This window comes from Oryctolagus cuniculus, chromosome 11 (genome assembly GCF_964237555.1).
Source record: "Oryctolagus cuniculus chromosome 11, mOryCun1.1, whole genome shotgun sequence".
Lineage (NCBI taxonomy): Eukaryota > Metazoa > Chordata > Mammalia > Lagomorpha > Leporidae > Oryctolagus > Oryctolagus cuniculus.
In genome coordinates this window covers 54,394,889-54,677,894 of record NC_091442.1, presented here as the reverse complement: position 1 = coordinate 54,677,894, position 283,006 = coordinate 54,394,889, and the positions used below count along the sequence as shown (strand labels likewise).

At 46.7% G+C, this 283,006-nt stretch overlaps 6 protein-coding genes, 2 long non-coding RNA genes and 3 pseudogenes across 30 annotated transcripts in view; 6 read left to right on the top strand and 5 right to left on the bottom strand.

Annotated features, from left to right (window-relative positions):
* Positions 1–26,869, top strand: part of POU6F1 (POU class 6 homeobox 1) — a 29,812-nt gene extending 2,943 nt beyond the window's left edge. The window contains exons 2-13 of one of the 3 annotated variants that reach the window (XM_017341861.3): positions 3,102–3,167; positions 7,507–7,715; positions 7,798–8,014; positions 10,212–10,407; positions 15,034–15,158; positions 15,927–16,152; positions 16,743–17,002; positions 17,621–17,749; positions 18,292–18,495; positions 21,766–21,907; positions 22,593–22,761; positions 23,582–26,869. In XM_017341861.3, the coding sequence (XP_017197350.1) occupies positions 7,856–8,014; positions 10,212–10,407; positions 15,034–15,158; positions 15,927–16,152; positions 16,743–17,002; positions 17,621–17,749; positions 18,292–18,495; positions 21,766–21,907; positions 22,593–22,761; positions 23,582–23,927 (1,956 nt within the window). In that variant the 5' untranslated portion in view covers positions 3,102–3,167; positions 7,507–7,715; positions 7,798–7,855 and the 3' untranslated portion in view covers positions 23,928–26,869. The remainder of the gene's footprint in view (positions 1–3,101; positions 3,168–7,506; positions 7,716–7,797; positions 8,015–10,211; positions 10,408–15,033; positions 15,159–15,926; positions 16,153–16,742; positions 17,003–17,620; positions 17,750–18,291; positions 18,496–21,765; positions 21,908–22,592; positions 22,762–23,581) is intronic. The other 2 variants (XM_008256468.4, XM_017341860.3) reach the window with 2 other exon arrangements.
* Positions 26,870–42,514: 15,645 nt separating this feature from the next.
* TFCP2 (transcription factor CP2) lies at positions 42,515–110,962 on the top strand. 4 transcript variants are annotated; one of them, XM_051846295.2, is made up of 15 exons: positions 42,515–42,905; positions 80,270–80,421; positions 81,697–81,773; positions 83,299–83,404; positions 90,110–90,216; positions 93,701–93,853; positions 95,225–95,335; positions 95,531–95,619; positions 99,275–99,323; positions 99,739–99,832; positions 100,713–100,803; positions 102,431–102,537; positions 103,224–103,366; positions 105,920–105,971; positions 109,488–110,962. In XM_051846295.2, exons 1-15 carry the CDS (start codon positions 42,784–42,786, stop codon positions 109,520–109,522), a joined length of 1,488 nt encoding a protein of 495 aa, XP_051702255.2. In that variant the 5' UTR covers positions 42,515–42,783; the 3' UTR covers positions 109,523–110,962. The 4 variants fall into 4 exon arrangements, with proteins under 4 accessions (XP_051702255.2, XP_051702254.2, XP_069908346.1 ...); XM_051846294.2 differs by having other exon boundaries at positions 109,485–110,962; XM_070052245.1 differs by lacking the exon at positions 109,488–110,962 and adding an exon at positions 106,620–106,805.
* LOC127491195 (U6 spliceosomal RNA) lies at positions 53,871–53,971 on the top strand (annotated as a pseudogene).
* LOC100347224 (small nuclear ribonucleoprotein Sm D2 pseudogene) lies at positions 63,600–63,988 on the bottom strand (annotated as a pseudogene).
* On the top strand, positions 64,590–65,296 carry LOC127491096 (cytochrome c oxidase subunit 7B, mitochondrial pseudogene; annotated as a pseudogene).
* Positions 110,963–120,660: 9,698 nt separating the features above from the next.
* Positions 120,661–137,264, top strand: CSRNP2 (cysteine and serine rich nuclear protein 2). 3 transcript variants are annotated; one of them, XM_002711182.5, is made up of 5 exons: positions 120,661–120,800; positions 125,557–125,793; positions 126,897–127,156; positions 131,708–132,004; positions 133,936–137,264. In XM_002711182.5, the coding sequence occupies exons 2-5, from the start codon at positions 125,643–125,645 to the stop codon at positions 134,860–134,862; spliced, it is 1,635 nt and encodes a 544-aa protein (XP_002711228.2). In that variant the 5' UTR covers positions 120,661–120,800; positions 125,557–125,642; the 3' UTR covers positions 134,863–137,264. The 3 variants fall into 3 exon arrangements, with proteins under 3 accessions (XP_002711228.2, XP_051702251.2, XP_069908342.1); XM_051846291.2 differs by lacking the exon at positions 120,661–120,800 and adding an exon at positions 121,413–121,552; XM_070052241.1 differs by lacking the exon at positions 120,661–120,800 and adding an exon at positions 124,972–125,107.
* Positions 137,265–137,719: 455 nt separating this feature from the next.
* LETMD1 (LETM1 domain containing 1) lies at positions 137,720–145,726 on the bottom strand. 9 transcript variants are annotated; one of them, XM_008256466.4, is made up of 10 exons: positions 145,578–145,703; positions 145,425–145,489; positions 144,858–145,009; positions 142,787–142,902; positions 141,872–141,954; positions 140,435–140,621; positions 140,213–140,314; positions 139,959–140,111; positions 139,530–139,626; positions 137,720–138,691 (listed from the first exon to the last, which is right to left on the bottom strand). In XM_008256466.4, the coding sequence occupies exons 2-10, from the start codon at positions 145,439–145,441 to the stop codon at positions 138,621–138,623; spliced, it is 978 nt and encodes a 325-aa protein (XP_008254688.1). In that variant the 5' UTR covers positions 145,442–145,489; positions 145,578–145,703; the 3' UTR covers positions 137,720–138,620. The 9 variants fall into 9 exon arrangements, with proteins under 9 accessions (XP_008254688.1, XP_069908345.1, XP_002711227.1 ...); XM_070052244.1 differs by having other exon boundaries at positions 141,872–141,920; positions 145,578–145,699; XM_002711181.5 differs by lacking the exon at positions 145,425–145,489 and having other exon boundaries at positions 145,578–145,726.
* A 140-nt stretch (positions 145,727–145,866) lies between these two features.
* On the top strand, positions 145,867–210,026 carry SLC11A2 (solute carrier family 11 member 2). 7 transcript variants are annotated; one of them, XM_051846286.2, is made up of 17 exons: positions 145,867–146,205; positions 185,275–185,346; positions 187,102–187,250; positions 188,837–188,962; positions 189,984–190,103; positions 192,156–192,262; positions 192,800–192,870; positions 192,976–193,043; positions 194,898–195,053; positions 196,379–196,537; positions 197,309–197,395; positions 198,369–198,488; positions 198,949–199,098; positions 199,602–199,675; positions 200,284–200,437; positions 202,458–202,511; positions 208,788–210,026. In XM_051846286.2, the coding sequence occupies exons 2-17, from the start codon at positions 185,313–185,315 to the stop codon at positions 208,863–208,865; spliced, it is 1,707 nt and encodes a 568-aa protein (XP_051702246.2). In that variant the 5' UTR covers positions 145,867–146,205; positions 185,275–185,312; the 3' UTR covers positions 208,866–210,026. The 7 variants fall into 7 exon arrangements, 6 of the variants coding, with proteins under 6 accessions (XP_051702246.2, XP_051702247.2, XP_051702243.2 ...); XM_051846287.2 differs by having other exon boundaries at positions 145,876–147,183; XM_051846283.2 differs by lacking the exon at positions 145,867–146,205 and adding an exon at positions 171,412–171,542.
* LOC103348267 (uncharacterized) lies at positions 175,133–176,725 on the bottom strand. Its single transcript, XR_516695.4, has 2 exons — positions 176,173–176,725; positions 175,133–175,590 (listed from the first exon to the last, which is right to left on the bottom strand). It is a non-coding gene; the product is annotated as an uncharacterized lncRNA (long non-coding RNA).
* A 6,502-nt stretch (positions 210,027–216,528) lies between the features above and the next one.
* Positions 216,529–270,697, bottom strand: LOC103344945 (thiol S-methyltransferase TMT1A). 2 transcript variants are annotated; one of them, XM_051846308.2, is made up of 4 exons: positions 269,617–270,605; positions 226,469–226,568; positions 221,807–221,941; positions 216,529–216,608 (listed from the first exon to the last, which is right to left on the bottom strand). In XM_051846308.2, exons 1-4 carry the CDS (start codon positions 270,112–270,114, stop codon positions 216,544–216,546), a joined length of 798 nt encoding a protein of 265 aa, XP_051702268.2. In that variant the 5' UTR covers positions 270,115–270,605; the 3' UTR covers positions 216,529–216,543. The 2 variants fall into 2 exon arrangements, with proteins under 2 accessions (XP_051702268.2, XP_002711225.2); XM_002711179.5 differs by lacking the exons at positions 216,529–216,608; positions 221,807–221,941; positions 226,469–226,568 and adding an exon at positions 263,190–264,547 and having other exon boundaries at positions 269,617–270,697.
* On the bottom strand, positions 242,255–252,406 carry LOC127491142 (uncharacterized). The gene is made up of 2 exons (XR_011380049.1): positions 249,510–252,406; positions 242,255–249,130 (listed from the first exon to the last, which is right to left on the bottom strand). It is a non-coding gene; the product is annotated as an uncharacterized lncRNA (long non-coding RNA).
* Positions 270,698–283,006: the final 12,309 nt, after the last annotated feature.

The window sequence follows — 283,006 nt, the reverse complement described above, 5'->3', positions numbered from 1 at the left end:
ACTGCCGGAAATGAGTTTGGGCCCATCCAAAGCCAGGAGACAGGAGCTTCTTCCAGGTCTCCCATGCAGGTGCAGGGGCCCAAGGTCTTGGGCCATCTTCTACTGCTTTCCCAGGCCATAGCAGGGAGCTGGATCGGAAGCGGAGCAGCCGGCACTGCAGGTGGCAGCTTTACCCTCTATGCCACAGAGCTGGCCCCAGGACAGCCTCTTATAAGGAGTTATCAGAGAACACAGAGCAGTAACGTGCTGGCTACAGACACGTACATAGTTGGCCAAGTTTGAGTTTTTGTGTCCCTAACCACTGGGCTCCGTGGCCCCGTGTTGCTGGTGTCAGAACTAAATGACAACACTTGCCATTTATCAGATCCTTCTACAATTACTACAATACTGTCTCCATTTCTGGTCTGCTCACTGAGACATAGGGAGGTAAGCCTTTGCCCACGGTCTCACAGCTAAGAAGTGGTGAAACTAAGAGATGTACCTGCTTCCTCACTGCTACACTAAATTAAAAGACATAATTGAGATCATATATGTAAATTATAATATCTACCACTTGCAACCCACGAGGCATTGATCTAAACTTTTCTGCATGTGTGAGTTGTTCAGTCCTCATGCTAGCCCTCTGAAAGCAATGCTATTTCTCTCAATACAAGAAAAAACTGAGGTGCAGAGGAGCAATCATTTGTCCCAAGTCCCACAAGCTAATATATCAGCGCTGACATGTTGAACCTGACAGTGTGTCTTGAGAGTGTGTCATTGACGCCCCCCCCAACAGCATGTGCAAATGGCCTGGGTTCACATAGATAGTGATTATCATTCTTCAGCAGGTAGGATGGGAAATCCATGTCCTGGGGCCAGGATTGGAAAGAGATGGGAGGACATGCAGGAACCCCATCAGGTGGTGACACCTGGAGAGGAAAGTGGCTGCGTGGTGTCTGGTGATTAAGAAGGTGCAGGAAGGGGTGCGGTGTCCTTTACTCCACAGACTGGAGCCGTGTGGCTTGGGGTGGTGGTAGTGGTGGTGGTGAGGAGAGGGGAATTCTGTCTTCTGGGTCTACAGGGTGGGGGAGGTCAGCATTTGCTGAGATGGGGAGGCTGCCTGCCTGAGGAGCCGCTGAGGAATGGGAATCCTGTTGAGTATGAGATGAAGTGAGTCATCCGGATGCGGTTGGATATGTGAGTCTAAAGTTCCTGAATGAGGTCCCGGGTGGGTTTTGCTTTGGTAGTTGTGGGATGGTGGGAAACCACGGAGGGAGGCCTTGAAGAGTGGGTTGGCCGCCCCTCGCAGTGGCCAAACTTCCCGACATTCCAGCCTCCTGCCCTCTGCTGTGGCCATTGTGAGTGGCAGCTCTGCGGGAGGTGAGCAGGTGCACAAATTAAACTTTAACACTAGCCTAGAGCTGTAGCTACGCATGTCAACAAACAACCTAGCCAGAGATTTACGGTGTTAAAAATCTGAAGGGTGATCATTACACACTGCATGGATGTATTGCAATGTTACACTGTGCTCCAAAACTATGTACAGCTACTATGTGTCAATTACAGATTATTTTTCAAAAGAAAAAAAAAGTGGTTTCCCATAAGACATGTAACTTTGTTTCAATGACTGCAGGTACAAGCAAATTCAGCTTACCTAACCCCTCCTTGGAGTATGCTAACTTTACACCCCCACCCCAGATGACTGGATCATAAGGTGTTTTGCCCCCTCAAAAACCACAGTCACATTAAATGTTATGGGAGTGATTAAAGTCACAGGGTCTGATTGAAAAGTCTGAGTTTCATACAAGTTCCATTTTCCTACGTAGGATGAGATTCTTCTTGCATCAAATTTCTTGTCGGCCTGGGAAAAAGGACCACACAAAACTGCATTAGGTGTCCCCCCCCCCCCCCCCCCCCCGTAGATCCTCCACCACCTGGTCATCCACCAGGGCTCATCAACGTGTTGTGTCATGGTGACCTTTTGTTTATTTCTTTGACTGCCATGTTGAAACTGAGACTTCTTGACAAAAATGGAAATGTGGTTTTTTTCCCGGTATGTAACCCGGGGTACTGTAACCCCGGTATGCAGCACGCAACAGCCACTGACATATGTGGGGACCTAATGATGGACAGGCAGGTCAAGATTTCTCCTAACAGGGTCTCGGCTGTTCCAGGGAGTTCTGCTTGGCTTGGGCTTTCCTGAGGCACCTCCTTGTGTCCCCAAGTGCTGCTGTAACCCAGAGCAGTTCCTGGAGGACAACAGTGGGGAGAATCAAGTCATTGCCTCTACTGAAACCCTGGATGGCACTGGCCCTCCCCGGGGTCTCTGGTTGTGGGCAATGCCTCAGTGCTTGCCTGGCTTGACCCAGGTGTTTTCCAATTCACCTTGTGGAGAAAGAAAGCAAAGGAGTAGGGTCCAGGGGATAGGTCTGCACAGATACTGCACAAGGGTAACACAGCACAGAGCCCAGATGCCAAGAGCCTTCCTCTTAGATAGGTGTTCACGATCATATCCATGTCCTTGATAGGAGCTGTCGACACTAAGACCTCGAGAGAGGTTCAGGACGAGAGCGGTCTTTGCTCTTCCCCGCCTGCCTTTCTGGTGGCCTTAAGTCTTTGTGGTGGGTAAGGGCAGGCCTAGGTGTGGTCACGGGCTGGGACCCAGGAGTCACCTTCTCTTTGACACAAGGGAATGGACACTGAAGATCCAGGTCTTCATAAGCCCATAGAATCTCAAGGATGGAAGAGTAACCGGAATCGCCTAAGCCCTACCCGCTGCTTGAATTCCTATTGAAATTCAGTCACAAAGTAGACATTTGCCTCTGCTTAAGCCATTCCCTGTGGGTGTCCCTGGGTGGCAGCAAGGAACCAGAGACCACAGAACAGGCACCCTAGCAAGGAAGTCTCAGGTCTTCTGATGACCAACTGCTATGCCTCCTGCAGATGGCCTTATTTGGAATGAAAAAAAATCTTCATGAAATATATGTATCAGCTATCACGGACCCAAATGCACTTTTCTTCTTGGTTTTGTCTCTGTCTCTTATTTGCGTTTGCAAATGACTTGCTAATTGGCTTCTCTGTGTGACACCTTTTATGGCTCATCACAACTTCCCATCCAACAGGCTCTCTGAAAAGCCCCCAAATCTGGGGGCGACATCCCCCAGGAATGAAGCTAGAGCCCCAGCAAGGTGGGTGGTGCTCACCAGTTCTAACAAATTCCTCCACCCCTCCCTACTCTACACTCTTGTCTTACTTGAAGAGGAAAAGTTTATTTTATTTATTAATTTATTTTTTTTTATCTTTATTTTTTGACAGGCAGAGTGGACAGTGAGAGAGAGAGAGACAGAGAGAAAGGTCTTCCTTTGCCATTGGTTCACCCTCCAATAGCCACCGCGGCCAGCACACCGCGCTGATCTGATGGCAGGAGCCAGGTACTTCTCCTGGTCTCCCATGGGGTGCAGGGCCCAAGTACTCGGGCCATCCTCCACTGCACTCCCGGGCCACAGCAGAGAGCTGGCCTGGAAGAGGGGCAACCGGGACAGAATCCGGTGCCCCGACCAGGACTAGAACCCGGTGTGCCGGCGCCACAAGGCAGAGGATTAGCCTAGTGAGCCACGGTGCCGGCCAATTTTATTTATTAATTTATTTTTAAGATTTATTTATTTGCTTGAGAGGCAGAGTAATGGGAGGTGGCGGGGCGGGGGGGAGAGGTCTTCGATCCACTGGTTTACTCCTCAAATGGCTGCAATGGCCGGAGCTGTGCTGATCTGAAGCCAGGAGCCAGGAGCTGCTTCTGGGTCTCCCACACAGGTGCAGGGGCCCAAGGACTTGGGCCGTCTTCCACTGCTTTCCCAGGCCATAGCAGAGAGCTGGATCAGAAGTGGAGCAGCTGGGACTTGAACCAGTACCCATATGGGACGCTGATGCTACAGGCGAAGGCTTAACCTACTGAGCCACAGCGTGAGCCCCAAAAGGCTTATTTTTCTTTTTTCCAAGTTGCTGAGTTTCTTGAATTGCTTGCCCTTTTCTTGGTCTTGCTCTAAAGTGACCTGGGAAGGAAGAGGAGGGAAGGACTGTTATAGTTCTGGTTTGTTCAGGGAGCTTTTTCTGCGAGGGAACAAAAATGCCAAAACCCCAAGAGCGATCCAGCAGTTCCACTCCTAGATATCGGCCCAAAAGAATGGAAAAACAGGTGTTTAGTTTGTGCGCAAATCTTCATAGATACACTATTCAAAAATAATCAAAAGGAGAAGAAACCCACCTGTCCATCAATAAGTGAATGGAGTATATCCTCACAATCGAAAACAAAAGTTTCACATCTCAAATGCCCACATGGCCAGGAACTGGGAACTCAAATCCAGGTCTCCCACATGATGGCAGGCATCCAATTACGTGAGCCATCACTGCTGCCTCCCTGCATCTGCGTTAGCAGGAAGCTGTTGTCAAGAGCCAGAGCCGGCGCCGCGGCTCACTAGGCTAATCCTCCGCCTAGCGGCGCCGGCGCACCGGGTTCTAGTCCCGGTCGGGGCGCCGGATTCTGTCCCGGTTGCCCCTCTTCCAGGCCAGCTCTCTGCTGTGGCCAGGGAGTGCAGTGGAGGATGGCCCAGGTGCTTGGGCCCTGCACCCCATGGGAGACCAGGAAAAGCACCTGGCTCCTGGCTCCTGCCATCGGATCAGCGCGGTGCGCCGGCCGCAGCGCGCTGGCCGCGGCGGCCATTGGAGGGTGAACCAACGGCAAAAGGAAGACCTTTCTCTCTGTCTCTCTCTCACTGTCCACTCTGCCTGTCAAAAAAAAAAAAAAAAAAAAAGAGCCAGAGCTGGGTATCAAACCTATGTACTCCAATGTGGGACTCACGTATATTGCTTTTTGTTGTTGTTTTAATATTTACTTATTTGAGAGGCAGAGTTACGGAGAGAGACAGAGAGAGAGAGGTCTTCCATCCGCTTGTTTACTCCCCAAATGGCCACAACAACTGGAACTGGGCCAATCTGAATCCAGGAGCCGGGAGCTGCTTCTGGGTCTCCCATGTGGTTGCAGGGGTCCGAACACTTGGGCCATCTTCTGCTGCTTTCCCAGGCTATAGCAGGAAGCTGGATCAGAAGTGGAGCAGCTGAGGCTTAAACCAGTGCCCATATGGGATGCTGGTGCTGCTGGGGGAGGCTTAGCCTGCTGAGCCACAGCGCCTGCCCCAGATATCTTTTAAAACATATATTTATTTTAAAAGTAGGATGACAGAGAGACATAGGGAGAGACAGAAATAGCCTCAATCCACTGGTTCACTCTCCCAAATGGCCAAAACAGTCAGAGCTAGTCCAGGTCGAAGCCAAGAGCCAGGAACTCCATCCTAGTCTCCTTTGTTGGTGGCAGAAATCCAAAACTTTGGCTATCACTCACTGCCTTCCAGGTACAAGAGCAGGAAGTTGGGTTGAAAGCATGGAGTAGCCAGGATGACTCAAACTAGGCATTCTGATATGGAATGCGGACATCCCAAGTGGTGGCTTAACCCACTGCACAACAATGTTTGCTCCAAGGGGCTCGGCGTCTTAGCTTTAGGCCAAATGCCCACCCCATACAACAGGATATTATTCAGCCATAAAAAGAAATGAACTTCTGATACATGCTACAACATGGATCGGCTAAGTAAAAGAAGTCACACAGAAAACCACCTGTTGTATGATTCTGCTAAGCCCAATCCATACTGTCAGAAAGTAGATCAGTTGCCAGGGACTGGGAGGTGGCAACAGAAGGAGAGTGACTCCCAGTGGAGGTGGAGCCTCCTTTTGGGTGGAATGAAATGTTCTGGAACTAAGGGCGGGTGCTATGGCATAGTAGGCTGAGCCTCTGCCTGCGGCGCTGGTATCCCATATGGGCTGCTCCACTTCCCATCCAGTTCCCTGCTGTGATGTTCTGGGAAGGCGGCAGAAGATGGCCCAAGTGCTTGGGCCCCTGCACCTGTGAGGGAGACTCCGAAGAAGCTCCTGGCTCCTGGCTTCGGATTGGCTCAGCACTGGCCATTGCAGCCATTTGGGGAGTGAACCAGCAGGTAGAAGATCCCTCTCTGCTTCTCTCTGTGTAACTCTGCCTCTCAAATAAATAAAAATCTAAGGTAGTGTTACCAGAGAATGGCAGGGTTCTTGTCTTCACACAAGAAAGAATTCAGGCGTGAGACAGAGTTGTGGAAAGTAAAAGGTAGCAAAGTTTATTAGGGTAGGGACATCCGCAAGAACAGATGGGCACCTCTCCAGACAGGACCTGAGAGAGAGTGCAGTTGCTCAGACTGGGGGGGCGGGGGAGGGAAGGAGCAAGGTTACATGGTTGAGTGGAGAGATTACACCTGCCCAGGCAGTCGCCAGACTCAGCAGAGAGGCAGAGGGCGGGGTGGGGGGGTGGGGGGTGAGGGAGGGTTAAGGAGATGGCTCTTGCTTCCCCACCTGTGCTCCTCTTGGAAACAAAGGGCTTTTTGGATGTAAATAGAAAAACTTCTATTTGAGTTTTCTCCCTGAAGTTATCAGACAGGGGGAAGTCTGGCCCCTTTAGAAGAAGAGCAGGAAGGGCGTTTGAAGTGCAGATACTGGGCTGCACCTGGCAGGTTATCAGGCAGAAGGGGCAGGGACCCCCACCTGGCAGGTTATCAGGTAGGAGGGGGCAGGGCTTTGGGATGACTTTGAGATGCATATGCTGGACATAGACGTCTTCTCTTTAGGCCTTTATGTCACACACACATAAGCTCATATCTGACTTCCTACCTAACAATAGGAAACTAGGTAGCAGTGATGGGTGAACAACATTGTGACCGTACTAAATGGTGAGTTCTGTGTCAGGTGCGTTTGTCTTAGTCCACCGCAGCTACTATCCCAACAACAAAGTGGGTAGTTTTCTAACAACAGAAATTTGTTTCTCAGTCCTGGGGGCTTGCAAAGTCCCAGATCAAAGGCATCTGCCTAGCCAGCGCCTCCTGGCCGTGTCCTTGTGCCACCCCCACCCCGCCCCGTGTCTCTTTTTTTTAGGGCACTAACCACATTCATGAGGACTCTGCCTTCATATCCCAAGTAGACACAAACATTGAGACTATAACAGTTTTTCCTAAAAAAAAAAAAAAAAAAAAAAAAAATAGCAACAGACCCAGAGGAGGAAGAGGGAAAAGAAGTGAGTTTAATTCCCTCAGCTGTCACCCCCAGAGGTTAATGTTCCAGAAAGTGCTTAGCACACGGTGGGACTTGAGGTGTTAATTGTCTTCTTTCCTATGCAAGTGTATAGCCCTACTTGCCTCCTTGGTTTCTTACAACTTTGTGGTTTGTGGCTCCAGTCCTCAGGCCACCTGGGATGTCCCGCCTTGGCTGGTACAGGTCACTGTTGGTCCTGGCCCCGTCACTGGCATCACCTCAGAGCTGAATCACATTCCCTACGAGTTGTTGGGGGAAAGGCGCATGGACATCTGCATTTTTCATAAGTGCCCGGGGTGATGGTCATGCGTATTAAAAATCTGAGACCACTGTGTTAATGTATGTCTTTATCATCTCTTCCAGGAAGTCTGCCCAGACTTCTCCTTTGAGAAGCACGCTAGTACCCAGGTCGCTCCTTCCCTTGTCTAAGGTGCTGAGGGCCTGGATCAGATTCACGCCGGGTTCTGCTGGGTGTGCTGTCTTCACTGGACCGGGGGACCCCTGGGGGCGGATGCCTGCCCCCCCTTTCCTCTTGTCACCCTAAGCACAGATGTTCCTGCTTCCTCCAGAGTGTAAGTTCTCCTAGGATGCTGTAGGAAGTGAGACGCTTTAGTATGAAACTTCTTAAAAATCCTATTTCGTTTACTCCTCCAGATACTTGGGAGAACCCAGCTCCCCTGTTCTCCCGCCGCTCTATTTCTGACTGTTCTAGATGGGATGGGAATTGTATCACCGTGTCACATCAGCCTTTGCTTTTCCAATCCCGTCTTACCCAGGATGCACTAGGTGTGGGTTGGCCCCCACCCCACCCCGACAAGCGACCATGGATCCGGGAGCAGGGTCAGAGTCATCTCTGACAGTCAATGAGCAGGTATCTTCCGGGATGGCAGCGGGCGGAGGGTGGGGGGAGTGATGCACTGAGGGGTGTGGCTAAGGGAGGAAGATCCTGGAGCCCCTCGTGGTTACGTCACCTGTCCAGATGGAGCTTCGAACTAGGATCTAGGGATTTGAGCGGTGACTTTGAAAATGCACAGATAGCGGACAGGTGCTCCGCAGAGTGGTGAAGGTGCCGGTGGGATGCCTGCGTGCCACTTTCCGGGGCCTGAGTTTGCGTCTCAGCTCCAGAGTCCTACTAACACGCACCCTGGGAGGCAACGCTGATGGCTCGTGAAATTGGATGGGAAGTGGAGGCAGGGACTCTATCCCAGGCACTCTAACCTGGAATGTGGGTGTCCCAGGCAGTGGCCCAACCTGCTGTGCCACAACGCATTCCCCCAACACAAAATTTGTTAAGTGTGTAAGTTCACTTGGGGAAAAGTCTGGACATCCAGTGAGTTACTGTTGGCTTTTTTTTTTTCTTCTGTACGGGAACACTTTTAAAAGTTAATGGAGAGCCGGCGCCGTGGCTCAATAGGCTAATCCTCCACCTTGCGGCACCGGCACACCGGGTTCTAGTCCCGGTCGGGGCGCCGGATTCTGTCCCGGTTGCCCCTCTTCCAGGCCAGCTCTCTGCTATGGCCAGGGAGTGCAGTGGAGGATGGCCCAGGTGCTTGGGCCCTGCACCCCATGGGAGACCAGGAAAAGCACCTGGATCCTGGCTCCTGCCATCGGATCAGCGCGGTGCGCCGGCTGCAGCGGCGGCCATTGGAGGGTGAACCAACGGCAAAGGAAGACCTTTCTCTCTCTGTCTCTCTCTCTCACTGTCCACTCTGCCTGTCAAAAAAAAAAAAAAAAAAAAAAAAGTTAATGGAAAAAAAAATCAAAAGATGCATTTAAAAATGTATTTATTTATTTGAAACTCAGAGTTACATAAAGAGAGACGTGGGGAGAGAGATCTTCTCTCTGCTGGTTCACGTCCTAGATGGCTACAACAGCCAGGCTGGGCCAGGCTGAAGCCAGGAGCCAGGAACTTCATCCAGGTCTCCCACATGGGTGCAGGGCCCCAAGCACTTGGGCCATCTTTTGCTGCTTTTCCAAGCACATTAGCAGGGAGCTGGATCAGAAGTGGAGCAGCCAGGACTAAAACTGGCATCCATATGGGATGCTGGTGCCATACTTAATCTGCTGTGCCACAATGCTGGCCCTGATGCATTTATTTTAATACAAAAAAAATTTCAAGTCTATGCTTAGTTTTTTTTTTTAATGATTGCATTTCTGTGAACTATTTGAAGTTCCTAAGTATTTTCTAATTTTTCTACAATGACTTCTTTAAAAAAAGATTTCTTGTTTGTTTATTTGAAAAGCAGAGTGACGGAGAGGAAAAGATACACAGGGAGAGAGATCTTCCATCCAGTAGCTCACTCCCCAAATGCTCATAACCATGGGAGATGAGCCAGGCCGGAGCCCAAAGTCTACCCAAGGTCTTGGGCCATCATCCTCTGTCTCCTGAGTACATTAGCAGGAAGCTGGATGGGAAGAGGCGAGACTCTTTGTCGTCCCCTCCTGCCTGTCCCCAGACCTGCTTTTTTTTTTTTTTAAGATTTATTTATTTATTTGAAAGTCAGAGTTATGCAGAGAGAAGGAGAGGCAGAGAGAGAGAGAGAGAGAGAGAGAGAGAGAGAGAGAGAGATGTCTTCCAACCGCTAGTTCACTCCCCAATTGACCGCAACGGCCAGAGCTGCGCCAATCTGAAGCCAGGAACCAGGAGCTTCCTCCAGGTCTCCCACACGGGTGCAGGGGCCCAAGGACTTGGGCCATCTTCCACTGCTTTCCCAGGCCATAGCAGGGAGCTGGATTGGAATTGGAGCAGCCAGGACTCGAACCGGCGCCCATATGGAATGCTGGCACTGCAGGCAGGGCTTTACCCGCTGCGCCACAGCGCTGGCCCCAAGACCTGCTTCTGTCTAGTAGCTCTGATTGTGACTCAGGAGCAGCCGCCTGCCACAGGTTCTGGAATTCTCTCAGCGCATACATCCCCTGGACAGAAGGTCCTCATCTTGAAGTGCCCTCACCTCGGGCCCCTGACCACTCCCAGAACTCCGGCCCCAGGAGCTGTGCCACCCCCCGTCCCACCCAACCTCCCCACCCCGCCCTGAGCCCCAGCAGTGTCCCTTGCCCTCTTCTTGCAGGTCATCGTGATGTCAGGCCATGAGACCATTCGAGTGCTGGAAGTCGGAGTGGACGCCCAGCTCCCTGCTGAGGAGGAGGGCAAAGGCCTGGAGGCTGTGACTGCTGAGGGCTCCCTCCGTGGGGACCCGGCTGAAGCCAGTGAGCCTGCTGGTGAAGCTGGGCCAGACAAGCCAGAGGCCCCTGCAGAGGCAACTGGTAGGAGGCCATTGCTCCCATCTGGGGTTGCTCCAGCCAAGTCCCTTCTCTGGCCCTCTGGCGAGCCAGCATGCAGCCTGGGCCCTCTGTGCCCACCACACAGCTGTACCTCCTGTCTGCCGTCTGTACTTCCTCGTGCTTGGAACTCCCGTTCTTCCAGACCTAATCTAGGGCAATGCGGGTGAGGTAGGCAGAGACTGGCAGACAGATCAGCTTAGGCGGCTGAATCAGCTACAAAGGCTCCTTTGCCCAGACCCAGACCCTAGGCGCAGGCAGAGGGCTGGGCCTGCTGTTGGTCAGGAGCTGAGGATGAGGTCAAGTTCCCTACCCAGAGCTGGGTGACGAGTAGGTAGGATTCTACAGCATCCTGCCCCATCCTCCTAGCAGGTGTACACCTGCTGTCCTCCAAAGGTGACCTTTGGGCGAGAGGTGGCTGAGCTATGGTGTCCTGCACTGCCCTCTGGTCATTGACTAGTTCAGTAACACCTTGCAGAGTGAACCATACCTTTTTTTAATTAATTTATTTGAAAGAGTTACACACCGAGAGAAAGAGAGCGAGAGAGGTCTTCCCTCTGCTGGTTTACTTCCCAGTTGGCCGCAACAGCCAGAACTGCACCGATCCGAAGCCAGGAGCCAGGAGCTTCTTCCAGGTCTCTCACGCAGGTGCAGGGGCGCAAGGCCTTGGGCCATTTTCTGCTTTCCCAGGCCATAGCAGAGAGCTGGATTGGAAGTGGAGCAGCTAGAACTTGAACCGGTGCCCATATCGGATGCTGGCACTGCAGGCGGCGGCCTTACCCACTACGCCACAGTGGCGGCCTCAAGCCATGCCTTTTACTGGATGCCTTGGGCCTTCTTTGCCAATCCCCACTCTAGGACACCAGGATTTTTCTCCCCTTGCCCTCTGCTGCAATCCACCCCTTCCCTAGGCCTGGGCTGGCCCGGCTGGGCCAAGATGACGGACCAGGAAGACAGCAAAGGACAACAGACTTCAGAGAGCCAGCAGCTCCTTAACATGAAAAGTGGGTGACCTCACATTGCTTGCTCTTTCTGCAAATCAGTGGCCAGGTTCCTGGAGAGCCCAGCTGTTTCCTCCCCGCTTGAATAAATTCGTGAGGAGACCCAGGCCCATTTCTCCGTAACCTAGCCATGCTCTGCTTCTGTGTTGAGGCCAGGCTGGGGCACCTGCTTCCCAGGGCTGTTGCTACTGTTTCCATTCAGTGCAGCCATCCTGGGGTGAAGCCTTTGTTCCCAGACAATTCAGGAGGCTTCTCAGGTTAATGCCTGGTGCCCTAACTCCCCTTTCCACCCCTTGGTCCACCTTCCATCTCTCACTTCTGGAGGCTTCATTCTATGCCTCATCTAAATGTGTTCTCGGAAACGGATCCTAAAGCAATTGTTTGTACCTTGAGTGTTTATGGTAATGGGCGCAGCCTTGTATATGTAAGCCCTTCACCAAAGGGATCTTCTGTAAAGGGATTTTGGTTATTCAGCAGCTAAGGGAGGTATTTTGAGGGTGCCACCGCCTAGGAAGCTGCCGGCAGAGACTAAAGGAAGATTTCTGGGTATGCAATATTAAGAGGGACTTCCTCTTATGAAAGCTAAGCTAAGCTAGATGATGGGAAACTTTTTCAGGGGAAAAAAATAATAATCCAGTGATTGGTGTCTTTCTAAATGGCCATCCAGTCCCACCTCCGTATTCCTAAGACGTGACCACCAAAGGGAGATTATGTTGTACGGCACTTAACCACCAACTGCTTCATATGCATTTCCTTTATTGACATAGATTTAAACTGCGTCTGGTTTGGGCCATTGTCAAATTGTCTGGTTTTTCCTTCTTATCAATAGTGCTGCTTTTAAGGCCTTTGTATTGGGCCTTTAGCCTTTTTTTTTTTTTTTTTTTTTTTTTGGTGGGGTGGTCCACTGTCTTTCCTTTTGAAGAGCAATTCATTATTAACATAGGAGGCAATTATCACATGGAAAAATACAAAATCTTATTATCAATGAGCAGGAAAAGAACTGACTTCAAAATTGGGTGGTTCTCTCTCTCTCCTCTCCTTTCCTCCTTCCTCTCTACCTCTGTCACATTTACTTTCTCTAATAAAAAGTCTACTGAAGACCGATAAAAAAAAAAAATGGGTGATGCCGTGGACAGCAGGTGTATTATTGATGGCTCTAGGAGTTGTTTCAGAATTTCTGCAAAGCAGTCTTGCAGGAAGAGACCACAAAACCCTCCATGGATGTAAACCCCAGGACCCCATGGCCCTCTATGGGAATATCCCTCCATACAATGAGCATTTCATTTCTTTATTTTTTAAAGATGCATTTATTTATTTGAAAGTCAGAACTACAGAGAGAGAGAGGAGAGGCAGAGAGAGAGAGAGAGGTTTTCCATCCTCTGGTTCACTCCCCAGTTGGCCGCAATGGCCGTAGCTGTGCTGATCCGAAGCCAGGAGCCAGGAGCTTCTTTCGGGTCTCCCACGAGGGTGCAGGGGCCCAAGGACTTGGGCCATCTTGTACTGCTTTCCCAGGCCATAGCAGAGAGCTGGGTCAGAAGTGGAGCAGCTGGGTCTTGAACCAGCGCCCATATGGGATGCCGGCACTGCAGGCGGTGGCTTTACCCACTACGCCAAAGCACTGGCCCCTCATTCTTTAGAAGGTAAGCTTTTATCACTCAGCTTTGCCACATCCCCATTTTCACATTTTCCTTTTTTGCATTTTATTACTTCTTGTGCAAGAAAATGGTTTTTCAGTTTTCCTATGCTAGTTATCCTAACCTTCTCTGAAATTTTTTTTCAGAGTTGGAAAAATATCTTCTGGGCATGGGGTTGTAGCATAGTGGGTAAAGCTGCCATCTGTGACACTGGCCTCTCACATGGGTACTGGTTTGTATCCTGGCTGCTTTCAGTCTGGCTCCCTGCTAATGGCTTGGGAAGAGCAGCAGAAGATGGCCCTAGTGCTCGGGCCCCTGCACCTACGTGGGGGACCTGGAGGATCCTCCTGGCTCCTGGCTCCTGGCTTTGGCCTGGTCCAGCTCCGGCCGTTGGAGCCATCTGGGGAGTGACCCAGCAGATGGAAGACCTCTCTCTCTCTCTGTCTCTCCTTCTCTCTCTGTAACTCTGACTTTAAAATAAATACATCTCTTTTTTTTTTTTTTTTAAATAAGTCTCTTCCCTCCACAGAGGAGATAAATGTTCCATTTCATTTTTTTTCTACTATTTTATAAGAGCTTTGTTGTTGCACAGCTCCTAAATTCCTTAGCCTTGTAGATTTTACTATATGCTGTGACTGATTCTTCCCAAGATAGGTCAATACTTTTCCAAACATTTTTTAAAAAGATTTATATATTTGTTTGAAAGGCAGTACAACAGAGAGGGACAATTAGAGGGACAGCGTCCATCCTCTGGTTCACTCCCCAAGTGGCTGTGATGGCTGGGGCTGGGCCAGGCGGAAGCCAGGATGCCAGCACTCCATCCGAGCCTCCTACATGGGTGGCTGGGACCCAAACACTTGGGCCATTTTCTGTTGCTTTTCCCAGGCACATTAGCAGAGAGCTGGATGGGAAATGGAGCAGCCAGGACACGAACCCATGCTCCAATATGGGATGTCAGTGTCACAAGTGGTCCACAATGCTGGCCCCTTCCTAAATTAAAATGTGGGCTGGGATTGGCCACAAAGACTGGGGCAGGGCCAGCCTGAAGCCAGGAGACTGGAACTCCATCTAGAGCTCCTACATGGGGGCAGGGGCCCAAGTACTTGGCCCATATTCCACTGTTTTCCCAGGCACATTACCAGGGAGCTAGAGTGGAAGTGGAGCATTTGGGACTCAAACCAGTGTTCCTATGGGCTGCTAATGTCACCGGCAGCAGCTTAATGCACTGTACCACCATGCCAGCCCCTGCCTGTGCTTTTTAAAAGATTTCTTTATTTGAAAGAGTTACACAGAGATAGGAGAGGCAGAGAAAGGTCTTCTGTCATCTGCTGGTTCACTCCCCAATTGGCCACAATGGCCGGAGCTGCGCTGATCTGAAGCTGGGAGCCAGGAGCTTCTTCCAGGTCTCCCATGTGGGTGCAGGGGCCCAAGGACTTGGGCCATCCTCTACTGCTTTTCTAGGCCACAGCAGAGAGCTGGATCAGAAGTGGAGCAGCTGGGACTTGAACCGGCGCCCATATGGGATGGCATCCGCTAAGCCACAGTGCGGGCCCCTCCAACCCCTTCCTATGTTTTAGGGTTGCTGATTCACTGGTTCCCACTTTACACAAGGGGATCTTAAAGACAAAAGGGATAGGAGAGGTTCTTGACCTCCTGTCCTGACATTATGGTCCCGTAGGCCTCTCTCAGAGCTTGGCAGTATGTGCCCAGCCTGTATTAAGTGGCCACTGACCTGATCCAACATCATCAGCCAATGTATGTACTCCTTGAGAAGGGTGGTTGGTTCCTTGGTGGTGAGAGTATGTACTCCTTGTCTCACCACCAAGGAACCAACCACCCTTCTTATTGCTGCGTGGCTGTGATGAGGCCCCCTACTGGCCAACGATGGGTTTTTGGGTTCTGCAGAAATGTGGGCCGAGAGTTGCCACTCAGGCATCCTACTCACTCCTTTTCCTTTCTCTCAATGCCACGTGAAGCCAAGTCGCTCCCGGGGATCCCTCCGAGCCCTGCCCCTGCCATTGCCACCTTCAGCCAAGCCCCAAGCCAGCCTCAGGCGGCATCTCAGACCCTGACGCCACTGGCCGTACAAGCTGCCCCCCAGGTAAGGGCCGCCTGGAGAGCTGGACAGAGGGCAGTGGGCAGGAGCAATGCATGGGCGTGGCCGTGGGGATCTGGCAAGTGCAGGAGGCGGGACAAAGGAGGGCAGCTCCTACTAGGCCCCCTGGCTTCTCCCTGCCCCAGACCAGGCCCATTTGGGAAAGCGGATCTGCGTTTGCCGGGCAGTCTCCGCGGGTCCAGTGAGCACTGTAGCAATTGCTTTCACTCTTGGATGCTGCCAGAGTTTCTGTTCATCTGATGGCAAAATGAGCGGATGCCCTTGTCAACCCGGGCAGCGCGGCAAAGGGAGCATGCGCAGTGCCTGGGGACATTTGCTACACACGTCCAGTGCGGGCACCCTGTCCCGTGCGGACAACCCAGGCTGTCCTCCATCAGGGCTTCCCAGCTGCTCTGTGGCCCCTTGACCACTGGGCTGGGCCAGCTCTGCGCCTGCTCCCTGGCCACAGGGCGCTGTCCCCTGAGCAGGGGCCTGGGAAAGACTGGGGAGGCAGCAGACTGGTGGGTCCGGCCTGTGTGCCCCTTCCTGTCCTGTGGGGGAGGTTTGGGCCACTTCCTGGCAGGCAGGGTAGTCTGGTCCAGGTCCCCTCCATCTCCCCACCCCCCGACCCATGCCTGACCTTTCTCCCACTGCCCTCAGAATGCTTTGATTGTGCTCAACTGGGTCCGAGAGACCCAGTGTTTGCGCTGTCGATGTTGATTTTGTATTTTATTTTTTTTTCTTTTCTTTTTGAAATCTTGTTTGCTTTTGCAGGTCTTGACTCAGGAAAACTTAGCCACAGTTCTGACAGGAGTTATGGTTCCAGCAGGGGCAGTTACTCAACCTCTTCTTATCCCCATCAGTATTGCAGGTCAAGTGGCCGGTCAGCAGGGGCTGGCCGTGTGGACAATTCCTACAGCAACCGTGGCTGCCCTCCCTGGACTGGCCGCTGCTTCTCCCACAGGGGCAGTTTTCAAGCCACCATTAGCCGGTCTCCAAGGTAACGGCCACTCTCCCAGGACTGCACCAGGCCCCTACCACCCTACACCACCACCACCACCACCACCACCACCACCACCACCCCGCACATGTGTTGGCCATGTCGGACTCAGAACCCGCCGCCCTCCCCCGGGGGCCGCAGCCCTGGAGTCTGGATCCGGCCGCAGAGCTGCCGCACCGCCTTGGGACTGTGGGCCATGACCCGTGCTGGGCCAGCGAGGCCTTTCTCACTTCGCTCAACTGAATGAGACTGCCCCCACCCACCCACCCCACCCCACGCCACGCCACGCCACGCCATGCCACGCCAGCATTCACCCTGTGAGCTGCTTCCTGAAATGGACCACGAGAAGATTCCACGTCGGGGTCTTGAGCCTGCACATCTCCTGGCCCCGGGGCGGGGGGGATGAGAGATGTTGGCGTGTGCCAACCTTCAAGGATCAAGGGAATCATGGCTGCAGCTGCCGGGCCCCCCATGCCCACTGCCCCGACACCACCCCACCCTGTTGTTCTCGTGCAGATCCTTTGGGATTGGAGCCGCTCTGGGCCGTGGCTAGGCACTTGAGCACCTGTGTCTCTTGCCTTGCTCCGTAGCGGCTGCTGTGCTCACGAACACTGCTCTCCCGGCACCTGTACAAGCGGCCCCACCGGTACAGACCTCCTCACTGGCCCAGCCGCGGCCACCAGCCCAGCCCCAGACGCTGTTCCAGACCCAGCCACTGCTGCAGACCGCACCCGCCATCCTACCGCAACCCACCGCCGCCGCCACTGCTGCTGCCCCCACCCCCAAGCCAGTGGACACCCCTCCCCAGATTACCGTCCAGCCTGCAGGCTTCGCATTTAGCCCGGGAATCGTAAGCTGCTGCCCTCTCCCACGGCTGACCAGGGATGGACCAAATCAATCTTGGGCTAAGGGTGGAGGACCAGCCCCCGAGTGCCACCCTTTTCCGACACATCGGCAGAGATGGGCTCCCTCTGAGGTCTTCTTTGCAACTGTCAGCCTGTCCGGCCTGGACAAAAAGCAGACCACCTCTGCCAAGAGGGCTGGGAGAATCCTCCAGAGCCTGAACCGCTGGACCAGTCATGGAGGGTGGGATGATGTGTACAGAGCCATCACTAAGGTGCAGCCAGAGGCTCACAGCTACCTGCCAGTGTCTCTGCAGAGTGGCTGCTGGTCCGGCTGTGGGAGGTTAGAGGTGACTAGGAGGACGTCAGCCTCTCCAGTCTGGCCCTTCTACCCTCCCAGGCCTGGCCTGAAAGCTTACCCAGAGTTGCTGTCCCATGACCGTGGCCCTGCCCATCCCCACAACCCCCTGCAGCCCATAACCTTGGATAGTACGGTTCAGCTGGTGGACATGGGCCTCCAGCCCACATTCATGTCTGCCCACCCCCGTGTCCTTGACCCTCTCCCTTGTGCCCGGCTCTCTCCCTTGCCCCATGGCCTCTGAGCAAGGCCCTTCCTCTGCCCACAGATCAGTGCTGCTTCCCTCGGGGGACAGACACAGATTCTGGGCTCCCTCACCACGACTCCGGTCATTACCAACGCCATTCCCAGCATGCCCGGGATCAGCAGTCAGATCCTCACCAATGCTCAGGGACAGGCAAGTGGCCAAAGGCAGAGCAGAGTGGTGGGAAGTGTGGGGTGGCTGGCCAGGAGGAGGGGGCTGGGATTTGGGTTGAGAGACTGAGACACTGGTGCCAGGCTACTGTTCCTAGCACCCCCGCCCCATGTAGAACACACACCCTGCCCCAGGGGTGCTCTCTCTAGTGGGGGAGGGACAGTTGGAAAATGCAGCACCCACTCTGTAGCCAGGCATCGGGCTAGGTGGAGGGTGTTTTTTTTTTTTTTTCTTTTTTTCTCCCACTCCCTATTTATAGGACAGAAAGCTGAGGTACGGAAAAAGTAAGCCACACAGCTAAAATGTGGCAGAGCAGCGAGCCACATCCAAGTGTCTCTGAGTTGCATCCAGAGCTCCCCCTGCTCTGGGGAATAAAATAAAGGAAAAAGTGTGAACTGAGCAGAGGTCAGGGGATGAGCGACTTCTCCAAGTTAGTCTTTTCCCCTGCCAGTGTGGGGATTTGGGTTGGCGGTGGAGCAGGACACTCCCATGATACCTGGGGTGTCTGTCTTATTCCCTCCCAGGTCATTGGAACGCTTCCATGGGTAGTGAACTCAGCTAGCGTGGCGGCCCCAGCACCAGCACAAAGCCTGCAGGTCCAGGCCGTGACACCCCAGTTGTTGTTGAACGCCCAAGGCCAGGTGATTGCAACCCTGGCCAGCAGCCCCCTGCCTCCGCCCGTGGCTGTCCGGAAACCAAGCACGCCTGAGTCCCCTGCTAAGAGTGAGGTACCGGGGTTGGGGCTGGGGCTGGGGCTGGGGCTGTGGGGCAGCCATTGCTGTTGTTCCACTCCAGACTGCCAGGCAGTGCCGCCTGTGGAACTCTGGAGAGAGAGGAGTGCTCCCAGAGTAGAAGGCCCACAGGGATGCACACATGCCCTGCTCAAGAAAACAGCACCCCAGGCCCCTGCCCACACACACCACAACATGTACCTGTGCCCTCAGGTACACTGGGCCTGGGTCAGTGCTGGGAGGTTAGTTCTGTGCCTCTCCATCTCTTCCCCCTTTCGCCTCTACACTACTCCTCTATGGCTTTGGCTAGTTATTTAGTCATTCAAGATTTTTTCTTTCTTCTTCTTCTTCTTCTTCTCCTCTGGCTTTGGCTAGTTATTTATTCATTCAAGATTTTTCTTTCTTCTTCTTTTTTTTTTTTTTTTGAGACACAGGACAGAGAGAGAGAGAGAGAGGTCCCATCCACTGGTTCACCCCCCGAATGCCTGCAATGGCCAGGGCTGGGCTGGAGCTGAAGTAGAAGCAGAAACAAAGGCTAGAAACGCAATCCAGGTCTCCCATGTGGGTGTCAGGAATCCAATTACCTGAGGCACTGCCATTGCCTCCCAGGATCTGCATTAGAGGGAAGCTAGAGTGAGGAGCTGGAGCCAGCAGCCAAACCCAGGCACTCCGATGTGGGATGTGTATATTTAATTGGTGTCTTAATCACTAGGCCAAATGCCTGCCCTTGTAATTATTTATTTATTTATTTATTTGAAAGTCAGAATTACACAGAGATAGGAGAGACAGAGACAGAGAGACAGAGACAGAGAGAGAGGTCTTCCATCCGCTGGTTCACCAATTGGCTGCAATGGTTGGAGCTGCGCTGATCCAAAGCCAGGAGCCTGGAGCTTCCTCTGGGTCTCCCACACAGGTGCAGGGATCCAAGGACTTGGGCCATCTTCTACTGTTTTCCCAGGCCATAGCAGAGAGCTGGATCAGAAGTGGAGCAGCTGGGACTTGAACCAGTGCCCACCTGGGATGCCAGCATTGCGGGTGGCATCTTTACCTGCTACACCACAGAGCAAGCCCCACCTTGGAATTTTTTGAGGGGCAATTATATCCCAGGTGCAGAAGACACAGAGATAAGATGCCCGGAGTACCCTAAGGCCCAGCGTGGGTGACAATTACAAGTCACATGACAAAGTCTATGGTAGGGGACTAATAAGGTACTCAAGGACCCCACAGAAGGAAGCTCTTGACAGAGTAGGGGTTTTGGCTTCATAGAGAAGGCACTGGAACTCATCTAAAAAGGCGAGTTGGATGTTCTACCTTTGGGAAACCACAGCAAGTACCAAGCGCTGGAGCCGTGGTTCTCAAACTTGAACATCAGAATCACCTGGTCCTGGGCCTGTCTCCGAGTTTCTTATTCAGCAGGTGTGGGGTGGGGCCCAGGAATGTGCACTTGTAACTTCCTAGGTGATGTTGAAGCTGGGTTTGTTTTAGGAATGCTACACCTACGTGATGACAACTCTGGTGCACAAAACATCCTTCCTAACGGTAGCTCCTATTGCTGTTACTACCCCAACGTACTGGGGAGCCACCAGAGTGTTTCAGCAAGGAAGCAGCTGATCAAAAATGCATCAAAAAACAAACAAACAAACAAATAAAATTAATTCCTCTGTTATCTGGGTGAAGCCAAGAACTGGACCATGATGAGAGACTTGACCCCTGGTCACTTGTCAGGAGATAGTTTGGACAGTGCTAGCAAGAGACAGGGTGCTGTGGACCCAGGAAAAGGCCTGGGAATGAAGACAGACGAGAGAGGACCCAGGCAGCAAGGCCATCCGGGAGAAACCTGCAGTCCCTGGGAAGCTTTTCCTAAAAAAAAAAAAAAAAAAAAAAAAATTGCTAAAAACACTTGTTTCATATATCCGTACTTTTTCCTGATTATAGATACAGGATTTGATTTGCATGATTCTTATAAACAGCCCGGCATTCCTTATAATGGAAGAAGTAAGAGGTAGGCGTTTTAGCCCAGTGGTTGAGACACTTGTTAAGATGCTCCATCCCACATAGAACGAGCCTGATGCCTTAGTTATCTGTGGCTCCTGACTCCAGCTTCCTGCTAATGCAGATCCTGGGAGGTAGCGATGGTAGCTCAAGTAAAGAGGTTCCTGCCACCCCTGTGGGATGTCTGGGCTTTGGCTTGGCTCAGGCTGTTGTGCACTGGAGAGTGAACCAGTGAATGGGAGCTCTCACTGTCTGTCTCTATATATCTGCCTCTCAAAACAAAACAAAACAAAACAAAACGAAGTAAAACCTCTTCTAATTTCACTTCCAGAGATGACTTTAAGTTAGTAGCTTGTTTCATAGGCTTCAAGATTATTTTTTCTGGAAATTTCAATGAATTTCTTAAAGGCATTCTTCCATAGAAAAAATGGTTTGTTGTTTTTAAAATATTTATTTATTTATTTGAAAGTTAGAGTTATACAGAGAGAGGAAGAGAAAGGAGGGTGGTGAGGGAGAGAAAGAGAGATTTTCCATCTGCTGGTTCACTCCCTAGATGGCTGTACTGGCTGGGGCTGTGCTAGGCCAAAGTCAGGAGCCAAGAGCTACTTCGGAATTTCCTGCATGGGTGGCAGGGACCCAAACACTTGGGCCATCTTCCACTGCTTTTCCCAGGCCATTAGCAGGGAACTGGATCGGAAGTGGAACAGCCGAGATTCAAACCAAGGCCCATGCAGGATGCGGGTGTCACAGGTGCTAGCTTAACTTGCTATGCCCAGCCCCAGAAAATGGTTTTCACACCTCATTTTTTCCCCTTGGCACTATGAGTTAGAGGGCAGAGTAGTTAAGAGAGACACTATTATTTGTAATGGCTGCATAGTATGTCACTATAGGTAGGTGCCAGCATTACCTACCAGTTCCCTGCTCATGGGTCTTTGGGTCCAGGAGGCTCCCGAATCAAGACTAGATTTCTCTGTTGAGGGCAGGGGGTTGAGAGCAGTTTCCCAAGGGTGGGCTCTTGCTAGCACTTTGACCAAGCATGCTGAACCTATCTGAGTCTCTTGCCTGCCTTCATCACAGGAAGCTGTGGGGCCCCAGCTTGGTGGAAACTCTTAGGTGTCATTATCATGGGGCAGGTATTAATAAGCAACTTGTCATTTGACAGGGCACAGGTGGGACTGTGCTGGGTGAGAGAGGGCTTTGTGTCCCTCTCTGCCCTGCTGTTGTCTGCCCAGGGCTTCCAACCCCCTGAGCTGGGCAGGACTTGTCCCTTCTCAGGTGCAACCCATCCAGCCCACACCTGCCGCGCCCCCGCCTGCCGTGGTCATTGCCAGCCCAGCCCCGGCCGTCAAACCATCCGCCTCTGCTCCCATCCCGATTACCTGCTCAGAGACTCCCACGGTCAGCCAGTTGGTGTCCAGTAAGTGGCTCTTGGGGGGAGGAGTGTGGGGTAGCCGGGAGGTAGGTAGTTGGGGGCCCCCAACCTCTTCAGATGCTGCTTTTTCCATAGTAAATTTCCTGGAGCCCAGCGGGGAAGGGCAGAGGCCCGATGCACGGGCCGGCTTTCTTAGCCTCGTTCTTGTTCAGCTGCATTCTAGGCATGCTGCCGGTGGAGGCTGCCTTGCCAGCTGTCCAGCTGCTTCTCTGAGAGGCTAAGCCATTGGCTGCCTTTGCTGTGCTCACTCACCCAGTATCTGAGGAATGTGCATGGCCAGCAGGTGTAGTGAGAACTGGGGCAGGTGAGCAGTAAGAGCTGGAAGAACTTGAAAGTAGACCCTTGCTCCTGAATAGGTTGGTCCAGGCCCCTTGTCCCCCAGGTCTTGCTTGGGGGCAGGGATGATGAGGATTCACGAGCCTTTTGCTGGATGTTCTCATGCCTCACTGCTGCACCAGTCCAGACCAGTGGGCCAGAAAAGCAGTAATGATGCCTGTCTTTCATACTCATCTCTGGTCCCTCCATCTTACATACTCATCCCTGGTCCCACCATCTTACATACTCACCTCTGGTCCAGCCATCTTACATACTCATCCCTGGTCCCTCCATCTTACATACCCCTGGTCTAGCCATCTTACATACTCATCCCTGGTCCCTCCCTCTGGTCCAGAGCCACATACTCCAAGTCTGGATGAGGATGGCATCAACTTAGAAGAGATCCGTGAGTTTGCCAAGAACTTTAAGATCCGGCGGCTGTCCCTGGGCCTTACCCAGACCCAGGTGGGCCAGGCTCTGACTGCAACGGAAGGTCCTGCCTACAGCCAGTCAGCTATCTGCCGGTGAGTAAGACTGTCCTGGACAAGATGGGGGTCTGCTCAGTGCCTGGGGCCATCAGGACATGTGGTGACTGGGATCCAGGCTCTCCACATTGGGAAGGTAACACCTGGAGTAGCTGAAGCCCAGCCGAGGCCTTCTGGGGCCTTTTGAAATGTGCTCTGCAATCCTGAGTATTCCTGTGGTCTTCTTTGGGGGAACCAAGGCCCTAATCCATCCAGGAATCCTAGTGAGAAAGAGCAGAGCTTATAAAATTGGTCACAAAAGTGGGAACTTCCATTCTGTTTTGGTCTCCATTACAGTGCACTGTAGGTTGTCAGGCTCCCATCTCTCTCCTCTGTCCGAAGTATGACCATAAAATAGCAGAACTGCTTTTGCTGTGTGCAGGGTCATGCTACCCCAAAGGAGGGGTAGCAGTGGGTTTCAGAACAGGATGGTTTCTCCTGTCTGCCAACCCCACAGATGAGAGCCTTAGACCAGAGCAGCCATTAGCCTGACCACAGGGCCGTGGTGGTTCAACCACAAAGAGTGGCCTGTCTTGGTAGTGACACCACCAGGAAAAAGCAGTTGTAGAGGAATGGCACTCAAAGGATTTCACTCACTTGGTTTAGAAAGTTCTGGAATGGTTGTTCATAGGCAGCTGTGCTATCATTGTCATGCTGTGGCCTGAGCCGGGACCACGGGAACAATCAGGCTGTTAGGATCTGGGGTTCTGGGGAGTCTGTGTGTAGGGGCTCTGGGAAAGGGAGGGAGAGGAACCCCCCCCCCCCCGCATAGGAACAGTGCCCTCTCACAGCCCCGGCCCCGGGTGTGGGTGGCCCGCAGGTTTGAGAAGCTGGACATCACGCCCAAGAGCGCCCAGAAGCTGAAACCCGTGCTGGAGCGGTGGCTGAACGAGGCCGAGCTGCGGAACCAGGAAGGCCAGCAGAACCTGATGGAGTTCGTGGGAGGTGAGCCCTCCAAGAAACGCAAGCGCCGTACATCCTTCACGCCCCAGGCCATAGAGGCGCTCAACGCCTACTTCGAGAAGAACCCGCTGCCCACAGGCCAGGAGATCACCGAGATCGCCAAGGAGCTCAACTATGACCGCGAGGTCGTGCGGGTCTGGTTCTGCAACCGGCGCCAGACGCTCAAGAACACCAGCAAACTGAACGTCTTTCAGATCCCCTAGGGCTCGGGCCCAGCAGCCCTGTGATGCAGCACTTTCTACCCTCCCCTTGGCGCCTGGCTGCAGCCGCGGCTGTCACTGCACCTGTCGTTTCACCATGCGCAGCCCTGGCTTCGCGACTCCGCTCTGTGCATGCGCGTCCCCCATGGCTCCCTCTTCCCTTCCCTGCACCCCGCATATCCACGGCTGCGGGTCTGGGGTCGGAGGGTGGAGTCGGGGAAGGGGAGGGGCCGAGGGAGCTCCAGGCCCTTGCTTGGGCACGCTGAACCGGGGACTTGGTGGTGTCGCTTAGAGAAGCACTTTGCTAACGTGGTTCCTGAAGGATGCATTTTGGTTGGGAACCAGAAACTCCCGGTGTGTGGGCCCGGCTGTGGCTGTTCCCGACCGCAGGCCGCGAACTCTTATTTTCTATGTCATTCTCTTTCTACCCCGTCTTCTCCTTTGTTCCTGTGTGTTGGTGTGGCAGATGTGACAGCCCTGCCGGTGGACCCGCCACAGCCTCAAACTCCCTACCCCCACCTTTGCCTGTAGACACATTGCCCCTCCCCCAGCCAAAAGGACCCAGGAGATCAAATTCAAACAAGTGTGATATGCCGCTCAGAAGTCAGGCTCGATGTTTGCCTTGACCTTGGGGTCAGAAGGTTCCCACGGCCCTGGAGCTCCTCTCCCACCTCTCCCTAGTTCCTTTGGGGGGTTGCACTAAAGCAGACAGCCCCCTCCCCTTTTTTCTTTTGCAATTCATTTTTGAGGAAAGCAGCAGTGATCTCAAACTGCCCTGGGGTTGTCCGGTGTGTGCAGCATGTGGGGAATTTGGTGGGCAAGGCCTTCCGGCCAGATTTTAATCTAATCTCTATCCATAGCTATTCCCCACCCCCACAAAGAGTGTGGGTTCAGAGAATTTGAAATCTAGACCGTCCCACTGCCCCAGCAAGCAGGCAATTCTGGAGAAAAATGAGGGAAAGAATGCTGGCTTTCTCTCTCGACGCCACACCCAGCCCCAACCCAGCACCGGGGCTTCTCAAAAGGAGCAAATTCGTGAATGAAGCCGACAGCCATGCCCTTGGGTAAGCATAGCAGCTAGAGAGAGCCGGTGGCAGCCAGGGAAGGTCTCCTGTGCAGGTCTACTTAACTCTAGTTTTCTCTGTAGCTTTAAGTTTGAGTGTTGGAGGAGAAATCTCATTTTTTTGTCCAGAGTCTGATTCTGTGTCTGTGTAAGAAATCTCCCCCAAGGCTGGCGCCACGGCACAATAGGCTAATCCTCCGCCTGCGGCGCCGGCGCACCGGGTTCTAGTCCCGGTTGTGGCGCTGGATTCTGTCCCAGTTGCCCCTCTTCCAGGCCAGCTCTCTGCTATGGCCCGGGAGTGCAGTGGAGGATGGCCCAAGTGCTTGGGCCCTGCACCTGCATGGGAGACCAGGAGAAGACCTGGCTCCTGGCTTCGGATCAGCGCGATGCGCCTTCTTCAGTGCACCGGCCGCGGCGGCCATTGGAGGGCGAACCAACGGCAAAAGGAAGACCTTTCTCGCTCGCTCTCTCACTGTCCACTCTGCCTGTCAAAAAAGAAAAGAAAGGAAAAGAAAGAAATCTCCCCCAGTGCTCCTTCTGAGTCCAGCACACGCCCAGGTCAGGATGGGAGTTGCCTCCAGAGAGGGTCGCTGTGGCTCATTCGGGGTTGGACCACCTCTGCCACAGGTCCCCCGTGCAGAGCTGCCTCTTAGCTAAGCTCCCCCTGGGGTGCTGTTTCTGTGTCTGCTTGCTGCGGGTCCCACCCAGGCCCTGCGATGCTAGCGTGCCCCCCATCCTGGCAGCCCTGCCAGTGAGATGTCTCCCTCTCCCTCTCTCTCTTTCACACACACATATGCATGCACACGCACGCCCCACTGCATTTGCCCAGCTGAACCTGCCCAAGTGTGGCGTCCGCGCCAGTCCTGTGACACACTCATCCAGCAGGAGAGTGCGAAGCCAGGCTTGGGTAAGGATGAAGCAGCCACTCAGTACACGAGGGAATTGCAGGAGTCATGCGCAAACCCTCGCACGCACGCGTGCTTTGTTTCCAGGGGTGAGTAAGTGGGTCACAGCTACTGTCCTTGGGAGCAGCTCCGAGTCCAGGGGGGTTCCCCCATGCCATGGCTGTGCACAGGGACACTCTGTCCTGTGTCACGGCAGGGAAAGATCGTGAACTGCTGTTCTAAATTAGGCCTGGCCATGCTTTCTTAGCATGTCTCTCCTCTAAGTCTGTTTTCCCAAGGCTGGCTTGAAACGCAACAGTTTTCTCTCCTCTGGAAGGATGCGTCACTGACTCAGAGGAATAGGAGCTGCAGGCTGCAGTCCCTGGTGGGAGGGTACAGGGTCTCCCTGAAGTGTGCCCAAGGCCCAGCTTGCTGGCCTGTGGCCCCTGCTCACTTCTCTGCAGTATGACCTCTGGGAAGCCACTGGGCCTTGAGTCACCTCTGAGATGATACATACGCATTTTTTTGGTAGCTTCAGACCTGAAGGGGGTCGATACAGGTTTTATTTGGAAAAAGTATCTTTCGGGGTGTTAAGCCAGAGCTCCTTGGTTTGTTTGCTCTGGAGAGACTGGAGAACAGGCAGAAATGGTTTCACTGTGTGGTTTTGTTCAGTGAAGGAAAGGCCAGAACTTTCCGGGGCCTGCTGAATGATCCGGGGCCTTTGACCCTGTTCTACTCATGGTATCCGGGGGGAGGGGGGAGCAGGGCCCAGGGAAAGAACTGGGCCAAATGGACTGAGGAGCACCTGAGTTTGGACGGAGAAACCCTACTGTTGCCCAGATTTCTTTTTCTGATTCATAGGCCGGGCTCTGAGGCTCTGACTGTCCCCAGCGCAGGGCAAAGCCTGCTGAGGACTGGAGCTGTGGGGAGGGGCGGGCAGAATGGGGGAGAAGCACTCGATGTAGTTGTGTGGAATAAACAGTATTTTTTCTTTTGTATTGGTCTGCTTGTTTTTTGTTGACCTGTTGGAGCGGAAATACAGGGCACCCATGTCAGAGGCCAGGGCTAGGTAGGGAGCTGCCTTTGCTGGCAATGGGCAGCCTGGCAAATCTCACTACAAGCCCAGGGTGTGCAGAGCCAGTGGGAGAGAGTCCCTTCTTCTAGGCCATGCTTTTTGTTCCTAGGACCCCCAGAATGCCATGCCAAGCCCATTTCCCACACCACTCTGCTCCAGGTCCCAAGCACAAACTATGCTGTTGGCATGGAGGCTTGTAAGTCCAAGAGGTCCTACAATATAGCAAAAGACCTACAGCAAAAGACCTTAAGCTGGAAAGCTCATATAAACAAAAGGAATTTACTGTTCACAGTTCTGGCCTGGGAAATCCAAGTTCAAGGTGCCTTGGTGTCTGGTGAGGACCCTCTCCTCATGGAGGGATTTTTTCACTGTAACCTTGCAGGGTAGGTGGACAAATAAACTCCCTTGGCCTCTTTCTGAAGGGTGCTGACCCTGCTCATGAAGGCTCTGCCCCCTTGCAGACTTAAATCACCTTTTAAAAGGCCTCACTTCTGAACACTGTCACACTGGGCATTATGCTTCAACATATGAAATTTAGGGGTACACACAGTGGCCAAGAAGTAGTTGTTAGAGACTTGGGTGGCAGAGCCTGAATCTGCAGGTTGGGGTATCTACACGTGCAGAGGGGGAAAGGCTGGAGGTGAGGGCTGGGGTGCATTCTAGCATGGAACTTCAAGGAGACCTGGAGGGGCCGGTGTTGTGGCTCAGCAGGTAAAGCTGCTCCCTGTGATGTCGGCATCCCAGGTATACGCCGGTTCAAGTCCCGGCTGCTCCACTTCTCATCCAACTCCCTGCTAGTGGCCTGGGGAAAGCAGCAGCAGAAGACTCAAGTGTATGGGACCTGCCACCCAGGTAGGAGACCTGGAAGAAACTCCTGGCTTCAGACTGGCCCAGCCCTGTGTGTTGTGGCCATCTGAGGCAAAAAGAGAGAGAGAGAGAGAGAGAGAGAGGTCTTCCATCTGCTGGTTCACTCCCCAAATGGCTGCAATGGCCAGAGCTGCGCCAATCCAAAGCCAGGAGCCAGGAGGGGCCCAAGCGTCTGGGTCATCTTCTACTGCTTTCCCAGGCCATAGCAGAGAGCTGATCAGAATTGGAATAGCTGGGACTCGAACCAGCACCCATATGGGCTGTTGGTACTGCAGGCAGTGGCTCTACCTTGCTATGCCACAGCACCAGCCCCAGTAAATCTTAAAAAAAAAAAGAAAGAAAGAAAGAGTCCTACAGATCTAAATTCAAACTTGAGCTCCAGATCATTGTGAAGATACAGTTATCATGATAGAAGGCCAAAATGTTAACAGGTAGCCCAGCTTACACTCTATAAAATCATGCATAGCAGATTAAGCTGCCACCTGCAATGCCAGCATCACATATCTGAGCACTAATACATGTCCTGGCTGCTCCGCTTCCAATCCAGTTCCCCGCTAATGCACCTGGGAAAGCAGTAGAATGTGCAGGTGCTTGGGCACCCTGCCCCCACACAGGGAGGTACTCGATGTAGCAAAGATTCTGGTACAAGGCTCCAGAATCAGAAGCACTCTTTAGTACTCTGAAACAATAGCCTAGAACAATCAGACAGAAGCTAATACATAACCTTGCAACTATCTCACAACCGTGGGATTAGCTGTCCCTAAGGGGCTGTGACTCTCTATACACGGACTAGGGGCCATGCAATAGGTGATTAATAAATGTCAGACCAGATGACTGAATGCAAGGAAATGCTGAAAGCTGAGCCCCTGATGCTTCAGGCTACCAGGAGGAAGCCAGGTGAGGGGCTTCTGCTTCGCTCTGCAGCATTTGCACTGAGAAACGTGGGCGTGAACAGAAGCTAACCTGAGCCAGACTGCCCATGGCAGGTCCACCGGAAGAGTCCCTGGGAGCTGAGATATCTGGCTCGGACTGGTTGAGAGTGGTTCCTGCAGTGGGCACAGGAGGGCTTTAAAGGAATAGGGCTGGGTTCGTGTAAGGACTGCAGCTGTTACTCCTGGGCCAAGGAAGTGCACTAAACTGAGGACGGCTATGACGGTGGAATTGCTCTTTTACGGACAAGAGAAGACTGGGGCTCGGTTCTAGACTAGAAATGAGAAGAAGAAGAACCCTAGATGGTTTGGAACTATGGGGCTGTGAATGTTTCTGGTTTCTTTCTCTCTCTCTCTTTTTTTTTTTTTAATTGATTTGAAAGTCAGAGTTACAGAGAGAGACAGAGAAAGAAACCCTCCTTCCCTGGTTCCTTTTCCAGATGACCACAATGGCCAGACCCGGGCCAGGCGAAAGCCACATGGGTGCAGGGGCCCAAACATGTGGGCCATTTTCTGCTGATTTTCCCAGGGCATCAGCAGGGTGCTGCATTGGAAGTGGAGCAGCCAGGACACAAACAGACACCCATATGGGATGCTGGTGTCACAGGCAGTGGTTTTACTCAGTACACCACAAATGCCGGCTCCCACGTTTCTCTTTTTATTTCCTTTTTTTTTTTAAGGATTTATTTTATTTATTTGAAAGACAGAGTTACAGAGAGAGGTAGAGACAGAGAGAGAGGTCTTCCATCGGCTGGTTTACTCCCCAGATGGCCACAATGGCCGGAGCTGAGCTGATCCGAAGCCAGGAGCCAGGAGCCAGGAGCTTCTTCCGGGTCTCCCATGCTGGTGCAGGGACCCAAGAACTTGGGCCATCTCCTACTGCTTTCCCAGGCCATAGCAGAGAGCTGGATCAGAGGCGGAGCAGCCAGGACTAGAACCAGCACCCATATGGGATGCCGGCGCTTCAGGCCAGGACGTTAACCCACTGCACCACAGTGCTGGCCCCTCATTTCCTTTCAACTACAAGGCCATTTAAGAGAAGCCAGACTGCTCCCCACCCCCGGGCTCCCTGGGTGGGCTGAAGGAAGAAGTGAGGAGTTAAGGCTCCATGGCCAGTCCTCAAAAAGGCCTACTTGGGAAATGGTTTCTTCCTGTACCTGGAGGAGAACACCAGGATTGGCCTGGGAACCCAGCAGCAAGGAAAGAGCTGAGTCGCTGAGTGAGAAGGGACAGCTAGATCAGAAGTGGAGCAGCCGGGACTTGAACCGGTGCCCATATGGGAATGGCGGCACTGCAGGCTTTACCTGCTACGCTACAGTGCTGGCTGGTCTTAAGTGGTTATTTGCACCAAGCTGCTCTAAATCAGTTTCAGCTGGATTAAGACTGACCTGCTAAGCTGCACGTGTGCAGAAAGAGCTGCAGCTAATACCTGGAACCAAAGCTGTACAAGCCTCCCCCGAGTCCCCTACTCCCTGCCCACAGAGTCAAACATTGGAGAAGGCAGACACAGGAGTGTCAGACGGCTTCAGAAAGCCAGGGATCCCAGCATGACAACATCTAATGAGTGAATCTTCCTCATTCCAGTCCACACATGGCCCTGCCATGGACAGCGCCAGTCAGAAATTGGGGCAACTGTTTAGACACTACTTGGGGTACCCACATCCTGTACCTGAGTGCCAGGGATGGAGATGGAGTCCTGGCTTTGCTTTTTTTTTTTTTTTTAAAGATTTATTTATATATTTGAGAGGTAGAGCTTCAGACAGAGGGAGAGACACAGAGAGAGGTCTTCCATCTGCTGGTTCACTTCTCAGATGGCCACAATGGCTGGAGCTGGACCAATCTGAAGCCAGGAGGCAGGAGTTTCTTCCGGATCTCCCACACGGGTGCAGGGGCCTAAGGACTTGGGCCAACTTCTACTGCTTTCCCAGGCCATCACAGAGGGCTGGATCGGAAGAGGAGCTGTTGGAAGAGGAGCAACCAGGACTAGAACTGGGGATGCTCGCGCCGCAGGTGGAAGATTAACCTACTGTGCTACAGCACCGGTTCCCCTCCCCACCCCCAGCTTTCCTTTTAATCTAGCTTCCTACTGATGTATGCCAGGTGATGGCTCAAGTAGTTGGATTCCTGCCACCCATGTGGGAGACTTGGATGGAGTTCTGGGCTCCTGGCCTTAGCCTGGTTCAGTCCCTGCTATTGTGGGCATTTAGAAAGTAAGCCAGCAGATAGAGGATCTTTCTGTCTCTTTGCCTTTCAAATAATAATAATAATAATAATAATAATAATTGCTTATCCTTGTGTCCACATCCTAACTTGTCTTTCCTGACCCCATAAAACTTTCTCCAGATCCCAGCATCAGGGAGATCATTTTTTTAAAGGATTTATTTATTTATTTATTTGAAAGGCAGAGTTACAGAGAGGCAGAGGCAGAGAGAGAGAGAGAGAGAGGAGAGAGGTCTTCCGTCCACTGGTTCACTCCCCAGATGGCTGCAAAGGCCGAAGCTGCACTAATCTGAAGCCAGGAGCCAGGAGCTTCTTCCAGGTCTCCCATGCGGGTGCAGGGGCCCAAGGCCTTGGGCCATCTTCTGCTGCTTTCCCAGGTCACAGCAGAGAGCTGGTTCGGAAGTGGAGCAGCCGGGACTGGAACCGGCGCTCATATGGGATGCCAGCACTGCAGGCAGCAGCTTTCCCTGCTATGCTATGGTGCTGACCCCCATTTTGGATTTCTACTTTTGTACCCCTGCTGTCAGGCCACACCCACACACAAAAAGCCTTTCTTAGGGTGTAGCAGGTTAAGCTGCTGCCTGCAATGCCGGCATCCCATACGGGCACTGATTTGAATCTTGGCTGCTCCATTTCCGATCCAACTCCCTGTTAATGCACCTGGGAAAGCAGTAGAAGATGGCCTAAGTGCTTGGGCCCCTGCACCCATGTGAGAGACCTGGAAGAAGCTCCTGGCTCCTGGCTTTGGCCTGGCCAAAACCCAGCCACTGTGACCTTTTGGGGAGTGAACCAGCAGATGGAAGATTTCTCTCTCTCTCTCTCTCTCTCTCTCTCTCTCTCTCTCTCTCTCTCTGTGTGTGTGTGTGTGTGTGTGTGTGTGTAACCTTGCCTTTCAAATAAATAAAATAAATTTTAAAAAAAGCATTTCTTTTCCCAAAAGACCAATGACACAAACTGGATTTGTGTGCAGGGGGCAATGAACCTACCTTCTTCGATAACAGTTCTACTCAGGGTTACTTTGTTTGCGAGCAACAGAACTGGGCTTTGAACCCTGGTGGGCTGTCTCTACAGTTTTGTGTTTAAGTTTGTCCCATGCTGGCTGTGAGGTGGGAGGGACCTGGAGGTTGCTGTCTGTCCCAAGTTTTCAGTAGAGTTGTCAGTGTTTCCACCCAGCAGATAGTTAGACCCTGCTCTGTCTCATCCAACAGTGTCCAGGTTCAGAACCGAAGGAGCCTGAAGTCACCCAGTGGTTAAAGAACACAGAATTTGGAGCTCTGTGTTAGGGTTTTCAACCACGACCGAGAACGGCAACCAAGGCCACACTGAGCAAAGAGAAAGTTTTATTAGGGTGAAGAATTGGTGGGAGCAGCCTCTGAGGGAGAGGAGCTCAGGGCTCGGGTTTTATAGGGAATTTGTGGCAAGGGAAGTGGGAGATGGGTTGGAGTAGCCAAACAAAGGGAGATGGGATGCAGGCTGGAGCACCTGGAGAGGCTCCCGGACACAGTGAGACAGGGCGTCCCTGATGCAGGGAGGCCCCGAGGCTGCCCGATTCATAGCTGGGGCAGTGACAGGGACGGGAGGCTCAGGATGTTTCCCTGATTTGCAGCTGGGACAAACTGTGGGGACGGTGAGGCTCTCCAGGTGCACGGCACCTCTGCATTTTTATTTTACTGACGACAGGAAAGGGTGGGAGAGATGTGTCACACCTGTGTGGATTCAGGACTCTCACGCTCTGTACCACAGGTGCTCTGGTTAACTGTTCTTTTATATATATATATATTTCTTTATTTTTATTTATATGAAAGACAGAGAGAACTAGACTTAGGCCAGAAGACTCAATCTGGGTCCCCGACATGGGTGGCAGTGTTGTACCTGAGTGAGCACAAACCAGAAGCACCACACATTGATAAAATTTGATGGTCCTCTATTGCCGGGTGGAGAGAGGGCTCATGCCCTAAAGAACTCTCCACTCCAAAGCCCAAAGCAACAGGGTTTATAAAGGAAAAACCACAAAATTGGGAAGGGAATACATGGGTGCTAGGATCGGGGGGAAATACATGGTTACCAGGGTCAAGCTGACCCAAAACCTATGCGAAACTAGTATCAATTATAATCTTGACAATACCAGCTACAATCTTAACAATTTCAATTATTTTTTTTAAAGATTTATTTATTTGAAAGTCAGAATTACACAGAGAGAGACCGAGAGTCAGAAAGAGAGGTCTTCTATCTGCTGGTTCACTTCTCAATTGGCCGCAATGGCCAGAGCTGTGCTGATCCAAAGCCAGGAGCCAGGAGCTTCCTCCGGGTCTCCCACAAGGGTGTAGGGGCCCAGGGACTTGGGCTATCTTCTACTGCTTTCCCAGGCCATAGCAAAGAGCTGGATCAGAAGTGGAGCAGCTGGGACTCGAACCGGTGCCCATATGGGATGCTGGCACTGCAGGCGGCGGCCTTACCTGCTGCTCCACGCGCCAGCCCCAACAATTTCAATTATAATCTTGACATTAATCCAGGTATTGGCTTAAATCATAGGTAGGACATAGAGAAATCACATTTTTATCATTAACTCAGGTGCAGTCTATCTACTTTTTTTTTTTAAGATTTATTTTATTTATTTGAAAGACAGAGTTACACAGAGAGGTAGAGACAGAGAGAGAGGTCTTCCATCTGCTGGTTCACTCCCCAGATGGCCGCAATGGCCAGAGTTGTGCCAATCCGAAGCCAGGAGCCAGGAGCCAGGAGCCAGGAGCTTCCTCCGGGTCTCCCATGCGGGTGCAGGGGCCTAACGACTTGGGCCATCTTCCACTGTTTTCCCAGGCCATAGCAGAGAGCTGGATTCGAAGAAGAGCAGCCGGGACTAGAACTGGCACCCCTATGGGATGCTGGTACTGCAGGCCAGGGCTTTAACCCACTGCGCCCCAGCCCCAGCCCCAGCCTATCCACTTCTAAGCTTGAGTGATCATGCTAGGGGGTTTCTATGCTTTGCCAAGCGTGATGTACGGAACTGCTTTTGTTCAAGAGTTTTAGATCATAGTTTCAGACCAGAGTCTCATGGCGGGGGGAGGGGGAGGATGGGCTTCCCAGGATGGAGTCTCAGGTGCTCCAAAATGGAGTGCCTACTGTCAAGGTGTTGCTTCAGTAGGGACCCAATTACTTGTCTGAGCTGCCTTCCAGAGTCTGTGTTAGTAGGAAGCTGCAACCGGGAACAAGAGCTGGGCATTGAATCCAGATATTCTGATTTATGGAATGAGAGTTTCCCAAGTAGTATCTTATCCACTATGTCAAACCCCTACTTTTGAATCTGACCCATTTTCAAATTTGTTAAATTTCTAGGTGAGTACCTAGTGGTCTTTTCTTGGAGGCAGAGCTGCCTGGGCAGCCTCTGGAATCTCCTGTTTCTTTCTTTTCTTTTCTTTTCTTTTTTTTTTTTGACAGAGTGGACAGTGAGAGAGAGAGAGAGACAGAGAGACAGAGAGAAAGGTCTTCCTTTGCCGTTGGTTCACCCTCCAATGGCTGCTTCAGCCGGCGCGCTGTGGCTGGCACACCGTGCTGATCCGAAGGCAGGAGCCAGGTGCTTATCCTGGTCTCCAATGGGGTGCAGGGCCCAAGCACTTGGGCCATCCTCCACTGCACTCCTGGGCCACAGCAGAGAGCTGGCCTGGAAGAGGAGCAACCGGAACAGAATCCGGCACCCCGACAGGGACTAGAACCCGGTGTGCCGGCGCCGCAAGGCGGAGGATTAGCCTAGTGAGCTGCGGCGCCGGCACCTACCTCCCTCCCTCCCTCCCTCCCTCCCTCCCTCCCTCCCTCCCTCCCTCCCTCCCTCCCTCCCTCCCTCCCTCCCTCCCTTCCTTCCTTCCTTCCTTCCTTCCTTCCTTCCTTCCTTCCTTCCTTCCTTTTTTCTCTTTTTATGAAAGGGAGAGAAAGAGAGAAAGAGAGAGAGAGAGAGACAGAGAGAGAGAGAGACAGAGAGAGAGAGAGACATCTTCCATCTGCTGGTTTACTCCCTAAATGTCCCCAAGGGCCAGAGCCCATTGGAAGCTAGAGCCAGTGTCGCTCCCCCTCTTCGTGGAGGAATGACACAGGACCCTGCGCCGTTCTTTTGTCTGCTCGGCCCTCCCCGGGTTTGCTGCTGGTTCTTCCCAGGTTGGCTGCTGGTCCTTCCCGGGTTGGCTACCATCCCTTCCACCTCCGTGGAAGGGCGGTTCCCCCTGCCACATTCCCCACTTCCGCGGGGGAGCGGCACACCGCCGGCTGGCTCTCTCGGGGGCTGCACAGGTGTTCCCCTTAGATGTTCCTGGTGCATGCCGTCTCTCTCCTCCTTTATAGTCCTCCTCCGCCAATCCTAACTTGGCTGCCCACACGCCGAGTACGCTACTCTCCTCCAATCAGGAGCAGGTCCTGCTGCCTATTGGTTGAACTGGAGGCAGCTGTGCAGAAGCCGTCTCTCCCTTCTCAGCGCCATATTGTGGGAGAGCAGATGCATAGAATAAGTCTTAATTCCAGTAACTCAGTCCAGTCCGGGTTGCTCCCCACAAGCCAGGTGCTTCTTCCAGGTTTTCCACAGGGGTGCAAGGACCCAAGCACTTGGGCCATCTTCTACTGCTTTCCTAGGCACATTAGCAGGGAGCTAGAATGGAAGTAGAACAGCCAGGACTTGAACCAGCACCCATATAGGATGCTGGTGCTGCAGGCTGGGGCTTTAACCAGCTGTGCCACAGTTCCAGACCCTCTAAATACTTCTAAAAGTACAGAACTCCGTGTGCTCTGGATAAAGCACCTTTGCCTTTTCACACACTTCTTGTTTTTTTGAGGCCAGGCAGTGGGGCTGGGAGTCTGTGGGCCCCTCAGACATAGACAGAAATACCTTCACAAGCAGGCTGCCAGGGTGGCTGGAAAGCCTGTCTCCAGGCCAACTGGCATCTCCCCCACTAATAGCTTCTCATGCTGCACATGTGACCTTGTGGCTTTAGATCATACCGTCAGGGTGGGGGCAAGCTTTCACTCAGAGCTGGCAGGGGAAGAGGCTGAGCCCCTGGGGAGAGTCAGACTGGTTCCAGGAGATCCCGGCTATCTGTGTGACCTTATGGCTTTAAATCACACCTCCAGGATGGCTGCAATCTTCCACCCAGAGCTAGCAGAGGAGAGGGGGCTCCCTAAGGAGACAAACAGTCTCCAGGAGACTCCTGCCATCTCCATGAGCCCCAAGCTAATCAACATACATATGAAACCCCCTGTCCAATGGGCACCCCAATGGGATAACCCAATGAACAGACAGTAACGCCTTAAAAACCCAGGACACTTCCTCAAAGCCAGTGTCCCGCTTGGGCACTCCGCCTCATCTCCTCTCTGATCAGACGCTTTCTCTGTCACTTGCCAATCAAATGAAAGTTTCTTTTCTGCCTAATAAAAGTTCCTGCTTCGGCCGGCACCGTGGCTCACTAGGCTAATCCTCCACCTAGCGGCGCCGGCACACAGGGTTCTAGTCCCGGTCGGGGCGCCGGATTCTGTCCCGGTTACCCCTCTTCCAGGCCAGCTCTCTGCTGTGGCCAGGGAGTGCGGTGGAGGATGGCCCAGGTGCTTGGGCCCTGCACCCCATGCGAGACCAGGATAAGTACCTGGCTCCTGGCTCCTGCCACCGGATCAGTGCGGTGCGCCGGCCGCAGCGCGCCTCCGCGGCGGCCATTGGAGGGTGAACCAACGGCAAAGGAAGACCTTTCTCTCTGTCTCTCTCTCTCACTGTCCACTCTGCCTGTCAAAAAAAAAAAAGAAAAGAAAAGAAAAAAAAAAGTTTCTGCTTCTTTGCAAATTGTCTCCAGGCTTTTTATTTCTATACTAAGCTGAGGAAAAGAACCCACGAGACTCACTCCTGCAACCGTCACCACCCTCCCCCCGACTGGTAACATTTTTGTTTTTAAAATCCATTCCTTTGGAGATAAACTTCTGTAGATGAGAAAATATACCAATAAATCCAATATTCATTCTTAGGTAATTTTCTGAAAATTCAATATTCTCATCTCCACGAGTTTCAAGACTTACCTCTGAAAAGAAAAAAGAAGCAAATCCCTTGTAGGTTACAAGCATCCTCATACAGAGCATACCATGAGGCCTGGATGCCCAGACTGTGGGGTCAGTTTGATGTCACCACTCTCAAGTTGGTGGCCCTGGACAAGTCATTTAATTTTCCTTTTTTTAAAAGATTTATTTATTTATTTATTTGAAAGTCATAGTTACACAGAGAGGCAGAGAGAGAGAGGGAGAGGTCTTCCATCCGCTGGTTCACTTCCTAATTGGCTGCAATGGCTGGAGCTGTGCCAATCTGAAGCCAGGAGCCAGGAGCCTCTTCTGGGTCTCCCATGCAGGTGCAGGGGCCCAAGGACTTGGGCCATCTTCCACTGCTTTCCCAGGCTATAGCAGAGAGCTGGATGGAAGTGGAGCAGCTGAGACTTGAACTGGCACCCATATGGGATGCCGGCACTGCAGGTAGTGGCTTTACCTGCCATGCCAGAGTGCCGGCCCCAAGTCATTTAATTTTTCTAAATCTATTTCCTTATCTAGCAAATGCATCTAATAATAATAACTTCCTTCCAGGGTTGAGTGAAGAGGAAATGAGATAGTACCTCTGAAGTACCCGGTCAGGGGCTGGCACCTAGGAGGGGCCGGGGACAGATGAGCCCACCATTGTTACTAGCTATTATCCACTCTGTGTGGGGACAATTTCCAAGCTTACACCTCCAGCAGGGAAGGCAGCTCTGTAGGAAAAAGCCAGCTAACACAATTAGGGATCTGGACTGTAGTTCCTGGGTCAGCTGCTAACTTATGCACTATCTGGTATATATTCAAGAATACAGGGACACGTATTTGGTGTGGTGCAGTGATTACATCAGTGCTTGGAATGCCCGCATCCCATGTCAGAGTGCCTGGGTTTGAGTCTCAGCTCCACTTCTGATACAGCTTCCTGGGAAGCGGCAGGTGATGGCTCTAATAGATGAGTTCCTGCCATCCGTGTAGGAGACTTGGATTGAGTTCTAGGCTGCTGGTTTGGGTCTGGCCCACCCTCTGCTCTTGTGGCTGTTTGGGGAATGAACCTGTGGATGGAAGATCTCTCTGTGTGCCTCTGCCTCTCTGACTTTCGAATATATAAATAAAAAATTTTATAAAGAATGTATGGGGGCTGGCATTGTGGTGTAGGAGGCTAAGCCTTGGCCTTTGGTGCCTGCATCCCATATGGGCACTGATTCATGTCCTGGCTCCTTCTCTTCTGATCCAGCTCTCTGCTATGGCCTGGAAAAGCAGTAGAAGATGTCCCAAGTGCTTGGGCCCCTGTACGCATGTGGGAGACCCAGAAGAAGCTCCTGGCTTTGGATTGGCCCATCTCTTGTCGTTGCGGCCATTTGGGGAGTGAACCAGCAGATGAAACACCCCTCTCTGTCTCTCCCTCTCTCTGTAACTCTACTTTTCAAATACATAAACAAAACCTTAAAAAAGAGAATGCATTTTTTGGTAAGTTTTGAAGCATAAAAATGAAGTAATCACCAGCCATGGCCCTACCACTTAAGTGAGTTTACTACTCTATTGAAGTTATTGTTGTGTTTGTTCCCTAGCCCATTCCCCTGCCTTTCCTTAGATAGGGCCACCACTTAGAATTTTATTAGTTCATTCTTTTAAAAAGGAATGTTTGTATATTTCATTAAATGATATATTGCTTAATTTTGTTTTTTTTTAAAGATTTATTTATTTAAAAGAGTTACAGGGAGAGACTGCCAGAGAGAAAGAGAAAGAGAAAGAAAAAGAGAAAGAGAGAGAGAGAGAATCTTCCATCCGCTAGTTCACCCCCCAGATGGCCACAACAGTCAGGGCTGAGCTAGCTTGAAGCCAGGAGCCAGGAGTTTCTTCTGGGTCTCCCACATGGGTGAGAAGAGCCCAAGCACTTGGACCATCTTCTGCTGCTTTTCCCAGGCCATTAGCAGGGAGCTGATCAGAAGTGGAACAGCCAGGACACGAATTGGCACCCATTATGGGATGTTGCTATACCACAATGCTGGCCCTGGGTTTTGAGCTTCATAAAGGGTTATTCCACTGCATGAGGACTTCTGCACTTCTCCTCTCAATTCCAAGACTGATTTAGTTATGTGACTGAATACAGCTTTATTCATTTTCACTGCTGTGTAATACTCTACTCTAATTCATACATTTTCTTGGTGAATATTAATTTTGTTCTGTTTTGTTTCTATAAACAATGCTGCCATGAACATTGGTGTACAACTCTCCTAGTATATATATGCCAGTTTCTTTAAGGTATACATGAAAATACTTCAAAACATTTGTGAAAATGGAATTAAAAGGTTTATTTTGGTCCAAAAATTTTGGAATCCATGAATGTGAAGGAATCTTCAAAAATTTAATGAAAAATGTATATTACTGAAAAAAAACTATGCATAGATTTCAAAAACTTTTTGTAACAAAATAAACTTGTCTTTTAATTCAATTCCCATTAACTTTTATGTATATAAGGGATAATTTTCAGGATATTTCTAAAAAGGTTGCAGCTGTTTTGATATTGACCACGCTGTCCTCTGTGAGTCTGTTTCCTCATAACAAACAAAAAAAACTTCCATGAAGATCAAGTGAGATGACAGAGAGTGCTACTAAATCTATAATGTGCCGGCGCCACGGCTCACTAGGCTAATCCTCCGCCTAGCGGCGCCGGCACACCAGGTTCTAGTCCCAGTCGGGGTGCCGGATTCTGTCCCGGTTGCCCCTCTTCCAGGCCAGCTCTCTGCTGTGGCCAGGGAATGCAGTGGAGGATGGCCCAAGTCCTTGGGCCCTGCACCCCATGGGAGACCAGGATAAGTTCCTGGCTCCTGCCATTGGATCAGCGCGGTGCGCTGGCCACAGCGCGCCGGCAGCAGTGCACCGGCCTCGGCAGCCATTGGAGGGTGAACCAATGGCGAAGGAAGACCTTTCTGTCTCTCTCTCTCACTGTCCACTCTGCCTGTCAAAAAAAAAAAAAAAAATCTATAATGTCCCATACATTGTAATGTTACTGAAATAAAACAAAATGAAACCAATTTCTTTTTTTGTAAAGATTTATTTATTTACTTGAAACTCAGAGTTACAGAGAGAGAGAGGGAGGAACAGAGAGATTTTTGCTCTACTCCCCAAATGGCCACAATGGCCAGGGCTGCGCCAGGCTGAAGCCAGGAGCCAGGAGCTTCTTTCAGGTCTTCCATGTGGGTGGCAGGGGCCCAAACTATTGTGCCATCTTCCACTGCTTCTCCCAGACCATTAGCAGGGAACTGGATTGGAAGCAGAGCAGCCGGGATACAAACCAGTGTCCATTTGCCATGCTGGTATCGAATGACCCCAATATGAACCCAATCATAACAGAAGCAGAATTGGACTAGTGAGAGAATTAGAATAGCTAACATGTCAAGATTTTTAAAAATTTACTTTCATGGTAAAGAGAGAGAGAGAGACAAACTGATGGAGAGAGATCTTCTATCTGCTGGTTCACTTCCAAAATGCCTGCAACAAGCTGGGCTGGGCCAGGCCAAAGCCAAGAGGTTGGAACTCCATCTGGGTCACCTGGGTGATTGCAGGGACCCAGGCAATACAGCCATCATCCACTGCACATCAGTAGGAAGCTGGAGTCAGAAGCCAGAGCTGGGACTAGAATCCAGTGTTAAGAGTAGGCAAGTGTCCTGGAAAGTCTCAAGGACTTTGCATATCATGACAACTCAGTAACTACCGGGTTGACAGATGTCCCAGAAAAATCTGACAACCACATTGTCAGGCATGTTATGTTAACTAACCTTAGACTCCTTGAGAGGCAAATAAACACAAAAGTAAAATTCAAGGCAGATTGGAAAAGTATCAGTAAACAGAATACAGCCTGAACCAATACTTTCACATTTTGGCAACATCTAGTATTGAAAAATCCCAGTCTTTGGAATCAGCTCTGAAAATTATGTCTGAAGTTGGCAAGTCAATTGAACTCTGGCCAACTAAGCCCTTAGTCTTGTCTCATTAGTAAAATAAGGGTCATTATCCCTACTTTTAGAATTAGAATTCTACTTACTATCGATATAACATAATACAGCTCCTAGCATCCTGAAAGCAAGTATAGTTATACCTAGTCAAAAAAAAAAAAAAAAAAAAAAAAGAAAAAAGAAAAAAGAGGAAGCCATCTTCTGATGCTTTTCCAGGCTCATTAGTAGGAAGCCGGACGGGAAGTGGAGCAGCGGGAACCATCACCCGCCATGCCACAAGGGCAGCCCCTAAGATTATTCTAGTCACCAAACTAGCAAATGAAGACTCCAGTTTAAACTCTTCAGGTTTTTTTTTTTTTTTTTTTTTTTTTTTTTTTTTTTTTTTGGACAGGCAGAGTTAGAGAGAGAGAGAGAGAGAGAGAGAGAAAAGTCTTCCTTTGCCGTTGGTTCACCCCCCAAATGGCCGCTACAGCTGGCGCCCTGCGCCAATCCGAGGCCAGGAGCCAGGTGTTTCTCATGGTCTCCCATGGGGTGCAGGGCCCAAGCACTTGGACCATCCTCCACTGCACTCCCGGGCCACAGCAGAGAGCTGGCCTGGAAGAGGGGCAACCGGGACAGAATCCGGCGCCCCAACCGGGACTAGAACCCGGTGTGCCGGCGCCGCAGGCGGAGGATTAGCCAAGTGAGCCGTGGCGCCGGATCTTTTAAATTCAAATAGCCCTTTACCACAACCTTTTAAAAAACATATTTTAAAGGAACCCTGTCTCATAATTTTGTGTTCAAATGCATTAGGGAGGATGTGGAAGATGCCTATTGAATAAATGGGCTCAGGTGTGGTCAACACCTCCGCAGAGGTTTGAGATGGAGAATAAACAAGGAGCAAACACGCGCACGCAGGGAGTATTCGGGAAACACAGTCCGCTAGTGCTGGGAGCGAGATTCTTAAATCGGCGCCCCACGGTGCCACTCTGGAGCTCCAACTCAGTCCACGGTAGCGGGGGACACTCCGGGCGTCGGATCCTCCGGATTATCCAGGCCACTTCCGGGGGCGGGGCGTCCTGACACATTAGCCTATCAGCGCTGCCGAGCCCGAAGAAGTCTCTTCTTCACTGGTGAGTGAGCGTGTGACGTCACGTTCGCCGGGCCGGCGATGGGAAGAGGGCGCCATGATTGGTTGGCGCTGGAGCGGCGGGCCTTGGAGGGCCCTGGCGAGTCTGGCTTTCAATCCAGGGTCGGACTTTCTCCTTCCATGTTTCAAGGCCGTGGGGGGCTGCGGAGGGCGGGGAATCGGCTCGGCGGAAACCTCGACTTGGTTCTAAGAGCCGTGAGGTTGAGAAGGGGTGACCGGAAGTGATCTTGGGGCTGACCGGAAGCGAGGCCTGGAGGGGAAAGAGAGCGGGTCCCCGGAGGGAGGGGGGGTTTCCAGCAGAAGGGGGCGGGGGAAAAGGTGGAAAACGGCGTGGGAGCGCCGGGCTTGCTGCGGGTGGCTGCTGCTGGTCTGAGAGGAAAGCGGCGAGCGGCCGCTGCGAGCTCGGGGAGAGCCCACAGGGAGGGAGCGCGGGAGTTCGGTGTTGGCCCTGGGAAGTGTGGGATAGTTGAGCCGGGGGTGGGGGGGGGGGCTCAGGCTCCGGAGAGCTGGGCAGGGGGGGATTCTTGGCAGCCGAGGGCGAGGAGCCGAGGCGATTAGTTGTGCGGGCAGTGCCGGGTGGGCTCTGCGCTGGGAGCTCTCGGTTTGGAGTTTCCTCGCTGTCTTGGCGCCTTGAGAAGAACCACACGCTCCGCGCCTTTGTACAAGAAACGGTGTCTCCTGAGGCGCGGAGGGAGCCAGGATGGCCTGGGCTCTGAAGCTGCCTCTGGCCGATGAGGTGATCGAATCCGGGCTGGTGCAGGACTTCGATGCTAGCCTGTCCGGGATCGGCCAGGAACTGGGCGCTGGAGCCTATAGCATGAGGTGAGTGAGGTTTTCCTACGCGGTAACACCTTCTGAGTCGCAAAGGCGAGGAAGGGGAATGGGCGTGTGGAGTTTGAAAAGCTATCTGCCTTTGGCGGGGGAAGCTTTGGGTGTCGAGTGTCTTCGGCGGTCAGAGAAGAGTGGCCCTTGATTAGCACCCAGGGCTGTGGTGTAGCGTGGGAGACCCGGGGGCCGATCGTGGATGCGGGTGGGCGAGGCTGGATGTATGGGAAGCTGCAGCCTGCGAGCTTGTTAGGGGTTAATCATGATGGGGGTCCACGATGCTTGTTGGAACGCAGTGAGGGGTCTTGGTGGAGCAGTTACCGTGGCCGCTTCTTTTCACCGAGGCAGAAGCTGCGAGATGACAGAGTGGCCGAGAATAGTTTCAGACGCTTCCAGACCTTCGTGTAAGGAGCCAGTGCGTGCGTGATCATGGGTTAAAAATCCCCTCTGAAGCCAGCATGACTTTATCACTTGCTTGTTGACTACTTCATTCCTCCAGTTGGCTTGTTTCACTTACAGATATGTGGGAGAATCCGCGTAGAAATACTGAAACGTCTGCAACCATAAGGTTAGGTTGACTTGTTGGGTTTCGGATGCATCATCTTAATCTCAGTGAGGGAAGAGATGTTGAACTTAACACTTTTATTGGATTTATGAGTTTTTAGGGGGTAAGATGCGCTTTATGGGGAAAGTGAACACTTTTTTCATTCGGATAGCAAAATCCTTCAAGAATCATGCAAATTCCCCCCCTCCTTTTTTTTCTAATCCCTGCTAATTCAAAGTGGACTTTCCTCATTGAAATGAAATTGTGAGTTAGGACTTTGATATTCGGTATCTTCAGGAATGCTTGTGGTTGGAATAAAAAAGGCTATCTCGTATAAAGATTTTACTGATTTTCAGGAAGATCTGGGTTCTGCCATGCAGGGCTCTCAATCTGGAGGCGTTTACCTGTAGTTTTCCCTGCCTTTATTTCTGTAGGCCTGACCATAGAGTGGGTGTTAACACGAAGGTAAATGCCTTGACCCTGAGCTTGCACTTCGTTTATGACATAATGTTTAATAATTCATGCTGCCACTCGTGTAGGTTACCACAACAAAAGTTTGATTACCAGCGTTTAGCGTGGAAATAACAAAATTAACTATCACTAATGCAGTATTACTCTGTAACACTCGTCATCACTCTGTAACATCATCAACAGATGTTCGTTCGTTCATGGGTGTTCTTCACAGCTACTCGAATGGCTTACGTATTTATAGAGTTTGAATTTTTTTCCAGTATCAAATCCACAGCAGTTTTCAAACATCAGTTAATGTTTCTTCAGGAGTGCAGTGGGCCAAAATTTTAAATACTTTTTTCTTTTAACCTTTTTTTTTTTCTCATGTGTTAAGTACTTGCCACCTTTTTTTTTTGATTCTTACACACATTTAATCTTTTGCGTTAACTTGTGTTGGTTTGATATTGGTTCTCAACTTTGTATTCCTGAGAATGATCTAAAGTGCTCATGAAAAATATGTTTACAGGGGTGCATCTCTGAGGTGATTGTGGTACGGACTCCGAGTCTGACTTTTTTGAAACAATTTTACTGATTTATTAGAGGGGAGAGAGGGAGAGGGAGAGAGACAGACACTCCTATCTGCTCGTTCACTCCCCAAGTGCCAGCAGTGAGAGGTTGGGAGCTGGGAGCTGAGTCCAGGTTTCTCAGGAGCGGAGCTACAGGGACTCAGTCACTGGAGTCACCACTTCTCCCGGGATCTGCATTAGCAGGAAGCAGGACTTGGGAAGCTGGAGGCAGGTCCCCAGCCCAGGCACTGTGAGAAGGGTCATGGATGGGTGTCCTCACTGGCAGCTTAGCCATTGAGCTAAATGCTCCACTCTGTTTTTGAACTTTGTGAAGAAGAACTGAGATGTCTTATGTAATAGATGAGCCACTTTATATTTCCAAAAGCATTAACAAGGGTTCCTATTTCTCTGCTTTTCTCACTGACACTTGTTAGTTTCCATTAAAGAATTATGAAAGCCATTCTAGTGAGTGGGAAATAGTATGTCATTGTAGTTCAGATTTGCATTTCCTTAATGACCAGTAATGTTGAACGTGATTTCATGTGGCTGTTGGCCATTTTGTATACATTCTTTCTTTATATTTTTTTAAACATTTATTTAATGAATATAAATTTCCAAAGTACAGCTTATGGATTACAATGGCTTTTTCCCCCCCTTAACTTCCCTCCTACCCGCAACCCTCCCCTCTCCCGCTTCCTCTCTCCTTCCATTGACATCAAGATTCATTTTCAATTATCTTTATATACATTAGATCAATTTAGCATATATTAAGTAAACCTTTCAACAGTTTGCACCCACACAGAAACACAAAGTGTAAAATACTGTTTGAGTACTAGTTATAGCATTAAATCACAATGTACAGCACCTACTCTGATCTTATTTAGACAAGGTCATAGTCAAAGTGAAGTTTTCTCCTCCCTTCAGGGAAAGGTACCTCCTTCTTTGATGACCTGTTCTTTCCACTGGAATCTCACTCGCAGAGATCTTTGATTTAGGTCATTTTTTTTTTGTTTGTTTTTTGCCACAGTGTCTTAGCTTTCCATGCCCGAAATACTCTCATGGGCTTTTCAGCCAGATCCCAATGCCTTAAGGGCTGATTCTGAGGCCAGAGTGCTATTTAGGACATCTGTCATTCTATGAGTCTGCTGTGTATCCTGCTTCCCATGTTGGATCATTCTCTCCCTTTTTTATTCTATCAGTTAGTATTTGCAGACACTAGTCTTGTTTATGTGATCCTTTTGACTCTTAGTCCTATCATTATGATCAATTGTGAACAGAAATTGATCACTTGAACTAGTGAGATGGCATTGGTACATGCCACCTTGATGGGATTGAGTTGGAATCCCCTGGCACGTTTCTAACTCTACCATTTGGGGCAAGTCCGATTGAGCATGTCCCAAATTGTACATCTCTTCCCCCTCTCATTCCCACTATTATATTTAACAGGGATCACTTTTCAGTTAAGTTTCAACACTTAAGAATAATTGTGAATTTTTTTTTTTTTTTTTTTTTTGACAGGCAGAGTGGACAGTGAGAGAGAGACAGAGAAAGGTCTTCCTTTGCTGTTGTTTCACCCTCCAATGGCTGCTGTGGCTGGTACGCTGCGGCCGGCACACCCCACTGATCCGAAGGCAGGAGCCAGGTGCTTCTCCTGGTCTCCCATGGGGTGCAGAGCCCAAGCACTTGGGCCATCTTCCACTGCACTCCCTGGCCACAGCAGAGAGCTTGCCTGGAAGAGGGGCAACTGGGACAGAATCTGGCGCCCCGACCGGAACTAGAACCCGGTGTGCCGGCGCCGCAAGGTGGAGGATTAGCCTATTGAGCTGCAGCACCGGCCTAATTGTGTATTAATTACAGAGTTCAACCAATAGTATTAAGTATTAAGTAGAACAACCAAAAAAATACTAAAAAGGATAAAATATTAAGTTGTTCATCAACAGGGCAAGGGCTGATCAAGTCACTGTTTCTCATAGTGTCCATTTCACTTTAACAGGTTTCCTTTTTGGTGCTCGGTTAGTTGTCACCGATCAGGGAGAACATATGATATTTGTCCCTTTGGGACTGGCTTATTTCACTCAGCATGATGTTTTCCAGATTCCTCCATTTTGTTGCAAATGACCGGATTTCATTGTTTTTTACTGCTGTATAGTATTCTATACAGTGATTTCATGTGGCTGTTGGCCATTTTGTATACATTCTTTATTTATCTTTTTTTAAGATTTAATTATTTAGTTGAAAGGTAGAGTTACAGAGAGAGGGAGGGAGGGAGAGAGAGAAGAAAAGTACTGATTGTTTATCCACTGGTTCATTCCTTTCACTCTCTTGAAAGTGTGAGTTACACACAGAGAGAATGAGAGGCAGAGAGAGAGAGGTAGGTCTTCCATCCGCTGGTTCACTCCCTGATTGGCCACAATGGCTGGACCTGGGCCAATCCAAAGCCAGGAGCCAGGAGCTTCTTCTGGATCTCCTGCATGGGTGCAGGGGCCCAAGGACTTGGGCCATCTTCTACTGCTTTCCCAGGCCACAGCAGACAGCTGGATTGGAAGTGGAGCTGGCTCTACCCACTACGTCACAGCGCCAGCCACTCCTTTCACTCTCTAAATTGCCACAACAGCCAGGACTGGGCCAGGCCAGAGCCAGGAGTCAGAGGATTCCATCTGAGTCTCTTATGTAATTACAGGAGCCCAAGCAATTGGGCCATCTTGTGCTGCTTTCTCAGGTACATTAACAGGGAACCGGATTGGAAGTAAAGCATTGGGGACTTAAACCAGCGCTCATGTGGGATACCAGTGTCATAGAACTCTTAGAAACCATAGGAGTAAATCCACATGACTTCCAATTTGACAATAAATGCTTAGAGTTGAAACCAAAATCATGAGCAACTACAGAAAATACAGATAAAACATAACCAGCTGTGCCACAGTGCTGTGTGTGTGTGTTTTTTTTTTTTTTTTTTGGCCAGGCAGAGTTAGACAGTGAGAGAGAGAGAAAAAGAGAGAGTTATAGACAGTGAGAGAGAGACAGAGAGAAAGGTCTTCCTTCCGTTGGTTCACTCCCCTAATGGCTACTATGGCTGGTGCTGAGCCAATCCGAAGCCAGGAGCTGGGTACTTCTTCCTGGTCTCCCATGCGGGTGCAGGGCCCAAGCACTTGGACCATCCTCCACTGCCCTCCCTGGCCACAGAACGAGCTTGACTGGAAGAGGAGCAACCGGAACTAGTACCTGGCATCCCAGCTGGGACTAGAACCTGGGGTGCTGGCTCTGCAGGCAGAGGATTAACCAAGTAAGCTGCAGCGCTGGCCCACAGTGCTGGTTTTTTAGATTTATTTATTTAATTGAAAGTTAGAGAGAGAGAGAGAGAATATGAATCTTCAGTCCGCTGGTTTGAAGTGGCTGCAACAGCCATGGCAGAGCCAGGCTGAAGCCTGGAACCAGGAGCTTCATCCAGGTCTCCTACGTAGGTAGCAGGGGCCCAAGCACCTGTGCCTTCCTCTGTTGCTTTTCCCAGGCCACCAGCAGGAAGCTGGATTGGAAGTGGAGCAGGCATTGCAGGCATGGGCTGAACCTGTAAAGTCACATTGCTGGCCCCCAAAGTGTTTAATTTTGATGAAATATGTTTTATCTGTATTTTCTGTAGTTGCTCATGATTTTGGTTTCAACTCTAAGCATTTATTGTCAAATTGGAAGTCATGTGGATTTACTCCTATGGTTTCTAAGAGTTTTGTAGTTTTAGCTATTATATTTAAGTCATCAATCCATTTTGAGTTAGTTTTTTTATTTGGAGTATGATAGTGAGCCAACGTCATTGTTTCGTGTGAGGACATCCAATTGTCCCAGCCACCATTTGTTTAAGAGATTATTCTTTTGCCATTGAATGTTTTTGGCATCCTTTTCAAAAATCAATATGCCATATATTTGAAGGTTTTATTTCAGGATTTTTTTTTTTTTTTTTTTTTGAGAGACACGGACGGGGAGGTAGGGGTGGAGTGTGGGTAGAAATCCACTGGAGAGAGAAATGCTTATAATGGCTGGAGCTGAAGATTGGAGCCAGGAACTCAATCTAGGTTTCCCACATGGACAGCAGGGACTCAATTGCTTGAGCCATTACTGGTGCTTCCCAGTGTCTGCATTAACAGGTAGCTGGAATCAGAGCTCGGGCCAGGACTGGAACCCAGGCACTCTGATGTGGAATGTAGGCATCTTGCATGGTCCGCTAACCACTTAGGCCAAATGCTTGCTCCCAGACTTGAGTTCTATTCTGTTGGTTGATAGTATATTCTTATGCCATACCACACCATTGTGATTACTGTAGCTTTGTAATAGGTTTTTTTTTTTTTTTTTTTTTAAGATTTATTTATTTACTTGAAAGTTAGGAAAGTCAGGTCAGAGTTACATAGCGAGAGAAGGAAAGGAAGAGAGAAAGGCCTTCCATCCGCTGGCTCACTCCCCAGTTGGCCGGAACTGCTGGAGCTGCACTGATCTGAAGCCAGGAGCCAGGAGCTTCTTCGGGGGCTCAAGGAATTAGGCCATCTGCTTTCCCAAGCCATAGCAGAGAGCTGGATGGGAAGTGGAGCAGCTGGCATATGAACTGGCACCCATATGGATGCCAGTACTGCAGTACCAGTAGCTTTACCTGCTATGCCACAGCGCCAGCTCCTGTAATAGATTTTGAAATTAAAAAGTATAAGTCCTCCTACTGTGTTTTCCTTTTTCAGTATTTTGACTATTTGGAACTTTTGTTGTTCCTTGTGAATTTGAGAATAGACTTGTATTTCTAAAAAAGGCCATTGTTATTTTGATAGGGATTATGTTGAATTCACAAATAGCTTTGGGGAAATTACCATTTTAACAGTATTATTTATCAATTAGAAATTTTTTTTTGACAGGCAGAGTTAGTGAGAGAGAGAGAGACAGAGAGAAAGGTCTTCCTTTTTCCGTTGGTTCACCCCACCAAATGGCCACTACAGCCGGCGCACTGCGATGATCAGGAGCCAGGTGCTTCCTCCTGGTCTCCCATGCAGGAGCAGGGCTCAAGCACTTGGGCCATCCTCCACTGCACTCCCGGGCCACAGCAGAGAGCTGTACTGGAAGAGGGGCAACCGGGACAGAATCTGGTGCCCCGACCGGGACTAGAACCCAGGCTGCCGGTGCTGCAGGCGGAGGATTAGCCTAGTGAGCTGCGGCGCCAGCCTATTTATCAATTTATGAACTTAGGATGCCTGTCCATTTGCTCAGGTCATCTTTAGTTTTTCAGTGATATTTCAAAGTTTTCACATTAAGCTCAATCCTATGTACTTTTTTTTGGATGCTATTATAAATTGAATTGTTTTCTTAATTTCCCTTTTGGACTATATTCATTGTTGGTGTATGGAAACAATTTTTGTGTGTTGGTCTCATACCCTGTGGCTCTTTTATTAGCTCTAGTTAAGTTATTATTTGTTTTGGTTTTTTTGTATATGTGGATTCTGTAGAATTTTTTATATGAAAATTCATGTCATATGGAAATATAGTTTTCATCCTTTTCAATCTGTATGCCTTCTTTTTTCTTGCCTAATTGTTCTGGCAAGGACTTTTAATCCTGTGTTGAATAGCAGTATTGAAAGTAGGCATCTTTGGCTGGCGCTGCGGCTCACTAGGCTAATCCTCCACCTGCGGCGCCGGCACCCCGGCTTCTAGCCCTGGTTGGGGTGCCTGTTCTGTCCCGGTTGATCCTCGCTGTGGCCCGGGAAGGCAGTGGAGGATGGTCCAAGTGCTTGGGCCCTGCACCTGCATGGGAGACCAGGAGAAGCACCTGGCTTCTGGCTTCGGATCAGCGCAGCATGCTGGCCGTAGTGGCCATTTGGGAGGTGAACCAATGGAAAAAGGAAGACCTTTCTCTCTGTCTCTCTCTCTCACTGTCTAACTCTGACACCTGTCCAAAAAAAAAAAAAAAAAAAAGGCATCTTTGGAGCTGGCACTATGGTGTAGAAGGTGAAGCCTCCTCCTGTAGCACTGGCGTCCCATTTGGGCAGTGGTTCGAGTCGCAGCTGTTCCACTTCTGATCCAGCTCCCTGCTAATGTGCCTGGGAAGGCAGCAGAAGATGGCCCAAGGCTTGGGCTGCCGTACAGTGGGAGCCAGGCTCCTGGCTCCTGGTTTCAGATTGGCCCAGCCACAGTCATTGCTGCCATTTGAGGAGTGAACCAATGGATAGATCTCTCTCTCTGTGTTAACTCTGCTTTCAAATAAATAAGTAAATCTTAAAAAAAGAAAGTAACTATTTTTGTTTCATTCATGATTTTTTTTAAAGATTTATTTTACTTGAAAGTCACAGTTACACAGAGAGAGGAGAGTCAGAGAGAGAGAGAGGTCTTCCATTCGCTGGTTCACTCCCCAGATGGCCACAACAGCCGGAGCTGTGCCGATCTGAAGCCAGGAGCCAGGAGCTTCTCCCTGGTCTCCCATATGGGTACAGGGGCCCAAGCACTTGGGCCATCCTCCACTGCCTTCCTGGGCCACAGCAGAGGAGCATACTTCTGCTTTCCCAGAGCTGGACTCGAAGTGGAGTAGCTGGGTATTGAACCGGCGCCCATATGGGATGCTGGCACCGCAGGCGGCGGCCTTACCTGCTACGCCACAGAGCCAGCCCAGATTTTTTTTTTTTAAATTTTGTTTATTTGAGAGGCAGAGTTACAGACAGAGGGAGAGATACAGAGAGAGGTCCTCCATCCGCTGGTTCACTACTCCCCAAATGTCTGCAATGGCCGGAGTTGAGATGATCCAAAGCCAAGAGCCAGGAGCTTTATCCAGGTCTCCCACGCAAGTGCAGGGGCCCAAGCACTTGGGCCATCCTCCACTGCCTTCCCAGGCCATAGCAGAGAGCTGGCTCAGAAGAGGAGCAGCAGGGACTAGCACCGGTACCCATACGGGATTCCGGTGGTGCAGGCAGAAGCGTAGGCCACTATGCCACAGCACCAGCCCTCATTCATGATCTTAAGGGGAAGGCTTTTTGCCTTTCACTATTGAACTATGAGTTTTTAATAAATGTCCCTTTAATATTAAGGGAGTTTTGTTCTATACCTGGTTCATTGAATATTTGTGTGTATGTTTATTGTGGTAAAATATACAGAACATAAAAATTTGCCATGGTAACCATATTTATTATGTATGTAGTTCAGTGACATTATTAACATTGTTGTGTGGCTATCACATGATCTATCTCTAGAACTTTTCATCATCCCAATCTGAAGTGTTGTTCTCATTAAACACTAACCTCCCATATCCTCTACCCCCACACCCTGGTATCCACCACTCTACTTTCTGTCTCTGAATTTGACTACTCTAGGAACTTCATTTATGTGGAATCATATATTTGTCCTTTTGTGACTGACTCATTCACTTTGCATAAGGTCTTAAAGGTTTTGCTGGATGTTTTTATTGTGGAAAAAATACTGAATTTTGTCAAATATCTTTTCTGTGTCTATACAGATAATATGTGATTTATACATTTGATTGATCTCTTTGTGTTGCACTGCCCTTGCGTTCATGGAACAAATGTCATTTGGTCTTAGTGTATAATCTTTTTAATGTTCTGTTGAATTCTGTTGCTAGAATTTTGTTGAAGATTTTTGTTTATTAGTTTGTTAATAAAACAATAACATTGTTTTTAGGGATATTAGTTTGTAGTTTCTTTGTGATAATCTTATTAACTTTGATGTCAGGGTAATGTGGACCTCATTAATATTAGGCAGTTTTCTTTGCTATATTTTGAAGGACTTTGAGTTGGTTTAGTGTTAATTTTTTGACTGGTAGACTCCACACATGTGCCCATTTGGTCCCAAATTTTCTTGGTTGGGAGATATTTTATTATTGATTAGAAGTATTGTTAGAAGTTGTTGAGACTTTATTTCTTCTTGACTCAGTTTTGGTTCTTTGTATGTTTCTAGAAATTTGTTCCATAAATTATCTAATATGCTGGTGTACAGTTCACAGTATTCTCTTATTCTCTCTTTTTTTTTTTTTTTGTAAGATCAAAGTAATAGCCCCCATTTCATTTCTGGTTTTATTGATTTGTGTCTTCTCTTTTTCCAAATCAGTCTTGCTAAGAATTTGTCAATTTTGTTGATCTTTTTAAACAACTGAATTTTGGTTTTGTTAATTCTCTTTATCTTTTTAAAATTACATTTTTTGAATTTATATATATAGAGGATTCACTTTATTTATTTATTTGAAGGCAGAGTTATAGAAAGAAGGAGAGACAGAGAGAAATCTTCCTTCTGCTAGTTCACTCCCCAATTGACTGCAATGACCGGAGCTGGGTCTATCTGAAGCCAAGAGCCAGGAGCTTCTTCCAAGTCTCTCATGTGGGTACAGGTGCCCAAGCACTTGGGCCATCCTCCACTGCTTTCCCAGGCCATTAGCAGGAGCTGGATTGGAATCGGAGCTGCCAGGACTTAAACAGGTGCAGGCATAGCAGGTTGAGGCTTAACCCGCTATGCCACAGCATTGGTCCCATTTCCTTACTTTTAAAAACAATCTGTATTTCATTTATTTCTATTATTTATTACCCTCCCCCCCACCTTTAAGGTTTATTTGAAAGGCAGAGTTAAGAGAGAGGGAGAGAGAGATCTTCCATCTGCTGTTTCACTCCCCAAATGGTTGCAATGGCTGGAGCTGGGAGAGGCCAAAGCCAGGAGCCAGGAGCTAGGGCTTCATCTGGGTCTCGCACATGGGAACAGGAGCCCAAGGACTCAGGTCATCTGGGACTCAAATGGTGCCTATATGGGATGCTGGCGTCTCAAGCAGCAGCTTAATCTGCTACGCCACAGCGCCGGCCCCATTTTCTTCCTTCTTTTGACTTTGGGTCTAATTTGTGCTTCTTTTTCTATCTCCTTAATGTATGAAGTTAGATTATGATCCTGAGGGCTCCCCCCTCCCCTTTTTAAAAATTATTTATTCATTTGAAATAGTTACAGAGCGGGAGAGACCGGAAGAGATCATCTGTCCGCTGGTTCACCTCCCACATGGCCGCAATGCACAGGGCTGTGCCGGGCCAAAGATGAAGCCAGGAACTTCATCCAGGTCTCCCACATGGGTAGCAGGAGCTCAAACTCTTGGGCCATCTTTTGCTGCTTTTACCAGGCCACTAGCCAGGAACTGGATTGGAAGTAGAGCAACTGGAACACACACTGGTGTTCTTGTGAAATGTCAGTGATGCATAAGGTGGCTTTACCTGCTACCCCATGATTCTGGCTCCCTTCCTTCTGTTTTTGATGCAGGCTTTTAAAGCCCAAGTTTCCCTCTTAGCATTGCCCTCAATGCAATATGCTTTGGCATTTGTGTTTTCACTTCTATTTGTTTCAAAGTACTTTCTCATTTCCCTAGTGATTCCCTCTTTCACCCATGGGTGTTTTCAGAGATGTTTAGTGCTCACTTCAGCACATACACTGAAACTGCAACCATATAGAGATTAGCATAGCCCCTGTGCAAGGAAGGCATACCAGTTCGTGAAGTGTTCCATATTTTAAAATTTCAGTTAAACAGGAGCTGAAGAATGTTAGATGCTGTACCACATGCTGAAATTCACTAAAATGTACCAGTCTTTTTCTTATCAAGCATTCCTTTGGATGCTGCAAGTGTTTGATTGGACCCAGAGTTCTAAAGCATTTGCTTTAAGCAGTTCTTGCCATCTCAGTAGTCATTTTGATGGAGGAACATGTTCCCAGAGTTTACTGCTCTGTCATCTGCTCTGACTCTGTCCCAAATTTTCAACAGCCATTTTAATGAGCCTAGCTCTACTTCCAATCTCTCTCTCTCTCTTTCTTTCACACACACACACACACACACACACACACACACTCCATCCTATTTTCTACATAGAAGCCTTTGTAAGTGCCTGTATGTTTTATTCTGTAAAAGAATATCTCGGAGAATATTCTGGGAAGACATTGAAGTAGGAAGCACCAGAAATCTGTTCCCCATATAGAAAATAGCACTGGCGGAATCTGTTTGCTAGGACTCTTTGGAGCTTACTGAAGTCTTGCAAGTGCCAGAGGAATTAATTTCAATTTACATCCAGGGTTAGATTGTAACTTGTGGTTAATTTCAGCGTTGAGCCCAGTAGCAGCTGTTCATCATGGACTCACAGCAGCTGTGCACATGTCCTCGGAGCAGCTTGCACAAAGCGTGTGGGGCCCAGAGTGGTCAGGAAGGGCGCAGTCTTCCAAATATGAGGGGTTTGTGCTCTGGTTATAATTTCTGCTTTTGATCACGTGAGTGATCAGAAGAGGCAGAGGCCAGTGTTGCTCTATCTTCTGCTTTCATTGCAAGATCCTCTGTTCCACTTGAAGCAATGGTGGAGAAATTTAAAGGATTGGTACTTCACATTTTCCTCCCTTCATTTTTCTTTACTTTCCCTTTTGCGAGCCAGAAGTGGAAGAGTAGTGCAATCAAAGGCAAATCAGTATATGCAGGGAATTAGGAAGCTGTTGTGCACTCAGGGGAAGGTGCAAGCTCAGAAAAGACCCAAGAAGATGACAGATTTATACTTCCGGCTGATCCTCTGCACAGAGATGCCGACAGCAGTACGAAACGAAATCACAAGCCTGGGGGAAGGGAGAGAACATAATTTCTGGAGGTTCTGTGTTGTTGGATAAAATACCCAATTTTCAACAAAGTAATTACAAGGCATGAAAAGAAGCAGGAATATATGACTCATTCAAAGTGAAAAACCAACACTGTTCCTGAAAAAGAACTTATAATGGTTATACTAAAGACTTTAAAATACTTTTTTTTAAAAGATTTATTTATTTATTTGAAAGTCAGAGTTACAGAGAGGCAGAGGGAGAGAGAGAGAGTGGTCTTCCATCTGTTGGTTCACTCCCCAAAAAGGCTACAATGGTTGGAGCTCTGCCGATCTGAAGCCAGGATCCAGGAGCTTCTTCTGGGTCTCCCATGCCAGTGCAGGTGCCCAAGGCCTTGGGCCATCTTCTACTGCTTTCCCAGGTCACAGCGGAGAGCTGGATCAGAAGTGGAGCAGCTGGGACTCAAACTGCTGCCCATATGGGATGCTGGCACTGTAGGCATCCAAGGCAGCTTTATGCGCTATGCCACAGCGCTGGCCCCAGCAGATTTCTTAGAAACTTTGGAAGCCAGGAGGCAGTGCATTCATATGGCCGGTGCTCCGGCTCATTGGCTAATCCTCCGCCTGTGGCGCTGGCACTCCTGGTTCTAATCCTGGTTGGGGTGCCGGTTCTGTCCCGGTTGCTCCTCTTCCAGTCTAGCTCTCTGCTGTGGCCCGGGAGTGCAGTGGAGGATGGCCCAAGTGCTTGAGCCCTGCACCTGCATGGGAGACCAGGAGGAAGCACCTGGCTCCTGGCTTCGGATCGGCACAGTGTGCCAGCCATAGCAGCCACTTGGGGGGTGAACCAACGGAAAAAGGAAGACCTTTCTCTCTGCCTCTCTCTCTCACTAACTCTGCCTGTCAAAAAAAAAAAAAAGTGAGGGGGAAATTATTATGTTCTCAAATAAACAAAAACTGAGGGAGTTTGTTACCTGTCCTGTAGGAATTCTCAAAGGGAGTCCTACAGATTGAAATGAAAGGATACTAGGCAGTAACTTAAAGTTGTATGAGGCTGGCTCTGCAGCTCACTAGGCTAATCTTCCGCCTGCGGCGCTGGCACCCCGGGTTCTAGTCCTGGTCAGGGTTCCGGATTCTGTCCCGGTTGCTCCTCTTCCAGTCCAGCTCTCTGCTGTGGCACGGGAGTGCAGTGGAGGATGGCCCAAGTACTTGGGCCCTGCACTCGCATGGGAGACCAGGAGAAGCACCTGGCTCCTGGCTTCAGATCAGCGCGGTGTGCTGGCCGCAGCGGCCATTGGAGGGTGAACCAACGGAAAAGGAAGACCTTTCTCTCTGTCTCTGTCTCTCTCTCTCTCACTGTCCACTCTGCCTGTCAACAACAAAAAAAAAAGTTGTATGAACAGGACTGGCGTTGTGGCGCAGAGGTTAAAGCCCTGGCCTGAAGTGCCGGCATCCCATGTGGGCGCTGGTTTTAGTCCTGACTGCTCTACTTCTGATCCAGCTTTCTGCTATGGCCTGGGAAAGGACTGAGAAAGGAGTAGAATATGGCCCAAGTCCTTGAGTCCCTGCACCCATGTGGGAGACCCGGAAGAAGCTCTTGGATCCTGGCTTCGGATCGGCTCAGCTCCCGCCATTGTGGCCATTTGGGGAGTAAACCAGCAGATGAAAGATCTGTCTACCTCTCTGTAATTCTTTCAAGTAGATAAAAATAAATCTTAAAAAAAAAAAAGTTGTATGGGCCAGCGCCGCAGCTCAACAGGCTAATCCTCCGCCTAGCAGCGCTGGCACACCAGGTTCTAGTCCCGGTCGGGGCACCGGATTCTGTCCTGGTTGCCCCTCTTCCAGGCCAGCTCTCTGCTGTGGCACGGGAGTGCAGTGGAGGATGGCCCAAGTGCTTGGGCCCTGCACCCCATGGGAGACCAGGATAAGTACCTGGCTCCTGCCATCGGATCAGCGCGGTGCGCAGGCCGCAGGGCGCCGGCCGTGGCGGCCATTGGAGGGTGAACCAACGGCAAAGGAAGACCTTTCTCTCTGTCTCTCTCTCACTGTCCACTCTGTCAAAAACAAAAAACAAAAAAACAAAAAAACAAAAACAAAAAAAAAAAACCACAACCAAACAAGTTGTATGAAGAATTAAAAATCTCAGTAAAGTAAGTACACAGGTAAGTATTGTGGTAGTGATGGTGTTTAACTTCCCTTTTTGTTTTGTGCATGATTTGAGACTAACATTGAAATAAAAACAATTATTAATCTAAGAAGCAGAATGATCATAGTTGGCTTGTGACTGTACATTTCATTTTCCACATAATTTAAGAGATAAATGAATTAAATATCATTAGTTTATGATTTTGGGCACAGTGTATAAAGATGTAATTTTATACCATCAACAACTGAAAGAAGTGAGGCCAGAGCTGTTAAAGGAGCAGAGTTTGTGTATGTTACTGAAGTGAACCTGGTGTATATTCACATTAGTATTATGAATTTATGATACAGCTGTGATCCCCTGATACCATGAAGAACATAGCTAGAGTATACATGAAGGGTGGGTGTTAGGCACAGCAGTGAGGCCGCTTCCTAGGATGCCAGCATCGGATATGGGAATATCTGGGTTCAAGTCCCAGGTCTCCTCTTGATCCAGCTTGCTGCTAAAAGGCAGCGGATAGTGGCTCAAGTATTTGTGTCCCTTCCACTCAGGTGACACACCTGGATTTAGTTCCAGGCTCCTGGCTTTGGGCCTTCTAGCCCTGGCTGTTGTGGGCATTTGAAAGAGTGAATCAGTGAATGGGAGATCTCTTTCTCTGTCTCTGCTTTTCAAATAAATAAAATAAATAATTAAAATATATTTATTTGAAAGGGAAAGTGACAAAGTAGGAGAGATGAAAGATCTTGCATCTGCTGGTTCACTCCCCAGCTGGTAACAGCAGCCAGGTCTGGGCCAGGCTGAAGCCAGGAACCAAGAACTCCATCCTGGTCTCCACATGGGTGGCAGGAGCCTAAGCTCTTGGGCAGTTCTTGCTGCCTTCCCATGCCCACAAGCAGGAAGCTGAATCATAAGCTGAGTAGCTGGAACTTGAACTGGTACTCTGATATGGGATGCTGGCAATAGGAGCAGTAGTTTAACCTGTTGTGCCACAATGCCAGCTCCTTAACAAGTGCTTTTTCTTAAAAATGCATACACAAAAGGAAATGAGAGAAGAATTTAAATGTTTGACTATAGAATTAATAAAGATACACAAGAAAACAGTAACGTAGGAATGAGCGATGGAAATTATAAGGCCCAAATAAGAAAACAAATAGCAAAATGATAGAAGTCTCTTCCTAGTAATCACTTCATATGTAAATGGTTTATCCTCTCCAAACAAAAAGCAGAGATTGACAAAATGGAGTTTTTTCTTTAAAGATTTATTTATTAATTTATTTGAAAGGCAGAGTGATAGAGACAGAGATTGTCCATCTGCTGGTTCACTCCCCAGATGGCTGCCACAGCCAGGGCTGGGCCAGGCTGGAGCCAGGAGCCAGGAATTCTATACTGAAATTCCCACATGAGTGGCAGAGGCCCAAGCACTTGGGCCGTTTTTCACTGCCTTCCCTGGCACATTAGCAGGGCGCTGTATCGGAAGCAGAGTAGCTGGGTCTCGAACTCTGATGGGATGCTGGCATTACAAGCATGCCTTTACTCACTGTGCCACAACACTGGTCCCCAAAATTTTTTTGAAATTTGGAATTTTTTGAAGTCCAACTTTATGCCACCCACAAAAAATCCAAAATACAAATAGGCTGAAACTGAAAATATGGCAAAAGATATTCAGTGCAAATGGTAACCAGAAGAAAATGAGAGTTGTCTATACTCATATCCAACAAGGTAGACTTTACATTTGAAAAGATTATAAGCAACAAAGAAGGACATAAGTAAAAGGTTCAATACAGCAAAAACATATAATAGTTGTAAACATTTACGCATCTAATAACAGACCATCATAGTATATGAAGCACAAATTGACAGAACTGAAATAAGAAAGAATTCTACAATAGTTGAAGGGAAAGCATTTGACTTCCCAGATCAACCCAGGTGTGCATCCTGTCTCCAGTTTCCTGCTCATGCACACCCTGTGAAGCAGCAGGAGGTGGCTAAACTGGTTGAGTTCCTGCCACCATGTAGGAGACCTGGATTGAGTTCCCAGTTCCTGGCTCTGGCCTGACCCAGTCATGGGCATTGTGGGGAGTGAGCCAGCAAATTGAAGTGTTGTTGTTGTTGTTTTTTCTCTGTTTTCCTCTTAAAAAAAAAAGTCATTAGTTGTATCAGTATTCCATTCTCAATAATAGATAAAACAACAAGACACAAATAAGGAAACAAGGCTAGAATAAAACAATAAAGCAACTAATCAGACATAGAGAACATTGTGGCCAACAATAACAGAATACACATTCTTCTTAAGTGTACATGGGACTTTTTTTTAAAAGATTTATTTATCTATTTGAAAGTCAGAGTTACAGAGAGAGAGAAGGAGAGGCAGGGAGTGAGAGAGATTCTATCCGCTGGTTCACTCCCCAATTGGACGCAATGGCCTCAGCTGTGCCAATCTGAAGCCAGGAGCCAGGAGTTTCTTCCAGGTCTCCCGTGTGGGTGCTGGGGCCCAAGGACTTGGGCCATCTTCTACTGCTGTCCCACGCCATAGCAGAGAGCTGGATCGGAAGTGGAGCAGCTGGGACTCAGTCCAGCGCCCAAATGGGATGCCGGCACTGCAGGCGACAGCTTCACCCATGATGTCACAGCACTGGCCCCAACATGGGACATTTTCTAGGCTAGACCATATGCTAGGTTACAAATCAAGTCTCAATCCATTTTATTTTTTAAAGATTGATTTATTTATTTGAAAGAGTTACATAGAGAAAGAGAGGCAAAGAGAGAGGTCTTCCATCTGCTGGTTCACTGCCCAGTTGGCTGCAATGGCCAGAGCTGCACCGATCTGAAGCCAGAAGCCAGGAGCTTCGGGGTCTCACACACTGGTGCAGGGGCCCAAGGACTTGGGCCATCTTCTACTGCTTTTCTAGGACATAGCAGAGAGCTGGATTGGAAGTGGAACAGCCGGGACTAGAACTGGGAGCCCATTTGGGATGCTGGCACTGAAGGCGGTAGCTTTACCTGTGCTACACCACAGCGCTGGCCCCGTCATTAGATTTTAAATGATAGACAGCATACAGAGTATGTTCTGTGAACACCACAGGAAATCAGTAACAGAAGGAAGATGGGAAATTTGGGAATTTGTGGAAATTAAACAATACCTGTTTAAATGAACAGTGGATTGAGGGGAAGTCCTGAGAGACAAATGAAAACAAAACCACAACATATCAAAACTTACGGGACACAGAGAGAGCAGTGCTCAGGGAAATTTACACTGGTAAGTGCTTACATTAAGGAACAAGAAAGATCTCACATCAACAACTTTACAACTTAAAGAACCAGAGAGAATCAAACTGAGCACAAAGCCAGCAGAAGCAGAGAAATAGCAAAGGTGAGAACAGAGATGGGGCCAGTGAAGTCGTGCAGCAGTGAGGCCGCTGCCTGGGGCACTGGCATCCCTTGTGAGCATCAATTCGAATTCCGGCTGCTTCACTTCAGACCCAGCTGCTTGCTGATAACGCCTGGGAAAGCAGTGCTTTGGACCCTTGCCCCACACATGGAAGACCTACATGGCGTTCTGGTCTCCTGGCTTCAGCCTGGCCCAGCCCCAACCATCATGGCCATTTGGGAAGTGAACTGGCAGATGGAAGATACCTCTCTCAGTCTTTCCCTCTCTCTCTGTAACTGCCTTGCAAATAAATAAAATAAATTTTTAATTTATAAAAAGAAATTTACAGTGAAACCAAAAGTTCTTCAAAAAGATCAAGACTGACAGACCTTTAGCTAGATGGACTAAGAAAAAAGATTCAAATTATTAAAATACTAAGATGTAAATTATTGGAATTATTGTTGGAATTATTACTACTAGTTGTATGGAAAAAAAATGATTAGAACAGAGTGTTGTAATGAATTGCACAACAACCAGTTGGGTAGCCTGGATGAAGTAGAAAAATTCCTAGAAACACAAAACCTAGAAATAGAAAATCTACATATGGCCAGCACTGTGGTGTAGTTGGTAAAGCCCCCTGCCTGCAGTGCCGGCATCCCGTATGGGCATTGGTTCAAGTCCTGGCTGCCCCACTTCCAATTCAGCTCTCTGCTATGGCCTGGGAAAGCAGTAGAAGATGGCCCGAGTCCTTGGGCCCCTGCACCGGCGTAGGAAACTCAGAAGAAGCTCCTGGCCCCTGGCTTTGGATCAGCACAGCTCCAGCTGTTGCGGCCATCTGGGGAGTGAACCAGCAGATGGAAGACCTCTCTCTCTGTCTCCTCTCTCTATGTAACTCTGACTTTCAAATAAATAAATAAATAAATCTTTAAAAAAAAAGTCTATGAAGAATTAGGAAAAAGAAGAAAATTTAAAAAAGGCCTATAACTAGTAAGGAGATTTCATCATTAAACAAAAGGTTCCTAGGGCCAGTGTTGTTGGGTTAAGTTGCTGCTTGCCACACTTGCCATTGGAGTGACTGTTCAAGTCTCCACTGCTCTGTTTCTGATCCCTTCCTGCTAATGAGCCTGGAAAGGCAGCATTATTATATATTGGGAAAACTGCACAATACCTGAGCCCCTGCTACTCATATGGGCGACCAGGATGGAATTCCTGACTCCTGGTTTTGGTCTGGCCAAGCCCTGGCTCTTGTGTCCATTTAGGAAGTGAACCAGCAGATGGAGGATATCTCTCTTTGTCTACTTGCCTCCTGCTTTTCTCTCTGCCTTTCAAATAAATGAGTAAATATTTAAAACATTTTTGTTTTTCTGAGAAATCTCTGGATCTGAATGCTTCAATGGTGAATTCTACCAGCATCTAAAGAACTAACACTGGTTGTTTTCAAACGTTTCCAAAAAATTGAAGAAGCAGGAACATCCTTAACTGTTTCCTTGAGGTTAGCATAGCAAATCAAAGCTTTGGTGCTAAAGCTCTATAAACATATTACAGCTGAGGTTGGGCCAGGGTCAGAGAAGGGAGCCAGAATACCATGCAGGTCTCTCGTGTGTGTGGCAGGAGTCCTATTAAGTGAGCCGGTACTGCTGCCTCCCAGGATCTGCATTGGCAGAAGCTGGAGGCAAGAGTTGGAGCCAGGAATCAAAGCCAGGTGCTCCAGTACGGGCTTTTTCTTTTTTCTTTCTTCTTTTTTTTAATTTTTATTATTTTTTTTGACAGGCAGAGTTAGACAGTGAGAGAGAGAGAGACAGAGAGAAAGGTCTTCCTTCCATTGGTTCACCCCCAAAATGGCCTCTACGGCCGGCGCACTGTGCCGATCTGAAGCCAGAAGCCAGAAGCCAGGTGCTTCCTCCTGGTCTCCCATGCAGGTGCAGGGCCCAAGCACTTGGGCCGTCCTTTATTGCCTTCCTGGGCCACAGCAGAGAGCTGGACTGGAAAAGGAGCAACCGGGACTAGAACTCGGGGTGCTGGTGCTGCAGGTGGAGGATTAGCCAAGTGAGCTGTGGCGCTGACCCAGTACGGGCTTTTTAACCACTAGACTAAATGTCCCTTACGTTTATCAATTTTCATTTGTTGAACCACCCTTGTAATGCAAGAATAAATCCCACTTGGTTTCCTTCTTTGACCCCTGGCCCAGCCTCAGCCGTTGCAGGTTTTAGGGAGTGAACCAGTGCATTTGCAGCTGTTTTTCTGATAGTATGCCTTTCAAATACAAACGTAGTAGCAGTGGGTGTTTGGCCTAATTGTTAAGGCACTAGTTACGTCATCTGCATGCCACATTAGGATACCTAGATTGTATACACAGCTCCAGCTCCAGCTTTCTACTAATGCAGACACAGGAGGCCATGGTGATGGCTCCAGAGATTGGGTTCCTGTCACCCATATGGGAGATCTGCGTGGAATTCCTGGCTCCTAGGCATTTGGGGAGTAAATGAGTTGGTGGGAGTGTGTGCACCATGTCTCACAAGCTCTCTATTTTCCCTCCTGTTGGATAAATTTTTAAAAATGCGATGAAATTAAAAACTGATCAAGGTGAGGTACTGCGTTAAGAGAATGAAGGAAGAAATCAGTCATCTTAATTGATGCAGATACAGCATTTGACAAAGTGTAATACCCTTTAAAAACATTCAACATGGGGCTGACCTTGTGGCTCATTAGGTCATATCAGAGTCCCGGCTGCTCCACTTCCGATCCAGCTGCCTGCTAATGCGTCTGGGAAAGTAAATGCTTGGGCCCCTGCCACTCACATGGAGGATCCAGATGGAATTTCAGGTGCCTGGCTTACTCTTGGACCAGTCCCAGCCATTGTGGTTTTGAGTCCTTTTCAAGTTCTTTCACAGAAATAAATTGGTTGATATCATCGCATTAGTATGAACTGCATAAATAGCCATACATAGTGTTAGAGGGTAATTCCTTCCTTCCTTCCTTCCTTTTTTTTTTTTTTTTTTTTTTTTTGGTTTTGTTTAGAAAACACACACGGGCTTTATTGACATGGGAGCGGGGCGGGGCCGGCCCTACTTGCCGGCGATGAGCGGGTTGCGTAGCACCACGATGAGTCCCCGCACAGGAACATCTTGGAGATGTAGTGGTCCTTGTTGACCGGCTTGGACTTCTCCTTGCCCTTGCCGCTCTTGGGGACCTCGGTCCACATCTCCTTCACGTTCTCCAGCACCATGTTGCAGTGCCTGTCGAAGGCCTTCACGCGGCCCAGCAGCTTCTTGTTGTTGCGACAGTTGATGAGCACCCGGGTGTTGTTCTTGACCGACTGCGTGAGCACGGAGAGCGGGCTGTGTTGAACTCCTTCTCCTCCCGCTTCTGCAGCTCCTCGGGGGTCATCTCGCTCTTGGGCTTGATGAGGAGGCTCATGGTGCTGGCCACGCGTTCGGGTCACTCTCACTCCAACCTCCGCGTTGCTTCTCAATACCTTTCTTTTGATTGATTGATTAACTGATTTGAAAGGTAGAGTGACAGAGAGGGAGATAACTTTCATCTGCTGGTTTACTCTTCAAATGCTGGCAAGAGCCTGGGCTGGGCCAGGCCAAAGCTAGGAGCCAAGAGCTCCATCTGGGTCTCCCATGTGGATGACAGGGACCCAAGATATCATCTACCTGACAGAATTAAATGTAGGCATTTGATTTGGGACACAGGTGTCTTAATCACTAGGCTAAATACCCTCTTCTACATGGGCCCAGTTTTGAAGGGCTTTGGGATCTTGTGGAGCTAGCACTTTGTTATGATTGCATTGGGAAGCCACTGAAGCCTTGTAAACAGAGAAGTGACATTAGATATACATTTTAAAAAGGTTACTCTGGCAGCAAATTGGAAGATTTACATATACATATTATGTATTTATATTTCTAATGATAAAAAAGTTAGTTATTGGGGCCAGAATTGTGGTGCAGTGGGTTAGACTGCTGCTTCTGATGCTGGCATCCCATCTTGGGTCCTGATTGCTCTGCCTGTGATCCATCCTCCTGCTAATGTGCCCGGGAAAACAACTGAAGATGGTCCAAGTGCGTGGGTTCCTGCCACACATGTAGGAGACAGGTAGAGTTCCTGGCTCCTGGGTTTGGCATGGCCCAATGCTGGCTGTTGCAGCCAGTGAACCGGGTACCTTCTGCTCTGCATATCCTTAGAAATGCAAATTGACTATCTCTATCTGGAAAAATGAGGCAAATAACAGTTCTGTTTTGGTTGCATCATTAGGTCTGTAGGGGACATCTCTAGGAACTAACTTAGAGGCCATTTCTTTGTGCAAGGTATTTGGAGCGAACTTTCAACAAAATAGTAGCTACAGTTGCTGCAGTTCTATCTTCAGCTTCACGGCTTCACCATGTTTCCTTTGTCGGAAATGCGCTGAGTCACCTCCAAGCTCGAAGCAGTCAGGAAACAGTGGCAAGGCAGTCACCAGAAATGTACACTCGATTTTCATGGCAGATATGTTCATGTTGTATTAGCTGGTGGAGCTGCATTCTGTATTGCTGTATGGACATATGCAGCACTCATATTGGAACAGAATGGAACCTGTCCCCTGTTGGCGGAGTCACCCCAAAGGAATGGCGAGGTCAGTAATCGTCCCAGCTGGTGTGTAATATTGAATTGTTTCAAAACCAGCTCCTAACTGATGCCAAGTAAAAGCACCATACCCATTAAAATACAGCATTGTTGAAGAAATAAAGTACATTAGAAATCTTCAAAACCAAACAAAAAGATTTGGTCTGAGGGAGAAATCCTCCGGAGCTCTGCTACCGACCATGAGCACACGTGGGAAGGGGCAGCTGAAGCCTGTTCATCATCTCGCAGGACTAGCACTCTTGTTCTTACAGGACTCTCTCAGAAGTCCTCTGTAGTTAAAAGCCTTAAAAGCAGGAAACTGCCTGCCTGGCATTGAGTGCAGGGAAGAGCTGATCCTGCTTGATGGCAGGTGTGAGAGGGAAGGGTGGGCTGAGCGACAGTCAATTGCAGGGGCTGCAGAGGTGATGGATGCTTGGTCGTGATGAGGAAGCCTGACTGCATGGGAAAAATACGTCCAAACCCATGAGCTGGGGGACATCTTTAAAAGAATTGATTTCTTTATTTGAAAGGCAGAGATACAGAAAGGGAGAGGTAGAGGCAAAGAGAGAGAAAGGTCTTCCATCTGCTGATTCTCTTCCCAAATGGCTGCAAAGCCAGGAACCAGGAGCTTCTTCCGGGTCTCCCACGTGGGTACAGGGCCCAAGCACTTGGGCCATCCTCTGCTGCTTTCCCAGGCCATAGCAGAGGGCTGGATTGATCTGGAGCAGGCCAGACTCAAACAGGAGACATATGGGATGCTGGTGCTGCAGGTGGTGCCTTAACCCGCTATGCCCTTGAATATTTTAAAATTTTTTATTTATTTTTATTTTATTTGAAAGGCAGAGAGAGAGAGAGAGAGATCTTTCATTCTCTGGTTCACTCCCCAAATGTCTGCAACACCTGGGTCTGGGCCAGGCTGAAGTCAGGAGCTCAGAACTCAATCTAGGTCTCCCATGTGCTTTTTTTTTTTTTTTTTTTTTTTTTTTGACAGTCAGAGTTAGAGGGTGAGAGAGTGAGACAGAGAGAAAGGTTTTCCTTTTTCCGTTGGTTCACCCCCCAAATGGCCGCTACAGGGTGCCGCCGCTGCAGGCAGAAGATTAGCCAAGTGAGACGCGGTGCCGGCCAAGGTCTCCCATGTGTATGGCAGGGACCCAGCTTCTTGGGCCATCACCTGCTGCCTCCCAGGTGCATGTTATCAGGAAGCTGGAATTGGAAGCAAAGCCAGGATTCCAGCTCAGGCACTCCAATATGAGAAGCAGGCATTGCAAGTGATGACTTCACTGCTGTGCCAAACACCCTTACCTGGATACAGATTTTTTAATACTGAAATGAGAGTTCTACTGTCTTTATCAGAATTGTCGGATTCCCTGGAATATATAGCTCATGAATGTGCTGCAAGTTGCCATTTTTTTCTTCTGAATGTGAATAGTCAGTGATTTCAAAAATTTGATGAAAGAGCCCAATACTAATGATGCCACAGGTGATGTTTTCAATTAGCAGTGTTTTAATGAGATCTGTGGGCTGGTAAGGGCTAATCCTGTAGTGTATGGAAAAAAACTGAGGAAACAGGCCCAGCCCTGGCAAGTCTCCTGAGGTCGGGTTTTGCTAATTCAGGTGGCGCTTTTTTTTTTTTTTTTTTAACTCCGATTTCTTTGATTAAGCTTATCTTACAAGTTCTCTGGAAGTAAATTTGTTTCTGACACTAGTCGGATGCTTTATATCTTGCCAGATAAGTAAAGCTAGCAGACGCTTGTAAAATCAAGTTTTTAGTGACTTTCTAAGCTAGATAAAAATAAAAGCCCATTACTTATAGAAGTAAATAAGTGGCCATTGGCGCATAGTTCAGCAGAGCACAAGTGTGATCTCTTTTGGGAAACCTGAAGGCTCGTGGAGAAAAAAGAGAAATCGAGTTTATTTTTTCATGAACTTTGAGATGTATACATTGCATGTACATCTGGTATCTTGTAACTGATTTAAACTGCTGAAGAGATAAAAATGACTTACTTCTTAGAGTGCTTCAAGAACATTATGCCCAGTTTTGAGATCTGAAAAAGAGTTCCAGAGGCCGTATTCCCAGCGAAAGGCCATCAGATGGCCCAGGGGCTCTGTCAGGGTAGCATGCAGTCCAGACGTGGTGTTGCCTGCTTTACTGCTTACCTGGTGCTGGTGTCCCACTTGGTAATCTGTGTTCCAGGTTTCAGCCTGGAGGGGAGGAAGCTTAGCTGTTGAGGGCATAGTCGTATAAACATCTACTAGAAATGTCTGGGGCCCTTTTGAGTTACATCATTTTTATTAGTATACATATATATTTTAAAATAATTCATTTATGCTTCCTTGGGTATTAATAACACTGTAAAAACAATAAACCAGAAAGGCAGAAAATAATAGATGTTTGCAGAATACTTTAGCCTGATTCATTGCTGTACAGATAGAAATTAAGGAAAGGGGTTTTATCTTTCACTTGTTCATTCCTCTATCCCTGCCACTTCAGAGAGACCCAGAAGTAGGTGTTTGAACTAAGTTTTAGTAGGCCACACTAAAAGATTTTAAAAAAAGTTGTGAAAATCCAAGGTCAAGTTGAGTATTTTCACCCCAGTCTAGGTGATGGATGTGCATAGACCTGAACAAACTCCTTGCCTGTTGTAGTGATGTCTCAGGGTGACTCACTAGGGACCTCCTTAAAGTCAGATCTTGGTATGAAAAAGATGACATAGAGTTCAAACTCATTACCTTGTGTTATTAACACACAGCGCCAAGTAATTAGCTCAGCAGCCCCTCCCCCTCATTCTGAATTAATTGACGTGGGATATGGCCTGGAAGGGATTTTTAATAGCTCCCTGGGTGATTCTAATGTTCAGCCACTACCGAGAGCCGCTAACAGTTATATGCTTTCCACACTTTGAATTCAGTGATGCAGTAGACAAGTAGTATAGCAGAAGATGACTTGAACAGTATATATATTTTGTTACAACTGTTTTCTGTCTTAATCAGGACCTGGGTTATAGTTTTTAAGCTGGCCGTCAGTACGTGTGGGTACATGGCACTGCGGTGAAGCTGCTGCTTGGGATGCCCACGCATCAAGTTGGGGTGTCTGGGTTTGAGTCCCGGCTCTGCTCTCCGTTGCAGCTTCCTGCTTGCAGACCTTGGGAGAACAGCAGTGATGGCTCAGGTCGCTGGGTTCATGCCACCCATGTGGAAGACCTGGATTGGGCTCCAGGTTCCTGACTTTGTGGGCATTTAGGGAGTGAACAGAGTGTGATCTCTTTGTCTGACTTTCAAATAAATTAAAAAATTCAAAAATACCTCCCCAAAAGATAGCATTGAGTGCAAATATGTTGGATAATAGATTTAGCAGCTTATTTTTTTTTCTTTGCAATGCAGAGTTATCTGAGCTTACAAATGAGAGGGCCCAAAAAGGATGAGTTGGAGGCAAAGTAATTTTCTTTTTTTAAAGATTTATTTGAAAGAGTTACAGAAAGAGAGAGAGAGAGAGAGAGAGAGAGAGAGAGAAAGAGAGAAACAGGGGTCCTTTCTTCCGCTGGTTCATTCCCCAAATGGCTGCAACATGCTGGGGCTGGGTCAGGCTAAAGCCAGGAACTAGAGCTCCCTCCGGGTCCCCGACATGGGTGCAGGGGCCCAAGCACCTGGGCCATTCTCCGCTGCTTTCCCAGCCATACCAGCAGGAAGCCAGATCAGAAGTGGAGCAGCCAGGGTTTGAACCAGTGCCCATATGGGATGCTGGTGGTGCAGGCCGTGACTTTAACTTGCTGCACCACAGTGTTGGCCTCAGTAATTTTCTCTGAGTACCATCTGTATATGCCATCTGTGGCAGTTTGTGTGTTTGCTTGATTATCTATTTAAGTAGATAATATCCTTGTTCTTAAATAGCTGAATAATACTAATAACACTATAATTGAAAGACTTGGCTTTTTTATTTTAAAGATTTATTTATTTATTTGAAAGAGTTACACAGAGAGCGGAGGAGAGGCAGAAAGAGAGAGAGAGAGAGAGAGAGAGAGAGAGCGAGCGAGGTATTCCATCTGATGGTTCACTCTGCAATTGGCTGCAATGGCCGGAGCTGTGCCGATCCGAACCCAGGAGCCAGGAGCTTCTTCCGGGTCTCCCAGGTGGGTGCAGGGACCCAAGGACTTGGGCCATCTTCTGCTGCTTTCCCAGGCCATAGCAGAGAGCTGGATTGGAAGTGGAGCAGCCGGGACTAGAACTGGTGCCTGTGTGGGATACCAGTACTGCAGGCAACAGCTTTATCTGCTATGTCATAATGCCAGCACCCCCTCCCCTTTCTAAGATTTGTTTTATTTACTTGAAAGGCAGAGTGACAGAGAGGGCAAGACAGAGATCTTACATCCACTGATTCACTTCCTGATGGCCAGAACGATTGGGGCTAGACTGTGCTAGGCCAAAGCCAGGAACCTGGAACTCCATCTGGGTCTCACACATGGGTGGCAGCTGGGACTACAGTTGCCAGGCTCTATGGGAACTGGCTGTGCTGCAGTGCTGGCTCCTAGAAAATATTGTTTTAATTTCCAGTTTTACAGTTTTGCCTGGACTTTATGTGAGAACATTCTTGGTGTAAGGTATGAAGAACATATTCTAACATCCTTTTGAAAATTAGTATTACAGACAAAGTTCATGTGATAATGTCATTCCTAGAATCATGAAGTTTGTGTTGACAAAGTGCTGCAGGTGCACATCCGAAGATGCCTTTTTTTTTTTTTTTTTTTTTGACAGGCAGAGTTAGACAGTGAGAGAGAGAGACAGAGAGAAAGGTCTTCCTTCCCTTGGTTCACCCCCTAAATGGCCGCTACAGCCAGTGCTGCGCCAATCCGAAGCCAGGAGCCAGGTGCTCCCTCCTGGTCTCCCATGTGGGTGCAGGGCCCAAGCACTTGGGCCATCCTCCACTGCCTTCCTGAGCCACAGCAGAGAGCTGGACTGGAAGAGGAGCAACCAGGACAGAATCCGGCACCCCAAATGGGACTAGAATCCGGAGTGTGGTGCCGCAGGCGGAGGATTAGCCTAGTGAGCCACGGCGCCAGCCCGGGTGCTTTAATTCTCCCCAAAGAGAATTCATCCAGGACATTTTCATTCAGCTGGAATAAGAGGCAGAGGTTGATCGTCTCCTGAATGTATATTGGTCATTGATCTACATTTCTTAATTGTTCTTTTTGTTCTGCCAAGATGATTTTTCTTGACAGAAAAGTTAGAAGAAACGCAGGAACTGGATGTTAGCTCTGTAGTTAGTCATGTACCATTTGCATCACACATGGCCCTGTGCCTTTGTTAACTTTTTCGCAAGTCTTAGTATATTCTGGGCTTCAGCCCTTCTTACATACACTGGTGCCATAACAAATTGTTTCCCTTTTTTATATGTATTGTGCATGTTGATCTAATTCTGAGTTGATCGGTGACCTTTCTGTTTAGATAACTTTCTTCTGTCTGAGCTCTTTTTTTTTTTTTTTTTTTTTTTTTTGGATAGGCAAAGTTAGACGGTGAGAGAGCAAGACAGAAAGGTCTTCCTTTTTCCGTTGGTTCACCCCCTCAAATGGCTGCTACAGCCAGCGCTGCACTGATCCGAAGCCAGGAGCCAGTTGCTTCCTCCTGGTCCTCCCATGTGGGTGCAGGGCCCAAGCACTTGGGCCATCCTCCACTACCTTCCCGGGCCACAGCAGAGAGCTGAACTGGAAGAGGAGCAACCAGGACAGAATCCAGCGCCCCAACCAGGACTAGAACCCGGGCTGCCGGCGCCGCAGGCAGAGGATTAGCCTAGTGAGCCACGGTGCCTGCCATGTCTGAGCTCATTTGGGATTGTCAGAACCTCAGTCCTGTAGCCTTCCCTTTTAGCATCTCAGAACAGGGACTTGGCTCCTGTCTCTTCCCCTGTTTGAAATCTGTTCTCTGAACTGAGCAGCCACTTCTGGCCACGCCCCCTGCTCCCCTTCCTGCCCTTATGGCTTCCTTGCTTTCTTTGATGCCCCACTACTTTTCTGATCGATTTCTTGTTCGAGTTAGGCTCACAGTTAAAGCCCTACTCATTTCTTTTGCCTTCTGGGTAAAATAATTAGCAAGGAAAAATTTTAAAATGATGTGTGCTGCTTTTTTTAGTTGAGTAAAATTTCTCAGTAGCAGAATTCTTTTGTCACTGTGTTTTTTTTTTTTTTTTTTTTTTTTTTTTTTTTTTTTTTTGGGACAGGCAGAGTGGACAGTGAGAGAGAGAGACAGAGACAAAGGTCTTCCTTTGCCGTTGGTTCACCCTCCAATGGCCGCCGCGGCCGGCGCGCTGCGGCCGGCGCACCGCGCTGATCCGATGGCAGGAGCCAGGAGCCAGGTGCTTTTCCTGGTCTCCCATGGGGTGCAGGGCCCAAGCACTTGGGCCATCCTCCACTGCACTCCCCGGCCACAGCAGAGGGCTGGCCTGGAAGAGGGGCAACCGGGACAGAATCCGGCGCCCCGACCGGGACTAGAACCCGGTGTGCCGGCGCCGCTAGGCGGAGGATTAGCCTAGTGAGCCGCGGCGCCGGCCTTGTCACTGTTTTTGACAGAGGGCTCCTGCCAAGAAGGTAAGCTAATTTTTGCCTTTACTTGGTAGTCAAGATATCTCTCTGGGCCCATGCTAAAATTTGCAGGCCATCTCTGCTTGCCAGATACCTTTTCTCTTCTGACGTTACATGCTTCCCACAAATCCCAGGAAATCTCTCTATTTTCCTCTGTCAAAGGACACAGTTTTGACGACTGAGCTTAAGATCTTGACTGGTAATACTTCATTCCACAAAATCCAGTCAGTGTCCTGATGAGTTAAGCAGAAGAACTTTTTTTTTTTTTTTGAGATTTATTTATATATTTGAAAGTCAGAGTTACACAGAGAGGAGAGGCAGAGAGAGAGAGAGAGAGAGATCAAGATCTTCCATCTGCTGGTTCACTCCCCAGTTGGCCACAATGGCCGGAGCTGTGCCCATCTGAAGCCAGGAGCCGGGACCTTCTTTCGGATCTCCCATGCGGGTGTAGGGGTCCAAGGACTTGGGCCATCTTCTGCTTTCCCAGGCCACAGCAGAGAGCTGGATCCGAAGTGGAGCAGCAGGGACTCAAACCGTTGCCCATATGAGATGCCAGCACTGCACATGGCGGCTCCATTCACTACACCACAGAGCCAACCCCAAGAACTTGGTTTTATAGACAGAAAAGAGCTGAAGAAAGCAGAAATGAAAAGGATTGGTCATTTCACTTTTTTTTTTTTTTGTAAGGTACTGACAGGGAGGGAGACAGACAATAGAAGAATCAGAATCACTGGTTCTATCAGGTTACTTCAGGTTTTCTCTTTTTTCTGAAAGATTGTGGCAAAAAGGGAATTTTATTATTAAGCCAATTGAAACTGGCTTGTTTGCAGGGATATTTGACTATTACCTCTTTAATCATGATTTCTCAGAGTCAGATAAGCAGCTTAGTTTCAGCTTGGTGAGTGAGTCCATTTTGATTTCTAGCCTGGTCTGTTGGGGCCTCTTACAGGAACTTAGTCCAAAGCATTGGCCTCGTGTAAGAAGCCTGTGAGAGCTGCTCTGCAACTTGTGATGGAATCCTGTTAGATATGGGAAAGATCACTTCTCTTCTTTTCTTTTTCTTTCTTTCTTTTTTTTTTTTTTTTTAATTTGAGAGGTAAAGTTATAGACAGAGAGGGAGAGACAGAGAGAGAGGTCTTCCATCCGCTGGTTTACTCCCTAAATGGCCACAATGGCTGGAATGGGGCCAATCCAAAGCCAGGACCCAGGAGCTTCTTCCAGGTCTCCCACGCAGGTGCAGGGGCTCAAGCACTTGGGCCATCTTCTGCTGCTTTCCCAGGCCATAGCAGAGAGCTGGATCAGAAGTGAGGCAGCTGGGACATGATCCGTATGGGTTGCTAGCACCACAGGCAGAGGCTTAGTCTACTATGCCACAGTGCCTGCCCGGAAAGATCACTCTTGATACTGCTTCTGTTTTTCTCATACTTTGGCTGTGCCTCCATTTCTACTTGGGGGAATGTACATTGTTAACTTGTTACTTATTGGGTAAGGTGTCTGTATCTTTGTATTTGATCAGATATAGGAAAGGTGTCAGTAGTTGCAAAATGATCACAATGTATATAGTGCTGAGTATTGTTTACTGGAGAATGTAGAAGTCATGTCACCAAATATTTACTGAATACATAACAGAGAGCATCCAGGGCTGGACGTTCGGCGCAGGGTTTAAGATGCTGCTTGGGATACCCACATCCTGTATCAGAGTCTGGTTCTGCTTCAGATCCCAGCATCCTTCTAACGTGCAACAACCCACTTGGGAGTTCCTGACTGCTTGTTTCAGCCTGGCCCATCCCATGCTGTTGTGGGCATTTGGAGAGTAAACCAGCAGATGGAAGATCTTTCTCTGTGTCTGTCTGTTTCTGTTGTGGTGCAGCGGGTTAATCCACTGCCTATGTCTCTGGTGTCCCCTATGAGCACCGGTTTGAGCTTTAGCTGCTCTACTTCCAATCCAGCTCCCTGCTAATATGCCTGAGAAAGCAGCGGAAGATGGCCCAGGAGTTTGGGCCCCTACCACACATGGGAGACCCTGAGAGAGTTCCTGGCTCCCGGCTTCAGCTTGGCTCAGCCTTGGCCATTGTGGCCATTTGGGGAGTGAACCAGCATATAGAAAAGACCTCTCTCTCTCTGTCTCTTTCTCTCTCTGTCACTTTTCCTATCAAATAAGTAAATCTGTTTTAAAAAGCTTAATTTCATTGAAATGAATGAAATGCAAGAAGCAATCAGAGAATGACATAAAATGCCAAATTATACATTGGCATCAACTCCTTAGAGTCTGTTGGAGTGGGTTTCCGCCTGTAAGAAAAGAGCAAACTCCTTGAAAACCATCTCTTGCTGAATGTTTTTGTTTGCGTAGACACATGGGCCTAGAACTGTATTTACCAATGATCTTTTGCCTGCTTCTCTGGAAATATGGAACTGAGTGCTACTCTTTTGCTCCCATAGCAAACGATGCAGCAAGAGCATGAATAATTCAAGTATATTTGGGCTTTATAGATCTTAAAATTGCTGATGAGGAAATATAGTCTTGTGAGTTTGATTTGGCTTTACTTTCTTGAGTTAATCATAGGGATAACTTTTAGAATCAATGTCAGAAATCCAGTCCCAAATGACAGGCTTTGCTTGGTCATGGGGGTTTAGAAGCAGTGCTACCTGAAGCTGAGAAAATCAGGAACTATCACTCTACATTAACCTTGCTTGGCAGCACCTTTTTTTCTTTTTATGTTTTGACAGTGACATGTGAGAAGGAAAAATACCACCCTACGTTCATAAAGGTTGAGCTGTTGGTGAAATTCTGTTTGCTTTGATTCCTAGTAATTTCACTAATCTTTCCACACAAGGCATCATCAGATATGTTTTTCAGATTGCTAGGGCAGTAAAGTCTCCCAGAAACTAAAACTATGTTCCTAACATTTTGTGTATGTTGCTTTATTTTCTGAACTATTTGTTGGGAGCTGGGGGAGCGTCTGGACTTTGAGAAGTAGAAGAATTTGGACAGAATACGCTTCTAGAAAACTCCATGCCTTTTTTTTTTTTTTTTTTTTTTTGGACAGGCAGAGTGGACAGTGAGAGAGAGAGACAGAGAGAAAGGTCTTCTTTTGCCGTTGGTTCACCCTCCAGTGGCCACCGTGGCTGGTGTGCTGCGGCCGGCGCACCACGCTGATCCGACGGCAGGAGCCAGGTGCTTCTCCTGGTCTCCCATGGGGTGCAGGGCCCAAGTACTTGGGCCATCCTCCACTGCACTCCCTGGCCACAGCAGAGAGCTGGCCTGAAAGACGGGCAACCGTGACAGAATCCGGCGCCCCAACTGGGACTAGAACCCAGTGTGCCGGCGCCACAAGGTGGAGGATTAGCCTATTGAGCCGTGGCGCCGGCCTCTTTTTTTTTTTTTTTGAAAGAATTACTTATTTGAGAGGCAGAGTTATAGGCAGAGAGGGAAAGACAGAGAGAGACCTTCAATCTGCTGATTCACTTCCCAGATGGCTGCAATGGCTGGAGCTGGGCTGATCCAAACTCAGGAGCCAGGAGCTTCTTCCAGATCTCCCACAGGCATACAGGAGCTCAAGTGCTTGGACCATCTTCCACTGCTTTCCTAGGCCATTAGCAGGGAGCTGGATCAGAAATGGAGCAGCCAGGACTCAAACCAGTGCTCATATGGGATGCTGGAACCGCAAGTAGAGGCTTAACCTACTGCGCCACAGCGCTGGCCCTGAAAACTCCATGCTTCTGTAGCTTTAAGTAGTCTCAAGGGAACAGTAGTTTGTTTCACCTGACAAATTACTATGGACAGTAAGAAAGACTCCCAACCTCCTCTATTCTTCACTCATACGAACAAAGCAAACACACCTCCAGACCAAAAAAGGAGGAAAGCGTCCTTTGTGTTCTGACTTTTGCATTTTTTATTTTAAAGTTTCTATTTATTTATTTGAGAGGCAGAGTTACAGAGAGTGGGAGAGACAGAGAGAAAAGTTATCTTCCATCTGCTGGTTCACTCCCCAAATAGCTGCAACGGCTAGGGGCCAGGAGCTGCCTCTGGGTCTTCCATGTGGGTACAGGGGCTAAAATGCTTGGGCCATCTTCCACTGCTTTACCAGACCATAGCAGAGAGCTGGGTTGGAAGAGGAGCAGCTGGGACTTGAGCTGGTACCCATATGAGATACTGATGCCTCAGGAGGAGGCTTAGCCCACTATGCCACAGCACTAGCCCCTTGCATTATTTTTTAAGCAACTAGAAACCTATTTCATAAATATTGGTTTGTATCTAGGCTAATTGAATTCAACTAATGATGTATATTCTTGCTCTTTAGACATTAACATAAGAAGATTTTTCCACCCTCCCATTCTTTTTATTAACTTCCCATGCTGTTAAGTAAGTTAGGAGCCCAGAACTGCTTCTGGATCTCCCACATGGGTACAGAGGCCCAACTACTTGGTCCATCTTCTGCTGCTTTCTTAGGCTCATTAGTGAGGAGCTGAATCACAAGTAGAGCAGCTGGGACTTGAACCAGTACCCATACGGGATGCCGGTGTTGCAGGTGGAGGCTTAACCTCCAATGCCAGCTCCCAGTAAAAGAAATTTTTTTTTGAAGATTTATTTATTTGTTTGAAAGAGTTACACAAAGAGAGGAAGAGACAGAGAGAGAGAGAGATTTTCCATCTGATGGTTCACTCCCCAAATGACTGCAACGGCCAGAGCTGGGTCCATCGAAAGCCGGAGTCGCTCACGTGGGTGCAGGGACTCAAGCACTTAGACCATCTTCCTCTGCTTTCCCAGGCCACAGCAGAGTGCTGCATCGGAAATGGAGCAGCCGGGTCTTAAACTGGCACCCTTATGGGGTGCCAGCACTACAGACAGCAGCTTTACCTGCTATGCAACAGCGCCAGCCCCAAAATCAGCCTTCTATCAATAGTGTTTTTGCCTGCATTTGATGACCCTGTGTTCCAGTGTATTGGGGAAAATGTATGTATATTGCTGCTGTATGTATGTAGGTGCATATAAGGAACAGCCTTTTCATCTTTGTATAGTAAAACATTAATTTTGAGCTCTTTGTTTTATTTTACAAGCATAGTATTATAAAGGTTTGAGTGTATTCCATTTTGAATGTGGGGCATATTGGCAAGAATCACTAGATCTCTGACTTCTAACCTTTTAAAGGAATCTCAGTTGTTTATTTCATGTCTCCTGTTCCCCTTTTCTCGTACCCAGAAGTACTCTGTGATCTAAACATATTTTTTACCTTTTTTAAAGGAAACTTTAGTATAGAAAATTGCAAGCATATGCAAAATAAACAGAATAATGTGATGAGCCGCCTTGCCATCACCTTGCTTTAAAAATCAGTAATGTGGGACTGGCACTGTGGTGCAGAAGGTTAAAGCCCCTGCCTGCAGCGCCGGCATCCCTTATGGCACCGGTTCAAGTCCCAGCTGCTGCACTTCCGATCCAGCTCTCTGCTGTGGCCTGGGGAGGCAGCAGAGGATGGCCCAAGTCCTTGGGTCCCTGCACCCGCGTGGGAGACCCGGAAGAAGCTCTTGGCTCCTGGCTTTGGATCAGCTCAGCTCTGGCCATTGTGGTCATTTGGGAAGTGAACCAGCAGGTGGAACCCCCCCCCCCCCCCCGGCTCTACCTCTCTCTGTAACTCTGTCTTTTGAATAAATTAAATAAATCTTTAAAAAAATCAGTAATGTGCTGCTACCCTTTTATCATTTATACCTCCACCCATCCCTCATCCCTTATTAAATTCCTCTTTATTTATTTATTTTTATTTTTGACAGGCAGAGTGGACAGTGAGAGAGAGAGAGACAGAGAAAGGTCTTCCTTTACTGTTGGTTCACCCTCCAATGGCTGCTGCGGCTGGCGCGCTGCGCCGGCGCACCGCGCTGATCCGATGGCAGGAGCCAGGTACTTATCCTGGTCTCCCATGGGGTGCAGGGCCCAAGCACTTGGGCCATCCTCCACTGCACTCCCAGGCCACAGCAGAGAGCTGGCCTGGAAGAGGGGCAACTGGGACAGAATCCGGCACCCCGACTGGGACTAGAACCTGGTATGCTGGCGCCGCAAGGCGGAGGATTAGCCTAGTGAGCCGCGGCGCCGGCCCCTAAATTCCTCTTTATTAAATAAAATTCATATGCAGTTAGAGTTCTAGTGTGGTAGTGTAGAACATTTGTGCCTTCCCACAAAGTTCTCTAGTGTACATTCCAAGTCTGTTCCTGCCTAGCAGGGTATCCACTGTTCTCTTTAGTTTTGCTTTACTGCCAGGGGCTGTTTGGATATTTATAACATTATTTGCAGACCATACAAAATGACCAGAAATTAACCTCCTGGGGCCAGCATTGTGGTGATGCTGGCATTCCACATGGGCACCGGCTCAAGTCCTAGCTTCCCCACCTCTGATCCTGCTAATGACCAGGGAGAAGCAGCAGAAGATGGCCCACGTGTTTGGGCCCCTGCAACCCATATGGGAGACCTGGAAGAAGCTCCTGGCTCTTGGTTTTGGCCTAACCCAGCCCTGGCCATTGTTGTGGCCACTTTGGGAGTGAACTAGCAGATGGAAGATCTCTCTCTCTCTGTAATTATGACTTTCAAATAAATAAATAAATAAATATTTTTTAAAATTAACCTCCTATAGATTTATTGAATTTTGAGTCCTGCCTATGGTTTCCTTGGCAGGGACAGACCAAGTGATTTCACTGGCCTTATATGGCTCGTTGGCCAGATGTTCATTGCCTGTGATAAATAGAATCAGATAGTATGCAGTGTTTGTACCTAGCTTTTTCGTTTGGCTTTATATCAGTAGGAGTCATCTGTGTTGTCACGTTTTTTCATTTGAATGAGTCCATTGTATGAATGTGCCACATTTTGTGCATCCATTCCAACGTTTAGGTTCTTTCCAGTTTTTGCTTTTATGCTGCCAGCATGCATGAATAAGTCTTTGAATGGACTTCTATTTTTCATTTTTCTTAGATAAAATAATTCTGGATGTCACTGCTAGGTCAAAGGGTAGATGTGTGTTTCATTTTGTAGGAAACTACTGTTTTCTAAAGTGGTTTTATCATTTTAGGTTCTGAGTCTGATTACTGTACCTTCATGTCAGCCGTTGGGTTGTTAGACTTTTTAACTGTTGGTGAGTGAGTGTGTGTGCATGTTCTTTAAAGGAAGTTTCATTGCTTGTTTAGAGATAGAGATACCCTATAATTTGGTGCATTCTTAAGCTCCTTTTAAAATTTGGAGTGAAGGCTGATCAGGGTAGTTTCTCCAGTGCCCAGGATATCCTTACCCGCTTATCCATGCCTGTAGTTTATGAGGGAAAGACCGCTGTTAGTCCTTTAGATTCGTTTTAGCACTGTGTGGTTTCCAAAAATATTTTCTCATATATATATTTGTTCTTTTTTATTTTTTTATTTTTTAAAGATTTTATTTATTTATTTGAAAGGCAGAGTTACAGAGAGAAGGAGAGAGCGAGAGCGAGAGAGAGATCTTCCATCTGCTGTATCACTTCCCAAATGGCCAAAAGGGCCAGGGCTGGGCCAGGCTGAAGCCAGGAACCAGGAGCTTCTTCTGGGTTTCCCACACGGGTGCAGGGGCCCAAGCACTTGGGCTATCCTCAGCTGCTTTCCCAGGCTCATTAACAGGGAGCTGGGTCAGAAGTAGAGCAGCTGAGACTCGAACTGATGCCCATATGGAATGCTGGCACTGTAGGTAGTGGCTTAACCCACTGTACCACAGTGCTGGCCTCCCATGTATCTGTTCTTAACAACAAATACAGTTCCTATATTATAGATGAAGGAATGAAAATTCAGGGGAGTTTGCCAAAAATCTGCCTCAGGTTCCAGGGACTGAAGCTTAGGACTTCTGTCTTAGTCTAGTACTTTCCCACTAGCTTGCAGCATGATTAGCATGCTAGAAGTTGCTGGGTTGTCATAGGTTTGCAAATTTAGATGAGCTGACAGAAGAAACTTTGTTTTGGTCGAAGTAGCTGGTAGAGACATCTCAGTTTAAATCCACAGAATTTGAGATGACCTTGAAATACATGAGAATACTTTGAAAGGTTTGTGGGGAAATGGAATTTTGATGCAAAAAAAAATTGAAATCTATGCATGGGTTTTTCCTCTAAGTGTTTCCCATGAACTTTTTGAAGACCTCTCCTATACCGCTCATTGATTTATTATTTTTATGTGGCTTCTAAGGAATTCTAGAAGTTGTTTTAGTCTTTCTAGTGCTTGTAGAGCACCTGATGTGATTACAGAGATGTTGGTGGCTTTATGTGAAGCAATACATTATCAAGTGGCCTGGACTTAAATGTTAGAACTCTGTGTATCGTTTTCAGACTCCTTTTAGGAACCCTGATTCCTACAAACTCTCTGGATGCTTGGGTGGTTTGAGCAGTGAGTGTCTGTCAGGAGAGTGCCACAGCAGGTAATCTCGACTGTGTGGTTGGGAAGAAATCCCACCAGAGTGGGTCGTGTTTATGGCTTTCCACTGCAAATTACAGTTAAAAATTTTCAGCAACAAATCTATTTTTGCCCCATTGTCAGATATTAATGTAAGTCATTTGTTTATTTTATTTTAGTGATGTCCTTGCATTGCCCATTTTTAAGCAAGAAGAGTCAAGTTTGCCTCCTGATAATGAGAATAAAATCCTACCTTTCCAGTACGTGCTTTGTGCTGCCACCTCACCTGCAGTGAAACTCCATGATGAAACCCTGACATATCTCAATCAAGGTTAGATGCTTCCTCGTTATTATTCAGACCTACTGGATTCATGATAGATTATTGGGTACACTGATATGTAAAAAGTTAGATCTTTCTAGTATGATCTATCAGACAAAACCTGCCTTCAGATGTGTGAGATTTCAGTAATTTCATATTAGAATTAGATATATTATTGGCTTCTTTTGTCTAACTGTCATTTTTTGTCCCTGACTCCTTCTTTCTAATTCATGTTCACCAGACATTCTCACTGGTTACTCTCTGAGAAGTATTACTCCAGCTGCCTCTGTTTTTTACTGGTTGTGTGGCCTTGGACAAGGTGCTTGAACTCGTCCTTATCCAGGGTTAATAATGTCTTGGAGAGTTGTGTCGATTAAACGATATAGTGTATTCAGGTACTTCAAAAAGTTCATGGAAAATGGAATTAAACAATGTTTATTTTAAAAATAAAAAAAAATTATCTGAGAGCGAGAACTCCCATTTGCTGCTTCCTTCTCCAGATGTCCTCAGCGCTTCTCTCTCCCCTCCCCACCGCTTGAGGGGAATAGAGAGCTAGGAACTCAATCTAGATCTCCCAGGTGGGTGGCAGGTACCCAGCACTTGAGCCATCACCTGCTGCCCAAGTTTATGCATTAGCAGGAAGCTGGCACCAAGAGCTAGAGCCAGGACTTGAACCCCAGGTGCTCTGATTTGGGATATGGTAGACTTGACATTTGTCTTAATTGCTAGACCGAATGCCTGCCCTAGATAAATTTATTTTTGTACAAAACATTTTGAAATATATACATTTTTTAATGTGCATTTTCCATGAACATTTTGAATGTTTTATCACAGTGCTTAGTTGTTGTTACTAATACTAATATTACAAGGAAAGAACATCCTTAGGCCAAGAGTCCCTGATTCCAGATCCAAAACTTTTTGTGCGTCAACTTGATGCTGCAGGTGAAAATTCAACACCTGACTTTATGTGATGGATTGAAGTAAAAATGCAGGCACATAAAAAAATTGTATGAAGTTACATTTAGTTATACCTATAAAAGGTATATATGGAACAGAGTAATTTCCTGTTTACACTTGGGTCTAATCCCTAGGCTATCTCACTGTGTATAAGTCAATATTCCAAAATCAGAAAAAATCCAAATTCCAAAAACACTTTTGATCCCAAGCATTTTGGATAAGAGATAATTAATTTATATTATACTCATATATTCAACTAACTGAATTTTATTCTTTGTGAATATAGCAAAGTTAATTTGAGATGAATATAATATGTAATTTCTATTCTAGGACAGTCCTATGAAATCCGAATGCTAGACAATAGGAAACTTGGAGAGCTTCCAGAAATTAATGGCAAATTGGTTAAGGTAAAAGGAAATCAGTAAATCATTCTTCTGTGCAATATCATTTTAGTGACCTTTTATGATTGTTTTTAAAAAGTTACCTGAGAAAGCCGGCGCCATGGCTCAATAGGCTAATCCTCCGCCTTGCGGCGCCGGCACACCGGGTTCTAGTATCAGTTGGGGCGCTGGATTCTGTCCCGGTTGCCCTTCTTCCAGGCCAGCTCTCTGCTGTGGCCAGGGAGTACAGTGGAGGATGGCCCAAGTGCTTGGGCCCTGCACCCCATGGGAGACCAGGAAAAGCACCTGGCTCCTGCCTTCAGATCAGTGTGGTACGCCAGCCGCGGCGACCATTGGAGGGTGAACCAACAGTAAAGGAAGACCTTTCTCTCTGTCTCTCTCTCACTGTCCACTCTGCCTGTCAAAAAAAAAAAAAAAAGTTACCTGAGAAACAGCAGGATAGGTCAAGAGCATGCCTGTTCTCATCTGCTGGTTCACCCACCAAATGCTTACAGTGCCTGGGGCTGGGTGGGGCTGTGCTGAAGTTGAGAGCTGGAAACAATCCAGGTTTCCCCACAGGGGTGGCAGGAACTCAATTACTTGAGCCATCTCAGCTGCCTCCCGGAGTCTGTGTTAGCAGGAAGCTGCAGTCAGGAGTTGGAGCTGGAGATGGAACCCGGATAATCTGGTGTGGGATGCAGGCATCTTAACCCGCATCTCAATCACTAGGCTAAATACCACCCTTGTGCATTTTTTTCCTAATTTTGTTTTGGCTTCTGTAAGGACTTGATGATGCTTTGTCTCACTGCTACAACTTGTGGTAGAATGGTAAATTGATGTGTTATTTCTTTGGGGTCAGAGTAAACCTCTTTACATGGAATTTTCAGAATTGCTGAGACAGAAGGTTTACCACTCCATGGTAGTCCCCTGGCTCAGTGAAGTTCTTTGGGGTGGAGTGCAATAACCTGAATCTTTAGGGAAGCTTCAGTGTCTCTTTGAATATGTAGTCTTGTAGAAAGGGAAACAGAAGCTACTGTTGATGAGTAGCAGTTCCATTTGTCTAGAGTAGACCGACAGTAAGGATTTGGAGAATCCACAGCATAATGGGACAGGAGTTTTACCAGTGCTGTGAAGGGTAGAGGGAGATACACTTCCACAGAGTAAAAGGAAAGTTGTTGGAAAGGGATCCTACCTCTCCTCAGTGTCTGTAGGTTATCCAGATGAAGTGCTGAGCTGGATGTTATGTGATGTAAGAGGAGAGACAGGTGCACTTGCCTTGGATAGGAGTCCTTGCCTGTTTACGTTAGGACTGACATGTAGACCAAGTTTTCATGTGGTACCAGTTAATTGTAAACATTATATCTGAAAAGTTATAAACTTTGCCTTGAAATGGAGTTTGGTAGGTGTGGGTTTTAGAGTGTAGTAGACCTTAGGAAAAGCAATTTTAGCTTGTGTCCAGAAACCAACTGGTAGTGACGCCTACCACTTTTCCTTTGTCAGCACTGATATTCAAGAGAGCCAGTGGTCACCTGAATTTGTTGTTTCCTCTTAGAGTATATTCCGTGTAGTGTTCCACGACAGAAGACTACAGTACACTGAACATCAGCAGCTGGAGGGCTGGAGGTGGAACCGACCTGGAGACAGAATTCTTGACATAGGTGAGTTCAGAGAAATGCATTGCACACCAAGTGCCTCTGACTCTGGACTGAGAGTTCGCTTTTCTTTACTTGACATTAGCCTTGATTCAGATGCTGAAGAGGCTCAAGTACCATGACCCTTTTATTTACTAAGCATAAAATGTTACTTGTTTGATGAAAACAAAACTAAAGTTGGAGGGATAAACACTTTAGTTCCATAGCAGTTACATTCATCACTTCAGAGTGATTTTGTTTTGCTTTTTAATATTGTACAAAACAGACATTGTATCTATTAAGCAGGAACTCCTATTCTGCCATCTCCCCAGCCCCTAATAACCACTATTCTACTTACTGTCTCTATGAATTGGTCTAGTCTAGGCTTCCCATATAGACAGAGTCATACAGTATTTAGTCCTTTGTGATGAACGTTTTCACTTAACATAATGTTTTCAAGGTTCATCCATGATATAACATATATTAGAATTTCCTTCTTTTTCAAGGCTGAGTAATATTCTGTTGTATGTGTATACCACGTTTTGTTTATCCACTCATCCTTCGATAAATACCTGGGTTGATTCTATCCTTTGACTGTTGTGAATAATTCTACTGTAAACACAGATGTACAGATAATTGAGAATTGGGCTTTCAGTTCTTTTGGGTATTTGCCTGAAAGTAGAATTGCTCTGGGCTGGTGCTGTGGCATAACAAGTAAAGCCACCATCTGCAATGCTGGCATCCCATATGGGTATGGATTCAAGTCCCAGCTGCTCCACTTCTGACCCAGCTCTCTGCTAATGCTCCTGGGACCACAGTGGAAGATGGCCCAAGTCCTTGGGCTCCTAGACCCATGTGGGAGACCCAGAAGAAACTCCTGGCTGCTGACTTTGGATAGGCCCAGCTCTGGCCATTGTAGCCATTTGGGGAATGAACCAGTGGATGGAAGATCTTTCTCTTTCTTTCCCTCTCTCTCTGTAACTCTACTTTTCAAATAAATAAGTAAATCTTTAAGAAAAAAAAAGAAAATGCATGAACAGTAATAAAATCTGCCACTATAGGGAAAAAAAGGAGTAGAATTACTGGATTATATAATTATTTTTATTAAAAATTGATTAATTTCCATTTTATTTGAAAGGAAGAGAGACAGAGACAGACACAAGGAGAGAGATATCGTCTACCCACTGGTTCACTCCCCAAATGCCCACACAGCCAGGACTGGGCCAGGCTGAAATAAGGATCCTGGAATTCCACCCAAGTGCCCCGCATGGATGGCAGGAACCCAAACATTTGAGCCGTCATCTGCTGATTCCCAGCTTTTGTGTTAACAGGAAGCCAGATTGGAAGCAGAGTAGATAGAATTGGAACCAGGCATTCTTTTATGTAAATATAGGTATTCCTCGCTGGCATCTTCACTGCTGTACGAAATGCCTGCTACAATACTTTGATTTTTATTTTACTTGAAAGATAGAAACAAAGAGAGTACTATCTGCTACCAAATGTCTACAACAACCAGGGCTGGACCAGGAGCCTGAAACTCCATATGGCAGAGCCCCAAGCACTTGAACCATCACCTGTTGTCTCCCAGGGGGTTCATTGGTAGTAAGCTGGAATCAGGAGCAGAGCTGATGGGCCCAGCAACATAGAAGCGAACCCAGACACTCTGACATGGGTGTGGACATCCCCAGTGGGGTCGTAGCTGCTGGACCAAATGCCTGCCCCCAACTAGTAATGTTTTTGAAGAACTGTGTTATTTTCCACAGTGGCTGTACATTTTACACTCCTACCAGTAGTGCTCAGAGGTTCCACTTCCTCCAGTCCTTGCCAGCACTTGTTACTTTCTGGTTTTTTGTCTTGGATGATAGCCGTACAGATAGGTGTAAAGCAGTATCGTGGTGTGATTTTGCTTTGTTTATCCCTGATGATTACTGATGTTGAGCATCTCGTCATACTGTTTTTTGTCATTTGAATATCTTGGAAAAATGTTTATTCAAGTCTTTTTCCTATGTTTAAATTGAATTTGATTTTATTATTGTAGGAATTCTTCATTTAAAAACATTTGTTGAAGATTTATGTATTTATTTGAAAGAGTATCTCAGAGATAGGAATACACACACACACACACACATACACAGATCTTCCATTCCATCCACAGACTCACTCTCCAAATGGTCACTATGGCCAGGACTGTGTAGGCCCAAGCCAGGAACCTGGAGCTCCATCTAGGTCTTCCACGTAGGTGACAGGAATGTTAGTACTTGGGCTATCATCTGCTGCTTTCCCAGATGCATTAGTGGGGAGCTGGATTGGAAACAAAGCAGCTGGGACTTAAACTGGCATTCTGAGTACCAGTGTCGCAAGCATTGGCTTAACCTGTGCCACAATACCGGCCCCAGGAATCCTTTATATATACTAGATATTAGCCCCCTATCAGATATATCATATTCAAATGTTTTCTCCCATTCTGTGGGTTGACATTTCTCTAAATTGAGAGTGTTTTTTGATTCACAAAGGTTTTTAAGTTGATTGTATTTTTTGGTGTCATATCCAAGAAATCATTGGTAGTGTCATGAAGCTTTTCCCATATTTTCGTGTAAGAGTTTTATAGTTTTAGGTCTTACATTCATGTCATGGATCCATTTTGAGTCAGTTTTTACATGTGGACATCCAGTTTCCCCACTATTTATCATTTGTTGAAAAGACTATTTTTTCCCCACACTGAATGGTCTTGGCACCCTGTTGAAATTTGTTTGACCTTATATTTGAAGAATTATTTCTGGCCTTTCTATTATGTCCCATTTGTGTATATCTATGTGTATGGATTTATACCTGTTTTGATAAGTGTAGCCTTGGTAGTAAGCATTGAAGTCAGGAAGCAGGAAGCCTCCATGTTGGCTCTTTTTCAGGATTGTTTTGGCTATTCCATGTCTCATTATTTTGTCTTGAATAGTATATAAAGGGGGCCATTTTTTCCCCCCATGTACGCTGAAAGTTTCTTGATTTTACTAACAACTGAGAACCAAATCAGTGGTGTGTTTTATCTAAAGTGGGAATTCTGGAATCAGAATGTCTCTTTGGTTGCAGTTCAAGTTTTTTCTACTGTTTTGCTACACAGAATAGGATTAGTTTTTCCTAAATCATAAGATATAAGGAAAGAGATTTACAAAACAATTATTTATTTGAAAGGCAGAGTTACAGAGAAAGAGGGACAGGCAGAAATCTCCCATCTGCTGGATCACTCCCCAGATGGCCACAATGGCCAGAGCTGGGCCGGTTTGAAGCCAGCAGCCTCTGCTGGGTCTCCCATATGGGTGCAAGGGCCCAAGGACTTGGACCATGTTTTGCTGCTTTCCCAGGCACGTTAGCATGGAGCTGGATCAGAAGTGGGGCAGCTGGGACTGAACCAGTGCCCATATGGGATGTTGGCGTTGCAGGTGGTGGCTTTACCCGCTACGCCATAACAACCGCCCTAGAAAAGGATTTTAACAAACACACATGCAGTCTTTTCCTAGACAAACTTATCTATGTCTTTGTTTTACTATTGGTTAATATCTGCTATTGGTAAATATAGTTAAAGGTTTATTCGTATCTACTTATTAATTTATTTGAGATAAAAGAACGCGCAAATGCTGGTTCATTCCCCAAATGCCTGTAGCAGCTGGGGCAGGCTGAGGCTGAGGGTCAGGAACTCAGTTCAGGTGACAGGAACCCAAGTACTTGATCCATCACTACTTCCCCTCAGAGTACACATTAAAAGGGAGCTGGAATTGGGAGCAGCCCAGGCACTATGTATGGGTTACAGGAGTCCTGAGAAGCAGCATAGCCGTTAGGCCAAACGCCTACCCCTGGGTTACACAAATGTAAGTCAGACTCATTTGCATTTTACCTGAGAAAACACTGTAAAGTGGAACGCATTGAATGCTTTCTTGTTTGAATCATTTATACCAAAGCAATAGTATAGTTATAGTGGTTTTTATAATAAATAATATTACCTAGCCGTATTTCACCAGTTTGACTATAGGAGAAGTCAGAGAATGATACTTGAGTATCTGCCATGTGGAATTCAAAACAAAAAAAATTAAAGGTATATTTATTTATTTGAAAGAGCTACGGAGAGATAGGGAGAGAAAGAGAGAGATCTTCGATTTGCTGGTTCATTCCCCAGATGGCCTCAATGGCCAGTGCTGAGCCAGGCTGAAGCCAAGAGCCTGGAGCTTCTTCCAGGTCTCCTATGTGGGTGGCAGGGGTCTAAGCACTTGGGCCATCTTCTTTTGCTTTACCAGGCCATTAGCAGGGAGCTGCATTGGAAATGGAGCAGCCAGGACTTGAACTGGGCCCCCATAGAGGGTGCTGGGGATACTGGCGGCAGCTTTACCTCCTACACCACAATGCTGGCCAAAACAAAATTCTGAAACTCATTCATTTTAGTTTTCCTCTTCAGCAAAAGGTTTGTTATTTTGTTATAGGAACCAGTCTTTGTGTTAAATTTTTCCCATTTGATGCTTTCTACCATCATACAGACATTCTGCTTTACTCTTCTATAGTGACCCTATAATGTACTTCTAACAGTAATCTTAAGATTATTGGTGAAACAGATTATAAATTACAATTTTCATGACCATAGAACTAGTGAGTTGACTTTGTCTGTAAGTAGAATTTTGGCAAATTAAATGAAAACTACCTTTAAGTTGCCCTTTTAGAAAATTTTATTTTAGGCCGGCGCCGCGCCTCCGCCTGCGGTGCCGGCACCCTGGGTTCTAGTCCCGGTTGCTCCTCTTCCAGTCCAGCTCTCTACTGTGGCCCAGGAAGGCAGTGGAGGGTGGCCCAAGTACTTGGGCCCTGCACCTGCATGGGAGACCAGGAGGAAGCACCTGGCTCCTGGCTTCGGATCAGCGCAGCGCGCCGGCCGTGGCAGCCATTTTGGGGGTGAACCAATGGAAGGAAGACCTTTCTCTTTGTCTCTCTCTCACTTTCTAACTCTGCCTATCAAAAAAAAAAAAATAGTAAAATAAAAAAAAAGAAAATTTCATTCCAGGGGCTGGCGTTGTGGTATAGCCAGTTACGGCTTACACCACTGGCTTCCTGTATTGTAGCACTGGTTGAAGTCCTGGCTGTTCTGCTTCCAATCTAGCTTCCTTCTAATGCACCTTGGAAGGCATCAGAAGATGGCCCAAGTATTTGAGCCCCTGCCACCCACGTGGGAGACCCAGATGGAGATCCTGGTTCTTGGCTTTGACCTGGTTCAGACCCAGTAGTTGCAGCCATTTGGAGAAGTGAACCAGTAGAAGATCTCTCTAAATGTCTCTCTTTCTTTTTCTCAATGTTGTTCTACCTTTCAAATAAATTAATAAATCTTTAAAAACTATAAAAAATTAAACATTGTATTTTTAAAGAGATTGATTACAAATTTTAGAAAATTAATTTTCATTTTATTTGAAAGACAGAGGGAAAGAGCAAGGTTTTGGATCTGCTGGTTCATTCTTCAAATGTCTGCAAAAGCTGGGGCTGGGCCAAGGCAAAGCCAGGGGCCGGAACTTCATCTGGGTCTCCTGTGTGGGTGGCAGGGCTCAGTTAATTGAGCCATCACTTGCTTTCTCCCAAGGTGCACATTAGTAGGAAGCTGCTATCGGAAGTGGAAGTGGGACTTGAATCCTGGGCACGCCAATAAAAGGCATCCTAAGCATTGTTTTAACCATTGTGCCTAATATTTACTCCATATTTATTTATTTGAGAAGCAGAGAGAGAGCAAGCGAGTAAGCTTGTGTTTGTTGGTTTCCTCCCCAGACATATTCAGTGGCTTTGGGTCAGGCTGGGACAGGCCGAGGCTGCAAGCTGGGAACTCAGTCCACATCTGAGTGGGTGGCAGGAGCCCAGTGATGTGTGCCGTTACCTGCTGCCTCCCAGGGTGTGCATTAACATGAAGCTAGAATTGTGAGTGGAACTGGGACTTAAACCCAGTCACTCTGATGTGGGGCACAAGTGTCTTAACCACTAGGTCAAATTCTATCCCTAATTCACTTTAGTTTAAAACTTTTAGGGGAGAGTGCTTGGCACATCACTTAGAACCCTGCTTGGGACATCACTTAGGAGACCCGGGTTGAATTCCTGGCTCCCAGGCATTTGGGGAGTTAACCAGTGGGTGGGAGATTCTCTCTCTCTCTCTCTCTCTCTCTCTCTCTCTGCCTCTCAAAAACAAACAAAAAACCAAAGCTTGTTAAAGTGGAAAAAGGTAATCAGAAGAAAGTACTTCATTACTTTTTTAAAATGATTTATTTATTTATTTGAAAGGTAGAGTTACACACACAGAGAGAAGGAGAAGTCTTCCAACCACTGGTTCATTCCTTGAGTGGTCACAACCTCAGCCAAGCTGAGGCCAGGAGCTTCTTCCAGGCCTCCCATGTGGATGCAGGGGCCCAGGGACTTGGCCCATCTTCTACTGCTTTCCCAGGTGCATTAGCAGTAGCTGGATTGGAAGTGGAGCACCTGGGACTCAGTCCTGTGTGCGTATGGGGTGTTGTACTGCAGGCCATAGCTTAACCTGCTGTGCCACGGTGCTGGCCCCTTTAAGTCAATTTTAACTCTAGTGAAACCTTTCTCAGAGGCACTGAAGAAATTTAGGATGTGATACGGAAAAACCGGGGTAACTAGGGACAAGTAATATAAGAATCAGTGCTTTCTTACTTAAAACCAGGTGGTTCTCACTTGTTCAATGATTGCCATTTTGTTTCTTAGATATCCCAATGTCTGTAGGTATAATCGATCCTAGGGCTAATCCAAACCAGCTAAACACAGTAGAATTCCTGTGGGATCCTGCAAAGAGGACGTCCGTGTTTATTCAGGTAAGGCCCAAGTGTGCTTCCTTTCTACTAAGCATCTGTTACAGCCAATGTTTTATGAGCATAAAACATGTTCGGTTTGAAATCTTTACAGGATGCTGGCTGTCAACATGTGCCAGAGAGTGCTGAGGAGTTTCGGAATTGCTCTCTTCTACTTTTCTCAGTTTGTTACTAGTATCTCCCCAGAATGCTGACTAATGATGCCGTAATATTTCATACTTTGGTTTTACCATAACTCACCTAACAGTTACTTAGCATTTAGATTGTCTTGGTTTTTCATTAATATCCATAAAGTTATCTTGAGCAACTCTATAGTTAAAACTTGATTTGTGTATCTGATTATATTCTTTGAGTGGATTCCTTGAAATCCTTGTTTGTAATATTAGTGGCTTATATAATAGTGGCTTATATTTCTGTACAGCAGGAATAGTCTGAATCTTAAAGAAGTAATTTATTCAGGCTAAAAAGCGGTCAGTTAGACAAGATTCCATCAGCCTTAATAAAATTCCATCAGTTTTGTGTTGGTTTTTTTTTTTGACAGGCAGAGTTAGTGAGAGAAAGAGAGAGAGAGGTCTTCCTTTTTCCATTGGTTCACCCCCCAAAAGGCCGCCACGGCCAGTGCGCTGCACTGATCTGAAGCCAGGAGCCAGGTGCTTCTCCTGGTCTCCCATGTGGGTGTAGGGCCCAAGCACTTGGGCCATCCTTCACTGTACTCCTGGGCCACAGCAGAGAGCTGGACTGGAAGAGGAGCAACTGGGACAGAATCCAGCACCCTGACTGGGACTAGAACCCGGGGTGCTGATGCCGCAGGCAGAGGATTAGCCAAGTAAGCCGTGGTGCCGGACAAGTTTCATCAGTCTTAACTCTCAGCCTCTTATAAGGTCATAGCAAGAGGCCGGCGCAGCAGCTCACTAGGCTAATCCTCTGCCTTACGGCGCTGGCACACTGGGTTCTAGTCCCGGTCGGGGCGCTGGATTCTATCCCGGTTGCCCCTCTTCCAGGCCAGTTCTCTGCTGTGGCCAGGGAGTGCAGTGGAGGATGGCCCAAGTACTTGGGCCCTGCACCCCATGGGAGACCAGGATAAGTACCTGGCTCCTGCCATCGGATCAGCGTGGTGCACCGGCCGTGGCGGCCATTGGAGGGTGAACCAACAGCAAAGGGAGACCTTTCTCTCTGTCTCTCTCTCTCTCACTGTCCACTCTGCCTGTCAAAAAAAAAAAAAAAAAAAAGTCATAGCAAGAAAAGAAAAGGGTCTGTTAGGGCTGGAGATGATTTACAGTAGATTTCTCCCTTTTGATCTCATTAATACTTTTTTTTTTTAAAGGAAGAGGATCTCAAAGTGTTTGTTTAAACAGTGATTGCTCTTTGCCTTATTTAGAATGTAAAAGCTGCAGCATACTCAAAAGTTTGTAATTTTTTTCTTTTAAAGAACTCAGAATATCTACACTCAAAATATTGTTTAATTTCTATTTCTTTATTCTCTGACTTTTTTTTATTATAACTTGTTCTTTTTTTATTTTTTATTTATTTTTTTATTTTTTGACAGGCAGAGTGGACAGTGAGAGAGAGAGAGAGAGAGAGAGAAAGGTCTTCCTTTGCCGTTGGTTCACCCTCCAATGGCCGCCGCGGCCGGCGCGCTGCGGCCAGCGCATCGCGCTGATCCGATGGCAGGAGCCAGGAGCCAGGTGCTTTTCCTGGTCTCCCATGGGGTGCAGGGCCCAAGCACCTGGGCCATCCTCCACTGCACTCCCTGGCCACAGCAGAGAGCTGGCCTGGAAGAGGGGTAACCGGGACAGAATCCGGTGCCCCGACCGGGGCTAGAACCCGGTGTGCCGGCGCCGCTAGGCGGAGGATTAGCCTAGTGAGCCGCGGCGCCGGCCTTATTCTCTGACATTTTTAAAAAGGTTTATTTTTAATTTACTTATAAGTCAGAATTAGTGTAAGAGAGAGAGAGAGAGAGAGAGAGAGAGAGAGAGAGAAAGAGAAAGGAAGAGATCTTCACCTACTGGTTCTCTGCCCAAACGGCTGCAATAGCCAGGACTGGGCCAGGCCAAAGCCAGGAGCCAAGAGCTTCTTCCAGATCTCCCATGTCGGTGCAGGGGCCCCACCACTTGGGCCCTTCTCTGCTGCTTTCTGAGGTGCATTAGCAGGGAGCTGAGTCAGAAGTGGAGCAGCTGGGGTTGACTTGGCGCCCACATGGGATGCCGGTGCTGCACTGCCCCTGTTTTCTGACATTTTATATCAAGTGATGCCACAATTCTCCTGGCCTCATAATACTATTTACAAAGACTGTCCCCTAGATTAAACTTCCATTAGGCTCTTCTAGGCTCTTTTCAGCCTTATTAGCCTTGGCATCCCTTCTTGTCTGGCCTTTGTCACCTGTGGTAGCAAACACTTAGGGAGAGTCCCCAGCCCTCATTATGTGGTTACCCTGCGTATCTCATCACCTTATCTCCACCCTGGGTATCTGATCTCCCCAGTCTCCCTTCGTCAGGAACCCTGTTAGCTTTGTTGAACCAGAATTCACTATCCGTGATGTTCCTCTTAGTAATTTTTCATCCACTGAACTTGGTCCTGCTCTTTGGCTAGAAGAGTCCATTTGTCCACATCTAAAGAATGGAACACAGTTCTAAACTGAGACCTCTTTCCCACCAATGTGATAGTTCTGAATAAAGCCTGTTTCTATTACTTAAAAAAAAAAAAGTAAAAGATTTGCTAGTGTTAGATTTTATGCAATAGCTGGACAAACCTTTTTCTCTCCTGTTGCTATGAGGTTTCAGATTTAATTTTTTTAAAGTTTTTTTTAATTTATTTTTCAAGTCAGAGTTATATAGAGAGAGGTAGAGAGAGAAAACGAGAGAGATCTTTCATCCACTGGTTCACTCTGCAGATGGCTGCAACAGCCAGTGCTGGTCCAGGCTGGAGCCAGGAGCCAGGAGCTTCATCCAGGTCTCCCATGTGGGTGCAGGGGTCCAAACACTTGGGCCATCTTCTGCTTCCCCAGGCACATTAGCAGGGAGCTGGATTGGAAGTGGAGTGCCTGGAACACAAACCAGAGCCCTGTATAGGATTCCAGTGTTGCAGGTGGAGGCTCTACCTGCTGTGTCCCAACACAAGCCTCAATTTCAGTTTTATTATATCCCCAGCATGGTACCTCCTGTTTTTGAAATCTACCTTTAAGTCATGGAAACATTTATTAACAGAAATCATTTCTTTTTCATGTTAATTCTCTGAAGCAGTTAATGAACTTGGTTTCTTCACAGGAAGAATGCTTCAGTTAGCATTAGATCTTTACATTTACTTTGTTTGCATTTGTAAGTTATTCAGATTTTTCTCATTTCCTCCATTAGACTGTAAGTTCTTGAGGACCATAGAATGGCAGAAAGCTTTTTGTAGATGTCCACAATGTGTATTAGAAATTTTGCTGTTATCCTTGCTGACTGGTTTGGCTAGCTGGTGGTACTGAAGCTTTGGTGTGCTTTTTCAGGTGCACTGTATCAGCACAGAGTTCACTATGAGGAAGCATGGTGGAGAAAAGGGCGTGCCGTTCCGAGTACAAATCGACACCTTCAAGGGGAATGAGAATGGGGAATACACTGAGCACTTGCACTCAGCCAGCTGCCAGATCAAAGTCTTCAAGGTTTCCCTGGGCCCTCTGGTGGCCTTTGGGTCCTTTGTCCTTACCTTTCTGTCTTAACACTTATCAAGTTTGCAGGTAACATCTGTGGACACTCAGTTGGATCCAAAGTCATTGAAATAATTAGTAAGATACCTACCTGATGAAATTTATGAGGAGGTGGGCGTGGGATAATGGGATTGTGGAAAAGGGGGCTAGATCTGAAGTGTGAATTTTCAGTGAAAACTCTTAAAGCCCGATGAAGTTACAAGGTCTTACAAAGCATGAAAATTCTGGAAACTTGACTATTTTGGTTACATGCAGACTTGATTGCCTCTTCTTATTTTGATCCTTATTTTTTTCATGTAGATAGTCTGTCCTCATTGCAAGAGATTCAGTAATAAAGAAGTATTCAGAGCATGACACTGAAAATCCCCTTTCCCATTCTTAACCTGACTGCCCAGCCTTCTCCAGAGGTGGGCGTGGTCATTATTTGGTGAATCCTCTCAGTCCTCTTCCATGGATCAGTGTGCATGTGTATATAGATATACACCTGTTTTCCTTTCTTTGAAGCACAGATGGGATTGTATTGTATGACTTGTTTCAAAACAACTTTTTTCATTGAAAATGGGCATTAAAGATCTTCCCATATTGGTTAGCTACAGATATGACATGTTCTTTTTCAATTCCATTAAACATTTAAATTTCCTGTTTTCAGCCTTATGTGGTTGATCTTATTTTTACATCACTGTCCGTTTGTCTTTGTTTCAGATGTAAATACAGTCAGCCTTACAGATCCCTAGGTTTTGCAATCACAGAATCACCCCATACAGATTAAAAAGATGTGTTGTTTTCATTTCCTGAAAGTTGCAAAAAGCAGCATTTGAATTTGATATGCAAGGAGCACTATGCAGAATCTACCTACATGGAGTGAACTGTGGGCACATTCTGCTGTAGTCTCCTGTGTTTCTCAATTCCTCAGTCTCTCCCGCACTAGCACTTGTCTTGTTGTTTGCCTGATATCTGGTTTGTGTACTGTGTAGACCTATGATGGTTGTGTCTGTACCAATATGTGTAGCCTTTCTTATCCTTGTCCATTTTCTGTAACCAGTATAACAACCACTTATATAACATTCACATTTGATTATGAATTATAAATTACTTAGAGATGATTTATAGTATATGAGAGGATGTGCTATGTTATATGTAAATATTACATCACTTTATATAAAGAACCTAGACATTTGCAGATTTTGGGGGCGGGGGTGCAGGTGTGAACTGGAATTAATCCTCCACGGATACAAAGGAATGAATGGATTTAAGTTTTTAGAAGTAATATCTTCGAGTGTAAGGGTGAGAGTACTTAAGTTTAAAACAAAATCCTTCTCGTTTCAGCCCAAAGGTGCAGACAGAAAGCAAAAAACAGATAGGGAAAAAATGGAGAAACGAACACCCCATGAAAAAGAGAAATACCAGCCTTCCTATGAGACGACCATCCTCACAGAGGTAGGTGGATTTCTTCTGTGGTAATTTCACACTTAAAAGAAAAATCTGTTACTTCAAGCCTGGTCAGAATGACTTCTGCTTGCAGGGCACCTGAGTTACGGCTCCCTAATCCAGGTGTGCTGCTGTGGTGGCCGTGTTGTAGAACCCGAGGGACAGTTGTGCTTTGCCATTGCCCAGCTTCTCTTTCGTTTGCAGTGTTCTCCATGGCCCGAGATCACGTACGTCAATAATTCCCCGTCACCCGGCTTCAACAGCTCCCACAGCAGTTTCTCTCTTGGGGAAGGGTAAGTCTGGGAAATTAATTAACCTGTGTTTGTCTTAAATATGTGCTTTTTCATTATCTTTCCATAAACAAATCAGTAAATACTTGTATTTGGTCAGTCTGTAATGGATATATATATTAATTGAAGTTTGATGCATTTTTCATTTTTTAATCTCCTTTATTTTATTTTTTAAATATTTATTTATTTATTTGAAAAGTAGAGTTACAGAGAGAGAGAGCTCTTCCATCCTCTGGTTTACTCCCTAGATGGCTGCAATGGCCAGGGTTGGGCCAGGCCGAAGCCAGGAGCCAGGAGGTTCTTAGAGGTCTCCCATATGGGTGGCAGGGGCCCAAGCACTTGGGACATCTGCTGCTGCTTTTCTTAGGTCATTAGCAAGGAGCTGGATCGGAAGTGGAGTAGCTGGGACTTGAACCTATGATCATATCGAACCAGAGGCTGCTGGTGGCAGCTTCAAACCTGCTGTGCCACAGTGCCAGCCCCTGATGTATCTTTAAAAAAGACTGAATTTTTACATAGCCTGTCTCCCCTTCTTCCTCATCCTTCTTTGCTGCTGCTGCTTCTTCCTCATAGCATTTATGGTCAATTTTTAGTGATTCAGGGGCAGATTATCTGGGCTTTTTTTGCTCTGCATTACTGTTCATCTTATGGTTCTTTGACTTCGTGATCATCCTTGCATCAGAAGGGTAGTCCCTGGGAATTAGAAACACCGTTGTGCAAACATTAATGTCTTATTACCTGTTAAAAACATTCCTGGAACAAGTGTTTGACCTGGCTTTTTTTTTTTTTTTTTTTTTTTTTTTTAAGATTTTACTTATTTACTTGAGATGTAGAGTTACAGACAGAGAGAGGGAGAGACAGAGAGAGCGGTCTTCTGTCTGCTGGTTCACTCCCCAAATGGCTGCAATGGCCGGAGCTAGACTGATCCGAAGCCAAGAGCCAGGAGCTTCTTCCAGATCTCCCACGTGGGTGCAGGGGCCCAAGGATTTGGGCCATCTTCTACTGCTTTCCCAGGCCATAGCAGAGAGCTGGATTGGAAGAGGAGCATCCAGGACTAGAACCTGCACCCATATGGGATGCTGGTGTCGCAGGTGGAGGCTTAGCCTACTGCACCACAGCATAGACCCCTGGTCTGGCATTTAACACCTACATGGTGCTGGAATTATAGCATAGCTGGTTAAGCTGCTGTTTGTAGCAGCATTATCCCAGTGCCTTGGCGTGAACTCCAGCTACTGTACTCCCAGTCCAGCTTCCTGCTAATGTGCCTGGGAAGGCAGCAGATGGTGGCCCAAGTAGTCAGGATCCTGCCACCCATGTGAGAGACCAAAATGGAGTTCCTGGCTCCTGGCTTTGGCCTGGCTCAGACCTGGCTGTTGCTACCATTTGGAGAGTGAACCAGTGGATGGAAGATATCCCTCTCTCCTGTCTGTTTTTTCCTCTCTCTCTCTCACTCTTCCTTTCAAATAAATAAATAAATCTTAAAAAAAGAATGCCCACATTGAAGCTTCTGGGTGCAAGTTCCAGCACCGTTCTTAATTCCAGTTTTCTGCTAACGCAGACCCTGGGCGGTAGCCATAACCGCTCAAGTGGTTGGGTCCCTGCCAGCCTTGTGGGAGACTCGGATTGTAGTACTGGCACCTGGCTTTGTTCATATACCTCTGCAAGTATTTGTGGAATGAACCAGTGGATAGGAAAGCACTTTCTCTCTGTTTCTCTCAAATAAATACATTTTTTAAAAATTAAAAAGAGATGGGCCGGTGCCGCGGCTCACTAGGCTAATCCTCCACCTTGCGGCGCCGGCACACCGGGTTCTAGTCCCGGTTGGGGTGCCGGATTCTGTCCCGGTTGCCCCTCTTCCAGGCCAGCTCTCTGCTGTGGCCTGGGAGTGCAGTGGAGGATGGCCCAAGTACTTGGGCCCTGCACCCCATGGGAGACCAGGATAAGTACCTGGCTCCTGCCATCGGATCAGCGCTGTGCGCCGGCTGCAGCATGCCGGCCGCGGCGGCCATTGGAGGGTGAACCAACAGTAAAGGAAGACCTTTCTCTCTGTCTCTCTCTCTCTCTCACTGTCCACTCTGCCTGTCAAAAAATAAAAAAAATAAATAAAAAGAAAAAATGCTCCTAACAATTATTATGAGTCTTTTTGATCATTGGGGAAAGAAGTTTGAAGATGATGGCTGAAATGAAGTTTTGGAATTATGTGTAGGATGCATTTAATCTTGCTGTGTTGTCTTTTACCATCAGAGTTATTAAATGTTGGTACAGGCACCTATTCCAGTTGCAAAAGTAACTGGGGCTGGTGTTGTGGCACAGTGGGTTGAGCCGCTACCTACGATGCTGGCATCGCAAATGGGCACTGGTTCAGGTGCTGGCTGCTCCACTTCCAATCCAGCTCCCTGCTGGTGTGCCTGGTTGGGGTGGGGGGCAGCAGAGGATGGCCCGAGTTCTTTGGCCCCTGCTACCCATGTTGGACACCTGGGATCCTGGCTCCATTTGGCCCAGTCCCTGCTGGTTCGGTCATTTGAGGAGTGAGCAGCAGATAGAGGACCTTTCTCTTTCTCTCCTTTTTCTTTTGCTCTCTTTCTCACTGCCTTTCAAGTAAATAATAATAATAAAAAAAAGCAACTCTCTCACAGTCCTAGCATTAGCAGGTATTACCCATATAGCCATACTGAAACTTGGATAGATACCCAATATGTGGCGTTTTGTTTAGTTTGTTTTTGCATTTATTTAGGCTATATGTGTGCCCTGCTTTTTAAAGAATTTAATTAAGATGACTTAAATATTCAAAACATAACGATTAAGAGTAAAAATGTGTGTTAATTCTCAGAGGAATATGTATAACTAAGGTCCTGAGATAAGTTAATTACTGTTTGAATACCAAATTCGAATTTTGCAGCTAAAGCTAAAAAAATAAAATGAGCTGCTTTTTTGAAAGAAAAACTCTTACCATCTACATGGATAATGCAGTCTACTTATAGGCAATTTTAAATATTATATAGAGTTTTTAAGTTTTCTCCTCTCTTTTCCAACTACTTGCTTATTTGCCTCAGTTTTCCTCCCATAAAAGAAATAAGCATATGGAAGAGGGACAGCCCATAGACAATTGAAAGTATAGAAAAAAACCCAAGGAGTGGAAATAGCACTTGTATCACAATGAAGACAGCACCGATTTTGAAGCTGCTTTAAAAATAGCTGTATTTCACGATAAACATCTGTGTTCATATTGCTTTGCATATATTTTCTTCCAGTATTTTTCTTGTATATGTGTATCTGCTTATGTATTTAATGTAGTACTAATATGTTGATATAATTTTATGTCCTGATACTTTTCATTTTAATAAATTTGTTGTTAAATATTCTTTATACCATAATTCATTTCATCAGTTCTCAACTAATTGAAATTTTGATTTTTTTGTTTAGTTTTCTCAATAATGAAAAATATTGCTAATGACATAGATATTTCTCCTTTCTCATGAACTGTTTAGGTTAAATTAACTGAAAATTGAAATGTAGGGTCAAAGACTAAGAATGCTTAATGAGAGAACACAGATTCTTTTAAATCTCTAGCTAAAGACTGACTGCGAAGATGACGCATGAGATACTGGTCTCTAGTATATGTCATAGACTCATCCTCTCCTTTTGAATGTTTCTTTAGAAATGGTTCACCAAACCACCAGCCAGAGCCACCCCCTCCAGTAACAGATGTAAGTCTACAGTTCGACATTTGCTATTTGCAGTGTTTGGTAATACTTTAATGACCATGCAATTTAGTAGAAATGCCCAGCTTTTAGGGAGTATTATTCATTGATGCCTTAAACATTTACTAAATGTTGACCATGAACCAGGTACTTTGTTAGGGACTGAAAATAAGAACCAAATCATATGGGATCCTCACATTTGAAGAGCCCAGCAGTCTAGTGGGGAAGATAAGGACGAAACTTCAAGGGTATCTTCCATAGAAAAAGGGAAGGTTAATATTATGCAAACAACTTCCAAACCAACCAGGCCAGTCTGAGTGTGGAAGTGTGGGAGGGTTTTATGCTGTGTTTTACCTAGTGCGACGAAAGATGATGAAAGATTAATCTAGTTAGTTACCTAAGAATGCTTTCTGCCTTTCAGAACCTCTTGCCAACAACCACACCTCAGGAAGCTCAGCAGTGGTTGCATCGAAACCGGTTCTCTACGTTCTCAAGGCTTTTCACAAACTTCTCAGGTTAAGTCGGCTGCTGCTCTTGTTTCTCCCAGTATAGGAGAGTTGTGCATCCTGGGGCCTCCTGGTTTACATGTGAGACTTTGGGGTGTGTGTGTATGATCAGCACATTTCTCTGATGAAGTCAATATCATAGAACCTTTTAGATTCTCACTAGCTGTAACTGTGCTGTGAAATGCTTTAAAACAAGCCTCTTAGTTTAACCTCACTGTAATTTAAAAATGCTTATTCCATCTAACACTTTTTAAAGTGTATATGCCATATAATAGTTTATCCAGGGTCACTTACAGGTAGTCTGAAATTTTTCCTTTCCTCTCACTATATTGTATTTTACCTATAAAATCCATTTCTATTGAGCACCTTCTGCATACCAGGTATTGTAGGAATATAAAAATGAATACAGCATATACACTTCCTGATCAAAGAGTTCATTCATCACCTAGTATCCTCCCCCCACCAAACACACAAAGAAGAAAGCAAAGTAACACCCTGAGAAACAGGTACACGGGTCATGATGTGGTAGACGGGTGTGCATGAGTGAGGCATTCACTGGTGTTGGGGAGCATGCACGCCACATGTGGTGAATCTGAGCACTGAGAAGAGGCTGTTGATCAGATAGTGGGGCATATTTCAGGCAGAAAGAATATGTTGCTCATGATCATCAGTGTGGTGAAAGCATAGGTCAAGCAGAAAAGTTAATTAAGTGGGAGCTGAGACAGAAGAGGATGCAGGGGCCAGGTCATGAAGGGCCTTATGTACCGTGTGAAAGATTGTGAGTTGTCGCATACTGGTGATGAGGTGTCCTTGTCATAGAGCCCATTTTAGTATTCTGTAGCAAAGAGAGTCTTTGCCTTTGTCACTTATTTTCTTATATTTTTTCTAGGGGCAGATTTATTGAAACTAACCAGAGATGATGTGATTCAAATTTGTGGCCCTGCAGATGGAATCAGGCTTTTTAATGCATTAAAAGGCCGGTATGTAATTAGTGCTAAAATATCAACAAGGTTGAATTTCACATGGGTTTGGATTCAGGAATTCCTCATAGTGCTCTCTACAACTATATACATCTTGTCAGAACATGTTCTTTAATGTCTACCATGTACTAAACAAGATGAAAAAATCCTTTCTTAAATGTGATCCAAAGAATTCCCTGTGATGTCTCGTTTTTCATTTCCACGATGTGTTTTCATCCATTAAGTCTTCATTGTCCTTATCATGAGCCTGTACTGTCCTGGGGATATGGGAAAACAGACAAGGTGCTCATTGTTAGGGAGTTTACTTTTTAGTGTGCAGAGGTAGAGATCTGAACAGTAAGTATGTTAGGTAGTGGTATTTGTTTTGAAGGAAAACAGAACAAGCAAAAATAAGAATCCGTTTCGTCTGGAGAAGAGCTCTTTCTTAAGTCTGGGTGGGAATCGCTTTTGTCTGCTTGCCAATTTGTGGTTCTTGTTAGGATTCACAGTTTTGAACAGGTCATGTGATACTGATGGAAAAACCATACAAGTCAGTGGTAGTAACCAAATATAGTGACTAATCAAACAGATGGTGACATGTGTGTCACAAGGGATGTCAAATCAGATCGGCTGTAATCTTGGAAAATTTTGAAAAAACTGAAATGCAAGAGTTGGAGCTTTGGGGAAGTAAAGAACAGATCTTTCATTTTTAATTGTATTATCTAAAGAGCTTATAAATAAGAGGAATAAGATGAGCAGATCAAGAGGTAATTTAATGTCTTTTTCTAAGAAGTAAGAGGAACAGAAAGAGAGCTTAGGCCATTTAGGAGAGATATGAGAGAATTAACATGCTCTAGTTTACCATGCTGCCATTTGTAAGTCAATGATGTATCCAAAACCTGACCCATAAAACAGTGCGTATATGACCCCTCCAAGGGTCATGTGGTAATCATTTTTTGTTATGACAAAGTACCTGAGCACCTTATTTATAATAGAAAAGGCTTATGTGGCTCACAGTTCTGGACATTCACAGTCTAAGAATAGGCAGGCCCTACTCGTTCTGCCTCTGGTGATGGTTTTCTTGAGGGCAGGAGTCCCAGGGTTGCACAGGGCATAACATGGCAAGATATGAGAGCAGCACGCTTGTGCATCTGTGTCTGTGTCATAAAATCAGCAGAATCGAATGACGGGGGCTCAACCCCAAAGGCCCAGACCAATCCAGTCCCTCGCAAAGGCCCTCTCTAAACACTGTGATTGGATTAAGTTTTCTTGGTGCAATCCAAACCATAGCCAATCACATATTCAAGTGACTGCACAGGCCAGGTAGCGACTGCAAATGGGTGTAAGGTGAAGATGTAATTGCTTTCATGTGTGAGTGATGGCCTCAGATGGCTAGGTCTCAGTTTTCAAGGGAAGCCAAGAGTTTGAAGGTTTATGTAATGCCTCCTGTCCAACTAATTCAACTTAAGAAACAGGAACCCATCCACCTTGAGAGAGCTAATACAACATAGCAAACGAAGGGCATTCGCCTGATGAGCTGCCAGTTTTCAACTCTTGCTTTCTCCTATTAATGTAGAAATGCAAATTCTCCCTTAAAATGTGCTTTTAGAAAATATAAGACTAACCACTCCCCTTTTCTCCCCCTTAGGATGGTGCGTCCAAGGTTAACCATTTATGTTTGTCAGGAATCATTGCACTTGAGGGAGCAGCAGCAGCAGAAGCATGAGGATGGAGACTCAAATGGTACCTTCTTCGGTAGGTCATTCTGGATAAACCAGGACAGACATGAGGAAAGGTGATGGGGTGACTTACGGGCACGCGTGAGGGGACATTACAAACAGCAGATTCAGCATTTGCTGGAAGCAGTGGCAGTCGTTAACCATTGAGCCTCTCGGAGATGCCAGGTGTTGGGTGGACATTTGGCCCAGCGGTTAAGACGCCAAGTCCCGTATCCGAGCACCTGGGTTCAGTACCCACCTTCAGCTCCTAACTGCAGCTCCCTGTAATGCAGACCCTGGGGGCCGCAGTGCTGGCTCATGTGACTAGCTTCCTGCCACGCGTGTGGGAGCCTGGCCTACGTGCTCAGCTCCAGCCTGGGGAGTGAGTCGGTGGCTAGGAACGCTCTCTCTCCTTCTCTGTGTCTGTCTGCTTCTCAGACAAGTTCTTAAGAACAAAAGCTGCTGTGCTCAACACTTTTCTCATGCTTTAATTTTTACAACTAATGCCTGCTCTTAACAGTGGATTTTATTGTTATCTTAACATGTCGATGGAGAAAATGAGACCTGGAAATATTAAACAGCTTGCTCTAGGCCCCACAGCTAGCAGCACTCGAGTAGTGTGATATCCGAGTCCCTCAGAAATGTGGGTATCCCCGGTGATGAGATGGCCTGTAAGAGCAGAGAACTCTCCGTACTGACTGCTGCTGCTTCTCCCTTCTGCAGTGTACCATGCCGTCTACCTGGAAGAACTGACAGCTGTTGAATTGACGGAGAAAATCGCTCAACTTTTCAGCATTTCCCCGCGCCAGATCAGCCAGATTTACAAGCAGGGGCCAACAGGGATCCATGTGCTCATCAGTGACGAGGTAGGGTTTTCAGGACGGTTTTGTCACCAGATGACAGTTCGTCTGTCGGGTTATGCAGCAGGAGCAGGAGCAGGAGCAGGAGCAGGAGCAGGAGCAGGAGCAGGAGCAGACCTGCTGGGGCATTCTGTTTCCTGGACCAGAGAGCTTTAACCTTTGCTTGCTTAGCTCCTAAAATGATTTTTAAAAAACCATGTATCTCTTTGCACATTTTTAGGTAGACTCAGCATTTTTGTTACAAGTTCAAGTAATTTAAAAGATGCCGTTTCTGGGCATGTATGACATGGAAAAATGAAACGGTGTATCTCTTTTCAAATTGTATTCCACACAACCTAAGTACAAGTGTGATTTAGTACTACCATTAGCCATTTAAAAACCACATGACTATACGTTAACAGTTAGAATTTTTGTATGATTCTTCTGTTTCCTCGGACTCATATTCAATTTCTCCCTTAGAATTTTGTTTTCCCATAATTTACTTTTATGCTCAAGCATCTTTTATTGATTACCCTACCAGTTTCTTTAAAACAAAAATTTATTTCAGTCAAAAAGTTTATTTCTATAAAAGTTAAACTTTTTATTTCTTTTGAATAGTTATTACCGATTTTGCAATTGGTTAACAAATATATTACATATTCTACTAAGTAATTATTAAACATTAAGAAGGAATTTATTAGAAGGGCATCTATTAATGAGGTAGATGGAATTATTGCAGGCCCACCCCCGGCCTCGCCCACAGTTAATTCATCTGTAGATGACTATTGCCTGTTGAGCACTAGGATGGCCTGCCGTGCGGTATCAATTCCATCCTCTTTCTCTCCCATAGATAGAAGTGCATTGGAATGTGGTTCAGATAAATTGACAGGCAGGAATGGGCGAAGTTTTGGTTAACTTTTGAATTGTGTACCAGAAACTACATGGTGATGTAATCAGAAATTGCTTTGAGTCGCCTGTCATTTGGCAGTTTATGATCAGGTCACTCTTCCCTTCTAGCGAAAGGCAAGAATTGAAAATCACCTGACTCAAGTGAGGGTTTGTTACCCAGTCATTAGTGCTCATTTTTGTAGTTCCACCTTGGCACGCCGAGGACAGGGCCCCCTAGTAGGATTCTGGAAGAGTGAAACTCATTTATTTGTTTCTGTACAACAAGAGAGTGGAGAAGGAAAATGAAGAGGTTTCTCACAAATGGAAGTGGAACACCTGGGAGTTGGTTCTCCTGTGTAGGCCTCTCAGTGTCTCTGCACCACTTGGAAGATCTTACCTGTTAACCCAAGGAAATGCATACTCCATTTTTAAGATCACTGTTCTAGAAGGCTCTGTTTTTAAAATTAAAGAATCAAAAATGGGAGGAGAAAAGAACCTATATGAAAGATCTCTGCGAGTGAGATCCCAGTGGAAAGAACAGGTCATCAAAAAAGGAGGTACCTTTCTCTGAAGGGAGGAGGGAACTTCCACTTTGACTATGACCTTGTCTAAATAAGATCAGAGTCAGCGAATTCAAAAGGCCTCCATAGCCTTGGCAACTCATGACAAGAGCCTAGGGAGATTACTGACACCATAAACAAGAGTGTCAATTTGTTAAGTCAACAACAGGAGTCACTGTGCACTTACTCATCATGTAGGACCTCTGTCCTTAAGGTGCTGTACATTGTGATTTAATGCTATAACTAGTACTCAAACAGTATTTTTTTTTTTTAAAGATTTATTTATTTATTTGAAAGTCAGAGTTACACAGAGAGAGGAGAGGCAGAGGGAGAGAGAGAGAGGCCTCCCATCTGATGGTTCACTCCCCAACTGGCTGCAATGGCTGGAACTGCGCCGATCTGAAGCCAGGAGCCAGGAGCTTCTTCCGGGTCTCCCACATGGGGGCAGGGACCCAAGGACTTGGGCCATCTTCTACTGCTATCCCAGGCCATAGCAGAGAGCTAGATCGGAAGAGGAGCAGCCGGGACTTGAACCGGTGCCCATATGGGATGCCGGTGCTTCAGGCCAGGGTGTTAACCCGCTGAGCCACAACGCCGGCCCCACTCAAACAGTATTTTACACTTTGTGTTTCTGTGTGGGTGCAAACTGTTGAAAGGTTTACTTAATATATGCTAAATTGATCTAATGTATATAAAGATAATTGAAAATAAATCTTGATGTGAATGGAAGGAGAGAGGAAGCGGGAGAGGGGAGGGTTGCGGGTGGGAGGGAAGTTATGGGGGGGGAAAGCCATTGTAATCCATAAGCTGTACTTTGGAAATTTATATTCATTAAATAAAAGTTTAAAAAAATGGGAGGAGGAAAAAAGAAAATAAGCTTGTTAAGCAGGCTTTTGAAAACTGGTTGGAGAAAACATCTGAGTCCATGGATCTGCAGGAAATACACTTTGCAGCCTGCGAAGCCTCCTTGTGAACCCTTATGGATCTGGGCTAGTCCTTGGGAGCACAGAAGTAGAGGGGGTCATTTCCCACTGAAATCTAAAGTTACCAAATGCCACAGGATCCAAAGATATGCAGCCAACCAAAGTTTTTAATAAACAGCAAGTTTTCTTGCCTTTTCTTTTTTTTCCAGATGATACAGAACTTTCAGGAAGAAGCCTGTTTTATTCTGGACACAATGAAAGGTAATTAAATAGTAAAACAAACATCGTATTCTTAAGAATTTTAAAAACGTTTGTTCCGAGGTGGGCATTTGGTTAAGACACTGCTTGGGAGGGCTGTGTCCCGACCTTGGACCTTCTTGCTGATGCAGACCTTGGGAGGAAGCGGTGATAGGTCAAGTACCACCTAGGAGCAAAACCCAGATTGAGTTCCTGGCTTTGGCCTGGCCCAGCCCTGGCTATGTGTAGGCATTTGGGAAGTGAACTAGTAGATGGGAGATTCCTCCCCACTCCTGTCCCCCAGTCTCTTTGCCTTTCAAAGATGCCTCAAGTATTTGGGTCCCTGCTGCCCACGTGGGAAACCCAGATGTAGTTCCAGGCTCCTGTCTTTAGCCTAGCCCAGTCTTGGCTGTTGAAGGTATTTTGAGAGAGAGCCAGTACATGGAAGATATCTCTCTCTCTCTTTCTCTCTGTATGTCTCTCTCTCTCTCTCTTTTTTTTTTTTTTTTTTTTTAATAGGCAGAGTTAGACAGTGAGAGAGAGAGGGAGAGAGAGACAGAAAGAAAGGTCTTCCTTTTTCTGTTGGTTCACCCCCCAAGTGACTGCTATGGCCGGCGCGCTGCGCCGATCCGAAGCCAGGAGCCAGGTGCTTCCTCCTGGTCTCCCATGCAGGTGCAGGGCCCAAGCTCGTGGACCATTCTCCACTGCACTCCCGGGCCACAGCAGAGAGCTGGACTGGAAGAGGAGCGACCGGGACTTGAACCCGGCGCCCATATGGGATGCCAGCGCCGCAGGCGGAGGATTAGCCAAGTAAGCCACGGCGCTGGCCAAGAAAGTGACATTATTAAAGATTGTTCCCTTCTGTGAGTTGGCCTCTTATAGACAAAGTGTACCTGATGACCTCTACCATTCTCTCCATCTTGCATTGACAAATGAGGACACTGAGGCATGTTTATTTATGGGGCTGGTGATGTGGCATAGTGGGTAAAGCTGCTGCCTGTGATGCCGGCATCCCATATAGGTACTGGTTGGCTCCCTGCTAATGGCCTGGGAAAGGCAGCGGAAGATAGCCTAAGTGTTTGGACCCTACCACCCACGTGAAAGATCCTGGATGAAGCTCCTGGCTCCTGGCTTCGGCCTAGCCCAGCCCTGGCTATTGGAGCCATCTGGGGAGTGAACCAGTGGATGGAAGATCTCTCTCTGTCTTTCTCTTTCTCTCTTTGTAACTCAGACTTTCAAATAAATAAGTAAATCTTTAAAAAAAAGTTTATATTTTCATCTACTTGAAAATCAGTGAGAGAGAAAGAAAGACAGAGACAGAAATAGATCTTGGTCTACTGGCTCACTTCCCACATGTCTGCTGTAGCTAGTAGGCTGCCCAGGCCAAATCCAGGAGCCGATAACTCCAGCCAGGTCCCCACAGGGGTGACAGAAGTGCAAGCATCTGAGCCGTCTACTGCCTCCCAGGATCCCTTAGCAGGAAGCTGGATTGGAAGCGAGGTACTGGGACTGGGACTGGCACTCTGGTGTAGGATGTAGGCATCCCAAGCAGCAGCTTGACCCTGTGGGCCATGATGCCTACCCTGAGGCATGTTTTTTCTTTTATAATGCATATTTGTTACAAATGCTCCTTGACTTACAGTAGTTACATCCTGTTACATCCATCCTAAGTTGAAAATGTTTTTTTTTTTTTTTTTTAAGATTTATTTATTGAAAGCAGTGTTACACACAGAGGCAGAGGCAGAGAGAGAGAGAGAGTGAGTGAGTGAGCGAGTGAGCGAGCGAGCTGTCTTCATCCACTGGTTCACTCCCCAGATGGCTGCCAGTGGCTGGAGATGAGCCGATCTGGAGTCAGGAATCAGGAGTCAGGAGCTTTTTCCAGGTCTCCCACACAGATGCAGGGGCTCAAGGATTTGGGCCATATTCTATTGCTTTCCCAAGTCATAGCAGAGAGCTGGATCAGAAGTGAGCATCTGGGACTCAAACTGGTGTCCATATAGGATGCCGGCACTGCAGGTGGCAGCTTTACCTGCTATACCATAGTACCGGCCTGAAAATACTTTTAATATACCAAACTTCCAGAGTATTACTGCTTAGCAACGTGGTACACTGTAGGGTATCAGTTATTTACCCTCGTGACCGCATGGCCGAGAGCTGCGCTCACTGTGCTGCTCACCCTTACCAGAGGATATTGCACTGCATGGCGCTAGCCTAGGGCAGGTTCAGCACTAAAGTAGAGTTTCTATTGCATACATACTGCTGTTGCACCACTATATGTCCAGATCTCTCAAGTGAGGGGTGGGCTTTTGGCCTAGCAGTTAAGACACCGATTAGGATGCCCACAGCCCATTTTCCCATATTCGAATGCTTAGGTTTGAGCTCTGGTGCCAGCTCCTCACTCCACCTTCCTGCTAACGAACACCAGGGAGGCAGCACCAAAGCGTCAGGAAGTTGGCTTCCTGGGAGACTTGGACTGAATTCCGACTCCCAACTTCAGCCACCCCCCACTGTTGCTCCACCAGTGGATGATGGGAGCTAGCTCGCTCTCTGCCTCTCAAATAAACAGATAAATAATTTGTAAGAAGTTTTTAGTGGAACCACTGGGAGCTGGGGACCAACGGCACTAGTATTCCATTCTAAGTGTGCTGCGGAGAGGGGCTTTGGGGCAGTGGTTAAGTTTGGATCCTGGCTATTCCCCTCCCAGCCCCTTCCTGCTGTTGAGCACCCTGGGAAGCAGCAGGTGATGGCTCAGGTGTCTGTGGCCCTGCCACCCACGTGGGTGACTTGGATGGAATTCTGGGCTTCTGGCTTTCGGGTGGACCTAGTCCTAGCCATTGCAGGCATTTGGGGAATGAACTAACAGATGGAAGATCTCTCTCCATCTACCTCTGTCTTGCTATGTGTTTGAAATAAAATGAAAATTAAATAAAAAATATTAAAAGGAAAAATGTATTTTAATTTTTAAAAATTTATTTGTTTATTTAAAAGGCAGAGTTAAAAAGAGAGAGGAGAATAAATATTTATTTATTTAGAGAAAAGTAAGATTTAAGTCAGACCTCTGGGTAGAGTGGCTGGGAGGGGGGTGTCAAGAATAAACCTTTAAAACAAACAAACAAACAAAACACAGAGAGAGGAGAGAGACAGAGAGAGAGAGATCTTCCATCCACTGATTCAATTCCCAAATGGCCACGATGGCCAGGGCTGGGCCAAGCCAAAGCCCGGAGCGTCATCCAGATCTCTTACATGGGTGGCAGGGCCCACGCACTTGAGCCATCTTCTGCTGCTTTCCCTGGCGCATTAGCTGGATCAGAAGTGGAACAGCCAGGACGGGTACCCATAGGGGATGCAAGCACTCTATGCGGCAGCTTACCCTGCTGCACCACAGCGCTGGCCCTGAAAGAGGTTTTTACAAAGCTATGCTGCCTTTTTTCCTGTGGGTGGTTTCTTCCTCAGGAGAACCCTACCATATTTGTTTTCTCCCACTGTGTTTCAGAGGTGACTAAAGATCATTTTCTCTTTCTCCTTTTTTTAATACAGCAGAAACCAATGATAGTTATCATATCATACTGAAATAGGGGCATTGTGTGCTCAGTGGCTGCTGCTTCCTTCACCTCCTGCAAACTGACTTCTTCGAGACGGGAATGGACAGCAATCTGTAGCACCTCGCCCGTCTGACTGTGTATGGAGGAGTCTGGGCCGTGGAGGCGGAATCCCAGCTGTCTGTGTTGGCTCAAGCTTTCGTGGTACACACAGATCACTGCCCAGCATGCAGCTCTGCAGCTGTTTCCTAGTCACAGTTTCTGGATCCTGTGGTTGAATGTCAGTAGAAACTCCACATCATTTAGGGTGTATGTAGGGCATGATGATGATGAGTACTGTGTGCTGTTGAATGGAAAGATGTTACATATTGTGATATGGAGCCATGTAATTTTTATCTAATATAAAAATGAACACCTATATTCCTAAGACTAGGCCCTCAGTCTCCTTTGCACTGAACATGGGAGCATCTCTGCTTTTTGCCACAGTTGGTCTTTGAGAACTTTGCCAATGAGGAGAAATATGGAGATAATTTTTCTTTTGGTTCCCCAGTAGTGTTATGACCAATAATAATTTTAGTTAACACTCACTGATCCAGGAAGTGAGAGAAATTCTTAATGGATTATCTTGGTCAATCCTCTTAATAACCGTGTATGTATGTAACTGCGGGTGAGGCCAGGGAGACACGTAGTGGCCTTGTAGCATGCGACAGGACAGGCAGCTAGCACGTAGTGATGCTGACATCCAAGCCTGAGCAACGTGGCACTCATTCTTCACCATCCAGCACCGACAACGCCCCCATCACAGCTGTGCTTGCCTGGGTTTCCTCCTGTGGCTCTCCTGATGAATAGGACAAAGCACCGCATGTGAACCGAGGGTTAGCCACTGGGAGAGGCAGACCACACCTTCATGATGATGCACACGTCGAGTCTTGCAACATATTGAACACATAGATGCTTTTTTAAGTGTCGTCAGCTATCGCAATCACAGAATTTTAGGTGTTGAAAATTTGGGATTATCTATAACCAAAACTCACTATGCTTGAATGACATTCTCAAAATGATTTATTAATGAGTTAGGCTAATCCCTGCTTTCATGTTCTCTTCTTTGCATCTTTTCTTGGTTTAGAATGTTCTTTTATTCATGTAGTGTTCTTTTATTTAAGCTTTATAAGAAATTTATTGCCATCCCATTGACATTTTCACCATCTGTTTTTTTTCTTCCTGAAGAACGATTGTGTGGTGTCTGTGTGTGTGTGTGCGCAAGCATGTGAATAACTGTATAGCCATTGATTTTCTGTTTTCACATGAAAGGTTTATCCAGAAGTCTCTTCACAGAATATGTGGAAGTGAACAAAGATAAGTTCAAAGATTCTGTATTAGATTTGGATTTGTGTGTGTGTGTGTGTAAGGCATTTGATAACATTTAAGTGTTTTTTATACAGAAATTTTTGTTCATTAAAATCAACCTGAAACATGGCTAATTTCTCTTGGTTTAAAACAACTTAAAACCTGAAACCAGAAAATTCAGTCAGTGAGCTGTTTAAACTTGACCTGCACAAATTGATGTACTATGCCGAAATGCTTCTTTAGTGAATTCTTCCCAGCCGTCCCCATTTTGAGGCGGTGTTTATAGTCGTATTCTTTTTTTTTTTTTTTTTTTTTGACAGGCAGAGTGGACAGTGAGAGAGAGAGAGAGAGACAGAGAGAAAGGTCTTCCTTTGCCGTTGGTTCACCCTCCAATGGCTGCCGCAGCCGGCGCACCGCGCTGATCCAAAGGCAGGAGCCAGGTGCTTCTCCTGGTCTCCCATGGGGTGCAGGGCCCAAGCACTTGGACCATCCTCTACTGCCCTCCCTGGCCACAGCAGAGAGCTGGCCTGGAAGAGGGGCAACCGGGACAGAATCCGGCACCCCGACCGGGACTAGAACCCGGTGTGCCGGTGCCACAGGCGGAGGATTAGCCTATTGAGCTGCAGTGCCGGCCCCGGCCTACAGTCGTGTTCTGTTCCTGGGACTGGTTCTCAGCCTCAGTGAAGTGAACTCTCCTCTCCTCAGCAGGCCACTGTGATTTTCGTTTATTTCCCCATTTCTGTCTGGAGGTGAGAGTGGGTGGGTGGATGAGGTGACTTTTGAAAGAAATGTTTAATTAATCAACTAATTAATCACAAGTTACAGGGCGAGACAGATAGTTTTCCATCTGCTGGTGTATTCCCCAGATAGCTGCAAGGGCCAGCACTGGGCCAGGCGGAAGCCAGGAGCCAGGAGCTCCATCCGGGTTGCCCATGTGGGTAGCAAGGGCCCAGACACTTGTGCCATCTTTGGCTTTTTCCAGGCACATGCGCAGGGAGCTGGATCGGAAATGGAGCAGCTGGAACACAGCCGGTGCCGTGTGGGATGCTGGCATTGCAGGCATCTACTTTATCAGCTACACCACAGTGCTGGATGCGACTAGGTGGTGTTTAAGGTTCCTTCAGGATCTGCGACTCTGTGACATTTGCTTATTGCATTTGTACATGTGTGTGTGTGTGTGAACTTAGATATGTGTGCATATATACATATACATATATATATATGTTGATTTTTACTTGAAGTCAGGGTTGTTTTAGAATAGTCTTCAGACCTTAAATTTATCAAAAAATCTTTAGGCTTTCTTTAGCTCTCTCCAAAATTTCATTGTGCCAGTGCTATATAATCAGTAAGAATTGCTTTAGTGATACAGCATTATAATTATTCAGCTTGCTTTAAAAACTGTATATGTTCAGTGTTGGTCCCTTCAGCTATAATGCAGATTTCCAACTAGCTTTTTCTTTATGAAAGTAATGTCTAAAATGATAAATACAAACAGTAAACAAGGGTATAACCCCTCTCCTCACCCCGGAATCCCACTCCAGGAGTAATCCTTGAAAACCTGCCCCTATCACGTGCAGACACGCACACACATAGTCTAATGGGCTCACGTGTATTTAACAAATCTTGAATATCTTTGCATTTGAGAATTTATAGTTCTGCATTACTTTTAAAAAGTGGCCACTCCTTATGGATATCATGCAAGTACATGCATTTTCATGAGTGTTTTTGCACCTATCTCTAAGATATATATTCCTAGAAGTAAAATGTTCTGCTGGTGCCGTGGCTCACTTGGTTAATCCTCTGCCTGCGTTGCCAGCATCACATATGGGCACCGGGTTCTAGTCCCGGTTGCTCCTCTTCCAGTCCAGCTCTCTGCTGTGGCCTGGGAAGGCAGTGGAGGATGGCCCAAGTGCTTGGATGCCTGCAACCGCGTGGGAGACCAGGAAGAAGCACCTGGCTTCTGGCTTCGGATTGGCTTAGCTCCAGCCGTGGCAACCATTTTGGGGGAGAACCAATGGAAGGAAGAGCTTTCTCTCTGTCTCTCTCCCTCACTGTCTAACTTTATCTGTCAAATAAAAAAAAAATTTTAAATAAAGAAGTAAAATGTTCTGAACCTCACTTTTTTCACAGTGTGACGGCTGAAATGAAAATAGATGATTTAATATTTCCATTACAGTGAGAGGTTTATATGAAAAAAACGGTTACATCTGAAGCTCTTCTGAGAGGTAGAGTAGCGTCCTGTTTAGCTTTTTTTTTTTTTTTTTTTTTTTAGAGAGATAGATCTTTTTATTTTATTTTTTTATTTGACAGGTAGAGTTATAGACAGTGAGAGAGAGACAGAGAGAAAGGTCTTCCTTCCGTTGGTTCACCCCCCAAAATGGCTGCTACTGCCGGTACCTGCGCTGATCTGAAGCCAGGAGCCAGGAGCTTCCTCCTGGTCTCCCATGCGTGTGCAGGGCCCAAGTCTTGGGCCGTCCTCCACTGCCTTCCCAGGCCACAGCAGAGAGCTGGACTGGAAGAGGAGCAGCCGGGACTAGAGCCCGGCGCCCATATGGGATGCTGGCGCCGCAGGCGGAGGATCAACCAAGTGAGCCACAGTGCTAGCCCCCCTATTTAGCTTTAACCATTGTCTATATTATTTCCTTGAAGTATAGTAGGTTGCATGCAGACAGATCTGCTCCGTAAATCTTACAGGAGTCATTGGGAACGAAAAGGGAGGACTCTTAAGCATTGAGTATTACTTGCTATATGAAATGTGGCTCTGAAGCAGTGTGAGTGTTTGTCCAATATTTTGGCCCAGTAAGAGTGTTTGCCCACATGAGTTATTTGAGAAGTCATGGGGCCGGCGTTTTGGCATAGTGGGTAAAACCACTGCCCGCTATGCTGGCATCCCACATGGGCATCAGTTCTATTCCTGGCTGCTCCACTTCTGATCCAGCTCCCTGTTATTGGCCTGGGAAAGCAGTGGAAGATGGCCCAAGTACTTGGGCCCTTGCATCCACGTGGGAGACCCGGAAGAAGCTCTTGGCGCCTGGTTTCAGCCAGGCCAGCCCCTGGTCATTGCAACCATCCGGGGAGTAAACCAGTGGATGGATGGATGACCTTTCTCTCTCTGTCTCTCTGTGTAACTCTGACTTTCAAGTAAATAAATAAATCTTAAAAAAAAAAAAAAAAGTATTTAAGGGGAGGAAATGGAGGTGTCTTCCTGGCTGAAAAATTATTACAACAGAAGACAAAGACCCGAGGAAGCAGTGTGCACGTCAGAGGCAGATACTCTGTTATCCGACGTCAGGCGCTGGGTTTGATGTGAGGACAGAGAACGCTCACCGCTAAGCAGGAGGGTACGTGGGAAGCTTGGCAAGTGAGGAAGCCTTGGGACCGTGGAACAGGCATTTTCAACCTAGGCATACTAGCGGAGTGTCAGAGCCCTGTGTGTCTGCATATATCCTGAGAAAGTCTTCTGTCCAGGCTCGCTACAGAGATTTAGGCCAGCTCGCAATAACTGTGGAGGGCTGTGCGAAGCTTCAGCGTTCAGTCTGGAAAGTACAGATTTGGACTGCGAGACTTGAAGTCAGGACCGAGCTTCTCCCTCTTCTGGCTTTCTTTCCCCTGGCCAGACCTAAGGATCTGTGATCTGTGAATCATTTTCTAACTTCACTCAGCCATTCATTTGCCTCCTGGGCTACCTGGGGATGGATCCACTACAGGAATTGGATCTCTTGTGGCCCCTGCTGGTTGTTAGGAGAAGTGCGGTTTTAGCAGGGAGGGCACAGATGTCCCACCATTTGCATCATGTGCGTGCTGCTCCGCAGACCGTAATCCTTCATCCTTCCTCATTCTTCTCCCTTAATTCATTTCTTAGTTGTGAGTTATGGCTTTTTCTACTGGAGTACTTCCATTTGTGATTAAGCTTTTGTTCTAGGATACCAGCTTAAAAGAGTAACTTACTACTGCTGCAAAACGGAATAAGCCAGGAAAGATGCCCCTTGTAACACTAGAGTGATGTTGTAGCTTCTGTCTTTTTGCTTCTTTGGTTTTTGCATACATATTTTTCCTTGCTTCTCCTAATGACCTTAGGTTTGACCTTTGACCTTGACCTTTCATGTATTTCCACTTCCTTCCTGTCTTCCTTCTTCACTTCCAGATTTTTTTTTTAAAGATTTATTTATTTATTTGAAAGTTAGAGTTACAGAGAAGCAGAGGCAGAGAGAGAGGCAGAGGGAGAGGTCCTCCATCCTCTGGTTCATTCCCCAATTGGCCACATAGCCGGAGCTGCGCCAATCTGAAGCCAGGAGCCAGGAGCTTCTTCTGGGTCTCCCAAGTGGGTGCAGGGTCCCAAGGACTTGGGCCATCTTCTGCTGCTTTCCCAGGCCACGGCAGAGAGCTGGATAGGAAGTGGAGCAGCCGAGAGTCAAACTGGCGCCCATACGGGATGCCGGCACTGAAGGCAGCAGCTTTACCTGCTATGCCACAGCGCCGGCCCCAACTTTTAGAAGGCTTTAATTTTGAAAAGTTGAGAGGCAGGCATTTAGCATTTGCCACTTGGGATACTCAAGTCCCATACTGGAGTGCCTGGGCTTGAGTCCCCGCTCCACTGCCAGTCCAGCCTCCTGCTAACACGCACCCTGGGAGGCAGCCAGTGATGCTCAAGTACTTGAATCTCTGCCACCCACGTGAGGGCTCTGAATGGAGTTCCGGGCTCTTGCCATTGGCCTGGCCCATTCCCTTGCTGTTGCAGGCTTTTGGGGGAATGAATCAGTAAATGGAAGATCTCCCTCTGTCTGTTTCTGTATCTCTTTTTCTGCCTTTCAAATAAAATGAAAATAAATAGAAACTTAAAAAATGAACATTAAATGCAATTGGGAGCGGTAGAGAGAGGAACAGGGAGAGTGAGCATTCCCATCTGCCAGTTCACTCCCCAAAGGCCTGTGAGGGCCGGGACTGGGTTAAACCCAAACTGGGAACTCAGATGGGAGGCAGGAGCCCAGGCATGTGAGCTCTTAGTGCTGCCTCCCAGGATGCACTGTAACAGAAATTAGAGCCGAGCATGGAACCCAGGCACTGTGATAGGGGACTTGGCCATCTTAACCCCTAGGCAGTTTCTGCTTTCTGATTGCCGTGACACTGTGTTTTCCCCCAATTTTACACACCCTGATCGCTTTCTGTTAGTGTGAAATTGGTCACAAGGAGCTGTCTGTTTTCCTCTCGATATGGAGTATAATTAAATGCAAATTAGTGAGATACCACTTCAGGGCTCAATCTGCAGGCTTCTTTTCGGAATACAGTGTGTCTAAGATTTTGATCTTAACTCTCTAAGTCCAGCACACAGTATTCTCTCCTCCTATTTATTTTTTTCTTCTCTGGAGAGTGTATCCTTGTTTATCTTGTGGTGGTGCTGTGCAGTTGATATAGTGTATACTTTGGTGTCAGATAAGCCTGTGTTCAAATCTCATATCTTGCTCTTTCTGGGATTTGACCTTGGTCTCAATAATCCCTTCAAGCTTCAGCTTTATCATCTTAAAGATGAAATAATACTTCAGAGGAATTTTGCAGACTTGTAAAGGGATATGGAGTCTAAAACACAGTCTTATTTGGTACTGAATACATACTCAGTCGACCAGTAAAGTTAGGGATGCCAGTGACGACAAGGTCATGTCCACATGCAGACAGAGCTGCACGGCCAGCATAGGAACGCTGCCCACAGCGTGAGATCCAGCCTCTGTTTTCCTCTGTGGCTGCTGTTTCAACTGCTTCTTTCTGGCCTTGTATCTCTTCTTCTTGCCCACTGACATCTTTGCCCCTAAAACAAACCACCTGCTTGCAGCTTGTGCATTCTGAGCTCTCGTCTAAACATCTTGCAGTGTGTCTGAAGCAAAGTAGTAACATTCACAACTGGACATGCAGTGTTACCCTTAATATAATAACATGAGTGTTTCTCTTACTTTTTTTTTTTTTTTTTAAGATTTTATTTATTTGAGAGACAGAGTTACAGATAGTGAGAGGGAGATACAAAGAGAAAGGTCTTCCGTCCGCAATTGGCCACAATGGCCGGAGCTGTGCCAATCTGAAGCCAGGAGCTTCTTCTGGGTCTCCCACACGAGTGCAGGGGCTCAAGGGCTTGGGCCATCTTCTACTGCTTTCCCAGGCCATAGCAGAGAGCTGGATCGGAAGTGGAGCAGCCAGGACTAGAACTAGATCCCAGTTCCCATATGCGATATCGGTGCTGCAGGCAGAGGATTAACCCACTGCGCCACGGTGCCGCCCTCTTTGTAGTTTCTATTCTGCTTCACTTTAGCTTCCTACACTGCTGCCCCCTGCTGTTTCCTTCCCATAGGCCCAGCTTAGGCTGGAATAGAATTGTAGTTGTTATGGATAAACTGGGACCATGGTAATAATCTCCCTAGGGATTAAATCATGACAGTGACAATGAAATACGGTGAATAGTGACTATGATACGTGGTTGTGATGTTAGCCAGAGGTCAGGTGATCTTTTAAAACTGATTCTGTTATCTTAGAGGATGTGCTGTGGTTTGGCTATCTTCTAGTCTGGTGGCGTTAACCCACAGAGCTTGGGCATTTGGGAATACAGTACGTTGCCCAGGGTCGTATTACCAATGAGTGGAGGAACTGGGGTTTATATTCAGGACTCATTTCTTCTTCTTCTTCTTCTTGTTTTTAAAGATTTATTTATTTGAGGGGCCGGCGCTGTGGCGCAATAGGTTAGTCCTCTGCCTGCGGCACCGGCATCCCATATGGGCACCGGTTCTAGTCTCAGCTGCTCCTCTTCCCATCCAGCTCTGTGCTATGGCCTGGGAAAGCAGCAGAAGATGGCTCAGGTCCTTGGGCCCCTGCACCTGTGTGGGAGACCACTTCAGATTGGCACAGCTCCGGCCATTGTGGCCAATTGTGGACAGAAGACCTTTCTCTTTGTCTCTCCCTCTCAGTATCTGTAACTCTACCTCTCAAATAAATAAATCTTTAAAAATTATTTATTTGAAAGGCAAGTTACAGAGAGACAGTAAGATTTTTCCATCCACTAGTTCACTCCCCAAATGGCAGCCCTGGCCAATCTGGAGCCAGAAGGCAGGAGCTTCTTCTGGGTACTTAGGCCATCTTTCCACTGCTTTCCCAGGCACATCAGCTGGATCAGAAGTAGAGCAGCTGGGTCTCAAATCAGTGCCCATATGGGATGCCGGAACCACAGGCAGTGGTTTTACCTGCTATGCCACAGCACAGGCCCCACCCATGTTCGTTCTCTCTCTCTCTCTCTCTCTCTCTCTCTCTCTCTCTCTCTCTCTCTCTCTCCCTCTCTCCCCCCCTCTCCCTTTAATTTATTTGAGAGGAAAAGTTACAGACAGCGAGAGGGAGAGACAGAGAGCTGGGCCGATCTGAAACCAGGAGCCAAGAGCTTTCTCTGGGTCCAGGGTGCAGGGGCCCAAGCACTTGGGCCATCTTCTGCTTTCTCAGGCCATGGCAGAGAACTGGCTTGGAAGAGGAGCAGCTGGGACTTGAACTGGCATCCATATGGGATGCAGGTGTTGCAGGCAAAGGCTTAGCCTATTGTGCCACAGCGCTGGCGTCTCCACCCATATTCTTTATTATTTGTTAACTTCTCCACCCCTCCCCCTGCTACCCTCCCTATTTACTTGAAAGGCAGAATGAAAAAAGACAGAGCTGTCTTCCATTTGCTGGTTCACTGCCAAATGTCTACAATAGCCAGGCTGGGTCAGGCCAAACCAGGAGCCCAAAATTCCATCGGAGTCCCCCACATGGGTGCAGGAATCCAAGGTCTTGGGACGACTTCTGCTGCCTTCCCAGACCTCATGAGCGGAGCCAGATTGGATGTGGAGCAGTCTCAAACCGGCATCCAGATGGGATGCTGGCGTCTCCGGCAGTGGCTTTACCTGCCACAACACTGTGCATGGTACATTAAGGATTGCTTTTTTGTAATCTGATTTTCATTTTGCAATGGACTCTTGGAGTCTCTGACACCTAGGGAAAAAACAAATTCTTGACATTTTTGGCAAGCCATCTGACCTCTCAATTCTAAAGCTGAGCTGGCTTGGTAGCCAGTAGATTTAGCTTCGCAGATTCTTGACTGCAGTGGAAAATGTACTAGGATTGGGGACCAGCCTAGCTTGAGTTTAAATCCTTCCACATGAAGTGGGTGTTTAGCCTAGCAATTAAGACACCATTGTTCCTTTTCAGAGTGTGTGGGTTTGATTCTAGCTTCCAGCTAATGCAGACCCTGGCAGGCAGCAGTGATGAGGATGGCTCAAATCCCTCCTGGGGCTGGTGCTGTGGCACAGCGGGTTAAAGCCCTGGCCTGAAGTGCCAGCATCCCATATGGGTGCCAGTTCTGGTCCCGGCTGCTGCTCTTCTGATCCCGCTCTCTGCTATGGCCTAGGAAAACAGTGGAGGATGGCCCAAGTCCTTAGACCCCTGCACCTGCATGAGAGACCCAGAAGAAGCTCCTGGCTCCTGGCTTTGGATCAGCGCAGCTCCGGCCATTGTGGCCATTTGGGAAGTGAACCAGCGATGAAAGATCTTTCTCTCTCTCTTCTCTCTCTCCTTCTCTCCCTCCCTCCTTTCCTCCCTCCCTTCCTCTGCTTCTCTGTAACTCTGTCTTTCAAATAAATAAACCTTTACAATAAATCTAAGGCAAGGAGAGATTAAGGAGAAATATTAACTTGCACGGACGACGTGTGGCCATGCAAACACGTATTAAGGGAATAAGGATATAGCTCGCTGGAGAAAGGGCAGAGGCCCTCCTCTCCTAGGCAGAGATGGGAGGGGAGAAGGACACAGGTGACGGGCAGCCTGGGGAGGAGGGCCACACCTAGTCACATCTGTCTCCCAGAGCCTTGCAGGTCCACACAGAGACAAGATAGGAAGGCAAGGCTGTGTGCCCTCAGCAAATCATACAGAACTTTTCTCAGTCTTCGCCTCACCATCTTAAAAATGGGTTGCAACGTGGTGGAGATCAAAGATCCTGGGAAGGGGGGCCCGGGGCCTGCCGTGCTGGCATCCCAGCGGGGTTCTAGTCCCCGCTGCTCCTCTTCCTATCCAGCTCTCTGCTGTGGCCTGGGAAAACAGTGGAAGATGGCCCAAGTCCTTGGGCCCCTGCACCTGCGTGGGAGACCCAGAAGACGTTCCTGGCTCCTGGCTTTGCATCTGCGCAGCTCTGGCCATTGTGGCCAACTGGGGAGTGAACCAGCGATGGAAGACCTCTCTCTGTCTCTCTCTCAGTAGCTCTGCCTTTCAATAAATAAACTTAAAAAAAATTCTGGTAAGAAAGAGTTTCTGAAAACACCCAAGTGCACGATATACGCAGATCATTCAAGAGACTGCTTTTATTTTCTCCTAACCGTGGGCGCGAGTTAAGAGGTATTACTGCGTTCCCAGGCCACGGGAGCCTGGCGCCTGCGAAGGGGGAGCTGCAGAGGAGAATTCGCCCTTGACTATCTACGGCCGAGAGGCTTCCGTCGTGCGCTTCGCCTTCCCAGGGTCCGCTGCCGCAGGGAAGACGCCGGCGCGGAAACCGGCTGCGCCGGGCCCGGGCTCCGGCTTCGCGGCCGTCGCCGCCCGCCGCTCCCAGCATGCTCCTGGGCGCGGGGGGCAGGGGCGGGCCGCGCGAGACTCCATTTCCCAGCCTGCCCCGGGGCGCGGCCGGGACGTGCCGGCGCCTATAAGAGTCGGAGCGCTGCGGCCGGAGCCTATTGTTAGCCGGAGCCGGGGCGGTTCTGGGCTTCTGCTGCCAGGGGCGCCCGCGTTGCCGGAGCCGCCCGCCCCCCGCCGCCTGCCGGCCGGCCTGCCCACTCGCCTTCCCTCCCCGCCCTGCTGCTCTGGGAGCTCCCAGACCGTCGCCCGGGACTCGCTCGCTCCTTCGTCCTTCGCACTCGGGCTAGGGCGGCGGCGGCGGGGGCGGCAGCGACCATCGCGGGAGGAGGCAGCTGCGGCGGGGCCGGTAATGGGCCTGGGGGTGCGGGGCGGAGGGTGCCGCCTCGTCCTTTCTCGGGCGGCTGTGGAGGAGTGGTCAAGCCCAGAGCCGCGCGGACGCAGGGGTCCGAATGAGGGAGGCTTGGACGGGAGCGGTCGTGGGGCGGAGAGCCAGAGCGCCGCCGGGAAGGGAGAGGCGTGGGAGCGAGCGAGGGGCACAGAGGACCTGGGCCCCGGCTGCCGGGGTAGCTCGGGGGGAGACCGATGGGCGGCCTGCAAGCCGGCAGGATTGCGGAATGGAGTGGAGGATGATGTAGGATGGGGGGAAGAGAAGGAAGGGGCGGGGGGGGGATAGAGGAAAATGTGGGAGGAGTGGTTGGGAATTTGTGAGTAGCAGGCAGGAAGGGATGGGGAAAGGCTGCAGACGACTGGAAAGAGCAGGGAGAAATGGGGTTCCGCAGGGGGCTTCGTTGAAGGGAGCTGGTGACTTGTCATGTCCCTTCAGCCCCCCGGGTCCCTGGTGTCTCCCATTTTTAAAATTTTTTTCTGGCGTTGTGTGGGAAAATGAAAGCATCACTTGCCCTGGTTGCTGGCTTGATCTGTTTTTTTTCATAGGCCCAAACACGCAGCCGACTGCCAGCCATCGCCTTTAGTGCTGTGGTCTTGGGTCTTCCTTTTTCAAGGGGCTTAGTATGACACACACAGCACGAGAGGGTAGAAGTTATCCCACAGAGAGGGAGAAAAAAAACACTGTCCCCCTTCTCCAGTTTTCAGTGCAAGGTAAATCCAAGTTGATTCGGATTTTTCTTTTCTATACTTGTTTCCATCTTGCTAATCTCCCAAAGCAGGATGTTGGCGTGTGTGTGTGTGTGTGTGTGTGTGTATGTATGTGTATCCTTATCCTTGAGAGTTAATGCAGCATCATGTCCCAGTTCTCCCACAAAGATCTGTGTCCTCCACGTGACAGCCATTTAGACACAGAAAGCCAAATTCTAACCTTGGGTGTAGTGGACAGATACAATGGGTAGAGGTGGGGAGGGGGCTTTCTCTAGGTACCTGGCTTAAACGGGGGATTCTTACTTGGGTGCTTGATGAAGTCATGATCCTCTGGTGATCCCAAGAACCCATGGATCCACAAAATTCACAGAATTTGAGAATCAACCCTAGAAACAGGACAGGCCCTTGTGTTCAGGGTTTTTGGTAGGAGCAGCCAATAGAGGGTAGCCCGGGAGATCTTGCTAGACATTCTGGTCTTTTGACCTTTAGCAGAAGGTTGGGTTCCAGTTGACGAGGAGAGGGGGAGACTTTCCTGGTGAGAGGGACCTTGTCTTATTATTTTGGGGTCATTTGAAGAAAGAGGTTTATGTAACCTAAACTTTGCAGATATGTTCTGCCTCCAGAAATTTTTCTTCCTGGGATGTTTCTCTTGCTAGTGTTACATATACTGGGTTCTTTTGTTTGTTGCGAGGGTTACAGGAAGCCTTACGGTCTGAAACCCTGAGTGCTACAGTATAGATAAGATGTTTGTGTGTCATTTGGGGCTCGCCTCCTATCTGCTACATGCTGTGGATCTGAACTATTTCATGTACCTCTGGGAAATGTTCAGCGTAGAAACACTCGAGAAAAGATCATAAGGCACATAGCCAGACAGTGTCAGCTGGCCTTTCATTTTCACTGGCATTTAAAAGCTTTTATCAAGGCTTGCGTTATTTCATCCCAAAAGCGTTTTATTGTTCAAGTTGGTCATTTTGACAGTTAACTGTCAGTTATGACCTGCGTTTCCAGTCTCACCTTGAATATTTCTCTGTGGGTTTAAGAGCTTGGCACGTGACTCCTAAATGCATCTCTTCAACACGGTATTGAATAGTTGAGGGAGGTGAGCGTGACTTGATTTCTAGTTGTGGTTGGAAAGGGCATAAATTTGATGAATTAAGTATGGAACCTATTCTAGTTATTACTGTTGCTCAATGGAAATAGATAGCAACTTTGTTCTTGGTGCCCAGTGGACATCTTAAACAAGTCCATTTCACACCAGGGTGTTGAACAGGGGAGATCTGGGTTGAAATTTAAACAGACTGATTGTCAGGACAGAAAAATGGATTTTAGAAAAATTATGGAGTTGATGTCAGCAAAAGCGATGCTAATGGATCCTGGGTAGGGTAAAGAGAGCCAGGGCTGTGGAGTCTCCGTGAGGGTTTTCCTGAGAGCCCTCCAAGTTAATGGAATAGTTAGATCATAGGTCAGTTTGCACATGACTTACACATAACCATAGATCTGATTCTTCTCCCACAGCTGAAGGAACATATTTTTCTTGTAGGTTTCACATCTTAGCACTCCTTTCTGTCCCAGATAGTCTTGAGGGCAAGTGGGTTAAGACAGGGGAGAATTTTAGCAACAAAGATGACTTTGGAGCAGACCCAAGCTCTTGGGGGGCTTAAAAAGAAACCTTCAGAAGATAGACGCACTACGGGAAGCAAGGAGTCAGGTGGGCAAAGAGCAGGCGGGCCCATGTGCTTGCACCCTAAATCCCTGAGTGCTTCCAGGAGGAGGAGGGAACCATTTTTAGAAGCAGCACTGCCTGAAGTGGCACTGGGCGGGGAGTGGGGTGTTTGGTTTGGCCTGGTCTTCCCAGTTGGGGTATCTGGGTTCAGTGCCCGGGTCTGGCTCCTGACTCCAGCTTCCTTCTAGGGTGCACCCTGGGAGGCAGGGGTGATGGCTCAAGCGATTGGGGTTCTGCCACCCACGTGGGGGTGGGGGCGGGATTGAGTTTTCTGCTCACCTCAGACCAGTTCATTGCAGGCATTCAGGAAGTGAACCAGCAGAGGGGAGCTGTGTATGTGTGTGTGTGATGCTCTGGGTCTCACCGCCTCTCAGATAAAAACAACAAAACAAAAATGGAAGCCCTTTCTAAGAAAGCAGATTTTTAGTGAAGTCTGAGTGCTCACGTGGTTGATGAGGTATTTATTAACTGGAGAAGAGAAAGTACATTTAAGTGATCACCATTGGTCCGTCTCTTTTTAAATCCCACCCAATTACAAGGTCCCCAGCCCCCATAATAGAATGGAGTGAGAGATTGGGTAATTCATAGGTATTTTTAAATCCGGTTAAAATCTGAACCCATAAACAGACCTTGGCTTTCTTCATTCTTAACCATACCCAAAGAAGTGACCTCTGACGATGAGATCAGTCACATAAAAAACAGAAGTGATACTTGGAGCTCATTTTCAAATTTAATTACAATTCTTATCAAGCGCTTGGTTATTTTTTTTTCCCCTCCCTGGCCAAATTTATTTCAGGAATGTGCTTGTCTGAGACCTACCATGGCTGAGGCTTCTTGGGTTCCTTATAGGCTCTTCATGCAGAATTGTGATGAGCTCTGGACAGACAGATTAGGAACTGGTTGGCTTTGCAGAGCTGAGCCAGGAGACAGCATCCAGAAAAAAACAGCTCTGTGGCAGGCATCTCGCGACACCACAGTGTATTCTGGGGAGCTGCCCTGCCATGGTGCGGCCCTGTCGTCGCTCTGGGTAGTGTTATTCCTGCTGCATAATTAGCAACCTGTGAGATCATAGTCTGGGGAGATTCTGGCATTAGCGGAGGCCCCATACCTCATCACACGTGGCTGCGGCTCTGAAAGCATTTCTACCGAGCAGATGCACGTCCTGCCTGGGACCTCCTTCCAAAGGCAGAGAGCGAGAACGCTGCGTCCCCGTGCATTGGACCCTTGGCGTCCTTGCTCGCTTGGCAGCGAGGGGACACCCCTGCCTGCCGTACTCACCTACCCAGAGTCAGTTGTCACTCTTTGGCTGTTTACGGTCCCCTGGATGGTTTCCTGACAGAGGGCAAAGACAGGAACGGCGCAGCTCCTTCGCATACAGGATGGGGGTTGACTGGAGGGAACTCTGTTAACGCAGTACCAGAACACTGGGCAAGAGTCTGGGTTTTGAAGCCAGTACGCATCCTAATCTTGGGTCCGTTCTTCAGAGCCACGTGTGACCTTTTTAGGAACCCGGTGAGCCACTTTACCCTGGGGAAGATGTGGGTAAAGGGTTTTTCCTGACTGCCAGTGTTCTTCAGATTTGAGAGCCCGTAACAGCATTTCCCAAAGAATGTTCCAAGGATTATCTGCCCCCCTAAAATATTTTGGAACAGTGGGTTCCATAATGAGATCTATAAAATACTGCATTCTGTGTTTTCTCCAAGCCTTCACGGTGCTCGCTAGTGTATTAGAAGCTCTAGGAGATTCCGTCGTGCGCAGTTTTCTAAGCTGTTTTGACACAGCAGCCCGATTCCCATGTGAAAGCTATTAATATCCTTGGATGCAGCGTATTTAAGGTACACACTTTGGGACACACCAGGCTATATTCTCACTAGGAAAAATAATTGGGTCTAGTCTCGGTTTGGGCAAAGCCTGTTTCTGCCTGTGATCCCTCGTCCCTCCCACTGGTCCCATGGAGAGCACTCGTGTGTGATCCGAAGGGCATCTATTCTTCTCCCTGGGCTGGGGCAGCCCAGAGCCCAGCTGGTTGGGACCAAGGCCCTCCCTCCATGGGGAAGGGTGCTGCTGCTGCTACTACTTGTCCCATTATTTTAAGAGTGATTGAGACCAGAGGGGCAGAGGGGAAGGAGGAGGAGGATGCTGGCTGGAATGACCTAAAGTTGAGGAGTGAGACCTCAGCGCTGGGTCAGGTGCTGTGTTCTGCAGTTAGAGAGCGCTGCGTTTGTAGACTTGGGAGGGGTGTGTCTGCAGACAGAGATCCTGACTCCTGTTTTCCCCTGGGCAGAATCCTAATGCTCCTGGCTAGCTGGCGGTGAGCTGGGGCTTTGGAGCCAACGTGGTGGGCTCCCCAAGGAAACCCCTTCGAAACCAATGGATGCTTTCACGGGCTCGGGTCTCAAGAGGAAGTTTGATGATGTGGATGTGGGCTCATCCGTGTCCAACTCAGATGATGAGATCTCCAGCAGCGACAGCGCGGACAGCTGTGACAGCCTCAACCCTCCGACGACTGCCAGCTTCACACGTGAGTGGGGGGTGGCACCCACTCTCCCCAGGCAGGAGCTCCCCGGTGCCGCTCTTGGGAGAGCTTCTGTCCGACAGCTTGCGATTTGCCTTTGGGGGGCTTCATGGCTCTAGTAGTGGAGGCTGACATCTGATGGGCTGATTCGACTTGCGTTGTGGTTTGTGCATCCCCAGAGTGGGTTGAATTAGACTGAAGAAGGAAGAGCCCAAGATTCTGCCATCGCCCCATCCAGGTCCTTAAGAGTCCCAGGAAACTGTGGCTCCACCCCCAGCAGGACATAAATGTTTCCTGCCTGGACAACCAGGGCGACTCCAGATTCCTTCATTCTTTTGGCTCGGTTAGTTCTTGGAAAGAACCTCTGATAACTCTAGATTGGGATCACCCATAGGCCGAATCTGGCCTGTTTTTATGAATATTTTTATGAATAAATATTTTATGAATATTTTTATGAATAAAGTTTTATTGGGACACAGTCCTACCTGTGTCTTACGATTGTTCTCATGCTGCAGCAGCAGAGCTGAGAAGCTGCAGCAGAGACCTCATGGCCTGTACATCCTAAATACACTGTCTGACCTTTAACAGAAAAACTCTAGCCTCCTCTGCTAGCCATCAGGTTCTCCCTTGTAGCATTTTCTGTTATGATAGAAATGTTCTGTGTCTGCTATTGCCCACTAGTAGCCGTTAACCACATGTGGCTTTGGAGCATCTGAAATATGGTTAATGTAACTGAGGAGTTGAATTTTTAATTTTAAATTAAATTAATTTTAGTTTTAATGAGCTTAAACTTGCCTCATATGGCTAGTAGCTCCTGTTTTGTGGATTGTTAAATTCCGAACAGCTTACCTAGAGATTCTCTTCCTTTCTGATGTCTAAAAATAGATTTTGTGGTCATCTGTTCAGAAGTCAGCTGGGAGGCAGGGGTAGGAACCAGCTGAGGTTCTAGATCTCTTCCAACTGTGCGTTTATGATGCAGAAGTATTAGGAAGTCCTCTAGATCCACGGAGAACATTTGAAGAGGAGCTGGGAGCCGAGATGGAGATGGGGTGGAGAGGCCTGCGGCAGGCCAGGCTGGTTAACAGCACCTGTCTGTGTTCCCTTCTCAGCCACCTCCATCCTGAAGCGGCAGAAGCAGCTGCGGAGGAAGAATGTCCGCTTTGACCAGGTGACTGTGTACTACTTCGCCCGGCGCCAGGGTTTCACCAGTGTGCCCAGCCAGGGCGGGAGCTCCCTGGGCATGGCCCAGCGCCATAACTCTGTACGTAGCTACACGCTCTGTGAGTTTGCGCAGGAGCAGGAGGTGAACCATCGCGAGATTCTGCGTGAGCACCTGAAGGAGGAGAAACTCCATGCCAAGAAAATGAAGGTACCTAAGGGGTGCGGGATCTGGTTCTGCCCCTGGGCTAAGCGGAAGCGGGAAGCCATGTAGGTCCACTGATGGTTGGTTGGTTGGTTGGTCTTCCTTTAATTGAGAGGGAGAGAGACAGAGAAGGAGGCAGGAAGAAAGAGCTCCCATCTGCTAGCTCATTCCCCAAATGCCTACAGTGGCCAGGGCTGGGCAGGGGCCGAAGCTAGGAGCTCAGTCTGGGCCTCGCATGGGGGTGGCAGGAATCCAGTCGCTGAGCCAGCGTTGCTGCTTCCCAGGGTCTGCATTAGCCGGAAGCTGGAGTCAGGAGCCAGAGCCGGGAATTGAACCCAGGCCCTCCACTGTGGGAGGTGAGCGTCCTAACTCCTAGGCTGAATACCCAGTTCCAAGGTCTATTGAGCTTTGCTGTGACTGCTGCCCTCGGCCTACAGAGATTCTAAATCTGTGTAATGAGAAGTCTCCGATGTGGACTCAAATCCGAGTAGTAAGATTTCCTTCTCTGGTGGAGCTGTCTACCAGAGAGAGCAAGATGGCTTCCTTGGAATTCTCTCTTTGCTTCCAACACTCCGAATGATTGTGTTTTTTTTTTTTTTTAATTTAAGTTTAATACATCATTATGTGAAGGCATCCATGTCTGCCACTTCTAGGACCCAAGGGAACACAGTTTTCCATTTCTTGTCAAATGATTGTCCTTGACCAGATACGTAGACTAGATTTTTGAACCTTTCACACTTTTTTTTTTTAAAGGTTTATTTATTTATTTGAAAGTCAGAGTTACACACACACACACACATACCCAGAGATGTCTTCCATCTGCTGGTTCACTCCCCAGTTGGTTGCAACGGCCGGAGCTGGGCCAATCCAAAGCCAGGAGCCAGGAACGTCTTCTGAGTCTCCCATGTAGCTGCAGGGGCCCAAGGACTTGAGCCATCTTTTACTGCTTTCCCAGGCTATAGCAGAGAGCTGGATCGGAAGTGGAGCAGCTGGGACTCGAACTGGCACCCATATGGGATGCCGGTACTGTAGGCTTCAGCTTTACCCACTACGCCGCAGCACTGGCCCCTTCACATTCTTTGAAATGTCATCCCTAGGTGATTATCTCTGGGGCAAACGACGTCTTACCAAAGAGTTCTTGTGGTGTGGCACTGTGCCGGCCATCTCTGCAGCACCAGAACTTCACGTTTCAGAGAAAGGTGCTGAGAGAAGAGCCGTCTCAGGTGGCTGTAGCCACCCGTTGTCTACAGCACGGTTTGCCAAGCACAGCCGTGATTTGCACCAGTCCTCACAAATAGCGCCCGCCCCCGCCCCAAGTTCCTGGTTCCAAATTTGAAGAACACAGCCTCAAGCCCAGCCAGGTTTCTTTTGGGCCCAGAGTGTGCTGACCCATATTAAAATCGGTGGCTGCATTTCCTGCAGGGTTGTCAGGGAGACGCGCCAGAATGTTGGTGGGGTTGGACAGCTCGTGGCAGGGGGTGTAGACTGCCCAGGTCTCATTCCTCGCTCCCCGAGAGCTCTGGCTTGGCTCCGCTCAGCCTCCTCCCAAAGCCTCCACCTGTTTTTAAAACTGGACTCACATTTGGGCTTCCTTTTTCTTCCGAGGAATTCTGCCACTGACCTATTGCTGTCCTGCTGCCATAGCAACAGCTGGGCAAATAAACAATGGCCTCTTGGGTCGCAGGGAAGCCCTTCATCCTTTTTTCTTAGAAGAAGACTCCTTTCTTTTAGATTTTGCGGAGGAATAATCTGTTAAAACAGAGTGCCGTCGAATTTCTGTCCCCCAACCCCATCCTCCTCAGCCCCGCCGCCAGAAGTCATCCTAGCAATAAAGCCAGGCCGGCCCAAGATTGAGGTCAAGGTTTCTAGTTCCTAGCAGGATGTCCAGTGAGCACCAGCAATGGTGGTTTCTAACAGCTTTATTTGTCGAAAGGAAACCCTGTTTAACTTTCCCCATAGACTGATTTATTTATTTGAAAGTCAGAGTTACACAGGGAGAGGAGAGGCAGAGAGAGAGAGAGAGGGAGGGAGGGAGGGAGGGAGGGAGGGAGGGAGGGAGAGAGAGAGAGAGAGAGAGAGAGAGAGAGAGAGAGAGAGAGAGAGAGAGAGGTCTTCCATCCTCTGGTTCACTCCCCAATTGGCCACAATGGCCGGAATTGCACAGATCTGAAGCCAGGAGCCAGGAGCTTCTTCTGGGTCTCCCATATGGGTGCAGGGGCCCAAGGACTTGGGCCATCTTCTACTGCTTTCCCAGGCCATAGCAGAGAGCTGGATCGGAAGTGGAGCAGCTGGGATTAGAACCGGTGCCCACAGAGGATGCCAGTGCTTTGGGCCTGAGCATTAACCCACTACGCCACAGCGCTGGCCCTGATTTTCTACTTTTATGATTATTTTTTTATTCATATGGAATTCATGATCACAAATGGTACTGATTGAGAATGTAACTTTTTTCCCAAAGAGTACCCAGTTGTCCCAGTGATTAGATGACTTTTTCCTTACTGATCTGAAATGCCACTGCCATCCTATGTTAAGCTGTCATATGCGGCTACTTCACAAGGTTTGTGGGAAAATGGAATTAAAAGACCAGCTGATGGGTGGGCGTTTGGCCTCGTGGTGAAGACACTTGTCAGGAAGTCTGTATCCCATATCGGAGGACCTGGGTTTGATCCCCAGCTCCAGATCCCAGATCCCAGATCCTGATTCCAGCTTCCTGCGAGGCAATGTTGATTGTGCAAATAATTGAGTTCCTGTCACCCACTTGGGAGACCTGGATTGAGTTCCAGCTCCTGGCTTGTATACCACTGGGGCTGTTGGTATTCAGGGAGCAGACCAATGCATGGAAGCTCTCGCTGTCTCTCAAACTTAGAAAAAATATTTTTTCTTGGGCCGGCGCCGTGGCTCAATAGGCTAATCCTCCACCTTGCGGCGCCGGCACACCGGGTTCTAGTCCCGGTTGGGGCGCCGGATTCTGTCCCGGTTGCCCCTCTTCCAGGCCAGCTCTCTGCTATGGCCAGGGAGTGCAGTGGAGGATGGCCCAGGTGCTTGGGCCCTGCACCCCATGGGAGACCAGGAAAAGCACCTGGATCCTGGCTCCTGCCATCGGATCAGCGCGGTGCGCCGGCTGCAGCGGCGGCCATTGGAGGGTGAACCAACGGCAAAAGGAAGACCTTTCTCTCTCTGTCTCTCTCTCACTGTCCACTCTGCCTGTCAAAAAAAAAAAAAAAAAAAAAAAAAATTTTCTTAAAAATGTGTATTTTGGTGTAAATGATTTTTGAAATCCATGCATATGAGGGGTCTTTGTGCATATGATAAGAAACACTTGTGTGTGGATTTCAGACCTTTTTTTGGACCAAAATAAACTGAAGGTTTTGAAGTCCCTTCGTGTCTGCGTGGGTTGCTAACTGTGGCATCTCTGATCTCTTTGCTTTGAGCGAGAGGACAGTAGGGAGGAGGGTGATGAGGACGGCAGCCCTGGTATCCAAGACTGGAGCAAGCCGGCCTGCTTGTATACAAATTCTAGACTAGGGAAACCCCAGAAGCTCCTCTTCTGTCCTTCTCTCCACTAGCACAAAACAAGTAAACAAACAAAGCAGCCAGGCTTGTTACCCAGGTATCTTGCATCACATCTCTCTCAGGAGCTGGTCCTTTACCAGCATTCGTGGGGGGTGGGGGTGGGGTTGGCTGATGAAATAAGCCCGAGGCCCCAGCCCCTTGGCTTTCATCCTGCTAGCAGCTTCCAGAGCCTGAGGGATTTAAGGCCTCATTTTCTTTACTTGAATTCCCTGATGAGTTTCCAGAATGTATTCAGCCATAGCTTGGCTTCAGTGGGGCCTTCCACTGAGATTCCTCCTCCCAGCTCTCTCGCTGTCTCAGCCTGGAGCACTCCCAATTCCTGCCTTGGTACCCCAGTATTATTATTATTTTAAAGGCAGAGAGAGAGAGAGGGAGAGGGAGAGGGAGGGAGGGAGGGGTTGATCTTCCATCTGCTGGCTCACTCCCCAAATAACCACAACAGCTGGAGCTGTGCCAATCTGGAGCCAGGAGCTTCTTCCAGGTCTCCCCTGTGGGTGCAGGGACCCAAGCACTTAGGCCATCTTCTACTGCTTTCCTAGGCCATAGCAGAGAACTGGATCGGAAGTGGAGCAGCCAGGACTTGAACCGGTGCCCATATAGGATGCCAGCACTACAGGCAGCGGCTTTACCCGCTACGCCATGGTGCAGCCCCCACCTCCAGTATTATTAATATCACTCTACCTCACTTTACTTCAACTGAAGGAGAAAGACTACTGTTAGTAATTTTTTTTTCTCCTTTTCCCAACCAAATGAAGCCCTTCTGGGCCTGCCTTGTGAAGATCCAGGGTCACTGATGATAAATTAGTAATCTTGTCCTCCTCCTGAATGTGGTTTTCCCCAGAAAGTACTTTTTAGGGCAGTTTGCAAGGTTGTCTGTCTATTCATGGTTGTGTGTGTAGGTCCAGTGCGGCCCTGGATGGCCACTAGGGGGAGACTCGGAGTTGCTGATGCCCAGGAGGCCTTACCTTCCCCATCTCCCGGCAGCTGACCAAGAATGGGACGGTGGAGTCGGTGGAGGCGGACGGCCTGACGCTGGATGATGTCTCAGATGAAGACATCGACGTGGAGAACGTGGAGGTGGACGACTACTTCTTCCTGCAGCCTCTGCCCACGAAGCGGCGGCGAGCCCTGCTCAGGGCCTCTGGGGTCCACCGCATTGATGCTGAGGAAAAGCAGGAACTTCGCGCCATCCGCCTGTCGCGGGAGGAGTGTGGCTGCGACTGTCGCCTCTACTGTGACCCGGAAGCATGTGCCTGCAGCCAGGCTGGGATCAAATGCCAGGTAAGGCCGCGTCAGCTGGTCACAGGTCTGCGGTGGGGCTGGGAGGCTGCCCACTCGGGGTGGGTGCCGCGTGGCTAGGAGCAGGCCCCGGTTGGACAGCCCTCCTCCGCTAACAGAACAAGCGCGACAAGATTCTCAGGCTGTGGTGACACCCAGTGTCTGCTCTGTGTTTCACACACACCCCAGAGGTGATAAGAAGTGGCTGTCAGTGAGAGGAGGAGCAGGGTTTAATTTGTTTCACGTGACTAACTTCCTTGAACACCGACCAGTTCCTTGAGCTAAAGGCGGCTGAGCAGTGAGCTGGGCCTGTGGGCTTTATCTGCACTTGGCGTGTGGGGAGCAGCCCGGACTAGACTGAGTTACTGGAATTAAGACTTATTCTGTGCATCTGCTCTCCCACAATATGGCGCTGGGAGAGAAGTAAACAGCTTCCGCACAGCTGCCTCCAGTTCAGCTAATAAACTGTAGGACTTGCTCCTGATTGGAGGAGAGCAGCGTGCTCGGTGTGTGGGCAGCCGAGTTAGGATTGGCGGAGGAGGACTATGAAGGAGGAGAGAGACGGCATGCACCAGGAACATCTATGGGGAACATCTAAGAGGAACACCTAAGGGGAACACCTGTGCAGCCCCCAGAGAGCCGGCCGGCGGTGTGCCGCTCCCCTGCGGAAGTGGGGAATGTGGCCAGGGGGAACTGCCCTTCCACGGAGGTGGAAGGGATAGTAGCCAACCCGGGAAGAACCAGCAGCAAACCCGGGGAGGGCAGGGTCCTGTGTCGTTCCTCCACGAAGAGGGGGAGCGACATGGCGGAGCTGAAATCTGTGGTTTCCTGGAAGGTGAGGCACAGCCTTCCTTGTTGGCCTTCGATAAGGGACAGTGTCAAAGACACAGCTCCGTGGAAAGTGGCGGCGTGGCGGTGCCGTCCCAAAGAGTGCAGTTGGCCTGGAACTCAGACACTGAAGGAGGCGGATGCTGAGTCCCATGGGTGCATTTCCTAAACAACCTCGCTCTGTCTTCCTTTTAGCTAGGGTATGAGTAGCCGTTGCGGATCTGGCCAAATAATACTTTTCAGGCTCAAATCCCGTAACACGAGCGATCTGTTATACTCAGAGCTAGGAGGGTCCCAAGAATTGGTGGAACTGGAGTGGAGGTTTCTCTGCGTTGATGTTTTAGGAAGACATTCACATTTGCATTTGTACATGTTTATTGGATGACCTGCATTTGTAATCTTTTTCAGTGTGTGTGTGCGTGTGTTTCCTTTTTGGAACACGGAAGGGAGATAGGGAGGTGGGATCCGCTGTCCCAACATTCCTGGTCTGTAAATTAAGTACTTTGGCAACTGCTTCAGAACTCCCCTGCCAGCCCTTGGAGGTGAGGCGGGCAGACAGGCTGGCTGTCACTGGGACCTTTGTTCTTAGCTCAGCAAACTAAGGCACCTTGGCCCGGGTTCCCTGGGAGGTAGTGCTTCGGACTGGCAAGCTCGCTCCTCACTTCCCCATGCTGTCATGGCAGAGGCTGGGGCCCGGCCCTTTGTTCTCAGGGAGCCACGTACATTCCGTTCATTCCAGAAAAGTCTCTGAGGCAGGTAAATTTCTTCCACTCTGCGAACCGTCAGCACTCAGAGAGGTGGCCCCGGACTTTCTAAGTGGAAGGACCCTTTGATGCAATTTTTTGTCTCCTTTTTACTTAGAAGAGGAAATAAGCCCTTGGTTGGTGAGGTGTGGGGTGGAGAGGACTCTCCTGAGGTCACGCCACTAATGAATGGCTGAGCCTGCGCCGACGCACACGCGGTCTGTGCTGTTGTCTTGTGCTGTCAGCTCACGTGTTTTGTGCTAGACGGGTTGTTTCTCTGCTTGTAAGAACTCCGATGCCCACTGCCTGTGTTTGCTGTTACTGCCTCCCAGTCTTGCCTTAACCTCCTTCTGCCCCCCTCAGGTGGATCGCATGTCCTTTCCATGTGGCTGCTCCCGGGACGGCTGTGGGAACATGGCTGGGCGCATCGAGTTTAATCCCATCCGGGTCCGGACTCATTACCTGCACACCATCATGAAGCTGGAGCTGGAGAGCAAGCGGCAGGTGAGCCGCCCCGCAGCCCCCGACGGGGAGCCCTCAGTCGCTGCCAGCTGCAGCCCAACAGGGGCCCAGGGTTCTGAGACGCAGGGCTTCCAGGACTTCATTGCAGAGAACGAGACGGCAGTGATGCACCTGCAGAGCGCGGAGGAACTGGAGCGGCTCAAGGCGGAGGAAGACTCCAGCGGCTCCAGCGCCAGCCTGGACTCGAGCATCGAGAGCCTGGGCGTGTGCATCCTGGGGGAGCCTCTGGCGGTTCCCGAAGAGCTGTGCCCAGGCCTTACAGCCCCCATCCTCATCCAGGCCCAGCTGCCCCCAGGCTCCTCCGTGCTGTGTTTTGCCGAGAATTCAGACCATCCTGCCGCCTCTCCGGTGAACATGAACAACCCATCGTACTTGAACAGTGGGCCCCTGGTCTACTACCAGGTGGAGCAGAGGCCAGTGTTGGCCGTGAAGGGAGAGCCTGGTCCGGAAGAAGGCCCGGCGCCTTTCCCCAGGGAGAAGGATCTGAGTGTCTTCTCTGTCCCACTTACCTCGCTGGCGGCTCGTCCCCCAGACCCGCCTGCCCCCTGCAGACCCGAGATGGGGAAGACAGCCGCCCTGGAAGCGCTCCTGCCCGAAGACTGCAGCCCCGAGGAGCCCGGCAGTGAAGACTTCCGCCCTTCCTGGTCCCCCTCGAACCTTCCCTTCCGCTCAGACAGTGAGGGCGGCTGTGGGGCGGAGGAGACCTCTCAGCCGAGTGAGGACCGGCCCCCCGAAGAGGCCACCCTCGAGCTCCCTCTGGCCGTGTGACGTGGAGATGGAGACGGCCTCTTCCCCACTCTATTTATTCCCTTATTTTATCGAACGTCATTTCAAAACAAAACTGCAGAAGCGGCTGCTGCTCCCATGTTATTTTATTGGGGTCTTTGGGGAGACGGGAGGGAAAGGATTGTTTGTATACATATTTTTTAAAAGAGAAGCAGTACCAAGGAGACCAGCCCCAGCTCGACCCGGGCTAGAGCCTTGGGGCAGAGGCTGCACTGCGCCCAATACTGAGCTTTCTGGGCCACTGGAACAAAGAAGTAGGATGTCCCAGAGAAGCTGGGTAATGCAAGCAGCTGTTCTTCACGTAGGGACCAGAGCACGAGCTTGGGGACCACTCCTCTCTGGAGCTCCAGGCAGGGCACAAGCTCACTGCTGGCAAGGGCCCGTCCGCTAGCCCGCCTCGGCGTGTTGCAGCACGATTGGAGGAGTCGGGGCCGAATCTAGACAGGAGGGGGCGGAAGGGTGTGTGCTTCTGTACAAAACCTCTAGGGTTTCTAAAACTGTAACCTACCTTCCCCGACTCCCTCTTTGGTACATAAGTTAATATTTGACATGTTCCTTGTTCTCCGACCTGGTCCCCACACTGGAGATTCCTGGTCTGTAACTTGAATTGTTTCTTTCATTTGTTCCTAGGTACTAGAGTTAAACTTGTCGATTTGTCTTTTTTTTTTTTTTCCCCTTTCTTTCTTTCTTCATCCTTTGAAGAAGAAAGCTAGACTGGCTGGGGATGTGGCACCATGAGCCCGAGTCTCCCCTGCTCTGCCAGGCAGCTGCAGGCTGGGGCTCGCCCTCCCGCGAGAGGCCTGTGCGGCGCACTGGCCACGTCCAGAGGAGGCAGCCGGCACAGGTGGCCGCCTGGGAAGTTGACTTTATTGTGTCATGCTTGCTTTTTCGCCCTGGCCCTCCCCCTGCCCCCAGCGTTGGCAGATCTGGGATTTAGTAGAACGTAGGCAATCTGAGGTCACTAACTGGTTTTGGTCCTTTTTTCCTGTATCTTGGATATACAGGGTTAGAGCTGTTTAGATTCCGGTCAGTGCCCAGAACTGCAGGTGTTTAATGGACCTCTCCACTGAAAATCAAAGCCAAATCCATCCTCAAGTGCCACGTGCAACCCCCAGGGCCCAGAGGACTCGGGTTCTGAGCCTAACCTTTGCAGTCTACAGAACGGACTCACTTCCACTTCTCACCTCTGTCGGGGGGTTGGGGCCCAGCTTAGGTTCCGAGACCTGCTCCACTGAACACCACTGATTTCCGTCTAGTAGCAGTTATCTTGGCCTCTGGAGCAAAACATTGTTTTTGCTAGCATCCTTCACACACCATGCTTTACTTCTGCTGTAGTTTAGCAACCTTTTTTTTTTTTTTTTTTTTCTGATGGGAGAGAGAACTATTCCTACTCAGCTTCTCATAAAGCCTTTTTCTGTGGCTGTCAGGGCCCAGCTGTGTTAAAGCAGCCTTCATGTGTGTTGCAGCAGCGTCTCACCTATGAAAACCTCTGATCTCTGATCTGAGCCTGAAAGGCTTCGTACACAGCACAGATCTGTGTGTGACTCACGTCGCTTCCCGTGCATTCCTGAGTTTGCTTGGTTTTGTTTGGAGGGGAGTTCTTAATTAGGCACCTAGGTCCTTCTCTCCCCAAGTCTGAGCCTCACCAAACAGAGCTAGGGGTCTGCCGGAGAACACCCCCAGCTGAGCTGCGTTCCCCACCTCACACTGGTGCCCTGGGAGCTAAGGCAGAGCTGGAGCGAGAATCTGGTCTTTGGGGAGAAGAATCTTTCTTGCGTGTGGTGTTGAAAGGGGAGTGCGAGCTCTCAGGAAGGCTGCAGCTTCATCTAGGAAGCAGATCCCAGCTGCTCTAACAACCGCCGCTGGGCTCAAGCCAGGACGATGAATCTGTAGTTACTCTCCTTGCCGACACTCCCCTCCCCCATGATAATTGAGCAACTGTGCTTTGCTGCTCTCAGTCTCTTTCACTCCGCTTTCCTGATGCACACTGATCCCAGACTTCTGAATGCTAAACATGAACATTTAGCATAAACCGTCTTGTCAAGCAAGGGGCCTTTCTACCACGTGGTCCATTTCATTTCTGGTGCTACCTGAGTTGGACGGGGTTCTAGCTCATGGCTGCTAGGAAAGGCAGGCCTCTGACCAGAGAGCGCGCTTCAGTCCCCCTCAGCCTAGGTCTAGGTAAATGACCCTGATTACTGCGGCTCATCATTCTCCACTTTCCTTTCTCACATACTGTACACAGTGTTTTCAATGTGAATCCAAAGCTTGTCTGGTTCTTTGAAAACTTTTTTTTTTTTTTTTTGCCTTTTAGGTTCCTTACATTGTGATAATGCTGTATTTAAAGAGAATATTTAAATGTAATATTAAAGAAATATTCAAAAGAATGGTGTGTTATTCTTTATCTTGACAGGCCACAATTCTGTTACCTGTTAGGCAAAGAACACTTTGCCAGTTTTGTATATAAAACTAATTAGGTCAGTTAGGAATTAATGTTAACAATAGCAACATTCTGTGATGGAAAAAATAGAACATTCTCTTTGGAGCATCCAGAGCTTGGCTTGCTTTGCGCGCACATACATGAGTAGGCCTGGCTCCTGCTGACGGAGCTGGGCCCTGTCTATGCGGTTCCTACCCTTGGGTCCCTTTTCTCGTTCCATTAACTTTAAAGATGGATGAAACTCTCCATTCCTGGTTACCACCTCCAAACGTCCAACAAAAAGATCGGCTTCCATCCCACCAGAAGTGTCCTGTTCAACCAATCCAATCCCTTTAGTTAAAGTGTGTCAGGCTTGTAAAAGGAGCCTTTGCAGAAATGACTGATCACCACACGCGTAAGTCATTGCCGCCCACTGGTTTGAGTCTTTACTTGGGTTTCTTCATGCATTTACAATAAATACTACAGAACTTAACATGTCACCGATGGACACACACAAAAGCTAAACCTGGCTCACTAGCTCCAAGCAGACTCCTGCTGCTCTCCCTAGGCTGGGCGGGACTGCCCAAGGGCCCCAAGAAGGCAGCCAACAATGGTCACAGCTGGGTTGCTGCAGCAGTGGCGGTAACAGAGTTTAAGATCCACAGGGGCTGCGCTAGAGCCCAGAAGTTAAGACAATGGGGCGTGGAGGCTGGGCGTACTGGGGGAGGGGCCGGGAAGCACTTCCTGTTTCCTCCAGCAGCCTGTTCCCACATGTTAATCACCGGGAAAAACAGTCAAGGCGTTCAAAGGATTTGAGAAGGAAAGGAAGACGTTCGCCCATGCCAGAGAGAGAGAGAGGCCCACAAAACCCCGTGTTTTGGTCACTAGAAAGGATTGAGGACAGCGTGGAAGGGTACGTGTGGATGCAAGTGCTGTTCTTGCCAGGCAGAAAGTCTTAAATTCAAAACTGTCAGGGCGTGGCAGTGGTCTAGGCCAAATGAGGAGTCCCACCTGGGGCAAAAACTGACTTCCTAGGACCCAAATTGAACACCTCGTGGAGGAGCCGAATACAGAGGCTCCAGCTGCTTACGGGGGAGGCAGGATGGCACCGCACATGGGCCACCCCTGGAAAGGTTTGTTTCAGTTCTGTGTGTGAATGTCTGCGTTCTCACATGGGGGGCACGCAGCGAAGCCCATGGCCCCTGCTCCTCCGCCTCCCACACATCTAAGTGCGCACAGAGCCTTTGCTGACAAGGGCTGTTTGGTCCCACACGGTTTAGCTACGCGATCGCAGGACGCCACCATCCACTCCGTGGCTCACTCAGCGTCTTGTTCCAAGGTAGTTGGTGGAAAGCAGAACCACGCTGTGCAGCAGGAGGGACAGCTCGGCTTCTGAAAGTACCAGCAGTGTTAGTGGTTGGGCTAGGAAGCCATTTGTCTTCCACCCGTTGTGGCGCACAGGCCCTGAACCTGGAGGCAAGAAGCCAAGTGCAGGGGGCAGAGCATCAACAGGCCCCGTAACCAAGGCGCCCCTGCTTTACTTTCCTTCCACTTTATATTCACATCAACTCATTCTCTATTTCTTGAATCTCATGTGATGGCAGTGGCAAATTCAGAAAGCGTAAGGGAACTAAACGCCACTGTCACCTCGGGTTTCTCTGGTAGAAATGAGCCCCCTTGGGAGTTCCAGAGTCAAGGTTAACAGGCCTACCCTGATGTCCCAAGGCCAAGGAAACATCGAGACCTAGCCAAAGGTTCCAAACAAGAGGCCAACAGGCCTAGTTCCCCACCTTGGAGACCCTGTCTTTAGGTAGCACAGTGTTTGCTTTAAGTTTGAATGCCTGTACACCTGTGCTTCTACACGGGGACAGCTCTGCCCTTTTCCTCCAGCCCCCAACTCCAGAACATCTGGCCCATCTGGAAACACTTTTGGCTGTCATAAGCAGAGGTGAAGGGGTGCTCCTGGCGTCTGGTGGTGGGGCCAGGGATATTGCTAACCATCCTATGGTGCACAAGATGGGCTCTAAGAGCAAAAGCGCACAACGTGTGAAGGTGGGGAAGCTCCATCTCAGACTACACCCCCACCCCCTACCCCCACTTCATAGTTCATTATCTGCCCAGGCCTCTGAGTTTGCCTCTCTTCAATTAGACATATATGTTAGGAAAGGGTTATCACAGTACTCAATAATTAACTCCAAAATCATCCCCAAACCACAGAGACCTGTCTTACCTTCCAGGCTGCAGGAAATCTGTAGCCATTCTCCCAGCCAAGTCCGACACCTGTCCTCAGCAATGTGGGTAGAGTTCAGGCCACGAAGATAACAGGCCTACAGCATTCCGAGAAGAAACGGTCCTTAACAATCGCAGGGTGAGTATGGCAAGGAAGTGGGGATGCACAAACAGTCCTAGATCTCCTTTAAATAAGTTACAACTTCATCCCCGCAGGAAACCACTCACCATGGCAACCTGAACTAGTGACGGACAAGACGACAAGCAAAGAGACCCATCCAACCTAAGACAGTGCATCTCAAGGAGAGTGCCCGAAAAGAAATTAAACAAAAATTACCGAGGGCAACTTCTATCCACTAGTTGAGTTGAGTGAGAAAAAAGGCAGGGAAATGAGATAATGGGCTGAGGGCTGCCACAACCACGCTCTCACCGATCTCACTTCCTGTGCGGTCAGCTGGCCGACCCCCAGCTTTGCCAGAGCTTTATCCAGCTGCTGGATGACAGTGGTGTGAGCTTTCAGCCGCCGTCGCAACAACGGAGGGGGCAGGTAAGAAGTGAGCAGCATGGCCCGGCTCAAGGCTTTCTGCGATGCAAAAGAACAGGAGGGGAAAGTTAAACAGCTTAGCCCAGGCCAAGGCCTGGAACGAGCGGGGGCCGTGGACGAGGTGGCCTCGGTGCACTCACCACTTGCGAGGTCTGGAGCTGGTTCATGTCCAGAGGGTGGGAACGGAAGCACTGTCTCAGAGCCAGGAGATCCTGTACTGCTGGGTGCGTGCCACGCTGTACCTGCAGAGATGTGGGTTTGGCGGATGTCAGCAGGGTCTCGAGTAGTCCCCCGACCCGGTGCTGGGGTACGGTGGCTCCTGTGAGATCCCTGGTCTGTGGCAGGGCCGCCTGGAGGCCTACCTTGTTGCACAGGTCTGTCAGCTGCCACCGGAGTCCTCCATCAGCAATGAGAGGGCTGGCCTTTTCTAAATAGCTAACGATTTCCGGGTGAGCCTGTTTCCGGAGAGCGTGATAGATATCTAAGAAATCAATCTGCTGTTTTGGGGTCCAGAAATGCCGGATCAGTAGTTGCCTAGGAAATAGATACCTGTAGGGAAAAAGAATCGCCAAGCCACATGCTGAAACTGGCATCCTGCAGACACGGCGCGGCGCGGCGCGGCGGCTAGGGAGAGGAGACGGACACGTTATATTCATACTCTATGGTTCTTTTCCTTAAACGAAGCACAGTGTCAGGCACCATTACTGGAAACTCCCGTGAAGGGAAGCAGTGGGATAACCTGGCCTGTAGCAAGCACACAAAAGGACTCCTCAGAACTAACGCACACGAGGAGCACGCTTTGGACAGAGCTGCACGCAGGTATCCGAAGGCCTATCCTTTGCTGGCATCCTGGCTGTAGTGTCCTCACGCACTTCTAAATGGACTCATCCATGTGTGCAGTGGTTTGCAAAGAGGGCCACGCATTCTCCAGTGCTCCTTTCCCGGAGAGGGGAGGTCTACGCCTCATCCACACCCTTGGGTCCATGCTGGGTGACTGATGTTACTAACAAAATGGAACAGAAGTGCATCTAGGTGACCTCTAGGACAAGGTTATAAAAGGCCGTCCAGATGCTTCTTTGCTGGAGCACTCGCTCCCAGAGCCCTGAGCTGCTCGGAGAACAGTCCCACTGCCCTGGGGCCACCGCGCACAGGAGGCCACAGGCAGGCTCTCTGGTTGACAGTTCTAGTTTTCCAGGAATCCCTGCCAAGGCACTGAACTTGAGAGTGACCTTGGACCCTCTGGACTGAAATATATCACTGTGGGGAGGAGCCTCTGTCAGCATCACGTGGAAGAGAAAAACCAATCATCCCCTTGATTCCCACCCCAATAATCATGAAGACCATGTCTTAGGCTTTTAAGCCTTGAGGTTTCTGCTAGACAGCAGGAAGTGTCATCTTTGGCTAGGAAGCAATAAAGACAGATGAACAGAATATAAGCAGCATCTTTTTCTGGAGGAAAAAAAATAATTCATCCCAAATTGCTGTGACTCTCAGGGAGTAGGCTGCTGGCTCTAGGGATGAGGGAGAAGGTCTTTATCTCATTTCCCATCACCCATGGCGGCTAAGCCATGAGACAGGGAAACTCTAGGTTATCGGCATCTACGGCTGGAAGCGTCCGGCTAACCGAACAGCAGCTTGAGTGGCTCTGATGAACCCCTTGGGATCAGGGGGTAACAGTGGGACAGGAAGTTCCTCTGTCTAACTTCCTCAGTGCATCATTCTTTCTTTTTAAAATAACTTTTAGCTTTGAAAACATCCATATATCTTCAAGATGCTGGGGATACACAGTCCGTACTCACATTAGCAAGAAGACCAGGTAGTTGGCAAAAGGTGGGATGGAAATAATACCTAGGAAAAGACACTTGGTGACGTCTCGGCGAAACTACACAGAAATAAACACAGATGCAGTTTAACCCATGCACGTCCTGATAATGTAATGCACAACTCCCTCCACCCCACTGCACAGTGTACTTCTACTACAGCCCAGAAGTGAGATGTGGTAAGTTCCATAAGGGCAGGACCTCTGATATATTCACCTAAATTTTAAAAAAATGTATTTAGCTGACAGGCAGAGAGACAGAGACAGCTGGGGTTGGGCCGGGCCAAAGCCAGGTGGGTGGCAGGTGCCCAAGTATTTGAGCCATTATCCACTGCCTCCCAGGGTGTGCATTAGCAGGACACTGGAATCAGCAATGGAACCGGAACTCAAACCCAGGGACTCTGATATGGAATGTGGGCATCCCCAGGTAGCAGCTTCACCAGTGAACTAAACACCTACATCAACTGTTGTATCCCAGATATTACCTGGTACAAGGACTGACATAATGCCAACTCTCTCAGTGCACTCTTCCTAGTTTGCAGGAATTCTAGATTTTTGTTCAGGTCCAAAACCACCTTATCAAGTCACCACCCAATACTACTTCCTACTGCCCTTTGGATCCTTGCGTGTGTTTGCACGTTCAGAAATACACTGGATGTCAGTGTTTGCACGGCTCATTCAGAAGGTACCAGAAACTCAATGGGGCTCAATTCTCGATGAACCCATTTCTGACGAATCACCTCATGCCTTCGTTCTGCTCAACATTTTGATCTTATTGCAAAGGGTGAAAGCTTGATCAGTGGTGAGCAAGAAAGGAAAGGAGAAAAGCTTGAGATTTTGATTGATCGTGATTGTATCACCATAAACTTCCGGAGATATGCCCCCCAGCCCGTACCTGTCTCAAATGCTCCATCTCCCGGTATGAAAGCTGATGAAACTTTATATTGTGTTTCCACATATTTGTCTTTATTCTTCTGGCCTTTTTGGCGTCCGCCCATAACATTTGCAACCCTGCCTCATCAAAGTAGAAGACACAGTGTGACGTTATCCCAGTTTGAATCTTATCAGAGCTTCCTACCCTATGTTCACTCACACACACACACTCACATGCACACACTCACACACACGTTCAGCCTCCCCAACATTACACTGCATAAACGCTTTAATGGAGGTAACCCAGAACTCTTATGAGGCCAACCCGGCCTTTTTCCCCTAGCACAACACCTCTCTTCAAGCTAAGTTGGGACTCATTATTCATCCTGTCTTTCAAAATCAAGCTCACTTGACTTCAGAGAGTCTTGCTCGATTAGCCCTAGAGATCACCCAGCCAGACATTAACTTACCTACTTTCTTGGAACACTTTTATAAATAATATAATCCAATATATTTTTATAATTCTATGTTAAGGCTTCGTACTATAGAAATTCCTACCTTTACCAAAGACTAGCTTTTTTTTTTTTTTTTTTTTTTTTTTTTTTTTGACAGGCAGAGTGGATAGTGAAAGAGAGACAGAGAGAAAGGTCTTCCCTCTTGCCGTTGGTTTACCCTCCAATGGCCGCCATGGTTGGCGTGCTGCGGCTGGCGCACCGCGCTGATCCGATGGCAGGAGCCAGGTACTTATCCTGGTCTCCCATGGGGTGCAGGGCCCAAGCACTTTGGCCATCCTCCACTGCCTTCCCGGGCCACAGCAGAGAGCTGGCCTGGAAGAGGGGCAACCGGGACAGAATCCGGTGCCCCGACCGGGACTAGAACCCGGTGTGCCGGTGCCGCTAGGTGGAGGATTAGCCTATTGAGCCGCGTTGCCGGCCAAGACTAGCTTTTTTAAAAGTCTTGTCATAGTATATTTACAATTTAAGTGATATCCAGATTGACTTCAAAAATGAAGGAGAAAGCTAGCATTTAAATGAGGTAAGAATGACTGTCTTAAGTTAATAATGTTGAAGTGAGGTTGAGTACATGGAAGTTCATTACATTATTTTAATTTTGCATATGTATGTTTACAAGTTTTCAATTAGAGGTTTTAAAACAAACCAAAATGCTTTCAAACCTTTCTCTTATTAAGTCCTAGTTATAAGCCTAAGGGCAGACAAAACAGCCAATTCTATCTCTCTAGATAAGAATAAATAATTGTAAAATTAGAATAATTTTCCAAGGTGACTAGTGTGGTACTTTATCATAATTGGCATTATCATAAAAGCACACACTATAACAACTAACACTTAATGGGAACTTACTTAGTACCTTTCACATATCAGAGTATGTCAAAAAGTGCATGGAAAAAATGGAATTAAAAGATGTTTGGTTTGGTACAAAGATTATGATACCCAAGTATAGTTTTCTCATAATACACATTTTCTATGAAATGTCTGGAGACTCCTGGCAGTGACTTATTTAACGATCACAACCATGTAGTCAATAGGGTCTATTCTTATTTTTAACAGATTTTGAGAAAACCAAGGGACACAGAGGTTAGGGAACGAACCCAATCACACAGCCAGCAAGTGACAAGCTGAGATTTGATGCGGGACCCTGACTATGGAGTAGACAGGGCACTGCTTATATGGTGTCCTAGGATGTAGATGTCTGAACCACAACATTCAGAACCCAATTAGTACTGTTTAGTACAACATGCTACCTAAGATAGATTTGGGACCTGCATTTAGACTTCCCCTTTGAATGGGCCAGGTCAGCTGATAAAAACAGGGCGATCAACTATAGCCAGGTGTGTGGTTACCCACAAGAAACCTACTTTCTCTTCCCTCTCCTGTGTTGTCAGAAGCTGTTTCTCATCCCATCTTTCCAGAAACATCCTCACATTCTAATTTATAAGAATCAGGCCTCTATGAAACAGAAGACATCCTAGCTCACATCCTCAGGGCACAACTTGCAAAACAATCTCATTTATTTCCTTTGCCGACGCGGCCCAAGAGCTGACTCAAGGACTTCTACTGTAGTTCTGTGTTTACCTTTCATGAAGATTGTATACAGGACATAGAAGCGGGGGAAATGACGGCCCAAGAAACGATGGTATTTTCCATTAATCGCTTTTGTCTTGGTCACCACATAAGAGATCAAACTCTTCACATCTGCCTTTGGAGAAAAGTGAAGCTTGCAAGACCTACAAGGAAGATCAAGAGAGACTATCTGGGAACCAGTCCAAGAAGCCCCCCACCCCCAGCCCCGCACAACCTGGGGGTCCCTAACATACAACTCAAGCCTCAGAGAACGTATGCCAAGACCTGAAGCTCCTGAAATCAAGGAAGAAATCTTGGGGCCTAGGGATACAGACTATAGGGCGGAGGACAGGCAGGAAAGAAAGAGAGGCAGTGAAACGGAGCCGGAAAGACTGCAAAGCTTCTGCGACAATCTGAACCACGGGGAAGGCTTAGAGAGAGAGGTGGAATCAACACAGTAGCTATTAAACTTGAGCCGAAAACGGGGCTGAGAGATGGATTCGGAACACTCAGGGCGGACGCGTAGACCAGACAACACGGAGCACTGAAAGCTGATAGTCAGGAAGTCAGGTCTCTAACCCGATCGGGGTGCGCATCTTGAGAATAATAATAAAAAAAATATCCCGGGGCCAGGGCGGGGAACCCTGAAAATGAAGACAGCATGCAAGTAAGGTGGAGCCACTTGCAAGGGCCTGGACGTCAACAACGCTTTTCTCTCTCCAGGTCCCTCACCGAGGGGCCACCCAAGAGTGACCAAGCTGCAGCCTCCGGCTGACAAAAGGTCCACGGGTGACAGCCGAACTCCAGAGAGCAGCTCGAGCCCAGCACACCCTGGAGAGCGCCATCTTCACCGCGAGGGCGGGGCGAAGGGGCGGGGCGGACGAGTGGGTGTCTGCGGATCAAAGGTCACTGACGACGCATGCGCCTCACCTGGGCGCTGATTCGGTAGCCGCGGCGCGAAGTACGGAAGAAGGGCCAGGATTGGACGCAGCGTTACTTCCGGGTTTAAAGGCGCCGGAAGAGGTCTTTCCCCGAGGGAGTGAGGGCTTGTGTCAGTAGTGGGGGTTTGTGAACTTCAGGACGCCTTCTCCTTGAGAGGCCTAGTGACTTCACGATTCCCTGGGGTCTCAGAGCTTTCTGGCGCCTCCCTCCCTTAACCTCTGCCTAGACTCGAGGCGTTGAGGGCTTGACCGGTTCCCGATGTCAATTTGGCAGCGCCTCCGGCCACGTCGCCCCCTGGCGGCTGGGAGGACCCGCGGCGCTCTCTGAAGGTGGCGGCCTAATTAATTGGCCGGGAACTGTCCATTTTCGTCCGGGTGGCTGCAAAGAGTCAGCAACGTGGGAGCGGCCTCCTTGCTAAGTACGCTTTTCTTTTTCTTTCTTTTCGTGGAATTCCGGAATGGGCCTGTGGAAAAGTATCTTTCGTTAGGCGCCTACTGAAGACCAAGCTTGGTGTCAAATGCTAATTTTTCTGACCCGCCGTTCTGAAGTAGTACCCACAAACAGGACGCATATATGTATTTTTTTCTCGTATCACCCTTGTATTTTCTTTATGCATTCGTTTCCCTGTTTGACCAGCTTCCTGAACAAGACAGCAAGCACCTCTTGCCTGGGTCACTTCGGTACTCCCAACACTAGGTGCCATACTTGGCACGGACCAGAGCATTTAAAAAAAAAACATCGTGGAAAACTGGAATTAGGAGATGTGTATTTGGAGAGTGTGTTTGGAAATCCATGCATAGTCGCTCATCATGCACATTTTCCATAGACTTTTTCAAGATTCCCTTAAATGCATGAATTTCAAAATACCGTGCCCAGAAGAAACTATCTTTGGATTCTGTTTTCCACAAATGAAGCACCCTCGTAGTTAGTGCTCAGTAAACATTTCTGAGTAAATTAATACTTGAAGCTGGGGAGGATTTGCAGAAGTGGCACTTAAGGTGCTCCCAAGAGTTCACGTTTCTCTTGGGTCCGTGTGACTGTTTAACCTCTGTGGAGGGGGGGAGGTGGAAAGAACATTCCATTTGGAACCACGGAGTCTGAGCACCCGCCGTTTGCTTTCTTGTGTGCGACCTTGGACGTGTTAGTCTAGCTCTGAGTTTGTTCCCCGGGAAGTGGCACCCGCCTTAGGAGTTCTGTGATGAGCAAAGAACACGATGGAGGAAAGCCTTTGCTTCGGTCCCGCGCTGTGTATTGGCATGAGCTGCTTGGGAGTGTCGCACCCACGTAGTCTGAGGGCCGGTTCTGCAAGTGTGGCCCTGGAGGCAGTGCGGTGGATGAGATGAGAAGTTGACTGAGAAGTCTCTCTGTCTTCAGGGAGTTGCCAACTCCTCTCCAGGTACTGTGTCTCCAGCATGTTCGGTTTTGGGGGTTTGGCAGGTTAAGCTGCAGCCTGTAGCACTGGCATCCCATATGGGCACTGTTTTGAGTCCCAGTTGCTCCACTTCCAATTCAGCTCCCTGCTACTACACCCAAGTGCTTGCGGCCCTGCACCTATGTGGGAGACCCGGATGAGGCTCCTGGCTCGTGGCTTCAGCCTGGCCCAGCCCCAGCTGTTGAGCCCATTTGGAGAGTGGACCAGCAGGTGGAAGATCTCTCTCTCCCTTTCTCTGTAACTCTGCGTTTCAGATAAATAAAATATTTTTTAAAAAATAGTTGAGGAGGCTGGTGTCACAGCTCACTAGGCTAATCCTCCGCCTGCGGCGGCGGCACCCCAGGTTCTAGTCCCTGGGGCGCTGGATTCTGTCCCAGTTGATCCTCTTCCAGTCCAGCTCTCTGCTGTGGCCCAAGTGCTTGGGCCCTGCACCCGCATGGGAGACCAGGAGGAGGCACCTGGCTCCTGGCTTCGGATTGGCGCAGTGCCAGCCGTGGCAGCCATTTGAGGGGTGAACCACCGGAAGGAAGACCTTTCTCTCTGTCTCTCTGTCTCTCACTGTCTAACTCTGCTTGTCAAAAAAAAAAAAAAATAGTTGAGGAATGTGCATAGAAGTTGTGGGAGGTGGGTGTTCGGCTCAGTGGTTAAGACAATACTTGGAGGGTGGGTAGGGGTGGTCTGGCATTTCAGATTAAGCCACTGCCTGGGACACTAACATGTGGGTGCTGGTTCCAGTCTGGATTGCTCCACTTCTTTCAGTTCCCTCTAGTGTGTCTGGGAAAGCAGCAGAAGATGGCCCAAGTACGTGGAAGACCCGGATGGAGTTCCAGGCTCTTGGCTTTGGCCTGGCCCAGCCCCAGCTGTTGTGGCCGTTTGGGGAGTGAACCAGTGGGTGGAAGATCTTGCTCTCTTTCTCTCTCTCTCTCTTGCTATAACTCTTCCTTTCAAATAAATAAAAATAAATCTTAAAAGAAAAACACCACTTGGGATGCCAGCATCCTCTATCAGAGTGGCTAGATGCTAGTCCGGGCCCTGCTTCTGATTCCAGCTTCCTGCTGGTGTGCACACCCCCTGGGAAGCAAGTGGTGGTGTTTTGAGGATTTGGCTCCCTGCCACCCATGTGGAGGACCCTAAGTTCCAGGTTGCTGGCTTCCATCTGAACCAGCTCTGACTGTTGTGGGCATTTGGGGAGTGGATGCACAGATGGAGGATCCTGTCTCTGTCTCTGTCTCCCTGTGAAATAAAGGAAGACAAATTAACTTTAGCAGTTTATAGAAAAGAATGTTCAGCTTTGTATTTCTAGAACATTCCTGGGGAAGGGGACAATCAGAGATAGTTTTTTGGAGAAATTGTACCTGGAAAGATGGAATAGAAGAAAGACATTTTGTTCAGCAAAAGAGTATGGCAGGGACAGGTGCTGGAGCACAGGGTATTAAACTCCCACATGGGAGAGCCAGTTCAAGTTCCAAGTATGCCTCTTCCAATCCAGCTTCCGGCTAAGCGCCCAGGAAGGAGGTGGATGATGACTCAATTACTTGGGTCCATGTTACCCACATGGGAGACCCAGATAGAGTTCCTGGTCCTGGTTTCCTTGGCCTGGTCTGGTTCTGGTTCTTGCACCCATCTGGAGAATGAACCAGCAAATGGAAAATCTCTCTCTCTCTCTTTTTTCTTCTTGGTTATTCTGCCTTCCAAATAAGTAAGCGATTTTTAATTATTATTATTATTATTATTTGACAGGCAGAGTGGACAGTGAGAGAGAGAGACAGAGAGAAAGGTCTTCCTTTGCCGTGCTGATCTTCCAATGGCCGCCGCGGCCGGCGCGCTGCGGCCGGCACACCGCACTGATCCGATGGCAGGAGCCAGGTGCTTCTCCTGGTCTCCCATGGGGTGCAGAGTCCAAGCGCTTGGGCCATCCTCCACTGCACTCCCTGGCCACAGCAGAGGGCTGGCCTGGAAGAGGGGCAACCGGGACAGAATCCGGCGCCCCAACTGGGACTAGAACCCGGTGTGCCGGCGCCACAAGGCGGAGGATTAGCCTAGTGAGCTGCGGCACCGGCCAGTAAGCGATTTTTTAAAAAGATTTCATTTTATTTTTTTTGAAAGGCAGAGAAGAGAAGAGAAGAGAAGCAGAGAGAGAGAGAGAGAGAGAAGGGTCTTCCATTCACTGGTTCACTCCCCAAGTGGCTGCAACAGCTGGAGCTGGGCCAATCCCAAGCCAGGAGTTTCTTCTAGGTCTCCCATGTGGGTGCAGGGGACCAAGACTTGGGCAATCCTCTACTGCTTTCCCAGGACACAGCAGAGAACTGAAACAGAAATGGAGCAGCCGGGACTTGAACTGGTGCCCATATGGAATGCCAGCACCGCAAACCGCGTCTTTACCCACTGTGCCACAGCACCGGCCCCAATCCCAGTAAATAAATTAAAAAAAAAAAAGAATATGCAGGAACATAGGAATTTATTCTTTCCTCAGATATTTTAGTGCCCCTCTGTCACTGCTGCTTCACCCAGCACACACACACACACACACACACACACGCCCAAGTCTCGTTAGATCTATCTTCTGTTTCTTCAACCTTCCATCCCTCCTGCTTCTGCCGTAGTCTGACCTCCAAGCCTCTGGTCCAGACTTACTGGTTTCCTTGCATCTGTTTGTCCCTGCTCCAGCCACACAGCCGGAGAGAGCTTCTTACACTGCTAGTGTAAACGGTTCATTCCCCTCTCAGGTCTCCTCTGACGGCCAGGATGAAGTCCAGCCTCTGTAATCCGGCCTGCGAGGTCTCACGTTATGGTCCCTCTCTTAGCCTTCCCAGCCTCGCCTGTGCTGTGTCTGCCCTTTAGCTTCCTAAAGTGCTAACAGACCTTGGCCTTTCAGCCCTGCCCTAGCCAGGCAGCTGTTTTGCCCCTGGGCTTTTGCGTATGTTACTCTTCTCTGCTTGGGATTTCTTCTCTTCCTCCGTTCCTCCTGGCTTACTCAGACTTGCCTTTCAGGTTCCAAATGAAATGATGATAATACTAACTCATGTTACACAGGCACTGTGTGCTGTCAGTGTTCTCAGTGCTTTCGTAGATTCACTCATTTAATTCTCAGTTGACCTTCCTAAGGTAGGTACTATCGTTACCTCCACTTTATAACTGAAGAAAGTGAGGCTGGATAACACGCTCAAGATCTGAGTCAAGACTTGAACCCTGGGGCTGGCGCTGTGGCGTAGCAGGTAAAGCCGCCTACAGTGCCGGCATCCCATATGGGTGCTGGTTTGAGTCCTGGCTGCTCCACTTCCGATCCAGCTCTCTGCTATGGCCTAGGAAAGCAGTAGAGGATGGCCCAGGTCCATGGGCCCCTGCACCCATGTGGGAGACCCAGAAGAAGCTCCTGGCTCCTGGCTTTGGATGGCCATTGTGGCCAACTGGGAAGTGAACCAGCAGATGGAAGACCTCTCTCGCAAACTCTGACTTTCAAATAAATAAATAAATAAATAAATCTTTAGAAAAAAAATACTTGAACCCAGGCAGCCTGGGCATATGTATAGAAACAGCACTGTTAGGTGGGCGTTTTAGCAGTGGGTGAAGCCCCTCTTGGGATGTCCACGTCCCAAATCAGTGCCTGGGTTCGAGTCCTGCTTCTGTTTCTGACCAGCTTCTTGCTGGTGCACACCCTGGGAGGCAGCAGATGATGGCTTAAGTACTTCGATCCTTTGCCGCACTCATGAGAAACCCAGATGGAGTTCAGGGCTCCTGGCTTTGGACTGGCCCAGTCCTGGCTGTTGTGGGCATTTAGGGAGTGGAGCAGTAAATGAAAGACATCTCTCTCTCTCTCTCTCTCTCTGTGTGTCTCTCTCTTTCACTGTGTCTTTGAAGTAAATAAAAATAAACTGAAAAAAAAAAAGCCAGTGTCATGAATCTTTTTTTTTTTTTAATTTTTAATTTTATTTTTGACAGGCAGAGTGGACAGTGAGAGAGAGAGAGAGAGACAGAGAGAAAGGTCTTCCTTTTCCATTGGTTTACCCTCCAATGGCCGCTGAGGCCGGCGCACCGTGCTGATCCGAAGCCAGGAGCCAGGCACCTCCCCCGGTCTCCCATGTGGGTGCAGGGCCCAAGGACCTGGGCCATCCTCCACTGCACTTCCAGGGCCACAGCAGAGAGCTGGACTGGAAGAGGGGCAACCAGGACAGAATCCGGCACCCCAGCCAGGACTAGAACCCGGTGTGCTGGCGCCGCAGGTGGAGGATTAGCCTATTGAGCCGCGGTGCTGGCCATGAATCTATTTTAAAAAATGACAACAGCACTGTCAGAGCTGGCACTGTAGCATAGCAGGTAAAGCCACCGCCTATGGTGCCTGCATCTCATATGGACGCTGGTTCGAGTTCTGACTGCTCCACTTCTGATCCAGTCCCTGCCAGTGTACTTGGGAAAGCAGCAGAGGATGGTCCAAGTCTTTGAGTCTCTGTACCTACATGGGAGACCTGGATGGAGTTCCAGACCTCCCAGCTTCAGCCTGGCCCTACCCAGCAGCTGGAGCTGGGCCAATCCAAAGCCAGGAGCCATGTCTCCCATGGGTCTCCCATGTAGGTGCAGGGCCCCAAGGACTTGGGTCATTTTCTGCTTTCCCAGGCCATGGCAGAGAGCTGGATCTGAAGTAGAGCAGCTGGAACTTGAACCAGCGCCCATATGGGATGCCAGCATTGCAGGTGGCAGCTTTACCTGCTATGCCACAGTAGCAGCCCCAAATGTTAACATTTGAGGAACAAGTGAGAGCATATGACAATTCTTTATGGTATTCTTGCAGCTTTTCTGTAAATCTGAAATTTCTAAATAAAAAATTCAAAAATTGGGAAAAAGGAACACAAGCATAGCATGAATTAAAAGGGAAAAAAAAGCCCTCAACTAAGATATACAAGGGTACTTCAGAAAGTTCATGGAAGAAGCTGGTGTTGTGGCACAGTGGGTTAAGCCACTGCCCGCCATGCCAGCATCCCATATGGGTACCAACCAGTTCAAGTCCTGGCTGCTCCACTTCTGATCCAGCTCCTTGCTAATATACCTGGGACAGCAGTAAGAGAAAAGCCCAAGTGCTTGGGCCCCTGCAGCCACATGGGAGACCCGGATGGAGTTCCAGGCTCCTGGCTTCACAGGCCGTTGTGACCATTTTGGAGGGTGAACCAGCAGATGGAGGATTTCTCTCATTCTCTGTCTCTTCCCCTCTCTAGAACTTTTCATTTCCAATAAATAAAATAAATATTTAAAAATAAACAGCAAAACAAAAAAGTTCATGGAAATTTGAATTAGAAGATAAGTTTATTTTGATACAAAGAAAGTTTGAAAATCATCTTGAAAAAGTTCCAAAAAATGCATGTTATTAAAAAAATAAATATGAGACAGCTATTTGTTTTGATCAGACTGGTAACTTTTTCTAAGTAAATGTAGCGTGCATCTTAAGGAGTGTTCCTGTGTGTTTTGTAAAACTTTATTTTGTATTTTTATTCCAAAATATAAATTCAAATTTAAAACAAATTGTGCATGGGTTTCCAATTTTTTTTTTTTTTGCACCAATGTATGAAGTTACCATTTAATTACATTTTCCATGAATTTTTGAAGTACTCTCATATAAAAAATGATTTGATGTATATACTGGATTACTTAACAGTGAAAATAGCTTTAATAATTATGAAAGCACTGATAATTTAATAAAATCATGTCATAAAAATTCAGGGTTAGGCGTTTGGTCTAGCAGGTAAGGCAGTGCAGCCCCTGTGAGAGTACTAGGTTTAAGTCCCAGCTCCACCCTTGACTCCAGCTTCCTGTTAATGTGGTCCCTGGATAGCAGCAGGTTTGGGCCCAAGTACTTGGGTTCTTGCCACCCACTTGGGAGACCTGGATTAAGTTCCTGGCTCCTGACTTCAGCCTCACTCAGGCCTAGCTGTTGTGGACATTTAGGGAATGAACCGGAAGATGAGAGTCCTCTCTCTCTCTTCCTCTCTTCCTCTCTTTCTCTCTTTCTCTCTTTCTCTCTCTGCCTCTACTTGAAAATTGAGTGAAAAAGCATTATCTCTAAATTTATATTTTATATGTGACTTAATATACGGGTTCTAAATAATATTAGACTTAATTTTCACTAAACTGGTAACTATTCAAAGTAGATGTTTGAGTATTTCATATATATTATATTGACCCAAAACTCTTAGTTCTTCTTGGGAAAACAAGGCATTCCCTTATATTTAGGAACATGTATTAAAATGTGCGATATACTTTAGTAGATGTGCTTATTAGGTATTAAGGAACTCAAAGATAGGCTGAAATGAGCTTGATGCCTATAGAGAACAAGAAAACTAACGGGTGAAACAAATGATTACATATTACAAATAATTCATTTATTCATTAACTCTGCAATTATTGAGCATCTGCCCCAGGCCAGGAGTTGTGTTCTTGTTGCTTGGATAAAGATTCCAGCCCTAGCAGAGTCTATATTATAGAGTGATTGAACAGTATGTTTGGAATACTAAAGTAGGGCAGGATGCTTGGGGGCCTCATGCATGAAGAGAAGGGATTTGGATTTGATGTGAAACTTATTAAAGAACCATAATGCATTGCCCAAGGAAATGATGAGATGAAAGTACTGCTTAGTCTGAGACATCTGAGATGAATTAGAAGTGGGAAAGACAGGAGATTGCATTCTTAAAAAATTTTTTTAAAGATTTACTTATGTAGTTGATGGGGCCGGCACCATGGCACAGCAGGTTAACCCCCTGGCCTGAGGTGCTGGCATACCATATGGGCACCGGTTCGAGTCCCAGCTGCTCCACTTCCGATCCAGCTCTCTGCTATGGCCTGGGAAAGCAGTAGAGGATGGCCCAAGTCCTTGGGCCCCTGCACCCACGTGGGAGACCTGGAGGAAGCTCCTGGCTCCTGACTTTGGATCTGCTCAGTTCTGCAGCCAATCCAAACTGCAGCCAATTGGGGAGTGAACAGCGGATGGAAGACACTCCTACCACCACCACCTCTCCTCTCTCTGTGTAACTCTGACTTTCAAATAAGTAAGTAAATTTTTTTAAAGATTTATTTACTTATTTGAAAGTCAGAGAGAGAGAGAGAGAGAGAGAATCTTCCATCCACTGGTTCGCTGCAACAGCCAGGACTGGGCCAGGCCAAATCCATGAGCCAGGAGCCAGGAGTTTCTTCTGGGTCTTCCATGTAGGTGGCGGGGGCCCAAGCACTTGGGTGGGTTACCCTCCCCCCTCCCCTGCTTTCCCAGGCATATTAGCAGGGAGCTGGATCAGAAGTGGGGCAGCTGGGACTTGAGCTGTCCCTTTGATAAGGTCTGCCTGTGTTGCAAACAGTGGCTTAATCTGCTGTACTACAATGTGGGCCCTGAGACAGGAGATAAGGCTAACAGTAAGGGTATTATAATATCCAGACAAAAAATGGTAAGGAGCTACTGGTCTGCTCCAAAGTGATGAGTATCTAAGTCACCTCAGATTTGTGGTTCAATACATGTGAACTGTATTGGAGCTCCCCAAACCCCAAGTCATCTATGACTTGTCATCAGCATTTGCTGTTCAATCTACAAACATTTCAGGGCCTGCTCTGCAGCCACTCTGAGGTTTCAGGAAAATAAAGGCAAGTCAAAAGTAGGCCTTTTCCTTAAAAAGCCCAGAGGTTTAGTGGATAAGATTTACATTTAAAAATACAAGTAGTTGGTGCCGGCACTGTAGCATAGCAGATAAAGCCACCGCCTGCAGTGCAGGCATCCCGTATGGGCGCTGGTTCGAGTTCTGGCTGCCCCTCTTCCAATCCAGCTCTCGGCTATGGCCTGGGAAAGCAGTGGAAGGTGGCCCAAGTCCTTGGGCTCCTGTACCATCGTGGGAGATTTGGAAGAGGTTCTTGGCTCCTGGCTTGGGATCAGTGCAGTTCCGGACGTTGCGGCCATCTGGGGAGTGAACCAGCAGATAAATGGAAGACCTCTCTCTCTCTCTCTCTCTCTCTCTCTGTCTCTCAAATAAAAAAATAAATTTAAAAAATACAAGTAGTTATGCTGTGGTGTAATAAGTAGTGTAATAGAGAAATGTCCGAAGTACAGTGAGCGCTAAAGGAAGGGGTAGTGGAGTGATCATTTCTGATAGTGATGGTGGAGTTTCCAGGTGAAGTCAGGCTTGGCGAGGTTGTGGAGGAAACTGGGCATTTATCTGACTTGTCCAGGCAGACAAGGCTTTCTAGAGCAGAGAACAGCATGTACAAAGATAGGAGAGAATGGAATTGTGGGGAGAGGCAAGTTTCTCTCCTTAGCACAGATACTTCCTGCAAAGATTTACTGCCTTTAGATAATAATGTTTTTAGATAATTATTTTTTGTAATAATTTGCCATGAATTTTTAAAGCCCCACATGTATCTAGACTTTCTGGAACAAAGAATAGATTCATTTCCTGCTTGAGCAGATGTTGTCAGGGTGTTTTCTAAGGTGAGTGTGTTAGTTTTACAGGGTATGAAGGTCTTTACCAATACTTGAATGGCAAAACCTCTAGGTTATTCCTAGTCTAACAGATGTGAAATGAATTTCCTTGCCAGTTTAATTTACATTTGCCTGATTACTAGAGTCGTGGAGTAGATATATCTGTATCTATATATATTATTTGTCATTTGGATTTCTTCTGGGAATTGTCTGTACTTTTCTTTTAGATCGTTTATCTTCTTTGTTATTATTGTTTTGTAGGAATTGTTTGCAGATACTAGATAATAATCTTTTCTAGATAAACATGTTGCAGATAGCGTCTCCCTATCTTTCATTTTTTAAAAAGATTTATTTTGTTTACTTGGAAGTCAGAGTTACACAGAGAGAGGAGAGGCAAAGAGAGAGAAAGAGAGATCCTCCACCTGCTGGTTCACTCTGGGCCTGGGCCAAGTCAAAGCCAGGAGCCCAGGACTCCATTTGGCTCTTCTATGTGGATGGAAATACTTGGACCATCTTCTGCTGCCTTCCCAGGCACATTAGCAGAGAGCTGGATCAGAGGCAGAGCAGCTGGAACTCAAATTGGCCCTCTAATATGGGATGGTGGTGGCTTTGCAAGTGGAGGCTTAAACCATTGCGCCAAAATGCTAGCCCCTTTCAGCATTTTCTTTTTCAGGTTTATTTATGTATTTGGAAGGCAGCATGACAGAGGGGGAGAGAAAGAGAGAGCGAGAGTGAGCGATAGAGAGAGATGGAGAAACCTTGCATTCACTTTGCTCCCCAAATGGCTGCAAGCCAGGCTGAAGCCAGGAACTAGAACCCATACCTAGGTCTCCCACATTGGGTGGTAGGAGCCCAAGCACTTGAATCGTCTTCCACTGCTTTTCCAGGTGCCTTAGCCAAGAGCTGGATCGGGAGCAGAGCAGCTCAGTCCCCAGGATAGGATACCTGTGTTGCAAGTGGAGACTCAATCCCTTAGCTCAACCCACTGTGCCTTAGTGCCTGCCTCTGTCATTTATATGTTAATCTTATTTCAGATGTCATTTAGATGAGCTCTTAATATTTGTTATAGTCAATTTTATCAACACTGTTCTAGTTAATTTTATTAACATCATTTATTATATTTCTGCTTTTCATAATTTTTAAAAAGTGGGCTCACTAAAAAAATTCTTCTTTTTTTTTTTTAATTTGAAATGAGAAACAGAGAGACAGAGACAGAGACAGAGACAGACTTCCCATTCACTGGTTCATTCCCCAAATGTCCACAACAGCCAGGGCTGGGCCAGGCCAAAGCCAGGAGTCTAGAACTCCATCTGGGTCTCCCACATGGGTGGCAGGGGCCTAACCACTCAGGCCATCATCTGCTGCTTTTCCAGGTGCATGAGCAGGGAGCTGTATTGGAAGTGGAGCAGCTGGGACAGTGTGGAATGCCCACACTTCAGGCAATGGCTTAACGCACTGTGCCACAGTGCCAGCTCCAAGAAATTCTGTCTTAAGATTACAGAGACATTATATATTTTTTCAGGTAATTTGTAAGTTGGCTAGTTTTATTTATTTATTTGAGACACACACACACACACACTCACAAAACGCTCCAGTCTGCCAGTTCACTCACCACATACTCACAACAGCCTTTGGCTGGGGCCGGGGCCGGAGCCAGGAGCCAGGAGCCAGGAGCCAGGAGCCAGGAGCCAGGAACTCAATCCAGGTTTCCCAGATGACAAGTGGGTCCCAGTCAGATGAGCCACTATTGCTGCTGCCCAGCATCCACATTAGCAGAGAGCTGGAGTCAGGAGCAAGGGCAAGTATTTTTTCTTTTTTAAGATTTATTTATTTATGTGAAAGAGTTACATACCGAGAGAAGGAGAAGCAGACAGAGAGAGGTCTTCCATCCACTGGTTCACTACCCAAATGGCTGCAACGGCCTGAGCTGCACAGATTTGAAGCCAGGAGCTAGGAGCTTCTTCTGGGTCTCCCATGTGGGTACAGGGGCCTAAGAACTTGGACCATCTTCGACTGCTTTCCCAGGCCACAGCATAGAGCTGGATTGGAAGTGGAGCAGGCAGGACTCGAACCAGCGCCCATATGGGATGCTGGCACTGCAGGTAGAGGCTTTACGTGGTACACCACAGCGCCGGCCCCATTTTTTTAAAATTAATTTATTTGAGAGGTAGAATTACAGACAGTGAGAAGGAGAGAGACAGACGGAAAGGTTTTCCATCTGCTGGTTCACTTCCCAGATGGCTACAATGGCCGGGAGCTGAGCCAATATGAAATCAGGAGCCAGGAACTTCTTCTGGGTCTCCTAGGTGGGTGCAGGGGCCCAAGACTTGAGCCATCTCCCACTGCTTTCCCAAGCCACATCAGAGAGCTGGATCAGAAGAGGAGCAGCCGGGACTAGAACTGGTGCCCATATGGCAGAGGATTAACCTAATGTGCCACAGTGCCAGCCCCAAGAAATAGTCTTTGATTTTACCAATTGCAGTTGTACTCATCGTCAAAAAAGGCTTTATTGGTGCCTGGGTTCAGTGGACTGTTAAGGTAGACCTGAACTCAGTACAGAATGCATTGTTCACAAACGTGGTTTGAATTTCCACTGTCTGAAAATTAAAGCAGATAAGCAATATCTGTATATTGTATGTGACAATAAAAAGGTAAACCAGTCTAGAGCTACTGGAGACAGTAAAGGGTTCACAGCAAATACATCACAAGTCAGCAGTTCAAGGATAAAGGCATCATCAGGGGAATAGTGATTCTCGGTCGAGATTGGTTATAGAGGTTCCAAGTTCAGAACAGCTGCCGCTGATCAATTAGGGAGGGTGGGTCTCTGGCCGAATGACTTCCACTGCCACCCTCCACAAATGTGCCCCACCCGTGCTTTTCCCTTTTCAGGCAGCCTAATCTTTGCTGAGGCCCGAGATCAGAGGCATTTTTATTTTGTGTCAGTCCTTGACTCTGAGTGAGGGGACCTTTACCCAGCATCGGCAGGAACCACCCTCGAGAGCCACTTTGTGCTGCCCGGCACGTCCACAGCAATTAGAGCAAAAGGACAGAGTTAAGGAAACTCTTTGAGGGAGGCTCTCCCCACCCAGCTCTGGCCGAGTCACTGGGAGCCAACCCCTCCCCCAGGATTGATACTCACTGTGGTGCATATGCCATGCACTGAGCCTCTCCTGGGTTCAGTTCCTAGGAGAATGGAATCGAGGGGTGCATTTGCGCACTCAGCAAGATTCAGAAGTGTCTCGCCTAACTGATTCAATTTTGAACTGGCTTCAAGGATTTTGCAGTTATGATATACTTTCTGAAAAAGTATTGTTTCAATGTAAGAAAAGAAAGGGTTAACACGTGCACAGTGTGTGTTAATATATGTGCATGTATTGCTCTGGGGGAAGTTATTGGCCCCATCTGTTCCCTGTGCCCGGAAGTTCTTTCCCAGACATATCTTCTTGTGACTTGCCTCTTTTTTTTTTTTTTTTTTAAGATTTATTTATTTATTTGAAAGTCAGAATTGCACATACACAGAGAGAAGAGGCAGAGAGAGAGAGAGAGAGAGAGAGAGAGAGAGAGAGAGGTCTTCCATCCTCTAGTTCACTCCCCAGTTGGCTGCAACGGGCAGAGCTGGGTTGATCCAGAGCCAGGAGCTTTTTCTGGGTCTTCCATGTGGGTGCAGGGGCCCAAGTTCTGCTTTTTGCAGGGGCTATCTTCTGCTGCTTTCCCAGGCCATAACAGAGGGCTGGGAAAGTGGAGTAGCTGGGACTTGAACTGGAACCCACATGGGATGCTGGCACTGCAGGTGGTGGTTTTACCCACTATGCCACAGCACCAGCCTTGTGACTTGCCACTTTAGTCAGATTTACGCCTCAGGGTAACCAAGTGAGCTCTTCTTTAACCTGTAGTTCTTGCCCCCCCCCCCCCCCCCCCGCCCCAGTTCCAAAGCCAGGAGCCCAGGACTTCATCTGGATCTCCCGTGTGGGCGGCAGGAATGCAATCAACGGGCCATGATCCACTGCCTCCCAGGATGCATTAGCAGGAAGCTGGATCAGAAGCAGAGCGCTGGGACTGAAGCTGGTGCTCCCTATGGGATGCAGGTGTCCCAAGCAGCAGGTTAACCCGTTTTTCCACACGCCCACCCATTAAGTTTATTTTTTAAATAGGAATTATCACTCCCTGACATGTACTTACTGACTCCTTTGTTTATTACCTGTGCCCCCCCTCCCCACAAAAGACCACCTAGAGCAGGAACTTTGTATGTCTTGATCATTGATATATTCCAGTGCCTGGTGTGTACTAAATTCTCAGTAAATAATGTTTTTGTTAAATGAGTGAAGCAAACATGTGTTTGTATGTTCTTCCTGTGATGGTGTGTGATGAAATTAAACCGAGGCGACTAGCAGCAAGATGAGTAGTATCCTAGTTTCCCACAAGCCTTTCTAAACTACTCTTTTTTTTTTTTCTTTTTAAGATTTATTTATTTTACTTGAAAGTCAGAGTTACAGAGAGAAGGAGAGGCAGAGAGAGAGAGACAGAAAGAGAGAGGGAGCGAGGTCTTCCATCCGCTGGTTCACTCCCCAATTGGCTGCAACAGCCGGAGCTGCGCCAATCCGAAGCCAGGAGCCAGGAGCTTCTTCTGGGTCTCCCACGCAGGTGCGGGGGCCCAAAGACTTGGGCCATCTTAACCCACTGCGCCACAGTGCTGGCCCCCTAAACTACTCTTATTCAGCACCCAAAATCCAATCATTCTGAATCCGTGTCCATCTGTGAAAAGACTCCCCAACCAACCTCCCTTTCTCACTCTCTCTCTCTTTTAAAGATTTATTTATTTAACAGACAAAGCTACAGACAGAAGGAGAGACTCAGAGAGAGAGGTCTTCCATCCGCTGGTTCACTCCCCAACTGACCACAACGGCCGGAGCTGGGCTGATCTGAAGCCAGGAGCTAGGAGTTTCCTCCAGATCTTCCACATGGGTTCAGGGCCCCAAGCACTTGGGTCATCTTCGACTGCTTTCCCGGGCCACCAGCAGGGAGCTGGATTGGAAATGGAGCAGCCAGGACTCCAACCGGCACCCTTAAGGGATGCTGGCGCCGGCTTAACTTTCTACGCCACAGCACCGGTCCCGCCGACCTCTTTTTTTTTTTTTTTTTTTTTTTGACAGGCTGAGTGGACAGTGAGAGAGAGAGACAGAGAGAAAGGTCTTCCTTTGCCATTGGTTCACCCTCCAATGACCGCTGTGGCTGGCGCACTGCGGCCGGCGCACCGCGCTGATCCAATGGCAGGAGCCAGGTGCTTCTCCTGGTCTCCCATGGGGTGCAGGGCCCAAGGACTTGGGCCATCCTCCACTGCACTCCCTGGCCACAGCAGAGAGCTGGCCTGGAAGAGGGGCAACCGGGACAGAATCTGGTGCCCCGACCGGGACTAGAACCTGGTGTGCTGGCGCCGCAGGCGGAGAATTAGCCTATTGAGCTGCGGCACAGGCCCCGCTGACCTCTTTTTAAGTTAAGATGACTCAAAGAGAGCCGATCCCACTTGCTACTTTCAAAGGTCAGCTTGTGTTCCAGGTACCCCTAGGCACTGTGTTAGGTTTGGGATTTGGCTTGTGACCTAAGTCAGGTGTCAGACAGTCCTCCTGGGATATTTTTAAAGATAAATTTATGTATTTGAAAGGCAGACTTATGGAGATGGTGGCGGGGGGGAAAGAGAAAGAGATCCATCTTCCATCCACTGGTTTACTCCTCAAGTGGCTGCAATGGCTAGGGCTGGACCAGGCCAATGCCAGGAGCCTGGAATTCTATCTGGGTGTGCATGTGGGTACAGGGTCCCAAGCACTAGGACCATCTTCCTCTGATTTCCTAGGCATATCAGCAGGGAGCTGGGTTGGAAGTGGAGACTCAACCTGCGCCCATATGGGATGCCAGCAGCAGCAGGTGGTGGCTTAACCTGCCATGCCACAGTGCTGGCCCCCTTCCTGGGGTTTCTGCTAGAGCTATAGGAAAAGAGATACTCCACTTGCTCTCTGGGAGGATCAAATCAATCTAGAGTGAATGAGGGCCAGTGTTCCATCACACAGGGAGGCCTGCCTGAGAATAAAACAATGTTAGTTCTGGGACAGGCATTTGGCCTGGTGATAAGTTACTGCTTAGGACTCCTGAGTCCCATATAGGGACTATTGCAAGGAGTGAACCAGTGGATGAGGGTGTATTTGTGTATGTGTGTGTGTGTGTCTGTTTTTCCACCTCTCAAAAAAATAAAATAATTTTAAAAGACCCACATTGGTTCTAAAGCAGAGACTAAAGGCTAAGTCAAGTTAGAAAGAGACAGGTGGGCAATGGCTTGGTGGTATCCGGGTCCCCTGACTCAGCCCTGCCCAAAGCTTAGATGTATATCATTGGATTTCCCTGTTATACAAGTGATACAGCTCCTTTTGAGAACAAACAAAATAAAAATCATGCCTAATGCACACTTAGCTGTATATTTTGAACATCAATTTTCACTTTACTTAATAACTTATACATGGGCCGGCGCCACGGCTCACTAGGCTAATCCTCCGCCTTGCGGCACCGGCACACTGGGTTCTAGTCCCTGTCGGGGTGCCGGATTCTGTCCCGGTTGCCCCTCTTCCAGGCCAGCTCTCTGCTATGGCCAGGGAGTGCAGTGGAGGATGGTCCAGGTACTTGGGCCCTGCACCCCATGGGAGACCAGGATAAGTACCTGGCTCCTGCCATCAGATCAGCGCAGTGCGCCGGCCGCGGCAGCCATTGGAGGGTGAACCAACGGCAAAGGAAGACCTTTCTCTCTGTCTCTCTCTCTCACTGTCCACTCTGCCTGTCAAAAAAAAATAACATATAAAAGGGGCTGGCACCATGGCGCACTAGGTTAATCTTCTGTCTGTGGCGCCGGTATCCCATATGGGTGCTGGATTCTAGTCCCAGTTGCTCCTCTTCCAGTCCAGCTCTCTGCTGTGGCCTGGGAAGGCAGTGGAGGATGACCCAAGTGCTTTGGCCCCTGCACCCGTGTGGGAGTCCCGGAGGAGGCACCTGGCTCCTGGCTTCAGATCAGCATAGCTCTGGCCGTTGCAGCCATCTGGGGAGTGGACCAATGGAAGGAAGATCTTTCTCTCTCTCTCTCACTGTCTGTAACTCTACCTGTCAAATAAATAAAAATATCTTTAAAAATAGCATATACAAGCTTTTTTAAAAAAGATTTATTTTATTTATTTGACAGGCAGAATTACAGAGAGAGGTAGAGACAGAGAGAGAGGTCCTCCATCCACTAGTTCACTCCCCAGATAGCCACAACAGCTGGAACTGCGATGATCTGAAGCAGGAGCCAGGAGCTTCTTCCAGGTCTCCCACATGGGTGCAGAGGCCCAAGGATTTGGGCCATCTTCCACTGCCTTCCCAGGCCACAGCAGAGAGCTGGATTGGAAGTGGAGCAGCCGGGACTCCAACTGGCGCCCATATGGGAGGCTGGCGCTTCAGGCCAGGGCATTAACCCGCTGGGCCACAGCACCGGCCCCAACAAGCTTTTTCTTAAAGCTTATAAATATTTTTATAGATCACAAAATAACCTTGTATATACATATTACTTAATTTTAACTCATTTATGTGAGATAGGGTATATATGAGTTGACTAAACTGAAATTTTGAGAGATAAAGCTTCTCTCAGAATAATATCCTATATTACACAGCTAATAAATGGCAAAGCAAGAACTCTAATGCAGCCATTTTAGCTCCAAATCCAAGACCTAGCCTACAGCTCCACAGCTGTAGAATTCTTACATATTTGCACGGTTTTTCTTTAATTTATTTCTGCCTCTCTTAATGGGAAAGTAGCTCAGGTAAGGACAGGACCTTGCCTTTGCCTGAGTCTCTCGTCCAGTTGCTGAGCCAGAGCTCTGGAGTGAGGAGGGGGTTCGGGGAGGGGGGCTGCCTTGTAATCAGCTGTGAAGTAGTGCATAAGTATCATAATGGTGTTTTTCTACCTTTTTGTCTGTGACTCACAATAACAAATGTATTTCAGCTCAACTCAGTATACAGATCTACACATGCCCTATTAAAGTTTCACAAAATAATATTTACCTTAGTACTAGTAACATTCTGTAGTATTTTCTTTTCTTTTTTTGAGATTTATTTATTTTATTTGAAAGGCAGAGTTAGAGAGAGAGAGAGAGAGAGAGAGAGAGAGAGAGAAACCATGCTTCCATCTGCTGGTTCTCTCCCCAAATGGCTGCAACGGCCAAGGCAGGACCAGACTGAAGTCAGAAGCCTGGAGCCTCATCTGGGTCTCCCACGTGGGCCCAGGGACATGTGCCATCTTCTGCTGCTTTCCCAGGTGCATTAGCAGGGATCTGGATTGGAAGTGAAGCAACCAGAACTGGAACCAGTGCCAGTCCATTGGGGATGCTGGTGTCTCAGGTGGTGGCTTAACCCACTATGCCACATGATAAACCCTATTCTCTGCTATTGTCTATGCTATCCTTATCTTTTTAATCTGATTGTGACCTACACAATTAATTTCATAACTCAATAATGGGGTAAAGCCCAATTTGAGAAGCACTGTTTTATATGTAAACTCAAATCTAAGCTAAAGTTTAATATCACAACTGTTTATTGAGTGTTAATGATTTGCTCAGTATATTGCTAGGTGCAGTGAATGATATAGAAATACTAGGGGCTGGTGCTGTGGCTTACTTGGTTAATCCTCTGCCTGCAGTGCCTGGTTCTGGTCCTGGTTGCTCCTCTTCTAGTCCAGCTCTCTGCTGTGGACCTGGAAGGCAGTGGAGGATGGCCCAAGTGCTTGGGGCCCTGCATCAGTATGGGAGACCGGGAGGAGGCACCTGGCTCCTGGCTTCGGATCAGCGTAGCTCCAGCCATAGCAGCCATTTAGGGGGTGAACCAATGGAAGGAAGACCTTTCTGTCTCTCTCACTGTCTATAACTCTGTCAAATAAAAAAAATTAAAAAAGACAAGGGCACCACACACACCTACACACATGCACACACACACATACACCACACACAGTCACACACATGCACGTGCACACATACATACACACCCATAACCACACACAAAAAATAAAAAAAAAGAAATAATATATACCTGTCTTCATGATGCTCACAATCTAGTGGCAGAAGTTAGAACATAAACACAAATAATGAATCAAAGGAAAAATATGAGACAAAACAAGCACAAAGATATAAAAGTGGGAATTGGGAAAGACTTTAAAGAGTAGGTGGCATTTGAGTTGGATCTTGAAAAACTGGATAGAATTTCACAGCTAGAAGTGTGTGTAGAGGTAGCAGCAGGAGCACAGGGAGGAGAAAGCCCCAGGTGTGTTCATGGGCAGCAAACATAGAATTCAAATACCATGAAGAATTTACGTGGTGGAGAGGTGGGAGATGAGGTAGGAAGAAGGCTGGAACCATGGTTTGGGGAACCTCGGGTGTCAGATGAAAAGTATGTTCTACATTGCAACGTGATAATATGTAGAAAACATCACACATACTGGTCCCAAGTAGACACTCAACATGAGCTCACTCCTCCTCCTCCTCTATTCTGTGGGCAATAGGAAGCCCCCGAAAGTTTCCAAGTGGGGAAGAGGAATGATTGAGTTATCAGAGGTTGGCTGCAGTTAGAGTGGTGCAGGCGTAAGCAGGATGGTGACAGCAGGAGTAGAAAGAAGGGGACAGCTGGTGTTGCATAGGTAGACTGTTAGACCCTTGGAGTGAGGATGCTAACACGTCGAGAGGCACACCCCAGAGACTGAGACTCCAGACCAGCTGATGCAAAAGCAAGAGGATTTATTCGGCGTCTGCGCAGACGGGCCTCCTGAACTCGGGAGTCCGGAGAGCACCCCCAGTACAAGCCACATAGTTTGTATACCCGCAGCGACCAATCAAAAGCACTATAGAGTCCATGCGCACAGCAGTCCAATCCGCGAGTTGTTCATGTGAAGGGCATGCGTCTTCTATCCATTCAGCTACGGGATCACATGGGAGGCATGCAACTCGTTGCCATTTTGTTGTTTACTTCTTTAGTAGTTCCTTTCCCTGTCAGCGTCATCTTGTTCACCCTGAAGGGGGACGACATCTCGCTCCCTTTGTTCCCCTTGTGGGAGAGTGGCGTCCCGCTTCCCACACCGTTATTTGAGTATTAGGAGGTATACAAACTGGGATTAGGTCTTAGCACAGCCAGGCACAAGTGTCGCAGCTAGCTAAGCATAGGGTCCCTTATTTTATAGCTGCACCTAATTTTTAGCTTTGGGGGAAAAAGTTTAGGGCTGTAATTTTAAACTTTAATTTTTATTTGGGGCAAAGGTGACTTCTTGTTTTTAATGGTATTGGCTTGGGTCACTCCATCTTGGTTTGATTTTTAAGGTTCTTCAGACTATAGCAGTTGGAAGTTGAGAGGTCCATGGTGACTTAGGGGTTTTAAGTCCCAGAGGTAGGGAGCGTGGGGGAAATTAGAGGAACCTGCTGGTTTGGGTAGAGAGGAGGACAGTGAGGTATGTTGATGTTGACTTTCCAGGTGGACATTCAGGGAGGACATCGATCATGGAGAAAGGCTACAGTGAATGACATTCACGAGTCTTCATGGAGCAGGTGGGATGGGGCTGGGGCTGTGATGGGAGGCTGCCAGCCTCAGTGTCCTCCCTGAGGGTGCAACAGCAAATAAAACAAAGTCCTGACCCTCCAGAAGGGCTACAGAGAGATGTGCAGCAATGCAGTTCAGTGGGACAATGCTATGGGAACAGCATAGCATGTTCTCAGACTGCGAGAAGACCCATGTCGCCCAGACACGAGAGTCACAGAAGGCATTTCGGAAGGGGGACCATCTAAAGCGAGATCACAGTGGTAGGTGGGAGTGAGCCAGATGGGCAAAGCAAGAATGTTCCAGCAGAGGTACAACAGCAGAAAGGGAGGCAGAGAGAAGTTTGGTGCATTTGGAGAACTAAAAACAGAGCTGTAAGAGGTGGATTTCATATCCATTTCAGACGAGGAAATGAAACACACAGATTTAATAACTTGTTCCTGGCTTCCCAGCTGGCTGGACCTGGAGTTCAGACCCATTTGACGCTTAAGTGGTTGTTTTTTTCCCCTTCCTACATCCTGTCCCATGAATGTCTACAGTGCTGGGCTGGTCCGCAGTATTATTACATCAAGATTGCAGAGGTATTGTAAAAGAAAAAATGGGAGGACTAAACACTGACATTTAATGAGTAGGAGTAGGAGTAGCGGATGGAGGGAGCAGGGAAAGATCTCTTCGAAGAGGAGCTACCCAGGGAGCGCAGTGTAATGGAGTCAGAGACAGACTGAAGAGCTGGTTTGTCAGCGGCCACGATGATCTCATTTAGGCAACAAGAGAGCCACTGCCAGAGTGGACCACAAAGGGCAGAGTGAGCGCAGGTCACTTTTCAGAAGCTTGGCTTTTGAGCTGCTGGAAGTAGGAAGAAAGGAAGGTCAAGTGCAGAGGAGGGCAGAATGTCTCTTACGACGGGATGTTGGGATGCCCCGAAGGGAGAAGTGGCGGCAAGGCTGGACAGAAGGAGAAGGTGAGCTGTGATGCAAAGGAAGGCCTAGCCAGCCTAAGAGATGTCCCTGGTTGGGGTGAGAGGCACGAGGTCTTTCTAACCTCACCAGATGTGGGCTGCCAGGGGGGGGTCTGAGAGGAGAGCTCAGGGCCTCCTGCCAGCAGCGCTCCTACTCCACACAGCAGGGCTGATGATTTCTCGGTTCTCAAAGGGGTTCCCGTGTGGTGCATTCCAGTGTTTATCACAGAAATAGCTCACTAGGCTGGCAGAACCAAGGGAGGAATATTTTTAGGTCAGATAAGACTCACCTTTGGATAGAGATACATGGACATAAATGCCCTAATTAGCATTCCTTATTGCCTGATAGCCATAAGATGTCAACAAATGGGATAACAGCTTTATGGGACACCCCCTTTACACCTGGCCTTTGCTAGCAGCAGGAGTACAAAGCAGGTGTACAAAGCTGAGATAATGTCCCTCTTTGAGAAGCTCAAAATTGAGTGGGAGAAGAAGGCTCAAAAGCAAGAATCACAGACGCGGTCTTGCACTTAGCTCCTTATTTGTCTCTGTAGCACCCATGCCACGGTTGGCCTGTAGTAGTTTCTCAATAAATCCTCCTATTTACAGAATGGGTTAAAAGTCTTGGAGTACAGTGAGAAGTGCTGGGTAGCAGACAGGACACAGGACAGGATAGAATGCAGCCAGGGGGCGTCCGGAAGGCATCACAGAGACAGGCGTTTTTAAGGGAACCTAAGGGTAGAGTGGGAGGAGGTCAGGCAGTTTTAGAGAAAAGAAAAAGCATGGATGTTGGTGGAAGGTAGCACGGGAGGAAGACTTCGCCTCTTATTTTGATGACAGGCACAGATGATGCAGATCTGTATTCACCTCTACACAGTGAGCTGGCTATTGCAGTCGGGTGTACTGCTTAAGGAACGCGCATTCCTAGGATTTTACGAAAGAGATGGTCTTTGCGCTGGGTTTGAATGATACTGTACAGAATGTGTGTGATGTGGTGGTTGAGTGCTGGCTACTGGGTGTAACAGGTTTCTGTGCAAAGCCCGACTTTGCCATTAACCAGCCATATGTCGTTAGGCAAAACACTTCAACCTCCTAAGCCTCAGGTGCCTAATTTGTAGATAATAATGGTCCCTGCCTCATGAGTGTATTGTGAGGATTAATTCATGTTTGTGAAGTGTTAAATACACTGTTTGTTCTTAAGGAGAATTCAGTTAATGTTGACAGTTACTCTAAGTGAGAATTGTGGACACAGATGGCAAGAGAGGAGTGTGTAAAAGGAAATACCAGGGTTATTGGTAGAAGAGTGTCATTGTCACATTGCATTCCTGTTTTTTTTTTTTTTTTAAGATTTATTTATTTATTTATTTGAGACACAGAGTTTCAGACAGTGAGAGGGAGAGACAGAGAGAAAAGTCTTCCATTCGCTGGTTCACTCCCCAAATGGCCGCAATGGCCAGAGCTGTGCTGAACTGAAGCCAGGAGCCAGGAGCCAGGAGCCAGGAGCCAGGAGCTTCTTCCGTGTCTTTACGCAGGTGCAAGGGCCCAAGGACTTGAACCATCCTCCACTGCTTTCCCAGGCCATAGCAGAAAGCTGGACTGGAGGAGCAGACTGAACTAGAATTGGTGCCCATATGGAATGCTAACGCTGCAGGCAGAGGATCAACCTACTGTGTGCCACAGTGCCGGCCCCCTACATTCCTGTTTGTAGAATTGCTAAACTCAAGTGGGCCTTTTCTCTCCAAGATGATTTTACAGGTCCTTTTGTTTTCTCTTAGAGGACAAAGTGGCCTCAGCCCAGTCTGCAGAGGCCGCTCTGCCGTAGGGGATTTGTCTGATGGAGAAAAAGGACAGAACAGATCAAGCTGTAATATTGTGACTTTTAGTGCTTGAGAGAGCCATAAAGCAAAAGTGTCTGCATCTGAGGTCCTGGCAGGAGATCCGCATTTCCTTCTACTGAGTCAGTGGTTCACTGGGGAGGAATCGGAGCCACTTGTTGGAATTCTGTCTGCCTTCCTTCCTTCCTTCCTTCATTTTATTTATTTGAAAAGCAGAGCTATAGAGAGGGAGCAGAAGATAAAGAGGTCTTCCATCCACTGGTTCACTCCCCAAATGGCCACAATGACCAGGGCTGGGCCAGGCCAAAGCCAGGCCAGGAGCCAGGAGCTTTTTCTAGGTCTTCCATGTGGGTTCGAGGGGCCACAAGCCAAAAGGGCGCAGGATCGAAAGTGGAGCAGCTGGGACTTGCCCATACGGGATGCTGGCGTCGCAGGCAATGGCTTTACCCACCATGCCACAATGCCGGTCCCAATCTTTATTTCTTTTCTTTTCTTTTTTTTTTTTTTTAAAGATTTATTTTATTTATTTGACAGGCAGAGTTAGAGAGGTAGAGGTAGAGGGAGAGGGAGAGAGAGAGAGAGAGAGAGAGAGATCTTACATCCGCTGGTTCACTCCCCAAATGGCTGCAATGGCTGAAGTTGAGCCGATCTGAAGCCAGGAGCCAGGGGCTTCTTCCGGGTCTCCCACATGGGCACAGGGGCCCAAGGATTTGGGCTATCCTCCATTGCTTTCCCAGTCCACAGCAGAGAGCTTGATTGGAAGTGGAGCATCCGGGACTCAAACCAGCACCCATATGGGATGCTGGTGCTATAGGCTGGGGCTTTAATCTGCTGTGCCACAGCGCCAGCCCCCAATCTTTCTCTCTCTCTTTCTCTCTCTCTCTCTCTCTCTTTCTTTCTTTTTGACAGGCAAAGTGGACAGTTAGAGAGAGAGAGAGAGAGAGACAGAGAGAAAGATCTTCCTTTACCGTTGGTTCACCCCCCAATGGCCACTGCGGCCAGCGCACCGCACTGATCCAAAGCCAGGAGCCAGGTGCTTCTCCTGGTCTCCCATGGGGTGTAGGGCCCAAGCACTTGGACCATCCTCCACTGCACTCCCTGGCCACAGCAGAGAGCTGGACTGGAAGAGGAGCAACTGGGACAGAATCCAGTGCCCCAAATGGGACTAGAACCCCGTGTGCCAGTGCCGCAGATGGAGGATTAGCCTATTGAGCCGTGGCGCCAGCCCAATCTTTCTTTCTTAAGATTTATTTATTTATTTGAAAGGCAGAGATACAGAGAAAAGAGAGAGAGAGATCTTCTATGTTGACTCACTGCCCAAATGGCCACAATGGCCAGGGCAGATCCAGGCCAAAGCCAGGAGCCAGGAGCTTTTTCCTGGGGGCCAACTTTCCGCTGCTTTCCCAGGCATATAAGCAAGGAAATGGGTTGGCGCCTTTATGGGATTTGGCACTGTAGGCAGAGGCTCAACTTTCTACACCAGAGCACCAGCCCCTGGAAGCCTTTCTTGACTACTTTGAGTTGATGACTGCTTTTCTTTTTCTTTCTAAGGTATTATGTTCTTATGGTATTAAGCAGATTTTCCTTTAAAACTGTACAACCACAAAAGTGCTTGCTACCTGAGAGCAGCCAGTCTTCCTCCTTTCTGTATCCTACCCATTCAAATGCCTTTCCAGCCCAGTGTTTCCTAAATTATTTTCCTGAGGCAAATTTTCCTCATTTTTTCAGGCCCCTTCCTCCCACGTTAGGAAATCCTGGGCTCACCCAGGATTCCTTTTTGCTGACTCAGGTTTTTTTTTTTTTTTTTTTTCGCTTTCCCATTAAGCTCTGTGTCTGTGATTTCTGTGGCTTTGTTGTCTACCCGTGGGTCACTGATTGACCCGGCTGATGTCAGCGGCTCGTTCAGTTCCTGAGGAGAGACCAGTGGCGTTTTCACCTCATAATGGCCCCAGTACTGCACGTACCCAGGTGGAAAATACCTGTGGACGGTCGGGCCTGGGTTAATTGGTTTCACCTCAGTCTCAGAGGGGCAGAGTCCTCGCACACATGGACCCTGCTACAAGTGCCTGAACTGGCTTGGCACCAAGGGCAGCAGCAGGCTGAAGAAAGTACTCCCCAAACTCTGCCCCTTTCACCCACCCACATTTCCTGGTCGGCCTCCTGCACCTGCTCCCGCCTAGTGGGATGGAAATGAAATCTTAGTCTACATGTCTGACCTCAATTAATTGTCAATTAATATCGAGGCGTGGCAGATAGATAATGCTTCCCCTTTCATGACAGGTCAAAGATGAAATTCGATTACGCTTTGGAGGGCGCGGTTCGCCTCTTGAAATTCTTTACACATGCCGCGTTGCCCCAGGCAGCCTGAGGGTCCTTACTTAACCAGGGGAGGGACACCCTGTCTGCATATATGGAGCAGGAGCTGGCACTGGGCAGTTCAACCAGTTCTGCACCATGAGGAAGAAGCAGAGTAAGGCAGAGGCAGCTCCTGGCTGCGAGCTGAGTAAGTAGCTAGTAAGTAGGCAACAGCCCGGGGAAGCTGCCCGGCGACAGGGACAGCTCCAGCCTGTGCCATTTTGTATTTTGCAGCAGAGATTGCCCAGAGAAAGGTTCTGGTCTAGGGGTCAGCCTTTCTGAAACCCCACAGATGGCGGTGGAGAGACTCTCCGAACTAACGCGTGCCTTTTCTTTTCTCCCCAGGAGAAGTTCCGTACGGAAACCATCCTGAGCCAGGAAGCCGATGGTGTGTGTGTGTGTGTGTGTGTGTGGTACGCGCGCGCGCTGAGGTTTTTTTTTTTTTTTTACTTTGCACTTTACTGGGGTGTTTCTGGACTCTGGTAACTAGTCAAGGTTCTCCCAGCCGTCTTCGCCCGAACAAAGAAGCCAGGGGCGGTGGTTACTGTTGCGGGCGGGGCGGCGAGGACGTTTTTGGGAGCTCCGAACGTCGTTTGCAGGACAGGAGGGTGGTTTGTCCGATTGCTCACGGTGTGGCAGCGCTTCCGAAGCGAACGAAAGCCACCGCGGGCGAGGTGGAGCGGGGCCGCCGGCCGGAACCAGGGAAAAACAAGTCCCTGCAGAGGCCTGGGAGAGGACACCGGATGGGACCGACCCCGCGGCTCTGGCTCGGTATCTGCAGATACGGTCACGCCGCTCTGGGGACCGGGGACGCGGTCCTGTAGGTGGCCGTACTCTGTGGTCCGGAGCTGTCCCTCACAGACCTCAGGTCCCGAGATGAAAGGGGTTTGCTTATTTTGAGAACTATGGCTGGAAGTTTAGTCTGCTCCCAGGCTTCCCGCAGGGTTGGGGACACCGGAATCCAGGGCTGGGGGGTGCTGAGTGGATCTCTCCGCGCGACAGACCGCGCCGAGCCGAACCGCGCTCCCGCCGGGACCGCGCTGGCCCGGCTCCCGGGCTGACCTCCGGGTGGGCGGGGCCTCGGGCCTCAGCGACTGCCACGCGCCCCGGCTGGCGGGAATCCAGCCAATAGGAATGGGCAGTTGGCATCCGTCGGCCAATCGCGGGGAGACCCGGGGTTGGCCGGCCCGGCGATGGCCCTCGGGACGTGGAGCCGGCTGCGGCGGCGGCGGCGGCGGCGGCCGGGCGGCCCGTGAGGTGATTGCGGAGCTGGTAAGGCGAGAGGCCGGCGGGGTGGGCGTCGGGGCGCTCGGCTTTCTGTAGGCGGGCGAGGGCGGAGCGGGAGGGCTGGAGCACCGGCCAGGGGCGGGTCCCGGGGCCAGCACGGGGCGCCGCGCGGGGCAGCGAGGGGCGGTGCGGGAGCAGAGGGCCGCGTCCGGGGGCTGCGGGGTCGCGGTATTGAAAGCTAGGCTGAGGAAGGCGCCGTTTGCCGGGTACGGCGGCCGTGTGGCCGAGGTCGCTCGCCGCTGCCCCGGGACCTGGGACAGCTGGTCCACCCCACGCTGGCCCTGACGGCACGCGGCTCACGAGGGGGCGCCGAGTGCGTGGACGCCGCGGAGGCGGCGGACGGGCAAGGCCGAAGATTCCAAAAGGCAGCGGGGCCTTGGGCCCTCCCGCGCCCGCCCCTCGTCAAGGGCTGGCGTCAGAGCCCCCGACGTCACGCGTGGAGCGCTCCCGTGGGAGGGCTGGGCGCCCTGCGTCCTCTGTGGACCTGGCCGGGCCCTCCGGCCTCCAGGCTGTTTGTTAGAGGCGCGTTGCCCGCGACGCGTAAGGCCAGTGACTACTTGGAAAGCTCTCGCTCTGTGATAGCTTTCATTTCCCCCGAATGCCCTACCTTGTCCGTCTGACTGCGTTGAAGAGCATCACTGGACTTGAGTTTCCCCCGTGGAAAATGAGTGTTTTCCTCCTGTTCTTGGCTCTCAGTACCGTATGACAGAGTTAAAATGTGACATCTTTTGAAGTGGAAAGCAAAAGCCGTCATCATAAAAAGAGAGACTAGGCTCCTAGGTACTTTGATTGTAATTTTAGTGCACGTTGGTGAGCATACGGGCGGCTGTGTTTTATGACAGCTTCCATAGCATCGGAGCCTTGACCAATCTGCAGCACTTCTTGGCTGTGTAAACCTTTGAGTATTTTGAATTTTCTTCTTTTGTTCCACATACTGAAAATGGGGATTGATACTATCGATTTTATGGGGTTATTGGTGGTGAGTACTAAGTTATTGATTAAATGCGTAGGACCGTGCCAGTGTGGGGGAGGTTTTTCTTTAACATTACCTCTATATGTCCCACCGCCGCCCCCCCCCCCCCCAGCTTCTAAAGGATTCTACATGCTTTGCTCAGAATCCCTTGCCTTCTGTTGTCAGTGTACCCTTAGGCCTGTGCTTTTCATCCACATCATTAACTTTGATCTGAGGGTATGGGGTAATTACATGTGACCAGAGTCTTTCTGCCCCCTGCCCATAAGATTGGAAACTATCATTATACTGTGTCATTTTCTGTGTTAGCTCTGTTTGATAAATGAAACCTGAGAACTTCCTTGGCTGTTTCATTGGATCATATTTCATTGACAGTGTAGTTGGTGTGCACCGTTTATTTTGGACCCAGTACCAAAAAGGCCATGGTTGCAGCACACATTCTCAGGTTCCGGAATGGCTGTGGGACTCCAGAGGGGAATTTCCGAGCAGCCTGGCAGCATTTCTTGTTGAGAAATAGGGAAGCTTGATAGGAATCTTCATTTACTTCTCTGGCTGGGAATCAGCAGTGGTCCCTGCTAGTACTCACTGAGCTACGGGGCAGCTGTGGTTCAGTTTTGACTCAGTGAAGGTGGGGTGAGAGAATGGTCTCCTCCGATTAGACTTCAGCCCCAAGAGCCCGGGTGGGTGCTGTTGAATGAGACAACTGTATTCCTTGCCTCCTCACCGCGTATATACAAGGTTTGTTGACAGATTTATGCCACTAGTGTGGGCTTAAAAATCCCCCTCAAATTCTTAGTGCTAACTGGGAGATTCAGTGGAAGACCGTTGTGTCTTTTAATTCTCCTGTTTCTTGCTGTTTTCATGGGTAGCATGATTAGGAATTAATCATAAAGTGAGAAACTGAATTTATGACAGAGAACACGGCTTGCAGCAGCAGCAGCATTCTGACGAGATTTGGCTGCAGTGTGGGTGATATGAGTTAATTATTTAGCTCTGGAATAAGACGGCTTAGTACTTCTTTCTCGTGGAAAGTTGAATGTTGACTTGCTGAGGGCAGAGGACAGTGTCTTGGAAACCTCTCGGTTTGTTCTTGAATAAGGAAGCAAGGGAGTAGCTCCTTTAGAGAGAGTGTTTGAGGCAGTATTGAGCCTCCCCAATATTGTTCTCATTATGATCTCTCTGGTTTTAATAAAATATTTTGGAAAAGAAGTCAGAGGCATTTGAATAGGCAGAATTAGGGGAATTAGAAGACCTATATCCTGTTTGTCTCACTCACTAGAAACCATTTATCCTTTTTATAATTAACATTTATTGAACAAGTAACATTAATTGGCTCCTGGAGACACAAAGCTGCATCCAATCATCAGAAATATCCTAGATAAACAACATATCTATTGTAAAATATATTTTAATGCATTGAGAGTGGAATATAAAACAGTTGTCCAGGAATGACAAAAGCATATTTATTGTTTACTCTTCTCTTTTTTTTTAAAGATTTATTTATTTATTTATTTGAAAGTCAGAGTTACACAAGGAGAGAAGGAAATGCAGAGAGCGAGCGAGGTCTTCCATCCTCTGGTTCACTCCTCAATTGGCCGCCATGGCTGGAGCTGAGCCAATCTGAAGCCAGGAGCCAGGAGCTTCTTCTGGGTCTCCCATGTGCAGGGAACCAAGAACTTGGACCATCTTCTACTGCTTTCCCAGGCCATGGCAGAGAGCTGGATCAGAAGTGGAGCAGCTGGGACTCGAACTGGTGCCCACATGGGATGCCAGATTAATTTACTTTTTGCAGCATAAAGTTCAAAGATTCTAGTAAAGACATAGATTGGGGAGTTGGATTTCTCAGCCTTGTCCTTGTGCTTCTTGCTGGTAGGTCATGTTGTCTGCGGCTTTTCTTTGTTTTGGTTTCATCTCTTAGAATCTAGTGTTTGTTAAAACTCTTGGGTAATGAAAAAAGAGGGTTACAAGTTAATTATTGCAATTTTGGTAGGTTCCAAGGAGCAGAAGGAAGTGTGTATGATGCTGGAGAATCTTGTAGTATGTGTGAGCTGCCTTTACATATGTTTTCTTTGCTTTCAGAAGAGAAGAAAAAAAGTACTTAAAATTTTTAATGTCAAACTGCATTTAGAAACTGATATTTATCGTTAGAATAAAAGAATTGGATATACTCTAATGATAAACATTCTTTTTAAAAAAGATTATTTATTTGAGAGAAGAGTTACAGAGAGAGGGAGAGACAGAGGGAAGAAGGAGTCTTCCATCTGCTGGTTCACTTCCCAAATGGCTGCAACGGCTGGAGCTGGGCCAGTCCGAAGCCAGGAGCCAGGAGCTTCTTCAGGTCTCCCAAGTGGGTACAGGGGCCCAAGCACTTGGTCCATTCTCCACTGCTTTCTCAGACCATTAGCAGGGACTCAAACCAGTGTTCATATGGGATGGTGGCACCACAAGCTGAGGCTTAACCTACTACGCCGCAGCGTGGGCCCCTATTAACATTATATCTGTCAGAGATAAAGCTACTTACCGTAGTGTGAGGGCAAAACATTTTTTTTTTTTTGAAGCAAGAGCTATGTATATTCTCGTTTATAGGGGATTTCATTATTCTAGTCGAGATAAGTCTTTGAACTTGTTCACAGAGCTGGGGTTTCAGGATGAAGGTGTCAGGCGAAGGGGCCAGACTGGTCCCCCAAAGGGAAGTGAGCTGCTGTAAAGTTCTAGTTAGGAGGAAGTTCAGAGGAAGCTCATACTGGGAGTTGGGAGGAACAAAAGGCAAGCTTAGTCACTGGCAGGCAGACTTTAGTGACTCCAGCACGTGAGCGGTCGGGGGGTTTGGAAGGTGCTGCAGCCGCTAGAGCGCTGAGCAGAGAAAGGGAAGGGTCCCCTTTGCTGAGTCTCAGTCTCTTCCAGTACTGAAGTTCCTGGTTGGCGATGTGTTTTGCTCTAAAATGCTAGTACCTTTAGAAACCTTGGCACATTTCTCTTATCATCTTTGACACCCAGGCAGCTGGTTTCCTTATCAGCTGGACTCCTCCTTCTGATGTCTTACTCCTTCTCCTCTTTTTGCTTCTGAATATTATCTTTCTTCTTCTTTCTTTGTGTATTTCAATGGCAAGTGTTTCTTTCACCTAACAAGAAAGACTCAAAAGCCCACCAGCACATTTGGTGTTCAGCTGGAGTTGTGGCTCTCTGGGAGATGGAGTAAGAGGTCTGTAATTTTGGTGGTTGTTTTGGTATGCAAAGTTAATTAAACGAAGAGCAAGCTGAGCTCCTGTCTCAGTGACCATCATGACGGGGTTGGGGGAGAGGCCAGTTCGTGTTAAGTGCATTTAGAAGAGCACACTGCTGTCACTTTAAGAAGTATGTGTGTTTGTGTGGCTTTTGGTTAAAGGCAGATGTCTAATGTTGCCCGCTTAGGTAGAGTGGATTATTTCTGAGGCCTTTTCCTTAAGCTAACACTTACCAGAGGGCCATTTCACTTTTTTTCTTCTGTCATGCTTTAGATACAGTCAGTCTTCATCTTGTCTTTTTTGTATCTTTTCATTTTATAACAGAAAATTCATTTTAATAAGAAAAAATAAGACAGACTTATCCCAAGTGAAAAAACAATTTCAGACTTCTGATCTTATTCCTCAAGAATAACTTGGAAAGTCAATCGGCTTTTCTATGCTGCTGCTTTCTCTTTACCCCCATTGGTAGCAGATTAAGTTTAGAACTAATTGGATAGATATTTTTGATGGAAAGATGTTGCATATTCCTTGACCTAGCAAGGAGAAATGGACAAAGTAATAATATCACATTTTAAAAAAGTGACATAATATTTCTTATTAGAATACATGGGTCCAGAAAACAGGTATCTCTGAGCTGCTTGAATATTTCAGAGAATTACGATGTCTTCCAGTCATCCTAAGGGCAAGAGTTCACCTCCATGAAAAACATCTTGTCCAGCATAGATGTTGGATTAACAGGAATAACTTAGAAGGAAAGTCAAATACTTTAGTCATTTTTTAAAGGATTTATTTGTTCATTTGAAAGGCAGAGTTACAGAGAGGCAGAGGCAGAGAGAGAAAGGTCTTCCGTACGCTGGTTCACACAGTGGCTGAAGCTGATCTGATCTGAAGCTTCTTCCAATCTTCCACAGAGGAGCCCAAGCACTTGGGCCATCTTCTACTGCTTTCCCAGGCCATAGCAGAGAACTAGGTCGGAAGTGGAATAGCTGGGACTTGAACCAGCGCTGATATGGGATGCCTGCACCGCAGGCAGAGACTTTACCTGTTACGCCACAGCGCCAACCCCTAGTGCTTTAGTTTTAAAGTAGGCCTTTTGGAGAAAAGATAAATTTAAAAGGATCTGGAAGTATTTACATTTTCTTTAGGACAAATGTAATCTAAACTCACGATTCCTTGTTATTTTCTAATAAACTGTTGAGTATCACATTTAAAACCTTGATGGAAATTTCTACTTTGTCACTAGCATGTCTCTAGCAATGAGCAGTGACTGAGGAAACCATTTAGAGCTTTAGCTTTAAATATTTTTGCTTATATTTGTTAAACCAGCCATTTCCAGGTAAGCTCTTGTTTGGTTACTTCTGTGTTATTTTCTCCCCCTATTTAATGCTGTCTTTGATTTTATTGAGATGGAGGACATGAGGAAAAAAATGGAGAAGAATTAGAGAGTTGTGTTGAAAATCATTCTAGGGCCAGTGCCATGGTTCACTTGGTTAATCCTCTGCCTGTAGTGCCGGCATCCCATATGGGCACCGGGTTCTAGTCCCGGTTGCTCCTCTTCCACTCCATCTCTCTGCTGTGGCCCGGGAAGGCAATGGAGGATGGCCCAAGTCCTTGGGCCCTGCACCTGCATGGGAGACCAGGAGGAGGCACTTAGCTCTTGGCTTCAGATCAGTGCTGTGTGCCGGCCGTAGTGGCCATTTGGGGAGTGAACCAACGGAAGGAAGACCTTTCTCTCTGTCTCTCTCTCTCACTGTCTAACTCTGCCTGTCAAGAAAAAAAAAAAAAATTCTAAACCTTACAGTTAATTTTAGGGAGACTTTTTCAGTTCTAATCAGTGAAATGGTTTTTAGTGTTTGCTTTCTGTAGGGGAATTTTATAAGAAATCAGATTGTTTGAAATTCAAACTTTGTTTTTGGCCATAGACAAAAATATTAGAGTTGTATATATTTCTTATACACAATATGATTTTTAAAAAATATTTATTTAATTTAATTTGAAAGGCAGAGAGAGATCTTCATGTGCTGGTTTGCTCTCCAAAAGCCCGTAATAGCGGAGGCTGGACCTGGCCCAAGCCAGGAGCTCAAGCACTGAATCTGGGTCTCCCAGGTAGGTGGTAGGGACCCAAGTCCATGAGCCATCATCTGCTGTCTCCCAGGGTGTGCCTTAGTGGGAAGCTGGAACTGAAAGCTGAGTCAAGACTGAAATGAGGCACTCCTGTGTGATGTGCAGCCATCCAAGCAGTGTTTCAACTACTGCAGCAAACACCTACCCCTACCCCCAATGTTTTAGTATTTAGTATTTCAAACTATCCAGGAAGCAGTTGTTAAAATAGGTTCAGGCTGTCCTCCAAATTGTTGTAGAGTTCTGTTTTTTTTTTTTTTTTAATTTAAAGATTTATTTATTTATTTGAAAGACAGAATTAGAGAGAGAGTGATTTTCCATTTGCTGGTTCAGTCCCCAAATGGCTGTAATGGTCAGGGCTGGACCAAGCCAAAGCCAGGAACCTAGAACTCCATCCAGGTCTCCCACATGGGTAGAAAGCGACCAAGTACTTGGGCAATCATCTGCTGCTTTCCAAGGTGCATTAGCAGGGAGCTGGATCAGATGTGGAGCGGCCATGACTCAAACCGGTGCCTGTATGGGATGCTAGCGTTGTAGGCTGCAGCTTAACCTGTTGGATTTGTAGCGCCAGCCCCCAGAGTTCTTATAAATACTGAGAACATACAGAATTATTATTAATTTGAGTTTAGAATTTATTGTAGCTACTTGGTGTTTTCAACTTTGAATTTTCATATAATTTAAACTTGTAGAGATGGTGAAAGAATAGTATCAGGAAATAGATAATTTCAAGAGTAATGATAATGGGAAGTAGTAGGTGCCTTGGAGGATGACAGAGAAGCACATCTAAACCAAATTTGGCAGGCCAGAAATGCTTCTCTGAGCAGGGGGCTTCTGCTTCTTTGCATCCAGGTGCTTCCAAAGCATACTTTCAGAGCATGGCTATTTGGATACTCAAAGTGGTTATCAGTTAGACTTAGGGCAGTAAATGCCTGCCAGTTAGGCAGCTGTAGATCTCTGATTATCCATTGCAGCTTTATCAGAGTTCAACTGGATATCCTTCCAGTGTTTGTTGAGAAGTTAAGTGAATTCATATTACCTTTAACTTAAAAAAATAATAAAATGTGTACATGGTAAAACTTTTATCCCCCCCCCCTTTTTTTTTTATTTTATTTATTTATTTTTTTTTTTATTTTTTGACAGGCAGAGTGGACAGTGAGAGAGAGAGAGACAGAGAGAAAGGTCTTCCTTTGCCGTTGGTTCACCCTCCAATGGCCGCCGCGGCCAGCGCGCTGCGGCCGGCGCACCGCGCTGATCCGATGGCAGGAGCCAGGAGCCAGGTGCTTTTCCTGGTCTCCCATGGGGTGCAGGGCCCAAGCACCTGGGCCATCCTCCACTGCACTCCCTGGCCACAGCAGAGGGCTGGCCTGGAAGAGGGGCAACCGGGACAGAATCCGGCGCCCCGACCGGGACTAGAACCCGGTGTGCCGGCGCCGCTAGGCGGAGGATTAGCCTAGTGAGCCGCGGCGCCGGCCCCCCCCTTTTTTTTTAATTGAAACACAGAGAAACAGATCTTCCAGTCACTGGTTCACTCTTCCATATGCCTGCAGTAGCCAGGGTTAGGCCAGAATGAAGCCAGAAGAGTGGAACTCAATTCAGGTTTCCCACATGGTGGTAAGATTCAAAGCACTGGAGCCATCACCTGCCGTGCCCCAGAGTGTGCATTAGAAGGAAGCTGGTAGAAGTGGACCAAGATTCTAGCTAACTTAGACTCTCCTGTTTGCGGTAGAAGTGGATCAAGATTCTAGCTAACTTAGACTCTCCTGTTTGCGATACTGGCGTCCCAAACAGTGGCTTTACCTGCTGTGCCACAATGCCTACCCCAGAACTTTTTTTTTTTTTGAGTGCTAAAAGGTAGACAGGGTATATTCACTGAGATCTTCCTTTACCTCTTCTCGTTTGTGCTCTCCATGCCTTCCTTGTCTTAAGGGACTACTGTTACTACACGCTTTGGGCATATCCTTTGCAGAGACTCTGGTATGTGTTCTCCCTCCAAGTTTTTTCATTTTTGCTACATAAATGATAGCATATTGCTCAATAAATTCATTTTTTTCACTTGGCACCATTGTCCCCTATCAGAGTGTATAGATTTGTGTTACTCACAATAGTTACATAGTATTTTCTCCTGTGGTACACAGTTGATTCAGCCAGTCCCTTCTTGATACCCAGGTCTTTTAATAACATAGACAAAACTGGGAAATATCCTGATACATATATCTTTTTTAAAAAAGATATATTTATTGAAAGAGTGACAGGGGGAAAGGGAGAGGCGCGGGGCGGGGGGTTGGGGGGAGAGGGAGAGAGATAGAAAGAAATAGATCTTCTGTCCTCTGCTTTAGTCTTCCACTGGCTGCAACAGCCAGGTCTGGGCCAGACTGAAGCCTGGAGCTCCATCCAGATCTCCCGCATGGGTGGTAGGAACCTAAACTCTTGGGCCATCTTTTGCTGCCTTCCCAGGTACATTAACAGGGAGCTGGAAGCAGAGTAGCAGACTTACCACCTCTTTAATATGGGGTGCTGGTGTCATAGGCCATGGCTTAACTCACCGCGCCCCTGCACAGGTATTGTGTGAGTGTTTTTTGTAAGTGGATCAAAGGATATTGTAGACTTGTGATATTTTAGACAGGTAATGCAATGTTATTAGAATTTATGTCTTGTAAAACAGTCTTTCAAAACAACTTTTGATAAGAATGGGATAAAATGTTCCTATTTAACTGAGTGTCAGTTTTTTCTATTGGTTGCTGTTAGATAGGAGGAGTCTTACTCGATTCAAGAGAAGATAATGCTCTATTTTAGTGGGTGAGGTGAAATATCAAAACAGTGTTAAACAGAAATATTAAACTATTGCTGACTTGTTTCTGGTTGCTTGTGTCCTAACTCTGAAATCTTTCCCTTAATGTAATGAAATGATTGAAATGACCTGGTGATGCGGTCCTAGAGAATAGAACTGTCAGTATTGACTTGGTGCTTCTGTATGTGTCTAAATTTTCATGGAGTCTGTGTTGTCCAGCACAGCAAACTTAACTGACTATTCCCTGGTCTAGTTTTGTTTTGTAGACACTGCAAACAGTGGGATTTTGATGAGAAAGTTGGAATCTAGTATCCATTTTCTTGTTTTTGAGATTTCAGAGAAAGCCAGACTTCTTGTATTTTATCGGCCCTGTGTACATTTGCTTCGGGGATTATCACTTAGAATCACTATTAGAATCGCTAATAATTATATACAATTTATTAATATTTATTTTTGTGATAAATGTGTTACTGCTTGCCTTCTTTTTTTTTTCTCTTTTCATTTTCATATATGTACTTGAGAGGCAGAAAGAGAAGGAGGGGGGAGAGAGAGAGAAAGAGGGTACAAGTGAGCATGCTCACAACAGCCAGGACTGTACTACTCTCAGGCAGGGCTGTGAGCCCAAAATACCATCTATGGTCTCCCACGTAGGTGATAGAAGCCGTTATTTGAGCCGTCACCACTGCCTCCCAGGGTCTGCATTAGCAGGAACCTAGAGGCGGGATGCTGAAATGGAACCTGGATTCTCTGATATGAGAGGCAAGCATCTTAACAGTTAAGCTAAAGTCCTGCTCCTTTTGTGCAATCCAGTTCAGTCAGTTCTCGGTAATCAGGGCCACATTTGGAAATTAGTTATTGTACTGGTAATAATGTTCTCGGAACTGACTGAAGTATCAGGAAGGGCTTTTTGTCTCATACCAAATGCCCTAAGGCTAATTGATGTACTTCCTGAATTTTTCTGATTCTTCAATTGCCAAGTTCCTCTTTTCTTGTGAGAATTTTGTTCCCAGATCTGATCAGTGCTTTTTTTTTTTTTTTTTTTGAAAGGCAGAATTACAGAGAGAGGGAGAGACACAGACAGAGAGGTCTTCCATATTCTAGTTCACTCCCCAAATGGTGGCAACAGCCAGGGCTGGGCCAGGCTGAAGCCAGGAGCCAGGAGCTTGTTGGTCTCCCACATGGGTACAGGGGTCCAAGCACTTGAGACATCTGCTGCTGCTTTCCTATGTGCATTAACAGGGAGCTGGATCAGAAGTGGAGCAGCTAAGACTCTAACCCATGTCCACATGGGATACCAGTGCTGCAGGTGGCAGCTTAACCTTCTATACCACAGGCTGGCCCCTGCAGTTTTTTTTTTCTCTCTCTCTTCTTCTTCTTCTTTTTTTTAGTTTTTAACAGGTTCAGTATAGTTCATTGATACAATTCTAAGAATACAATGATATTCCCATTCTCCCTCCCTCTCCCTTTGACTGACTGACTTTCTTAATTATTTTTATAGATTATTTATTTGACAGAGAGGGGAAAAAGAGAGATCTTCCAACCATGGTTCATTCCCTAAGTGGATACAATGGCTGGGGCTGGATCAGGAGCCAGAAGCTGCATCCAAGTGTCCCACATGTGTGCAAGAACTCAAATACTTGGGCCATCTCCTGCTGTTTTCCCAGGCACATTAGCAGGGAGCTCGATTGAAAGTGAAGCAGCGGGGATAGGAACCAGCACTCATGTGGGATGCTGGCATTGCAAATGGCAGCATAACCCACTGTGCCACAATGGTGGTGCCTGTGCTTTCTTAATTTATTGTGAATTAAGATAACCTGATACCCTGTCTTATTAGAATTATGTATAAAACCAAAATAAAAAGGCTTTGGGAAGCCAAGGGACTGTGTTGTGGTTGGAATCCAAGTGAGCAGTCAGATGAACAAACCCTATTTAGGTGAGGTGCTATTGTCACTAGCCTTTAAGCAGTCGGATTTAGTCAGTGTTATTGGGGTCTGTTGGCCAGTGTTTAGCCAGGCAGAAGAGATGTGGCTAATTGTTACAATACTGTTATTGGTATTTGTTTTCCAAATGCAGGAGGTGGTATTTTTTTAAAGGATTTATTTATTTGAAAGGCAGAGTGACGGTCAGGGGAAGTAGAGAAAGAGACAATGAGAGCTCTTCCATTCACTTGTTTACTCCCCAACACAGTAGCTGGGGTTGAGACAGGCTGAAGCCAGGAGCCAAGAACTCCATCTGGGCCTCCAGCATGGGTGGCAGAGACCCATGCAATTTGGCTATTATCTGCTGCCTGGCATGGGCATTAGCAGGAAACTAGACTAGAAGCAGAGGTGAGACTCGGCCCCAGCCACTGTGGTATCAAATGCGGCCATCTCAGATGGTTTAACTTTTATCACAGAGCCCATGGTTTGTTTTATACCTCGGAAGGTAGGTAATACCTAAAAACCCCTTTGAGGTATAAATTCTACAATTCTGTAAGATAGTTGTAGCATATGTTTGTAGGTAGAAAGATTCTCCAAAAAAGAAAGTCGAGGAGTGTTGATTTCAGATAGGAGCACCAGGAGGGTGGAAAGTGACTGTTATTTAAGCAATGAATGATGGCCACGGGGAGGCTTTATCACTTTTTCAGTAGGATGGTAACTGTTGGCATTTAAGGGAAAGGGTATCAGTAAATGTTACTTTGTTCTTCCTATCTAAATGTGAAATCAACTGAGAAGATATTCCATAATAAATGGATCAAAATTTCAAAAATTAGCCTTATTGGTGAGGCTGACTGGGGAATGTATGGCCCGATGTCCTCACCAGTATTCTCCTCTTCCCCCCAGTTACACTTAACCCAGCAAGATGCTGGGTATCTGAGTCCTCCCCTGGACCCATCTTGCCCCTTGCAGGTTGCTCCCTGCAGGACCTAGATAAGTGCTGGCGTCAGTAGCTCAGGCCTAGTCTTGCTGGTGTCTCAGCTCTCCCTGAGGGTCCGGGAGGGGCTAGGCCCAGGGAGAGGCACCCAGTTGTCAGAGGGCTGGAGAATGCCACCTGGAATGTGATGACTGAAGTCTCTCCCTCCACCACTAGTATCCTGGTGTAGAGCTTTTTCTCGCCTTTCTAGAAGGTTTGTTAGGCAGAGCAGAGCGTGCTATACATCTTATGAAATCACGATAGTTGGGATAGTCTGGAGACAGAGACATGCACTGGGTAATATCTCATAGTCTCTCTGTGGGTGCTTCTTACAAAGTATTTGCTTGTGCCACTAAAATGTCTTTTCAGTCTGGTTTTGAAGGCTCACCAACAGAAATATGACTCAGATTTTTCTGTTTTTGGTAAATGTTTTTTCAGTCATATTCTGAAAACTGATTATTTTTTAGGTTATCTAATCCAGTAGAAGAATTGTTCTTTTCACACAGTAAGGGTTCATTTATGCAGAGGAACAAAATGCTGTTTCTGAACTTGTTGGTATGCTCTTGCTCTTATTTTCCTTCCCTTTTCTATTTTACAGAATCCTATTCTAAGAACTCGGGCACTCAAGTTTCTACCATGGTGTTGGGTCCTGAACAGAACATGCCAGATGGTAACTTACAGCTCTCTCATTATCTTAGTTTTGATGTGGAATTAGATTTGTGTGACAGAAATTTACCATATTTTCCTTCTTGTCATCTATTCCAACACCGTCATTCAGAAGTCACCATCTGATGACTTAGGCTGTAAATGAAAATGGATTTATAACCACAAAGAACTTCCTTATTTGTAATTCTGAGTCCAGCCTAAGTGAGCCACAAGTTTGCTTTCTAAAGCAGTGATGCCTTTGAGGGCAGTGCTGTTCCCAGACTTGGCCGAAGAACCTCTGGAGTGCAGGGGCTGTTCCTGATACTTTTTCTCTCCCCTCCCCTCCCCTCCCCTTTTTTGCCCTCCCTCCACCCTCTCTCCCTTCCTTTCTTTCTTATTTTATTTATTTGAAAGGCAGAGATACAGAGAGAGAGAGGTCTTCCATCCGCTGGAAGATCTTCACTCCCCTGGAAGATCTTCACTCCCCAAATGGTTGCAATGTCAGGATCTGGGCCAGGCCAAAGTCAGGAGTCAGTTGCTTCCTCTGGGTCTCTCATGTTAGTGCAGGAGCCCAAGTACTTGGGCCATCTCCCATGGCTTTCCCAGGGGGATTTGAGAGCAGGATTGGAAGTAGAGAGCTGAGAGTTGAACCGGTGCCCAAATGGGTTGCTGGCACTGAAGGTGGAGGCTTAACCCACACCACAACATAGGCCCCTGATATTTTCTGATGTTTCAGAAATGTTTGGAGCTGTAGTGTACAGGGTGAATGTATTATACTTCATATTTTATTGGAACTATCTTGAGTGATTTGACTAATCCTTCCTAAATCTGAGCTTCCCTTTAGAACCTTTCATTCCTTGTCTATAAATTCTGTTAACAAAGAGCTACTTAATTAAGGTGCTGTGGGTCGGCTCCCTATAGAAAAAAAGCTGTCCTCCTCCCCGTGAACTGGAGGTTGTAAGGACTTATTGTAAATACAGGGATCAAAGTAGCCATTTGATGACTGCAGCATACTGGACTTTGTATATTTCTGAAAGATTAGCCCCTCTCACCCAGACCTTTGCCCTCCCTGCATTTAGGATTAGCTGTAAAATGCAGGACTTGGGAGACACTGATAGCAGCCTGAGAAGTGCCCCCTGGTCACGAGGGTGTTGACAGCTCTTCACAGTAGGTCTGAGCCAGGAAGTAAAGGGCTCCAGCTCAGTGGTTTCCCTGAAGCTTCAGATTTCATCCTGAGCTTCCACATTTTTTGAGAGGCCTGAGGGAAGTAATGTCCAAGGACTGTGAGTAAATTCTGCCGAATCCTGAGGAAGACATTCTGCTAAACTAACCTAGTTCTTTCCTTTAAAAGTTAGGATTTTAGGTGACCAGTGGGTCTTGTCTGGGAATGTTTTATTTTGTACTCTACTTGTCAGTGTTTTTAGAAGAGGATGAAATAATTCTAAAAATTACCAAATAGAAATAGGGGTGTAGAAGTAGGAAAAGCATCGTTGAATGAGAGTTAAAACTGATCCTGAGCTGAGTGAGAGAAGAAAGGTGAAAGGGGGCTTGTTTAGTGCAAGTTGTTTTGTACTTCTTGGGTTTTTAGCAATGTGAATATATTTCCTATTGAAATAAATTCATTTTAAAATATAGATAAAAATAAATGTTAAAAATAAATTGAACTAGCATCAGGTTCATGTTTTGTGTGTTTAGGTATTAAGAATATGTAGTTTTGGTAAGGAGAAATTGGCATATTTTGTTCTTTTTTATTAATTTTTCCTCCAATCTGTGAATTCAGACAATGCATCTGGAGACCATGGGGACGCTGCCAGTCTTGGTGTCATCAACTCTGCCTATAGTCACTCCTCTCTTCCGCAGTCCACTGGGAATGCAGGGGAGCCTTTCGCCACTTACTTTGATGAGAAGATCCCAATTCCTGAAGAGCAGGTTAGTGACAGGTCCTTGGAGGAGCACACTGTGGACTGGGAAAAGCCTGGGAGTGAGAGAGCTGCTGGGGGTCTCAGCTGAACGATGTCAAGTCGTCTCTGAAGCCTGCAGTTCTGTAATCAGAATAAAGAGAATTGTAAGCCAAAGGAGGACCTCGGAAACAGTTGCTTGGTGGCAGTGCTGAGTATTTTTTGATGAGGAAAGTATGAATTACATGATTCTATTACTTATTATTGTTTAAAAAATGTTTTTGAGAGGTAGAGAGAGGAACAATAGATGAGAAAGAAGAATCTCTCATCCACTGGTTCGTTCCCCAAATGCCCCCAATGGTGGGGATTGGGCCAAGGCTGAAGCTGAAGCCAGGAGCAGGAAATGCAATCCAGGTCTCCTGTGTGGGAGCTGGGAACCCAGTTGCTTGAGCTATCACTGGTGCTTCTCATAGAAGCCAGGATCAGCAGCCAGGGCTAGGTATCTAACCCAGGTTCACTGAGGCAGGATATAGACAAATACTCCAAAGGCCTGCCAAAGTCTTTCCTTTTTAAAAGGTTGCTCTTTTCACATTTTTAGTAGTGATTGGTTCAGAGGTACTGATTTATTTTTTTAAGTTCAAACATTTAAAAATTTTATTTATATATTTGAAAGAAACCGATGTACTGATTTTTTTTAACTTCAAACTTCTTAAGTTTTAATTTAATTTTTTATTTATTTGAAAGGCAGAGAGAAGGATTTTCCATCTTCTGTTTTACTTCCCAAATGCCTGCAACAGCCAGACCTGGGCCAGGCCAAAGCCAGGGTTCTGGATCTCAGTCTGTGTCCCAAGCATGAATGGAGCAAGCCAAGTTCTTAAATCATTATCCTACTGCCATTTTCCTACTGCTTCCCAGGGTGTGCGGTAGCAAGAAGCTGGTATCAGAAGCAGAGCTGAGACTCAACCCAGCTCTGATGTATGATGTGGGTATCCCAAGTGGCACCTTAATTGCTGTGTGAAATACTTGCCTTGGTATTGATTACTATGCTGTCTTTTTTTTTTTTTTTTTTTTTTTTTTTTTTTTTGACAGGCCGAGTGCATAGTGAGAGAGAGAGACAGAGAGAAAGGAATACCTTTGCCGTTGGTTCACCCTCCAATGGCTGCCGCGGCTGGCGCACCGCGCTGATCCTGGTCTCCCATGGGGTTCAGGGCCCAAGTACTTGGGCCATCCTCCACTGCACTCCCTGGCCACAGCAGAGAGCTGGCCTGGAAGAGGGGCAACTGGGACAGAATCCAGCGCCCCGACCGGGACTAGAACCCGGTGTGCCGGTGCCGCTAGGCAGAGGATTAGCCTGTTGAGCCACGGCGCCAGCCACTATGCTGTCTTTAGTGTGAGATGCTCATAAAGATGCTGATAGTAACAGAAGGGCACTCACTTGGATGAGATGTGGCCAGGTGATAAGAAGTGGGTAAGAGGGAAGTGAAACTCCAGCACACACAGTACCCGGTATCTTCAATCCTTTGTTCTTGTAAAGCTGCTTTGTATGTGATAAACAACAGCAGATCAGTTCAGTAGTTAGAGTGGACAATCACTTTATTCTTTTCTTGTTTTGTGCAGCACTCTTGTTTTAGCTTTCGTAAACTCTGGGCTTTCACCGGACCAGGATTTCTCATGAGCATTGCCTACCTGGATCCAGGAAACATCGAATCTGATTTGCAGTCTGGAGCAGTGGCTGGGTTTAAGGTGAACATTTGGTCTTTTTTTTTTTTTTTTTTTTTTTTTTTGGACAGGCAGAGGGCAGAGTTAGACAGTGAGAGAAACACAGAGAGAAAAGTCTTCCTTTTTTCTGTTGGTTCGCCCCCCAGATGGCCGCTATGGCTGGTGTGCTACAGCCAGCGCGCTGCGCCGATCCAAAGCCAGGAGCCAGGTGCTTCCTCCTGGTCTTCCATGCAGGTGCAGGGCCCAAGGACTTGTGCCATCCTCCACTGCCTTCCTGGGCCACAGCAGAGAGCTGGACTGGAAGAGGAGCAACCGGGGCTAGAACCTGGGGTGCCGGCGCTACAGGCAGAGGATTAGCCAAGTGAGCTGTGGTGCCGGCTGAACATTTGGTCTTGACCCTGCTTCCCCTGTCCCCTTTAAAAAAAGATTTTTTAAAAATTATTTGAGAGGCAAAGAGAGATAGTTACAGAGACCTCTGTTTTGCTGGCTCACTACAAAATGCCTGCAAAGCTGGGACTGGGCCAGGACAAAGCTGGGAACTGAGAACTTAATGTAAGTCTCCCACGTAGGTGGCAGGGACTCAAATTCTCAAGTCATTGCCTGCTACCTCCCAGGATGTACTCAGGAGGAAGATAGAATCAAGAGTAGAGCTGAAACTTGAACCCAGGCTTTCTAATATGGAACATGGACATCTTAACCAGCATCCTGACTACTAGGCTAAAATGCCTACCCTCTTTCATTTTAAAAAAATAAAAGTTTATATTTATTTGAAAGGCAGAGTGACAGAGAGAAGGGGTGCTGAGGATACCTTCCATCTGCTGGTTTACTCCCAAAATGGCCGCAGCTGCTGGGTCTGGAATAGGTTGAAGCCAGGAGCCAATAACTCTATTCTGGTCTTCCATGTACAGAGCCTAATACAGAACTCAGGTCATTCGATTCTTGACCTGAGCTCTTTCTTACACACAGTTTCCCCTGTCTTGCCAAGCAGCCAGACTAGAAAACCCAGTTGTCTAACGAGTGTTGTGTGGGATTTTGGTCTTTGTAGTTGCTCTGGGTCCTTCTGTTGGCCACCATTGTGGGGCTGCTGCTCCAGCGCCTTGCTGCTAGACTGGGAGTGGTCACTGGGCTGCATCTTGCTGAAGTGTGTCATCGTCACTATCCCAAGGTGAGCATCAGACTGTCCTTTGTGTCTCATCCACATCAGATGAACCTGTGGGTCTGAAAATATGTGGTGGTCCCATGTATACTGAAACAGTAGAGGACTTGAGGGGCAGTGGTCCAGAAGAATTGGAATAGCAAGTGGAATTCAGCAGTCCTTCTTGCTGCCAAACTGTTTACCCTCGTGTAGAATCTAACCTGAGATTCCTTCCCTGGCCCCCCGCCCCCCGATTTCCTGAGAGAAATTCTGTTTTAGTAAGCATTTACCATTCACTTTACCTTCTGGCGTCTAGCAGTGCCCAATCCCAGGGTTGGGAATGATTGCTCTCTCCAGGCCCTTTGCTTTTGTACTTCCACGTTCCTTCATCAGTTTGTATGGTGCAGATCTGCTTTTTTGTTTGACTTTGCCACTTTGACTACAAACTGTGTGTGGCAGGATCTTTGGACTTGCTAATAATTATTTTGTGCTTTACTTTGGTCCTGGGAATTTTAAAATTTACACTGTCCTCTATAGGTTCCTTCTGGACATTTTGGCTTTTCTTACTGACACTGGAGGCAGTAACTATGTCTGAAAGACATTTTTGGCTTGGCTTCATCTTTAAATAAGATATTGATTTTTCTCTGGTTTGTCCTAGGTTTTTTTTTCCCCCAAAGATTTATCCGTTTATTTATTTGGAAGGCAGAGTTAGAGAGGTATCTTCTAAGCATTGACCGACTCCCCAAATGACCACAACATCTGGGACTGGGCCAGACTAAAGCTAGGAGCTAGGAGCTGGGAGCTTCATCTGGATCTCCCACATGAGTACAGGGTCCCAAGCACTTGGAGATCCTGTGTTGCTTTCCCAGGCACATCAAGAAGGAACTGAGTTGGAAATAGAGCAGCTGGACTGAAACCAGCCCCGATATGGGATGTGAGCATTTCAGGCGGCTACTTAACCTGCTTTGCCACAATGCTTGGGCCCTGTGGTCCTCTCCTGCCTGCGACCAGAAAGTATCCTGAACCTGTTTTTTTTTTTTTTTTTTAAAAAAAAACCTTGGTAGTATATAATTTCTTCTAGCTTCTTTTTCTTCATGATTTTTTTTTTTTAATTTATTTATTTGAAAGGCAGAGGCAGAGAGAACGAGGTCTTCCATCCACTGGTTCACTCCCTAGATGGCTGCAAAGGCCGGAGCTGCACCGATCAGGAGCCAGGAGGTTCTTCCGGGTCTCCCACATGGATGCAGGGGCCCAAGGACTTGGGCCATCTTCTACTGCTTTACCCAGGCCACAGCAGAGAGCTAGATTGGAAGTGGAGCAGCCAGGACTCGAACCAGCACCTATATGGGATACTGGCACTGCAGGCGGTGGCTTTACCTGCTACACCACAGTGCCAGTCCCTCACGAATTAAGAGATTTTGTTTGTTTTTGGTTTGTGTGTGTTTAAAGAAATGGTTTGGATGTTGGTGTAAAGGTTTTTTTTTTTTTTAATTTTTATTCTTTTTTGCTTTAGTGCGCTAGCATTATCTAAAATTGTCTTCCAGCTGCATAATTTCCTACTTACTCTGTGCTACCCATTTCTAACTCTTTTACCCTGAGTCCTTTTTTGCCTATGATTCTTTTTCACTTGCTTGTGTAGTGTTACTGCATTCACGATGCCCCAGCCTTTTCATGCTTGCTTGTCTTCTCAGCTGTGCTCAGGGTAGAAGTTTTCTTCCACAGTCATTTCCTCTTCTCTATTGACACCCGTTTTGGCCATGTTTGCTTGTTTAGTCCCCCTTAAAACTTTTAGGATTGCATTTAGGCAGAAAATGAGGTCAAAATTAGTGAGTGGAAATTCCATTCCTCTCTTGAACGAAAGGGAAGGGGAAAAACGTAAGGCTGGTTGCTGTGCTGACCTGCTCCATGGAGTCACTCCTTCTCCATCTGGAGCCCCAGTGCAGGGTTGGACCTAGGTGGGTTGAGTTCTCGTAATTCATCTCTAGTATTGAGGCTCAGAGAAGCCTGCTTATGAATCAGGGACAGGATATGAATTCCAGACTACACAATCTGAAACTTGTTTTACTGATGTTTGTTATTTAGGTCCCACGGATCATCCTGTGGCTGATGGTGGAGTTGGCTATCATTGGCTCAGATATGCAAGAAGTCATTGGCTCAGCCATTGCCATCAATCTGCTGTCTATAGGAAGGTGAGGGGATTTTCCTCCAGAAAATACTCAGTGTTTTTCTGAATTTTAAGGCAAATATGAAAACAAAAACCCAATTCATGTTTACTTTTCAAAATTCAACTCAAGTATTATTTTCTCTGTGAAACATTTCTGGAAGCATCCTCCTCTCCCTGGGCAGATGAGGCTCTACCTCTTATTTCTATGGTGGGTTATACATATCTCTATTATAGAGTTTATGGCATTTTGTATTATAATTTCTTCTTCTATGTCAGTTTATCCCACTACACAGTGAGCTACTTGAAGGTATGAGCCATGCTTTTCAGCTTTGTATATTGAAAATCTGACATAGCAGACTTTCAATTAATGTTTGAATGAATGTAATTGAATTGATGCTGTGATGCTAAACTATCCAAGACCTGCCTGGTTTCCTGGCACGTTCTCTCCCCTCCCAGGTCTTAGTTTCTACAAATGTTCCTTGTCTGGTGAACTTTTGGGAAGAAATTATTTTTTAATGTTTATTTCCTTTTCTTTAATCTCCATTTCTTATTTCTGATCTAGGGTTCCTTTATGGGGTGGAGTTCTGATCACCATTGCAGATACCTTTGTGTTTCTCTTTCTGGACAAATATGGTAAGGAGAGTGAGATTGGCGGGTCCGTCAGAGCAGCTGCTTTCCATCATGTGGCCCATGGGGAAGTCTGCTGTCTGTGAGCTCATGGTCACATGTTCCCTTTAGGTCTGCGGAAACTGGAAGCCTTTTTTGGCTTTCTCATCACTCTTATGGCTCTCACATTTGGATACGAGGCAAGTGTTTAGCCTTTCACTATAGAGACAGTAATAATACTAGGATGGCTTGATTGTATTTCATGTTATCAACAAAAACTCATTGGGTCCTGGGCCAGTGTTGAAGGAATCTGATCTGTGGTCTAGATTTGTGCAGGAAGGACTACAGAAGCCCCTAGGTCAGAGGTGACTGCACTTTCTAGGGTTTTCTACACTAGACTCCCTGGTCCCACCTGTGTTGAGCATCTTGACAGCAGAGTAACCTTGGAGGGGGTTAGTGAGGGAGCTGCAGAGGTGTTCTTGACTCTTACCTTAACATGGTTCTGGTTTTGCTCATCCTGGTTTACATTACTTGCTGCTTGAATTTTCCCTTTATTAAAGTAATTGAATTACAGGGGGGTATACTGGATATTTCCTATTTTATGCACCAACCCACACTGTCTTAGGAATCAGTACCATTATTTTGCAATAATAGCAAATATTATTTACTTATTTATTTATTTATTAGAGAGAGAGAGAGAGATTGATCTTTCATCTGCTGGTTCACTCCCCAGATGGCCATAATGGCTGAGGCTAGGTCAGGTTGAAGCCAGGAGCCAGGAGCTTCTTAGAGTCTCCCATGTGGGTACAGGGGCCCCAGGATCTGGGCCATCTTCTGCTGCCTTCCCAGGTGTATCAACTGGGAGCTGAACTGGGGCCCATATGGGATACCAGCATCTCAGGCGTCAGCCTTTTTTGCTATGCCAGAATGCAGACCCCCTCGTAATATCACCCATCTATGTCCAGTTGTTACAGACTTCTTTTTGCTTAGAAGTCTGGCCACACTTTAAAAAATATATCAAACTGTGGGTAGACTGTGTGTCTTGACCTAAACCAAGGTTTCCAAGAGAAATGCCAAACCATGGAAAAATGTATGAGAATTGTTTGTTTATAGGTCTCACTACACACTAGTGGCAAACATTGGTGATTCTTGCATGAATATAGGTGAACATCAATATGATAAATGTGGATAATCAGAAATTGATTCTGTACTCTTAGGTTGCCTCAAGGGAATTAGTGCACAGTTGGTAACCATAAGACCCATAACAACTACTTCACAAGGGGAATTTAAAAAGTTCATAGAAAATGGAATTAAAAGAGCAATTTTTTGAATGCTGAAAAATTTTGAAATCTGTACAAATGAAAGTCTTCAAAAAATTTGTAGAAAATGCATATTATGGAAAAATTGATTTCAATAATGTTTTGTATCAAAATAAACGTATTGTTTTAAAATATTTTATTTTTTACTTGAAGACAGACGGAGACAGATACACAGAGAGAGGTCTTTTCATCCACTGGGTCACTCCCCAAATGTTTGAAATAGTTGGGGCTGGGCCAGGCCAAAGCTAGGAGCTCAGAAGTCAATTCAAGTTTCCCACATGCGTGGAAGAGACCCAACGGCTTGAGCCATCACCTACTGTTTTCCAGCCAAGAACTGAAACCCAGGCACTCTGGTATGGGATGCGGGCATGCCAAATGTCATCTGAAATGTTGCACCAAATGCCCACTCCAAGTTTATCTTTTAATTCCATTTTTTGAAGTACCTGTATATTTCTTTAGGCTATTAATTATATTATGTATACATCTGTTTTGTGTATTTATAAGAAGATGTAAAATACTTGAATACTCTAGTCCTGAACTCTCTGACCCCTGGCAGTAAGCCCGTCATGTTGCTTGTTTTTTTGATGATTCTGCATTCTTCATTATCCTAGGTGTTATTGTAGGTGTTGCAGAGGAAGGAGTTGTAAGGAGTAAAGGATGTTGAGTGTTGCCTAGTACTGTGTTACTCTCCATCATGTTTCAGTAAAGGCTAATCATTGTCCTGTTGGTATGTAGTATGTTACAGTGAGACCCAGCCAGAGCCAAGTACTCAGGGGCATGTTCGTGCCATCCTGTTCAGGCTGTCGCACCCCACAGATTGAGCAGGCTGTGGGCATCGTGGGAGCTGTCATCATGCCACACAACATGTACTTGCATTCTGCATTAGTCAAGGTGAGCAAGGCCTGTATCTCAGTGGCCTCCTGGAGAGTTCACAAGAGCTTTGCTTTTTTTTTTTTTTTTTTTTTAAATTAATTCAGTTATTTGAAAGGTAGAGTTACAGAGATGCAGAGGCAGAGAGAGAGAGGTCTTCCTTCTGCTGATTCACTCCCCAGATGGCTGCAACAGCCAGAGCTGTGCCAATCCAAAGCCAGGAGCCAGGAGCTTCTTCCGGGTCTCCCACGTGGATGCAGGGACCCAAGGACTTGGGCCATCTTCTACTGCTTTCCCAGGCCATAGCAGAGAGCTGGATGGGAAGTGGAGCAGCCGGGACTAGAACCAGCGCCCATATGGATTGCTGGCACTGTAGGCAGCAGCTTTACCTGTTATGCCACAGCACTGACCCTGGGATCTTCACTTCAACTGCAGGGGACACAAGCTTAGTTTACAACCATTAGAACCCCAAGGGAGCAAGACATTTCCAAGCTGCACATTCATAAATTCTATATGCTTAGGCACTGTTTTTAGTCACCAAATTGCTGAGAGATTACTGACACCACAGAGAAGCTGGGACTAAGGTTTTTCATAAAAAGCTGAAAGTGAACCAAACCTCTTATGTTTCAATCTAAGGAGCCCAATTGGTCTTGGAGAGGTCAAGAGTGAAGGATGTTAAGCAGTCTTTTATCAATTAGTTTTCATTATTTAAAACTGTTTAATTGAGAGGCATGGAGGCTGATAGATCTTCCAATTTCTGGTTCACTCTCCAAATTCCTGAAACAGCTGGGGCTGGCTCAGGCTGAAACCAGGAGCATGGAACTCATTCAAGATCTCCCATTTGGGTAGCAGGAACCCAAGTACTTGATCCACCATGTGCTGTCTCCCAGAATGCACGTTAGCAAGAAGCTGCATCAGAAGCAGAGTTGGGGCTTGAACCTAGGGACTCCAATATGGGAATGTGTGTGTCCCAGTGGCATCTTTGCTGCCCCTACCAGTTAGCCTTACATCATATTTTCTGAGATATTTCAGAGATCCATATTGTGATTTGGGTTATGCACTGCTTAAGGTCAAGTAGTTTTTGTAGGTCAGTGGTCTTTCCAACAGTAACAACTGAGAGATCAGTAGTTATTTTGTCACTGTTGTCCCTTTGTGGAATGTCAGTGCTGTCAGAGGGGATGAAGTCCTTACTTGCTGAATGAGTGAGATATGTTGCATCTCTCACTTTTCAACTGGTCAATTATTTGCTCTCTGAATGCCTTAGGTAACTTGAAACGCCTGAAATGTTAGGAAAGTTTGTTCCAATCCAACTGGTCAAGAAATGACTGCTACTGTTGTCTCTCTAGTCTAGACAGGTGAACCGAGCCAATAAGCAGGAAGTTCGAGAAGCCAATAAGTACTTTTTCGTTGAATCCTGCATTGCTCTCTTTGTTTCCTTCATCATCAACGTTTTTGTCGTCTCGGTCTTTGCTGAAGCGTTTTTTGAGAAAACCAACCAGCAGGTGGTGAGTAAGACAGGGTCATGGTGGTGGTGAATGTGAGGGTGAAATGGTGACTGGAATGAGACAGGAAAACACAGCAGTGACTTGGAGCCCAGGGAAGATAAATCTGTAGCTTCAGTGATGCCCTGCAACATCACTGCGCAGGCAGACTCGGTGGTCTGGGGTCTGACCAAACCTAGACTTATCTTCCTCAGCTTGGGCTGATGAAGGAGCTTGCCTCACCCCAGGATTGCATCATGCTGTTGTGTTGGTGGCCACACATCTCTCTGGCGCTTTGTCATCCCTTTTTGTTGCTCGCTTGTCAACTTCTGCCTGCCTGCCTGCCTGCTTGCCAGTCCTCCCATTTGATAGCAGTTGGGAGCTGTCTACAGAAAACAGGAACTGTGACCAGCACAGACGTGTTGGGCCAGTTTCACTCCTGAGTCCTCTTGGTGCAGGTTGCCTGTGTAGGTTTGCTCACCACCTGTTGCCCATCTCCTGGCTCTGCTTTGAACCAGCTCTCTGTGGTTATTTCCTCATGCTTCTTAGAGGCTTCTGCTCCTGTCACCTTTCAAAGTGCACCCACGCATGTGCACTCTAACTCTGTAAAGAGTTTGGGTATGTGCGTTAGGAAGATTTTGGAAGCTGATCACAAGCAACATGGCTGCTAGTCTCCACCGTCAGCACGACCTGCACCAGCGTTTTCCCTGCAGATGACTTGTGTGTGATCTGAGCTCTAGTTGTCTGTGCCTAGCTTCTCAGATAAAAGTTCTCCTAAACTGTTTTGTGTTCTAGGTTGATGTGTGTAGAAATAGCAGCAGTCCCTACACTGGCCTCTTTCCTGAAGATAATTCAACACTGGCAGTGGACATCTACAAAGGGGTGAGTGTGCTCAGATCTATGTGTTGCCTCCTGAATGTGTTCTTAGCATATCATCTGGCCTGTTTTGTGAGTTCACTTAGGTATGAGCATGTCTCCTCTGGAGTGGCCTGTATTTCAGAGGGCCTGATGCCAGTCAAGCATCTTGCATTACATGGGAAGGAACAGAGGCTTATTAAAATGTGTTCTTAGTAAAGAGTAAAAATGGGGTATGTCAGTGCTTTTATGCTGGTTATACTGTAGCCCTCAAAGAGTAGAATATATAATAGGATATTTCAAGAGTTTACCTGACCGTTCCCTGTATTTCTACCACCATTTTCTAGAAGAGTGTATTAAGAAATATAATTGTGGTACTAGACTTTTTTAAGTTTTATTTATTTATTTGAAAGAGTTACACAGAGAGAAGGAGAGGCAGAGAGAGAGGGAGAGGTCTTCCATCTGCTGGTTCACTCCCCAATTGGCCACAATGGCTGTAGCTGTGCCAATCTGAAGCCATGAGCTTCTCTTGGGTCTCCCATGCAGGTACAGGGGCCCAAAGACTTGGGCCATCTTCTAGTGCTTTCCCAGGCCATAACAGAGAGCTGGATCAGAAGTGGAGCAGCTGGGACTCGAACCTACGCCCATATGGGATGCCAGCACTGCAGGTGGCAGCTTTACCTGCTACACCACAGCGCCAGCCCCATTAAACTCTTCCATTTTAAAATTATTTCAGATAGAAGTTGCAGGTGAAGACTTTAGTACCTTGGAGAAGAGAAAGGACAAGGCTGAAGGATAAGGGAGCGTCCAGGGGAGTTGAGATTGAAAGCCTCTAGAATGAAATCAGGATCTGAGCCTGGCGTGGGCCCATGCCCAGCACCTACTTGTTGTAGGTGGTGCTTAGTGGAAGAGTGGAAGGATTGCCACAGAGAAAGGCTGTCTGGGTGTTGTCTGAGCAGATCATTGACACGAGCCTGTCATTCTCCCTTGCCTCTCCCAGGGCGTTGTGCTGGGCTGTTACTTCGGGCCTGCCACACTGTACATCTGGGCCGTGGGGATCCTGGCTGCAGGACAGAGCTCCACCATGACTGGAACCTATTCTGGCCAGTTTGTCATGGAGGTACGTGGAGGATATGATCCTTCTTCATTTTTGGAAATTGTTATTTATTTAATTTATTTGACGAGCAGAGCAGGAAAGAGAGACTGATACAGAGATTTCTCATCTGTTGGTTGACTCACCAGTGTCCATAGCAGGTGGGACTGTGCCAGACTGAAGCCAAGATCCAGGCACTTAATCCAGGTCTCTTACCTGGGTGGCAGGGATCGAACTACTTGAGCCATCACAGTGCCTCCCATGATGTTTGTTAGCAGGAAGCTGAAATTGGTGGTAGAGCCATGACTTGCACCAAGATACTGATACGGGATGCAGGTGTCCCAAGCCGTGTCTTACTCACTGTGTTTCATACCTGCCCCAGATGAGACTTTCTACTCCCATGCTTCCAAGAGTCTCTCCTGAGCCTCCCCAGACCTTTTTCTTTCTCCTGTTCCAGATTTCATCCTGCTCCTGTGCTTTCTTGCAGGGATTCCTGAATCTCAAATGGTCACGCTTTGCCCGAGTGATTCTGACACGCTCAATTGCTATCATCCCCACTCTGCTTGTATCTGTCTTCCAAGATGTAGAACATTTAACAGGGATGAATGACTTCCTGAATGTTCTGCAGAGCCTACAGGTAACAAGGGAGCTGGAGCATTATGTACTGCCCTTGGGTGCCAGACCTGCTGCTGGGTGCTTAGGGGGAAGTTGAGAGGAAGAAGGGAGCACAGCCTTGGTGTGTGGTGAATGTGCACGGAGTCCCCAGGATCCAGAGGCCTTTTAGAAATGCTATGGTTTTTTAAGTTTGTTATAGGGAATATGAGCTATACTTACATGTTGTACAAAATGTGGTTCATTAATCCAGCAAGCAGTATGTGAATATATAGGACACTGTGGTAGGTCCTGTGAAGGTTAGTAAGACAAGTCAGATATAAGTATTTGTAGACACAGACACTTAGATCATGAATATTAGGGAGTTAACAACAGCTCTACCTGTTTCAACTTAATGCTTGAAAATGTGGGGATGAGAAGAGGAGTAGATAAGACAAGGTTTAGTTTCCAGTTTGTTAACTGCGCTGGTCTCTGGGGTCAATACACAGCCCCCCAGAAGCCCCATATGACCTTACTCTTTTTTTCCAGCTCCCCTTTGCTCTCATACCTATCCTCACGTTCACAAGTTTGCGACCCGTGATGAATGATTTTGCCAATGGAATGTGAGTACACTTTTCTTAGTTCCCCAAAGGGGTGCTGCTGTGTGTGGGAAGGGTATTTTCATCCCAAGGTCCAGTTTGAAATGAATCATGTGGGGAACTGTATGTGATGGGAGAGGATTGCCAGCTGCTTCCTCTTTGTGCTGCAGACTGGAGATGGAATGCAGCTGAGGAGGACAAAGCACATTTTGTATGTCTGGGGAAAATGTTCAGAGTGTAGACTCCAGTGCGTCAACCTCAGCTGTCTAAGTTTGAAGCATTTTAAATTCTGTGTTAAGTGATCTTAATCAGAAAGTTATAAGCTAATAATTTTCATGTATACTTTTCAAGGGTGTGGTATTTGAAATGATTTACTACATTTTCAAGGACACTAGTGAAATGGCTTGTTTATACAGCTTGCTGTATTTCAAGGACTTAAATATTAAATATCTGATGGTATTTCTTCCCCCTCTCCTCATGGTTGCCCAAGTTTGACTCCTTAAATCCAATCATGAACAAATTTAGGGCCATTTTACAGTTCATTTTGAAATGCCTGTTAAACTTGTCCTGTTTCCTGTTCTGTCTGTGGCAGGCTGGGCTGTTCACCAGTGATTGTGCTGATTCTTTTACAGAGGCTGGAGGATTGCAGGAGGAATCTTGGTCCTCATCGTTTGTTCCATCAATATGTACTTTGTAGTGGTTTATGTCCGGGAACTAGGGCATGTGGCGTTGTATGTGGTGGCTGCCGTGGTCAGTGTGGCATATCTGGGCTTTGTGTTCTACTTGGTAAGTCCTTTGTGGAGGGGGCAGGGACAAAGGTATCTGAGATGGTGGAGGTGGGGCTGACTGACATTCAGAAATGAGTATATCAGAGTACATAACAGTATCTCTTAGTTATTGAGCTAGTTTGTCCAGAATTGACAAATCAGCTCTTTATATTCATAACCCTAAAACTTCCTTTGGTTTGTATAATTTGTTTTTTCTAAATTTGTCACTTCTATATGGTTTCCATTCTTACTAATTGCCAACAAGAGAATATAGTATGTTGGAGTAACTAAAATAAGGGAAGCAGTATTGTCAGTGGATGGTGGTGGTACAAGATAGAGCTGGAGAAGGGGATTGTTATTAGGGTGGTACACGTGTTGGTTCACAGCCCCCCTCAGCTGCACCACTTACCAGCTCTCTACGTAAATGGTGATAATCTCTTATTGGCTCATTCAAGAGTCATTTAAAACAGCCATCGTTATGAAATAATGATACAAAGTTATTTACACTCAGATTATCTGACTTCTTTTTTAAAGGGTGGGTGTTTGCCCTAGCAGTTAAAATGCTCTTGCCCCTTATCAGAGTACTTGAGTTCCAGTCCTTGTTCCAACTATTTATTCTAGCTCCCTGATAATTACATATCTTGGGAGGCAGCAATGATGGCTTGAGCAGTTGGATGCTTGCCATCCAGGTGAGAGACCTGAATTGTATTTCTGGCTCTTGGTTTTGGCCTTGGCCTAGCCTCGGCTGCTATTGTCATTTGAGGAGGGACACAGCTGATGAGAGCTTTTTCTCTGTCTCTCTCTCTTCTTCTTAAATAAAAATAGTACTTAAATTTGCTTTAAATGTAGAGTAAATTACATAGAAATGATAATGGTTGTCTTCAGAAGATGAGATTATGGATGTCTTCTCTTCTCTACATCTTTTTTTTTTTTTTTTTTTTTTCAGGCAGAGTTAGAGACAGAGAGAAAGAAAGGTCTTCCTTTTTCCATTGGTTCACCCCCCAAGTGGCCACTGCAGCCGGCGCGCTGCACCAATCTGAAGCCAGGAGCCAGGTGCTTCCTCCTGGTCTCCCATGCAGGTGTAGGGCCCAAGCACTTGGGCCATCCTCCACTGCACTCCCTGGCCACAGCAGAGAGCTGGCCTGGAAGAGGAGCAACTGGGACAGAATCGGGCACCCCAACCGAGACTAGAACCCCGGGTGCCGGCGCCGCAGGCGGAGAATTAGCCTAGTGAGCCTTGGTGCTGGCCTCTTCTCTACATCTTTAATGGTGCTTGTATCAATGAGAAACAGGTTACACCAACAGTAACAGTAAGTGCTGTTGTTGATCTCCAGGCAACTTACTAGTCCCCATGCCAGGGTTTGCCACAGGTTAGCTAATGCAACTGGTACAGCCTGCTGAGCTGCTCTGTCAGTACCTGCTAAGAAACTATATAGCAGTAACCACTCTACAATCAGCCCTCATCTCTACAAATGTCTTCAGCAGTTTCACTAGTATCGGGTGACTAGACATATTGGCACTGTCATGTGGCCGGCGCCATGGCTCACTTGGTTAATCCTCTGCCTCCTGCGCCGGCATCCCATATGGGCGGGCACCAGTTTCTAGTCCCAGTTGCTCCTCTTCCAGTCTAGTTCTCTGCTGTGGCCCGGGAGGGCAGTGGAGGATGGCCCAAGTGCTTGGGCCCTGCACCCACATGGGAGACCAGGAAGAAGCATCTGGCTCCTGGCTTTGGATTGGTGCAGCGCTGGCTGCACTGGCCATTTGGGGAGTGAACCAATGGAAGGAAGACCTTTCTCTCTATCTCTCTCTCTCTCACTGTCTAACAACTCTACCTGTCAAAAAAAAAAAAAAAAAGACATATTGGCACTTTCATAACCAACTTGCATAAAGGAAAGATTCTCCTAGCTTTTACAGTCAGTTTTCAAACAATTCTTGTCAGGAAGGGAGCAGGTTCACACTGGAGTGTGTGTATGAGCAGTCGTGATGGGGAGAAGGCTCTCTGAAGAGCTGGGTGAGTGATGACCACATTTGTCTTTCAGGGTTGGCAGTGTTTGATTGCACTGGGCATGTCCTTCCTGGACTGTGGGCACACGGTAAGCATCTCTAAAACCTTGCTGACTGAAGACGCCAACAGTGGCTACACTAAGTAAACACTGGATCAGTCTGTCTTCTGCAGGTAGCCATCAGAGCCAGTGTGTTTCTATGGTTTACTGTGTGAACATAGACAAAAGTATGTGCTATTGCACAGGCTGCATTTAGGACCCAAAGTTGGTTGGAAATGACTCTGTTCCATATATGTGTGATGGCATTCTTTTTTATCTTCATGACCTCCTAACCTAGAAAGTGCATCAGGTAGGATCTTTGAGAAGCTGACTTTTGCTGCTGTCTTCCCAACACTAAACTCTGAAGTGTCTGCCCAAGGACTAGCCTGTGTTATCCTATTGATAGAAAATTCTCTGTGCATGATTTTTAACCAGGGTAAATGTTTAAAAAGAATTGGGAGATGCAATACATTTTTATAATGCAAACTACAGATGGATATGCAAATTTTGCTTATCTTGACAATGATTTTAAATGGCTATGAAATACTTTTTTATACATACTCTTTAAATTATTTTAATTATTAAAAGCTTCAACTGGACTTGTTTGAAAAGAGATACCTCTGTCAGGCACAGCATGGTATTTCTTGTTAAGCTGAGAGACGTTGAGAAAGTATGATGAAGATGAAAAATGGAAAACGGTCACACTCGTCTGAGGGGGTGGGTACTGTCACCTCCTGGAGATCCTCCTTAGAGAGGGGAAGATGATCAGGGTTTCCTTGGGAGTCCTGGTTCTGGAAACCTTCATGTCAGTACAGAGCTTCCGCCATGATACCACTCGAGCTCATCAAGTTGTAAAACTTTCTTCCTCCTCCAAGGAGGTGGAGGGGTGATAGAAAAAGATGGTAGCATTAATGATCTGAGAGTGCTGTGAGATTGAGGATAGGCTGAAAGACTCAAGGGGAAGAAGAGCCAGCTGTTGTGTCCCTAAAAGCCACCTCTTACAGAATCGTGTTGCGCTGATGCGTACTATGCTTCGTGCCAGGAGGACTCGGAGGCAGTCTCAGGAGCAAAGAAATTCAGCTGTTCCAAAGTTCTTGCTCTCGCAGCTCTCCCTCTGCCAGTCCGTGGGTGTCACTGCGGTTGCGTAGTTGAACTGGGCTGTCTCTAGAGCTGTTCCCTCAGAGGGAAACACTTTGACACCAGATGGTGGAGCTGTGGAGTCAGAGGAAAAGGGTGTCTTCAGCTTGAAGCTGCTGTTCTTACTTCAGCCACTTCAGACATATTTACATGTGGAGCCTGAAACGGTGTGATCACCCCAAAGCAAATCACTTCTGTCTGGTGGACAGTAATCAAGTAATCAAGTCTTTCATATCCAGTGACGTGGCGATGACGCTAGTGGAAATGACGTTGAAGGACTTCTCATTTTTGGAGCTTTCCTTCTGGATATGGCTGATTAGTGTTCTCTGTTCATCTCAATTCTCAAAGGCATTATTCCTGATGTTTTGCACACAAAGCATAGACTGGATGGATAGTCTTTTTATAAAGCATTAAGAGTAAACTGTTCCCCAGCTCATTCAGTTTTCTTAGCCCTTCAAGCAATATAGCACAGAATCACCAGTGACCATTCCCCTAACTCTTCTCATAACTGTTCCTCTTCCCCTATTACCATCATTCCTCTAACCTGGTCCTAAAGGAGCTCTGAAGATACTAGATACTGACATCTTGAACTCTAATTTGGCTGCAGTAGGGGAGACCAAACTGACAAAAACAATTCTTTTTAAAGATGGTACCCTAATGTGCATCAGTCTCAAATTCATAAATGTTTAGGATCCCAGGTAAAAGCCGATAGTATTCTTTTAAAAGTTATATAATATATATATAAATCCAAGTTATATGTGTATATATATATATATGACTTGGAATGATGAAATATTTCTTCCCAGTTAAATGACATTTTGTAATACCACATGTTTAGTATTTTAGTGTTTAAAACACTCCCAAAGGGTATTCTATTGGATCCTCACAGAGGAATAGTGTACTTGAACACTCTGGCTGCAAGAAGCAATGTGTAGAAACTTAAGTCATCCAATGCCAGCAGGTGCAGAGTGTTTATGTTGAATGTTTAAGGATGTGTAGTTGTACTTTATGTAAATTGGCCCTTGTACTCTTTAACTGTGATATGAAAAACTCATGCTGTATACTCAAAATCGAAGGGTGATGTAGAGCCTCAGTTTGGCTGCTGTGAGGTCCTGTTTGTGGTATTAATAGTGGTTACCTTAGTAACCCCATTTAACAGTGTAAAAACATGATTTGTAATTAAAAATCTTTTTACAATCTGGCTTCCTGATTATTTATTTAACCATGAAAATACTTTGATACACAAATATTGAGACAGAAATTACCACTTAGAATGGTACTAGACCCCACTGCCAGTGATTTTCTCCTAAAAGAGATAAAGAAGTGAGTTTAGTCGTCAGAAGGCTTGGATTAATTACAAAGACTGAAACACTGATTTCCGTTTGCTCACTTAGCCAGAGAGTTTTGCTGTAGCCACAGGTCACTTCATTACCATGTTTAAGTGGCAGAGATTGAATCTGCCACTGTTACATAAGCTGAGTGCTTTTCTGTTTGAGTCTTGCTTCACCTGTGAAGTAGGCTTTTACATTTTATGCCAGATGCCAAAACATGAGAATTTAAAGAAAGAAACCACATTATTAAGCTTAAAATGAATGAGCATGTTGGCATCTAGATAATAAGTAGAAATACTGGCATTGTTTGTTAAGGAGAGAGGCAAAGCTCAGGCAGGGTAGACTGCCAGCCCTGTCGCAGCGTGTGACGGGCCAATCTAAGTCACCAGCTAATGCGTCCCAAGGGTCCGAAGCTCATTTCCCCTTTCTCTGCTGCAAGCTTTCCCTGCCTGTCCTACAGGAGCTGAATACTGTAAGTAACTCCCTAGAAGTGATTTGTAAGAATGTTCTGCATATTTTCGCTCATTAGGTAGCTCTCTGAAAGTCTAGAAGCAAGTTAGAATGCTTAGCAATTTGAACGGGGTTGGGCATTTGGCTCAGCGGTCAAGATGTCACTTGGGATGCCCACGTCCAGTATTGCAGTTCCCGGGTTCAGGTCCAGGCTCCAGTCTGCATTCTGGCTTCCTGCTATTGCTCAACCTGGGAGGCAACAGTTGATGGCTCAAGTGGCTGGGTCTCTGCCACCCACGTGGGAAACCTGGGTTGAGTTTCAGGCTCCTGGCTTCAGCGGACCTTTGAGGAATGAACCAGCATAAAGAAAACTCTCTCTTTGTCTCTCTGTCTTTTAAATAATAAACAACAAAAAAGTTAATTAAAAAATATTATTTGAAGATCCTGACTTGAGACTTTTTGACTTTTTTTTAGCTCTGTCCTCTGAAATGCCTTCTGCTCCTTCATTGGTAGAAACAGTGAGTCTACATCTGTCAGCTTCTTAGGGCACCTTAACTCATGAATGTAAAAATGCCGACTACTACCATGCCCTAGTCCTGGTCTGAGCACTTGCATTATGTTATTTAGTCCTTATAAGAACAAGATGATCAGCCTCCATATAGATGAGCAACCGGAAGGCCTGTATCACATTGCTAATCAATGAGCGTTTGAGCTTAAGCAGCTCAGTTCCTGATTCCAGATTTTCATTCCCAAACCATCCTGTATTTGATTCCCAAACCACCCTTGCTAGAGTGACACACCAAGCTTTGTTGGTTAGCAGCACCAGGACCATCAACATGTGGAAGCATTGGTTTGATACTCTTAAGTTAGTGCTATTAGCTAAGACGTTGCCAACTGGTGGGAATTTGACCTGTGCTAAATTGACAAAAGTAAATTTGACACCTTTTGGTAGGTGCAAAGAGAATGGGCAAGGTCCTTAAGGGTCCTACCCCAGCAACAGTTAAGAACTCAAGCAGTTTCCTCATTGACATTACCCATCTGGCCCTGCGTTTCAGACTATTTCTGCACCACTTAGCACCATTTCTCAAAGTGTCAGAACAGCAAGACAAACTGCTCTAATGAAGGGATTGTCTCAACTGAGTCATCTAAATGAAACATTGTGAGGGGATCATGTGACTCATAATGCAACCCTTGCTTCCTATTTAATGAGGATGCCCACCAACTTTGCTTACTTGGCAAAGGGCTCTAACAAATTGTCAGTGTGTCTGGCAAGTGTTCTTATTCATGAGAGCCTGGGATGTAAGACCCTAAAGTGAATAAGCAAGCAGCAGTCTGAAGAACTGTCTTTCTGTCTTAGAGGCAGTGTGAATCAGTATTTTCCCAGTCCATTAGTTGGGCACTGATTGGTCCCTGTTATTTTGACAGTCATCCCAACAAGCCCGTGGGGTCCAGTTTGTGATGTGTTAAAAAATATGCATTGAAGATTGGCATGAGATTGTGCTTGGGGTTTTCAAATGCAGCAGTTATTCTAATTTTGCAGATAAGTAGAATAAGGCTACAAAGGGATCCAGGACATGCTGAAGGCTGTAGGAAGTAGTAGAGACGAGACCTGAACCCAGCCTTGTGCCTTTTCCACTACACTATGGGGTAGTTCCTTTTTGTGGATTTATTATCTGCATTCTACACTAACTTGGAGGTTTTTGTGGTCAAGGGGCAATGACATCCCTAAAGTCCTAGGTAATAACAGTAGGGCTAAAATGATAACTCAGTGATTGTCCCCAGGGAGGGCATTTGGTGAAGTGATTAAGACCCCACTGGGGGAGCAAACATTCAGCGCAGAGATTAAGATGTCTACATCCCGGTGCAGCAGGTTAAGTCACCACTTACAGTGCTGTCGTGTAATACCAAAGTTTCAGATCAAATCCCAGCTGTTCTGCTTCTGATCCAGCTCCCTGCTAATGTCCCTGGGAAAGCAGCAGAGGAAGGCCCAAGTACTTGGGCCCTGCCACCCATGTGGGAGACCAGGATGGGGCTGCTGGCTCCTGGCTCCAGCCTGACCCAGACCTAGCTCTTGTGTCCACTTGAAGAGTGAACCAGCAGATGGAAGATAGATATTTCTCTCCCCCTCGTTCTCTTTCTCCCTCTTTCCCTCCTTCTCTCTTGCTTTTTCAAATACATAAATCATTTTTTTTTTTTAAAAAAAGAAGCTTCCATCCCATATCAGAGGATCTTGAGTTAAGTCCTGGCTCTGCTTCCAATTCCAGTTTACTGCTGATGCACACTGGGAGGCAGCAGGTGATGGCTCAAGTAATTGGAAGCCATGGAAGACCTGGATTGAGTTCACGGCTCTTGACTTCAGCCTGGCTCTGCCTCAGCTGTTCTGGGCATTTGAGTAATGAACCAGCAAAGATTTCTGTCTCTTCCTTTCAAAAAAATTGTTTTTCAAAAAGAACTTTTTGGGATACCTGCATCCCAATCAGAGTACCTGGGTTTGAGTCCCTACTGCACTTCCAATTCAGCTTCTTGCAGTACACACCCAGAAGACAGCAGTTCATGGTGCAAGGGTTCCTCCTAGACATGTGGGAGACCCAGGCTGAGTTCTAGCCCCCCCCCCCCCCCCAGCCATGTGGGAGACTGAGTTCTAGGCCTCTGGCTCCAGTTGGGCCGGTTCTTGCCGTTCCAGGAGATTGGGTGGTGAACCAGCCAGTGCAAGATTTCTTTCTGTCACTCTATCTTTGCCTTCAAGATTTAAAAAAAAATTTTTAAAAAATTAGACATCAGTTTTTTAAAATTTTTCCTGGTCATTGTCAGGGGAAAGAAAAAAATATAAAAAGAAATACAGTGTTTAAGATCCCAACACAAACCATCTGGATTCACTTATCCAGGAATAGGGTCTGGAAAAGTGTTTTAAAAAGCAAGTGAGATATGATACTGATTCAGCTTGGCAAATATTTGAGACCCACAGGTCGTCCTCTCAGTCAGCACATGCTATTTTATGTTTTTGTGTTTTCACAAAAAGCCCTTTGCTTAGGTGCCAAAGGATCATGGGGTCAGGTTTATAGGGCTCAGGACTTAGGCCATTTGAAATTTGATTCCTGCTATACACAGAGGTAAAACACAAGAGCACTCATGGCAAGTTTCTTCCTGTTACCCTGATCTGAATACCCATCACAAGGCGGGACTTGTCCCAAGAATTGTCAGAGTGCTAATTGGGGGAGGGCAGTCCTAGACTGCTCACAGGTGTTATTTGAAGTATCAGGAACCACTCATGTATCTAAGTCAGTTCTTTTTTGAAATAGAAATCCGAAAAGGCCTAAAATGATATTCTAATTTTAATTACGTAAGTGCCAACTTCAGTATTTAAGTACTTGAACATCAGTCTAACCTTGTTCCATCTTTTTGTCCTTAGTACCACCTGGGGTTGACTGGCCAGCCTGAACTCTACCTCTTGAACACCGTGGATGCTGACTCGCTTGTATCCAGATGACAACAGCTTAACAGAGCATATAAGACCGCTTTCTCTAAGTCCGTTCTGTGCCAAGGGCCCTGTTAAAATATCTCTGTTAGTTCAGAGGTGAGTTTTGTTCAGAAGTTTTGAACAAAAGGCAAAGCTTTCCTCACAGGAAGGGTGTTGAAAACAGACAGTGTAAGTGTAGGTCAGAGACCACGCACCTCATAACAGTCACACAGACCAGTTAAGAAATTGGCCATTGTAATGGCCACACACCCCTATGGGTTTGTGTCTTGACTTCTGGGTTTTGAAAAATATATATGTCTATTTATTTATCTAAGCCTGAACATACCAGTTTGGGTAGTTTTAAGTTTATATAAGACAAAAATCTTTTGTATTTTTTTAAAGAGCATTTTCAGGTAAATCAAATATTTGGATCACAAGTGAAAAAGTGAAGTAGTCATATTGTCTTAGCATGAACTTTACTGTGCCAGATAAATTTCATTTCAATTTTAGTCAGCCAGATTACAGTCTTGGTATCCACTGATATTAGCACATTTATTCCCAAAGAAAATGTTTCTTCTATTTGGAAATCATACTTAACCCTGGTTATCACCCTGCTTTAATTATTATTGTATTTGTTGTTGCTTATCTTGAAATGTCTTCTAGTTATTAAACAGGGATGTAATGACAGGATTTGCCAAAGCTCTTAGTACATAGTTACAGAGTGCGGGCACTGCACTTTCACCGGTGATGAATTGTGCACACGGCATTGTAACTCAGCCCACTCTGGCATTCAAGTTTCAGAAGGAAAAAGAAGAAACTTGTGGCTTGTAACTTTGTATGTCCTCACAAAAGATAATGGAAGTACTAAACTTATTTCTACTGTTTGTTAATCCCATGATGTCTTGTCTTTGCAGTTTTCTCAGTAATACTCCAAACATTCCCAAGGACAAAAGTCTTATTTCTGGGAATGACTAATATTTATATTGTTGAGTCTCCTAGGAAATGCTAAGCATTTCCCTTCAGGTATTAGTACAAGTAATTTGAGGGTAATATAGACTGGGACTTACTAGTTTAGTCCACATATCACAAACTGCCTACATTAGGTTATAGATTTCTTTTGACCTCTCTTTTTAACCAGTTGTTTTTTCCTCTTAAAATTTGTATAATAAAGTCCATATGTAAAAATTAAAAGCTTTATCATAATTGTCTGAGATTCAGAAGATTTGCAACTTACCTCACATTCCTGCACAAAGTGCAGTTGACTGGAACTGAGTGGCAGCTGTCCATTTTCTGTGACATACCCTTCTGGGTGGGGCATGCCATCACATCTCCCCTTTCTTCCTTTTGGCCCCAGAAGTGTTGAGTCTGCAAACCGTGCATCCTTTCTGTGACTTTGAGCATTATTTTTTGTCTTCTAGCATTAAATTGAAATATCTTACCTCTGTGCCTTGAACTTACTGCCTTCTAGAAGGTCTTTTTTTTTTTTAAATTCAGACATTAGCTTTATTTATTATGGTTTGGTTCTCTAAATGTCCTCTCTCCCTCCCTCCCTCTCTGCCTCTTATCTCTCCCTTCTTCTCTTTCCTTCTGTTTGAGAGAGAAAGAGGGCTCCAGTCTGATAGCTTACTCCCCAAAATTCCTGCACTGGCCAGACCTGGGCTGTGGCCAAAGCCAGAAATCCAATCTAGGTCTTCCACGTGGGGAGCAGGAACCCAAATACTCGAGCCATTGCTGCTGCCTCTCAGGGTCTGCACCAGCAGGAAGCTGGATTCAGAAGCCAGATTTAGGAAGTGAACCAAGGCACTCTGATGTAGGGCAGTCAGCATCTTAACTGCTAAGCTAATGACCTGCCCCAGGGGATTTTCTGATATGACACTTTAAAGTTCCTTCATTTCGGGCCGACTCTGGCATAGCAGGTGCTGCGCCTGTATCCCGTATGAGTGCTCGTTTGAGTCCCGGCTGTTCTGCTTCCATTCCAGCTCCCTGCTAAAGTGCCTGGGAAAGCAGCAGAAGATGGCCCAGGTCCTTAGGCCCCTGCACCTGCGTGGGAGACCCGGAGGAAGCTCCTGGCTTTGGATCGGTCTAGCTTCAGCCATTGTGGCTATTTGGAGAGTGAACCAGTGGATGGAAGACCTCTCTCTCTCCTTGCATTCCCCCCCAACCCCATCTGCCTTTCAAATAAATAAGTAAATTCTTTAAAAAAAAATTTCTCCCATTTCTACTTGATGGGCTCTTGAAAGTTGAGCTAATAAACAACCTTGTAACCCAGGTCTGAGTCCTTGTGATCTTAAAGTTGAGAAGAATTAACATTATTCCAAAAAGATCCTCTGTTTTAAAAAACTTTAGTTACTTAATTGGAAGGCAGAGTGATAAAGAGCTCTTCTATCTGCTGGTTCACACCCAAGTGGCCCACAAAAGCTGGGACTATACTAGGCCCAAACCAGGAGCTAGGAATATCATCTGGGTCCCATGTGACTGGCAGTAATCTGGCAAGTGCTTGGGCCATTGTCTGCTACCTTCCAGGGGCAGGAAGCTGCATTGGAAGCACAGGTGGAACTGATTCCCTAGTACCCCAGTGTGGCCTGAGGATGTTCTGAGCAGTGCCTGAACCTGCTTCATCAAAATACCTGTCCTGTAATGGAGATTTTTAAAAAGTTATGTGTTGTTTGAAACCCAGAGTGACAGAGAGGAGAGGAGAGAGCACTTCCATCCACTGGTTCACTGTCCAAATAGCCACAACAGCCAGGGCTGGGCTGGGCTGAAGCTAGGAGCCAGGAGCTCCATCTGGGGCCTCCCATGTGGGTAGCAGTATTGAGCCATCAGCTGCTTCCCAGGTGCATTAGCAGTGAGCTGGATCAGAAGTAGAATAGCCAGGCCTTTTTTTTTTTTTTTTTTAAAGATTTAGAGAGGCAGAGTTACAGAGAGGAGAGAGAGAGAGAGGTCTTCCATCTGCTGGTTCACTCCCCAAATGGCTGCAATGGCTGGAGCTGGGCCGATCCAGAGCCAGGAGCCTCCTCTGGGTCTCCCGTGTGGGTGCAGGGGCCCAAGGACTTGGGCCATTCTCTGCTGCTTTCCCAGGCCATAGCAGAGAGCTGGATTGAAAGAGGTGTAGCTGGGGTGTGAACTGATGCCCATATGGGATGCTGGCACTGCAGGCTGGGGCACAGCCTACTACACCATAGCGCCGGCCCCAGTAGCCAGGTCTTGAAACTCAAGCCAGCACTCTGATATGGGATGTGGGCCTCCTAAGTGGCAGCCTATCCCATCATACCATAGTGCTGCTCCAATGAAAGAGACTCTTAAAATGAGTTTCCTTGTTTTAGTTGCTTTGTACACAGATAACAACTCTAGATCAGCCAATTAGTTGGATTTTCCTCTCTTCCTAGGAAATTTCATTTACCAGTAATTTCAGTACCAGAGGGGCTGGTGCTATGGTGCAGTAGGTTAACGCCCTGGGCTACAGTGCTGGCATCCCATATGGGCGATGGTTCGAGACCCAGCTACTCCACTTCCGATCCAGCTCTCTGCTATGGCCTAGGAAAGCAGTAGAGGATGGCCCAAGTCTTTGGGCCCCTGCACCCGCGTGGGAGACCCAGAGGAGGCTCCTGGCTCCTGGCTTCAGATTGGCACAGCTCTGGCCATTGCAGTCATTTGGGGAGTGAACTAGCGGATGGAAGACCTCTCTATTTCTCTGCCTCTCCTCTCTGTAGTAGAAGATGGCCCAAGTCCTTGGGCCCCTGCACCAGTGTGGGAGACCCGGAAGAAGCTCCTGGCTCTTGGCTTTGGATCGGCACAGCTCCAACTGCAGTGGCCATCTGGGAGTGAAACAGCAGGTGGAAGGATTGGAAGGCCTCTCTTTCTGTCTCTCTCTCTCTGCCTCTCCTTCTCTCTGTAAATCTGACTTTCAAGTAAAATAAATAAATCTTTAAAAGAAAAAAAGAATAACCTAGGTGCACTGACTCAGTTCCTGGGGTTCAACACTCTGGAGTCAATTTGTGAAAGGATGCTGTGATAATGGATACCCAGAGTGTAAAACAAACAAATGAATACAGTTAAATTGGGGCTGGCGCCGTGGCGCAGTGGGTTAATCCTCCACCTGCAGTGCCGGCATCCCATATGGGCACAGGTTCAAGTCCTGGCTGCTCCTCTTCTGATTCAGCTCTCTGCTGTGGCCTGGGAAAGCAGTAGAAGATGACCCAGGTGCTTGGGCCCCTGCACCCCTGTGGGAGACCTGGAAGAGACTCCTGGCTCCTGACTTTGGATCGGCTCAGCTCTGGCCATTATGGCCATTTGGGGAGTGAACCAGTGGAAGGAAGACCTTTCTCTCTAACTCTTCCTCTCACAGTCAAAAAAAAAAAAAAAAAAGGCAGTTAAATCATTGTTGCTGAGTAGCTATTACCAGATAATGGTGTGTCAGCCTGTCATAAAAGGCAGGCAGAGCAGAGCCAGGCTTGTGCAGTGGTTTAATGAAGTCACCAGGATTACTATAGGCAATGGAAGTAGTCTTCTCAGGTTCAGGCAGAACATCAGGCTGCTAAAGCTTTGTGAACTCAGGTTCTGTATGTTATCTGTGGACAGGGTTCCTACAACGACCCTCCCACTTGACTGCAGCCAGGTGAGCATCCTGCATACTTGCTAACTTTTCTCCAGCTGTGACTTTACAACTAAATGCAAGCATGGTTTGTGGGCTCTCCTACATGGCTGCCGTTAAATAATCATAAATAGTTTCCATTGCTTTCTTCAGGCAACAAATATTTTACTTTAGTTCTCTCAGAATGAAGATCGCAAGACTGTACACTCTCCTGGATTTTGAAAGAAAATCCAGTTTCTAATTGAACCACTGAATCTACTTTTAACGCTGAGTGTATATTGAGACAGGGGAGTCTTCCCAGTAGCTGGTTTGATTGCGTTTTTGTTTGTTTGTTTGTTTTCCCAGTAGCTGGTTTGATTGACTATCTCTTCACTGCACAGTCAACATGAAGGAGTGACTTGTTTCCATGCCAGCTGTTTTAAATTTCCCTGACCTTCGGGGAACATGCTGGCCCCGGCTGCTCTGGAATACTTCTCTCTCTGGTGGCATAAGGCAGCTGCATCTTCCTTGCCTGTTTTCCAGACAGTACGGTTTAGACCAAAAATGTGTGCCTGTGGACAGCACTACAAGAGCCTCCTAATGGGTACAAATGACAGCTTTTAAAAATAAGAAATTTAGCCACAAGCATACGTATTTTTTTTAACTCATTTTCTTTTTTTTAAATTTTTTAAAAATTTTTGACAGGCAGAGTGGACAGTGAGAGAGAGAGACAGAGAGAAAGGTCTTCCTTTACCGTTGGTTCACCCTCCAATGGCCGCCGCGGCCGACACGCTGTGGCCGGCACACTGCGCTGATCCAATGGCCGGAGCCAGGTGCTTCTCCTGGTCTCCCATGGGGTGCAGGGCCCAAGTACTTGGGCCATCCTCCACTGCCTTCCCGGGCCACAGCAGAGAGCTGGCCTGGAAGAGGGGCAACAGGGACAGAATCCGGCGCCCCGACCGGGACTAGAACCCAGTGTGCCGACGCTGCAAGGCGGAGGATTAGCCTAGTGAGACGCGGCGCCAGCCCATACGTATTTCTGTTAACCAATATGGTGTATTTCTGTAAGCAGAGTTACGTGGAAATGAAGTTTTTTGTTTTTTGTTTTTTTTTAAGATTTTTTTTTTAATTTATTTGAAAGAGTTACACATAGAGGAGAGTCAGAGAGAGAGAGAGGTCTTCCATCCTCTGGCTCATTCCCCATTGGCCACAATGGCCGGAGCTGCGCCGATCTGAAGCCAGGAGCCAGGAGCTTTTTCTGGGTCTCTCACACAGGTGCAGGGGCCGAAGGACCTGGGTCATCCTCCACTGGTTTCCCAGGCCATAGCAGAGAGCTGGATTGGAAGTGGAACATCTGGGTCTCGAACCAGTGCCCATATGGGATGCCGGCACTGCAGGCGGTGGCTTAACCTGCTGCACCACAGCGCCAGCCCCGAAATAAAGTTTCAAAAGAAAAAAAAATCACTTGTGTCCACGGAGAAAAGTATAGCACATAATACACAATACAGTGGGTTAATATTTAGAGTACAGAGGTACTTTGAGAATTTTCCTTCCTCAAATAAAGCACTGCACTACTTAGTATAACCCTCCATCAGAGGAAACACCAAGAAAGAAGAAATACCCACTACAAGTCAGCGTAGTATAGCGTGGACAGAATGTTCTTGATTTTATTTTCAGTAAAAACTTTTCTTGTTTCTGGTTTTCTTTCCTAGACTCAGAGTCTTTGGGAATAAACTTTCGTCAAGGCAGTTATGATGTTAAGAAAGTGTAGAGGGAGAGCGTTTGGCACAGTGGTTAAGACACCCCTCAGGATGCCCACATCCCATATCTGAGTGCTTAGGTTCAGAATCCAGCTCTGCCACCAGTTCCAGCTTCCTGCTAATGTTCATCCTGGGAGGACGATGGCTCATATGTTTGGGTTCCTGCCACATACACTGGAGATCCATATGGAGTTCCTGGCTCTTGGCTCCCACCAGGCCCAGCCCTAGCAGTATTGGGTATTTGGGGAGTGATCAGTGGATGGGAGATTTCTGCTTGTCTCTCTGCTTTCAAAATAAGTCAATATTTTAAAAATTCGAAAGTATACTTAGGTTGTTAGAATCTTAGTGCATTTCTAGAGAAGTTGAAAGTGACAAATAACTTAATATTTACCTTCATTCTTTGTTTTTTTCTACACTATATTAATAATAATTCTGGAATAGGTCTTTTTTTTACCATCTGGAGGAAAACATATGTTAGCAAATCACCTTTGTGTTTGTAGAATTACTTGGAAGAAGTATAAAATTATTACATAGGTTTTTAAATGTGAAACATTTATGTTTGTGACAAAAGAGCCAAATTTCTGGAAGATTGGGGTGCAGACTGGTAAACCAGCTTTCAATAACTTGACATTTTCCTCTGTTGTAATTATTACCCATCCTAAAAATGGACTTATAAAATCTTAATTACCTCACCTAATTTGGAGAGGTTAAAGTGATACATAGAGTGTCACATTTACCATGGATTTACAGACATTTTTGGTAACAAAACTGTTAAATTTCATATCAACTTGGTATAATATAGATTACTGTCTGCCACTGCCCAAAATAAAAAACAGTTTATGTCAGAAAATCATGTTCTAGGATCTGAGACATACCAACAGAGGGTATTTCTGAGTTGACTATAATTGTTGATATGAAAATCAACTTTTTTTAAAGATTTATTTATTTATTTGAAAGAGTTACACAGAGAGAGGAGAGGCAGGGAGAGAGAGAGAGAGAGAGAGAGGTCTTCTATCTGCTAGTTCAGTCCCCAATTGGCTGCAATGGCGGGAGCTGGGCTGATCTGAAGCCAGAAGCCAGGAGCTTTTTCTGGGTCTCCCACATGGGTGCAGGGGCCCAAGGACCTGGGCCATCTTCTACTGCTTTCCCAGGCCATAGCAGAGAGCTGGATCAGAAGTGCAGCAGCCAGGACTGCAGGTGGCAGCTTTACCCGCTACGCCACAATGCTGGCCCCTGGAAATCAACTTCTTAAAACATTGTGAATATAGAAAGGCTGAGAATTCTGTTGCTTCTTCAGTATAATTTGTTCCATATTGAAAATTCATCCTTCATGATTAAGTTTGCAGAAGCCTCTTGTCCTTGCTTCTAGCATATTGCTTCACTTTTTGGATGCACTGAAGAATCGCGGTTTAATGTAGTCCTTATACATAGAATAGAGAACACCTAGAAACAAAGATGTGTGTCAGTAGAGTTCTGTAGAAAATAAATGCTGAATTTCTTTATTTTTTGGAAACTAGTACACAATATAAAAACAACAAAAGCCTTCCCTCTTATTAACTCATGGCTTGGATCATACAAGGGGCTCTGGAAACAAACCCAAAGAGGCCTTAAAATTAGTGTCAGTCTAGGGTGGGCATTGTGGCATAGTGGGTAAAGTTGCTGCCTGCAACATTGGAATTCTGTACAGGCACCACTTCGAGTCCTGGCTGCTTCATTTCCGATCGAACTCTGCTAATGGCCTGGGAAAAGAAGTGGAAGATAGCGCAATAGTTTGGGCCCCTGCACCCATGTGGGAGACCCAGATAAAGCTCCTAGCTCCTGGCTTTGGCCTGGTGCAGCCCTGGCTGTTGTGGCCCTCTTGGGAGTGAGAACTAGCAGATGGAAGACCTCTATCTGTCTCTCCCTCTCTCTCTCTATAGCTCTTTCAAATAAATCTTTAAAAAAAAATCAGATTCAATATGAATTTATGATGTTACTGTGCTGTCCAGAAATTTGAATTTTAAAATATTTGTGAACTGTTAGTAAAGTGGGCACACTTGACTCAATATTACAGTAAAAATAGTGGTCGCTTCAATTTAGTGAAAATTTATTGCCTGTCTCCTTGTGTACAGTACCTGCAGGAAAACAAAGGTGAAAGGATTGAATCTCTGCTTCTAGGAATTTGCAGTCTGGTGGGAGAATTAGCTGTGAGCTTAGGCCTGTGATGTGTTTGGCTTCCAAAAGGCCCTAGGGCCCTGATGAACAGGAGATAGCCAGAGGAGACAAACTGAGGAAGAAAGAAAGGCACAGCTCCCATGAATTTCAGGGCTGTCAGTAAATGTTGACACCCAGAAGCAAGTTAAGGAGATTTAAACCTAGACTCGACTGGTACCTCCTACTTCCTCCTTGCCTCATCTCAATAGCCCTGTTACCTCCTGGCTGATCCAACATAAATCCCTCACTCTCCTCAGGTTTCTTTCTGATACTGCTGGGTACAAGGATCAAGTCTCACAAGTTGTGCTCATACCTCAGCACGATGGCAAATGGGGACAGATGGCTACATCAGGAAATGGTGCTGTAAATAGAAGTGATGCCTAGAATCCTAGCCAGATTTTTTTTTAATTTGAGTATTGTGGTATCTATGAAAATAACTTTTTCCGATTCAGGGAGATCTCTAGGACTGATTTCCCTGTCCTTTGCCTTATTAGACAGAGGCAGTTCTTAGAGTTTGCTGTCTCCTAAACACTGATGTTCTCTGCATGTTCTCTTTTTCAGCCTCATTTGTACCATTTGCTTCACTGGTCAGCAAACTAGATCTAAGTTAAATCCCTCTTGGGAGTGTGAAACCCCTGCGTCCGTTATTCTACATGTGAGGTTTCTGTTTCCCACGGGCAGATAGATGGTCTCCAAACATTTAGACAGTGTGTAATTAAAATGTCTCACATGCCTCTCAAAATGAGTTATTTATTTGTAGTCAAAAATGTACTGTGGTTAGTCTCTAATAATAAAGCTTTTCTTTTTTAAAAACGGGGTTTATTCTCACATCCTAAGGATCTCCTAGTACATTATCTAGGATAATAATAATTTGGAGACATCTGGTGTAAGGGTCTCAGTGTGTACCATATAAAATTAAGAGTTCTCTGGCTTTGGAGTGATTGTCCAAGGAATCGTGAACAGTAACTTCTTTCTAAGCCTTGGTTTCCTCGCATGTAAACTGGGATAACCATACCTTCCTCAACAAGTGTGTTTCTTGGGTTATTGTACAACAAAGAATTTGGTCCTTTATCTTGGGTTCCTGGTACAGTACTTCTAAAATGCTTGAAATTTCCCGAGGATTAGGAATCTCTGTGTTATTCACGAGCCTCTTGGATTATACCTGATTTTACGCAAATACAGTTGCAGCTGACATCTGAGGTAAGGGCAGTTTTGTGTTGGATCATGCTCTTAAACCTGTGGGATCCAAAGCTAGCAGCTCCAGGTGGTGAATATCAGTGTTGACTTGTGTTGCAGCAAAGCAGGTGGTATCGCAGTGGTTACTTAGGTGAGGTGATGACGTATAGAGCAGGTAGAGTGGCCAGCAGCTCATCAGCACTCATTAGGCGTCTTTGCCGTTTTGTCCTCCTAAACCTGCTCCTTCTCCTTTGCTCTCTAACCTTCTGTCTGGTGTCACATACTGGAAACCTGGGAGTCATCTTGGATTCCTCTTCTTCCTTTTCCCAGTCATTTGGTTGCCACGTCCCCAGTCATCTCCTCTCTGGCTCCACTGACTCTGCCTTAATTCAGATCCGATTCATAGTCTAATTGGTCTATCTGAATTTTCTCCTTTGCAAATCAACTCTGGATATTTCCTTTTTTCCTTTGAGAATAGCACCAAAATAAATGACAAATAACGTACAGCCGTAGATTGAGCACCTGAAATTATTACGGTCAGAAAGTAGAATAGTGCAGGCGTCTTATAAGTTTCCCAGTGTTCCTTTTCTGAACACAGCCCCTCCCTTCTCCACAGGGAACCAGTTTTGAGTTACAATCATGGTTTTCTTCCTCAATCACTTGGGTATTTACCATAAACCAACAGTTTTAAATTGCCTGACCTTGACCTTTTTATAATGTAGGTGTCCTTCCAGCTGCCATCCTGACTATCTCACATGCACACACACACACACACACTGTATAAACCTTTCCCCGGCTCACTTCATCTCACAGTCAGGATTGGTTCAGTGTCATGTCAGCTGTAACTGTACTAGGAATTCCCTTCCCTGCCTAGCTCTGGGTTAGCCTGGCTCATAAGAGTGACTTCGCGTGAGCTTTGGGAGGTGACATGGTGGGGCCAGTGTTGTGGGGCGCCTTTATCCACTACATGACTCTGTCCCCACTGGGTTCCTTTCCTGATTGAACATTGCCTGACAATAGAATTCGGTTTTGGAAGTATTTCCAGAGGAGTAGATCTATGAGAATAGCTTTTCTAAACAATTCCAGGTTCGGAGTTACCTGGATTTGACTCTCTGGCTTGATTAGATTCACAGGCATTAATGAAGTTTCTTTCCAGTGATAAAGAGGGTGCTGGCAGACCATGGCATGTAGTAGCAGAACACTTCGTTAATTTATTAGCAGTGAATAACTCTCATCAAGTGCTGGTAGAAAGCAAAATATTTACTGCCATCATTACATTTGGCAGCAATAAGGGTATAATTAGATGATTTAATTCCAAAGTGCTGGAGAACCAGGGAAAAAATGCCAAGTTCAGGGTGTTTAATTCTTAGCTCAAGATCTCATGAGGAAGCTGAAATATTTATGTCTTGCCAGATAGAAACTTTTAACTCTTATAACCATGAAGGTGATATTTTTGAAGACCACACGTAGTTTATCTAATTCCTAACCTCATAAAGTTTTGGATATTAAAATTAGGATAGCTCTTTGGAAGGATTTGGACCCTAAAAATTAGGATGGGGACACATGGGCAGATTTCACTGAAATGGGGACCTTGGTTTCCTGTATTTTCCTGAAGTTCTTTTGCCAGTGGAAACAGTCCTTCCGTCCCTGTCTGAGCATGACTGTAACTTGAACTGAAAGGTAATCTCCACCAGAACTTCCTTGAGAGATCTGTGGTCTCAATCAGGGGAAGTTTTGTTTCTCCCGGAGACCTGGTATTGTCTGGAGACTTTTTTGGAGGTAGAGGGATGGGTGGGAGGGGATCGTTCTGCCATCTGGTGTGTGGAAGCCAAGGATGCTGCTGAACAGGGTGCAATGCACGGGACAGCCCTCCACACCCAAGAATCACCCAGCTCAAAACATTAGTAGTGCTAAGGTTGAGAAACTCCCATCAAAGTAGGCATCCATAGGATTAGGGAAATGGGAATGTGCGAGAGAATTTATCCTGCTTATCCTCTACCCCCTTCAGCAAGGTTACGAGTAATCCACTTGTGAAGTGACTCTGGCATCTCTGACGATTTCTATGAGCTGGAAGTGGTTGTGGGCTCCCAGAACACAGAGGGGCCAATGGGAAGAGGGCATAGGAGTCAGCTGGTAGTATTTAACTGATACAGACACATGCTCGTCATCATTCCAGAATCCCTTGCCTCCTCTTAGGCCGAGGCCACTCTACACAGGATGAACAGAAGCAAAGAACGTTGTTCTCATTAGAGTTGATTTAAGAAACTTTAGATAATTAGGTCCCCAAATATAATTTTTTTTTGAGTGAGCAGAACTAAGTTTATTGAACACATGGCAAGGAAGCAGTGGTCAAGCAGATCAGGTAGGGGCTGTTGACCACTGTGTCCAAACATACTTCTTGTTGGAGCATATAGTTATGTATCTTAACAGACTTAACCTTTGTTGTAATTGGAATTAACCAAGGTAACTTTATGCATGTTCTTTGGGTTTGATCGTGTAAGTCTTGCTTAGTTTTGTGAATTAATTTAAAAAAATTATCCTACCAGTGAAACTTGGGATAAAAAGAGAAAGCTCTTGAGATCTCTAGACTTAAAAATGTCTTCTTGGGGAAGTGCTGTGGTGTAGCAAGTTAAGCCACTGCTTGGGATGCCTGCATTCCATATCAGAGTGCCGATTCAGATCCTGGCTGGCTGCTCTGCTTCAGGTTCAGCTTCCTGCTAATGAGCCTGGGAAGCAGTGGTTGATGACTTAAGTACACGAGTCCCTGCCCCCCATGGAGGATACCCATTTGGAATCCCTAGCTCATGGCTTCAGCCTGGCCTAGCCCTGGCTGTTGTGGCTATTTGGGGAGTGAACCAGCAGATGAAGATTTCTCTCTGTATTCAAATACATAACTAAATCTTTAAAAATGCCTTCTTCCCTGTTAAGCTATTTTAGTAAGTATATCTCTGTTCAGGTAGGCTGGGAAATATGACTACTGTCGTAGCTGAGTTATGTGGAGTAGGAACTGTGAGTTTCCATGCTTATTTCACTATAGAGACTAACAACCCATTATCTCTGCTGGTAGTTTTGTCAGCTGAAAATCCTAAGAATTCAAGCTCATAACAAGGTCGTATCCTCAACCAAATGAAATTCCGTCTTTTTCACCCCTTCCTCATTGTAGCATCTTGAACCAGTGTCTTCTGTGAATGAACAGAATAGGTAAAATAATAATGATAAAATAAATTTTTAAAAATGACAGCTAAAGATAAGATACCAATTAAGCTGGTTACCTATAGTCACAGCTCCCACAACAAATCCTTGGGCAGCAACTCTCATGTGAATCAGATGGATGGACATTTTCTGATTTCTTCTGTACTTTAACTTGTAAAGACCGTAGGATACCACAGTCACAAAGCCTGCTATACCTGTGAATTTTTAAAGTATGTATGAGTTAAATATGTAGCAAGCAAGAATTCCCAAGAGCTTAGAGAATTAATCAGGAGACTTCTCTATGGGATAACTTCCTGGAAGATAAGTAGACAAGATAAAAGGTGAGTATCCTTGTTCAAAATGCTTGGGACCAGAAGTGTTCCAGATTTTAGGTTCTTTTTTTGAATATCAGTATATAAATAGAGATATCTTGTATACAGAACTCAAGTCTAAAAACAAATTCACTTGCATTTCATGTGTACCTTATACATGAGGCCGGCAGATCATTTTATGCAATAGTTTTAGTGCACTTACACTTTGCAGAATGTCACATGAGGCCAGTGTGGTGTCATATTGGCACTCAAAACATTTTGGATGTTGGATCATTTTGGCTTTTGGTTTTTTGGATTAGGGATCCTCAACTTCTACCAAATAAAGCATTATGAAGAACCAAGCAGGATTTGATCTGACAGATTTTAAAATGGACCCTTAACGTTTTTGGATTCAGTATTTACAGTCTTTACTTTTCCCAGAAAAAATGAACCATGTCGTATAGAAAATGGTCTAGTCATTTGTAATTTCCAAAAGGCATGATTGTAAATTGGGCATACTACGAAGACTATTATCTGGGGCAAGTTATTTAGCAGCAAGAGGATCAACCCGACATCACAGCACGTATAGCTTTTCAGTGTTTGGCTTTACTCTTTTCTTCCTGACACCAAGGTAAATCTAGCAAAGGGATAAATCTTTGTTCTGTAGACGGTAAGACAATAAACTTTAATGAGAGCTGAAAAGGTATAACTATATATATGCCCAAGATGTATATGACATAAAGCTACATTTCTAAGTAAGAAAACAGTCCTTTTGTATAATACTGGCGTAGATCTGGTTTGTGTGTATCTCTGTGTGCGTGTGTTTTCTATTATATCCAGTTGATCTATTGTCTATAAATATCACATTGATTTGCTATGGTTATATGATTATAATAAGCAGAGTGATTCTTTCCACTTTATCCTTTTAAGAAAAAAAAAGATTGTTTTAGTTATTATAGGACTTATGTCTTTCCTTGTAAATTGTAGGAAAAGCTTATCTTTATCTACCAAAAAAACCTTGCTGGGATTTTGATAGGAATTGCAGTAAACCCACAGATCAATTTGAGGAGAATCAAAATGTTTACAACATATTGAGCCTTCAAATCCCATGAACACAGCAGTCTTTCCACTTATTTGGGTATTTTTTTTAGGTATTCGTTACTCTATCTCATTAGCATTTAGAAACACAGCATATTTGCTTTAAAAATTATTTTCATTTTATTTAAAGACAGATCTTCTGTGTAGTGGCCCACAAAGCCTGGGTAAGGGCAGGCTGAAGCCAGGAGTCTGGGACTTCCCAGGTCTCTCACATGTGTGGCAGAGGCACAGGTGCTTGAGCTATCACTCCCTGTCTCCCAGAATGCATATTAGGAAGCTGGGTCAGAAGCACAATAGCCAGGACTTGAACCAGACACTCCAGAATGGGAGTTCCAAGCAAAATCCCAAGCTGCACCAAATGCTACCTTCCTATAAATTACTTTTCAAAGATTTATTTATTTATTTGAAAGGCAGAGTTCCAGAGAGAGAGGGGAAGACAGCAAGTGAGATCTTCCATCACTCCTCAAATGGCTTCAACAGCCAGAGCTGGGCCAGGCTGAAATCAGGAGCCTGGAACTCCATCTGAGTCTCTCATGTGGGTGCAGGGGCCTAACCACTTGGGCCTTCTTCTGCTACTTTCCCAGGTGCATTAGCAGAGAGCTGGATCAGAAGTAGAACAGCCAGGATTGGAACTGGCAGCCCTGTGGGAGGCCGGTGTTGCAGGTGATTGCTTAACTGCACCACAACACCATCGGAAGGGCCCCCCACCCCATATTTTTAAAAATTTTTACCTAAACATTTTATTTTCTGAGGAGTAATTGTGAAGAGTATTATGTTTTTAATTTGTTTCCATATGTTTGTTTTTAGTATATAGAAAGGCGCTTGATTTTTATATGGTATAGCAAGCTTTGATTAATGGTGTTGCTGTATGTTGCCTTTAGATGAGTGACGATATATTTATTTCAGGATCCATTTAATAAGCGGAAATGAGATTCAGAGTAAAAATAGCATGTATATGTATTTTATAAGATGATTAGGAATAGATGAAATAAAAATGATTCATGAACATGTGAAAGAAGCAGAACACAAATCAAAATATGATGATGATGATGAGAAACATTAGAATCCTGAAGACTCTATGTGTTCAACAAAATCTTTCTGGAAGAACTCTGGAAATACACAATAAATTATATTATACTAAACATGCTTCTTGTCCTGGAAATTCTGTGGGGAATACATTTGAAGGAAATAAGGAAAAGAAAAGTTGGCCGGCGCCGTGGCTCAATAGGCTAATCCTCCGCCTTGTGGTGCCAGCACATCGGGTTCTAGTCTCTGTTGGGGCGCCGGATTCTGTCCCGGTTGCCCCTCTTCCAGGCCAGCTCTCTGCTGTGGCCCGGGAGTGCAGTGGAGGATGGCCCAAGTGCTTGGGCCCTGCACCCGCATGGGAGACCAGGAGAAGCACCTGGCTCCTGGCTTTGGATCAGCGCGATGCGCTGGCCTCATCATGCCGGCCGCTGTGGCCATTGGAGGGTGAACCAACGGCATAAAGGAAGACCTTTCTCTCTGTCTGTCTCTCTCTCTCTCACTGTCCACTCTGCCTGTCAAAAAACAAAACAAAACAAAACAAAGTTAAGAAAATGATACAAAGATTCATGTCTACAGTAGGTTTGAGGAAAACCAAAACAACTACAGTAACAACAAAAAACCCAAATAGCCCAACAGAGAGAAACTTCCTTAGCTATAAAAGAAGAATAACGGGAATGTATATATTAAATTTTAATTAAAACAAGCAAAACCAAATAATGTCAGAACAGATGTTGAATCTATACAATGAGGTAACAGAATTTAACAGTTACGTTGAAACAGTTTTAAACAGTGTAAATAGTCATAATGGTGGAAGTTACTTAAGATAAAATGTGTAGAAAATTACCTGCTCAGGACATTGCATCTGGCAGGAGGATAGCTTATCGATACTGTTATGATAGTTAAACAAAACTATTCCATGATGCATGTCCAAATTTTATAATTATTTTTTCTCCATCAAAAACTTGGCTCTCTTCCCTTGACCAAATCAAAGTTCTGTTATTAAATTTGTTTTGCTTTCTTAAGAGATTAAAGTCAGAAAATGTACTGTTTTCCATACAGTGTCTTTGTAGTTTGCATGTAACTGAATTGAGCTGGAAACACTTTCATCTTTCTACTTTGATCACCCTAATTGTCTCTGGAAAAATAATTTAATATACAACAGGCACAGTGAATAACCTGTGTGTTACAGGGATCTGTTCAGGTAGCATCAAGTTTTTGTAAAATTTTTTTTGTAGTTAAAATGCTAAGGAGAAGAAATAAACCACTGTTTCCTACGATTGCTATTATAAGTCTCAGCCAAATTAAGTGACACTCCTAAGCACAGAGTATTATTATAAAATAGAATTGGTTCTTGCTGACATGTGGATAACAACACTTAGGAAATGCACATTCAGAGTCACAGTGACACAGAGTCACAAGTCATTTAAACATGACTTATTTTAGGGTTTTTTTGGGGAATTAATATATTCACAAAGTTACATAAGTATGATGGAAGTAAATTATTTTAAGTTTACAGACAAAGTGAACGCAGGGAAGAGGCGTGGCTGCAGGGTCCATACTGCAGAGTGCTCAGGGCAGCTTTCTGTCCACAGAAGAGGAAGCTCAGATTTTGCACATAATATCAGTGCTTAAACTTTTCGGACCACAGAAGTTCTTGTTGAAAATGTTAACATAGCAAGTATGTGTGGAGAGAGGATAAGGAGGCTAAGACTCCAGATCTAATTCTGATACCGCTTCTTCCACCCAGAATTTACTTAACCAACTGCCTCCACGTCTGGAACACACCGTGAGGCCAGCCAAAAGGGCCACAGAGCACCACCAGGTTCTCCTCTCAAGTGGCCAGGCAGCCCAAGCTTTCACTCAGAGCTTTTCTCTGAACTCACACTTCTCTAAAGTTGGGTGTGTAGCTTCTGATGCCACAGAACATGAGAAGCAGTTTTTTGATAGTAACGGAGGAAAGAGACATCTATAAACAGCAGACACAAGAACTTAAAGGTTGGAGTTACTGCCGCTGATAATCCCAAGTCATCACAGGCACTTCCGTTGGCTCCACTTGATTGACTGGAACTAACAGTTTTAGATACACTTCCAGGGAAATGGATAAAGTAGAACAAAGACTGATGCTTCCAATGCTAGCAGCTAATGTTTATTGGGATTTTTACCATGTGCTAGAAACTGTTCTAAAGCTGAACTCATGCTTAGCAGAAGTTAACTGCAATTACCTGAGTAATCCAGAGCCTTGAAACATTTCAGTCCTGCAGGATCCTGCGTAAGAGGTTACCGCGGCCAGTCAAGGCTTGTACTCACCTACAGGGACAAAGGGGGAGTCTCTAGATTTCCTCATCAGTCGGGATAACTGCGCTTCATCCTCAGCGGCTGGCCACTGGTTCTCTGAAGACATTTTTCTCTCTAGTAACAATAGGACAGCAATATGGTTGCTGTGAATCATTAAAAAGAACCCGTTCATGCTTCCCAATCAGCTGTTACGTGTTCTTTAATCTTCACTTGCTTAACAGGCCTGTCTGCACAATTGAAACAAACAATATTTTCTTTCCTTCATGCTTTTCACTGCAGAAACCTTTCATTTTCAGGGAGAGGTGTAAGGAGAACGATAGAGTCAGAGGAATTGATGATGAGATTCTATTAAATATGGAGTGGAATATAATACATAACATACTTCTGTTATTCTCCTTTCAAAACTGAGATCATTGGGAACCCCAAGACTTATTCCACAAAAAAACCCACAATTGTTTCACAAGGTATCATTTTAAAGAGCGATGGTAGAGTAATCACAGGCAGAAATACCTCTAGATTTGTGAGGTTCACGCCAATCCAGCAGGATTGGGCAGGACTTTATAAACTACACACCTACCGTGTGCCAGGTGCTATGCCAGCCAGTGAAGATAATCTTCCTTACCTACGCAGGATGAATGAAGAAACTTGAAGGAGCAACTACAATCACTACAGGTTTATCACCTCCTCAGAGTGATCAGGCAACTCACTGTCTTCACCCCAGAATCTCCCTATAAATGAGACTTCAGAGGAAATGTGGCGGAAGCACAGTACCTGCTGAGTATTCCACCACCTGCTGTCCATCTCCAGAGGTTCTCATCCCTGTAGACCAGAACAGATGCTACAAGGCCAGGACACATCTCTGTGCAATTTCCAACTAATTGATAATGGGAAAGAAGAGAAACACACCCCTTAGAGGGAGTGGCCAGCTGGTGTTGGTCAAAAGTTTTATTTGCCCCTGCCTGGAACTTCCTGATGGTGGCACCAGGGCCACAAACTTTAGACTTTTGAAGGCAACATTTAGAAAAGACAAAAGGCATTGAAAGAGTCTGCCTACACAGGAGTTCACAGGAGTTCGCATTTCTCTCTCTGGCTCTGAGTCTTTGGTATTGGCTTTTGGATCCAAAATCAAGAGGAGAGAAGGGACAGTGCCACAACCCTGGATTTGGTGGGATTAGGGGCATGAGATGGCCTTGTGAGGCCAAGATTCTTGTCCGTTAGGAGTGTACACCACAGTTGGGATCCACCCTGGGGTCACCTGGGGGAGGAGCCCTTCTGGCCTCATGCACATTCCGTGGAAAAGGACAGGATGTCATCGGACACTCGGCCAATCTGAGGTCACGGCAGGCAGGTGCTGAGCTACCTGCATGTGCCTGGGAGCCCTTAGGGTTGCTTGGCTCCTGAGGCTTTTCAGTGATGGATGCTGCCTTGGCTTCCATTCTGACCTGGCAGCCTTAGGGCCTGTGTCGTTTTGGAGAAGTCCCTACACGCTGCCTCCCTCGGACTGTAGCCATAGAGACCATAGGAACAAGGCAGAAGAGCAGGTAGAATTCATAGTGGTTTTTTTTTTGTCTCATTTTTTAAATAATTTCAGATTTACAGAAAAGTCCTCCAAATAGTACAAATAACCATATGCCTTAAACCAAAACAAAACCTTGAAGGTAGTCAGACAGAAGCAAACAGACAAAAATGTAGTATTTGGCACACAGGCTCCCCTGGATACAATGCATTTAGTAGTGGTTCTCTGTGGGGAGCAACTGGGAGCAACTCGGACTAGACTGTTACTGGAATTAAGACTTATTCTATGCATCTGCTCTCCCACAATATGGCGCTGGGAGAGGAGGAAACAGCTTCTACACAGCTGCCTCCAGTTCAACCAATAAGCAGCAGGAGCTGACTCTGATTGGAGGAGAGCAGCGTACTCGGTGTGTGGGTAGCAGAGTTGGGATTGGTGGAAGAGGACTATAAAGGAGGAGAGAGACAACATGCACCAGGAACATCTATCTGAAGGAACACCTGTGCAGCCCCCGAGAGAGCCGGCCGGTGGTGTGCCGCTCTCCCGCGGAAGTGGGGAAAGTGGCAGGGGGAACCGCCCTTCCACGGAGGTGGAAGGGACGGTAGCCAACCCGGGAAGAACCAGCAGCAAACCCGGGGAGGGCCGAGCAGACGAAAGAACAGCGCAGGGTCCTGTGTTGTTCCTCCATGAAGAGGGGGAGCGACAATTCTCGTTCGTCTCTTACTATGAAACATCACCCTAATTTTTGTATTTCATGACTCTTGTGTTCTGCCAGTTGCAGGCTGGTTATTTTACAGGATGTTTTTCAATGTAGTTTTTTTGTTTTTTGTTTTTTTGGTTTTTTTTTTGACAGGCAGAGTGGACAGTGAGAGAGAGAGAGACAGAGAGAAAGGTCTTCCTTTTACTGCTGGGTCACCCTCCAATGGCCGCCGCGGCCGGCATGCTGCAGCCAGCACACTGTGCTGATCCGAAGCCAGGAACCAGGTGCTTCTCCTGGTCTCCCATGTGGGTGCAGGGCCCAAGCACTTGGGCCATCCTCCACTGCACTCCTGGGCCACAGCAGAGAGCTGGAGTGGAAGAGGGGCAATTGGTACAGAATCCAGCGCCCAGACCAGGACCAGAACCCGGGGTGCCGGTGCCGCAGGCGGAGGATTAGCCTATTGAGCCGCGGCGCTGGCCTCAATGTAGTTTTCCCCTTGGCTTGAGGCTATGTCTTTGGGGCAGAATGCCACAAGCAACGTGTTTTTGTCATGTGTACTCTCAGGAGGTACATAAAATCAGACTGCGTGGTGATAGGACTTGACTCAGGAATAACTGGTTCTGGGTGCAGGAGAGGAGCTCTAATTGGTAGCATTTGCCAGGTCCCACAGTTTCAAGCCAATGCCAGTCGTCACTGAACACGAATTGCGTGAGGCAGCCCTGGCACAACACTGATTTGGCCAGGTGGAAGAAGGCCAGGTTCTGCACTGTAAAGTCACTGTTTTTCTTTGTTGTTAATAAGTATTTTGTGAAGACATACTTTAATGTTATGTAAACACCCTGTTATTTATCAGACTTACCAATTAATTTCAGCTTCCATTGGTGATCTTTGAATCAATAATTTATATGTGGGCCAAATGGTGATCTTTCTAAATTTATCATCCTTTTTACATGGATCAGTTGACATTCTATAACAAGTAGTTTTCCTTCTTCCCTTTTTAATTATTCATTTATTTACATCATTTGAACTCTTAGAGTCTCATTTAATCAGTGCATTACTGTAATAATTTTAATGGTCACATTTTCTCATATTTGGTTAGTGGGAGCCCCTTTAAACTGGCTCCTATGCCTTACTGATTGCCCAAATTATTCTTTGAATACTTCTTTGTATCTGGGATAAAAGGTTGCTCCACGCTCAACTTGAACTTTCTCTGCCCCAGCCTTGCAATCAGCCATTTCTTCAAGGAATCCTGACTGCTTTTCATCAAAAATGATATTTAGAGGGGCTGGTGCTGTGGCACAGCGGCCTCTGAAGTGCCAGCGTCCCATATGGGTGCCGGTTTGAGACCTGGCTGCTCCACTTCCGATCCAGCTCTCTGTTATGGCCTGAGAAAGCAGTAAAAGATGACCCAAGTCCTTGGGCCCCCGCACCCACGTGGGAGACCCAGAAGAAGCTCCTGGCTCCTGGCTTCGGATCGGCTCAGCTCCGGCTTTTGCGGCCAATTGGGGAGTGAACCATCGGATGGAAGACTTCTCTCTCTCTCTCTCTCTCTCTCTCTCTCTCTCTCTCTGCCTTTCCTCTCCCTGTGTAACTCTGACTTTCAAATAAATAAATAAATCTTTACAAAGAAATGATATTTAGAAACCAAGTTCTCAGCACTAGAGATGTTCATTGTTACTGGAGTAACATTACTTTTCAGACCTCTCAGCAGGTAGTTAGATTTATATGTATGTCTGCGTATCTATTTATGTTCATCTAAATATACATATGATACATAAATATGGATATTAGGAGGGTAATTCAAAAAGTTTGTCAAAAACTAGAATTTAAAATTTTTTAAATATATGCATTTATAGGAGGAAAAGGCTCCTGCTCATAAGCGTTAAGCAACATACAGACATCTTCATGCTTCTTCATACATTATATGTTCAGAACATGGTGGCAATCTCCTCCCCTGGGCAGAGAATCTGGTATTTTTTTTTAACGATTTATTTATTTACTTGAAAGGCAGAGTTACAGAGAGGCAGAGAAAGAGAGAGGTCTACCATTTGCTGGTTCACTCCCCAAGTGACCGCAACAGCTGGAGCTGGGGTGATCTGAAACCAGGAGCCAGGAGCCAGGAGCTTCCTCCGGGTCTCCCACCCGGGTGCAGGGGCCCAAGGATTTGGTCCATCTTCTGCTGCTTTCCCAGGCCATAGCAGAGAGCTGGATTGGAAGTGGAGCAGCTGGGACTTAAACCAGTGCCCATGTGGGATGCCACACTGCAGGCGACGGCTTTACCCACTTATACCACAGCACAGGCCCCGAGAATTTAGTATTATGATGAAAATACTGCTTAGAACGTGAAGCTCTGACTCATCCTGGCTTTTTGCAGCTTCAGCTGCTTCCTGCTTGTGGTGGTCTGTGCCCTGTGAGTTTGGTGTGGCAGGATCCCCTCCCCAGGGCCATTCTCTGAAAAACAAACTCAATAAAATGCAGATCTATGCTGTGTTCCAGTGTCCCCCTGCCTTTGTGCCTAAGCCCCACACTCTCGGTTACATCTTCAAGGATCCTGCATATAATGAAATTAATGATCCCATCCTGACAGTAACAACTGTAGGACACAAATGATACTGAAGTTACAAATAACACAGACTGGAGATTTAAATGACTATGAAGATTTATTTGACTCTTTCATGTAATTCTGACAAGAGACTTCAAGCCAGGAGAAATATGAATACTTGAAGTAGATAACTGAACAGTTTTGCCCATAGAAATGCCACATTGCATATTAATTTGACTTGAGGATATAGTACTTTCATAAGCTATTCCATCTTTGGGCCTAAAAATGGACAAAAATCTCAGGATTTTTAAATCCAACCACTCTTAAATCCACCTCCTACATTATGGCCAGTGCTCAGGAATCTGTCAGGGCTGGTGTTGTTGCACAGTAAGTTAAGCTGCCGCTTGCGATGCCAGTATCCCATATGGGTACTGGTTTGAGTTCTGTCTGCTCTGCTTCCAGTTTACCCCCCTGCTCATGCAACTAGGAAGGTAGCCTTGATGGCCCAAGTCCTCAGGCCCCTGCCACCCATGTGGGAGACCTGGATGGAGTTCCCAGTTCCTGGCTCTGTCCTGGCTGGTGGTAGCCATTTGAGGAGTGATCCATTGGATAGAAGCATAAGCTCTCTCGCTCTTGCTCTCTCTTTCTCTCCCCCCTACCTCGTGACTCTGCCTTTCAAGTAAATAAACAAAACCTTTAAAAAGAAATAAGAAATTTGTGGATTTAGCTATAGCTTTATGACTATTACTTGAACTGATGCCACATTCAGAAACCTGATCCACATCCATGCCATAATATCGTTATGAAGCTAAACAGAATTAACCTTTTAAGTTAAAGATTGAAGTGCCAGCTTCTCCACAATGAAACTCCACAGTTAGCCTCATTACTATCATCTCAATAATTGTAACACTTTTTATCTTTTAAGTTTCTTAAAAAGTTAATTTCATTCTGTTGAGAGGCAGAGAGAGAGAAAGAGATCGCTCATCTGCTGGTTCACTCCTGAAATGCGTGCAATAGCCTGGATGGGGTCAGGCTGAAGCTGAAAGCTAAGCACACAGCTCAGGTATCCCCCATGTGTGGCGGGGACCCGTCACCACCACTGCCACCTGGAACTTGTGTTTGTAGGAAGCTGGAATCAGAAACAGAGCCAGCACTCAAAACCAGACTCTGATGTGGGATGGGTACTTTTCAAGCAGTGGCTCAACTGGTGCACCAAACGTCCACCCTATCTTAAAAATCATATGAAAGACAGCAAAGAGATCTTTTATCTACTGGTTCACTTTCCAAATGCCACAGCATTGGCATTGGCTGGACAATGCCAAGACAGGATCCATGAACTCTGGGTTTGTCATAGATGCCAGGGCCCCAAGTACTTGAGCCATCATTTGCTGCATCCTAGATTGTGTATTAGCAGGAACTTGGATTGGAAATGGGAGCAGGAATTAATCCCTGGCACTCCTATATGGGAGGTCAGTGTCCCCAGTAGCTTAGCTCACCGCTATACAACGTGCATCCTCTTACCCTATCTTGTTTCAACCAAAAATCTTGGAATACACCTGTTCTTTAAGGCGATACGAAACATATTGAAACATCTCAACATCCCCGGATGTTACATTTCTAAATAATGAAAGAGGAGGGTAGATTTTCATTATGTTTTTCCTCAACAACACCTTGCCAAACCAGGAAATACTTCTCTATTTTTCAATAGTTTTTTTTTTTTTCTACAAATACTTGTATATTTCACAGAGAGGAAAAAAGAGCACCCATTCACTGGTTCACTCCCCAAATGCCCACAACAGTCAAAATTTTGGCAAGCTGCATTTGGAACCCAGTATTCAAGCCAGGTCTCATGTAGGTACTATTTGGACTATCACCTGTTGTTCCCCTTGGGCACATTAACATGAAGATGGAATGGAGAACTGAGCTGGGACTTGGGCCCAGACCCTGTGATATGGAGAGCAATGGGTGTCCCAGTTGGAAACTTAACTGCTGCGCTGAAGGCCCACCCCTCATTTTTACTTGTCATTTTTACTTGGCCAAGCTGATGCATACTCTGAAGCCCTCCAAGCAATCCCATATAATCATGTGGGAGATTCTGGATTTGCACCATCAATCTCATGCTTTTTATGTACTCAAACACACAAGAATTTCAGCAGTTATTTATAGTTAACTGTAACCTAGCCTGCTTACCTTAGTATCAACCAATAAGTCAGCCCAATTTGGTCTACACCCATGATTACACTTAGCAGTGGCAAACCCAACGCATGTCTCAGTTCTACTCCACTCTAGCACAATAGTTGTAGCAAGGGTTTTCCTACTAATCTGCTTCTATGCAATAATAGCAACAAAACAATAGAAACACTAATTGTATGCCTAGGCACTATTACCAACTTATGGCAATGTGTATTCTCAAAGTGATATTTTAAAAAATTGTTGCATTTTTCCACTTAACACCAATTAGGATTGATAACAGTTATTATTGGCGTCAATCCACCACACGAAACATTTCTCTACATCTGTACACGTGCATTGTTTAAAGCCATATTATTTATATGCTCTGAATCTATTATCCAAAACCTTACTGGCAAACAGATTATTAGACAGACAATAGGCTTACTTAAAGCCTGTGTGTACTACCTGCTTGTATATGGAAGTGTGGCATTCACAGGCTTACCTTTTCTTACTGGGTTTTACTCCAAAGACTTAATCATTGCATCCACAAACATGTCATATACCGGTGCCTGAGCTCTCCTTTTGACACTCATTGCCACTTCCCTAATAGCTATTTGCAGTATTTGTATTACCTTCTTTGCACTTCTAAGTCAATCTTGATTCTCAATTTAATTAATATGAGTGGAAACAATGTACTCCTAATGAATTTCATTAAGGGCTTTGCAATTGGTAACATTTTTCATACCTCAAACACTGTTATTCCTATAATTCCTATATTCTCTAGGTAACTCTGCCATTCTACCTAAAGCTATCTGCTCTTAGTATAACTATTCCAGGCTTAACCTTGCTAATAGAACTAAATCTATTAACATACAATCTTGAAATAAACTTCTCATGTTCATTCGAATTTTCTAACCTTCTAGGCTTTTCTCTGACAGTTATACACCACCTATCACCATATCTGAATCTTTGAACAAGCCACAGTACACTATCATTTTCACTAGATATTTTGGGGGGCTACTTTTCCAGCAGTCACATTTTCAAAAGTTAATTTATTATTATCATTATTGTTAGATGACCAGAGAGACACAGAAAGATCTTCCATCCATTGGTTCACTCCCCCAATGCCCACAACGACCAGGGCATGGCCAGACTAAAGCCAGGAGCCATAAAGCCAATCCAAGTCTCCCATGTGGATGGTGGAGACCCAAGTCCACCATTTGCTGCCTCCCAGAGGGCAAATCAGCAGGAAGCTGGATCAGAAGTGGAGGCAGGACTTGAACCCAGCCACTCTGTAGTAGAATGCAGGCTTGCCAAGCAGCAGCTTAACCAAATACCTTCCCCTCAACAAAAGTCTCTTATCAGAAAATCCTGATCAAATTGTGCTGCTTCTCCTTCCTAATTTTACTCTTCTTAGCTATGTTACTAATCATTTAATTACCCCCACGTAATCTCAGTCACAATAAAGACACTAACAAAGATCAGCTAGCTACAACCCTCAGCTAACTTCCCTATTCATATGCTGCTACGTCCATAGAACCCTCATGAAAAAGACCAACCTCTTCACCCTCAAAAATTCCCCTATCCTGGGCTAGGCATTTGGCCTGGGTTAAGCTGCCACTCGGGTGCCCATGTTCATATTGTGGTATCTGGGTTTAAGTCTTGGGTTCACTGCCAGTTACACCTTCATGCTAATGCACACCCTTTGAGGCAGTAGATGATGGCCCTAGTTAAACTCATTTCCCTTAAAGAGACATCTCGATGGCCTAGTGACTAATCAGCCCATGATCACACATAACTGTGGTGCCGTACATTTGAGATCATTATTTCTGGGGCATGCCATGATCTAGTATGGTCATCAAGGTCTTGACACAGCTTGTTCTGGGCTTTAGTCAAATACTTTTTTTTTTTTAAGTTACACAGAGAGGTCTTTCATCCCCTGAATCAGTCCCCAAATGGCCACAACAGCCAGGGCTGTGCCAGGACAAAGCCAGGAGCCTCGAGCTGCTTCTGGGTGTCCCATGTAGGTGCAGGGGCCCTTGGGCTGTCCTCCGCTGCTTTCCCAGGCACATTAGCAGGGAGCTGGATCAAAAGTGGAACAGCTGGGACTCTAGCCGGCACCCATATAGGATGCCGGTGTTGCATTCGGTGGCTTTACCTGCTACACCACAGAGCCGGCCCCTAGTCAAATATTCCTTACTCACAAATACACCATCAGTTATTCATTCATGTCTAATGGACATAGCAGTTAGCACACACGTGTATGCATATATACTTGTGTACCCTTTCCCACAAGTATAATTAACTCCACACACCTCTCCTACCTCTCAGAACTTAAATCAGGTGAGATATATATATCATATATATATGTGTGTGTGTATATATATATATATATAGTGTGTGTGTGTGTGTGTGTGTGTGCGCATGTATGCCGGAAAGATGATGGAGCAGGTACCCCAGTTTGTACTGTTTGTGTGTCAGTAATATTTTTCAGGTACCCATTGTAGAAGCAATTTTCAGAAACTTGTAACCGATCAAAGTGTTTCAGATAATTGGGTCATTGAAGCAATGCTACTTCTGACTGGAAACTGGGCCATTCCTATACCCAGGAGCTGTGACTTGCCCAAGAAATCATGGCACTAGCACAATCCAGGAGCAGGTGTTCGGCTCGGCACAGCATTTAAGGCTACATGGGACACCACGTCCCATATTAGAGGGCCTGGGTCCAAGTTCTGGCTTGGTTTCTGATTCTAGCTCCCGCTAATACGGGGAGGCAGCAGATGCTAGCTCCAAGTGTTTGGATCACTGATGCAATGTGGGAGATCTGGGTTGAGTTTTGGCCTCCTAGCTTCAGTCTGGCCCTGTCTGAGCTGTTGCAAACATTTGGGAAGTGAACCAGTGGGTGGAAGATCTTCCTCAGACTCTATCTCTTTTCTCTCTCAAACAAAAACCAAATAGCTGAATAAAATTCGAATTAAAAAAAAATCCCGGGGCTGGTGCTTTGGCACAGAGTGTTAAAGCCCTGGCCTGAAGCGCCGGCATCCCATGTGGGCACTGGTTCAAGACCCGGCTGCTCCACTTCTGATCCAGCTCACTCTCTCTCTCTCTCTCTCTCTCTCTCTGCCTCTCCTCTCTCTGTGTAACTCTGACTTTCAAATAAATAAATAAATCTTTAAAAAAAAACATATTCCATGAGGCACCACATGTTATCAACGAGACTTTGCCACACATAACGATATACTGTGTATGGATAAAAGCAACCTGAGAGATTTGCATAGAAAAAATATCGGGTGGCAGGCATCCTGGCCCAGCACATTAAGCTACTGCTTGGTATGCTTCTCTGCTTTTTTATTTTTATTTATTTTTTAAGTTTTTTTTTGAGAGTAGCATTCCTTTTTTTGTTCAAGATTTTATTCATTTGAGTTGTTTATTTATTATTAGTGAAAGGGAGAGACAGAGAAAAAGGTCTTCCATCTGCTGGTTCACTCCTCAGAGACAGAGAAAAAGGTCTTCCATCTGTTGGTTCACTCCTCAGATGGCTGGAACTGGACCTATCTGAAGCCAGGAGCCAGGAGCCAGGAGCTTCTTCTGGGTCTCCCACATGGGTGCAGGGGCCTAAGAACTTGGGCCATCTTTTACTGCTTTCCCAGGCCACAGCAGAGAGGAGCAGCCGGGACTAGATCCAACCCATATGAGATGCCAGCACTGCAGGTGGAGGTTTAACCTACTGCGCCCCAGTGCCGGCTCTGCCTCTCTGCTTCTAATCCAGCTTCCTGCCAGTGCATCCAGGGAGGCATCAAATTATAGATCAAATTCATGGGCCCCTCCCACTCATGTGGGAGATCCAGATGGAGTTCTGGACTCCTGACTTCAGCATTTGGGGAGTGAACTAGTGGATGGAAGAGCTCTGTTTCAGTCTCTGTCTCTGTAGGTTGCTACTGCTTTCAGGTAGTTGGAAAAAAATTGAAATATATATAATAAATATTCCTTAAAAAAGTAAAAAAGTAAATGAGTTTAAAACTGAAAAGGGGCGGGCATCATGGTGTAGTGAGTTAAGCTGCCTCTTGGGACACCCACATTCCATATTGGATTGCCAGTTTGAGTTCTGGCTCCTCCACTTTTGATCCAGTTTCCTGCTAATGCTCCTGGAAAGTCAGCGGAGGATGGCCCGAGTGCTTGGTGGATGGCCCGAGTACCTGGTGGATGGCCCTTCCATTCATGTTGGAGACATGGATGGAGTGCCTAGCTACTGACTTCAGCCTGGTCCAGCCCTAGCTGGTTTGGGCTTTTGAGATGTGAACCAGGCTATGGAAAATCTGTCTCTCCTTCTATCTCTGTCATTCTGCCTTTTAAAGTAAATAAACTTTTTAAAAAACTGAAAAGCTAAAATGGAACTACATGGGAGCTATAATTGAAGACCTGTATTATGGCAAAGTGTCAGGTTCTGCAGGGCCTTCCTGAAGAAGGTGTGTAGGGCCAGGGAGTGCCCCCTGCAGGCCAGCCGGGCTCAGTCCCTACTCAGTCCCTACTCTCAGGCCATGTGCCTGAGTGTCAGAATGTTCCCAGGTACCACCTGTGTTTTCAGTTCACTTGTTTTTTTGATCTTAATAATTATAATAAGTCTAAATGGAAATTAGTTGCATTTGCAGAAGACTAAATAAATATCTTTGATTCAGTTTATAGGGTGCATTTTTTAAGAGATTTATTTATTTATTTGAAAGAGTTACACAGAGAGAGGAGAGGGAGAGAGAGAGGTCTTCCATCTGCTGATTCACACCCAAATTGGCTGCAACGGCCGGAGCTACACTGATCCGAAGCCAGGAGCCAGGAGCTTCCTCCAGGTCTCCCACGTGGGTGCAGGGGCCCAAAGACTTGGGCCATCTTCTACTCGCTTTCGCAGGCCATAGCAGAGAGCTGGATGGGAAGTGGAGCAGCCGGGACTTGAACCGGCGTATGGAGTACATTAAGTGTTCTTAGACTAGTTGAACTTTCTACTTTACCTCAGTTACAAACTAGTGGCACAGGAGTGGGTGTTATGCCTAATAGTTAAGATGCCTGGATCCTCTATCAAGAGTACCTAGGAGCCGGTGCCGCGGCTCACTAGGCTAATTCTCCGCCTGCAGCACTGGCACACCAGGTTCTAGTCCCAGTCAGGGCGCTGGATTCTGTTCAGATCAGCGCGGTGTGCCGGCCATGGAGCAGCGGCCGCAGCGGCCATTGGAGGGTGAACCAATGGTAAAGGAAGACCTTTCTCTCTGTCTCTCTCTCTCACTGTCCACTCTGCCTGTCAAAAAAAAAAAAAAAAAAGTGTACCTAGGTTCAGTTCCTGGCTCCAGCTTCCTGCTAATGCAGACTCTGAGTGGCAGCAGTAATGGATCAGGTAGTTGGGTTCTTGCCACCCAGGTGGGAGACCCGGATGGCAATCCTGGCTCTTGGGTTTTGTCTTGGCCCAGCTTCAGCCATTGCAGCCATTTGGAGATTGAACTAGCAGGATGGGAACCTTCTCTGTATCTCTTTGGTTTCAAATAATTTTGTAAAGATTTATTTATTTATTTGAAAGGCAGAGTTACAGAGAGGCAGAGACAGAGAGAGGGGTAGAGAGGTCTTCTATCTGCTGGTTCACTCCCCAAATGGCCACAATAACAGGAGCTGAGCTGATCCAAAGCCAGGAGCCTGGAGTTTATTCTGGGTCTCCCACGTGGATTCAGGGGCCCAAGTACTTGGGCCATCTTCTGCTGCTTTCCCAGGCACATTAGCAGGGAGCTGGATCAGAAGTGGAGCATCCAGTACTCGAACCGGTACCCATATGGGATGCTGGCACTGTAGGTGGCAGCTTTATCTGCTATGCCACAGTGCCGGTCCCCTCAAATAAAATTTTTTAGAAGTGTTTACTTTCATATATTTGAAAGGCATATGTGGTGGGGGGAGATGGAGAGAGAGAGAATGAGAATGAGATCTTCCATGTGCTGGTTTACTCCCAAGTAGCCACAACAGTCGAGTCTGGGCCAGGCCAAAGCCAGGAGCCAGGAGCTCCATTCTGGTCTCCCATGTAGGTGGCAGGGGCCCAAGCACTTGAGGCATCTTCCACTGCCTTCCCAGGAGCATTAGCAGGGAACTTGATGGAAAAGAGTGTAACCATGGCTGAAGCCAGTGCTCTGAGGTAGGCTGCCAGCATCTTTTTTTTTTTTTTTTTTAAGATTTGTTTATTTACTTGAAAGTCAGAGTTACACGGTGGGGGGGGGGGGCGGGAGAAAGGTCTTCCATCCGATGGTTCACTCCCCAAGTGGCTGCAACAGCTGGAGCTGTGCCGTTCTGAAGCCAGGAGCCAGGAGCTTCCTCCAGGTCTCCCACGCGGGTGCAGGGGCCCAAGGACTTGGGCCATCTTCTGCTGCTTTCCCAGGCCATAGCAGAGAGCTGGATCGGAAAGGAGCAGCCAGGACTCAAACAAGGGCCCATATGGGATGCCAGCACTATAGGTGGAGGCTTTACCTACTATGCCACAGCATATTGTGCTACACCAGTCCCCCAAATGCTAGGAAAGAAAAATATTTATAGAATTAGCATCTTTTGTAATTGTCTTTTTTTTATTTTATGAAATCAACTTACTTCTTTCTCTTTGAATCATTTTGTCTGAAAATTTAAAAGATTTATCTTAAGGTCAGCTAAGGAAAAATTTTTTTATATGAACATGTAACTCATGTTGAATATAAACTAACTAGATGGGAAAATCATTTTAAAAGTTGGGAAAAGTTTTATTGTGTGCTCTTTTAAGACTTAATTTTGCCGGTGCTGCGGCTCACTAAGCTAATCCTCCGCCTTGCGGCGCCGGCACACTGGGTTCTAGTCCCGGTCGGGGCACCAGATTCTGTCCTGGTTGCCCCTCTTCCAGGCCAGCTCTCTGCTGTGGCCCGGGAAGGCAGTGGAGGATGGCCCAAGTGCTTGAGCCCTGCACCCCATGGGAGACCAGGAGAAGCACCTGGCTCCTGCCATCGGATCAGCGCGGTGCGCCGGCTGCAGCGCGCCAGCCGCGGTGGCCATTGGAGGGTGAATCAATGGCAAAAGGAAGACCTTTCTCTCTGTCTCTCTCTCTCACTGTCCACTCTGCCTGTCAAAAAAAAAAAAAGACTTAATTTTTTAAAATCAGCATTTAATAAAATTTATAGCAAACAATTATCTGTGCACCTTCAGATAATGCATCTCAAACTCATATTCTCATAGTGGAAGAGTGCAGAGGAAGCTCGGGAGATCCTGGGGAATCCAGACATGGGACAGGCTCTTTAAAAGGCCCCAGCATTCCAGGACTCACAGGGTCATTTCACTGTAGGAGTGACAAGCTGGCTCCCTCCCAGCCGTCTACACCTCTTTTCTCCCACCTCAGTCTCATTGTTGGTCAAAGCATCCAGGATGTCCCAAGGCCATTGCAGACTCAGGGGAGACTGAATGAGGCGGCTTGTTCTTAAGTCAGAAACAGAGAATACCCGAAACGGAAACAAAGGGTGGTCGGAGGACTAGACACAGACGTGACAAGGTCTCGGTGCAGGTGTCTCCAGGGCAAAGACAGATCAACAGCCCCGAGCTGGGCTAGTGGCCTTCTGGAAGGATCTTCAGTAGGAGGAATAGTTTGCTCCTATGATGCTCTCCCGCCCCCGTCCAGAATCACTGAATACACAGGTGGGACCTGTGACACCCACAGACTAGGGGTGTGGCCAGTGTCATCCTGGAACACCGGCGACATGGGTGACCAGAGGCCACCCAGAAGTGAGGAAAAGTAAGGTCCCTAAAGTAGTAAAGAAAAGACTCGCCCTGGTGGATACAGGTGCTGAAAGTGTGTTAATCTGTGACAAGCCTGTTTTCTGGGACACGGGGCACAGGGCCGTCACTGATGGGTACAGAGGAAAGAGCATAGAAACTGTAATTAAGAGTGCAGGCTGTAGGCAAGGGGAGGCACTGGAATCTGAAACAGCCCCCTCCTCTGAGCTGGGTTTCAGATGTTCCTGCACTGCTTATCTTGCACCGTTACACTCAGAGGGGCTCAGGTCAGCACAGATAAGGAAAGCTGCAAGAAACCGGTGCTGAGCCATGGATTTAGGACATAAAATATATGGAGATGTATGTTGCTGAGCAGCAAGGGCCTCCTACTCTCTGTTCTCTGCATCCTGGACACGCCCCTAACCCTTTCTATCAATGCCCCAGTCAACTGATTTCCAGGGAGGTAGTTTCTTTAGGGAACTGAACCCACTGCCTCCTTGTCACAATAAAGCTTTTGTCTGAGAGACTCCTGCTTGAGGCTGATTAGTGGTGGCACCCCAGTGACTGGACTCCTGCGTCTGCTAATAAAAGACATCTGACTGCATTAGGGTCATGGGTATGCACTCCTAGGAGAAACGACTGAACAGAGCTCACTGAAACCAGCCCCACGTGACCTGACTATGGATCCAGCTCCAGTTCAGGAGCAAGGACAGTCCGGACCCTAACTGCAAATGACCTCCTACTGCTCTTTTAGGGACTTGCCCAACCTGCGTGTGTGCCCAGGACAGCCCAATGTGACTGACGTTTGACCTGCTTGGAGTGGCAGTAGTGAGCAACACTGCCATTTTGAAGTGTCGTTTGCGAAATAAACAACAGCACCTGGGCAGAACATAGAGCCATTTGCAAACCCCAGTGTCATGTGCCAAGCAAGACAAGCCAGAAGTGTGACCCAGGCCCCAAAAGAGAACCACCACACCTCCCCAACCTAATAAATGCACCTGTTTAGGTCCCACTGGGGAGCCAGTCTGTCTCCCTTGTGTTCAAGCATAGCCCCCAGTAAACCCTGTCTGGGTAGCACCTTGACCTATTGCCAAATCTATTTGCAACTGAGCCAAAGAATCTGGGGTCAGTATCAGCTGCACCATATCTATCTGCTGATTTCCTGTGTCCTGGAACAGACTTTACAGACTTCCGTAGCACGGGCATCTCACATGAGCACCAGTTCAAGTCTCAGCTGCTCCACTTCTGATCCAGCTCCCTGCTAATGCGCTTGGGAAAGCAGTAGAAATTGGCCCAAGTGCTTGTGCCCCTGCACCCATGTGGGAGACCCAGATGAAGCTACTGGCTCTTGGCTTCAGCTTGGCCTGGCACTGGCCGTTGTGGCCACTATGGGGAGTGAATGAGCAGATGGAAGTTTCTCTCTCTCTCTCTCTCTAATTCTTTCACTTCACTCCCCAATAAATAAAGAAATTTAAAAAAAAAATTACTCCCTCACCATAGTGTAAGATTTAGAGTGCATATCACATAAAATAGAGTAAGGATTCTGCTGCCCTGCCTAGTACTTCCGGTCTCTACCCAGGCCCTAGAGAATTACTAATGCTATAGCAATAGCTTTATCAGACAAGATCAGGTGCATTCAGGGTGATATGGCTGTAGACGCAATAGCTTTATCAAAGACACCACTAAAAAAAACCTTTAAAAAGACCAATCCAAATGCTTTAGTAGCCATATATCCCATGCAAACTTTATTTATTTATTTTGACAGGCAGAGTGGACAGAGAGAGAGACAGAGAGAAAGGTCTTCCTTTTTTCCATTGGTTCACCCCACAATGGCCTCTGCGGCCGGTGGGCTGTGAGCGCTGATCTGAAGCCAGGAGCCAGGTGTTTCTCCTGGTCTCCATGCGGGTGCAGGTCCCAAGCACTTGGGCCATCCTCCACTGAACTCCCTGGCCACAGCAGAGAGCTGGCCTGGAAGAGGGGCAACCGGGACAGAATCCGGCGCCCCAACCGGAACTAGAACCCAGTGTGCCGGTGCTGCAGGCAGAGGATTAGCCTAGTGAGCCGCAGCACCGGCCGCAAACTTTATTTATTTAATTTGCTTCCCACTAATAAACCTTTATGTCACACTAGACCCATAAATTTTCCATACTCACATCTCTTCAAACATGTAGGAATTAGCATACTCTTAATTTGTTTTAAATATTTTGTCTTAAAAACTTTTTTTTTATCTTTTCATTTGAAAGGCAGAGAGAGATTTTTCTGTTCCTTCACTCCCCAAATGCCTGCAGCAGGTGGGGCTGTGCCAGGCTGAAGCCTGAAGCTTAGAACACAGTCCGGGTATCTCATGTGTTGGGGAGAGACCCAAGTACTTTGAGCCGTCACTTGCTGTCTTCCAGGGGACACAGTAGCAGGAAGCTGGGATGGGAGGCAGACTGCAGGCATCCTTTGCGGTATCTTAACCACTGCTCCAGACACCTTCCTCTTTTAAGGGTTGTTAGGTTTAAATGCTTGAAGTTTGTAATTCTTAGTGGGACACCATTGCCTGCCTGAGTACCTGAATGGCAAACCACTGTGAAGGGCCTCAGCTGCATTTGGTGCTGCACTGTTTATGAGGAAAAGCTGAACAACCCAAAAGGTGTAAACAGAACAAAAACTGCCTCTCTGTAAAATGTTATAATAGGAAGTATTAACACACACAAATGTAAACATGAATGTTATGTGTAAAAGGACAAAGCACATAAACCATCAGATTTTAAATACATGATGATGTATTTAACAGTGATGATAGTTTTGAACCATATAAATGGATCATATTTATAATGATGGAAACTACTTAATATAAAATGTTTGGTAAATTACCTGCACAGAACACTCTAACCTGTATGAGGATTAAAACCACAATGAATAAACAAACTGTTCCATGATATATGTCCAGATTTTGTCATTACTTATTCTCTAGTATAAATGTAGCTGTTTTCCCTTGATCAATTCAAGGTTTTGTTCTACTTAAGTTTTGTTTCCAATAGAGATAAAAGTCAGAATATTTACTGTGCTCCATCTAACTTCTTTGTCATTTGCATATAATTGAATTGCACTGGAAACCCTTTTATCTTTCTACTTCAATCATCCTAAATGGCTCTGGGAAAATGATTTAATATACAACAGGCACAGTGATTAATCTCTGTGTTATTGTGATCTATTTAAGTAGCATCAGGTCCTTTAATTGCTTTTCTTGTTAAAAAGGCTAAGGAAGATACATAAATCACTGTTATATTATTTTCTTCCATTTATATGAGTGTAATTACCAGTATGAAACTTCTAAACAGAATATTATTTTAAAGTAAATTTGGTTCTTTTTCAAATTTTCATTTATTTATTTGAAGTAGACAGTCTGGAACAGAAACAGAGAGAGACAGAAATCTTCCATCTGCTGGTTCATTCCTCAAATGCCTGCAACAGCCTGGGGTGGGCCAGGTTGAGGGCAGGAGCCCAGAACTCGATTTAGGTCTCCCACATGGGTGTCAGGGAACCAAATATTCAGCCATCACCTGCCACCTTTCAGGGCGTGCATTAGCAGGAAACGGGAAAAAGAACCAGAGTCGGGATTCAAACCCAGGTCTTGGATGTGGCATGCAGGTGTCCCAAGCAGTGTCTTTTTTTTTTTTTTTTTTTTTTTAGTAAATCTTTTTGCCGCAGCTCACTAGGCTAATCCTCCACCTTGCGGGGCCGGCACACTGGGTTCTAGTCCCAGTCGGGGCGCCGGATTCTGTCCCGGTTGCCCCTCTTCCAGGCCAGCTCTCTGCTGTGGCCCGGGAAGGCAGTGGAGGATGGCCCAAGTGCTTAGGCCCTGCACCCCATGGGAGACCAGGAGAAGCACCTGGCTCCTGCCATCGGATCAGCGCGGTGCGCCGGCCGCAGCGTGCCGGCCGCGGCGGCCATTGGAGGGGGAACCAATGGCAAAGGAAGACCTTTCTCTCCGTCTCTCTCTCTCTCACTGTCCACTCTGCCTGTCAAAAAAATAAAAAAAAATTTTATTTATTTATTTGAAAGTCAGAATTACACAGAGAAGGAGAAGCAGAGAGAGAGAGAGGTCTTCCATCCGCTGGTTCCCTCCCCAATTGGCGGCAACAGCCAGAGCTGTGCCAATCCGAAGCCAGGAGCTTCTTCCAGGCCTCCCATGTGGATGCAGGGGCCCAAGGACTTGGGTCATCTTCTACTTTCCCAAACCACAGCAGACAGCTGGACCGGAAGTGGAGCAGTCGGGACTTGAACCAGTGCCCATATGGGATGCCGGCACTGTAGGCAGCGGCTTAGCCTGCTGCGTCACAGTGCCAGCCCTGCAAGCAGTGTTTTAACTGCTGTGCCCAATGCCTGTTCCTAAAAGCTTGTCCTTTTTTCAAAAAAAAGTTCTTTTTTTTTAATGGAGGGGCTGGCATTGTGATATAGCAGGTTAAGCCACAACTTGCAACGCTGGCATCCCCATATTGGACCGTTGGTTCAAGTCTTGGCTGCTCTGCTTCCTGTCTAGCCCCCTGTTAATGGGCCTGAGAAGGCAGCAGAAGATGGCTCAAGTACTTAGGCCCCTGCCAACCATGTGGGAAATCAGGGTGGAGTCCCTGGATCTTGGTTTTTCTATTTATTTGAAAACGATGATGAGAGTGGGAGACAGGATGGAGATCTTACATCTGCTAGTTCACTCCCCAAATGGCTGCAATAGACAGGGCTGAGCCAGACTGAAGCCAGGAATGTCACCCTGGTATCCCACATGGGTGGCAATGGCCCAAGCACTTGGGCTAATATCTGCTGCCTTCCTGGGTGCATTAGCAGGGAGCTGAATCAGAAGCTGAGCAGACAGGACTTGAACAGCACTGTGATAAAGGATGCCAGTATTTCAAGTGGTGGCTTAATCTGCTGTGCCACAATACTGCTCCCTAAAATATGTTTTCAATTTATGTTCATCGGGGCAGGCGCTGTGGCATAGTGAGTAAAGCCTGCAGTGCCAGCATCCCATATGGGCGTTGCTTCAAGTCCCGACTGCTCCAATTCCGATCCAACTCTCTGCAATGACCTGGGATAGCAGTAGAAGATGGCCCAAGTGCTTGGGCCCCTGTGCCCACATGGGAGACCCGGAAGAAGCTCCTGGCTCCTGGCTTTGGATCGGCCCAGCTCTGCCCATTGCAGCCATTTGGGGAGTGAACCAGCAGATGGAAGACCTCTCTCTCTCTCTCTCTCTGCCTCCTTCTCTCTCTTTGTTAATTCTCTTAAATAAGTAAATCTTAAAAAAAAAACTATTTTAATCAACTTGAAAGGCTTATATGTACTTACCTACAGAGACAAAAAGGGAGTTTCTAGACAGATAGACAGACACAGACAGGGAAAGAGAGAGAGAGAGAGAGAGAGAGGCAGAGAGACAGAGATAGGGGAAGGAGATCTTTCATCGACTGGTTCACTCCCCAAATAGGTAGAACAACCAGGTCTGCATCAGGCCAAAGTCAGAAGCTCAGAACTCCCTCTGGATCTCCCAGGTAGGTGGTAAAGGACCAAGCACTTCAGCCATCGTCTGTCGGCTCTTAGGATGCATTAGCAGGGAACTGTATCAGAGCTGAATACCTCGGACTACAGCCTGCACTCTGTGAGTATCCCAGTGACATCTTCACCCACTGTGCCGCCACGGAGGTACACTCTTGATCATTGTTGATGTGCCACGACACTTAGGAAGTTGACACTTAAGGGAAACATGACTTATACCTGTTTGGAAGATTTTTTTTTTTGAATTATATTCACAAACTTATGTAAGGCTGACCTAAATATTTTTAATAGTTTACCGAGAAAACACATGGAAGGAAGCATGGCTGCAGTATATAACAGTAATGCTCAGGCCAGCTTAAGCGTCTCAAGAAAGAAGCAGCTCAAGTTTTAAAATGTAACATTAGTGCTTAGACTTTGTGTGTGCTGCCCCTTTAAGTCCACAAGCATGTAGTACTCCTTGAAAATGTCAACATACCAAGTATGGGTGCGGAGAGAATTAGGAGGCTGAGATTCCAGATCTAATTCCAGTGCCAGTTCTTTCATCCAGAGCTTACCTAGCAAACCACCTCAACATCTGGAACACGTCACGAGGCCAGCCAGGAGGGTCACTGGGCAGTCAGAATGAGCACAACAAGTTCCTGTTCCCAGGTGTCCAGGTAGCAGAGGGCTGCACCCAGAGCTTTACCCTGGGTGCCTCGCGCTTGTCAAGCCTGGGTATCTGGCTTCTGATGACACAGGAGATTAGAAGCAGAAATGTTCATTTGTAATGGAAGAGAGAGAGAGAAATCTGTAAACAGCAAACAGACGTGCTTAATGGTTGGGGTTCCTTACAGGACAGAGACATCTGTGTGAGAGTCCTTAACAGATTTCCGCGTAACACCTGCTGCCGCCACTGCGCATCCTGTCGTCACGGACATGCTGAAGGCCGTGCAGTCAGTTCCACTGGGTTGGCTGGGAGCTGATGATTTCAGAGACACCTCCAGTGAAATGGATAAAACGGACCAAAGCTTGATGCTTCCAATAATAACAGCTAATGTTTGTCAGGGACTTCCCATGTACTAGGAACTACTCTCAAGATCATCTCCTGCTTAGTGGAAATTAGCTACAATTATCTGAAAAAGTCAATGAGAGGACACATTTGAATCCTATTGTGGTATTACCATTTCTGTGTCCAGTCCAGGCTTATATGTACTTACCTACAGAGACAAAGAGGGAGTTTCTGGATTTTCTGATCAGTTAGGATAATTGGCTTTCATCCTCATCTGCTGACCACTGGATACCTGAGGACAATCATCTCAAGTAAAACTAGATCCATATCATTGCTGTGACTCATTAAAAAGGATCAATTCACACTCTCCCAATATGCTGCTGATTTTGTGCTCTTTTGTCTTTGCTTGGTAGGTGTGCCTGTCTGTCCCATTGAGATAAACAACAGTCTTTCCTTCATGTTTTTCATGACAGGGTTTTTCTTCCCTTTGGTAGGGAGATATAAGAAAAAAATATGCAGGAAAGGAAATGATAATCAGAGTCTACGAATACAGAGTAAATATTGACACATACCAGAATGTTCTTACTCTTTCACTGCTGAGAGGTCCTTAGGACATTAAGAACACAGAATTTCATTTACAAAGTGTCATTTTAAAAAATGATGGCAATCGAACCACAGGCTAAAATACTTCCAGACCTACAGGTAATGGGAGAACGATCAATTGTTGCAGAATTGTGCAGGGCATTTTAAAGTCATTCAGATACACAGTGTGTCTGGGGCCAGGCTGGACAATGGATATAATCTTCCTTGTCTATCCAGGATGAAGATTCTAAGAGAAACCATAAACAAAGCGCGTTTAGCAGCAGTGAATTATCCAGGCAACCCACTATTTTTGATTCAAAATTCAAATGCAGTGTCTTTATCTGAGTACCCCGGTGGGTGTCAACAGCACAACACCATTGCAGTACCCCAACACATGCTGCCCTCTCCTGGCGTTCTCATCCTTGTAGGCCAGAACAGATGGTCCAAGGGCAGGACACGTTGCTGTGCAATTTCCATCTAAGGCGATAGAAAAGCCCAGAAACACGTCCCTTAGGGGGAGTGGCCAACTGGTACCGGCCAAGGTTCCAACTGACCCAGCTTGAAACTCACCAGCAGCAGTAGTGGGCCACAGACTCCAGGCCTGCACGGCAGCATTTAGAAAGTAACCAAGGGGCAGGCGCTGTGGCAGGCGCAGAGAGCTCGCGCCCGCTTCCCGCGCTGAGCAGCTCAGGGTTCCTGAGGTGAGTGTCCCCGACGCTACCATGGCGTTGGCGCCGACCTCGACCTCGCCGCCTGGGAAGTTCCTGCGTGCAGCCTCCCTCCGCTCTGCAGCCACGTGGACCTCGGGATGGCAGTCGAGGACAGGTGGTGGTCACTTGTTGTATTTTTAATTTCAGACTGAGAGAAAATTACCCAAAACAGTACGAGGAACTTCATGTCTAAGACCGAAACAAATATTGAAGGTCGTAAGAAAAAAAATCTGGCACACAGATCCCAGTTTAATTTTTTTCCCTCCCCTCCCCTCCCCTCCCCTCTCCTTCCCTCCCCTCTCCTTCTCTCCCCTTCCTCTCCCTCCCCTTCCCCTCCCCTTCTCCTCTCCTCCCTTCTTCTCCCTTCCTCTCCTTCCCTTCCCCTCCCCTTCTCCTCTCCTTCCCTTCCCCTCCCCCTCCCCTCTCCTCCCTTCCCCTCTCCTCCCTTCCCCTCCCCTCCTCTCCTTCCCTTCCTTCCTCCCCTCCCCTCCGCTCCCCTCCCCTCCGCTCCCCTCCCCTCCCCTCTCTTTCCCTCCCCTCTCTTCCCCGTCCGTCGATCCCTCCTTACGGGTGTGCAGCCATCTCGGTATACTTCTGTATGTATGAATGAACCTCCTATGGACAAGGCTATTGCGTCACCGCTCCCACAGCCAATCCGAGGGGGGCAGCCTGGCGCGGGGAGGCGCGGTAGTATTGGGGCCTCGTGGCTCCTGCGCATGCGTGTGGGACCCCGCCCCGGTGTTGGTTCTGCAGCTCCCCTGAGAAGTTCCTGCCCACGGCCTCGCTCTGGTTTGCGACGACATAGGTCTCGGGAAGAGGTCGGGGAAGGCTGTGTTCGTGTTTTTCTTTCCGTCAGACTTAATTTCTAATTAATTTCAGACTTGCAGAAAGTTACCCAAAACACTGGTAGAGAACTTTGTCTCAACCCAAAGCAAAGCATTGACGGTAGTGAGAAGAAAAACATATCCGGCACCCAGATTCCCCCTTGTTAGTTGTTTTTCCTTGCCTCCTCTCTCCCTCCCTCCTTCTTTCCTGGTATGCCACTATCTCTATATGGGGCATTCTCTTATAGACCCATAGTCAAATGATCAAAATTAGGAAATTAACTGATGCCATGCTGCCACTCAAATTGAAGATTTTATTCCCAGTTCATCAGTTTTCCCAACAATGTCCTCAGCAATATATATATATATGTATACATGCAGCTACATATATGTATGATATTTATCAATGTATGTATCGCATGTATCTATTGCCCCTGGTCTAGAATCCAGTCTGGATCACATAGTGCCTTTAGTGGTTGGGTCTCGTTAGCCTCCTTGAATCTGAAATGTCACATTGGTTTTTGTGTTTCGTGACCCTGCTTTTTCTCTCCGTGCAAACCAGGAGTTTTGCAGGATGGCTTTCAATTTAGTTTTTCCCCCCTGCTTTCTCACTAGATGGCCATTGTGTATTTTAGGGAGCAGACCACAAAAGGGATGTGCGCTTCTTGGTGTGTACCCCCAGGAGGCACAAAAAGTCGTCTTGCTTGCTGATAGGTCTTAATTCAAAAATATCTGACCCTGCAGGCAAGGAGAAGTCCTGACTGGTAGCATTTGCCAATTGCTGCAGCTTCAAGCTAATGTGTGTCTTCCCTGAACACAAACCTCCCGTGTTGCATGGGGCAGCCCCAGCACAGCCCTGCCGTGATCACGTGGACTAAAGTGGTGCTGGCCAGGCCCAGGGAACTCAGATGTGGCTATCTCTGGGGGTGGGGATGAGCAGGGATTATTCTGCCTACCACATCAGCAACACTGGGAAAGTAAGGAAAGCAAATACATGCAAGGTAATGGGACCCTCAGTGAGACACCAACGTGGTCCCACAGAGCCATGGTGAGAACAGTGGGGAATGGCAGGCTTGCTGTTGGAAGATCAGAATGAGAGAGACAAAGGGACAACATGCTGTCTGTGCACTCTAGGTTTCAAAGGACACTCAGGCTGTGTTTTGTAGGATAGTCCCATTTGTCTGTGACTTCCCTCCTGTGCTGGAAGAGTGGTTTCTATTCCTGGAGCCTTCCCTGTATGATCCCTTGACTCTGAATCCTTTTCTGATTCTGGGAGTATATTCCAATCCTGCCCTGTTTCCCCAGTCTGCATATAAAATGTTATCAGATTCATCGAGAAAGTCTGACAGCACATCGTGTGCAGACTGGAGAAATGTGGCACTATCTAACAAAATCTAAACGCCTGAATTTACCGTGGATCCAATAGTCCCTCTCCTAGGACTCTACCCTGAAGATATATCTCCAGAATATGAAAGCAGAATATATAGCAGTGTAAGGTTTCCAATCCACACACTGTCATATATGACAATGCTAAATAAGCTATGGTGACAGCCATAGAGTGGAGGACAGTGTAGCTGTAACATGGTCCGAGGAAGATCTCTATGAAGTGATTTCCAGGATATATTACGTTTTAGAAAGGAAGGGTAAATAAGAGCATACATAGGTATCTTTATTTTTTGCAACAAGAAACTTAGGAAGCATAAGTCAGAATCTAGTGGGATTTGTCCTCTTTGATTTAAGGGAGGAGAGTGGAGTGATGCATTTTTTTTTAAAGAAATTATTCTTTATTCATGTTACCTGATTTGTTGAATAGAAGTTGAAAGGCTTCTGTTTCCTGGAAAGATGCTACATGTGTACCAGTTTTGAAATTAGGTTTCTTTTGAAGAGAAGCCTCTAAATAGCATCTAATGGGAACTGTTAGAACTGCTATTCCATTGGCTTCTGCAAGAATTTCCTGGAAAGGATGGATTCAGAACTCCATCTGATATTTCCAATTGAGGCAGATCTAAATTGAAGATAACAGTTTGCCGGATGAACACAAGGGGCGGGGGAGTAATTGAAGATACACAAAATAAAAGAGGGACTGAGAGAAGAGGATGAACATGGGAAATGACAAAGTAATTTTGAGATAACCAGAAGGGTACATATGACAAAATGTGATAAGGCTTGGACTCTCTCCTGGTGGACAGCCCTTGTTTGTGTCCCTTCAAATGTTGTTTCTGTACTTTTAAAATTTAATTAATTAATTAATTTTTGAGTGATGCAATTTTAATGTACTATTTATATAGTTTCAAGTTCTGGAACCATGTAAAAATTTAACATAAAATAATACTCTACATAAAATGACAAACTGGGGGAAAATCTAAAAATGTAAAACCACAAAAATGCCTAAATGTTTCCCAAATGAATACTAAGCACCCTGGTCTGAAGGAAAAAAAAAAAAAACCCATTAGCTTTTTTCAAGTGCCTTTTTATAAAATAAATTAATTATAAAATTTACCTCAGGTATGGAATTCAATAATTTTGGTATATTCACAGAGCTGGGTGCTGTTGGCACAACCTATTATAAACGTTCTTCATCATTCTGTAACACAAGATGGTGTACCCATTAGCACTCAGCCCCTAGGCAACCACTACTCTATTGTCTGTGTCTGGAGATTCACCTGTTCAGAACATTTCAGATAAATGGAATAATAAAATATGTAATCTTTTGTGACAGGCTTCAATTTAGCATAATGGTTTTGAGACTCATATGTTTTATGGCATGTGTTTTATTAGTTCTTTTTTATAGGAATAAAAAATCCATTGTATACTTACATTCTGTTTCCTCATTCATCAGTAGATGAATGTTTGGGTTGTATGTATTTATTGGTTATTATTAATGCTGCTGTAAACCCTATGTATAAGTTTTTTGTAAACATACATTTTCATTCCAGATGATGTCTGAACACAGTATTTTGACTGTGTACTCTCTGACACAAAGACCCCTAAACAATATTTAACTCATATTATCAGTCTTGTATCTCACAGAGATATGGACCGGAAATTCTGAAACCAGTTTTTGTGTATTACAGATTAAGTGATCATTAAATATATTTACATTATGGAAAGAAGGGGCCATCAAAGAAGGAGGTACCTTCCTCTGAAGGGAGGAGAGAACTTCCACTTTGACTATGACCTTGTCTAAATATGATCAGAGTTGGTGAACTCAAGAGGCTTCCAAAGCCTTGGCAGCTCATGACAAGAGACTCGGGTGATTATTGATGTCATAAACAAGAGTGTCAAATGTTAAATCAACAATGGGAGTCACTGTGCACTTACTCCCCATGTAGGATCTCTGTCCTTAATGTGTTGTACTATGTGAATTAATGGTAAAAATAGTCTTCAAACAGTACTTTTTACCTTATGTTTCTGTGTGGGTGCATACTGTTGAAATCTTTACTCAGTATCAAGTTGATCTTCTGTATATAAAGATAATTAAAAATAAATCTTAATGAAGAATGGGATGGGAGAGGGAGTAGGAGGTGGGATGGTTTGCGGGTGGGAGGGTAGTTATGGGGGGGAAGAACCTCTATAATCCAAAAGTTGTACTTTGGAAATTTATATTTATTAAATAAAAGTTTTCTATTAAAATGAAGTTAGATACAGAAGTTTAAAAAATATATAAAAGTATACATTATATAAAAATATTATTAGCATGCATAATTAAAACCAATATTGTATTTTGAATAAACTGCTTTCTGTTGGGTCAGTAAAAAATAAATAGATAAATATATTTAGGTTAGTGGGAGCACAGTAAGAGAAGGGAACCCCAATACGAAAAGAAGGAGGTCATGGCTGGTGTTGTGGAGCAGGGAGTTACAGTGCTGCCTGCAATGCTGGAATCCCACAGGTGCGCCAGTTTGTGTCCCAGCTGCTCCATTTCTGATCCAGTTCCCTGCAAATGAGCCTGGGAAAGCAGAAGAGGATAACCTGAGTGCTTGGGCCCCTGCCACTCAAGTATGAGACCCAGATGGAGTTCTAGTTTCCTGGCTTCAACCTGGCCCGGCCTCAGCTGTTGTGGCCCTTTGGGAAGTGAACAATCAGATGGAAGAGCTCTTCCTTCCTTCTTCTTTTTTTTTTTTTTTTTTTTTTTTTTTATTTATTTATTTGAAGGCAGAGTTAAAGAGAGACAGAGGCAGAGAGAGAAGTCTTCCATCCGCTGATTCCTAGATGGTTGCAATGGCTGGAGCTGTACCGACCGGAAGCCAGGAGCTTCTTCTGGGTCTCCCACACGGGTGCAGGGGCCCAAGGACTTGGCCATCTTCTACTGCTTTCCCAGGTCATAGCAGAGAGCTGGACTGGAAGTGGAGCACCTGGGACTCAAACTCAGTGCCCTTATGGGATGCTGCACTGCAGGCTGGGGCTTTACCTGCTACGCCAAACCGCTGGCCCCATGGAAGATCTCTTTCTCTCTGTCTCTCTCTTTCTCTCTGAAACTCTGCCTTCCAAATAAATAAATCTTTTAAAAATAAAATAAAAAGAGGAAGCCTAGAATGAACTTCAGTTGGAGATATCACTTCAAACCCATGATTTAAATATAGATATTCATACAGGATCAGAAATATACAGTTATGCAGATAGATTTAATTCCTGTCTACTGAAAGGGCTTCAACTGTAATGATACTCTAGTAGCAATGAGCACTTCTAGTATCTAGAAGTTGGTCACTAAACACCATCCTGCACTCAACTGAATCAGGACTCCTTGAAGAAATGCTTGATTTCAAAGCTGGGGCAGAAACAGTTAGTTGAACCTGGAACAACTTTGTTATAGCAGGACGCAAATTAGTGTTCAATGAATGATAGGGACGTAAGATACAGCAGGAGCAGGCATTTGGCCTAATTTAAGATGCCCATGATTATGTTCCAGGGCACGATACCTGGGTTCAATATGTGTCTCCAGATGCTGATACCAGCTTGCTGCTAATTCAGACCCTGAGAGGCAGCAGTGATGACTCAAGTAATTTGGTTCGTGCTACCCACATGGGAGACTTGGATTGCATTCTGGGCTCCCAGCTTCTGTCCCATCCAGTCCTGGACATCATGGCATTTGGAGAGTGAACCAGGGATGCCAGGTCTCCCTGTCCTCTATTGACAGCTTAAAAAAAATATGAAGGGAAGAAAATAAAGACACCATAGCAAAAATGTGGGCTGACAGTTTAATAATAGATTCCTGTGTACTCTCTCCAGTGTTTCTTCCCATTTAAGTAAGTGTATGGGCTTGTATGCATTGACAAGCAACTTGATACACAGCATATGTATGTTTATAAATATATAAATGTATAGATACTTATTTTAATATTTCAACCTTTTCTTTTAAAATAAGGTTTTTGGCCGGCACTGCGGCTCACTAGGCTAATCCTCCGCCTTGCGGCGCCGGCACACCGGGTTCTAGTCCCGGTAGGGGCGCCGGATTCTGTCCCGGTTGCCCCTCTTCCAGGCCAGCTCTCTGCTGTGGCCAGGGAGTGCAAGTGCTTGGGCCCTGCACCCCATGGGAGACCAGGAGAAGCACCTGGCTCCTACCATCGGATCAGCGCGGTGCGCTGGCCGCGGCGGCCATTGGAGGGTGAACCAACGGCAAAGGAAGACCTTTCTCTCTGTCTCTCTTTCTCTCACTGTCCTCTCTGCCTGTCCAAAAAAAAAAAAAAAAAAAAAGTTTTTATATTTCCTCATTTCCAAGTTTTAGTGAACAATAAGATTGAAAAAGCGCTTCTTCTGGGATTAGAGTTGATAATCTGTTCCCATAACCTGAGAGGTGAGATAGAATTTGCACAATAAATGCTTCTTTTATAGCCCTAATACCCGCTACTTAGCTTACCAGGTAAGATGGGAGTGAAGATTAGATTTTGATTTAGAAAAACCGTGTCTACATCCACAGGCACTCTATGAGGGAAGTTATTTGCAGCAAATGAAGCAAGCACATCTCATGAGATGCCGAGTTTTTTGTTAGGTGCAAAAATGAGAGCTTTGTCAAACTATTTTCTTCTTCAGTTTGAGAGGCAGAGAGAAATAGACATACAGAGAGATAGAGACAGAGAGACAGATAGGCACAGAGACAGGCAGAGTGAGAGAGAGAGAGAGAGAGAGAGAGAGAGAATTCTCATGTGTTTGTTCACTTCCCAAATACTTGAACAACTAGCACTGGGCAAGTCTGAAGCCGGAAGCTGGGAACTCAGTCCAGGTTCCCATGTGGGTGGCAGGAATCCACCTCCTTGAGCCATCACCTGCTGCTCCCAGTGGTCCACATTACCTGGATGCTAGTCAGGAGCCAGAGCCAAGTATCAAACCCAGGTGCCCCATGTGGGAGGCAGGTGTCCTAACTTGTAGGGCTGACATCTGCTACAAACTGTCTTGTGGGAGCTTCTTTTAAAAATATACCCAATATTCAGAAAACATGACAGCTTATAACAATTCAGATGGTTGGAATTCCAGAGCTTTTATTTGTAGAAGTAAAATACCTTTTCTGATTGGGAAATTAGTTTCCTTTTCTTCTTACAAATGCTTAAGGAGGCAGGCCTTGCAGAGAAACTCTTGCTCATCATAACAATTTTATGGCCTACAAAGCACCGTCTGTATTTATCTCATTTCATCCTCACGACAATCCTAGGAGATGTCGGTCTTTGTGGAATTAATGAAGTATTAGGTGCAGTGATGAGTTTGGATTCAAATGTTTATCTGAAAGACACACACAGAGACAGAGGGAGAGAGAGAAAGAGAGAAAGAAAGAGAGAAAGAGAGAGAAAGATATTCTATAGTCTATCTGCTGGTTCACTCCCCAAATGCCTGCAACAGCCTGAGCTGGGCCAGGCCACATCCAGGAACTTAGAACTCCATACAGGTCTCCTACATGGGTGGCAGGGACTCAAGTACTTGAGCTATTGACTGCTGTCTCATAGGATGCACATTAGCAGGAAGCTAGATCAGAAGCAGAGTAGCCAGGACTTAAGCCAGGCACTTTGTTTTTTGTTTTCTGCCCTGCAGTATGTCTTGAAATCTGGTGTTGTGATGCCTCTGGCTTTGTTTTTGTTGTAAAAGATTGCTTTAGCTATTTGGGGTCTCGTGTGTTCTGGATTAACTTCTTGTCTCCTCTCTTTGGCCTTGACCCAGCTCTGACCATACCAGAATTTGGGGACTGAACCTGCAAATGGGAGCTCTCGTTCTCTCTCTTCTTCCCTCTCCCTCTCAATCTTCCTCATGCATTCTGTATCAAATTAGTTTTAAAAAGTTTAGTCAATTACAGAAGAAGTGTTTTTCTATGATTACTGTCAGACTTAGTATCTTCCCATCACCTTTGCACTATTTTACTGTTACGTCCACATCCTGTCATATCCATTGATTGGAAACATACATGATCTGTTTTTGCAACCATCACTAGACAACCTATAAATGTGGTCATTCATAAATAAATCCTGAAGTCAGGAGCAAGGAGCTTCTTCCAGGTCTCCCTCATGAGTGGCAGGAGCCCAAGGACTTGGACCATTTCCACTGGTTTTGCTAGGCCATTAGTAGGGAGCTGGATCTGAAGTGGTGCAGCCAGGACAGGAATTGGTGCCCATATGGGATACAGGCGCTGCAGGCAGGGGCTCTCACAGTTACACCACAATGCCGGGCCCCAGTGACACATATATCTTAAAGGATACAGCCTGGGATAGACTACTGTGATTTTAATTTTAACAAATGGTAAATTCTGAATGGTAGTTTTCCCAATTCATGCTCATGTTCATGCACATGTTCCCAGGTAGTTCCCTACAGATTCTCAAATAGCTTCCTTTAGAAACAGAACAATGCCTTGCTTGATTGTCATATTACTGTGCTATTGTAACTGAACTAGAAACTGGGGACGCTGACCGCTCTGTTACTTCCTTTGCCTTTGGTTAACATGACCTCTGCCCTGAGCCTCTGACTCTCACCCATGGTCCCACAGTTCAACAAGGAATTCTTGGCATTCTTTTATGTAGCTTTGTTTTTCGTTTTCAGAAGAAGTGGCACTCAGGGAACAGTTTTTCCATTTGCTTTTGTTGATATTAGCCTGCCCTGATTCATTGCACCATTGATTGCATCAACAGATAAACAATAATTTGATCTTAGTTATGCTAAGCTCTATGTTTTCCAAAGCAACACCAAAGGGTCAAGAATACAACAGGAACTGTTATGTAATCTTGGCTTCACTTGCTAGTTAAGTATGAAATATGTAGTAATTCAGAGGAAACAATTAGAATATTAAACCCTTAGGAACAAAATGTTTCAGAACATAAATATAAGATTTTTCAGCGTGTCCTTTTTCTTACTGTTGCTAGTGATTAAAGTAAGTGTTGGGCTCATGAGTCTAGAGTCTTTATAAGATTTAGAAAGAAGCTGTTGGAAACAAAGTAGTAGCCATCTCAGAGCCTACCCTTCAAGCTCTGGTGCCCAGCCCTGCCTACTTGCTCTGTTTCTTGAACACACCGTGTTTCCTCTTATTGGGCTGAGGCACCAGCTGTTTTATTAGTCTGAAACACTCTTTATTCACTCTTTGGAATTCAGCTCAGAAGTCACTTCCATGAGGTTTCCTCTGATCTCTTCTTCCTGCTTCTTCCTTGGAGACAGGGCTTTGGCACAGCTGGGTGCTGCACGCGGGCAAGGATCATGTCTGGCATATTCAGGGGTCTTCCCCAAGCAACAAAAGAGCACACAGCCACATACTTCTCACTGTACCCTTTGGGAAGATATTATCCCCATTTACAGATCAGAAAACTGAGGCTAAACAGGATGATACCACAGAGGCAGAAAGACTCACCTTCACCCTCTTACGAAAATTAAACTGTCGTAGTTTAACAGAAGCCCTCCTGGAGAAAGGAGGTCCTGAAGAAGCAGTTGATGTCACTTATCTGTATACCGCATTAAAACTAGAGTAATAAACTGAAAATGTGGTAAGGCAAAGGGTAATTAATTAAGAAGCTAAGGGTTCATCTAAGCAGAGCTGTTGGTACAGAATTCTTTTTGTTAGGTAGGAAGTCAGAAATGAGCTTATGTGTGTGTGACAAGGGCCTAAGGAATTGAAATCTAGGTCCAGCATCCACCGACAACCTTCCAGGTGCAACCCAGTATCTGCACTTCATCCGTCCTGACGAGCTTCCAGGGGGTCCTGCCCCTTCTACCCGATAACCATCCTTCCTCTCTGGCGGGGTGACGCCAGCCGGGCTTCCCCTGTCTGATAACTCCCTGGGAAAAACTCAGAAGGAATTGTTTGTATTTACATCCAGCAAGTCCTTTGTTCAGGAGGAGGGGAAGGAGAAGAGGCAGGAAGGCAAGACCCATCCCTTAAAAACCCCAGCCTAACTAAACTGCGCACTCTCTCAGGTCCTGTCTGGAGAGGTGCCCGTCTGTTCTTACGGATGTCCCTTCCCTAATAAACCTTGCTACTTTGCTTTCTGCTGCTCTCTGTCTCACGCCTGAATTCTTTCTTGCGGGAAGACAAGGGCCCTTTTGCTTCTCTGGTAGCACTTTGACCTCAACTCTTTTGTCCTTGATGATAGATGTTGCATCTTTCTAGCCTAGAAAGAGCACCTTTCACATGGGGATTTCATCCTCTGCTTTTAACAGCACTAAGTTAAAAGTTATCTTCTCAAACCTCCAGTTTTTTGTGCATTTAACCTAATCAATGTGCCAGAATAGCACACGGAGATTTTAACCCCTTCAATACAGCCGAGGCTTAACATAGGCCACTTTGATGCCAGAGCCAGGTGTTTCATTTTGTCTTATTTCCCTTGCTGTATACAGTCATCCCGCTGAAAAGCCAATGTACAGCACTGTATTCTGCAATCTTGCACAGCACAGAATCTATCTCATCAAAGTCCAGCAGCACACTTAGAATAAACGAGCATTTTTTCATGTGACTTCTCTGCATCCCATCCACTTCAAACTCTTTTCCCAGACACAGGCCCTTTTACACTTAGACGATACACAACTCTCCTGTGCTCAGCCCCAGGCATGCAACTCTGTGATCCGTGCTTGCAGCAGTCAGCATAATTCATCCCTGCCATCTACTCATGTGGACAGGTTCAGACATGGGCTCACGACCCAGTATTGTCAGTCCCAGCCAAATGAGACTCAATTTATCACTGTGGTTGGAGTTTTAAGACGGTTATCTTTTAATTGCATTGGGTTGAGCAGCTGGCTGTCCATATACCCTGACCTCACAATACCTAAAATGGTTAAACTAAAATGGATCAAAAGCTTTCTATACAACTTACAACATTTTAATTTATTTTTACTTATCTGAAATGCAGACAGACTGAGATCTTGCACTGGTTCACTCTCCGTATGCCCGCAACAGCCAGGGCTGGACCATGCCAAAGCCAAAAGCCCGGGTCTCTGAGTGGCAAGGACCCAAGTATTTGAAACAGCACTTTCTACCTCCCAGAGTGCACATTAGCAGAAAGCTGGAATCGGGAGTGGAGTGGAGACTCACATCGCTATTTTACTGTTACGTCCACATCCTGTCATATCCATTGATGGGAAACATACATGATCTGTTTTTGCAACCATCACTAGACAACCTATAAATGTGATCATTCATAAATAAATCCTGAAGTCAGGAGCAAGGAGCTTTTTCCAGGTCTCCCTCATGAGTGGCAGGAGCCCAAGGACTTGGACCATTTCCACTGGTTTTGCTAGGCCATTAGTAGGGAGCTGGATCGGAAGTGGTGCAGCCAGGACAGGACAAGTACTCCACTATAGGAAATGGGTGTTTAAGCGGTGTCCTTTAACCACTGTATTGAACAACCATCTCTCATTGGAGGTTCTGCAAAGGTGGACATAATCTTTCAACCTGCCCTTGGACTTTGGAAGCAAGAAGATTGGAACTGGGGCTGCCACTGTAGCATAGCAAGCAAAGCCGCCACCTGCAGTGCCAGCATCCCATATGGGTGCCAGTTCGAGTCCCAGCTACTCTATGTTTGATCCAGCTCTCTGATAATGTGCCTGGGAAAGCAGTTGAAGATGGCCTAAGTACTTAGGCCCCTGCACTCACATGGGAGACTGGAAGAAGATCCTGGCTTCAGATCAGCCCAGCACTGGCCATTGAGGCTATCTGGGGAATGAACCAACATGTTGAAAATCTCTGTCTTTCCTGTTCTCCCTCTCTCTCTCTAACTCTGCCTTTCAAATAAATAAATAAATAAATAAATAAATCTTTAAAAAAGAAAAAAAAAAAAAGAAGACTGGAACTGCGCTGCCCACTTGCTATGTAACGAGGCAACCAGCAGCCAGAGAAGAGAGCAAACATGACCCTAGAGATTGTTTGGCTTCTGATAACCTTGGTGGTGCCACGCTCAGTCTGTGCCTGAGGCTTTCTGCCCCTTGCATTTTCACCAATTAGAGTCAATAATGTCCTTTTTCTGCTTCAACTTGTTTGTCTTGGGAATTCCGTCATTTGCCAGAGAAATCCTAGCCAACACAACCTAGAAGACATTGGACATATTTTGCCATCCCCACCCCTCACCCCCTTTCTCTATTGCACAGGCTTAGGTCACTTTTTGGGCTCTTAGAATGATAACAAATCAGTATTCTCTGAGCCTGGGGAAGAGGGCAGTAAGACGGTATTAGGGCACAGTGACTGGATTATCAGGCAGATTTTGTATTTTGGAAAATCAGGCCTTCTAAGACTTACTCACTCAGTGATTTGTGGATTGACTGTAGGAAACGTCATGTTTTTATTTCTCTACAACTTAGTTTCCTCTATGCAAAACAAGGGTACACCGCTGTCGGGGTCTCAAGCCCTAGGCTGGCCCCTGACCAGCAGGGGCCACTACAGATACTCCCCAACAAGGCAAACGGGAGAGGTAAGGATGACGGGTGATGAACACACCACAAGCACCCCTGAGTTCTGTCGAAGCAGGAACCTCTTTATTGAGGAAGCGTACAGGCTTATAAAGCTTACGAAGGACATGTGCAGTAGGGGAGCCAATCAGCAAAAAGGTCATGCAGGCATGGGTGGACCACGAACAGGGGCATCTTAAGTAAAGTATAGGGATCACGCAAGGTCCACGTGTCATGAACTAAAGCGGACCTATCCCTGCCGATGGTCTGATCTTACGTAGCTTAACTGCAGCAGCCACAGCCATGCCCCTCGAACATCCGCTAGGCGCCATATTGTAATGGAGATTTTAGGCAATGCCCAACACACCACTTCCACAAAAAGGAACTGATAAGCAAGTGCCTAGGTGCCGGCGATGTAGCACAGCCAGGTAAGCCGTAGCCTGCAAAGCTGGCATCCCATATGGGTGCTGATTTGAATCCTGGCGGCTCCACTTTCCATCCAGCTTCCTATAGATATGCCTGGGAAAACAGCATAAGATGGTCCAAGTGCTTTGGCCCCTGCCACACATATGGGAAACCCAAAGGGAGCTGCTGGCCCAGCCCCAGCAGTAGCAGCCATTTGGGTAGTGACTCAGCAGATGCAAGATCACTCTCTCTGTCTCTTCCTCTCTCTAAACTCTGCCATTCAAACAGATAAATCTTTTTTTTTTTTTTAAAAGAAGTATTCCATTTCACTGCAAAGGAAACTATTCTCATGTTTAGGAGACAGACAGACAACTTTCTTTGCTTCTGCTTTGTGCATTTCACAGATGGGGTCTTTAGACTTGAACTTTTCAAAACTCAATTTGATCCTTCTAAGATTGCCTTTTCTAAAATCTACTAGCAGTGTGCACAGTTTTGTCACTGGAGAAAAGAGCCATGGAAGCCATGGGATTCTTGTCTTCATGCAAGAAAGAATTCAGGCGTGAGACAGAGAGTTAAGGTTTTATTGACGATAGGGCATCCAAGTGCCCAGTCACTCGGAGTGGGGGAGAGCGAGGTTACATGGTTGAATGGAGAGAAGACAGCTGGGCAGGCCAGGTGTGTGGCTCAGCAGAGAGCAGAGGGCTGAGTGTGCAGTCTTTGTCTAGACTCCTGGTTTTTAGGGAGTTTCTTTACCCCTCCCCCTCCCCCTCCTGGACAAAGGATGGGGAGCCTGGTGGAAGTGTTTGTTGGGTGCAAATACAAAAAATTCCTTTCCAAGTTTACCTCAGAGGTTGTCAGACAGGGGACGCCTTGCTGGGCCAGCCAAGGGGCTTCTTTCTCTCTAGGGCGCCCTTCTTAGAGGAAAGATGTTTATCAGGCCAAGTAGAAGGGGCGGGACCACCTGGAAGGTTATCAGGGTCTGGGCAGGAGTCTGAAGTGCAGATGCTGGACTGCTCTAGATGTCAGTTTCCTTAGGCCCTTACACACATAAGCTAATTTCTAACTTCCTGCCTGACAACCCCATGGCTGTGGAAAGAAAGAATATCTGCTCAAATAGCTTAATTTCCCACGATGAAGGAAAGGCCTCCCAGAGACATTTAGAAAAACGAAACCAAGCTGGCAAAGGTATAAGCCATTTATTTTATTTCCATTTCTAAAATGAATGTGAATTTATTGATTGCTTTGATATTTAAAATAGTGTAAAATCGTCTCAGAAAATATATTACATTTATTAAAAGACATACAAACTATTGCAGCAAATCCTATTATGAAATCATCTGACCAAGTTAACAGTTGTTTGCAAAGCACTTGTGGTGATGTACATGGTCTCCTTAGTTGCAAAGAACCAAGACATTCTTGGGACAGGAGTGGAATTTGATCAGAATTGTCTAAAAAACAACCCTTGTCCACTTCTTTGTGGACTCACTGATTATTTGATTTGGGGCCCACGGTTGCACTTATGCGAGTCTACATAATTATATAAGATTCTCCTGGTTCCAGTAAACCCATTCCTTGTGTCCAGTCTACTGTACTCAGCAAAGTGTGTGCCAGATCATAAGAAAAACAAACCCAAGAAACTGAAGTGCCTCAGATAGCTTTATGGTTATACTAAAGTGTCAAGTACAAACCTCACCTTAAGAATTGCGGACGGGAATGCAAGAAAACAAATTGTGGTGGGATACAGGAACAAAAGGCAATAAATCCTGGCAGAATGGGGTGTGGCAGCCTGGTGCATTAAGTCTGAAAGCCAGACCAGTGACACTAATTATAGCAAATCGGCTTAGATTTCTTTTTCAGAAAATCTCTGCAATTTAGACTTGGAGTTTCAGTTAGTATTTCTTTATTCAGTTTGTGATTTGTAAAGATCTGTTCACGGATTCCCTTTCAAAGTCTTCTTTTGAGTGATTTCACCGTGTCTTAGCCCCAAGCTCTTAAGAGGGGGTAAGATTAACATCAGCCAGGTAACAATTTAAATAAGAGAGTTGGAAAAAACATCAAGTCACTGAATAAAGTAAGGCTTGGGGGTAATGATGCAATTCAATTGTGAATGCCCACTGTTTCCTTTGAAGGATGAGTTCAAAGCTGTTCTTTTTTGCTTTTGATTCGTGGAGAGACAACAGAAAATGACTAAAATGGAAATGAATCAACTTTACCTAGAAACAAGGTTATCCCTTCTTCCCATTAGTATTTTAAATGTAAAATCGAAGCCTTGAGTCATTCCACTTTCTCCTGCCAGCCCGTCCTATTTCACAGCATACCCATAGATGTGAGGTCGCACCAGCTCCCAGGACAGTGGGGCCTGAATGTGCTGCAGCTTCAGCTTCGAGAAGCTGGCCCTCTCCAGGGCCTTCCAGCTCTCTCTGGTAAGTTCGCAGCCGTCGAACAGTAGGAACCACGCAGGATCCAGGACCTGCTGCCAGAAATAATTCCAGGTGGAACGCTCGGCTGATACATGCTCCATGAAGTAAAACGCCCCTCCCTGAGAGAGAAAAGAAGCAATGCAAGGATTTTAGATTTAAGAAAAAAATAGATTTATAAGTTAATTGAAGCTTCAAATGTTGGTGATCCTAGAGGCCAACTTCATAGAAGACACGGATACATTTAAACGACATGAGACACCTTGTTGGTCACATTTACATGGAGCTGCCAATCCAAGGTAAGTAGTGTGCATTGCCCTATCACAGAAGTAAGCACGTGGTATCAGCTACAACATCAAGCATTTACTGCCTGGTGAGAGACGTCCTCGTGCTTCTCACATTAACTTTCATCCCTATTTATCATGTGATGAGACCAGGTCACAGAAAAGAATGAACTCGCCCAACATCTCACAGCTTGTAAATGTCAAAACCCAGGCTTTGCCGTGCAGTGGCGTTCTGGCTGGAGTGGCTGGCAGCATTACCCCAGCAATGTGTTCATTAGGAAACTGGGAAGATACAGAAAAGGTTGAAAGGATAAAAATCAACCACCATCTCATCACCCAGTGACGAACTACAGTTGAGATTTTGGATAATGTGAATTTTTTTTTGACAGGCAGATTTTTAGACAGAGAGAGAGAGAGACAGAGAGAAAGGTCTTCCTTTCCATTGGTTCACTACCCCAAATGGCTGCTACGGCTGGTGCTGTGCTGAACCGAAGCCAGGAGCCAGGTGCTTCCTCCTGGTCTCCCACGCGGGTACAGGGGCCCAAGGACTTGGGCCATCCTCCACTGCACTCCCGGGCCACAGCAGAGAGCTGGCCTGGAAGAGGGGCAACCAGGATAGAATCCGGCGCCCCAACCAGGACAAGAACCTGGTGTGCCGGCGCTGCAGGCAGAGGATTAGCCTAGTGAGCCACGGCGCTGGCCATAATGTGAATTTGTATGTTTTTCCTTAAAACTAGAATTGTACTGCATATGGAACTTCAGAACCTTGGTACAAATGAATTTTGAAATCTATGCACAGTTTTTTCATAATATATATTTTCTATGAACATTTTTTTTTTTTTTTTTTTTTTTTTTAATTTTTTTTTTGACAGGCAGAGTGGACAGTGAGAGAGAGACAGAGAGAAAGGTCTTCCTTTGCCGTTGGTTCACCCTCCAATGGCCGCCGCGGCCGGTGCACCGCACTGATCCGATGGCAGGAGCCAGGTGCTTCTCCTGGTCTCCCATGGGGTGCAGGGCCCAAGCACTTGGGCCATCCTCCACTGCACTCCCTGGCCACAGCAGAGAGCTGGCCTGGAAGAGGGGCAACCGGGACAGAATCTGGTGCCCTGACCGGGACTAGAACCCCGTGTGCCAGCACCGCAAGGCGGAGGATTAGCCTAGTGAGCCACGGTGCCGGCCTTCTATGAACATTTTTTAAAGATTTATTTGTTTTTATTTGAAAGGCAGAGTTACAGAGAGGCAGAGGCAGAGAGACAGAAAGAGACGGACAGAGAGGTCTTCCATCGCTGGTTCACTCCCCTGATGGCCGTTGCAATGACTGGAGCTGCACCAATCTGCAGCCAGGAGCCAGGAGCTCCTTCCGGGTCTCCCACGCGGGTGCAGGGGCCCAAGCACTTGGGCCATCTTCTGCTGCTTTCCCAGGCCACAGCAGAGAGCTGGATCAGAAGTGGAGCAGCTGGACAAGAACAGTGCCCGTATGAGATGCTGGCACTGCAGGCAGCAGCTTGACCCGCTGCACCACAGCGCCGGCCTCCTATGAACTTTTTAAAGATCACATATGCATTCTGTTTTGTAACCTGCTTTATTTTACTTATTTTTTTTTTTATTTTGCTCAAGTATGACTTAAAAAATCTTTACACAATATTTTATACCACCTCTTTCCCAACCATTCTTATTTAGGCTATCTCCATTTTTTCTCTACTATAAATACTGTCACAGTGAACATCCTTATCCATAAATCTTGGTTCCAGTCTCCGGTTATTTGCATAGAAGTAGCTTTCTAAGAAGTGGAAGTGCCGAGTCAAAAGATGGGTGCCGTTTTAAACTCTTGGTATAGACGTCAAATTCCCTTTTGGAAAAATTGTATCCGATTTACACTCATCCTAGCAATGGATGTAAGTGCGTAGCCAATAAATCCTCATCAACGTTGTATATTTTCTCCTTTGCCAGTTCTTCAAAAAGTTGTCAACGTTTAATATTCTCTCTCTCTTTTTTTTTTTTTTCTTGATAGGCAGAGTGGATAGTGAGAGAGAGAGACAGAGAGAGAAAGGTCTTCCTTTGCCGTTGGTTCACCCTCCAATGGCCGCCACGGCCAGTGCGCTGCGGCTGGCGCACTGTGCTGATCCAAAGGCAGGAGCCAGATGCTGCTCCTGGTCTCCCATGAGGTACAGGGCCCTAGCACTTGGGCCATCCTCCACTGCCTTTCCGGGCCACAGCAGAGAGCTGGCCTGGAAGAGGGGCAACCGGGACAGAATCCGGTGCCCCGACCGGGACTAGAACCTGGTGTGCCAGAGCCGCAAGGTGGAGGATTAGCCTAGTGAGCCGAGGCGCTGGCCTTAATATTCTTAATATATAAAAAACCTTTTACTCAGGCTTGTTGTTTATTTGAATTTCTTTCCTGATTTGTCTTGATATCCTATATCAACTTTTTCATTGAGATGCTGGCTTTTTTCTTTTTGGTTAGTATTAGTGAGGGATTTTTATCATAAGACCATGTATATGACAAATGTTTTTCCTACTTTGTTGTCTGCCTTTTTATTACTTTTTTTAAAAAACTTCTTTTTCCATAAACCTTCCTAGGCACTGTCTTGCAAACCCATGGGAAAACCTGCTAGATTCTATCTGGCAGGTCTGATCCACACCTTTGGGACTGAATGACCATGTTTGATACTTTCTGTACTCTTCTCACAAGTATGTAAATGACATGATTAAAGAAAATGCAATTCATTAAAGGTATTAATGAATCCATGCTAGCATTCTGTCCTTAGGTAGTTGATCCAGTTGGTGGATACTAAGTATAACAGATGTCTTCCATGTAAGAATTAACCATTGCTTCCTCTAGGATGGTCCTATAAATACAAGTATATACCATTGCAAATTTTGTGGTTCCAAAATGTTTTATTAACAATTATTTGAGAGGCAAAGAGGCAGCACTCCCATGCACTGGTTCACCCCACAAGTGCCCCAACAACCAGGGCTGAACAAAGCTGAAGTCAGGAGCCAGAAACTCAGTGTGGGTGCTTGGGACCCAAGTACTAAAGCCATCACTTGCTGTCACTGAGGTTATGTACCACCAGGAAGCTGGGTTTGGCAACTAAGCCAGGACTCAAACCAGGCACTCTGATATGAGACACAGGAGTCTTAACCCATGTCATAAGCACTAGACCAACACTCAGTCCTAAACTTATTTTTTAATTCTATTTTCCATGAACTTGTTAGGTCACACATAGGTACATTACATATTTTTACTTGCAATAAGTAAGCCATTCACCTGTCTGCCTCAAAGAGAGACAGGGATCCAACAGTCACTTCCAAAAAATATTGCTGACTCTCCTACTTCTCTAAGCCTCTTCTGGCTACCCTGGCCTTAGCCAGCATTTAGACATAGAGATCAAAGTTTAGAGATAGAGTTCTCCAGATTATATGGGTAACTGTAGGATCTACATTCACGAATAGAAAACTTGGAATTTCTGGATTAAATACAAAGAATTTTCATAGTATAGGGCAGGAGACTGGAAATAAAGGTAGACAGAGCTGAGGAGATTGGTGTTGCCCTCTGGGTTAGCCGTGTTAGGACAGAGAGAGATGACTGAGCCATCCAGGCAACTGTCAGGCAGAGAGCTGGACATGAGGGCTAGAAGAGAGACCTGGGCTAGATTGTTAGCTTTGGAAATCACCTGTGTACACGTGTGTGTGGTGATTGAAATTTCTAGGGGAGCGTGAAATTGCTGAGTGTGCGTAATTGAAATGAGAGCAGAGGGAGGAACCCTAGTGTTTAGGAGGTGGGTAGAAGAACAAGCAGTAAAGGACTAGAAATGTAGAAGGCAGAGAGATGGAAAGCCTCGGTGAAAAGCACTATGGTGTGGTGGTAAGAGTAGTCGCACTGGGGCCGGTGCTGTGCTGTGGCGTAGTGGGTAAAGCTACCGCCAGTGGGTGGGAGTGCTGGCATCCCACCAGCTCTCTGCTCTGGCCTGGGAAATCAGTAAAAGATGGCCCAAGACTTTGTGCCTCTGCTCCCATGTGGGAGACCCAGAGGAAGTTCCTGGCTTCTAGCTTCAGATTGGCACAACTCTGGCCATTGTAGCCATTTCAAGAGTGACCCAAGAAGACCTCTCTCTCTCTCTCTCTCTCTCTCTGCATCTGCCTCTCTGTAACTCTTTCAAATAAATAAAGTAATCTTTTAAAAAAAAAGAGTAATTGCAATAATGAGAGTCAGAAGGATTAGCTGTGTGACTTCGGGCAAAGTTCTTGGTCTCTCTGAGTCTGCGTCTTTGTCCCACCATGAAGATAACAATACCTGCTTCAAAGGACTGTTGTGAGAGTCCAGTGGTGATGTAATAAAGCTCCTGGTTCTGTCTGCAGAAAGGACTCTTTGCAGGAGTGAAGGGAGACCACCAGGACTATGATGCCTGTAAGAGTTACATGGGTGTTGCTACGTGGAGATAATGGTTACTGCCTGCGGGGGTGAGGGGAGACCAGTAACACCATCAGTAGTGTGCCCACTCTTAGGGCACAAGAACCCAGCCTCAGGGTTAGATGATCAGCCCTTTTTCGCTCATTCCTTAGATACTGGCCTCGTCATGAGCCAAAGATAGTTTTGTATTGTCACCTCTAAACCCTGTCTCCAAGTTCTTTGTCCTGAGGAATTTGCACCATTAGACATTGAGCTGGAGATGGCATAATGTCCTTTTCCCTTAGAATAAATTCAGATGTTGAGATTTCCATGGTTTATGTTCAACTTGGTTCAGAATAAAAACACTTTACACTAATTTTACATACATGTTAAGAAAAGTGCTATGTGAAAATGAGATGCAAGGATAAAGAATTGGAGACTTTCTAGGAGGTGTAAATGAAAAGTGATTCCTCCCCTGCATGTGATCCCATTCCCAGGAGGAAAGCGCACTCACCGGCCTCAGCACCCTGTACACCTCGCGGAGGATCTGCTCCTGGTTCTTCACGGAGCACAGCACCAGGGTACAGACCACCACATCCACAGAGCCATCGGCCACCTGATGCATGTTTTCCCCAGGGGCCACCACAAACTGCTCGAACTGCAGATGCCGGTTCTCGGCAACGCTTTTGATCAAGAACTTCTCAAAGTTGGGGTTGGGGTCAACACAGGTCACCCTGCATCCCGGTGGGTAGAACTTGAAGTTGGTCCCGGTGCCACAGCCCACCTCCAGCAGGGACAGCTTCCCAGAGGGGCCTGCAAACTCCTGCAGGGTACTGAAGAGCTCCCGCTTCTTGCTTGCCATCTGTTCATTGTATATCACAGAAAACTTCACCATGAAGTAGGGGAACCATCTTTTGCAGAACCAGTTCCACACGCCCAGGAAGTGTAGCACATACATGGGAGATGCCAGAGCGCAGACAACCAGCCTCAGGATAAAGATGGCAATCGCCATCCTGCAGAAGAGAAAAATAACCGATCAGCAGTTACAGAGCTGCTTCTTTAACTGCCAGGTTGCTGGTAGTCCCCTGATGCTGCTCCGGATCCAATCAGCAACAGAGGAAAGAAGTGGCTGTGCTGGGTAAATGGAGCTCCAGTCAGTGCAGGGGCAAGCAGCCCATTCTGCTCAGTTAATAGTCCTTTGGCAGAAGCTGATTCGTAGCTTAGTTTTCTGAGCAAAATGACACTGTTTCCAGCTTTTCCTTAGGAGGCAGGCTGATGACAGGCCTCTATTCCAAATTTATTCTCGTTCTCCGTTCCCTGAATCTGCAGAGGACTGCTGGCTTCCTGCTGGAGCTTATGTACACAGAGTTCTCTCACCCCACCCAGAGCAGGAACGACCTTCACAAAGAAAACAGAATCTGTGGGCGGAGCCTGGTTCAAACCACTCCGGAGAAGGCTGTCAGGCCCCTGTTGCATAACATATCTCCCTTCTGTCCACAGTCCTCAGGCGCCCTGTTTTTGAAACAAAAAATGCAAAGACATGCCTGCTTAGCTACAGTCCCTAGAATCCTGTGTTTTCCATTCTGGGCTGAGGCTCACAGATGTTAATAACAACAGGAGAATTATTTTAAACTCACAGTTTGGGGCCTGCCCATCTTTTAAAGGGAAAGTCTTTATCTTCAAATTGTGCACAAGGACTGCATTACTCAGCAAATTTAGATAAAAATAGTCCTTGGAATGTTCAGTTTTGGGAGCCTAAAGGATCACAAATTAGTGTCAAGCATCCATCTGTTTTTAACAAGAAAGCCTGGGCTTTAGGGTGGCTAGAGAACATAGACATTTTAAAAAATAATGGTGCCTTTTTTGTTGTTGTTTTTTAACTGGTGGAGGTTGCAGGGACTGCTGTCCTATTATTTGTTGTACTCTACATGTAAATACCCTGTTTTCAAACAGCTTTTTGAGGTGGAATGGACATAGAATAAGCGTTCCCTGTTTCATGTGTACAGTTTGGGAAGTCTTGACGTAGGTTTGCGCTCGTGAAACCATTGCTTCGCTCAGAGACGCACGTATCCATCACGCCCAAAACCTCCTCTTGCCCCTTTGAGCATCTCCCTCCTGCCGTCCTCATCCCAAAGCTACCAGTGGCCTGCTCTCTGTCACTAGAGGTTAACTGAGATTTTCTTGATGTTCATGTAAATAAAACCATAAAGTACATAATTTCTTAGGTGTATTTCACTCAGCCTGATTATTTTGAGAGTTAATGCACATTGCATGTTCAGTCCTTTTTATTGCTGTTCTATATAGTGCATCATACATAACATTTGTAAGGACAGGAGAGCAAGACGAAGAGGAGACAGAACGTGAACTCACAGCCAGGCCTGGCTTATTCAGAGAAGCCTGGGAGGAGCTCACTCCAGGTGAACACATGACAGTCACCAGTGAACAGACGGTAGAGAGAGCCCACTCCCACATAACCTTGTGGTATATATAGCGTAAAGTAGGTGGGAGGACTTGGGGGGTCTGGGCTAAGGCTGAGCTGCCAAGATAGTGGTGAGAGCTTGCACTAGTGGCTGGGTGTGGCTAGGGAGGATTTGAAATAAGGCTGGACTCCAGGGTTTGGACTGAAGCTGAGCTGCTGAGATAGCAGGGAGAGCTAAGGTGGGGTGGGGAGAGCCTGGGAGTGGTGCGGCTTGGGAGGGGAGAGCTTAGACGGAGTTCCTAGGGTTGTAGGCGGAGCTCAGGCTGGTGGCTGGACTCTGCAGATAATGAGGTGTCCAAAGCAGGGCAGGGCTGAACTAGCAGGGCAGGGCTGAGCCAGCCAAAGAATGCCGGGATATGCAGGGACCTGCTTGTTGTCATCAGGTGAGAGGCCAAAGTGGATCTAAGGCTTTTGTCCTGTTAGCAGAATTGCACCGAATGGATGTATAGCGCTTAGCTGCTGTCAACACTGGACGATCTTTGTGTGGACTCACACTTTCCCTTTTCCTGGATGAACACCCATAAGTAAACCATATGTTTTCCAAAATGGTTGTGTCATTTTATTTTCACCAGCAGTTTATGAGCGATTTAGTTACTCTACATCCTCAAAAATGACTTGGTACAGCAATCTTTTTTAATTTTAGCCATTCTTAAAGATGTGTAGTGATCTCATTACAGTTTTATTTTGCATTTCACTAACAGTTAATGATGTGGAATATCTTTTGGTGGGCTTATTTGCTATCCATATAATGATATTTCAAAATATTCATGGACTAATGAAATTAAAAAGTAACTGTATATTATGGAACATTTTTTTGGAATTATATGTGAGGAGTTAGTTGTCAAAAATGGAAAATGGAAATTAAGAAGAAAACTAGGCATGGATTTCAATAAACTTTAGCAACAAAGCAAACATCTTTTTTTTTTTTAAGAAGGCTTTTATTTAATGAATACAAGTTTCATGGGTACAGCTTTAGGAAGATAGTGGTTTTTCCTCCACACCTACCCTCCTACCCCAACTCCCATCCCACCTCCTACTCCCTCTCCCATCCCATTCTTCACTAATACTCATACAAACATCTTTTAATTCTATTTTTCACAAACTTTTTGAAGTACTTCCTTTGTTGAAGGGTTATTCATTTGTTTTGACCACTTTTTAGTTGGGTAATTTGTTTTCTTACTGAGTGCTGAGAATTCTTTGTATATTTCTAGGTGTATCATTTATCAGATATGTCATTTGAAATATTTTTTCCTACTTCATGGCTCATTTTATCCTCTTAACAGTTTCTATTGAAATGCAGAAATTATTAGTTCCACCCATTTCTACCCCCAATCTTTTTCTTTTATGGATCATGTTTCTGGTGTTGTATCTAAAAGCCTACCCCAAAGGTCAATATTCTATAAAGCAGTGACAGCCCATATGCTTTTACAAATTATGAGCATACAAAAAATAAAGTGTATATGAGATAGCAAATTTATGCATGTACAAGGGGATTGCAAAGAGTTCATGCTCCACTTCTGATCCAGCTCCTTGCTAATGCACCTGGGAAAGCAGCAGAAGATGGCCCAAGTGCTTGGGGCCCTGCACGCACGTGGGAGACCTGAAAGAAGCCCCTGGCTCTGAATCATCCCAGCTGTAACAGTTGTGGCCATTTGGGGAGTGAACCTGTAGGTGGAAGCTTCTCTCTCTCTTTCTCTTTCTCTCTCTCTATGTGTGTGTGTATATATATATATATATATATCCCCTCTCTGTGTTTGTATAAACTCTGAGTTTCAAATAAATAAATAAATCTTAAAAAAAAAAAAGACTTGGCTACTTGTTCCAAGAATATACTCCAAAGTTAGATTGCAATTAGTTTACATGTTAAGTTAGGTTATTACTTATAGAGGTAATTTTAGACAACAAAAATTAATGAAATACAAATAAACAAAATTTAGATAGCATTAGCAAAGCCAAAGCTAGCTCTTTAAAAAAATGATGATCAGATAAAACTTTAATAATATCAACATGAGGTACCAGCATGTATACTAAAGTGCATGTTCAATTCGGTCTGGTAAAGTCTGTACAGCAACAAAAGGAAACAAGAACAAGGCTTGGCAAGAAGAATTTTATTTTTAAAGATTTATTTATTTTAACTGAAATGCAGAGTTAGAGAGGGAGAGAATGATCTTCCTTCTGCTGTTTTAACCCTCTAACGACCCTAATGGCTGTAGCTGGGCCTAGCTGAATCCAGGAGCCAGGAGCTACTTCCAAGTCTCCCATGTGGGTAGCAGGGGCCCAAGCACTTATAGCCATCTTCTACTGCTTTCCCAGGTGCACTAACAGGGAGCTGGATTGCAAATTGAGAAGCCAGGACTCAAACTGGCTCCCTTATGGGAAGCTGGCATTGCAGGTGGCAGCTTAACCCGCTACTCCACAATGCCAGCCCCAAGAATTTTACTATAGCACAGATCCCATAGAGGAAATCCAGGGGATTCGCAAACCACCAGGTTCACAGGAGAAAGCACCAGCATTGGAGACCATATTGCTAAGGGAAAAAAGCCAGATACAGAAAGACAAATACTTCATATTCTTTCTCACATGCAAATTAAAAAAAATACATGGATCTGAACTTAGAAGAATGAGTGCTAGAAGCTAAGAAGTAGTGGGAGCAGATGGAGCAAAATTGGATAGCAGTTACCAAAACCACCAGATAGGGCTGGCACTGTGGTGCAGTGGGTTAATGCCCTGGCCTGAAGCGCCGGCATCCCATATGGGCGCTGGTTTGAGACCCAGCTGCTCCACTTCCAATCCAGCTCTCTGCTGTGGCCTGGGAAAGCAGTAGAAGATGGCCCAGGTCCTTGGGCCCCTGCACCTGCGTGGGAGACCCGGAGGAAGCTCCTGGCTCCTGGCTTCAGATTGGCAAAGCTCCGGCCTTTGTGGCCATCAGGGGAATGAACCAGCGGATGGAGGAGCTCTCTCTCTCTCTCCTCTCTCTCTCTGTGTAATTCTGACTTTAAAGCAAAATAAATAAAATCTTAAAAAAAAAAACAAAACCAGCTGGAAGGAATGGGCTCTAGTGTTTCAGAGCACTGTGAGGTGACTAGAGTTCATAATAACACATCATATGTGATATAAACAACAGGAAAAGAGGAGCTGGTAGGCTCCAAACACAAAGAAAATATAAGGGAATGGACGGGCTGATTTGATTAATTTATCCTGTTTTTGTTGAAATAGTGCATTATCTGGCACAAAAATGTACAAATATTGCATGTGAAAAAAATTTTTAAATAAATTTAAGAAAAGCAAAGAACTGAAATAAAATCTCAAAGAGAGTTCAGCACTCCTGTGTTCACTGCAGCACTATTCAGAATGGACAAAGTATGGGAGCAATCAAAATGCCGACCGCGAAAGTGTAAAGAAAATGTGGCATATACTCAGAGGGAAAATACTATTCAGTCTTAAGAAGGGAAATTTTTCAATATCCAACAACATGGATAAACTCTGAGGACATTATGCGAAATGATATCTAAAAAGTCAAACTCAGTTCAAGGATTTGGCATAGTGGATGAGATGCAAGCTAGGACACCATGTTCCATATCAGAATGTCTGGGATGCCAAGTCCCAGCTCTGCTCCTGATTCCAGTTTCCTGCTAATGTGCCCCTTGGACAGATTCCAGTCATGCATGTGGGAGACCAAGGCTGAGTTCTAGGGTCCTGGAACCAGCTGAGCCCAGCCCAGGGCATTGTGGATATTTTGGGAATGTGCAGTGGATGAGAGTGTGTTCTCTCTTTTGGCCTTTCAAAAATAAAGAAATAGTCAATTCATACACAGATACTTCAAAAAGTTTGTGGAGGGGTTGTTCTTTGGCAGTTAAGCCCCTCCTATCAGAGTATCTGGATTTTAGTCCTGATTTTGCTCCCAATACCAACTTTCTATCAGTGCCCACCCTGGGAAGCAGTTGGGTTTCTGCTGCCCGTGTGAGTGACCTGTATTGAGTTCCTTCACCGGGCTTTGGCCTGGGACAGTCCCAGTCGGTGTGAGCATTTGGAGAGTTGGGCCATCACCTGCTGCTTCCCAGGGTGCACATTAGCAGGAAGCCGGCATCAGAAGAGGACCAGGGCTCACTCAAGGGCTCCAATATGGGGAGTAGGTGTCTCAAGTGGCAACGTAATCACCGTGCCAAATGCCCGCCCCTAGTTCTCACAACTTTTTCATGGAGTTGTTAGGACTTTATAGATATAACATCATGGTGTTTGCAAACAGGGACAGTTTGACTTGTTCCTTTCTGATTTGAATACCTGTTGTTTCCAGTTTTGCCTAACTGCCCTGGCTGTTACTTAGAGGAACAGGCTGAGTAGAAGTAGCAAGAATGAGCATGCTTGCCCCTGTGCTTGATCATAGAGAAAAAGCTTTCAGATTTTCAGCCCTGAATATAATGTTAGGTGTGAGGTTTCATACATGGCCTTTGTTGAGAGATTTCCATCTCTTCTGCCTAGTTTATTGAGAGGTTTGATTATCATGAAAGCATGTTTTCTTTTTTTCCTGTATCTATTGAAATGATCATTTAATTTTATTCATTCTATTAGTGTGGTGCATAATGCTTGTATTAGTGATTTTCATACGTTGCAAAGCTCTTGCATTCCAGTGATAAAATGCACTTGGTCATAGTGAGTGATTCTTTTATGTGCTATTGAATTATTTGCTAGTTAAAAAATGTTGATTTAGGGGCCAGTGCTGTGGCATAATGGGCTACCTGCAGCACTGCCATCCATTATGGGCATCGGTTTGTTTATTTGAAAGGCAGAGTTAGAGAAAGAGAGATCTTCCATCCACTGGTTCACTCTCCAAATGGCAATAATATCTGGGGCTGGGCCGGACTGAAGCTGAGAACCAAGAACTTCTAGGTCTCTCACATAGGTGGCAGGAGATCAAATACTTGGGTCATCTTTTGCTGCCTTCCCAGTTCCATTAGTAAGGAACTGGATCGGAAGTTCCTTCCAATGGTATGCTAGCCTTGCAAGTGGCTGCTTAACCTGCTGTGGCACAACACCTGCCCCTCGTCATTTTCAATGTATAATTCTACTCTCCTGATAAGCAAGATCTCTGCTGAGGAATGCTAAGTGTCTTATTTAGGCTCCATTGTATGTGACAAGTCACTTTCTTCTTCATGCTATTTTCAAAATTCTTTGAGTTTTGAAAATGATAATGTGCCTTAGTGTGAACTTTTTGAGGTCTTCAATTGGATGCTCATTTTACTCTTCAAATTTAGGATGTTGTTTTCCATTATTTCTTTAAGGAGACTATCTACATCTTTCTTTCACTTTTCTGCTTCTGGTGTCTCCATAACGTATTTGTGAGAGTACTTCAAAAGGTTTGTGGAAAATTGAATTAAAAGACAATTTTATTTCTGGGGCTGGCACAGTGGCATAGTGCATTAGCTTATGATGCTGGCATTGTATGTTGGAGCGCCAGATTGAATCCTGGCTGCTCCACTTCCAATGCCTGCAAAGATGATTTCTTAGACTGTTGCCACCCACGTGGGAAACACAGATGCAGTTCCTGGATCCTGGCTTCAAATGATGTAGCCCAGGCTATTGAACCAGAGGATGGAAGATCTTTCCCTCTCTGTTACTCTGCCTTTCAAGTAAATTAATAAATTTTAAAAAATTAAGTATATTTGGGATCAAATAATTTAAATCCTGTATTATTTTTCATAACACACATTTTCTATGAACTTTTTGAAGACCCTCATGCTCATATTGGTTTGCTTAGTCATATCCCCTATATACCATAGTCTTTCCTCCCTGTTTTTATTCTTTTTACATTTTTTATTTTATGACTTCAGAAAATATATTCTTCACCTCTAGGTTTTAAAATCTTGTTTCAATTTCTTGTTGAACATTTCAATTTTTTTTTCATTCTTAGTTTTCCTAATTTAGTTGTCTATTTGTGTTTCCTTGTAGCTCACTGAAGAATATTATAAATTCTTTGTTAAGTTATTTCATAGATCTCCTTTTCTTTAGGATCAAGTATTATGGGAGCTAAGCTTTATGAATGTCCTTGGGTGGGGTCATGTCTCCCTGAATCCTTCATGATCCTTTGTACCCTTTCATTGGTGTCTGCATATTTGAGGAGGTAATCGCCTCTCCCAGCCTTTATGGGTTTTCTTTCATGGTGAAGGAACGTCCTAAGCCTATCCAGCCTGAATTCATAGTGGGCTGCCTGCAGCATCTGCAGACAGGATGGGTTTGCCACCAGGGTCTCTAGTCAGGTGTGGATGTTGTGCCTGCTATCAGGTAAGATGGGACTGCTGGCGGGGCTCCACAGTTGCCTCTGGTCTGGTGGAATTACAGGCTCTGCTCCCTGGCTAGGGAGGTACTGTTGTCTGAATCCTGATTGGGCAGGGCTGTCAGCTGCAGCTGGACAGGACCATGGTCTGAGTTGGCTGCATGGGCAGTGCTGTTCTGGGTGCATCTTTTAATGAGACAGGGCCGCTGGTCAAGTTCTCCTGCTGGGTGGGGCTGCTGAATGTACCCTGGAATAGGGCCTGAGCTATGCGGTCAGGGAAGGCCATGGGCCGTGCTCCCTGACTGGGCTGGACAACAGGCTGTGCTCTGCAATAAGGCGGAGCCACAGCTTGGGCTCCCCAACTGAGCCATTCATCTGGCTGAGATCTTAGCCTGGCTAAACAGTTGACTTTGTTCCCTAGCCATCTGGGGCTGCCAGGTCAGCTCCACAGGTGGGTGGAGCTGCTTGCTGGGCTCACTGGTTATGCAAGCCCACTGCCAGGCACGTAATGCTGCCAGTAAACTTTGTGTGCGGTTACTCTGAGCCTAACTTACCTTCTTTGTTCCTCACTGAGACCATGTAATCTGGCCCTGCCAGTTACCCCAGAGTTCCCCATGGAGCAAGACAGAGGCGGACTTCCTGTGAAGTGCCCAAGCACACTGTGGAAGCTGGCCCTCTTTTCACCACTGGAGGAACTCTAGGCTCAGGGGATCCCTGTTGGGGTGGTGCTGTGCCTACCTGAAGAGGGGTCATGTGGGTGAAGTGAAACTATTTCTGACATTAGTGTTGAGTTTTCTGTTTTTCACTCCGAGCTTACTTCTGGGTTCTTGGATTCACACAAAGGCATTCTTGTGTGTGTATGTTTGCTAATCAGTTTTTATATGGGGGAGACTACAACTAGAACCTCCTGCTTAGCTGATGCTGCCAATCAACTATAATCTACTTTGAATCCAGTCTTCAGTGATCAACAATAACAGCAATGACTTTGAATGCATGAGCCAAATGATGATTGCTGTTCACTAATGGACTGAAATCACCATATTCTAAAATATTTACTGTCGCTCCCCCTCTTCATGGAGGAACGACACTAAACCCTGCCTAGGCTTCATATCCGAGTCACGGCACCATTATGTCGCTCCCCCTCTTCGCGGAGGAATGACACAGGACCCTGCGCTGTTCTTTTGTCTGCTCGGCCCTCCCCGGGTTTGCTGCTGGTTCTTCCCGGGTTGGCTACCGACCCTTCCACCTCCGTGGAAGGGCGGTTCCCCCTGCCACTTTCCCCACTTCCACGGGGGAGCGGCACACCGCCGGCCGGCTCTCTCGGGGGCTGCTCAGATGTTCCTTCAGATAGATGTTCCCTTTAGATGTTCCTGGTGCATGTTGTCTCTCTCCTCCTTTATAGTCCTCTTCCACCAATCCCAACTCTGCTACCCACATGCCGAGTACGCTGTTCTCCTCCAATCAGGAGCAGGTCCTACAGTTTATTGGTTGAACTGGAGGCAGCTGTGTAGAAGCTGTTTCCTCCTCTCCCAGCGCCATATTGTGGGAGAGCAGATGCATAGAATAAGTCTTAATTCGAGTAACTTAGTCTAGTCCGAGTTGCTCCCCACAATTTACCAAACATTTCCTATCTGTAGGTCTTAGAAGAGCTAAGGCTTATTTGAAATGTTAAATCTTTGTTTAGCCTTGTACCTCCCCAGCCGGTTTTCTCTTTCTTTTCTTGGTTTCTGTTGGCATGGAATATCTTTTTCCAACCTTCCACTTTCAGTCTGCATGCATCTTTGTTGGAAAGATGTGTTTCTTGTAAGCAGCAAATAGATGAGTTTTGTTTTTCAACCCATTCAGCCAGTCTGTGTCTTTTAGCTGGAGAGTTGAGGCCATTTACATTCAATATGACTATTGATAAGTAGTGATTTTGCCCTGCCATTTTTGCAAAGATATTTCTAATATATGCTTTGAACTTCCTGTGATCTTTTACTGGGAGGTTTTCTTCCTTTACCTTCTTTCATATTGATGGTCATGTTTCTGTATTTCTGTGTAACACATCTTTAAGCATCTTTTGCAGGCCTGGCGAGTGGTGACAAATTCTTTCAATTTCTGTTTGCTATGAAAGGTATTTTATTTTATTTTATTTTATTTTATTTGACAGGCAGAGTAGACAGTGAGAGAGAGAGACAGAGAGAAAGGTCTTCCTTTTCCTTTGGTTCACCCCCAATGGCTGCTGCAGCCGGCATGCTGTGGCCGGTGCACAGTGCTGATCTAAAGCCAGGAGCCAGGTGTTTCTCCTGGTCTCCCATGTGGGTGCAGGGCCCAGGGACCTGAGCCATCCTCCACTGCACTCCCTGGCCACAGCAGAGAGCTGGACTGGAAGAGGAGCAACTGGGTCAGGACCGGCGCTCTGACCTGGACTAGAACCTGGTGTGCTGGTGCCACAGGTGGAGGATTAGCCTATTGAGCTGTGGCGCCGGCCGAAAAGTCTTTATTTCACCTTCATTCACAAATGAGAGTTTTGCAGGATATAATATTCTGGGATGGCAGTTTTTTCTCTTAGTACTTGGGCTATATCTCACTATCCCCTCCTAGCCTGTAGGGTTTCTGATGAGAAGTCTGTTGTGAGTCTAATTGGAGATCCTCTGAGAGTAATCTGACGTTTCTCTCTTGCACATTTTAAAATCTTTTCTTTATGTTTCACTGTGGTGATTTTTATTACAACGTGTTATGGTGAGGATCTATTTTGGTCATGTTTATTAGGGGTTCTATGAGCTTCCTGTACTTGGATGTCTTTTTCTTTCTCCAAACCCCAGAAGTTTTCTGCTAGCATCTCACTAAAAAGGCCTTCTAATCCTTTCTCTCTCTCCATGGCTTCAGGAACTCCTAGAACCAGAATGTTGGGCTTTTTAACAGTATCCTGTAGATTCCCAACAATATTTTTTAGATTTCTAATTTCCTCTTCTTTTCTTTGGTTTGACTGTATACTTTCCTATGCTCTGTCTTCTAAGTCCGATATTCTCTCTTCTGTTTCACTGACTCTGTTTTTAAGACTCTCAACTGCGTTTTTTATTTGTTCTATTGAATTCTTCATTTCATTTTGATTCCTCCTTAAGATTTCATTTTCATGAGAGAGATTTTCTTTCATGTCCTGCATGGATTTCAGTAGTTCATGCGTTTGTGTTTGATTACTTCTAAGTATTCTTATCATCAATTTTTTGAGTTCCATTTCTTGCATTTCTTCTATTTCATTGTCTTCATAATCTTGTATTGAGGTGTCATGTTGTTTTGGGTGCATCACGTTGTCTTCCTTGTTCTTGTTTCCTCGGTTTCTGCATTGTTTGGCATTTGTGGAGATACAGTATAGTTTCTTACCCCCTCCCCACCCCGTGGTGGCTTTTCTCATTGTGCTCTGACGCTGTAGATAAGTGGACTGTCTGCTTTCACTGAATCTCTAGAGGCTTATGGTGGGTGTGGCCAGAGAGCTCTGTTCGGTTTTTCAGGGTTAAGGGTGTGCCAAAAGTGACACACCCAGGTTTGGTGTGGTAAATCTCTCTCTTTTTTTTATTCAGAAGGGAAGTATTTCTACAAAGCTGAGCTATTCTCCTTGAAGGCAGTCAGTGTCTGAGCGCTGGCCCCTGTGGGTATAATATTCATCTGCTCTGTCCCAAGGACCATGCAAAGGATCTGTGCAGTCCTCAGCATAAGCTCAGATTCCCCTGCAATGTCTCTCTCCGGGTAGCCAGGGCCGCCAGAGCTTGTGGCGTCTCCCGCCAAGACTACTCACGTCTCAGCCACACTGTGAGTTCTCTCACACACCCTCAGGTTTTTTTTTTTTTTTTCACAGTCCCAGTTCATAAGCTCCACATATAGGTCTCAGTCTCTTGTTATTACTCCTCACCAAAGTCAGGTTTTTCTGCTCAGCTGATTGCCAGACACAGCCCCAAGCTGGCTCAGCTGTTACATATGTCCAAAATGGTGCCTGCTATATTGTCTCGATGCCTTTGTAAGGTGAGTAGAGAGAGAGAATCGTGTCCACACCGTCCCTTTTATTTTTTCTCTCCTCTAGTTAGGGTGGTGTACTTTCCTCCAGGGGGCTTCAAGCCTGTTCCCTCTAGGCTCTTCCTGCCACTTGTTTGCCCGTGTCTCAGGCTACTGCAGTTTTGTCTCACCTCTTTTTCCAGCGCTGGTGTGGAGGCTTTCGACAGCTGGGGTCCCAAGCTGAGAGCACCCATGCCCTCCACATAGGTGCACCATGTCCCTCTAATTATGGAAGAGTTCTTCTGCCATTTTTTCCTTAACTCTTCCCTGAGACTACACGATTTCCACTTTTATTAAGCTATCTTCGTACTATATCAGTAAACTCCCTCCCTTTTCCGCCATCTTGGAGACGTCTCTCTCTGATTCCTTTCTAAAAAGTTTATTTATTGGAATATGGGTGCCAGTTGGAGTCCTGACAGCTCATTTCCCACCCAGCTTCCTACAGATATGCCTGGGAAAACAGCATAAGATGGTCCAAGTGCTTTGGCCCCTGCCACACATATGGGAAACCCAAAGGGAGCTGCTGGCCCAGCCCCAGCAGTAGCAGCCATTTGGGTAGTGACTCAGCAGATGCAAGATCACTCTCTCTGTCTCTTCCTCTCTCTAAACTCTGCCATTCAAACAGATAAATCTTTTTTTTTTTTAAAGAAGTATTCCATTTCACTGCAAAGGAAACTATTCTCATGTTTAGGAGACAGACAACTTTCTTTGCTTCTGCTTTATGCATTTTACAGGTGGGGTCTTTAGACTTGAACTTTTCAAAACTCAATTTGATCTTTCTAAGATTGCCTTTTCTAAAATCTACTAGCAGTGTGCACAGTTTTGTCACTGGAGAAAAGAGCCATGGAAGCCATGGGATTCTTGTCTTCATGCAAGAAAGAATTCAGGCGTGAGACAGAGAGTTAAGGTTTTATTGACGATAGGGCATCCAAGTGCCCAGTCACTCGGAGTGGGGGAGAGCGAGGTTACATGGTTGAATGGAGAGAAGACAGCTGGGCAGGCCAGGTGTGTGGCTCAGCAGAGAGCAGAGGGCTGAGTGTGCAGTCTTTGTCTAGACTCCTGGTTTTTAGGGAGTTTCTTTACCCCTCCCCCTCCCCCTCCTGGACAAAGGATGGGGAGCCTGGT

Coding starts and splice junctions, on each gene's coding strand:
- TFCP2 (XM_070052245.1), top strand. CDS start 42,784: ATGGCCTGGGCTCTGAAGCTGCCTCTGGCCGATGAGGTGATCGAATCC. Junction 95,336..95,530: donor AGACGACCATCCTCACAGAG/GTAGGTGGATTT, acceptor TTTCGTTTGCAG/TGTTCTCCATGGCCCGAGAT. Junction 99,833..100,712: donor GCTTTTCACAAACTTCTCAG/GTTAAGTCGGCT, acceptor TATTTTTTCTAG/GGGCAGATTTATTGAAACTA.
- CSRNP2 (XM_002711182.5), top strand. CDS start 125,643: ATGGATGCTTTCACGGGCTCGGGTCTCAAGAGGAAGTTTGATGATGTG. Junction 127,157..131,707: donor TCCATGCCAAGAAAATGAAG/GTACCTAAGGGG, acceptor ATCTCCCGGCAG/CTGACCAAGAATGGGACGGT. Junction 132,005..133,935: donor AGGCTGGGATCAAATGCCAG/GTAAGGCCGCGT, acceptor TGCCCCCCTCAG/GTGGATCGCATGTCCTTTCC.
- LETMD1 (XM_002711181.5), bottom strand. CDS start 145,690: ATGGCGCTCTCCAGGGTGTGCTGGGCTCGAGCTGCTCTCTGGAGTTCG. Junction 145,010..145,577: donor CACTCTTGGGTGGCCCCTCG/GTGAGGGACCTG, acceptor TCTTCCTTGTAG/GTCTTGCAAGCTTCACTTTT. Junction 140,315..140,434: donor TGACAGACCTGTGCAACAAG/GTAGGCCTCCAG, acceptor ACATCTCTGCAG/GTACAGCGTGGCACGCACCC.
- SLC11A2 (XM_051846283.2), top strand. CDS start 171,494: ATGAGGAAGAAGCAGAGTAAGGCAGAGGCAGCTCCTGGCTGCGAGCTG. Junction 188,963..189,983: donor GAGCAGTGGCTGGGTTTAAG/GTGAACATTTGG, acceptor TGGTCTTTGTAG/TTGCTCTGGGTCCTTCTGTT. Junction 190,104..192,155: donor GTCATCGTCACTATCCCAAG/GTGAGCATCAGA, acceptor TTTGTTATTTAG/GTCCCACGGATCATCCTGTG.
- LOC103344945 (XM_051846308.2), bottom strand. CDS start 270,114: ATGGCGATTGCCATCTTTATCCTGAGGCTGGTTGTCTGCGCTCTGGCA. Junction 221,942..226,468: donor CTCCCCCTTTGTCCCTGTAG/GTGAGTACAAGC, acceptor AAAAATTCACAG/GTATAGCAGGCTTTGTGACT. Junction 216,609..221,806: donor TGTGGGAGCTGTGACTATAG/GTAACCAGCTTA, acceptor CTTTGTTTCTAG/GTGTTCTCTATTCTATGTAT.